Raw genomic sequence first — 264187 nt, 5'->3', positions numbered from 1 at the left:
ACATATAACAACGAACGCATTATTTTAGATATAATAAGTTAGTTTACATTATTTTGCTGCAGTATTTCACAACTGCCCTTATTAATTTGGATAAGAGCCAAAGGCTTGTACCAAAAAGATATTGGGCGGTAATCGCTTTGTAAATTAATGTATATCGAACAAAAATATCTGAATAACAAAAACGTTGCGCGTCTGTCGGAAAATATTCTATGTAATAATACTAATGGCACGTCATTATACGAGTATACGAATAAGATACTGAAGATATAAATCATTAATAGGAAGGAATATGATATAGGCATAATTTAGTGTGCAATTATTCCGTTATATTTCAAAGCTGTTATCTTCATGGAACTTTCCCTTAGGAAGGCGTACAACAGGCACGAGATTGTTTTGGTCACACATTAGTGTACGATATAGAGGAATATACTGAGCACAATATTTTTTTACTCGTGACTTGCGTAAGTGGCCTATGTGATCTTCTAGACTGTTCCATATCTATGTCAAATGTCAGCAAGATCCGTTTTGCCATTCGGGAGATACGTAATAACATCCATCCATCCATCTACCTAAACTTTTGCATGTATTTATAGTCTAACTACATTTTATAATCTTTCTAATAAGTATTCTTTAATAAAAACAATGTTAAATTATTTATACATCGTGGGAGCGTTCGAGGAAGCTGAATAACATTTAATTGCCAAGTTAATATTATAAGGAGAAGCGAACTTCCTTGTCGTTTATTTACAAACAAGAGCGCTCTTCCTGCTTATTGAGTTACGTTAAACATTTATAAAGCTTTGTTTTGGTCTCTAGGGAAAGTACATGTATTAATTCTTATTTGTGTTTTTGTTGTTTCGTAAAAATTACACTGGCCTTGGAGCATAATAGTATTTTCATCCGACAAGCAGAGTACTATTTTAAAGAAGAGGTAAATCAGACGACAAATTTTAGAAATGCGCCATGACATTATGTATCTTTAATTTTCTAAGAAAATGCGAAGAAGACAACATATTTATAAAATAATTTTGACAGTAGAAATCCACACTAACAGTGAAAGATTCAACATGGTACTAGGGTACTTAAAAAGGTTAAGACTAATTTGAATCCGTCTACTGAATTGCCACCCTTTTTCTAAAAAGTCTTTAATCCTTTTTACTTTAGCAGTTATTTTTTACGACAGATTAAAAAAGTTAATTTTAAAATTGAAAGAAACTTTCTAGCTACAGGGATATAAAACATTCGTCTCGTCACGTATTTCATTTATTATGTATATATTTCAGACATTCAGGACAATGGTCTGAATATTTTATACCTTTTTTAAGAGAGTTACGTCGAAATGCAAGAAAGTTGCAATTTCCATCTTCAGTTACTAACACATCTGTATCTTTTTCTAAATCATATTTTTAGACATATTGAAATTGTACTATATGTTGTAAATTTTTATGTAAAGACGCCAATGTTTCTGAAAATAAAATTGTACAATGCACAATGACACGATGAAAATAATTAAGCACTGATAAAAATTCATTGACATTCTAACCTATAATAACTGAGGAAATACTGATATCATGCAAACCGCATTAATAATACTTTACAATCAAAGTATTAAATATTATAAATATTATATTATAGTTAGGATAATACCTATTTATTCGTATTAGCCTATTCAATGTCCGACAGTGAATCACGTACTGAGGATTATGTGGGGGCGTATTGATATTGATCAAACAAGGTTGAAAGCATCTGTTTGTGACATAGAAACAGATTTGTGGAATTATGTATGTTTGAGTATTTTGTTAAGACTTACTATCAATTTTCTCCGCTAAGTTACGAGGATTTGCTTAGTTGCTTTCAAGTGCAGTGGTAGGAAAGAACATTTGTGACAATCATCATCGAAAAAAATGTTTGGGCGTAAAGTATACAAAAATATCATATTAGTTTTGACATAATTGACGATCAATGTATGAAGGCAGATGTGCAAATATTCCTACTAGGATACAGATTGCACGGCATGTCAGAGAAATATTCTTTTTCTGTGAGTCCCCTTCTTCGCCGATCAAAGTTAGGCGATGCACCTGTAATTGCGGATGTCAACGGGCAGTGGTCGCTTCGCTATTTCAGCGAATTCAGGTGGACGTTTGCTCGTAGGCCTTCTTTTGAAATAAAAAAAAAATATTACGAGATCATTTATAAGGTTTTCATTTCTTAAAGGGCAGAGTATTGGGTTTGCTTACATAAGAATGAAAGCACGGTCTTATTATTGCTTGACCTTTTTGAAGGTAATTTCTTATTGCTATCTAAACTAGAAATAACATTCTATTTTAAACAAACTATTTTATTAAATAAGTTAGTGATATCGGACTGATACAACGAATACAAACTTTTATAAATTGATATAAACATTTCGATGCAGTTCCTATGTACTTGTATGTTTAAAGATAGTTGGATGGATGTATTAATTAAAAAAAGTTAATTGGTGAAAGTAACAAGCGTTCATTTGTCTTAATTACTGTAACGTCGTATCTGTCGTCGTAGCGTTTATTAGTTTTCAGATATCTTGCCGGCTGTTAACTTCATGTGAACTTCGCGCAGAACAATATCGGGTGTGGCGGAGCGTACCTTGTTGCGGGCGATTGGTACTGCGCAGCGCGGATGACCTAGTGCCACCAAGATATTTGTAATGAGTTATACCTTGTTTGCTAAGCCGTAGGCATTTAGACGTAGACTAAAAACGTATTAACTACATTTAAAAAGTATCTTAGTTGTTATCAGCGATGTCAAATATGGTGATAATTTTTGTTATATTAAAGTAAATGAATGATTGGTTTTTTATAACAGATATATGTACTTTAGAGGTTAAAATGTTTCAGTTTCATATATTTTGTTATTTGATTACGTAATAACAATGGTACGCTCGTATATTGGTACGATAGCATTGCACTGACAATGTCCGTTGCAGGAAATTAAAGATGGTGTTACACCGAGACTATTTTACATAAACATAACGAAAACTACAGATTAATCTGAGCAGGCTAGATGAACATAATTAAAAAAAAATGGGATCCATCTGCAAGCACTTCCTTTCGATTAGAATATTTTTTATTAAAATCGGAGCACCAGGGGCGGAGCATCGCGGTAACACACATAAAAAACAAATACAGTCGAATTGATAACCTCCTTCTTTTTGAAGTGGGCTAATAAAGTGCCTAACCATGGGTTTTTGAAACCAAAGTCCTTGTTTAAAACATATTGTTATCTCTTTTTGTCAAAGATAATGAGTAGGATGACGATATTTTTACACGGATATTTTGGTGTCAGAAACTCACAGTAAACTTTCGATCTTTTACATTTAAATGATATTAAATGTCGCTTTCGAAACGCTTTGAATGTTAATTAATTCGGAACATTAACCAGTGTCAGTTCCTTCCATCTAAAATTTTAGATTAGATATTTCCTGCGTTTATTTGAATGAGATTATTAAATGTTTACCAGCTTGTTTTTCAATGATGCGAAAATTTCCAATTTCATTTACAGAATGTTGTTGTACCACAGTGTAACTCTGCCCTTGTTTTGTAATACGCAGCTCTGTCAGCGACGTTCAATAAAACTATTACATAATTCGCATTGACAATGCAATGTTATCATTATCTACATTTAACAAACTGTTTCTTTTAGTGTTGGTCTGTATTTATCATTATTTACTATATGGAACTAGATGAAAAGTATGTAAACCTACCTTAACATTTTTTTATGTATTACAATGTGGCAAACGAGCAAGCAGACACATGAATTCGCCGAAATGGCGAAGCGACCGCTGCCCATAGACATTCGCAATTGCAGATGCGTTGCCTACCCTCAATCGACGAAAGAGAAGACGCACAAAAAGAGAATATTTAACCTTCCTATGCATCTTCTCCTCCATCAAATCCACATCCCCTTCCCATCCTTTCCTTATAAGAAAAGGGTGGGAAGGGAAAGAGGACTAAAATTAGGCCTCCGGTACCACACTCATCAGATGAAACGCGGAATTAATTACACTTCACGTCTGTCTTCTGTGTGGTCGTGGTATTGCACCGGCGAGCCGTCCAATTCGTGCAACTGATGTTGTTGTTGCTGGCGTCTACCACTGTTCATTTACAAAGAGAAAGGTCTCTCTTCACCAAAGCTGGAACTGAGCGATAACCACCGTCTAAAATTATTTGGTGCACTAAGTAAAGTTGAAAAAAAAGGCTCCATTTCTAGTTATATTTGTAAAAAGATCCTTCTTAATAATAATTATTATTCCATTCTGCTCTAATAGATGAAAACAAACGAGCAAATCACGGCTAATGCCTACTTTTAATTTACACGGCGCGGCTTAAGAGGGCATTACTTCCCAGTTTTATTTCCCAGGAGAGCAAGAGCTGCGAGCTATATGTAATCCTAAATTACGTCCCAAGGAATTTCTGATTAAATTTCTGTAATATGTTTTTTGTAAAACATTCGAAATGAAAGAAAACGATGTAATACTGTACTTGAATTTTAATTATCAATTCAAAGAAGCTTTAATATGTTGTTCAAATTATTAATCAATAATGAAAATACTATATTCCTTGTAAGAATAATGTTTAATATGTATATATGACATACTTCTTTTTATCAAAACAACAATATTTTGTTATTGTAACCTTTTGCTGAATATGGCATCGAGGTTTTCGCGAAATTTTCTACCTCGCACAGCCACGTTGTGGAATACTCTGTCCTCAGCGGTATTTCCAAACAGTTATGACTTAGGGACCTTCAAGAAGAGAGCGTATACCTTCCTTAAAGACCGGCAACGCATCTGCCATTCCTCTGGACATTCTCTGCTCTCTCCAAATAACTTTAGGCGGTCCGTTGCTCCTTTGCCCCCTTTCTCCAATAAAAAGAAAAAACTGAAAATAGATTTTATAATTTCTCTTATTGTGTTAACGTGGCAGAAACATAAAACTATAATATCTAAATATATATGTTACGTTTCGAGCCTTTTTGTAATACATTTGTTATTTTATTACGGAGTTCCCATTTTCATTTCAATCTAGTAAAAGTTATGTGAGAGAATAAAGTTAAAACGTACTTTTGTCAATATTATTCATAAACTTTGAAATAACTATTGAATTGGAATTTTCATCTTTTATTCCTTACTAGCTTTTACCCGCGACTTCGTCCGCGCGGAATACAAAAATAGAAAACGGGGTAAAAATTATCCTATGTCCTTTTCCTGGTTCTAAGCTACCTGCCCACCAATTTTCAGTCAAATCGATTCAGCCGTTCCTGAGTTATAAATAGTATAACTAACACGACTTTCTTTTATATATATAGATTATTATGTAAAAAAAAAAAAACAGAGAATCAGATGTACAGTTTTGACCTCGGAAATGCACGAAAATATTTTTTTTATCTTGAAAATTTAATATTACGCTGCATTGTTTATTACTCACGTTTGTGTTTAAGAAGGTTTCTGTAACACACTACATGTAAAATATTTAACTATAAAGTTGTTAGCGTAAACACAACGACAGTTTACAAGAATTAATTTAGTTAAACAATTCATACATACGTAAACTCGATTAGTAATTCTATTAAAAGTTTTCTTGTACATATTTCAAGAAATAAAATAAAATTCAACTGACTTTTGTTTTAAATATCAAATTCCATATTGAAAAGATACTTAGATAATGATTAAACTTCGTACTTCCGACAGTAATTATTTTAAATATTCGCTTCATTTTCGATCATATAATTCTCTTGTGTACAGTGAACAGATTAATTTCAAATATTTGCATAATGAAAATTAATAATTCATTATTAATTTGGCGGAAGAGATTCTGTTGACAGTCCAAGTATATGCTCTGTCACGATTTCGTTTAATATTCTTGACATCGCATGTTTATTGTAATTATTTATTTTATTTTCTTCTTCTTTAATAAGGATTTAATTCAAAAAACTGATACGCGTTTGTATTTCGGTACTGGAAATTCAAAGTTATAATATACTGAATTTACATGAAATAAAAAGGTCCTTGTTCAAAAGACATTTCGTATAAGATTCAATAAGCATTTGACGTAAATAATGTGGACTAACTTCGTGGAAAATCAATCTGACGTCTTCTTTATGTTGAGTCGAACGGTATAATCAATTTTTATATAGGAAAAGGTTAGGTCAATTTTTACGAATCATAACCGAAACATATTCATTGATTACGACCGAGAAAAATTGAGGTTCATACACGGACCACGTACACGTCAGTCGGTATTGAATACTTCAAGCGGTTCGCGCATTACTGACTAAATTTTTTAGCGACTGCAAACTACAATCCGTGTATGGCGAACATACTACTGATTGCCCAACGTCAACCGCTTGCAATTGTCGATGCTGCTTGTAGTAGTCCGTTTATGACGCTCCCACGTATATAAATAGGCAAGGGGATATCATGGACTTATGAGCAAAGTAAAAGAATGGGTGACGTTCGTGGTGTCAAACGCGCATACATGGGACGCGGAATGGTCGGCGCCCAGTTGGTCGTCCCATGGATGAGGTGGCTAAAGATCCTCGGGAGCTACAGGTCGGGGATTGGGTCTGGACAGCGCGGGATCGGAGAAAGTGGAGACTTTTTTTCCAAGGCCCATTTCGGGACACTGCGTCACCCTAGTTAGTTAGTTATGGGCATAGTCCTGAAATATCTTTCTCGCTTCTTCCAGGTTCTCGTTTAACCAATTAATAGATATTACAGTTACAAATTTTTCAACATAAAACAATCTCATAACAGTATTTTATTGACTATTCCAGAAAAAACATTCTACAGCAAAATGCTTTACACTCTCTTTCAGTTAGGTTTCTATAAGGTCGTTAACCTTAAACACCTTTTGTCGAGGAGCCAATGAAGAATATATGAAAAACGTGACTCGAATCTTTATGCACCTGATACTCGTATTTTAAAGAATAGAGGGTTAAATAAACTTTTAAACTTCTTGAGATCCCTTAGTTGTGAAGTAAAATCTTAAATTTTGACCACTTTAATCGAGACAAACAACACTTAAATAATCGTATAACTAAACTTAGTTCTAGGTAATGGACGTTTTGGGTTTTGAAATTAAAGAATAAACTTGAGTCTCAGTATTCAAATTTCATTTTAAACTAGTCTAATAATAAAATGTCAGCATTTAAAATCAAACAATTTTTTAATGACCGTTTCTTCAGTGCATGTCTGAGAGTACAAGGGACTTTGTGGATTAGCTTGAAAAAAAACAACAAGAAGTGAATTTCATTACCTGAATTTACACGTATCTGTGACAACTTTTAATTAGCCTTAAGTTTATATTTATATCAAAATTAAATTATAAGTTAGCTGTAAGTTGTCCGAATATTAAATAAAATGAAACGATTGTTTTTCCTCAATTCAACGTCTGAATTAAAAATAATTAAGAATGGAGTGACAAATAAAATGATGCGGAAAATGGACAGTGTAGTAATTAAAAGAACAAATGCTACATCTTTTAATAATTATTTTTACCATAGACATTGTAATTGGCCGGTCTATTGTTTACTGAATGCGATACGTCTCTGTCTTTCCTTAAATATCAATGTTTCCTTTCTTAATTAAAACAAGATGTAATCCACTTAATAAAACAGAAAACAACATTTTGTTGGCAATTTACGTAATTGGAAATGTTTGGGTTAATGATCGTTATTCATTTACCTTTTTTTAATTTAATCCTATCAGTTTTTTGTTGTTTGTTTTTATTAATATCACTAGAGGTCGCCCGCGACTTTAACAGCGCGAAATTAATAAGAAAGTATTCTATAATATTCCTGCGCGCATCTGCTACATTCCCACCGGAGTCCCATCAAAATAGGTTCAGCTGTTCCGGAGATTACACAAACGCGGACTTGTGGAAAGACAGATAAGAAATTTAAAAAAAAATATTTTGTTATCAACAACGCAAATAAATCAAGTGTTCATAATAATTTTTTTTTTCGATATTACACACTCTTTAATGTTACTAATATTATAAATGCGAATGTTTAGATGTATGGATAGACAGATGGATGTTTGTTTCAAGTTATATCCGGAAAGGCTCAACGGATCTTGATGAAATTTGTCACAGATATAGAACATAGTGTAGAAGAACACATAAGCTACTTATTAAGTTTTTATTAATACCGCGCAGACCGAGTCGCGGACAATAGCTAGTTTTATTATATTTCTAAATCAACAAAAAATCTGCTAATGTAGTAAGGAAATACAAAAAAAAATCCAATTACATTTAAATATCCAAAAATTCTGTTCAACAGTTAAGGTACATTCGCAATGAAACAGACAAACAAACATCCAACTTTGTCTATTATTTTCACTGCTGAAAATCAAATACAAAAAAGAATTGTTATCCTCATCATTCTCCGGCATGCGTTGGCAGTGGAAATTCATACTTGTCAGTCTTGCAAAAAGTAGAAAACTCGCTTCCTCCAATTCTTAAATCTCTATTCTTTTACAGAGCAGTAATTTTAGAATTTTCCGTAAGCACTTAAAGTTGTTTGTTACGGAAAAAAAAAACAAGAAGAGATAAAAATAAATTAGAGAGACTAAAGTTGAGTCGACTCAACATTTCCTTAATAAAATCTTACTAATATTATAAATGCGAATGTTTAGATGGATGTATGTTTGTTAGAAGGTATCGCCAAAACAGATCTCGATGAAATTTGGCATTGGTGTAGAACATAGTCTTGTAGAACACATAGACTACTAGTTAAGAATTTTTGTTTATTCCGCGCAGACGAAGTCGCGGGTAAAAGCTAGTTATAAATAATGCAAAACTTTCCTCCATTTAATGGTCTGTACTATGCAGTGGCGAGTTTGTTCACTGTTTGTTCTTAATATCTACTCTATAAAACTGGGACGAGGAGATTTAAGAATAGAAATTGAATAATGGGTTTTGTTTGAAAAACAAAACAATTGATGCGGAATCGTATTTCAAACTATTTTTATCGATTTGTTTTATTGTTTTATTGTTAAAGAAGTTTGTGCATCTTGTATATGATAGAAAATAGGTAAATCAATAACAATTTGCGCTAAAAAGATCCTAGTAATAATACAGTAAGTTAGCTAAGGGTAATGTACCGAAAATATACTCCTATTCCATTAATCTTCCAGACTTCCAAATTACTTCCTATCAAAGGGGAAAGTTGGGAATAGGTATAATCTAAGTTGTCTCGGGATACTTGATATATAAGGATGGAATTAGCTTCTGCATTACTAAATGATGGGTAAAATCACTCTGAATTGTCTATATTAGCGATAAGGAATAAAAACTTATATTCTTAATGCAGCAGTGTGACTGTATGTAGTAACTAAGGCAGTTCCTTTGTGTACATTTTGTACAGAAATTTACAACTAACATAAATTAAAAATCTACTAGTCTTCTAGTTATTTAAAAAAAAATAGGATCCGTCTGCAAGCACTTCCTTTCGATTAAAATATTTTTTACCAAAATTGCAGCACCAGGGGCGGAGTTTCGCGGTAACACACAAAAAAATACAGTCGAATTTATAACCTCCTTCTTTTTGAAGTCGGTTAAAAGACTAAGTAACGCAGTTATTTATTGTATTTAAACTAATGAAAGCAATTTAATTCAGTTGAAAAAAATAATCTACTACTTTTTATGTCTGCAAAATGATATTAATATTATACACATCGATGTTAAACAGAGTTTACCGTTGGGCTGTTCGGCCCACCGATCGAATTGCCCAATGAGAATTTTTTGGCTATTACTCTGATCGATTCCATAAAATCAATCGGCCTAAAGGGAATATATGTCCCGTTGAACCAATTGCTTGGCCGGTCGGCCCAACGGGAACACCCTTGTTAAATTAAAAGTTTAAGACAAAAAAAACTTCGTTTGTTTTTAACTTCGAATTTTGTAAGAACAGTTTAATATTTACATAAATGAATTCTTGGAAAATATTTTAGCAGAAGAGCCTTTGTATTTGATCTCAAGTAAGACTTTCTTTTATAAAAGTTATAATTGAATTTAAGGTTTTTTTATACATGTGCTCAAGGACGTAAGAGCTCAAGTAGAGTAAAAGGAAATTTTAATCAAATTGTCTTAAATGTTTTTAAACGTAATTTATCTTCTATACAAAAGGATGTTCATTATATTATTAGTAAACATCGTAAAGTTAAAGAAGATAAAAATGAGTTTGAAGTTTACAGTTCTTTATGGAGGTTTTTCTGTCAAAGTTTATGGAAAGTGTGAATTTCTTTTTTTTATATTACAAGGTGGCAAACGAGCAAGCGGCCACATGAATTCGCCGAAATGGTGAAGCGACTGCTGCCCATGGACATTCACAATTGCAGATTCGTTGCCTACCCCCAATCGACGACGGCGGAGACGCACAAAAAGAGATTATTTAACCTTCCTATGCATCTCCTCCTCCAACGAATTCACCTCCCCTTCCGAGCAATAGATGTTGTTGCTGGCGTCTACCATTGTTAAATCATCATAATATCAAATGAGTGTCAGCGTTAACAAAATTCTATAGACTATATTAAATAAATACACTAGTTATCGGAATGCCGCGCGGAATTAAAAAAAAAACTTAATAAGTAGCCTATGTGTTCTTCCAGATTATAATAAATCTGCGTCAAATTTCGTATAGATCCGTTGAGCCGTTCCGGAGATACCTTCATAATAATCATCCATCCATCTATACTTTTGCATTTATAATATTAGTAAGATTAAGATATGTACGATAATCAGTAATTCTAATGGTCATATATTAATTTAAAATATAGTATTTTTTCCTTATTTATTTAATGTTTTGTCAGCATACTTGATTTTAAAATTAAATGTAACAAAACGATTAAATTCCCTTTTCAGTGACCGTGAGCAAAAAGTTAACTGTGTAGTAAATTTGTTAATCTCCCCTAGCTGCCAAGAAATTTAGCAACTGGCATAGAATTCAAACAAGTTTCTAACTTGTGCACATCAACGCTTAATTACACTAAATTAAACTCGATTCTTACCTACATCTGTTTTATAGGGAAAGTTTTGCTATTATCTCTCGCGTTTGTAAATGTAATATGTTATTTGGTTTAGGTTTTTTTTGTAGAACATCACATCCATGGACATAATTAATTAAGAACTTAATAATTGTAATGTGAAAATGTAAACTCATTATTCCAGTCATAGAATTAAATTCGCTTCCCACTTAATATCGAAAATGGTTTAGGATCTATTTAGAAAGTCTGTATTTTTATATGAAAGGATATGGGTAGGAAATAAACGTCTTTGCATTTAGATAAACAATTTAACATCACTGTACCTTTTAATTTATTTATCGTGGGTTTCTAAGATCAAAATCCACGTTTAAAATATATTGTTATCTCTATTATGTCAAAAATAATGAAAGGGATGTCGATATGAATTACACAGAGATTTCGGTCTCAGAACGTTGAAAACTTATATAGAAACTGCTAAAACACTTACGTATATTTGTCCGGTGTCGGCATCGACTAGTTTCGAGCCCATCGTGGGCGCGTTCGCGAAATAATACCAGTCCCACTCACCCTGATGAAGTGCCCCGGGCTCGAAACTAGTCGGTGCCGACACCGGACAAGTGTACGTGAGTATTTTAGACGTTTTCTATATTAGTTAATGATAATGTCTCACGAAATATTGAATAATTCAACGGTGAATAATTAACTAATTTTATTGAAACCTTATCAGTGCATTGACTTTCAAATTTCCACAATAGATTTATCTTTAATATGCACCATCACGTTTTAAACAACAAATGTTACGTGTTCCCACATTGATGTCAGTTCTTTGTTTCATATCGAAGTGTTGCTAAAGGTTCGCAAACTTTACCCAAATAATAATTTGCATATCATATTTAAGTAGGAGTTAACACAATAACGTATACTTTCTTATTTTTCTCTGCTGGAAATCTCTTGTAAAATTTACATAATCATTTCTTTTTTAATGTGTCAAGTAAAGTTTTTATTATCTTGGCAATTGTTTTTAGGTTATTTTTTTCTATTGAATTTTATTGGTATGGAAGATAATTTTTTCACATTTCTGACAATTTGTGCACTCAAATTTACGATGATTGTTTGAGCGTATCTAATTATATAAGTCGACTATTAGAGTCCCTCAGTAAAGGTCGGCCATGATTGAAATCCTAGTAATAGTTTCATCCGGAAAGCGAACGGTGTAGAGTGAGAATAATAAAAGTTATGACCGCATTATTTCCTTAAAAGCCGCACCATATGTGTGTCTTACACCATTCATCTTTATTATCTCACACAATAAACAACGACTTGAATAATTAAGCTTTACGTACTTCGAAGAAACACAGTCGAGGACATTTATTTCCTACCCATTTCCGCACAATGGGAATTTTTATTCCCATTGGGGCGATTTAATCCATAGAATTGATAATCGAACCTATATGTTTGGTTAGTTTTATGGACACAATCGGACCAATTTATTTCCTCTCCTTCCTCTCCATCCTCTTTTAATCTTTGATTCTTCAAAGTGCAAACATATTGGTAATATTAGTTCGATATAAGTCAGGTCACGTTTGTAATATTCGCTTCATTGCATCGTATTTGAAGTTTGAGTTGCCAATTATGTGATGTTTGATGCAGCACGTTACGGATTTACGTATATCAAAGCTTTATTTCAAAACCGCAATGTTTGGTTGTTTATTTTTATGTACAAAATATTATCCTACCTTTTAATTAAATTACGCAAATTTTCATCACCTAGTTGATAAAAGTCGTATCCAAATTTTATATTATTTCATTACGTAATGAATATTCTAAAATAATAATTATTATTTATCAAATAAGTCGTTTAATTAATTAATCCTTTTTTAAAGCATTTAAGATTAAAAAAGGTAAAGGGAAATTCTTAGAGAAGCAGGAATTGAATTAAATGGGGTTTATCGCGTTTAATTTAACTTTTTAATTACAGAAAGTCCGACTGGTTTATGAAGCCATTATATCTCAGCTTAGAAATGAGTTAGAGGATGTTCAAATACGTAAAGTTTAATAACAACAAAAATGATAATTAAAATAGGACTCATAAAATCTATAGATTCATACCACCATAGATATTATGCATTGAATTAAATAGGCAAAAAATATTTAAAAAGTAAATTAAATAATATTACGAAAACAAGCAGCATAACTTAAATATTTTCAATGAAAATTTGCCTTTTGCATTTAAGTATTTACGAGATTCTATTGCTAACATCATCACCACTAGGTCACTTTACATCCCTACTGAGGGACTTGGAGCCTACCTTAAGTTAGGAGTGACTAAGTTGCGGGGTCACGGAAGCAAGCTCACGCGTTCCCGTTTCCCCGCCATAATGCGTCAGCGGGCAGTCAGATTTTAGTGGGTATTCCGGTCGCCTTCTGTGGCCGGCGAGTCCCACACTCCCTACGGCATTGCACAGCCCGGCGTAGGGGTGCGTAAATGCATTTCCTGACTTAAAAAAAGGAGTTACTAAGTTAGCTGACTTCACACATATCCTTGAACTACTTCACAGATAAGTTGCAAGTTGTATCACGATGTTTCCTTCACCTTAAGAACGTCGGATAAATGTACATATGTAAATCGAAATCCGAAATGCATATTGGTACAAGGCGGGATTAGAACTTAGGATCTGCAGATTACAAGTGCTTAACACCAGCTGACATATCGACTGCTTAATTTTGTTTTTGAAGTGATAACATAGTTTTAAATCATTAATTACAACCTTTTTTATTTATTAATTTTACAATAAGAACTGTAATCTGATTAAATATTATTTTAAAAGAAATATTAAATACAAAATATTTCAAAGCAACAAAAGTCTTCTCTTGTGGAACAGTTCAATCAAAATTTCAAATACAAATTCAAACAAAGGAAAGCAATTTTAAAGCTCTCGGTGTTTTATAAAAGTTGATTGATGATTTTCACTCGCGCTCTGATGACTGTCCGATATAACTTTATTCTGAAATATTGTTTTATGCATTGCATTTCAGATGTCAAATATTATAAGCAAATAATTTTACATAAAAGTTATCTTAGCATAAGTTTCCACCGTCTAAAAATCCTCTTATTTTCATTCCTTTGAAATAAACAGTGATAACTTTATGTTTTATAAGTTACTAGCTTTTACCCGCGACTCCGTCCGCGCGGAATAAAAAAATGCGCACAAGATAAAAAAGTTCCTATGTCCGTCTCCTAATTCTAAGCTACCTCCCCATCAATTTTCAGCTAAATCAGTTCGACCGATCTTCAGTTATAAATAGTGTAACTAACACGACTTACTTTTATAGATTGATTAGAAATCTATGGATTATTGGACTAATAAAAGAAATCGAACATTGATTCAAAGCAGGATATCCAAGGTATTTGATTTCGTGATACCAAAAACAATTAAATACATATTTAATTGTTTTTGGTATTTACAAAAACAATTACATAATACATTTAAAGAACACAACCCATGATACATTTTACGGAGTGCTATAAAATGTTCTTATAGCTTTACTATCGGAGAATGAAAGCGGAACAGAACTTAGTTAATAACGTCGATAATATCTTTATATAGGTAGATTAATCGTGGTAATGCAGTAAAGAGATTGCTTTTACAAGCATAAGGCATATTACGATAAGGGCTATTGTACCGTGAATTCGTAGAATTCGTATCCTTGATCCTTTACCATTAAAAATGTAATATTTCGGATGGTCGTCTAACAATTGACCAGATCCGTTGATAACAAGAAAGTTTTGTAGGATTTATTTCATATTTTCATTTATAGTACTAAAGTAAATTAATATACTGTTCGTAAGAAGCCGAATGAAGTTATATATCTAAAGTAAATTAGTTTACTACATATTTTTTTATATTAGTCACCTTAAAATATAGCATTTATTATGTGCAAGTTATGTTTTGTACTTTTAAAGCAATTTTCATATGAGACTGTATAAAACATTGTGAATATCGCGCCGTAAGCCTTCAAAGTAAATTCATTCAACAATAAATGTTGAAAAGTTTGATATGATGAGTTTGAGTTTGAACCGCGATATTGAGAAAGTTTTGCCCTTGAACTATCATTTCTTTTGTAAGTAAAGATGCTGGTTGTGTGATAACAAATAAAAAAAATTATAAAACATTAATTGTAAAATTTTATTTTTTTTATGAAACTTTACATCGAAATAATGATAGGTAATGGCGTAATTTCATCAAATTAATATAAATTAATCGAATACATTTTAACTCAAAACCTACTGAACAGATTAAAAAAATCTTCTTTCATTAAAAATTTCTTTGCTTGTATGTAACGTAAACTCTATTTTAAAGGCTTTCATTTAGTTTTAACTTAAAAATTTAATTCAATTATCTTGCTTAATTTAATTTATTTAAATTGCGTGACAATGCAACATTATGATGGCATGGTGATGATCTGATGATGGAGGTGGAAGGTGGATATAGAACCCTCGCAATGAAACGACACAATGTCATCTAGTTTGAGCTCGATTTTAAATTTTTTAGTTATTTCAATTAACAAGAATTTAATAAAAGCTTGATAAAATTTTCTTCCTGAAGCTTATGAATTTTTTTCTAGCAAATAGTGATACGACTTAGATACTAATATGATATGACAGAAGTACGAGTAATGGAAAAAATCTATTTATACTCGTACGAGCAAGCCGTGCTCACTGTCAAACTATATTCCCCAGTGCAGAACACAGATGCGTCGTGTTATTGGAAAATATTACTGGCAACATATTGCACACGTACATTTATCTCTTATGACATTTATTACACAACATATAAAATGTAAATTGATATTGTTTTACTATTTTAAAATAAATGAAATGTACATTACATTTCAAAATAACATTTACAATTGTTAAATTGGTGTGGTATTGTTTTAATTAAATGCGAGTAATATGAGTAGGCACTACTGATGTTCATTAAAATAAAATTCAAAACATTCGCAAGTAGTACTAACAAACTTTCTTTATCGCAAAGAAAGAAGCACATTGTTTTTTTTTAACCGACACCAAAATAAAAGAAGGACACAGGGGAGAACCCAATTTAATTTTTTTTATACAGTTCATGGTCCTCGATTGTCATATTTTAACGATTATCGTCTTATGGCATGGCTCTATTAATAACGCTTTAACTTTTAGGCATATTTGATCCAATTAATGTAATGCTACCATAACCTAAAAAGTCTTATAGTCGCATAACTTCCCACAGAGTTCATATTTCGATGTCAGCGGTACTTAAAAGTTATTGTTCATCATGGATAGTATTATCGTTCCGGCTTAATCAAGTTAAAAGGAAATTTTGCGTTTTACAAGTACTATACGTTACGCAGTGGGCGGCTTGGATGTTTTTAATAATCGAATGAGGTAAACGTTCCCTTTATTATTCACTGACTGTCGCTCGATAATCCGTCCCCGCAGAATTAAAATAAATTCATAATATGTCTTCTTCCAGACTGAAACGCCTGACAGGAAAGCCTTTCATTACAACTTGTTCCGACTGTCCACCCTCACCTCCGGTTGCGCCTCGGCTCGGGCAGACATTTTTCGGAACTCTTTGCAATGACAGGCTTTCCGGACTCGTAATGAAATATACTATTTCGAACCATCTTTTGATTTTGTCCTGTTGGTCACGTCTTTTCCGAATGCTCTGATGCATTACACTTGCACGCGAACTTCACATTTATAATATTGGTAAATAGTAAGATTAAGACAAATGAATAGTGGATAATTAATCATAGAATTAGGAAGTTCCTTGTAACAAAAGCTCGAATATCAGTATTAGTTAGCTGGTGGAATGGTTATTGTCGAACAGCGCTATTTTTTATAGTTTATATTTGGTAGGAATTGGTGAAATTATTGTGTCCCTTAAATAATAAAAAATTAAAAGTTACCTTACTTTTTAATATACACTTAAATGGTTATGTGATGCTTAAATGCACTATCAATATATAACTTGGAAACGAAGTTAAAACTTCTAATAATATATACTTAGTTATCAGCAAATTGATCTTTTCAACTTATCATTTAACTAAGTAAAGGATACTTCGTAACTTAACTGTTCTGTAGTTACCCTTCAACAGTTATTTAAGATTTATTTTTCTTCAATAAAGCTTTTATTGGTTAGCCAAAATAATTTTTCACTGGAAGAAGAAAAGAATTTTAAATCAAATCATCGTAGTTTGGTTGGTTTAATACATCACTGAAAAAAGATTAAAGTAATTTAATAGATTGAAACAATGAAAAAAGCAATTATTTGATAAAATTACACAAATACCTCTATCCAATCAAGACCAATGGTCGAACGTGAGATAGATTTGCTAGCATTGATCCGATTTAAATGAATTTGGCTTAAGCTGCCGATTTGTTTTTTATCTTACATCAATTTTATTAGTAGGTCTGTTTTTCTCTTTATTATTTAATGCACCTACTATTGTTTATTTTTCAACACGAAAGAGTTACTAAAAGAGTTTAAATATTTTTAGAATATGAAGATTTTCATATGTTAAAATATTGTCCTGAATAATAAAAGTTTTTACTAAAATGAAAATCCATGTTTTCCTTAAAAACAACTTTATTAACTTAAGTTAGAAGAATACAGACTTAAATTATTAATCTACAAATTGAACAAAGGTTTTTTTTTTGGAAACTGGTTTATGATCTTTGTGATATTCTTGAGTATTTACGAGATATATAAAGTAAATACAGTACATAACTATTTATATAACTATGACTTAATTATGAACTTAAGTACATCTATTGGAATGTCATTATTCTATAAGTTACTAAGTATATATGTGTTACTAAATATGTTAGTTACTATAGCTGTATTACAGGTTTTGAAATAAAATTAAAACTGACCTTTATTTAATTTACAATATTCTTTTTTATTTTTAATTTTTAAACACTTATTTTAGCCTATAACTAAGAACGATGTTATTTGAAGTTTTTAGCATATTGATTAAAAATAAAGCTTACAAAATATGTTGTGAAGAAAATGTACAAAGTTCTAAAACCATAATGCCCATTAGGACAATGATTTAGTTAAATATACTTTAAAAACAATGTATTTTTCTTAAAAATTTACCTTTGTGTTTTTAAATATTGTTATTTTTGCATCTTTACTCAAACTTATTTGTCTATTAAATTATTTAAACTTTCGTGAGATATTATCATTAACTTAAATAGAAAACGGCTAAAACACTCACGTACATTTGTCCGGTGTCGGCACCGACTAGTTTCGAGCTCATCGGTCGCCTTTCACCAGGGTGAGTGGGTCGCTCACTCGAGCGACGGGCCGAGTCCGCGAAATAATACCAGTCGCCTAAGGCCACCGATGGGTTCAAAACTAGTCGGTGCCGACACCGGACAATTGTACGTGAGTGTTTTACCTGTTTTCTATATTAGTTAACTTATTAGTCAATATAATTCAAAGTGAATATTGAAACATTTTCTTTAAATTTTACACAACTGATATATAAATATTTTCAAGCGCCACAGGTACTGAAAAACAACAAAATAAGTATGTAAAATTTGGCTTTTGTTATAATAAAGTTAAATAAAGACGGATGTTTTTTTTTAACATATGTAAAGTTTTAATTTAGTTTCTTGCACGTTGACGACCGGGCTGACCGTCTGGGTAATCAGGTCGTTTATTTTGTTGTCCCTGTAAAAGGAATAGATAAATTAAGTACTAAGACGTAATAAGAAATGAAAATAACTTAAGGAATACGAGAGATTATCTATTTGAGAGTTTTTAACACGTTCAATTGCACTACGATTTTCAAATATTATTATACTCGTATGTCGTATTCTTGCTAATTATTATATTGTTATTGTATGAATGACTGTCTTTTGAAGGTTTATTACAAGAATAGTGAATTTATTTAAACCATAAACAGTTGCCTTACTGTCAATTTATACTATCTATAACAGATGAAAATGGATAAGCAAAAAACCTAATATATAAGCGATGACCTTTATTTTATTTTTTTATATTGAAAAAACTAGCGCTTGACCACGATCCCACCCGATAAAGTGACGATCTGGTCTAAAGATGGTACGCGCTAGCTTTGTAAATACTTATTCATTCTACTCTTGAAGGCGAGGAATTCGGTTTATAGATAAAACTTTATAAGCAAGAAAAAAATCGCGATCCCTTAATCTCTCGCTTTACCAGATTCGACTGTAGTATAAATTCGAATTATATTGTAATTGTGTGCCAATCTTTTTGAAAAAAAAATTAACAACAATATACTTTATTACAAGAATTACGTCCATTTTCACGGTTAATGTTTTTATGTTGAAAATTGCCTGTCACTACTATCTATTTACTTATCGAATGGAACATAAAAGGTACTTTTGCTTACCGGTCTCGAGTTCTCTTCTTCTTCCTGTGGTGATAAGGTAGTTGTGGGGATCTCGCACTCGTCAGTCGGTGGTACGACACATCTCAGTGACCGCCTATCGAACACCAACATAGCGGGGCAACGCTGCAAGCGCGGGTATCCGCCTTGGCACTGCCAGTAGCGGTTGCAGGATTTACCCAAAGGTACGTTACCGTTGGGATCTTCATTGCATAGGGCTGTAAAACAACGAAATGAACTAATATATTTTTTATTCATTTAAATTTTTGGAGTTGAAAACAGTTATTTTTGAATGGAAAGATCCTTAACCATTCTAGTTTGATTCCTCGGCTATTTACCATGTGCTTAGACTGGCATCTTTGAATGTTGCGTGCCGTAGGCCAATTTTAGTCCACGTTCTCTTCTCACCCTTATAACGAAATGTTGGGAAGGGGAAATGGATTTGGTGAAGGATGCGTAGGAAGGAGAAATTTTTTCTTTCTTTGCGTCCCTTCCTCGGTCGATTAAAGATAAGCATTGCATCTGTACTAAAGAATGTCTATGGTGAGCGGTCGCTTCGCTATTTCGGCGAATTCAGGCTGCTTGCTCGTTTGCCGTTTTGTAACATAAAAAATAGTATGAGATTCTAAATAAAACACAAGGAAAACATAAATTTATACGTAACTAAATCCAGTAGGTAAAAAAAACAAGATATTACGTGACTCGAATTTATCTCTTTTTCTTATCCAAATCGATCAATGAATCCGAATAAAGTCTTGACAATGACCCAACAATCGGATTGCGATGCATTGGATCCGAAATCGATATCCCGCTGTACGTGAGTCGTGATTCGATTAATGTTGTGAAGCGTGAACAGTTCGTTTTTATCTAAAGGTTAAACATTTGTACAAGGCAATGGGGCGATAGAATTATTTGTTTAGTATAAATTATAGTTAGCGATAGAAGGTTAAGGAACATTTACAATTAACTAGGCTCCTGTTTATGTAAATTAATAGTTTTAAAGGCTTTTCAAAGATCATTACAATATAGTTGCGGTTGCTTTAAAGATATTCAAAGTGATTTATTTAAGTGATTAATTAAAAATTTGATGTTGATTTAAATGAAATATTGCTGCAGATGTAGGCGTTACTATATAAAGATTTGATTTGGGATTGTTCTCTTCTTTAAGAATGGATAATAAGGCAGCTGATAAATTAACCAATTAGTTTTGTATTATTAATTATGGTCAATTAGGTAACAAAACAAAAATGGAGTCGTGACATTTGCGTGTAGCGCGGTCATTATAGTTGATGTTGTTTTCGAACAATAAAAAACAATTGACAATCGACCGAACTTAATCGTTTACGTAACTACATTAATTCTTTATAATTCATTAGCCGTGATATACTATTATACGCTTTATTTCTCTAAATAATTACAGTGAAAGTCGCATGATTGATGAGTGAAACGCTAACGCTTGCGTTAACGTTTCATGGATTACGAAAATTACTGAAAGAGCAAAATAAAGATGGCTGACTTTACATTATTTACTGTAATGGTCGTTCATTTATTTACGCATCCATTCATTATAAATTAAAAACCGTTTATCGATCTTTCTAGATATGAATTCATTTTATTAAAAAGCCTAATTGTTAACAGTTTAGAAGCTTAGTTTCAATATAACATTAGATGCTGTGTACAACACAATTTTGAAGATACATACGGAATAGCAACAAATTGCCGCCATAAAGTTCGAATAATACGTACGATGTTTCTGGCAGCCGTCGACGTTTTCCGGCCAGTCACAAGAGTGCGCGTTCTCGTTGTACAACAGGCCGCCGATGCACAGTTGTTCTGTGGCGGTCCCATTCCAGCAAGTCCAGTAGCGCGTGCACGACGTCTCGTGCCCGAAGATGCCGTACAACCAGTCGCAGTGCTCCGTACCGATGGGGGGATCTATAACCAATCACATGACGATGTGAACCTTTAGAAGGCTTTAGCCTCCAATGAGTTACCCCATTTATCAAGATATGTAGACTTATAAGTAGTAAGTAAGTAGACTCGTGAAAAAGAAGAAAGTATGTACCTAATTTGGCTTTGTACAAATTATTCTACATATATTACTGATTTTTCTAGTGAAAAGAAATAACGTAGATAGCTAATTAAGTGTTATACTTACTTATTTGCACCTTCGGATATTCACAATAGTTCGATCTCCACGGATAGTCGCAGCCCTCGGTAACGCCTCTATGCTTCCCAGCGAAGACTAAACCATTAGGACAATCATACTGTACTGCCTGACCATTCTCACACTCCCAGTATTTGTCACAGTACTTGTCATCCGCTACCACCCGGGATTTGGTCTTGCATGGGTCATCTGTTTGTGCGCACGATACCACTGCCAGACTTGCCAGAAAAGCTGTGAAGAAAAATTTATACTTTAAGGTGTATGGAAATTCAAACAAAAACAATACAATAAAATGATTACTCTTTTATATATTGTAGACTAGCTGTAGTCCGCGACTTCATCCGCACGGAATTAAAAAAAACTTAATAAGTAGCCTATGTGTTCTTCCTGATTATGTTCTACAACTGTGCCAAATTTCATCAAGATCCTTTGAGCCGTTCCAGATATACCTTCAAACAAACATACATCCATCCATCTAAACATTCACATTTATAATATTAGTAAGACGTCGATGGATTGCGTTTATGCTTAGTGTATAATTTTATTTGAATGAGTAACGTACGAGCTTTTTTTCTTATTTTGCAAAATAAAAATCATGATTTATTTAAGTAACAAAGTCCCTGCGTGGCTGTATAATCGAAATAAGTATTATAAATAGGTACTATATATCGTAATCTATATATATTAAACATAATTCATTCTCCAAGGCGTGTTCGAGTTGTAAATTATACGCTATCAAATTACGCACGGCGTGAGAGGTCAGCGCAAGAGATGATACGCAATACATATCATCAGATAATCTAATAAAATTGTAATTATAACGTAACGCAATTATAATGTAACCTCAAAATAATGCCAGTCGGTTCTCACATTCATTATGTCTGCTATCTTAGAGAGTATGGAAAACATAAACTGTTAGAAAATGAAATTATACGAAACATACTATTATATTATATACTAAAACATAATATAAGCTATCAGTAAATACAAGGCCTAATTATAGTCCTCTTTCCCTTCCTACCCTTTTGTTATAAGGAAAGGATGAGAAGGGGCAGTGGATTTGACGGAGGACGGAACGTATGGGTAAGGTAAATATTCACTTTCTGTGCGTCCCTCCCTCTTCCGTCGATAAAAGGTAGGCAACACATCTGTCGCTTCGATATTCAAGAACCAGGCAGCTTGCTCGATTGTCACCTTATAAAAGTTTCAGAAACAAATTATTCAACAATCTTATTTTCTTTCTATACTTTGTAAATACATGTGGTAAATGGGTTTTAGTTATCGTTAAAAATTTGTTTTTAAATATGTACTCAAATTCATAATAATTACATATATAATATTTGTTCTTAGTTATTAGTTTATTATGTAACAAAATTTATGAAGAAACTATATATGAATATAACTTCGTAGTTTTGCGAAAGTTCACTTTAATGAGAGGTCGTCAAACATGGTTGTACATATTGAGTCGTAACTGGTCATAACCGTTTGAATTTCCCGTGCGACTCGCTTCCGTTCCTAGAATAGTTATATGTAACTTTGAGACTTATAGTTGGTTTCTGAAACTAAAATCCTTGTATAAAACATATTGTCATCAATCTCTTTATTATTGACAGAGACAATAAGTTTATGTATGGATTTTGCTCAGAAACCAACGAATGATGTTGTATTTAATCTTAGTTAACTATCAACTATTAATATGGAAAATTCCTTTTTGCATTTTAAGGACAAAAATATGTGCTAACCTATAAAATGCACTAAATAAAATTTCTAAATATCGACATTTTTATCATATTACTAACTGTCGCCCGCGACTCCGTCCGCGAAGAATTAAAAAAACAACTTTATTAGTAGTCTATGTTTTCTTCCAGACTATGCTCTACATCTGTGCCAAATTTCATCAAGATCTGTTTACCCGTTCCGGAGATACCTTCAAACAAACATCCATCCATCTAAACAGTCACATTTATATAATAAGTAAGATTTATTTAATATTAATAAAATTCGACGATTGTTATCATGATCGTAATTATAATAACAAAGTTACTAAAAGAAAAACCAAGTTCATCTGAAATTTTTCAATATTGTTAAAGGGCTTTTAAATCTAATATATAAAATTCTCGTGTCACAGTTTTCGTCACCGTACTCCTCCGAAACGGCTTGACCGATTCTCATGAAATTTTGTGAGCATATTCAGTAGGTCTGAGAATCGGCCATCATCTATTTTTCATTTTTTTTAACTGCGCGCGGACGGAGTCGCGGGCGACAGCTAGTAATAGATATTTAGTCATATCGTCTTTTAATTTACATTTGGAGATATTCATCTATCAAACTGATAGACGGAGTGTTTAGAATTTCTTTTATGTATTAAATTTCCATTTCTACAATAGGGCTTTTTACAAATCGCAGTGTTTAAATTTGCAAGTACTTACTCAGGGCACGTCAATTCTTTTAAACAATTGATGTTATCGGTTTTCGTGTCAAAATAAAATATCCCTTCAGAATAGATTAGGTTTAAATTTGTCTTTGATATTATCATTCCGTTTTGCACAGATTACAGAAAACTAGACTTTTTTTTGTTGATTAAATGTTATGAATTTATTTAATACTAGCTGTCACCCGCGACTCTGTCCGGGCGAATCTAAAAAATCTTAATAAGTACCCTATGTGTTCTTCTTGACTATGATCTATATCTATTCCAAATTGCATTGAAATCCTTTGAGCCGTTCCGGAGATATCTTCAAACAAACATCCATACATCTAATCATTCGCATTAAAATGATATCTCTTCTTATTTTAACTTAATATTGTTTTATCAGAGAGATTTACATAAAGATTTCAATTATAACCTTATTTGCTTACATAAGTGCGAACTATTATTATATTTTAGAAAAAAAACTTTAAATTAACGAATTATGCCTCGAATTAATTTCTTAGTAGGTTTGGAAATTTTAAGGCTTGTTTATGTTCTAGGTCGTAAAGCAAATACTTACATATTTCAACAAAAAACAAAGAAACTTTGTAGACAACTAATTGGTAGTCCTTAGTTACCTAACTGTTGTTAAAAGTGTACAAATTTGACGGAATATTTGTGAAAAGATGATCGCGTCTTACTACGTGTAAAGGAGGCAAACATATTGTTATGTCACAAGTGTACGGACAGTGAAAGCGCTTCCGAGTTGCATAATAAGCTGTTCGACTTCTGACATTGAGTGTCCTGTATTTTACTTGACGTAAGATTTTAAGATGGCATTAAATCTTGGTGAGGTATCACAGAAATTTATAATTTATAACTAATTATCTGTCGCCAGCGACTCTGTCCGCGCCAAATGTTTCAGCGAGATTTATGCAGTCGTTCTGGACCTACCATCTAACAAACATCCATCCATACATCCAAAATTCGCATTTATAATATAAGTAAGCTTTGTATTCTTTTTGTGCTAGGAGTATTATGTTTAAAGCCAAGTATTTGTAATTTTTTGCCCTTATAGGGCAGACATACTTGTACTTACTCACAACCTATGCTTTATTCCAGACATGAAACTATCTGCGCTATATCCAGTTCCGTTTTGGAGTTACATGCTAAGAAGCATTCATGAATCTATCCGTCCACCTATACTTATCCATTTATAAGTAAGAAATACGATTTGTAAATGGTTGAATCAATAAGGCATGTCACACACAACAATATTGTAGTTTTTAAAGCTATAAGTTTAAATTATTATTTCTATATAAACATTTATTATAATAGTCTTGTAAGATCTCATCTTTTATTCAGAAACTTTGTAGACTTATTAATATGATAAATATTCTTTTAATAGAACTTCGCATCTTTGCCAAATCTTATTGCATACTAGCGGTCACCCGCGAATTCGTCAGTGCGGAATTAAAAAAATATCCCAAGTTACAGCTACCTTCCAATTTAAGTCCCGTCAAAATCGGTCCATTTCTTAGATTACTCGGAAAAAAAACTAACTTGCGGACAGAAAAACAGACATAAAATAAAAAAAAAATGGATTTTGGTTTTAAGTAACTGAAAAACACATGTTCGCGAAATTTTTTTTATTTTTCTATATTACATACAGACATTCCAATTTTATTAATTGTATAGTAATCAATAGAATACAATTTTTATTACATGTAGACTATATACATGAATTATTTATAAGTTTTACAATACATTACGAAACAGCTACATTTATGAGACTTAGAATATAATAGATTTTAGAAAATTCTTTTGGAAGTTACCCAAAAAGAAAATGAAATCGTTGTTAATTTTATATACAAAAATAAAATTTTAAATACACGTGAGGCATAATATTGTTGTATTGTGTGTAAGTTAGTAAATTTATAACAATTTTATATTAAAAAATTTCAACCGAGCTAAAATAGTTTACCTAAAACAACGAAGATACCTCTGCCCATAGACATATACAAAAAAGAACAGGTATTTGAAAAGAGAAAGGACTGCATCCTTAAGGACATTTTTTTCCCAAGTCGACTATTCTATTCAAATATTCTATTGTTATTTATTTTTAACTCAAAGTTGAATTAACAGTTACTCCTGTTTCCGCCGAGTAACATTCTTGTATGTAAATATACGTAAAGTGAAAGGTGGTAATGCTAGCATTTAGCCGTAAAAAGCAGGGAAAAATGAAAGCAAATTTCCGCTGTTTTTCCGGCAACTTTCTTTAAGTGTCAACATTTATAACATATTTACTGATACAAGATCGATTGAATACTAAGAAATATGTTTTTAAGTACAAAAAAACACAATTTTAATTTTCCGTCTTAAAATTACTAATTTCAAAAACGAAATTTGACAAATTTCATCCAGATCCATAGAACTGTTCCGGAGGTACCTTCAATCATCCATCCATCTTATCATTCGTATTTATAATATTAGTATGGTAAAATAAAGTAACATGAACAAAACAGAAATTAACTTTTCTTCAAGTACAAATAAAAGTTTTTTGGTAAACCTCACTTAACGGCCTGTAGAAATTGAATAAAAATAGCCCTAGATGTACCCGTCGAAAAACTTAAAATGGCGGATAAATTGATAGGGTTGGAATGCACTGACATTTCGTGAAAGGTCAGCATCAAAGTGGATAGGGCTAATCGGAACACTTAGGTAAATAAATTGCAAACCATGAGTAATTTGATGGATTATTAAGTGGTCATCACGATGATTATCGGTTATTTTGGTTATTTTGACTACCAGAATTGATTGAATAATTTTTTGTCCATGTTAACAAAAACACCAATTTGTATACAAAGAGATTCTAATGTAATGCTTGTAAATAGAGAAGATTTTTTTATTATTTTAAGCATAATCGCGTCAAAATTCCAAACTCTACCAGTAGTAGAGTTTTTGAGTCAAACTAAACTACCGAAACTTTTTCCTAGTAGAGTCTTTAAGTGTCTATTTATTTATTTCTATTTTAAATTTCCGTTTACATATGTGGTTTTGTTTTACAAAAAAACTGTATTGAATGAAGGTTTTGCAAGTTTTTTCTGGTATGTGTCTTTAGTCCCAGTGATGTGTTTGTGATTCGAATCATATTTTTTCCGGGTACAAAGTAAGTCGCATTTATGGTTCTAGAAATCAACTTCTCAAGTTTTTTGTTTTGTTACAACCGGAATCTTTATGAATGTTTACGTTAAGATATGACAAATCTTTTTATAAGGTTGAAAATTACGCAATTGAGGCAAAGGGATCAGGGACGGGTTTGCTCAGCCGAAACACAAACATGTAAACAATCGTATTATGACTTCACTTATGTTTTTTTTGAAAAAAAAAACATACATAATGTTATTTTTCCCTTTTGTTGATATTTGCTATCATATATGTAATATATCAAAAAGTCTTCTTTCAGAATTTTCATCACAGTGTATCGATTTCTATAACAATTTAAATAGCTTTTATGGTTAACGAGAGTCCAAAATTACGTTATAAAATAAATATTTATATATAAAAATATGCCACATTCAACATTCATACTGCATTTCCTTATTGAATAATTCATAGCGAGTTCATGACTTAAAATTCTATAAGGAAAGAATCCAGTAATATTTTATGTACTCTACCATATTCGGTTACGCGGGTGCGGCGGCGTCCATTAAATATTACTCAGTTAACCTACTACTAATGTAACCTTGACGAGAAAAAATGTTTTAATGATTTTTTTTAATTTAAATGACATATATCATCATCAGCTCACTGTACGTCTCCATTGGGAGGCTCGGAGACTAACCCAAGTTAAGGGACTAGGCCATAATCTACCACGCAAATATGTGCAAGTTGTGTCACGATGTTTTCCTTCATCGTAAGAACGTCTGATAAATGTATATATGTAAATAGATAATCGGAAAACAAATTACGATTAAAATGTTGAATACTTTTTAGTTAATCTCTCCAAATAACCGTTGGTTTCTGAGACCAAAATATCTGTATAAAACATAATATAATTATCCCTGCAATTCTTATTCATCATCATCTCTGTCATATTTAAGAAAACAAAGATAAAAGATGTTTTGAACGGAAATTTTGGTCTTAGTAATCTACAGCTTATGACGTTTTTTCTTTTTATAAAAGACCTACACACGCGTAACAACAAACAAAAAATATAGTTTTTTTTTTATTTAATACAAGTAGCAAAATAAAGTTGATTTCAAAATAAAATTTACGTTTTAATTAAATCTAACTTCAGTCAGAAAATACGATGAACGTAATATTAATGTTCATTGGGTTGAAAATCTCCAAATTGATTTCACGCTCTAATGACGGTACAATGGTCTTCAGCGCTAACAGTCAATCTTACTAATATCATAAATGCGAATGCTTAGATGGATGGATGTTTGTTTGAAAGTATCTTCGGAACGGCTCAACGGATCTAGATGAAATTTGGCACAGATGTAGAACATATTCTGGAAAAATACATAGGCTACTTATAAAGTTTTTTTTTTAATTCTATGGATGGATGGATGGAAACTAGGTTACAAATATCAGAATCGACACTGTCTTTCTACAATAATGATAACTAAATCATATTACTGCCGCACTCAGAGACGTTTGTTGGTCGCTAAGGGAGCCTTTTAGTCAACTATTTAGGTAATTAATAAAACATTATGCGATAATAAATAGATTTTATATAATTAAATGAATGATTCACTTTTGCATAAAACTTTTCTAAAGTTAAGGTCATTTCCAAGTCATATATCAATAACCGTTTTAATATTTAGGACGTCTTTTAGGAGACATAAAACTAATTGATTCAAAGATTAATATGTAATTAAATGTCTATTAAACGTTAGTACGGTCAGACTGACTTACTGGCTTTTATCTTGATTGCTCTCTAACCCTCTGAATAGGGTTTGTGTAATTCAATATACATACTATCCTGGAATGACTTTTAATATATAAGATAAGTAGAAATGACTAATACATTGAAGATTACATAAAGAAGAAAGCTTTGTATTTTTGTATGTTTGTACGAAATAAATTAAAAAACTACTGGACCTATTTAATTTCACTATTGAAATATTGCATTAACCCTGATTAACCTTAATTTAATCTTGAATATATTTAAAAAATAAATGTTTATCCCTGCGCAGTTGGGATAAGGTTTTAAAATTGAAAATTAACTTTAAAAAAAGATTTTACAATTTACGAAAATTCATTATTTTCTGCATAAAAATTGTACAAACTTAACACCACAGAGTATAAAAATGGTCTTCATAGTAAAGATACTAAGCATACCTATAGATCAAATATAAATAGACAGTCCTTATTTAAGATGTAGACGATGTAAAGAAGCAAACGTTTAGGGGAGGAAAAGCTTTAGTAATTTTTATATCTAACAAATTGATGTCCATAGTTACAGAAGGAAATATACTTTCAAGATGTCTCCCCTACGCTTACAATTTATCGTATTACTATTGAAAACGTTCTCATTTATTTCATAGTCATTAAATTTTATGACTGAATTTTCTTTTTATCAGATATATTGCAGTGCTTTAACAACTATAAATACTAAACTCTTAACAATTTAGTACGACATATACCGTCTATGATTTTACAAAAGAGGAAACAAAAATATGGATGGAAATTGCTTTAATGGAAAAGTCAATTTCTTTCTATAGTCTAGTTCGTATATAATTTATTCCACCTGAAGATATAAACTCTAAAAAGTATTAAAATCATTTAAGTAACGTAATCAGTTTGTGTTGTTAAAAACAACAGTTAGCCTGCAGCATTTCACTTACAAGCTTTGCTATTGCGTAAAAGACATATGTACTAATAGAGGTGCAAACATGTACCAAATGGTAAGTCTATAGTCTGTGAAGTGACAGAGAGTGTACGTGATTTAAATCGACATAGTTCTCGTAGAGTAGGAGTGGAACTAAACAATATGCGAATTTAATTAAATGGGAGGTAACGCGCACATGTTAAGATAATCAGACATTCACCAGCCTCGCTACAAGGTCGCAGTCCTCCTACTTCTCTATTGTTTAATGTGTGAAGCTTCAAGATTTTAGAATTTTGTAATTAAAAATATTTTTGTGGCTACAAATATGCAAGTACGTGAGACTATACAGATTTCTGCAACCGAAACAAGCTTTTTTAAATTTCTGACTGTGAGTTTCTGACACGGGACATAAGCATAGATAAAAAAACTATCTGTTATTTATTTACTGCACTCTAAAATATATATTTATGGAATAAATATCATGACAAAGCCTAAACCATGTCGTACACATCATTTTTTTTTTATAGTGAACCAACTTCCGCTTCACCACGTTCCAATCTTATGTTAAGTGATAAACAAAAGATGGTATGCGCTGGCTATGTATGTTTAAAATTAAATGAAGTGAAGTATATACGCACCGATAGCATACGACCACGATCGCCCGTCTGCCATTTTGTGACTTCGATCTGGAAAAATAAAAACATAATAAATAAGCTTAAAGGAATGTTTAAATTATTCCATTGTAAAAATGCTCGTGAATCATAATTATTTGTCATATTTATTTATCGCAAACGACTCTAAAATACGTCAAATACAATAACTACTCATATTTGTTTCATGTAAGATGAATTTAATATAAGAGAGCGTCGGTGGCTCAGGGGTTGAGCAGTTGACTTGCAATCTACAGGTCCTGGGATTGAATCCCGCCATGTACCAATGTGTTTTTCGATTCTCGATTTACATAATATATACATTTATCCGACGTTCTTACGGTGAAGGAAAACATTTTGATGCAACCTACACATATCTGAGAAGAAATTCTAGTCACCCCTAACTTGGGGTAGGCTCCGAGCCCCTCAATGGGGACGTATAGTGAGCTGATGATGATGTAGATGAAGTGTCGGCTACAACTTAATCGTTCTTTTGTATTTAATGATGAAAATGATCAAAATCATCCGCATTCAATCCGATAACGAGTAGAATAAATCTCAAATAAAGCTCATTTTTCGTCGGAACTCTTTTTAACAACACAATAGGTCGCAGTTTCAGTTCGAACGTGGGTCATTAATCATTGAATCCATTCACAAAAGACCTGTCAGGTGAATCTACGTTGAATTACGATTCATGTCATACAAAAAACTTTTTCTTCTTTGTATAAAGTGATAACATTTGACAGCGTTTATATTTTAAAATGGTTTATTAACAAAAAAAAATCTAACCTAACCTAACCTATCAAGATTTGATTTTAATTTAAAACACATTTCAGGATGATTAATTATTAACCGTAATAACGGTTAGTTAATTAAATGTTAATTAATAACAATTAATTAACCCTATTAATACCTAAGTTAACATTAACGTTGAAATTAACTAATAGGGTTATCAATATTGACACTTGCGGAATATAAAAAGAGAGCCGTAATTAAAAACAAATAAGATTAGATATATAATAATGATTTTATAGTTATTTATTTTTAATATATTGAGTGTTTATTTGTCTTTTACCTTGATATTTAAGTATCAGTAAAAAAATAATAAATTTTTATTTCGAACATCAATCTTTCTTTGATCAACTGTATTATTGACATAATATGTCTCAACAAACGCGTCAATAGTACGGTTATTCAAGTGAAATTGCTTTGAGTTATTCATATTTATGTCACCCTCCCGGATATTAACTGGTATATAAACGTAAAAATATATTTATGTCATATACAGTATGGGAGAAAAATATTGAAACTTAATGGAACTCACCAAATAACTTTTATATCTATTAAAGTTATATATTATAATAGTTTTATAAAAAAAGATTAAGTAAAAAAAGATATTTAAGAATCTTTAAATAAGAACTTGCCTTGCTTAAAAAAATTGCCAAAAAAGACCCAAATGAGATATATTTTACTAGAATTTACAAATGAATAATGAATAACTTTAAGGTACAAAGGTAGAAGTTTAAGGTAAAGTGAAAAGGGCACATATATGTTTTATCTAGGAGGCTTACACCATGTCGTAAAGATTTTATATTTCACATATCCCTTATGCTTCGTTCACTTATTCATTCATTCAATGTGGGGTCATTGATACTTGCGCTTCACGCATCCAAAGTATACGTTATGAAATAACTTCGCAACAAAACACGCTATTACATGTTCCCACTTCTATCGTTTTATTTATGACTATTCGCGATGTTAATGTCGGCTTTCTAACGACCGCCGCTCGAACTCACGTCTCGTAATCCTACCATCACCAATACGATAATAAATCATACTGACTATAAATGCGATATGCATGTCACTGGCCATTGCTTTTTAGTCTTTGATAAATTTTTTCCCTTTTGTGTTTTTTTTTGGAACGAAGTTCCTTATCGCGCGTTGTGAAAGGGGGCTAGACGGAAAAAATTCTTACGAAAAGTTGTCACGACACTTTTTGCTATAGTAAGTATGTTAACGACGAATGAGCGCTACTTCACCATGGCAACGACGTGACAATATATAACGAAAATTCATAGAAATAAAATGTACTTCTTGTGAAGACTTAAGTTTTTTATTCATAGAATAAACATTGGTTCCTTCACTATTTAATTGAAAGGAAATTCGTTCCATCCGGGTGTCCCTTGACACCTCTCAAGTTTTATTTTGTTTTTAAAACTACTCGTATCGATACTTATGTTAAGTAGTTTTCATGTAATTGACTTAATAAAAAAGACAATTTTCTTTGAACATTATGTTTCAATTGAAGTATCGATATGAATGGAAATAAGTTGGTTTGTCACAAACAATGTAGTGCATGCGACAGTGTAGCTAGTGGCGAGCGAGATTGCATTTTATTGTCATTGTCAGAACCAGTCAGTGTAGTGGCCAGGAATGCGGACTGGATATTCATACGTATGGTAATCATTACGTGCCGTGTTGGTATTTGAGCTGAACGATTAAACACATAAAATTGCTGCGAATAACCGCCGAATCGATTACAAACAATTTTTATTTTAGCGATATTAAAATAATTTTTATTCAATATCAATATAACACTTTAAGCCTATTTTATTACATGTTTAAACTTTAATAAATTTCTTGTACGAGAAATATGTTTCCATGCATTAATTTGTGCACTAAAAACGTGAGAAAATCTAGACCTTTAAAGGGAAGTTGCTGAAGCGATGCAAAAAGAAGTCTCATCTGATCGCATTTAATAAGATCAAAACAATTAAATGTGCAGCCTTATTTGTACGTTTCCCACGCTTGAACGTATTGCGTCACTTCAGATGTTCAGTGTCCTCGGAAAAAATGATCGTCTGTCGCAAGAGACGACGGCGGGAGGTAGCGAGGGGCGGCGGGATTCGCAGCAGTGAAAGCGCTACGCAATTAGCGACCGTGACGCAACGCATCTCGATGCGGTCTGCCCCCGAATGGCAACTTGTTGTCAGATACCAGGCCTATAACAACATCTACCCTTACACCTAGTTTACATTATTCCAAAGTTCGAAAGGTACAACTAGAAACATTAAAAGCCATACTGGAACCTACATATTGCGTGTTTGGCCCTGTGCCTGTGTACATTTGGCAAATCATCCCTCCAGTTATACTCCAGCGGTGGATTCGGTCACTGGACTGGAATATTACTAGAACTAGAGCAAATTCTTAAGTTTTGAAGAAGATAAATGCGTTTCACGAGTATAATGCACGTCTCCGCAGATAACAATCAGACGACAGAAATATTATCAATCACTTTTCGAGTAATAGGACCTCATATTCATTACTTACATTGAATAGTGTGATTTTAATCGAACCATTCAAGCAAGATACTTTTTGCTGGTCGTTTACTTGCTGATAGTTATTTTACCCTAGTAACATGGTATCTAATTTAAAAGATTTTTTAAAATTAAAAAGATTCTTTTCTTAAAATCAATTAGGTTAAAATAAATAAATAAATTAGGTTCAAATAGAATTCAACTACACTTTAGTGTAATCTATTAGTTTAGTGTATAGTCTAATCAATTGTTTTTGTTTATAATTAAACAAATTACAGTTCTTTTACTGGAACAATATTGTCATTAAATCAGCACCATTATCGTTTACGTGATGATGTAATACCAATTTCGTAAACTAATTTACATATTCCAATCGTCTTTGAATTTGCATTTGATAAATTGTGTAGAGCTGAGTACGTTGTAATTATATTATTAACCCCTTTCGTTTTGCAGATGTTGTTTAGACCAGTGGTTTTTTACCGGGACGTCATGTAGATTTTGTAGGGGACAAGGGTGTTTCGAAATGATAAAGAAATTCGACGACTATCTTTTACTTGTCACTGGCTGTGGCCTGCAATTCCGTACGCGTGAAATTAAAAAAAACCTAATTAGTAGCCTATATGTGTTTTTCAGGGTATTTTCTATATCCATGTCAAATTTAATGGAGATCCGTCGATCCCTTCTGATGACACTTTCTAACAAACATCCAAACATTCGCATTTACTCGTACAATTTTATTAAGAACTAGCCTTTACCCGCGACTCTGTCCGCGTGGAATAAAAGATAGAAAACGGGGTAAAAATTATCCTATGTCCGTTTCCTGGTTCTAAGCTACCTGCCCACCAATTTTCAGTCAAATCGATTCAGCCGTTCTTGAGTTATAAATAGTGTAACTAACACGACTTTCTTTTATATTTATAGATAGATTTTCCGGTTGGTGATTTATCCAAAATTTAATCCAATATTAAAGATTTTGGCCTCAAATAATGATGTAAGAAAGCAATATTTTTTTTTTATAAATAGAATTTTTAATTCATCAAAAATTATAAGCATAGTGATAAATAAATCGCACGATTTACGAAAAAAAAAATAGTTCATTTAAAATGGCAAACATCGTTACCGTTTCAAACGGGTATTCTGATGAATTATTAATAATGAAACGGACACGGAGTTGAACACTCTATATAGCCGTAACAAAAATTATTCAGTTTGATTTGTTAAAGTAATAAACTATTTCTAATAGTCCTTCAATCGCGAACGTAACAGTTACCGAAAGTTATATCATCGAATGATAACTTCGAATGAATTCTAATTCGTCTTTGATGATCTTGACACACTTTTAATGTCAACCTTTGTGCAATTTAATTGTCTTGATTTTGCTTCACGTGTGGAATCATAAATAATTAATAGATATATTCATATGAGTAGCTTATAGTGACCGATGTTGTCTGCATGAATTTAAATATTACGACTTTCGTATTATATTATTACATAATCAGAAATAAAAATACTAATGTATCTTTCTAATGTCAAAAGAATAAAATACAGAATAATATTCAGTTCTGTATAAATAGCATATCTATATTATTATAAAGAAAAAGTATTTGATTGTTTGTTTGTATTGAATAGGCTCCGAAAGTACTGAATCGATTTGAATAATTCTTTCACTGTTGGGAAACTGTACTATTCACGGGTGACTTAGGCTATATTTATTACTAGATTTTTTTATTCCGTCCAGATAAAATCGCGGCTAACCGCTAGTTATTTAATAAAGCTCCAATTAAAGCATACCCCTCTAATAAAAAATCCTCCAACTCCTTTAAATAAAGACTCTAACCAAGAATAACATTTAATGTTTTTAAGTTGTATAACACCATGCGAATGGAATAAAATATTGACTGCGTGTTGTCCGAATTATTAGTATATTACTGACACTATTCCGTTTGCACACCATTGGTGTTTATTTAGGTGAGGTCGAGAACGCGATAGGAATTAATGCAGCAATGTATTCGACTGTTGAACAGTTACCGTTCTTTTACGTAATGTTAGAATAACGCTTTGTATTTGGTAATGTTTGTTGACAGATTACGCTTTGAAATTACTTTTAGATCGTGAAGCTTTGATATGTGTACAGTTTTTTGTTTCGCAAATGGAATTATTAAATGTTAATTAAAGAATCATTAGTTATTACTAAACTATGATTAATTTAAAACTTATACGTGAGTACCTAAACATCTAGTAGATGTTCGTTGATTTACTACTGCAATGATACTTGTATTTGTCTCTTTTTTGTCAGACAGGATGAAAGGGATGGTAATATTTGTTGACCAATAAACAAATTGTTTAATAGTTAAGCCACCTACCGTGGATTTATGAGAACAAAATCTTCGTTTAAAACATTGTTATAGCTCTTAAGTCGAAGATAATGACATGGATGACTATATGTTTTATACAGAGATTTTATTTATTTTATTTTAGTCTCAGAAACCAACGGTTACTGTATTTGTTTTAGTGCGAGATACAAAATCAATGTCAATATTTATCTGTATTCAAAGGTAAAAGTTATTTTGTACCAGATGTCAACAACCTTTTTGGATTAAATAGAGTCTTCCAAAGAGCACCGTAGGTTGTCAACCTCTGACCTATAAGTATCTACGGCTAAGGAAATAATCGTCTGAAATAGGAGTATCATCGTGATAATTTGTAATATATATCGTCTGGACGTTCATAAATATAAATAGGCGTTTTACTTTTGTCATAAAACATTGATGAAGGATAAAGGAAGAAAATCGGGACACGTTAACGCGTCCCTTGTCGCCTTTGTTGGGATTTATTGCGAGATAAAAACATATGATTGACTTCTTTCAACGACTAGGATAGGATTTTCGATTATTTTATTTAAGTTGTTTTATTGTTTGTTTTAATATAATTAATTAACTGAATATTAGTACCAAAAATCATAACATACAAATACTATAAGAAGTCACGTTATGTTGACAATTTCGCAACAGCAGACCGGATTTCGATCAGGTCGAATGTTGCTCACATTAAATAAACATCTAACATAAATAACCACAAGATTCGTAATTTAGTTCTAGAATCTTAAAGGTATAGAATGGTCACTTTCAAGTAACAGAATTAGAGGGTCAATTTACACAATATACTAGCCGTCGTCTGCGACTCCGTCCACGCGGAATAAAAAAAAACTTTATTTAATATCCTATGTGTTTTTCCAGACTATGTTCTACATCTATGCCAAATTTCAGCCAGATCCGTTAAGCCGTTCCGAAGATACCTTCAAATAAACATCCATTCATCCATCCATCCATCTAAAAATTCACATTTATAATATTAATAATTTATACATTATATTATGAACAAATAATGACTGACTGCCTGATTAACTGACTGGTAAATCAACGCCCAGTCCTAACTAACTGCTACTGGTCCTAGAGCCTGGTAGATGGCAAAAAGCGTTGTTGCAACAACTTTTATTATCAAGACTAGATTATAGATAAATCGATCTTATATTTGTTTTGGATAATTTAATTATATCCTACATGCAGATAGGTAATTTTAGAGATTTTTTTCACTTAATCAAAGTGTTGTAATTTACATTTTAATCTTTTAAATTAAACATCGACGGGTGAAATGGTGAATCTCTACAAAATTTAGGTTGTTAAATTAAATTGAAATTAATTTAATCATTAATTTTCGTTAATTTAATTTCATTATCGTAACACGAAGTGAACGTAAAGCTGATAATTAGTTGATATAGTTACGCTAGCGATAGTAAAATTGAAAAAACGTTAACGTGCTCAAAGGTTAACGTCGTCTAGACATACATATGCAGAAAGATTTTGGGCATAGTATAGTTACATACGTATACGTTAGGTATAGTTTAGATGGATGTATGTTTTTATAACGTAACTCCAGAATGGTTGAACGGATTATAATGGCATCTAAAATTTGACAACTTGATTCAAATCCACGTGACCGTTTGTCAGTAAGCAGGTTAGCTAGTAAAGTAGTAAGATTAAATGTAAAAGATTATAGAAAATATATGGAAATGATGTAAAGAGGACAGTGAATTCCCTTGACTGCCAGAGATTTGATGGAAAACTAAATAGCCTATGTATTCTTCAAGATTATGTTCTACATCTGTGCCAAATTTCATCAAGATTCGTTAAGCCGTTCCGGAGATACCTTCTAACAAACTTCCATCCATCTAAACTTTCGCATTTATAATATTAGTAAGATAGTACTGCACTGATCAGTGACCGACAATAGTGATATTTATCCGTCAACAGGTTTTCAATATACATACCTAAATATTATATTACCGAACCAATTAACGAATCATGTTTTTTATTATATATTGTACATACATCTATTTCTATTATATATAAACTTAAAACATATGTTTTTTTAATAACTAAAGGTTACTTCTGAATGATTTCTGAGAAAGAGGATGTTGTAGTATTAGATCACGTATGTGTTTAATTTATGTAATATTAATAATAATTCATCAACATTATTATTTTTTAATTTAAAGTCAATTTACTGATTACTTTTCAAGGAAATCAGTTTCAAAAAGATGACGTGATTTATGTACAGATTGTATGTTTTTTTTTTTTAATTTATCAACCAAATTCAGTCATCCATTTTTTACAAATTAATTAATACAACTAATTATCGCCTTGATCTAGTTTAAATGTAACCTCATATTAATGCGAAGGTCTAAATAATATATCAAATACAAATATAACTTCTATTAGTACATTGATCCATTTCAAATGGCACTTGCCGTTATGGACGACAAAAACAGTTTCTAACTGGACTTTGACAGCTTTCCTTAGTAGGCTTTGAAGCTAATACGACTTTCACTATCTATACGTATGTGACATAATGTATTACGAACATCTTATAAATAGTATACTTACATATATACTAAATATATTATATATTTTGTAGAGCGTTTTCTTTACATTAGCTGTTTATGTAAATAAGTTGATGTTTAATTATTATGTATAGTAAATTAAAATTCAAAAATTGTTTCATATAAATTATTAATAAGAACATATATTTATTTATGATACATAAAATTTAACGAAGTTATCAATATATAAGAAATGACGAACTTACATATTAATTTTCTAGTAGATACTGGCAACACGCACTAACGTAGTAAATAAAAAACTTGTATTATAGTAGTGGCTGCCGCGGTATACGAAGTAAGACTGAAGAATCGTCGCAGGCGCAGGTGAATGTTGGCGTTTACCACTCTGTTCTTACCGCTAGCATAGCGACATTCTTAAATTAGCATCATAGTACACTCCAAGAAACTTATTTGACCCGGTGCGCATAAGTAAAACTGACAGTTTTTTGTCAGCTTTTTGTTACGTTGAGAGAACATCTTATCGGAGTCAATTCTGTTAGAAAATATGTAAAACCTATTAAGTCATTGGGAATGACTTATAAGAGCTGACCAGAAAATTACGACAAGAGTCTTATGGCACTTCTTTGAGATTGATAGCTGCTAATGAAAATTAAATGATCGAATGAAAATGAATGAATCACGTTGACATAATATGTGAAATTTTCTGCGATAAAAGCGACTCTCTCGCCAGGCCAGATAAATAAGTCGCACTATACACTTCTTAGTGACTCTTAAAATTGTGAGGTGTGTACGCCGGTGTGCATTGAACTCTGCGGTGTATTTGAATGGAATATTATAATTCCCCTCAAGTCCGCGACTCGTCTTACATTATTTATTCGATGCATAAAACTTTGATATAGAGGAGACGAAATGCGCCATTGCCGGTGTCTAGGTCGAATAGCAGGAAATGTTATTTTTATGTACCTTTGTCCTGTTAAAATTGTAGAATTGATTTGTTTTTTTTTTAACCTTAACATTTTTGGCGTAAATCTTATTGCGTTTTTCCCGATTAATTGTTGAATTGAAGTCGTCTCAAAAATTGTTAGTCTTTGAAAATAATCAATGTTCATTAAAAAAAAACTTACAGACGAATTGATAACCTTTTTTTGAAAGTCAAGTAAGTATTTTAGTACTTGCAAAATTACACAACTTTTTCGCTTGGTATAGGACAGGGATGGGTTCGCTGAGCTGACGGCCAACCCACAGTACTAGAGATTCATTAGAAGAACTTATTCTAATAATACCTTGTATTTTAGAAAAACGTTCTACAAATTTCATTGGGAATGTTAATAATTAAAAAAAGGCTATCAAAATGGAAGTAGATTGGTAATGATCTTATACTTTTAGAATCTCTGGTCCCTGTTTTTAAATACAGATTAAAGATAGAGCCAATAAATATGAACTATGTATTCAACTGCGTTTATTTTATATTTACCGATTTAAAAATAGGTATCATTTGACTGTTAATTATGTGTCGAGGTGTATAATTTTTACAATGGAATTTCCTTGATTTTATTAAAATTTCCTTCATGTTTAACTAGTGGGTAACAACTACGTATCTTGAGGAATCTGCCGGCCCAAGGCCAGCCGGTGACGACTCGGTCAACGAGTTTTATCACTATTCCGGTCACAATGTAAATTGAACAAAGGTATATTTAAAGATAAAAAAAAGCTTCGTAAGCTCGCGTCGTCTCTTGTGGCCGTTTAGCGACTGCTAGTATATAAATAAAAGCGACTATGACAGACAAAAAATAATGTTATAAATATTATAAAAGTGAATGTTTGGATGCATGGAAGTTTGTTATTTGGTATCTACAAAACTGCAAAACGGCGAAAGAACACATAGGCTCTAAATTTAGTTCTTTTTTAATGCCGCGCGGACAGAGACGCGGGCGATAGCTAGTAGTCAATAATGCAACATGACTGTTGCTAATGTCAACTACCAGGTGTCTTGATTAGTCTAAAGAATGTATTACGGATATGAATCATCCTTTGACCCTTAAGTCTTGCATCATCTGCTATTTTAATGATCTTAGAAAAAAGCTCTTTATACACTTAATATGGTTTTAATGTCTTAAAAGTTATGTATACAAATATATTGTATATTGTATATGTTTACGTAGATATACTACGTAGATATTTTTAACACTAAATGATTGTTTTTTTGTATGCATATCACAAAGAAATAATTAATATGAGATGTTCTTTGGTTTTGTGATGACTTCTTTTGATAGAAACAAAATTGATTTTTATTATAAAAAGCTCTTTGTAAAGAAAGAGCGAGTAACAAAAGCTATATGTCTCTACTAGCAAAGTTGAATTAGAAGTGAAAATGTTGCCATAAAGATTAATAGATTTTCAGTTCACGAATATACGAAAGCGAAAAGAAAAATTTTATAATATGGCAATTAAATTTTTAGTCCCATCATTTTCCCAGGTTTATGCATTTACAGAGAGCTCTAAAATTGATTTACACATTAGTTAAGAAGTTGCACAAGTGCACACTATCTCGTTATGTAAACTCAGCATAGTCCGACAAACTTATTTGACCCGATGTTTACAAGTAACAATTATAGTCATGGGTAACTAAACTAAAATTGATAAACTGCAGAGCCGGTTCCCCTGTATGAAGCAGATTGTGTTTCGAGCTGCGAGGTGCGAGTCACGGGACAATAGATGTCTTTTTTAACGATTCTCGACTTGCGAGCATAGAACTCTGCGACTTGTCAGCTGGCTCGTTGACTCGTATAGTTATAGTAGATCGCTTTAAAAAGTAATCCGCAAATAGTTATTGAGCCGCAGCTCTACGGTTCAAATCTACGTTATTTGAACTTATGATCCGATTAAGAGCTGATAAACACACGTCTACTAAATTACAATACCACATTAGTGCCCCTTTTCAATGTCAAAACAATGTCACAAGATCCTTCTCGAACTAAAGCTGTCTTTTAATTTCCTGTTTAGTGTTTAATTTTCTATGCTTCAATCAGATTTTACATATTCCCTGATAGAACTCACCGCGATTTCAGTGCCTGTCACCGTACCAGATTTGTTAGTCGCACTATACCGACGTGTAACAATTTGACGTTACGAGAAAGTGCAATAACATGTTACTTCTTGCAATTGTTTAGAAACTTGTGAATGTGTTTTATTTCATTGTTAATATTAAATTGTTTACAGCAATCTAATATATATATTATGCAATGAATAACTATTTTTTCCAGCACTTTTATTTAAATAAAAAAAAACGTTAATTTTTTTGCAAAAAACAATCCATTATGAAAACAACATTGTTCCATCTCAACTTGTAAATAGGAATTCACAAATAATTTTAAAAATTACTTTATTCACAGTAGTCATTAGTTTGAATGGATATTTGGTACTACGTAACTATACAATGTACTCTGGAGTAGCGAATAAGCTACCAAATTATTTTTATTAATTCTTCGCGGACAAAGTCGATGGCTGCAGCTAGTTTATTTTAAAGACTAATATAAATTAAGACCTTTAAATTTGCTATATCACTAATGTATTTCCTCAAACCTTTTCTGATATACAAAGCGTTTAGTGGCACTGATGCGAAAATAAAAGAACCAATGATAATAATCTAAGGTCACGAATTAAGATTTGAATCTTAATTAAAATGGACATACCAATAAAAAACGGAATTAACCTTTTAACTTTGTACACTAAGAAAATGGGCATTTTGTTGACAGTGACACTCAGATGAAGAATTATATAGATATGGCATGCGCGTTCACCCGTAAGGGACAGATAGAGAGTACTATAGACTATACCTATATATAAGTAAAAGGATTGGGGTTACCAGTTATTTGTTTTGTCCCGAAAATGAATAATTACGATATAATTTAATATAGACCAATTTATATATTCCCAATTAAATTGTAATTAATAAACGTAATAAATATAAAAAACAATGCGTAATTTTTGTTTATGTGACTAAGATTACATAAACAGATTTTTTTAGTAATACTTAGTCAGGTCATAAATTCTGTTACATGTTTAATATAAAATAATTGAAACAAGTTTATTCATTATGTGACCATTTATATACCAAAATGAACTTAACAAAACATAGATTCTTATGACACTAAAGTTTATTCAAAATGACATCCGTGATTTTGAATACAGGTCTTCAATCTGCTCGCCAGTCGTCTATCGCAGCACGAACGAGGTCCATGTCAATATCGGCGGCTGCCTTAATCAAGGATGTCTTGAGTGACTCCAAAAAAAGAATTTCCCGATATTTTTTTCCCGCGTACTGCTTCAACAAAGCGCGGCATCTCTTCAGTCTTAGGTCCATTAGACGAGCATTCAAACGATGTCCTATTTTTCTTCGATATGCACGAAGCCCTAAGTCTTCATAAAAAGCTACAAAAAACATACCAATATTATAGTCATATAATTTTAAATTACTCTGTATATCATTACAGTGAACACTACATGTAAAACTACTAAATATTAAACTATTTTGATTGTAATTTCTAAGAAACAAAATTTACATGGGACAAATTAAAAAGCATACTCTTTAAAATCAACGGGATAAGAAAGTATCAAATATTTAAAAACACAGCATATACCAGAATTAAAAACTCCTTTTGAAATCTGTTGAAAATAGTATAAAAAATGTTAATTGTTTCATTTATATACATTATACATACTATAATTTATTTCCCCTAAATTCAGGGTAATTTTTACAACAAGATGGTGGTATTATTTTTACGGGTAATAACCAACCAATTTGAAAAGAAGTTTAATATGGCCGCTTGTTTCCCAGATCTACAGTATATTATTTGACACAAATGACATCTGCGTTTGGGCGCATAATGTTCGAAAAATACTATTTTATTTTAGCTGATTTTACCCGTATTTTAACATATTAGTTATTACAAAGACTGTAAAGAACAACTAGTTTGTATTTTATTCCTTATTTTGTATGAATACATGTGAATAAGTGCGTAGTTTCAGTACTTACGATTGAAAGGTTATGTTTTTCTCTTTTCGCTGACTACGGCTTTTACAACCAACATTACAGCAGTATACCATGTTTTATACACTTGATCTCACTAAAACTGTAATATCAAAATATTTTTGCACAATTACAGCCACTAAGTACTCACAATTTTCGAAAAATAGCACGAATGTCAAACTTTGCTAGGGACAACCTAGGTTGCTTGTAGGGGACAACCTTTGTTCCAAACAAAGCCCAAACCCTGGTACGCAGAAAGGGACAGAAGATAGTTATCCCTGTCTTTGTCACGTCGCAGGAATTGGGTATAACTGTATCTCTCTCACTCACGGTATTATTATTACCGTGTCATAGACTTGCAGTGACAAGAGTTTAAAGTTTTATAATATTTACGATCAACGATTTGACAAGTGTAGATTATAGAGTATACTATAAACAACCAGTTTTCATTAAAAAAACTACACAACCAAAACTAATATTAAGTTAGTTTTTTTATAATGAATAAATACGTTTTCAACAGTCGAAACCTTTAAGATAAAATAAATAAAAAAATATAAAAAAATAGAAATGTATTTACTTCAATCATTTTAAGATAACAAGCTATTATGTATTTTTAGCCGACTTCACAAAAAGAAGGAGGTTATAAATTCGATTGTATTTTTTTTTCTATGTGTGTTACCGCTAAACTCCGTTCCTGGTGGTCCGATTTTGATAAAAATTATTTTAATCGAAAAGAAGTGCTTGCAGATGGGTTCCATTTTTTTTTATAAGCAATTTCATAATAATATTAAATGAACACTTCTCGATGAGATGATAATTCTTAATCAGATAATGATTCTTTGTTAACATGTAATACCAATCATCTAAAAATTAATCAGCGAAAAAAAGATCCTTCAATTTATGTATATTTCATCACAAAAGATATAATTTGGTCATTATAAAACTCATTATCTATAATAAAGGCTATTTTATCCTTTAAAGCGTTTTCTTCTTTGTCATTTTCGTTGTGCAATTTCCTTTTGCCAAAATTAAAGTACAGACAAAATTATACAGATAAGATTCCCCAAAATATTTGGATAAATTAATATCAGCTTTGAAATAAGTTGTAAAAATGATTTTCAACTATTTTAATTACTAATAATTATCTAAAACATTAAGAAAAATATCATATAAGCCATTGACTCCTGGCAACTTTAAATTTTATTACACATATCAAGTATTTAGATATAAAAATAACGATAAAACATTATTTCATTTCTGTCTTCATCTAAGTTTACTTCATTTTTACTAACAAAATTATGAGCATAACATTTTGTAGCTTGAAATAAAATTATTATTATTATTATTATTATTATTAAGTAAAAAGAATTGCAAAGTAAATTCTGAAACGACGTAAACTTGAATATAAATTCAACCACGAAAGGAAATATTTCATCTTAATATAAATTTTGTGGAAAGTTCTATACAGAAATATTAGATAAATTCAATCTTATTCAAACGTAATAAGAGCTATGAGAATTCCAAAGGTTTTACCTAAGTTTAGGGAGTCTTTAAAACACTGGGTGTTTTATTGTAATGCCACCTGTCTGGCAGAGAGATGAGACATGAAGTATTATATCGTTGAATATATTTATTTTACGGTACATCAAATTTTAATTATTAAGAGCTACGGTGGAATAAGGGCTTTTTACTGAAGTTTTAAAATATGAAAACATTATAAAACCAATCGAAAGTAAAGGTCACACATCTTTAAATTACTTCGAAGATGTGCAGGTTGCATCAACCGAAATTTTAAGCAATGTAGAATTACGAAAAAGTTGTATTTAAACAAAACAATATTTGAAAGAAACTTTCCAAATTAAAGCACATGCGTATAGCGAAATTTTTAACACCTCTATGACTTGTTATCTTACTAATATTATAAATACGGATGTTAAGATGTATGGATGTATTGAACATCCGTATATTTGTTAAAAGGTATTACCAGAATGGCTGAATTTTTTTTTAAAGTTTGGAAGAAAAAATAGGCTAATAAGTTTTTTTTAATACGACGTACACGGAGTCGCGGGCGACAGCTAGTTATCACTAAATTAATAAAAAATATGTTTTATTTACTTTTGCCATTTTCAGAAGCCTCAAATGATGACAGATTACGCTCCTCTGCGGCAGTTAAACGCAAAATATTACTCGTACCCGGTATTCAAACGAAGGTACTTATCGCTATGGGATAGCAATTCTCTCAGTTTCAGGTCAAGGTGGCGCCACAATCGTCAATTGCTAAAACTGTGAGAGTTTCCCAGGCCTTTTGTGTTGGTGCGTAAGTTTGCTATGATTTAAAAGACAAGCTATAAAATTACTCTTTTATATTCTGTGCGCTAATTAGTTATTGACGAAGGACTTTATGACACATTTTCTGCCAATCATGAGTATGATTTTTTCATGGATTTCCACATATCACCGATAGATAGAAATAATTAATAATGATAGTGACGTAGAAATGTTATAGACTTCCTTGAAATGCATTCTATCATAAAATTTATTTGCCAAAAGGAGCGATTCAAAGCGTTCGATATTTAAATTACGATTAAATTACAGCACAATACTTTCTTGTATTCTGGTTAAAAATCCTAACAATGTAACGGTATCAATAGACCTAAGAAAAAACTGTTTACACTTTAATACCAATAGCGTGTAAATTTCGAACTATATTAATGAGAGTAATGGACAGGAAAATTCACATATAATTAAGTTTAACGATTTTCGATTTTTATTTAATGTCACGTCACAAATGTTTGCATAATTAATATCAGCGAATAAACTAGACTATCTGTGCATCGATTGCGTTGAACGTGGAAGAGTATTTATTCTTTAGTCAGATCAAATAACGTAAAACTAAATCGATATGACCTCTGCATATCGCATTAAAGATCTGAGATGACCTCGCGATGCGCCATAACATTTAGAAAGGAGGGAACGGCGACGGACCTTGCGTGGACTAGTCCGTTTTCCAAAACTAGGGCAATTTGAAAGTACAACGATATTATTAACAAAAAACAATGTTTTGTTTGACCACTACATATTCCTAAACCATTGATGGAATAGTTATGAAGCTCTCTGGTTATGAAGAATGCTCTGAGGATGACCACGATGGTTTCTACACCAAATAATCTATAATGTACTAACAATTTATTTTTACGTTTATGGATTGTATGTTTTGTAGGTTTGTTTGTCGTATTCGAAATATAAATGTTACTGCTACTATATTTGACTACGGAATGCTATGTGCACCATCTAAGTGTAATAGTTTGTTCCAAACGTCTGTTATTTGCCGATTAATGTTTTAACATTTTGCGATTTTATCCATTTTTAAACACACTGATGCACGCAAGCAATTTTGTTTTAAAGGTTGGTTTTAAGATGTTTGCTAAATACTCACCCACGGTTTCTCCATTCCCTGGTTTATCTTATATATAAAATTCTTGTGTCACGAAGTTTGTTACCATACTCCTCCAAAATGGCTTGACCGATTTTTATGAAATTTTATATGTATTATTCATTAAGGCTGAGAATCGACTACTATATATTTTTCATATTCCTATCAAGTTTTTTTTAACTGTGCGCGAACGGAGTCGCGTGTAACAGCTAGTTATATGTAAAATATATAAATATAGGTACATTATTTAGCTACGTAAACATTCGACTAATATTTCATAAGAAAATGTACTTCGAATCTTTCACCTTTACAGGTTCAAGGGGAAGATAAATGAGTTACAAAGAGTCTGAAACATCAAGATTATCAGCTATGATATATATCTTGACATAATAAATATGTCTTGACTGTCCTACCCTCGTCATTCGTATATTTTCTGCTACAATACAGCATAGAATAATTTATATGTTACGATAAAAATGCGAAACAACTATTATTCTATGTATATCTTTCAAATATTTACTATATAGTTTTTAAAATCAGCACTTTTATGTAGTTAGCGCCTGATATTACTATTTAACTTTTGTTGAGGAAAATTGCATTAAACAAACGAGTAGGCGCATGAACAAAAATCAGTTTTACAAATAACTCTACTTAAAAGGACTATCTTTAGTGTGTGATTAATCTGATTGTTTGTTAGCATACGATTCCCCTTACTAATGTCACTTTTCAGCATAAATTAAAAATTCACTCATAGATATCTGAAGAAAAAATCCAAATGATTAAAAGAAAATGTACTTACTTAACAATTCTTTGTTATATCGTACAATTCGCTTGTAGATGGGATCTTAACGGGCCAAGGTTTATCCGGCGTGAGGTCGTTAGATTTTACGAGGATATATTTACCTTAAGTCACGTTAGGCACAATAAAATCTTTTCAATGACACCACAACGCTCTCACCTGAAAAGATTTACCCGAATAAACTGGAGTCTATTGCACATAAATAGACAGGAGTTTTTTGTAACACAATTTGCTGTAAGACGGTATTTCTTTTATCCTTTTACCAGCAATACTTTTTTAACATGTTTATTTATTTAAAATGTTTAATGAAATAAAATTATTTTTTGCTTTAGTTACATCTAGTAATAATAAACAAAGTAAGTGTACATATTAAGTAAGGCTTTTCAGAGTGAATCCGATCACAGTAAATTAAAGTATTAAGTTTCCGTTCATATTAATTAACCAACAAAGATTAATTTTCATTCAATTAATTGGCACTGTCAATTAAAAAGGCAATTCGATATCCATAAATTTACTAGTTGCAAAACATCAGGAAATAAAATTTGCGGATTTATATGTAAAGGGGTCCATCAATATTGCTATTTGTTGGGCAGATTTTCCCTTTATTGAAAAAATTCTTTTTTCATTACTTTGATTAGTATGTGTTATTACTCTATGAAATTCAAATTATTTTATTTGTCAAATCAAATAACTTTCTTATGCAAAACTGTTCATTGGAGAATACTATAAATAGAAACGTACACATCTACCAAGTAATAACTCTACACGTGCCCACTGCCCCCGCTTTATTCGATATTTCCTATTCAAGCCTGACAAGAGACATGCTTCATTCAACATGAATTCGCTCAATCGTAATATCTAACTACTGCATAATGGAATTACAGCTAAATTGACTTTCAACGAAATAGTTTTAGTTATTTGTTTTGCTAAGAATAATTTAAAAAAATCTTTCGAATATTCAACAAACGGATTTCTTTTTAAAAATAATGTTACAAGATATGTGCCTTCATTTGCCTATCAATGGGTACTTAGTGGATCTAATTTCAATTATGTACATCACCAGCAACATTAAGGGACTGCTGGGGTTCTTTGGCGAGCTGGGCTGGCTGGAGTAACCTACAGCCTGCCTTCACGCAAAATACGCGCTTGTCGTGGAGTTGCGGATAACTGAGCCCCTACTACTAACTAACTATGTACTAGAATTGACCAAACTAACTAGAGCTATTTGAATAAAACCTTTCAGTAAATACTGACAATAAAATCATCAGAAATCGACGTGCATGTATACGTAGATGTATGAATGTAAAAGAACCGAGAGAGGTGTGTCAGCACTGCGCCAAATGGAGATCCGTTGTATTTGCCTACCCCTTTGTGTTACGGGCGTAAGTTAGTTGTTGTTGTTATTGTTAATACAGAAAGTGAGATGTTCAAATTAGAATGTACATGAACTCACGTCGTATTGTGACGTCATACTTCACAAATCGAATAAAAGATATTGTGAGATTTGGTCTTAAGAAAATTAGTAAATTCAACTCATCCAAGAATACTTGTATAGATTACTTATTACGTTATACTGAAATTGGTATATTTTTTGATATGGGCTTAAAGTCATAAATTTAAAAAAGTGAAAAATGAAATCCAACTTCAAAAGAGTACTACTTCAAAGCGGGGTCAAGTTTCCCAGTCGTATAGCAAATATTTTATAGGTAATTTTCTTTGAAGTTTGGTGCGGTGTTAATATTTAGCTAAGGTTAAATTATTTAAATACAAAATTAATGTGTCATTCGTTATTTAAACGATCACAAAGATGCTTGCTTAAGATGTTTTACCGTTGATTTCTGAGACCAAAATCCCCGTATAAAATATATTGTTGTCTCTGGTTTGTCAAAAATAATGACAGGGATGACGTAATGTTTTATACAGATTATTTTTATTAATTTTTTATTAATAATTATTTAGTGTTAAAATCTGGTATAACCAGGTTTTTCGATGATATTTCTTCTGCAATCGACAATATTAAATTTGTTTTTTCCGAAAGTAATTTCTTGTTCCACGTTTCATTCCAAAAACGATTAAACAGTGATAGACGGCAGCGCAACAACATCTGTTTCATGAATTGGTCGGCTTGCTCGGTGCAATACCACTACCACACAGAAGACAGGCGTGAATTGGAAACAATTCCGTATTTTGTCTGATGAGTGTGGTGACGGAAGTATAATTTTAATCTTTTTTCTTTTCCCACCCATTTCTTATAAGGAAAGAATGGAAAGGATAAGTGGATTTGTCGGAGGAGGGGACGCAAACGAAGGGGTAACATACTTTTTCTGTACGTTTTCTCCTATGTCGATTAATGGTAGGTAAAGCGTCTGCAATGCGGATGTCTATAGGCAATGGTCGCTTCGATATTTTGGCGAATCCAGGTGATCGCTCGCTCATTTGCCACCTAATAATATTAAAAAAATAAATAAAACATGTCTATGTTATTTCGAACGTTTTATATCTACATATTGTATTAAGGTTATATTCTATATTAAGGTAGTAACAGTGTTCTTTTCTTTTTAAATTCGATCTACGATCAATGTAACTCGTGTCAAAAATAATTTTCCTTTTAGCCACAGTTAAATTTCATTATCTTAAAAGCCTTATCCTCTTTACATCACCTTGAAAAAGTCAAATCTTGTTAGCGAGGTCCTCAAAAAGGCGTTACCTTAGAAAGTAATGTTAAATAAAGCATTACGTATCAGATAACTTAGTAGTAAGTTACTCTGACATACGAGTACTTCGATTAAGTTAAATGTTTTTAGTATTAAATGTAACAGTTATTTATATATTTATTTATTTATAATACAGTGTTAACCTTGAAAATACAACTACATCCCAAAAAATATTTATAAATATATAAATAATAATATAAATAATTTGACTTTTTTTTTAGTTGTTTTTATTACTTAGAAAAAAAATATACAGCGACTAACGGTTAAACAATAAAATAACCCATATATACTACGCAATAGTTTTATAGATTGCTTAACCAAAGAGGTTGCATGTTCTATATTAACCTATTTGGTTAAATACTTCTCCCTTTGATAGCTAAACTAACAACGCCTCCTGGTGGTTACAAATGTTAACATTTAACCTTTAACAATTATCCTTGGACCCGCTTTAGAAGATGCTTATTCACGTAAACCCGTATCCTGATCGAAATGATTTCACGCGGTGTAAAGTGGGTCAAGTCTTTATACGTTTAGACGATAACAGATTCGACTCGTTTACAAAACGCTTTTGATGTGTTTTACGAGTCAGTATAAATAATATGATATTTAACAAAACAAATAATATATGTAAAAGTAACCTGCTCGTTAATATTAAGAGTATCTGTCGCGTCATATCCGGTGGTTGATGTCAAATGACCGTTTGAAACAAATAATGTGATCACATTTATGATTGTTACATTTTAAAACTAACGAATTAAATGCTCGAAACAAATATGAGTGACATTTCTTAGCACCCAAATGTGTGGCAACTGTTTTCAGTAATTTTCAATATTAATTTGTTTTTTATTAAATTGTTTAGTTAAATATTCTTATGATTACATAAAAAAATATCATGAAGTCTGTAAACAAAACAATGCTTTCTAAATAATGCAGCTTGTTTCTATTCAAATAACGTAAAGGATCTTCTTCCAAAGTCAACTTTTGGTAATAAAATGTTTTCGGTTGATTGCGACATTCGCTTTACGACTTTGCTCCATATTAAAGCTTATGTGAAATAGTGGAACTATTTTATTTTGTATTCCACATAAGTAACCTTGTTTATTATTGTCAAAGTTCAATTCCCATCATTGGCTAATAAGGGATGGGTAAAAGTGGACTTGATAATAGTGAGGATGTATAGGGAGGGGCAATATCCTTTTTCAGCACATGCATTACCCTCCTATCAAAGGTAGGTTATATTTACAAACTTCTAATTTATTGCTGAACTGAAGAGCAGAGGATATGTTGCTTGCTTATTATCACCTATTTACAGTAAAAATAATTTAGAATCCTTATAATAAATATTTTTATTTAATCAAAACAATAAACCTAACCATGGAATAGGATAAAATTCGAATCCACTTTACTTTAGGTTAAAGAAAATCGAAAGAAAAGTAATTTATGAAAAAAAAAACAAGATGGATGGATATATATAGAAAGTATCTCCGTAACGGCTCAATGGATCTTGATGAAATTTGGCATAGTCTGGAAACACATAGGCTACTTATTAAGTTTTACTTATCGGTGAAGTCGCGGGCGACAGCTATATTTTTAAATACAGTATTATGTAACAAATATAATATCTGTAACTACTCATATATACGTACACATCTTATTTTATCTTACTTCGTAACTTAACAGAGTCTACGAACATTGTACGAGAAAAACAAGTTAAAGTAAAAATAAACAAGAGAAAAGTATATTACTTACCTGAAAACTACTTAAGTATCTGGATGTGCTCAGAAGTTAACAGTTTTCTTCTACTTTATGTAATGTGTATCCATTAAGTCTTATTGATTTTAGGACTTGATTCTTATTATGCTGCGAAACTTAAGGTGGGTTTCTGACAACAAAAACACCATTTAAAACCAATTGCTATTTCTGTCGTGTCAAAGATTATTATGAGAGTTATTTTGGAAAGTCATTATTTGTCAAAAATTTAACATTTTAATAATAATAATAATAATCTTTATTTCAAGCCACAGATACAAGCTCATTATTTAGTTAGTAGAATACTTACGAACTATGTTAGTAACAATAATAACAATACAATAAGCTAACTATAAACCAAGCGCCACATGCAGCTTTAGGCTGTGATTAATATATTTACAATCTAGCCTACTTGCTATTAAAGAACTCTAAGCGAATAATAACTTTACGTCACAAATAAATACTTTTTTCTAATTTTTCAAAGTTATAAGTATGAAATCGAAAATTGTCTTAGCTTCATAAAAAGTCTAACCTAGTGTTTCTAAAATCTCAGTATAAAACAAAACGCCATCTAAATCATTATCTTTTGTCAAAAACAAAGAGAATAATATTTTATAAACGGAGATTTTGGTCTCAAAAACCCACAGTATCTCGTATTAACTATTTTTCTCTAAACCAAGGTAGCAAATGATCAAGCGGCCAATTACTATGGCAGAAAACTGCAATTAGTAAAATAATGTCAAAAAATCTATTTATTTCTAACCAACTATAACTGCTCTTAACAAATTGACAATCTGACGCTGTCATATTCTGCGTAAGTTTTATTAAATTCGATATTGTCGAGCGAAATAATAAAGCGTGAAGCAAAAAAGTATTTCCATCACGTGCCAACAAAGTCGCAGCTAAAGCAATTGAAACTTAAAGCTATACGGAAGTCGAGGAAACTTTGTATTGCGGCGAACGTTCGGTGCATTTTCTATGCGGAGTTAATGCGTCGAAGTCATGCACTCCGGTTTAAAGTTTCGATTAGATTTTAACAATTAAATTGTTGGTTTCATTTTTAGAACATCATAAGAGAGATTTAGTTAGTAACGAATATGTAGACATTCCTTACTCTACCTTCATAGCAGCGTTTCTCAAACATTTTTCTCTTCATCAACTTCTTCTTATGAACCCTCAAACTTATTTCCCATCATCGTGCACTTCCACTCGGTTCTCCGTGAAACACAGGGTCTACCTTGACCGCTGGGAGTCACTACTTGAGAAAGTAATCCACTCTGGGCTCATACTGTTGACTTAAGCCTAAAGACATCGAGGTTATTAACCCACACATGTTATTTCATTTAAAACGAACATTTGACGAGGATAAAAAAGAAGTAGGTTTTATTAATTAGTAACTATTTCCTCTTTCTCATGTTTATTATTGTATTTTATATATTATACATTTAATTTTGGATTGGTAATAATTCATAACGAATTACTTCGACTAAATTAAAACAGCTTTGGTACAAAAAGCCTATGTATCAATATTTGGGGACACATAAGTACTTGTTGCTCGTATAAACTTTCAGCATTCGAGGCTTCACTGAATCGCCGTCAGTCGAGCTTTAGTCGCGGTGACGAGTGGACGTGTGCCCGTTGCTTCGTGATTGAACGCGACTTATTAATAATATATTAAATTATAAACGATGTGTTAATTTTTTTTAATTTACATATTTAAAATCCAATCATGATTAATTTCTTAAGTGTTACATTTATTTAGTAACTATTGATTTTTTTCGCAATTAAATAAAACTATTAAAAGTGAAGTTTTAGTTTTTGTGAAGTGAAATTTTATTGTAAACTATAGAAGATTTTAATTTTTTTTCCAGGTGAGTTCTGTCGTTGATGAATGTTATAGATTATAATAGTCTGTGATTTATTACAACGTTGACAGTTTCAGAGGCGGAAATACACCGCGGTATGCTAAATGGACTTCCGTAATTTATGAATGTTTCCGCTGTTCAATATTGCTTTTTACTTACACATATATTTAAATATAAAATGTACCTTATATCGAAGCAATATTTCTATTGCTCTTGGAATTCAATCATAAATGAATATATTGAGTCGTCAAAAGTCTGCGAATAATCCTGCTTAAAAATTATTCACTTTTATTAACAATTCACAACTCTGTAGCCATAGCCTGGCTTACATTTTATTAAAATACGGATGTCTTACGTATGAAGACAGACAAAATTTTATGAAATTATACCCAACATATATGTTTCTTCTTACAGGTAAAATGGTAATGTCAATCATATTCAAATTGTAAAAATACTTTCAATTAAAATATGTTGTGAAATTAGTAGTTTTAAGCCAGTCGGAAAGCGCGAGGACTCTTTGTCTATCAAGTGCCAGCGACCCGCCCTAACTTTACACTGATACTGCTAAAAGATTTTCCTCTGGTTTAACATCGGTGCAGACTACGTTCTATAAAAATTATGTTCATTTTTAATCCAATTTCAAAGGCAATGAATTATAAAACATTAACTCTCGCCCGCGACTCCGTCCGTGCGGAATTATAAAAAAAAAACGTAATAAGTAGGCTATGTGTTCTACCATACTATGTTCTACATTTGGCCAAATTTCATTCAGATCCGTTGAGCCATTCCGGAGAAATCTTCAAATTCCCATCTAAATATTCGCATTTATAATATTAGTAAGAGTTTTATTTATCTTAAATGACCCAGCATAGAAACCGTATGATATCTGTTTAGTAATTAGTACATCAAGAAGGACTTTCTTTTAAAATACATATTTCATTAAAATATCTACGCCGTTAAAATGCCTAAAAGGTTTGTTAAGGCGTGAGATTTGAAAAAAAAAACATTCAAAATGAAATGTCAATTTCATATCTGGCTAGTTGCCAGTATATTGCAATTAATGATTTGACACGAAACGGAAACTTTATGCGCACATTATACGTTTTTAATGACGCTGTATGAAGTTTTATAACCTCAAATACATAGTTCACAATAATATATTCTTGATTTTACATACATATCTTACTGTTTGAAAATTTTTACATATCAAAGGATAAAATTTCTTTGCGGCATTAGCAATTAAAACTTTGCAACTACAAATTGGAATAATTTCTGAGTATTATTTTAATTACAGTAATATCTTATCAGAAAAACGCTACAGCTACCTTTTCAACAAAAAAATAACAACATAACTCACGCCCGTAACCCAGACGGGTAGGTAGACACCACAGACATCCATTTGGCGCGGTCCTAACACACCTTTTTTCGATTCTTCTCCACTCATACATTATTCATTTACTAAAAAATCTTACTAAGTTAGCTAATGAGGCAATAAGAATATGATTTTTTTGTGAATTACTAAACTGAAAACGTTACCTTTAAAATATCTTGGTATTCATGCTCAAAAATAATACAAACTTAATCCATGTTTAATATTATATAATATTTTCTAAAATATTCCACGATGATTAGTTTTAGAGGTTATCTGTTGTGAAGAAACAAAACATTTCTCTGATTAATAATAAGTGAAAATCAGGTGTTTCATTTTTCTTCAGTTACGTATGTAAACATTTCTGCTTTTAATTTTTACCACAAGTACGACCAACACATTATTTTATTTTCATTTTAATAGACAATGAGTTTTCTCCGGTGTTGGAAAATCCACGCGAAGAATACTAGAAAAGTATTTCGCAATAAATATATTTTCCATTCATATTTCTGCGGTTGCATGAGTTTAATGTAGCGACTATACAACGCTCGGTTTATTTACGTTGAGACCGAAAACGTGCGAGTAATAATAAAACGTAGAAATCTTTTTCTTTGTATAAAATAAATTACCACCAAAATTATACAGATTTGGAATTTCACGTGACTCACCAAAGTAGTTCTCGTGAAGAAATAGTAAACTTGTTTTTAACTATTTTTTTTTTACTTACAGTATTTTACTCATTTTTATATCTTTAAGATTTTACAGAGGAAATAACTGTCATATTTTAACTAACAAAATTTCTCTTTGTAAAATAACAACTATGAGATTCCACTGTCAAAGCAGTTGTACAAAAACATATAGCTATCTCTGTTTTTAAAAGGGGAAGAAAGAAACAACAATCTAATATATAAAATTCTCGTGTCACAGTTTTCGTTCCCATACTCCTCCGAAACGGCTTGACCGATTCTCATGAAATTTTGTGAGCATATTCAGTAGGTCTGAGAATCGGCCAACATCTATTTTTCATACCGCTATTAAGTGTTTTTTTTTATCTGCGCGCGGATGGAGTCGCGGGCGACAGCTAGTAATATATAAATGTTGTATTATTATTGTACAACGTAAACCGACAGAAAGAGCCGCTGTACATGCAGTTAAATAAAAGAAAGGACTCACATTAATGTCATAATGGTCAAAGTACTACAATTAATAGTACAAAGTCACATAGTTTGGTTTGTTAACGAGAAATTCAAGCTTGCATGAAACATTGTTCTCGTAATTACTAGCTGTCGACTGGACCGTGTTTTAACCACAAATAACGGTCACCAGCGCATTTGTATTGGTTAACATTCGAATTTGTTGTGGCATATCAAATAAACGTATCACTTTAGGCTTTTAAAATAAAAGGGAAATACTGCAATTCTTAAATCGTAAAAACTTTTCTCAGCGTTTTCTTTTTTTTTTTTATCGTGCAAGTGAGTTTTTTATTGATTTTTGTGTTAGGTTCTATTCTTACGCTGGGTACCATAGTTGCAGTAGTTCGTGCTTTTTAATTTTTTTTAAGTAACAATAGTTTTCTATGTATGAAAAACCTCGAGAAAAACTGTTCCCTTACATACTAGTAACAGACACGGGTAAAAATATATATGGACATAGTATTTATGATTTTGTAAAAAATAGGTTGTGGTTAAATTGACGTTCATTACTTTGCAGTATACACGTACCGAAAGAACTCGGTAACTTTTAATTTTCATAAAAGTACTCCTAACAATGTAAACGACCCTTTTGAATAATTTGGAAATTTGTTATTCCTAACAAAATACTTCGCTGTAGTCATTGGACGGAATTTATCTGACACATTTTATCCATTGCTAAAATATAATATTGAAAAATATATCGTAATTTATAAATTCGTTGTTGAATTTTATTTCAATTGAATATTTATCTTATATATAAAATTTCCATGTCACAATGTTAGTTACCATACTCCTCCGAAACGGCTTGACCGATTGTTATGAAACTTTATATTCATATTCAGTAGGTTTGAGAAACGGCTACTATCTATTTTTCATACCGCTCATATTTTTAATTGCGCGCGGACGGAGTCGCGCGCGACAGCTAGTATTGATATAAGTATTTGATTTGATTAAATTGACTGTTTAAATTAATAATCCTTTTGGCAACAATAAAAATAAACTAAACCTTTATTCTTTTGTACAAAATCTTGCAATGTTATAGCTTGATTTGTTAACAAAGCCAAACACAATAATCGTGTTTATTACAAATATAGTTTTCTTAATTATTTGCGTATTATATTTTCTTAAGTTATAACAACATCCGGAGACGTAGCTCGAATGTTACAAAATATTTATAGTTCTAAGTGATTACATACTTATGAACATAGTACATATTATTTATTACATAAATATTGTGATAGGAACATATATAATTATACTTGGCTGTTACCATCTCTACCAGGGCCGGCATTAGGATAAGGCTCGGTTGGGTGACTGCCTCGGAATCTAGAGGCGCTGAACAGAAGCGCCACAGATCTGAATTACACAGGGCTGCGTAGAAATTACGCCCAGAACGTGAGTAATTTTTTGTTAATAAATAATAAAAAACAAAAAGAAAATATGTCATATTATTTCAGAAATAAAGTCAATAGTTAGTTAAATAATAAAATTAAAATTACTTTTGTAATCTTTACTAATTAGATTACACCATAAATTTCGGACATTAAAGTCTCTACTGATTACACTTCTACAGATGTTTACATAGCGACTGACGAGACACTAATTATCGTGTCATAATAAATTGTCATGGCAATCAGAGACACTCGTGACAGAGACAGATCCAATGAATACACTTAGTGTACCGTGAAGACTGTCGTAGTATAATCGCACCTTTACCTCTACTTTCATGAGTATCCAACCCTCATAAACCTTTGTTCTGAAAGCACTTTTAATGGGGTAGTAATAGGGTGTGTAATAATGATCCAGTTTATGGCTAATGGCCATCCGACACATGTTTGCGATTTGCTCATGTTTAGTTACACGTCGTAAAATATGTGGTGTACCAAAAACAATGATGTTATCATCGTCTAATAAAATAAGATTGCAACACAAACCAGCACAAGATTTTTGTCAGTTCTTTTTAACCGAACTTAAAAAGGAGGAGATTCTCAATTCGTCGGTTTTTTTTTTGGTAATTCATAATTCCGCCCCTGGTCGTTCGATTTTTTAAAATTTTATTTATTTATTACATAATATTACATTACAAACTTAAGTACAAAGATCTTAAAAAAAGTTAAATAATTTGTTTTTTATTTAAATAAAAAAAATATTTCATATGAATACAAAGTAAAAAGTAACTGTTTTACTAGTTCAGAATATTGTAAGTGTATAAATTTTAAGCTAACTGTAAATCCGGTCCGTTTACATAATAAACCAAGGTTTTAGGCGCAATGCAAATATATCAGTGGAAATTATTGCGTGCAGTTTTGCATTTGTAAAGTTAAATTATGCATGCACCGGAAATCACTGCCCGTTTATTTAATGGCTAACATTCATGTGAATTATGATACGAATTGATAATATACTAAAAGGCAACAAATTTTATCACAATACAGTGGCTTTGTTTTAATTCTATGGAATTTGAAGAACTAAATAAGAAGTGAAGTTTCATTGTGTACCTGTCAAAATCTGTAATTTATTGAATCACTTATTGATTTTAGAGCATCGGTGGCTCAGGGGTAAAGCACTTGACTTGCAATCTGCAGGTCCTGGGTTCGAATCCTGCCATGTACTAATGTGTTTTTCGAGTTTCGATCTACATATGTACATTTACCCGATGTTCTTACGATGAAGGAAAAAAACGTGATACAACCTGCACATATCTGAGAAGAAATTCAAAGATATGTGTGTGAAGTTAACCAACCCGCACTTGGCCAGCGTGGTTGACTATGGCCTAGTCACCCCTAACTTGGGGTAAGCTTCGAGCCCAGTGGGGACATATAGTGAGCTGATGATGATATTAACATTATTTTCTTAAGGAGTTTAATATTTTTATATTCGATAGTTAAATGAGAGCTAATGTTTTATTATATACTAGCTTTTACCCGCGACTCCGTCCGCGCGGAAAAAAAATAAGAAACGGGGTAAAAATTATCCTATGTCCGTTTCCTGGTTCTAAGCTGCCCACCAATTTTCAATCAAATCTATTCAGCCGTTCTTGAGTTATAAATAGTGTAACTAACACGACTTTCTTTTATATATATAGATTATTAAAGTTAATAAAAATATTTCATATCCATTGATCCAATATCACAAGTTGGCAAATTTTTATCTTAGACGTGAGCCAAATTTTCAGGTTGGGATTTTTATTGTTACCAATATACCCTTAATGTTGATCTTACATTGGATTTTATAAATCTGGGTCAGGTTTCAGAGAAATTGACTTTATTAGAAAATAGACTTTATTGCGAATTTATTTATATAATGCGGGGTTTGTTTTGTGAAAACTCTATTTATTTATTAAAATTATAAAATTTTCCGATCCTTTATCTTTTGGATATAAAAATCTCGTGTCACGATATTTGTTCCAGATAAACATCGAAACTATTTTTTTATTTACTATGTTCTTTACCTTAGAAGTATGAAGTTGGGTCAAATCGCTGTTTACTTATATATTTTCTAACGATATATTTATACAATATAGTGTATAGTATGATATTGGGTAAATTCAGATATGACGGCTGACAGAGATGTATGGAGGAGTAGTACATACTGTGCCGACCCTCCATAGGGATAAGGGCAGGTTGATGATGATTGGGTATGAAATAATTTTACTAATATTATAAATGCAAAAGTTTAGATGGATGGATGTTTGTTAAAAAGTATCTACGTAACGGCTGAAAGGATCTTGATGAAATTGGCACAGATGTAGAATATAGTCTGTAAGAACACATACATTACTTATTGAGTTTTTTTAATTCCGTGCGGATGGAGTCGTAGGCAATAGCTAGTAAGCTTATAACTAACAAAATTAGTACGGAACGGTGTTCATGAGTAAGTTCTATTATTATAATAAATAACAAGGTTGTTTATTTACGCAGCTGCTCTAGTTAACTGCGACATTAATTTTTATTATGTTTTCTTCTGAATTAAAGTCTCATACATAACTTTTATATTTAGAATTTAAAAATTTCACACACTAATCCCTCTTTAAGAGAACCATATTAAAAAAGTGTTTTGCAATTTTGAAGGAAATCTTCCGAAAGAGAATCTTTTAAACAAACTTTCATCCTTCATTTTATACCTTTACGGGTTCATTATTATCATCAGCTCAATATATGTACGACCCCTCTGAAGGGCTCGGAGCCTACCTTAAGTTAGGGGTGACTATGCCATAGTCAACCACGCTGGCCAAGTACGTATTGGTTGACTTTACACATATCATTGAATTTCTTCTCAGATATGTGCAGGTTGTTATCAAGATGTTTTCCTTCATCGTAAGAATGTCGGATAAATGTACATATGTAAATCGAAAAACACATTGATACATGGCGGGATTCGAACCCAGGACCTGTAGATTGCAAGTCATGTGCTTATCCCCTGAGCCACCGACGCTCCTTTACGGGTTGAATTTTGTTAAATCCTTTCTTATAGTGATCGTATACGTAGTAGCAGAACCTTGTGCAAAACAGGTCCTTAAGTTCAGTATTTTATGTTGTTATCAGCCAGTCTATTCTTTCTACAGTGTATTATTTGTGGGCATAAACAATAATTATTTATTTTCTTTTTATTTCATTAAATTGCCTTCATAAACATACAATAAGCTTTTCCAAGCATGAAGTTCTAATGAAAATGAAAGAGCTTCTTGCGTTAGACACGGTAATTAAGTTGCGTGAGGCCTTGCTCTTACAACCCAAGTATTAGTTATTAATAACAGCAAAGGTTATGTTATGTTGTAAAGGTAGATAATACAATGTGCCGACAAAATGAAGGTAATTTTGTAGTATGTTTCTAATAAATAGTATCGCAAAATAAATGCATCTTTTTAGAAATTAGAATTCGCAGCGTTTGTTTAATAATACAAAATTGTCATAGGCATATATCGCCAATATTGAATCGAGCCTCCTCATGGACGACATCAATGTATTAATTAGCCAAGCCACTAGTTACAGATCAGATGATTAGATCAGGTAATATGATGTAGGTTTTTAATTTTACTATATCCGTTAAAAATTTTATTGTCACAATATTTTAGATATAATTCTATTTTTTTCCTCGGAAAGAGCCAAAGGAATATTTTTTATAAAATCATTTTAGTTAATTGAAACACATTCATAAATAAATGGACATTTTATTTTTTACTCATCATCAAAACACTCGATTAAAACAATTGTTCAGAATAAATAGTAAACGCATCAAAATGTAAACAACAGTTTTGCTATTTCTATCCACTTTATCAAGGTGAGAGCTTCTTTATTTTACGAGCGTAAAGAATCAAATAGTACGAATATATAACAACGAAACTAAAAAACTAAACTAAACTAAAGAACTTAAAAATAAACATTTCTGTCTCTCGTCCGCGTAAATATGTGAATTGGAGTTTGTAATGAAATCGTATAAATTTGGTATAACATTCGGTACATACAAAATGAAAAGATTTAGGGTGTCACATAATTTTGTCGGTTAATTTGAGCTCCGTTCCTCGCTGACAGGAATTATGTAAATAATTTCCGCTCCGGTGAATAATCGCTTTCATATTGAAACAAGCGAACCAATTTCGTATGTGTCATGAATGCTTCATGTGTTCACATATTTACTCTTTATAAAACTCTTATATTGAGTTCTTATTTGTTTTTAACGAATAATTATAGAATTATTTTTTTCACTAAGGTCAATCAACATTTTATTTTAGATGACTTTTCTTTTCTTATTATTTGTGTCCACGTATTCCGGCCCATCTTACTAATATTAGCGAATGTAAAGATGTATGGATGGATAGATGGATGTTTGTTAGAAGGTATATCCAGAACGGTTGCTCGCTGAAATTTGGCATAGATGTGGAACATAGTCTGGAAGTACTTATTATAGACAACTAATTAAGTTTTTGGAACGAAGTTCCTTATCGCGCGTTGTGAAAGGGAGCTAGACGGAAAAAATTCTTACGAAAAGTTGTCACGACACTTTTTGCTATAGTAACCATGGCAACGACGTGACCATATATAACGAAAATTCATAGAAATAAAATGTACTTCTTGTGAAGACTTAATTTTTTTTATTCATAGAATAAACATGGTTCCTTCACTAATTAATCGAAAGGAACTTCGTTCCATCCGGGTGTCCCTTGACACCTCTCAAGTTTTTTTTTAAATTCCGCGCGGACGGAGTCGCGTACGCCAGCTAGTTTCTTTATAAATGTACCACCATGGACGTATTCAAGGATTCGAAAACGTAATTCGAAAAAATACATACATAAACTACTTTGACATATTAAGGTGTCTACAATCCCTATGGATATAAATAGATAACACAAAAACAACTGGTCAGTTTTTTTATTTTAAAAAAATTAAACCACACGTTGGTAAGCATACTCTTTGAAATAAAAAACAAACTTAGTTAACTAGCCTTCTCTAGATTACTACATTTTTTGTTGAAATACTGCTATAAATAATTAATCCATTTAATTTATTATATATCAGCATATTTTTCAATGTAAACAATTAAGAATTTTAAGTATTTTGTTATTATAGGGTAGCGGTTATTTATCGTTTGAGTTTTGTGTTTGTTATTAACTAAATACATCAAGATCGGTATTAATGTTTATATTTATAAATTAAGTTTCCGCATTAATACAAAACAGTCAGTTAATTGTTTATTATATTTAAATTACAATAATTTTATACAATGAATGAAATGGCTTTAATTCAAACAATAACATAAAATATTACCCGTTGCCAGTGACTTCGTTTGCATGATTTTTTTTATAAGAGAAGGGGTCAAACGAGTAGCGGGAACACCAAGGTGTTCATCGACGACCATAGACATCTACAATACCAGAGGGATCGCAAATGCGTTGCCGGCCTTGAATAATCAAAATTGATTTTTAATTTCTTTGTGAAATTACTGAGTCATTATAATATGAAAAAACAAAAACGAACATCCTACCAGAGCCTTACGTTTTGGGATAAAATGTAGCTTAATGGTGATTTACATGAAACGATATTTGAGAGTTCTTTTTTTTTGTTTTCGTTTTCGTGCTGTTTAGTGTTATTTCGAAAATTATTTAAAAAAACAGCTGTTGCCCGCAACTCCGACTGCACCGAGTTGAAAAAAAACTTAATTGCCTATGTGCCTTCTAGGCTGTGTCCTGTGTTCATGCAACTGTTCTGGAGATACTTTGTAACATACATCTATCCATCCATCCTTCCAACCATCTAAACATTCGTATTTATAATATTAATAAGAAATAAGATTTGCTACATCAAATTTTCCTCGTCTTTTTCCTTCTTTATATATACGTAGAAAGTGAGAAAGCTTCACTACGTTCGTGGAAATTCATAAAAATACGGACAAAGTATAAAAATCGGTAAATCATTAAATCTTCGGTTGATATGTGGCATTATTTATTGCACGCTCGGACAATGAACTGTCTCGGCGCAATATTCAGCGTACTAAAATTTTATTATTTAGATCGGCCTCATTCAGTTAATGTTAATTGCCTACGTGTCAGCATCACAGTAAAATTGGGGCGATTGTGGTGGAATCACGTTCCCGTAACATACGGCTTGCGGTGTCGTGTAACTTATGTATACTGAGGATGTAACATATCAAGTTACATTATGTATAATTTTTTAAGATATTTTTTTACATATAGTAAAAGGTGGTTAGCAAACGACCACTTGACTTTCGCAAAAATTTAGTAAAAAGATGCGTTGTTAAAAGTACGGAAAAAGGATATTTCTGAAGTGTACATCCCGTACTCCCACCAAATTCATTTCCCTTTCTCAAACACTCCTTATTGGTGGAAAGGGTACCTATTACAAAATTAATTACATGTGGTTTTTAAATTTATAGAGGTAAAGGTTGCATAACCTACAAAATTAACTAAATTTGGCAAAGGGGTCAATAAATTGCTTAAAGTAGCAATTATTGGAAGCGAATGAATCCCGAATTGCCGAACATGTACGGGAACATGATTGACCTTAATTGTCTAAATACATTCTTAATATTTGTTTCTACTGCCAATAGATTTATGAATTATTGCTATCCTACTTAATTCTTTAAAAAAATCCATAAAAAAACAAACGGAAGAAATAATCAATACGTTTTTGTATAGGTTTGTTGTGGTTACTCATATTTATAAAGTGGCAATTAATTTAAATTAATTATAATCAAATTGATTTTCCAAAGCAAAGATTAATATTTAAACGTTTGCATTATGCTTTTCAAAGCTAATATTTCATAATAAACATTTATCATGTATCATTTTGATGATTTAGATAGACCATTAATTAACCAGCTCTTGCCAACTCTGACATCTGTTTGTGTCAGTTATTTATAGCCAGACGGTGTTATGAGCATATGAGATGAATTCTAACTACATTGATCATAGTTTTAACGGTTCTAAAATAGCTTAATGTGTCGTTAATATTAGTGTAATTTAGGTCAAACATATTATCAATTACCTTTATAACAGATAACATATATTTTTGTGCAAAAATTAACAATAAAAAATCAGACTATGTGAATAGTGTGAACAGTAAAATGAAGTGTACAGTGCAAGAAAGAAATTAAAGAAAAAGTTTGTTTATTTTTTTTTATTATATCGAATGTTGATTATAAAAATGTAAACTATGCTATTTAGATATACAAATTTTAGTAGATTAATTACTCAACTTTATTAAAATAACAATAATTCAAATTACACATAAAAATTTATTTTAAAATTTATTTAATCCAACTAAAAATAAATATTTGGTATAACTTTGAAATAGTAATATAAAGTATTAAATCAATTTGATTTGTAATCATCCCAGCTATCTCATATTTCTTGAACAATAGAATAGAGAACCTTTGTACCCGACTTGAATATAAACCACCTTTTCTAATATACATAAGGATTGATAATAATTATAATTCGGACATAAGGTAATGTATTATGTACTGACGGTATTGAAATTATCTATTGTATATAATAGAAACAAAATTGTATACCAAGTAAAGTAATGATGTTAATTCTAGACTTAATAAAGACGAAGTTAAATACAATAATGTCTTGTGATTTTAATTGTAATATTTTAGCTATTATGTTCTAGTATTGTTATGTTATTCAAAGCTAGATAAAGCCAGATAAATAACAATGCGATTTCTAAAGTAAAAATATATGTTGTCTTTACAGTTTTTTTTTTTGCATGTGAAGACAGTTGTAAACATTTAATACAATGTGATGGCAAATTTCATTACAACCAAAACTTACATTGAATATGTCAGTCGCTCAAGATGTTAAATTTAACTGACACAATAGCAAATTAGTGGATTAATTAACAATTTGTTAAAATTAGATTCCGTCGCTCATCGAAATTTGGAAGATGCCCAAGAGATTTATAAATATATCTTAATGACATCCTGTTATCGCATTTTATAAACTAGGTGTTCATGTTTTAAAAAACGATGACTTTCAAATGATTTTACGATTTTATGTTATATGGTGAAAATTGTAAAATTATAATAAACTAGCTATCGCCCGCGAATCTATCCGCGCGGCATTAAAAAAAATCTTAATAAGTAGCCTATGTGTTCTTCCAGACTATGTTCTACATTTGTGCTAAATTTCATCAAGATCCGTAGATACCTTTAAACAAACATCCATCCATACATCTAAACATTCGTGTTTATAATATTAGTATTCAGTAAAATACCATTTGTCGTTGATATTTTAAATTATTATTTTGTCATTAAAGAGTAAAGAGCCTTTCCATTGTTTCAGGTAAACGGAATATTAAATCAAAAATATGACGACTGACAACGCACTTAATTCTCAACGGTAAACAATCATAAATCATTTTTATTTACATTTTATTGAACTGATTTTATCATCTTTCATTATTCGTATTCACAGAGTGTTTAAAAAATCATCACCAAATAATAAATTGACACTTTATTTGGCTTCCCGCGATTTGGTTGTGGAGAATGGTTACATTGATAAGATCCAAGGAGTTCTGCACGTGGAGCCTGAGTGTTTGGAAAACAAGAAATTGTTCGGTCAAGTCACATTAACATTTCGGTGAGTTTTTTTTTTAATTCGAACCTTGATCTGTCAAAAATTGGTCGGAAAGTTCTTTAAAAAAACATTTATTAATTTCAAAGATTTAAATATTTAAATGTTATGATCATCCAAAAGTAGTCGACATTTAATATTTGAAGTTGTTAATACTTTTTATAAAGGTATGGCAGAGAAGATGAAGAAGTGATGGGACTAAAGTTCTGCAACGAAGCTATTATGAGCCTGGTTCAAATCTGGCCAGCACATTGCAACCACGATAGAGAACCGAATTCGCCACTACAGGATGCGTTGATAAAACGTCTGGGAACGAATGCGTTCCCATTCCATTTGGAATTGACGCCACTGGCGCCACCTAGCGTGCAGTTGGTGCCTGCTAAGCAGTACCACGGCGCGCCGATAGGCACCTCATACGATGTACGAGCATATTTAGGTAAGAATTTGTTTTTATTTTTATATATAGAACAGTTATAGATTATTCGTTTAAGTACATTTTGGTTAGCTCGATTCTAAACTAGATAAATTTTACTTTGACTTCCGGTTATCTTAACAAATAACTTTATCGCACAAATGATGGATAATACCAATTTTGAATATCATGTAATTCTTCCCAAGTAGGGTTGGCGACAAGCAGGCGGTCGGCCGTAAAAAATAAACCAAAACTTTAAGGTTTATAAAACCTTGTGCGCCGACCGTAGAGATAAGGCCAGGGAGATCATCATGTGATTATTAAAAACGTTTTTAATTTATGGTAGAATTTCCAAGAAAATAAACAATCCTTTGAATACTTTGTTCTTCAAGTGCCATCTTCTTTTAAAGTACGGCGATCATTAGTGCAGCTTGCACTCCTGAAACCGCGGCTTAAAAAGCTTTATTATAAACATAATCGAAAAGTTTTATGTATATATTTTGTTGTAGCCGAGCGAGCAGATGAGAAGATATCTAGGCGCAGCACAGTGCGCATGGGCATCCGCGTGCTGCAGGGGCCTGGGCGCGTGCCCCCCGCCGTCCTGCCTCACTCCCCGCATCACAACACGCTCAGCGCATTGGCACATCACAATGTGCTTAGGTAACATAAGAAGAAATCGATGTGATGTATTTTATAATTGCTGTACACATTTAAGTGGTTATTAACGTCCAACAAAGTTAAATATGATAGTAAGAAATTGTGACCTCCAGTAGACTTGAAGTAATTTCGGTGCGTAGTTTACTTTATTTGTAAAAATAAAAAAATACGATTTGTTCCGAAGTTGACACATTTGATATTTGAGTTGGATAAACAATTTCGCAATACAGTTCTGCTATCTTAAGTTTTAAGTGTTTATAATGGAATTAAAATAAAAACCCTTTCATAGAAAGTTGAAGTTTAAATGGCAGCGTAATTTTATTGAATGAATTCTTTATAATTTAAGTTGAAGCTAAGTTACAGCTCAAGTACTACTTAATTAGGAATTTATTCAACACGAAAAGAACTACGTGAATGCTCCTGAATGTAATATTTATTTTTTGTTTACAGACTTAAAAATAAAACAAAAATGGAATCAGATGAAAATTGTCGAGGAAGAAAAAAAGAAAACGGTAACGGTAATTCAATATTTACTACAGAATAATTAAATATCGTATGACGATGGATATTAGGATGTGTTTTCACTGACACATTTGGAGAAAAAATTGTTCTTATCTCTTACATTCTCTTTGAAAAAGAAGAGACATCGATATTATTAATACATGAGTGTCACGACACTCACGATTAACAAAAAACATAACATACAAACATAACGTGTGTGTATCAGCTTATTTATGTCCTCAATGAGGGACTCAGAACCTACCCAAGGAGTGACTAGACCATAGTCAACCACGCTGGTCCATTGCGTATAACAATACAAAATTTCACACTCTATTTTATGAAACATACGAAATGAATACTATTATTGTGAAACTTTAAAAATAAAATTCATCCTACGATTTGCTAAATATACTTTTACGTTCGCTCTTTCGAATTTAATTTGTCTGTGGCATTAAAAAATGTGTTTTGTTTCATAGAGAGCTTGGAACAAGCGCCGCCGCGGGCGACTGTTGAAAAGCCGTTTTTATTATCTGATGGAAGGTGAGGTTTTCAAATTTAAAATTGCATTATTTAAATCCATAATTCTTGGTATATTAGTTTTTTTAAACGTATGACAATTTTAGTTAAAAATAACTTAATTTTATCATTACCATGATAAATTAAAAGGTATTTCAAAGTAAAATTGTAATCACTAATCCAAAAAGGTCAGCCAAAAGGTATTCTCTGGGCAGAGAAAGTTAACTAGAAAGGAAGTAAAATTAACAGAGAGCATTATAACTTATAATTAACGTACTTAGTTGTGATAACTTTTCTAGAGTGGAGCTTGAAGGATGGTTAGATAAAGCAACTTATTCCCACGGTGAATCTATAAACGTCAATATCATTGTATCCAATCATTCATCGAAAACTGTGAGACGGATCAAGGTAAATAATGACACAGTATCATTAACAATGATTTAATGATTCAAAGGAAAACAATGATTTAAAATAATTTAATATTTTAGGTTCTTGTTATTCAACACGTAGACGTGTGCATGTTTTCGAATGGCAAATTCAAAAATGTCGTAGCCTTAGTCAAAGGGCCGGACACACCTGTCGCGCCTGGTGAAACATTCACAGACAGTTATAATTTAACACCACATAGAGGTAAGGATATTATGTATTATTTTCCTCTCTAGAAATAAACGAAAGAGTCGCTTGCTATCACATTAAAGATTAATAGACTTGACTAAAACAAAGTGGAATCTATTATCATCTTGACAAATTTAAATATCATTTGTTTCAGGTGCTACTAAAAACTGGATCGCCCTCGAAGACTCTTATTCGAAGTCAGGAGCAAGCCTAGCTTCAACTGTTTTATGCAATTCAAATTCACCTGACGATCGCAATGTGTTTGCTATTTATGTCTCGTACTATGTAAAAGTTAAATTGACTCTAAGCGCCATGGGAGGAGATCTATCTCTTAAACTTCCTTTCACATTGACTCATTCCTGTATAAACGAAGCACCAACAGACAGTGTCATCGAAGAAGCTACTCATAAAATGATTTTAGAAGGAAAAGAAAATAGTGACGAAGAAGAGAGCAAAGCTGAAACAGAAAATGATAAACAAAATAACAATGGACATGATGATGTTCAACAAGAAACAGCATTCGGTGACGATGGAGAAATTAAATCACCGGAAGATCATAAATGCATAGCTGATGTTCTAGTCAATATCGAAAATAAAATAACTGATAGACCAAAGAAATTTGAAGGACAAAATGTTGTTCGGAATGTCAAACCGAATGAAGAGGAATTGGATTTGATCGTAAAGTATCCTTGTTCGGACACGTGATCCGACGATGATGTCGATATTATAAAACAAGTTAACAAGACTGATCAGTCGAACGAAGTGAAAGCACCAGATATCATAAGAGAATTTAAAAACGAGGACCAAGTGCATAAATCTGGGTTTGCTGAGAATTTGAAAAGAGCCGTTTGTTGCATCGACCGTCGACGACAGTCATAATGTTAATTAGTATTTTACTTTTAGCTTTGTAGATCTGAATACTTATAAACGACGTAGATTGATACTAAAACTAATTAATGTGCATGTTCTAACTATGAAAAGCATTTAAAACGTGAAACGTTAGTTTACGAATAATTCTAGGTATCTATTAAACTTTTATTGATGAATACTGCAGGATTTCATAAAGTAATGATTTCAAAAATATTTTCGAAGTACATTTTTTGATGAAATAGTTTAAGGTATTTTCTTAAAGCCTTGATATTTTTCTACTTTAAATCAACAGCGTCAAAGATTTATTGGTGTTTACGAGTTTCATATCTAGTCAATATATTTATATAGCTGTTAAGAAGTAATTTTAAGTATTTTATCGTATCAAGACTTGCTGGTCGTCGTATTCACGGTGACGTAATATAAAGCCTGAATGGTTACGCTTACTAAATTATAAAGTTGTTAGACTTATCTTTTAATCTCATTGACTTTGGTATTAATATTATATTAAAATGCAAATAAATTAAATATTAAACTATAATTATATATAAATTTATGTATTCTAAAGGCAATTTGTTGACATGTCTAGTCAACTCTAGTTTTAATTAAAACTAATTTTTAATATTATGTGCATTATTATGCTTTAATGTTAACTAAAAATCACATTTATATTATATATGTGCACTGAAATACTTTAAAAATAGTAAATTTTTGTGCACAATATTAATTATAAGTTTAATTTTATCTGTGCCTAAAACAAATTATTAAAGTTGTTGAGTAAAATTTAATTAAATAAATAACATCGTGCGTCTTTATTTATAAGATAAATATATTTAAAAACAAATACAAACAGATATTTAAGTTTTTTGTTCAACTTTATTGTTTGGGCATTAGATCAAGTATCAAATTGATTCAATTCCAAGTGTCAAGTTTGGACATAGCTTAGCTTTTAAACGTTCAGAAAGTAATAAGTAGCAATTAATGTTGTCAATTATCCGCATAGACACTTTAAAAGTTTTACTACAAAACGGGACTATTTCATTTAAACTGTTGATATGATTTGGAAAATATAAAAATAATTACATAATGAAAATTTTATGGATTCAAAACATATAAGCATATAAATTAGGACCACTATAAAAAAAAAATATTTGCTCTAATTAACACTACTGTCCAAATGTGTAGTATAAATTAAGTGAATTATTATTTAACTGTTTTTTTACATAATGCTTTCGGTGTGTCTATTTTCACTTAGAAGATAGCTGCGTTATTAAAACAGCCAGCATCGTTTGCAATCGCACCAGTGGAAATATGAGTATGACACGGGATTCTATACAAAATCGAGCAGAGCAGTGAAGATTGAATCTAATTGTTATTAGGTATTGAGTTGAATTTCCGTCTACCGTAATCATATTTATAATAACCTATTTAATGTGCGTTAAATATCTAATGTATATAAATGTAAATAAATTTTAAAAATTAATCTTTGTTGTTTACTTTTCTAATACTCTAGGACTTAAAGACGAGAAAGAGTTTGTCATATGCATTGAAACACATAGGGGACACATCTTACCTACTAATATTATAAATGCGAATGTTTGGATGTAAGGATGGATTGATAGATGTTTGTTAGAAGGTAAGTCAAGAACGGCTGCATGGATCTGGATGATATTTGGCATAGCTATAGAACATAGCTAGGAAGAGCAAATAGGCTAATAATCAAGTTTTTTTTATTTCTGCGCGGACGGAGTCGCGGGCTAGTAATGGTCGTATTATACACATATTTATTGTTATCTATTCAACAAAAAATTGCATCTATTTGTCTGTTATTTTCACTCACTGTAGCAAAAGTTTCTTTATCAAACCTATAAATACTTCAATCGCGTGGAAAATTAATATCTGCGAAATTTATTATCCAAATTTTCTCTCACAATATTTTATTTATTAACCACATAAATCACCAATAGGACCGAGATAATATTGATAAATGTATTTTACGATAATGTTATCAATTATTTCTGATATAATGAAACTTTATGACCTATATCTAACATATCAAATTAGACTTTCTTGCTTTCATTCGTTCTACCATTTACCCGTTCTCGGAGATAGTTATTAGGTGCATTAAAATTTTATAAGACACTAGCTGACACTCGCAACTCCCAAGGAGTTAAAAAAACTTAATAAATAGCCTATGTGTTCTACGAGACTTTATTCTACGTATGTGTCAAATTTATACCCCTTATAAGGGGTATAAAGTTATAACTTAGGAGTATGAAAAATAGTCAGTAGTCGATCCTCAGACCTACTGAATATGCATATAAAATTACATAAAAATAGGTCAAGCTGTTTCAAAGGAGTACGGTAACTAACATTGTAACACGAGTATTTTAGATATATAATATATAATATATACTGATATATATTTCAATTTAAAAAAGCTACGGAAAATAAATAACTTTGATCCCCTTCACTATTAAAAAGCAATGTGCATTGCTCAACTTTTACAACGAAATTACGAGTATATATGTACATGAATATATACATAACTATTTAATATTTTTTACATATTTAAAACTTATTAACGTTTTTATATAGTTCTTTCGTGGAATTAATATGTCTAAAAATTTAAATCTTATTGATATATATTTCATAACAGACTTCTTACCATTTACTGATTTTCTATTCGCAAGTTCACTCTATATCCGTAAAGTAAGTTTCAATAGAAAACTATAAATATAAAATTTCCCAGAAACGTGAAGTTTCCAATAAAGCGAGGTCAACAATCTATTGACTGCTCTTAACATTGTTTGCAATTGAATATTGTCGCGTTGTTTTCATTTATGCTGTTTTTAAAATGATTTTATATTACTAAAAGCTCCATTATTTTTTTGTCGTGAAACTTCATTCCTAATAACCCAAAGACATGTTACCACTTACTGGCGCAGCGACGCAAAGTGGTTGACCTCCAACACAAGAGATCCCCACTTGTCCGATGCTATATCCTGCTAGTTGTTAACATTATAAAAAAACTACAAGTTTTATGTAAATTATTCGATGGTTCCGACTTGCAACTGGCCAGTATCAATAATTTCGATAAATACCATACGTAGGCCAACGAGAGTGTTCAAACTTATCAAAGTTCTTGCAAGAGCACACAATAATTGGTTAAGTTTTCTATGACCAAATTATAAGAAGAAAATGTAATTTAAAATTTTACCTTAAATTAGGAACACAATTTTATTACTAAAAGAGCGTTCGTGAAAGGCGTAAACTGAATGAATATTAATTTTAATTCATCATTCATCGGTCATTGAACAGGCATACATAATCCCAGCGGATCCCCAAATAGACAGATTAATTGAAGCGTCTGATAGATTACAAATTAAAATAAGCGGAAATTTTAGCTAACAAAATTACATTTGGTTTAAATGAAATCAACTTCACGTTTACAGCAAAACTCCCTCAACTACCTATTCCCTTCTATCCTCTCCTGATTATAAAAGGGTGAACAGAGAAAGATGACTAAAATTAGGCCTCCAGTTCCTCACTCATCAGATACGCCTGTCTTCTGTGTGGTTGTGGTGGTGGTTGTGGTGTAGTATTGCACCGGGCGAGCCGGCCCACTGAGCACCAGATGTTTTTGTTGCTGACGTCTAACACTGTCAAATAAAAGTCGATGTAGAGTTATATACATGTATATTATATAATACTAGCTTTTCCCCGCGACTCCGTCCGCGCGGAATAAAAAATAGAAAACGTGGTAAAAATTATCCTATGTCCGTTTCCTGGTTCTAAGCTACCTGCCCACCAATTTTCAGTCAAATCGATTCAGCCGTTCTTGAGTTATAAATAGTGTAACTAAAACGACTTTCTTTTATATATATAGACTAGCTTTTACCCGCGACTCCGTCCGCGCGGAATAAAAAAATAGAAAACGGGGTAAAAATTATCCTATGTCCGTTTCTTGGTTCTAAGCTACCTGCCCACCAATTTTCAGTCAAATCGATTCAGCCGTTCTTGAGTTATAAATAGTGTAACTAACACGACTTTCTTTTATATATATATAGATATGTATAAGTTGCAAGTATGAAGCACTAAACACAATATTATGAAGCTTAATACTCACATCCTGTCATGACCAAGCTACCGTGACAAAAGTGCAATATTGCTTTGTAATATTCTCGTTAACTCGCTTTCTCTTATCAATATTGTGGAGTGACAGCACGTTATCTAACTAAAAGGATCTCTAATCCATGTTGTGGGAGAGATCATTCGCCCGAAAACAAGCGACAGTGGCTTTAGGTAATGATTATTTTTCTTTAGTATGAACTAATAAAATCCAGTGCAGTTTTCGTGCAATTTCTTGTCCTATACAAGTGGATTCCAATTCATACGGATCAATTAATGTTAGACGATCAGCTGCCTGCGTTATGCAGTAAACTGAAAGAAACCTAAAAAACCTTGAAGAAACTAGCAGCGAATCTGCAGTACCTCTGTTATTACGGATGACTATGGGCTTCGGTGATTCCTTCACTTTAACGCCCTCACAATTCCCCCCCCCCCGTACTACTATACATTGACAGACACTACTTATGCAGCTGAAAAAAAGAATTATAATGATTTTAGATTTTAGACTAGTACTACAAATAGTTCCTACGATGAACTTCATATCTTAAATCATTTTCCGGACGCCTCACTGAACTGTACATAACTAAGATACCTTATAAACATAACATTTATTACCAATGCTATAGATATAATAAAGGTGCACAAGAAGGCTTTGAAAGCGGTCGGATCACTCCGGAAGCTGTGCCGGATGCAAGCCTGTAAGTAGGTTACACAGAAGGACGTCGCGGTCAAGGCAACAGTCGAGTTATCAAAGGACATTTAAGGAAATTATATAAACAAAAATATAGATATTAACTAAAAATAACGTAACCTTATAACGGCGGGTATAAAATATTTTTCTTTTTTTAAGTTACAATAACACAATTGCTTATCTTTTTTAAATTTCGATAACATATTTTTTATAATCATGTCAATCGAACGTCGTTAAAATGTTACGTCAATGAACTCTTTATATTTTACACACTCAGAATTTCACAAAAAAAATCAAACAAAAATGATGGATAATTCATAAAAAAACTGAATTCTAGTCATATATGTTTGATGTCTAAATCTTTTCATTCAATTCAATCGTTGTTTTCAAGAAACTCACCTCACAATGTAGATAAAATTGATAGATGTCAAATGTGGCCTATTAAATTGGACAATGTAATGCATTTTGGCCTTTTAAAAGTTTCGCCAATATTCCTTGTTCTACTCACACAATATAGATTTTCATTTGTCTTTTACCAAGAAAAAAAATGAGAGTATTTTAATCTAGCTTTAATAATAAATACATATTTATTAGTAGTGGCAGGTTTATATGAATACAAAATAATGTATTATTTATTCAGAACACAGCAGCTGGGCTTTTCAATTCATAGACGCGAACACTATCAAAGCTCTTATCTTTCACTTGGCTGACGATTCCTAGTCCGTTCTCTATTGTTCACGTAACAATAGTTTACGTAACTGATATAAAGTTACCTATTTGTTATTAATATGAGATATAGTGATTGTTAAATACTGTTATTTGATATTTCAGTACGATGTAAAGGTTTACGTTATGAAATTACTATTTCAAATAATGGATGGGAAACATGAACCATAGATATAGCGATAATTTAAGTTTGATTGTATTTGAAGATTATGTGAGATGTACATTCTCAAGCTAAAATAATTATGAAGTTGAAAAAGAGTTCGTGGGCCTGTCGTCATCAAAATCCGATGTTGTGAAAAATCAAGATGCTGAGACACTATTTACATACATATAAGTTAAAAACGGAAAAAATTAAAAAAAAAAGTTTTTCTTAATACATCTTATTAGTATGTAATCCGTTTTTGCTTTCGCGATCTCAATTATGTACACCTCTACGAGCTACGAATTACAGTTGTATTTATTTAACTAATGTTTTCTTTATCGTTAAGTAAATAACGATATTCTATGTAGTAAAATCAAAATGAACTTTATTTCGTATATAACAAAATTTACATCACAAATATCCAAACTGACAATGGGTAACTCTAATCTACTTTACATTCTCTTTGTTTCATGTCAGATATAAGATACTATCTATTGTTTTGTTACATGTTCATTAGAGGAAAAACTCTTTTCAAAACTTATATAAAACATTGTACTTACTATACAATGGTTTTCGGATTACATATTAAATTTAAAATTATAAACTATACAAAAACATTGTCTCTAATATATTTATACAGAATAATGGGTTTCTACTGTCGAAACAAATATTTTAAAAACGCAGTTAACAATGAAATGCTACTACTTAACTATACGTATTAAGTTAAGCATTAAATGTAATACCATTACTCTAATCTTTAAATATGATACAAAATAAACCATAAAACTTCTAAATTTTTTCAGTTCGCTGCCGGACCTTTGTGGATTTTATTTGAGAAATTATTTGACATGTTGTTAGTTGAGCAGTGTCGAGTGACAGAAGCTCTTAAGAATTCAAAATAAACTAAAATATCTTAGATAATTAACAAGTTTACTTGCCATACTTTTTAGGTTTTCCTCGTAACAAACTTTGAGTTTAAGTACTAATTTTTTAATTCCAATTAAGACGTAATTAACTTAACCACTATCGTTTTCAATCAATTTAATGGAATAGGTTTTGTCAAAAAGCTTTTACAAACCACTACAACCTTTATAGGATTTATTTTCCTTTTAAAAGCTAACGGAAGTCAAGTAATGCAATTCGACACCGTAATGTGAAAAAAATCGCATTATTTTCTTTCGTTTAGCGTACCGTTCCACTGCCGAAACACTCGTACTACTTCAATTTAAAAATTTTTAATATCAAAAGGTATCTAACGAGCAAACAGCCACCTGAATTCGCCGAAATAGCGGAGCGACCTATGCCCATAGACATCCGCAATATCAGATGCGTTACCTACCTTTAATCAACGGAGAATGGGACTCATAGAAAGTGAATATTTCCTCTTCCTAAGCGTCTTCTCTTTCAGCCAGATCTACTTGCCCTATCCATCCTTTCCCAATTGGAAAAGGATGAGAAGGGAAGAGGACTAAAATTAGGACTCAATATTTGTAATTAGTGCTACCTGAGTGAGGTCTGGGTGCTTTGCTAGTATAATTCTAAAAATTTATTGCATTGTCCTTGTTAAAGATTGTATCATACATAAAGATTATCTATTTTTGTTTGTGAAGATAATAAAAAGGTTGATTGTACACTTCATAAATATAGATGATATGTTTTTCGTTTATGAGTTTTATCTTCCACCAGTCCCAAGCGACAACCTTTATACATAAGTTTATAAAAGAAAATGGATTTATGATTCAACATTGCAGAGTTGTTTTGGGATTACAGAATAATTAATATACACTAAAAGCGGCTGCTCACGGTTGGCAAAAAACGGAGAATGGCGAATACCAAACAACAAACATGAACGTGTGGATTTTGTCGGTTTTTATTTGGTGTTCGCTGTTTGTGCCAGTGATGGATATCAGGAAATTTTAATAATCATCTTACCAATCCAGAATAATATAGCAAATTCGCCAGGCGCGGGGATACCTGTTTGTTTTGGGTGTTTGTGATTACTGTTTGGCTTTACGTGTTTGGTAATTGTGGGTGTATGTCGCAAACACCAAGTGTGAAGAGCCGGCTTTATAAATTACCATAACGCGACGTCAATCTTTCATTATATTAAGCCAGCTCCTCACACTTGGTGTTTGCCAAAAACAGCCACAATTACCAAACACGTGCCAAACGCCGATCACAAACACCCAATACAAACAGGCCCAGCCTTGGCGAACGTGCTAGTTAATCCCGGATTGACAAGATCATTATTCAATATCCTTTGATTTCTGTAGAAAAATCGACACCAACGAAGATCGCACAAACAGCGAATTCCAAAAAAAAACGGGCAAACACCTACTTCATGTTTGTTGTTTGGATTCGCTGTTCTCTGTTGTTTGCCAAGCGTGAAGCAGGCTTTAGATAAAATTACATCAGTCATAATGTTCGTATTATTATAATATATGTTTGATTCTTTATTCACCTGTAGCATGAATGATTGATTGATTTGAATGAGTGAGGTGTCATTTGATTACTATTCTTTTCTGAAGTTTCTATCGGTAGACTATACCATTCAAAGAATGAGTTTTAGGGAGTCGTTTTACTTAATATTTTCTGCGTTTTGTATATCCACAGTTTCACATTTAAAAAAGCATCGTTAAAATAATTCTGAAAGTGAATAAAATTCAATTTGAATTTCGAGTAAAAGAACAGGGTATTACAGTTGTTAACTGAAAAAGAAATAATACGATACATTCGACGGCTTTTAAACCATGTTTTTGACAACTTTCAACACTTTCAAATTGAAATAAAAATTTATACGATCCCGAGATTAAATTACACTTTTTATATCTTATCGTATATTGAAATTCATGTATTGAATCGAAAAAGAAAGCTTAGAAATAAACTCTAATACTGTATTAATTAAACAGACAGAGTAACAGAGTTAAACAGACTGAGCAGTCAATGTTTGCCTTGAAGAGGCATTTACAGCTTCACCGGGCTTGAGGTGCCCGGCAAAGATGGCGCTTTGCCTAAACCTCGTTTAAGAGTTACTGGGCTCGAGGGCTCCCTCAGGAGCCTCGGCTCGGGCTATTACTTCACTTCGATGGACGCAGCATGGAGTGACTGGGCTTAAATTAAAGAAACAGGCTTACTACAGCTTAAGTATTATTAACTCATTATTCTGAAGAACACAAATTGATTGATACCTCATCGTCGTTAAAGATACAAATTACAATTAAATGAAACCTATATACATACTATACCAGTCAGTTGGCATAAAATGCAAATTTAAACGAGAAACAGCAATGATCAGCTGGTTATTATATAAACTAAGTTAAGTACAGTAAACTTATAAAGTGTTCATTAAGGTGAAAATGTTAAACTAAACCTACTCACACAACCTGAGAGAACAGTGTTAACTTAATGGATTTTAAAGCATCCAGTCTTTAACGTCAGTGCTTTATGAGTTAGCAAAGCTCTTTATGCAAGCTTTAAACTGTCTAATGCAGAACTTTCGAGATTAGCTTTACCTACAGATTTTTTATTTAATACTCGTATTTGATATTTTAATTTAAACTATAAAATGAAGTGTTATGTTCTATTTATATAATAACGTAACAAAATAGTGATAAATGAAATTTGTACGCAACATATCCGCTATGACAGCGCTCCACAATACAATTTAATTTACGTGAAACAAGGCAATGTATTGAATTACTACCATAAGTTACTATCTAAATTATTTTTATCCAATCTATTTAATGACATGGTATTCTATCTATATATATAAAAGAAAGTTGAGTTAGTTACACTATTTATAACTCAAGAACGGCTGAATCGATTTGACTGAAAATTGGTGGGCAGGTAGCTTAGAACCAGGAAAAGGACATAGGATAATTTTTACCCCGTTTTCTATTTTTTTATTCCGCGCGGACGGAGTCGCGGGTAAAAGCTAGTATAGAATATAAGTTAATTTAACGCTTTGTGACAAAAACTAAAGTATATGAAATAACTGATAATATCTTTGTCTTTCTCTCTCTAACAAAAGATGAATTTTATGCCACGTAAAACGATTCAATCAACAAAATTAAAATAAACGAGTTCAATGAAAAGGTCATTTATATCATTTCTTGTGTTGCTGAAGTAATAAAAAAAACCCTGATTAAAATAAATACTCGCTATAATCCTAATAAATAGTTACTCGTAAACTGTCGGATAAGATACTTTTATCTCGTCTACCAACGCAAAAGTATATAAGGAAAAAAAAAGAAAAAATGTAAGGAATTTCAATAAAAGTGTATTATTTTTTTTGATAAAGCTTTATCGAGCATGTAATATGTAGCTTATATTATGTTATATATGAAAGAAAGAAAGAAGAAAGAAAGTTTATTTATTAACACAAAAAAGATTAAACCAAAAAACAATAACCTTATACTAACATCAAATTACACATAAATAATCTGGATATTAAGTTACCATTTATGGTTATTTAGGGTAATCTTGTGATGCCCACACTAGGCATAGCTTGTATCGTGGACACCGATATTCAATAAAGAAATACAATATTCAGAACACAAAATAACAAAAACCCTCATTCACGGCATTTTAGCATTTAACAATTATAAGTTACACCAGAATACATTTAAAAAATAAATAAATAAATAAAGTTAAGTAAATGGAAAAATAATAAAATAAATTAATATAGATATTATAAATATGTATGGTACGGATTTATAAATAGATAAGATATAAATATATAAAAGGTAAGATGTAATGTTTTACCCCAAAGATATGAGAGAAAGAAATGTATGCGCATACTTTATACAATATTGGATATTTAATTCAAACATGACCAGCGCAGGTGCGACATGTGCAGACTTATACCTATATAATTTCTATATAAAATTTAACTTTTATATTATGTAATATAAATAATGTAGCGTGCAAAAACATGTGTAGAATATAAGGATTTTTTGCATCAATACCTATGTAGAACTTTTTTCATATTTATGTTGAAATGATATTTATTTAAGAAGAAAACCAACAGCGTATTTAATACTAAAATTACATCCAGTACATAAAAAACAAAGTAAGGCCAATAATTGGTTTTCCAGTAAATTAATCTTGGGAATAACAAATATATATGTTACTTATATACACTAATATCTTGTACTTGTATGCACGAAAACATTAATTAGTCTCTAGGAGAGTCGCTCAAGATACATTTAGTAAGAGAAATACACTAATGAATTGCTAAAGTTAAGTATTTACTGTTTTTCCTTCCGTAATAAATAAGTAGTGTAAAGTAACGAAGCTTTACAATCATAGTAAAAGCTGTTCAATTAGTCTTATCTGTCAGCTTCATCGTTTTAGTAATAAAACTTCCTTTTTCCTTATCTTTCAATTAGGAGACGCGGTGAATCATAAAAAGGGGGATTTTATTCGTTCATCGCGGATACATCTATGAAATGTATAAGTTTAAAATGTATTTTTTAATTTCCTAAATGTAAAAAATGTAAAGCTAGTATATGGCCTAGGTGTACGACAAAATAAGTTTGGAAATCTCTGGTTTTATTTGTCAGCCATTTGCGTCATTCGTCCGTTAGTTAAAGGTTAAAGTAAACGTTTTTAAAGGTACACACCACATGATATAGTAATGTTCTATGAAAACTTGTAGTAGACGTTATGAACGTTACAGTAACATTACAAGGTCACAAAACATACACAAACTGTAAACTGAACTATTATTAATTTACAGATTTATAACTATGTTTAAGTTATATCCCATTTACAGTCGTAAACAATGTTAATCCTTAATACAGTATTAGATTTAATTAATTACAAATAGAATAAAGAATTAATTAGTACTTCTACATAAAAAATAAACAATATTTATTTTTAATATTAATTTTCTTTTCTTCACATTTTGTTATAGAAATGTCTTGGAGAAATTATATCTTACTTACGATACTTATCTAACTGACTCTTATGTTAGTAAGTAAAGTGATTTTAAAAATAAATTATAAAATTACATAGCTACAACAATCATCCACAAACGGCGAATCTGTTTTACTTAAATATCTTCGCTTCAATAAACAACGTAGTATAAATTATATTAAAGCAGAAAATTTTAACTTAAAACACATATTTATTGCTTAATAAAATGCTTATCTTAAAGATTAAGCTCTGCTTATGTACTGTTGGTAAGAAACCGGATTCTTTCCACGATTAAGTTGTCAACCCGTGATCAAGGCCCATGCAACTGTGCCGAAATATCGTGAGCTCAAACCGCAGTATATTAATAAAAACCACGAATGTTTGAGGTTATGAACTCAACTTATTTAAAACATAAAAATAAACCACCATCATCATCAGCTCACTATACATCTCCACCTAGGAGCTTAGTCTATCCTAAGAAGGAATGACTAGGCCATTGTCAATCAAAATAAATAATTCTAAAGTTTTAATAACTCTACTATATAATTATTTTATTAAAAAATATTCTACTAAAACAATATTTTTTAAAGCAAAAACAAGTAATTCAAGTATATTCAAATTGAAAAGTTATTTAGACTTTTGTAACTTTGCATCGAGCTCACAAAAAGGAATAACAAAAGACTTTATTCATTTATGCAAATTTGATTAGATATACTAACGTTTTACAATTCTTCAAAGAGGCGTTAGTAAGAGATTTCAATAACCCTCCAGAGTTTGTGGCGACAGCGAAACTGTTACAGGGTCAAGTGACCTGGTCCTTGACAATACAAGTATCGAAAAGCAATGGTCAAGGCCAAAAAACATAATAATTTAATGTTTTATAAACAGATCAGGTAACGCTTTTCAACAAGTAATTACTTGTTTTCTCCAAACAACACATTGGGCATTAATTCAAAGCCAACGCAATATCATCCGTAAACTCTGCAATCACAATAAAAGTTTTTTTCATTAACTCCGTCAGTAATTTGTCGGCTTTCCAATTGTAAAGTCGTAGCTTGTTTTATCGTTTTTGTTTTTTCACTTGATTTAACGACCTCTCTCATTACATGAAGTGTCAAATCAAAGAGTATGGCAATCCATTGTTTATTTGCTTTTTTTAAGGAAATTTATTTCAATTTATATTTAAACTAGCTGTCATTGTAATTGTCATGCGGAATGTAAAAAAAATAGCCGATGTGTTCTTCCAGACTATGTTCTACATTTATGCCAAATTTCTGCGAGATACCTTCTAACAAACATCTATCCATCCATCTAAACATTTATAATATTTATAAGATAGCAATTAATTTGCACTTATTCTGCTTCTAATTAGTTAACTGCACTACTAAATAGCTGTAAATAATTGAACCTTAGAATTCGGATGGAAATAATGGAACTTCATGTGGAAGATATAACAAGTTTCATATTATTCCATAAAGACCCTATTGATGAGATACTAAGAAAGGCAGTATTAAGAAACATATCATCACGTATCTATATAAGTGAGAAGCCAAGACCGTGCCAAATGGAAATCTGTCATATCTGTAAGTTATGTTCTTATAACAAAAGCGTTGATAGCGGGATGTATAAAAATAATTACCGCCTTTTCTACTCTATCGAGGAACATGAGCTTTTGTTCTCACCCTTGAAAGCTCGCATCGACCGTGACAGCGAGGTTTTCACGGTGACCCAGTTTCAGCTGTTTGCGGCCGGTCTACCTAATGTTAGAGAATTGAAAATTAAATTTCGAATATAATATATTGCCCTCACGAAACGTTATGTAACAATGTTGTAGATAACAAAGGAGTAAATAAAGGTCTTTCGTAAAGGTTGTTTGTATTTGGAACGGAAGAGGAGATAGACTTCGAATTTGATAGATAATATACACATATATAATAATTATCTCTTCGATCCTACAGTTACATTATTTATATTGTTTTGTTGAACCTACCCTAAGTTAGGGGTGACTAGGCCATAGTCAACCACGCTAGCCCAGTGCGAGTTGGTTGCTAATAATGTATACGATAAATAAATAACTACTACTATTATTAAAAAGTATAATAAAATTTATAGTACAGTACCGTCCTAGTTTTGTTGCCATTTACGGTTGCCTTTCTGGTTGGAGCAATGTATTTAATATAATGGCGACCTCACCGGACGCTCAACGTAATCGATTTTTCATCTTTTCCGTAAACGACAACGAAATATAAAATGTTATCTGCCTTATAATTTTTCTTTAATCACATTGACTATTTTTATAAGTATGTGTGCGTGTTTAATTATAAAAATACAGTTTCCAAACGGACCTCTTTGTATATACATTTTTACTTTTAATTTTAATATTATTTTCAAATTAAGAATATTTTATGTTTTTCTTCTTTTTTAGTATTCTAAAATGTATTAGTTGTAAATGTAATATGTTTCTACTTATGGTGTATGGTAATTTTTTCTTTTCGCCTTTTAATTTAATTATTGTAATTTTCATTTTTTCAAATTATCCCAAATTATCGCTCGTGCTTTTCGTTCCTCTACAAATACTACGTATTATACATATACAAAACATTAATATATTTTAGAGTCAAAGTTAATATTAAATAATTGAAAAGTTAAATCAAGGTGGAGACATGTTCAAAATTATATTTGTAATGTTCATAATGCATTATTTATGTGTAAAAGGGTAGTATGTGGTGAACAGATTATGCGGGTCTCGTGACGTTCACAGGATAAGTTTATTTATTTAAAGTTTTCCGACAGCAAATGGTTTCATTATAGCTTCCCGTATTCTGTTTATACTTTGATGTGGTTTGCCTCCTAAAAATGTCACAAAACGAGCAATTAATTAATTATTCATTTATTTTGTACTGAAAAATACACTTGATTTTAATCATAAGGTTCAAAAATTTGCTAAAAACATTACGTGATTAATGGAAGACCTCTAACAAAGATAATATATATTAAATATTACAATGTAGAGAGGAAGTGAATTCAAATCAGGTAGCTAGAGTAACAGGATATTTGCGGTGTTGTAATGGCGAATGTTGGCTCTCAACGGATATGAATCAGTGTGTAGGTCAAAGTTGAAATGAATAATAATTTATAAGTAGTTTAATAACAATACTCTTAATAAATCCTCTATTTTATGAAGTATTTTCATTGAATATAACTCTCAGTAACTTTTGAAAGTAAATGATACATTGTTTTTATTAATTTAAATAACTATATTATGATTTAACTTCAACTGGTTGTAATTTATCGTTGATTTCTAAGACCAAAATTACTTTATAAAACATATTGTTATCTCTGTTTTTTTCAAAGATAATGACAGGGATGACGATATGTTTTATACAGAGATTTTGGTCTCAGAAACTAACTATTATATCTATTTAATATTTCGATTGTCAATTGTTTTGTTAACACTTTCTTTTATTTATCTGACCTCACTTATTACCCAAGAAGGTTTCATATTTAATTTAATTTTTTTATAAATCTATATATATAAAAGAAAATGGTCGAACTGATTTACCTGAAAATTGATGGGGAGGTAGCTTAGAACTAGGAGACGAACATAGGAACTTTTTTTTATCTTGTGTGCATTTTTTTTATTCCGCGCGGACGGAGTCGCGGGTAAAAGCTAGTATTACTATAGATAGATAAATAAGTTTTACACTGTAACATTTAATACTCAGAAGAGATACAATTAAGTGTAATTTATGAGATAACTGTCCCCGAAGACGACAATTTAATGAAATTATAAACACTTTAAATGCAGAACGAGTACAACGCAGCTCGAAAGAAATTATCCCGACCATTACAAAGTCTTAGATACTAACTATACCTACATTTAAAATTTTAACTTTAAATAGCCTTAAATCTTGACCTTATTCAAAGTTCAGTTTGCATAGTTGTCTGTTAGTTTCAATAAAAGACAAAACGAAAAATCTTAGACTATACAGAAACAAACAAGGTAAAGCTGCGGTTGTATTAATTGAATGAGTTCGACCACTTTTAGTAAGGTGTAAGGCAAAGATGAGACTCTTGTGCATATCACGCTAGCAGTTACGTCTTTATGAACGTATACTGTCTCAAAACACGCACGAAACGTTTGCACAAGTGCACCCATTGTTCAAACAGACAGAGGAGAACGCACGCGACAAGTCCTGTCATTAAAAGTCAAAGGAGAAAATCGTTTGAAAATAACAACAGTAACATAAAGAGTGAATTTAAAATTCACATGAGAATTCAAATACGAGACATTATCAAGTAAAATGATGCCTCCAGCTGGGACGAAGTATGCGCATATTTAGTTTGCCTTACCTTGGGTTTTAATGCCGATATACTAGTACAGAAACATTGGAACAACAGAAGGCATGACCCTTTTCGTTTTACATGAAAAGGACAGAGTTAAAAATCTAAAGTCAACGTTAGATTTTCTTGTGAACATAACTCCTAGTAATCGAAATAACTACTATTTAGGTTTTAATAAATTCTGAACATAAACCTTTTAAGTTTAACTTTACTGACATCCTTTTTATCTAGCGTTTTCATTAAGGCTTAATCATTACTCTCAAAAGGATAAAGTCGTAAAGGTTCGCAGTCATTGCTAAAAAGAATGTCGCGGACCATAGATAGAATCAAATCATTCTTTTGTATAATTATTTTTTCAAATAATTCTTTCTTTTAAGTAGTCTCTGTATTCTTTCAGACTATATTCTTTATTCGTGCCAAATTTCATAAAGACCCGTTGAGCCGTTACGGAGATACCTTCAAACAAAAATCCATCCATTCATCTTATATCCGGAGGCCTTATTTTAGTCCTTTTTCCCTCCCCACCCTTTTCCTATTAGGAAAGGATGGGAAGGCGAAGTGGATTTGGCGGAAGAGGGGACGCAGAGGAAGGGGAAATATTCTCTTTCTTAATTCCGTCGATTAAAGGTAGGCAACGCATCTGCATTTGCAGATGTCTATGGGCAACGGTCGCTTCGCTATTTCGGCAAATTCAGGTGGCCGTTTGCTCGTTTGCCCCTTATTGATTTAAAAAAAATCCATCTAAACATTCGCATTATAATATAAGTAAGATAGTATTTTCAATTTAAACTTTGTATAAAATAATATAAAATAAATAACAATTCATAAATCTCTTGTATGTTTGCACAAAGATAACGAAGTCTTTTCTAGACCGCAGAGCAGAAATGAATTGAGGTAAAATGTAAATGAGTTAGTAATCCAATTTCGGAGATGAATGCTGTTTGATAAAACAGCCAAGCGGTAAAATTTATACGTTTCGAAATCACTAGAAATATAAATAATTTAATTTCAAATTTAACGAAAATAAATTTTAATTTGTTTCTATTGTTTAGCAACTGGATACCGTGACTAATTACTGTGAGCTATCATCGACGAAACTTCGGTACAGTTTTGCTATCCTTCTCTTTATCTTTGATAACAGAAATGTCAACATGTTTTTGGGCGGTATTGCAGTATTGGAAATTTTCGGTAAGACATTTGATATGACGTTACATGATGTTCGGGATAATAGTGGAATTAAGAATACAAAGCCAGGAACATGTTAATATCTTGTTGTATTAAAAACTAACAATTGAAATATCACAAACAAAGTTTTTTTGTAAGCGTTTGCATTGCCAACATTGTAACATTGAATTTTCAAATTAAAAGTTTCCATTAACTTGGGAACCGGACGTGACTTAGCGAATACCGCAATTATAGTTCCAACAAACTCTGAATATTATGTTCTAATGTTTCATTGTTTCGAAATAGTTTAACGAGTAATCAATATTTATTTCTCAAGTTAAATTAAAAATGAATTTTTCATCATTTTTATTAATTAGTTGGTATATTTTGAAGAGTTTTTTTTAGTGCCGATAAACTTTTAAAGCCCCAATATTTTTTAATAATATAATAGTTTTCAACCGCGGCTCCGTCCGCGAGAAATTAAAAAAAAATATATAGTTGGCCTAAGTCTACTTCCAGACTATATTCTACATGTGCCAAATTTCAGTGGGATCCGTTGAGTCGTTTTAGAGATACCTAGTAACAAATATCTATCCATTCATCCATCCATCCATCCATCCATCCATCTATCCAAACATTTACACTTAAAATGTTAATAAAATAGTAAGAAGTAAGATATAATGTATTAAAACGCTTGACCACAAACCCATCCGATTTCAACTCAATTCATGTTTAAAACAGTTAATAACAGACTTTTTGTAATTTGTATTTGTAATTGACCTGGGGGGGGGGTAGTTTTTAATCTCAGTAGTCCATATAATGCATTTTTAAAATACCAGATGGCGCTCTATTCTCTGCAGGTCAGTATAGCCATTTACTGAATTCTTTATTCAAACTACAGGTTCATTTCTTTTTGTTGTTGTTTTTCATGATAGTAAACAAGTAAAAAGCATATACGAGATTTTTTTTTGAAAATCAAAAACAATTTCTAAGCTAAAAAATAAAATTTTCATAAATTAACTCCTCTAATTATTGTATGATATAAACACATACATAAAGATATAAAATATGTTCTCTAAACCTTTTACAAAATTAGCTTACACTAAGCTTTTGCTCCAAGAAACGGGTGACTTAATATAAAATATGTTTCCCAAGAGAAAACTTACTTAGTGGGGGATTTTTCATTCAAAATGCAAGTTCTAAGAAGGTAGGTAAGATATTAAGAAGGAAAATTAATTCCACATTTCTCGGAAAATTTTACTGCGAAATAAAACAAAATTAGTACGCTACGAAAAGTGTGAAAATATAAAGAAAAAGAAATGTTTTGGAACAATTGCCAAGATGTATCATCTACGTCAGTAAGTCTATTCAAAACTGACATATAACTTGGAAAAGTTTCAAGAAAATGATTACTTAACCAACTAATACGAACTATTACGTAATGCTTCTTTACGGTGCACTTTTTTATAATAAAGTCATACTACAATAAAATAAGTAAATGGTAAATAAACAAAAGAATATGTTTGTACGTAAATAAAATCAATGGGTTACGCCGTAGCTAGTGCTACGACGTAGAATACTTTAAAATTGATACCGGTATTCGATTTTATATTACACTAGCTTTTACCCGCGACTCCGTCCACGCGGAATAAAAAATAGAAAACGGGGTAAAAATTATCCTATGTCCGTTTCCTGGTTCTAAGCTACCTGCCCACCAATTTTCAGTCAAATCGATTCAGCCGTTCTTGAGTTATAAATAGTGTAACTAACACGACTTTCTTTTATATATATATAGATTATCAATTTTTGTTATATTAATTTTATAAAAACAAAATTTTCCTATAGATCTAAAATCATAGCTTCTTCGCATCCAATGAATGTTTGCATCGAAACGTATTTACGAAGCGTTTCAATAAAAAATTGTTCTATTTTTATTAAAAAAAAATCATACCACGTAGCCCGTAGCGCAAGTAATTAACAAAGTAAGTTTATTCCTACGTCACGTTTACCTCACGCTGATATTTTACTCTAGTAACATGATTCTGCACTTACTTATATTTGCCGCGACACATGAAATGTATCTGGCCATTGAAAACTTTTGTATAACATTTCATATAATTTTTGTGACTATTTTAAGTGACATAGAAGCAGTATTTTAGTATTTTCTAAGTGTTTTTACATCTAGATATAGTAAAGCATTTTGTAAACAACAAAGAAGAAATGTAGATCAATTGAGTAATGTTACCTTAAAATGATTAATTGTCCAATTTAATTATATTCGCACGGTAAGTTTAAACTATGATGATAAATTATGCTACAAAATACTTATAACGAAATGCTATAACAAAACAAGGGTAGATTAGACCCTTTTATACGTTACCTGAAGGGATGATTAATATTTCGTGCTACTGTGACAATGTTTAAATAGTTTTTAATACAAATAAATAAGTAAATTAAAAAACAAATGTTTATTTCCGCAACAAAAGAGCTATAAATCAAACAGTTATGTAACAAATCTTTCCCAACCCAACATGATAATAAAATTCAACGTACATGGAACAAAGCCAAACATAAAGTGAATTACGGATACCTTTTGTTTGATGAAAATAATATTTATGTTGCATTTTTTAACACGGAAAAAGTGTGGCATGCGATTGATGATGTTAATCTAAAATTTTATTTATAAATGGTAACATATATGTATATAAAAATATTTAATATTATATTTTATTAGTATATACATAAATAAATAATTCTTATTCTAACACGAGATTTATTCCATTTTTATTTTAGATTCCAATAAATGTAAACTTAATATTTCAAATATTATAGAATTTTATATATAAAAAAACTTTATATGTTTGTAAACACTTATGCCTAAGTAAATTATTAAACATAACATACACACAAGTATATAATATAAACTCCTTACATAAACTTAGTGCTAGTTTTCGATACGGTAGCAGGTGCGATTAAGCATAACTTACTAAGTTATGGTTGCTTAGCAACGTAGCTTAGATAATAGATCGCAGTCCAATTTATATGCACGACGGCTAGGTAGAGCTCCGCAGGAATTACCTCCATTTATGTAAGTGTATAATAATCGCTATGCACTTCATACTGTCACTTTATTATAAATGCGAATGTCTGGATGAATGGATGGATGAATGTTTGTTTGAAGGTATCTCCGGAACGGCAAAACGGATCTTGACGAAATTTGGCATAGATGTAGAGTCTGGAAGAACACATAGGCTACTAATAAAGATTTTTATTCCGCGCAGATGAAGTTGCAGGCGACAGCTAGTGAGTTTAAAGACTAAGATAGAGTGAAACATTATTAATAACGCATAATGAAACAATAAAACATCCAAATTGCTGAACAGATAATCTAAAAAATATTTTCATGTTTCGATCTATTTTTGTCCAATTAAGAGGATAATGGTTCCATAACGAGTATGAGAGTGTGTTTTTGTATATCTGTTCATTCTATTGTTACACATCACCCAAATCTTCAGGAATATAATAATGAACATCTTCACGAAACCTCCTGAAACCTCCACAAACCTAATGTACTTTATCTGTTTTGAAACGCGACGTACATTTATTGGTAAAATTAATGACGGCAAGACCACGTTTGTTCCTGGTAATTTTCAAAGCGGCTGCATCGATTTTGACGGGACTTGGACGGAAAGGTAGCTGATGCACGTGAATACGTTATAGGCTACTTTTTTAATTCTGCGCTTACCAATTCTACCGACAGCTAGTTACTAATATAAGTTTATAATTTTGTTTCAATTTACAATAACTTACTTGCAAACATCTTCCTTGAGAACGTAATGTAAAACCGTGACTAAGTTAACATTATTAAGTCTACAACCGAATAGTATCCAAGCAACGCTAATTGCGAAGCGTAACCTGACATAGTGCACAGTTTGCTGCTTAATTTGTGCTCTTACATCAAAGCAGGGATTCCCTTTGAACTTGTGTAGACTGTACAGACGACTTACTGATCATAGACTATGTTTATGTTACTCTATCTTCTATCTGTTAATGTTGCTACAAAATAAATATTATATATTTAGATGTTCATTTAATTATTTAATACTTCCATCCTAAATATTTTCATTTTGACAACATTCGCAATAAACAGCTATACTTAGCTTTTTAGGGATCAGTTGGCGATATGATGTCCGAACCTAATTAGTAAAGTAACTTAATTCTTTGACTCTATATTTATATGTTGGTTTAACTGTCAAAACAACCTTAATTCTAAATGTCCTACGCTGAAATGTTAGACTTCATCTCATGCCACAAAATGTTAGATCATTAAAACGAATACCTCATCTCAAGACGTTATTGTTAAAGTACTTAAGTTAATCGATTGAGCACCACTTTATATGCAGGTAGAGAACATCTAAAGGGAATTCTAGACGGTACCGTATATACGGAAAACATTATTCAACTTAGAATATTTATGTACTTTATGTATGTACGATATAAACTATATACAAAAGTTTTCACAGATTTTCCTTAAGAAATTTCAAGAGAATAGATATTTATTTTACACATGGTATATCATTTTTTATTCCTTAATGAAACAGTTATCATGTTTTATAAACTTTCATCTATAAAAGGCAAATTTTGTCGGTATTACTTAAATATGATTCAGATATAAAATAAACGACCAATAAATGTATGGAGAGTCTAGAAATATCGTCAGCATTAATCAGTAATTTAAGCAATCGAAGTTTTAAAATGTTTAATGGTTGGCATATTATTTTCATGTTTTCATAACATGTTTACTCTCATATTTAGCAAATACAATATATAGCTGTTTCCCTGTCGTATATAATCAGCTGTGACAATCCCGCTGTTTGACCTATTTATCCAGTCTATTCGTCCAAGTTTGGAGAGAATTATTTCCACTCGAATAACAAGTAAAAGGTGTTTGTATAATAATATCAAACAATATTATGATAATATAATTATTTTAATTCTCTTAGGGTTTTTGTGACGTGTTAAATAACATTAAGTAATTCTTAATTATTATTAAAGATTTTAATTTTACTTTATATTTCTGAAATATGAAATTGAAAAAGAAACATGAATTCGAGCACTTTAATGATTAGTATGTTCCGTTATAACGTTATTAACGTAATATTTGAGCTTATAGTGATATACGGATAAGGTGTATCGTAAAGGTTTATTTTTAACATTCTTCAGATGTTCTTTTTTCAAATTTTCAAATTTTAAAATTCACGGCTTCCATTTTTTGTTTGGCTAATGTATTTTAAATGTAAAAATCAATTAAATAGATTTCCGTATTCGTTCCGTATTTTTACATTTGAATTAATTCATTACATTTTAATAACATCGAATTACGTAAGGTTTTTTAAGGGTAATTTTTAATACAATCATAACTGCAACAATATTATAAAATAGATATCGAAAGAAAAAATAACTATGAATTTTATTTTCTCTTAATAATTTTAGAAATCTAATTTTGTACCAAATCAATATGAATAAGTCTCCTCTGCTTACAAAATGGAACAAGTGTCCTTGTTAGGGATTTTGCGTATCAGCAACTTTTGTATGACACTCCTCGCCGCTTATTGCTCCCTGGTACTTCAAGGTCAATGCTATTTAAATCTCAGTCAATATTTTAGGTTTAAAGAACTTTATTTCTCATTAAAAACACAATGTTTCGCTTAAAATTAGAAAAAAAAAGTAAATATAACATACAGGCTTGCGGATTAATATGTAATACTAGCTGTCGCCCGCGACTCCGTCCGCGCGCAGTTAAAAAAATCTAAATGGGGGGGTGGGGGGGTTATGAAAAATAGATGTTGGCCGATTCTCAGACCTACTAAATATGCTCACAAAATTTCATGAGAATCGGTCAAGCCGTTTCGGAGGAGTACGGGAACGAACACTGTGACACGAGAATTTTATATATTAGATATAGGTAGTACGCAGAATAAAGGATTAATATAAAACAAAATAAACCTTAACACAACTATAACAGAGAATTTAAATTGACAGAAATGACAAATATATTGTAGATAATATTACAGATTATTACAGTTCAGCGATGATATATGATTTAAGTTTATTTTTGAAAACATTAATAATGTTACAATTCTTTATCTTTTTAGGGCTTAAATTCCTGTATTATGTGACATAGGCAATATTTCTTTAAAGGACATAAGTTGGTGTAACTGCGGTAACATTCATAAAAATAAATTGTTATCCCTCTCTTACTCTATTATAAAAACAGAGACAACGACATGTCTCAAACAAGTGTGTCAGCACTGCAATTTCACAGTATTGCCTGAAAGGATCATGTGGTAGAATAATGGCATGACAAACGTCTGAGATAAGCTCTGTCATCATCTAAGTAAGGCTTTTATCTGCTTTGTGAATTTACTGTTATGTTCAAAGTTGACAGTATGAAAACCTCACTCACTTAATAGGTTGCTTAATACGTATAGATATCGTACTTGGGAATTTTGTTGTTGAATTTTTAATGTACCAACATGACATTAAAATTTTTAAATGGTAAAATAAGCTGTAAAACGTGTCGCAAATGGAGCGTTCGTTTGCGTGCGTGCGTTTTCATCAACATTACGGTGGCTTGCCTAAAGTGTTTGCTAATACACTTGACCTGGAAATAATAGCAGTCGCTTGTTTAACTCGGGTCATCGCACAAATGCACTCGTTAAATGCCAAAAAAATACATTTTAGAATATGTAAATCAACGCATAGAAGACCAAAGTTAAAATATTTAGAAACATTTCAAATAATACATTTTTTAAACTAATTAAAAACGGATACACTCAAGTAGACTACTATACGTAAGTGTAGCAATTTTTAATTAGTTTATAAACATAAAGTTTAAGTCTCATGAAAGTTTACACAAATTTTAAAACAGTAGGACAAAAAAAATAACATGTGTAGGTTTATTAATTACTTAAATATAAAATGTAACTTGAATTCTGTGTGTAATGAGACAGAGCTTATGGTAGGCGTAAAGATGAGAAGTGTAATGTCAGTTTTAATACAAACATTATTCATACAGAACACGTAACTCACTTACGGTACCATTACGTACAAATTGAGACAAATTGCTGTACAAACCTTGCCCCATATTGTATCGATTACTACAGTATCAAGAAGTTATATCTTTCTAAATTAATCTATGGATGTTGGATCACGTAATATAAGAACCGCAGCTCATTTGCTTTTTGATCCTAAAAAAAATCACATACAAAAACTAGAAAGGAAAATAGGCATTAGGTGTACATTTTTTTCATTGGATTAAAAAAAACGAAATACATATCTCTAAGTGGCGCAGCAAACTTAGAAACCCAGATGTTCATAGAGTAAATGACAAAAATAAAAATTTATCCAATTAAACTTTATAGCAGGAGTCGACAGATTGAAGTTGTGACAAGCTAGGGTCCTCGCTCGTAGTCTCGTAACTTTGACTATTAAGAGACAGGACCTGTCAAGCAAATAAATTCAAATCCCACTACAGACGTTCCGTCTTAAATAACAGTTTGCACTGAACAATCAAATTGTATAAAATTATAACTGTGCAGCTCGACTGACAGTTATAATTTTGCCCACACAAGCATAGTCAAACTGTTGAATTAAAACTGTACTTTATAGCTACCTTTAAATTTCATTGCAAGTAAGCTCGTTTTGTGCAAGTCAGTAAATGTAAGTAACAGCATGATATACACATGAAACGTGGCTTGACTTAGTACAACGGCTCTTTACTAGTCCTTTTCTATATAGTCAAAGACTCATAAGCTCAGACTTTGATTAAATTTTTCAAATAAAAACACTAATACGATTCTGTATCTCATCGCTGAAAAACATTTATTAAATTTACACGACGAAAAAAACTACTATGTTTTTACTCTGATATTTCACACAATATATGTATTAAATAAACATACAATTCTTTATATGGATTTTATTACGTAAACATATTATTATTAAGCATATTATAAATATAGTATGTATTACATATATTTTCTACAAAATTATCAAGATAATTCGTTTTCTTTATTAGTTTTAGACAATATTAGTTAAAATTATTTGGAGCGAATGGCGCACTATTGTTATCCAAAACCAAGTGTCAGATAGCTGTAGTGAGGGGACGTAAGCGTTGTTATTTTTGTAGGTCTAGTGTTGCGCCGATACACCGGCACAGTGTTGATTTTCTCTATTACATTGTATATTATTACATTGTCTGTTATATTATTTTATCGCAACGTATTTTCTTTATCTCATTATCATTTTAGGGTTTAGTAAAAAGATAACACTCTCCTTTCTTTTTTGATCATCGCAAGCGTTGTTTTTTTTACATTGCTCAGAGAGACAAGAATATTTTACCGTACTCGTGGTTTTATTTTTATGCTAAAACCGATGTAAATTACATTTTCAAACTATACTTTTCATGTTACTTATACTAATACATAAATATTTAAAAAAAACTAATTATATAATAAAAGTAAAATTAATAAAACACGAACATTTTTAAATATAGAATACAAAAGAATTATCTTACTAATATTATAAATGCATAAGTTTAGATGGATGGATGGATGTTTGAAGGATGAAAGTGAATCTATAGAACGGCGGATCTAAAAGAACTTTGGCACCGATGTAGAACATAGTCTGGAAGAACTAGGCTACTTATTAATTTTTTTTAATCCTGCGCGGACAAAGTCGGGGGCAACAACTAGTAATTAAATACAAATAAAAATGTAGAGAAGGGAAGAGAGTTAAACTGGCAGCATTTGTCATACTAGAAATTAATGTTGTTATTTGTATTAATCTAGAGAGCCTCAGATCGAGCCCACAGAGACTATGATAAGGTTCATGCACCGCTAACCCACGCCTAAACTACTATTGCGTCCATTACGTTCTCGACTACATTTGCAGGCTGATTAACTTTTACGATATTACTTTCTTTATATTCATAATATATATTTGTACAACGAAAACTTAGAACATAAGTTTAAAATTACTCTGAAATATTTTGATTTCAAAACTTTAGTGTACAAGAAAGCAACGAACTTAATGCATATGATCATTACCAGTCACAATGTCGAAAATGTTGAGACATACAAACATACATACAATTAAGAATTAGAGGATAGAAGAAAGATATTTCATTTCCAATTATCAATCACCAGAAAAACAATTATTGTTATATTTATCTTACCACTCTTTAACATTCTCGTTCCAAGTTATCTGTGGTCTCCTTCTCTTATAAATGTGTCATTAGGCCACAAAAACCATAAATGTAGAGGTCGTAAATCTTTTAAATAACACAGTAAAGAGTGAGTCACGTATCTTTTAAGTCTGGTGAAGTTAAACGTGTTTTAAAAGCATCAAGTCGTTACCTTGAGTTCTTTAAGACTTGACCGAGCTGTACGTCTAATGCTTTTAAACTTAAAGTAAGGTAAAACTTGTCGTTAAACTTTATAACAAATTGTTAACTTACTTGCAGCACTTTATCAAGGTCGTAACGTGATGTAAATTGGACACATAGACAGCCTTCCATAATTACGCTGTCAAATGCAAAAGATAAGGCTTAAAGGGAATTTAGATCCGACATAGGAAAGTACGAGTACATCAATGATTTCTTAAATGGTCCCGAGTGGATTCTGAGGTCCACAGTAGACCAGGTAGGTGTGTACAAAATTGAAGAAATATACCAGCAAGAGATTAACCAAAGCCACTAAAATTTTGAAAATAAAAAGTTTCGGAATATCGTAAGTACATACTGGCATAGTTGGCATAATAATGAAAAAGACATTTCACAACCTGCTTTATTATAACATTTAATACATTAAAGGAGAAATACCTATCAAAAATATTATATCAGAAATCTCACAACATATAAAGTAAACATTGGAATATCCCCATCGAAAAGAAAAATACTTCTCATATCAGTATAATAGATCTAAATAAACACTCCACCGTATTTACTGTATATGAGACCACACAAATGGCAATGCTCTTATTGATTGTGAGTGCTTAGGATAGAGGGAAGCACTTACGCTCCCTTTTTGTAGTTTATTAATGGCTGTAATAAAACTGAAATTCAGTTATTGCAAATCACATAGCGAGGATAAATTTCCGGAAATTATAAATGGATGTTATTTGAATATGTACGGGGTAAGCTCAAGGGATGTTGTAATTGTTTTTTCTTTTTTAAAACTAGTTTAGGAAGAGAAATATATTATTCAAAAATATTTATTATAGACAGAGGCTGATTATGATGTTAGTATAATATTCCACTGGTCAAAGCTAATTAGAACAAGAGAAGAATATTACTGAACTTCCTAATTATCAATTTATTGTTAGTGTTTACACTGACGAATAATCTGCTAGTAAAGGAAAGGAAAAGGGGAAGTAGATTTGACGGTGAAAGTGAGACGCATAGGAAAGGGAAAATATTTTCTTTCTGTGCTGGCTCTCCTCCGTCGATTAAAGGTAACGCATTTGATATTACTGATGCGGTGTGTATGGGCAGCAGTCGCTTTGCTATTTTGGGGTATCTAGCTGGCCGCTTGAAACATTATAATATAAAAAAATAGAAGACCGTCAATAAAGTAATAATGTTATTTTAAAGAACTTCACAATATATCATAAGAACAAAGTGCATCTATTATTCCGATCCACGATGTTACATGATTTATATTTTTATTCACTCTTCCATTAGACTTTGTCCTTTGCGATGAACACTCGGGGAAACGTAACAACATTTCAATAGCCCTTGGGGCTTCTGTTGAGTTGACAACAACGTCGTTACAAGGCCGAAGAAAATTCGTCCTTGCAAAATAACGCCTTTATATTCAATATATTCTGCAATGTAACAAATCTCTGACGTAATTAAAGATATGTATTTCGAGAGTAATTTTATCTGTGTGTTTTGACTGTTCTAGCATTTGTATATAATAGTGGAATTAAAAAAAAAAAGTAGCCAATAATAAAACCGCACGCATTGACTATCTTTCCGTCAAAGTCCCGACAAAATCGGCACTGCTGTTTCAAAGATTACTCGGAACAAACACGGACTTGCGGGCAGACAGACAGACAATAGACGACGACACAGATGTCAATAAACTGTTATGGCTCTAGAAATTCAATTCAGAGCAAATCGATGACAGTTGATTCTTCAAGTTAATAAGCGAAAGAATGGTTGTGTATTTGTAATATAATTCTGAAATTAAAGAAATTGATTTATGACATCGATGCCGATCTATGAAGTTAGTAATTATAAATAGTGAACAAATAAAATGTCATCACCAATAACAAGAAAAGATTTTTGATCATTGTCCTTGAACGCTCGTGTTATATCTCACAGTTACATTGACCCAATTTTATTTGTTGTGACTATTTCAGTAAATTTATTTGTTATTCTTTAAAATTATATCATGTAAGGATTTTTTTAAATGCAACAAAACAATGAACTAAATATATGTGTGGCCAATTTATTATTCACAATGTTTTTTAGCAGCGATTGTCGCTTAAAACCATGTCAATCAGGTCATAAAAATAAATATAATAAAAATTAAAAATGACAAAATTAAAAAAATATATATATTATATTATTCAGCCCACTATAAAAATAATTGTCCAAATAGTTATAACTTGCCAATAACCTTTATACAAAGTTCTTAATTATCAACAATAAGAAGCTGTTCCTGGTCTATTGAGCTTTGGTCAGATGAGTGTTCGGATATCTTCGCTGCGATCCAATTCTTAAAGGAGTAGACTCGTGTGTAGACGTCAGGGTACCCCCTGGCGCACGGCATACCCCAGGATACGATGCCAACCACCTCACCATCAGACACCAGAGGACCGCCGGAATCACCCTGATAACAAACATAGTAATTCACTTCCCGTAACGTCCATAAATCTAGTGATCTGAGTTAAAAGCCCACGTTCACAATGCTCAAACATAAAAACATTTGTTCTTCCAGACTTAAAGACACACGTGACTTTATATTAAACACTTACGTGGCAAGCTCCTTCTCCTTTCTTTGTTAGAGAGCAAATCTGAGTGTCGTAAACTGGATTTATGTTATTGTATATTCTCTGACACTCCTCCACGCTAAGTGATACCAGATTGATCACTTGGAGCTGGACTGGTAACACACCTGGATACTGAAATCACAAAGAAAGTATGTATAACCAACATCCAAAATAATTAAAACATCTAATGCAAGAATAAGCAGGTAAAGACCAAGAAAATGCTTCGATTTACATTAAAGAACAAGAGGGTTTTATACCTCTTACCTCTAATATATCTATCGTCTAATTTCGCTTATTTTCACCTGTCATCATCAAGAACTAGACCAATTTTGAAGAGCTAGTATTCTTTCCAGGTGTATCATAAGAGTTTCGGATGTACTAACAATTAGTATATCTCACTTTATACTTACGGACAATCTTCCCCATCCACTTAGCAGCAAGTCAGAGCCAGCACTCGTATCTTTATAAGCAAGGTGTATTGGTTGCACGCGGTCTCCAAACTCAATGTCACTTGATACTTTAACAACACTAACGTCGTTATAGATCAGATTACTGTTGTACTGCTCGTGAATAATGATAGTTTCAACTGTATAACGGTCTCCTCCAGCGAGTAGACTGTTAGTACCAACTACTACTATCATCGTACGATTGGTTTTTCTGTAATGAATAATTTTATGAGAAAAGTGGCAAAGAAACGATTTATGACTAACATTTTCCAGAGCCAAAAATGCGTAAAACTTAAAGGCAAAAGGTAAGTGTGAAACTGGAAAGAAGCAAATAGAATGAACATTAATAGTTAAAAAGCCAAATTTCGATATTAGTTGTAAGAATCAAAAAGAATCCAGTGGCTTTAGAACTTTATATAAATCGAACTTTCTGATTTTCTTAAACCTAAGAAACGAGGTCCGTCAAAATATCAAACAGCTGCTATTAATAGAAGTAAAAAAAGAAAAAGTTGCAGCTGATTGCCACTCTGATGATAGTCTTGGTCGATTAGTGACTTACCCGACAGTACAATGAGCAGCTGTAAGTATCCATCGTTGGCTTATAATTGAGCCACCGCAGAAGTGAGAATTGTAGTTACTCCTTAAGGATGCCTGGTAAGGTATACCACTTTCTGGAGCATCCTCACCGCCCACGATTCGCGGATCACTTTTGAAAAGATCAAATTCGCCGACGGGAAGTATGTAACCTAGTAATGTAAAATTTAATTTTACAGAAGAGTTTTTCGAACGACAAAGTTTAGGAAGATAATAAGTAAGGGATTTTAAAACGCTTTTTATTAATATAGCAGTTGCTCACAACTTCGTTGGCGCGGAATTAAACAAAAACAGTAAGAAATATAGTGAAAGAATTTTTCAGAGAAAAATCGGTTCAGTAATTTCGGAGCCTGTTCTATGAAAACAATCGAATCTTTGTAATATAAATACAGAAAAATTATGACTCAACATGGAATAAGAGTTCAAATCGGTTCAGTAGTTTCGGACCCCATTTGATGTTAAGAAACAAACAATCCAATCTTTATCATTCACGTTTGCGCTGAACAAAAATTGCTAAAATACTCTACTTAAAATCAGCTATCAGTGATTCTAGGAATAGTTTCATCCCAGGTTATAAATTAATAGGGAACTTACCTTGAATACCACACGTAAAACATATTAGAAAAAATAAAGTCAATCTAAGCATTATGATAATAAATTATTATTAAATGGTTAATTTAGAAAGGAATTACTCCTTACGCAATACCGTCTCGAATCGAATGGTTACCCATTTATATAGTCTAAAATTTTAAGTGGCCACTTTAATGTTATTTATCTGTGAGACACACTTTAAAGTTTGAACACGTTTCAAAACTCACTTCAAGATACAATTAATATTATATCAGAGAAGTTTGCACATTGGTGACAAAATATTTACTTAATAAATACAATTTTACCGGATCATGTAGATCTGTTTGTCAAATGCTATTCGCCATTTGTATAGTAGTAGGTTTATCAGTATAATAAATATAAATTCAAACATATTGTTGGAACGAAGTTCCTTATCGCGCGTTGTGAAAGGGGGCTAGACGGAAAAAATTCTTACGAAAAGTTGTCACGACACTTTTTGCTATAGACGAATGAGCGCTACTTCACCATGGCAACGACGTGACAATATATAACGAAAATTCATAGAAATGAAATGTACTTCTTGTGAAGACTTAAGTTTTTTATTCATAGAATAAACATTGGTTCCTTCACTAATTAATCGAAAGGAACTTCGTTCCATCCGGGTGTCCCTTGACACCTCTCAAGTTTTTTTTTTTATTTATAAAATTCAAACTTTGAACCTTGTCATATAACTCTGTCAAAGGTAAACTTTATCCACAAAAAAAAATTATGTATAGTAGTACATACTATGTGTTATTTAAGACTATGTTCTATATCTGTGCCAAATTACAATAAGATATGTGAAAACCTTTGCAAATATAATTATGAAAAAATGTTAATGAAACGTGTTAAACGGGAACCATAAATATTTCCGGGATCTTAAGTACCCTATTTGTTCTTTCAGACTGTGTTCTACATCTTTACAAAATTTCATCGAGGTACGTTGAGCCATTCTAGAAATAACTAGTAATAAACGTCCTTTTTTATATTGAATCTAGCTTGACCACGATCCCACCTGATGAAGTGATGATGTGGTCTAAAGGTTTATAAATGCCTATTCACTCTACTCTTGAAGGCCCCCACGTCGTACGTCCATCGACGAATTTTAAAATCATTTAAACAATTATTTTTTTTTGTGAAAACAATAACATGTTGCGTTCACTGAAATGAGTTAAATTCTTGAAATGACATTGTTGTCATTATCCTTTTTTTGTATTTCATCGGATTCATCTCTTTACATACATAAATTAAATTATATATTAAACATTGTAAATATATATAGTCGGGGACGTTTATTTCCTACCCATCGATAGACTTCGATAGACATGTGTAACACAACACATACATGTTAAATTATAGTTCGACATTCAATTATGAGTGGGAAGCTAATTTAATTCTTTAACTGTGCATAATTCAAATAAAAGATTATTTAATCGCACGCGCAGCTATTGTGATCAGTAAACACACAACATTGACATACAAAGCTTAATTAAAAATTATAATCCGACATCTTATCGCCGCTACTGATATTGAAACAAGACTACTATCAATTGTCACTTATCTAATGTTCAAGTGGCTATTACTAGCATTGCGTATTTACTTTATAGTGAGTGTCATCGTAAATCCCCCGAATAATAAGTTATTGGCCGTTAATTGAAACATTTATTGGTATATACAATTCTAGGTAATCAAATAGATTTGATCTTGGAGTAAAATCTCCACTTAGTTCTCCGGATCAAACTAGCATTTATCTTTTCATTCGTCACTCTTTTCTAAATCACGTCAGCTTTCACGCGACCCATTCGTCTCATACTATGACTACTCCCACCAATGTACCCCACCACATTCCTTAAAGTTCTCCTTGCTGTTGCAATTTGTAGCTTTTCACATTCGATTCTCACCTCATCCTAACATGCTCATACCAAGCCTTTTGCTTTTTAATTTTTTCTACAATCATAAGAATCAAAATATTACACAGACTATGAGGAAACATTATGGAAAAAAATAAATGGTACAATCTGAAAGAAATCTCTATTAAATTAGGAGATATTTATTTTATTTGAGTTGAATAAAATCAAATCTTACGCATAAAAATACGATGTAAATGAGTATGTTTTTATAACAAGAACTTTTTACCGCAACGAGGTACTAACATTTAGAAAAAAACTGTCTGGCTAGAAGAATTTACTCAGGGCTGCTACCTGTCAGGTTTACATGCTGTACATTCGGACTACGGTTTTGTCATCGATGTCCTTAGGTCAAAATGGGTGGTTAGAAACAAATCACTGCATGTTCTTTTTTTGTCGTCTTCGTTAATGTTCGCAGTATTCGGTTTTGATTTTACGTTTAAGGTTGGCAACCCTTAATATATTTAAACCAGACTTTGTATTTTCAAATACTTGAATATAAAATGTAACGAAAATATCATCGTAAAGTCCAATCGTCCAGAAAATGTGTGGGAACGAATTGGAAATAGCAACGCTTTAAAGTCAACGACCGGTCATTTATAGTGCAATATGTAGCTTCTTCATCTAATACGCTCTATCTACCCGACTTCGTTTGGATTCCTTTATTTTTATTTTAATAAGAGATTACATAATTTTTAGCACAGATATTATGGTCAGATATGTTTATTTCCCTTTACAATAGTCATACTACACGGCAATTAAAAATTAATTAATGCTTACCCTAGATTTTTTAAGTACTCTGGTAAATTTGAGAATAAAATGTAGGTTTAATTTAAAGTTCCCACTGCCGAAAGACATAAGATAAACATACCGTTCTTTGAAGTTTTTTTTTTCAAAATTAATGAGAGGACTGTAACCAACGGTCACTGTATTTTATCTTATTATAAACGCTGAAACATTAAGATTAATTCTGAGTATAATACAATTTAGTCTAAGTCTAGACTAAACGTATTAAAGCCAGCACTAACACGCTATAACCTGACACATATTTAACCACTGAAACACAATTGTCTCGACATTTTAACTTTATAGAATTTGTTCAAATGTAATGGCGCAGAATATTACAATGATGCCCAGAATTTATTGTAATATTTAAGTACTAGAAAATACACTTAACTTACAGAAACCTAACCTCAAACCTTACAAACGAGATTCCTACATTCGAGTTACGTACTATAATGTTATATATTACGTTGGACATTAAATATTTATTGAGGAATATGATTTTAATCAATATTAAATCATATTCTACTGTTGACTGATATAGACATCATCTTACTAATATTATATATGCGAATGTTCAAATAGATGGATGGATGTTTCTTAGAAGGTATTTCCAAAACTGCTCATCGATGAAATTTGACACAGATGTAGAACATAGTCTGGAAGAAAACATAGGCTATTAATTTATAAGTATTTTTTTAATTCCGCGCGGACGAAGCCACGGGCGACAGCTAGCATTTTATAAGTTTGTATAATTTAAGGTTTGATGTTCCAAGTTAAAAGTTACAGTTTTTTCACTATATCTACTCCTCGGCTTTATTCATAATCAGCTAGGGGTTTTTAATCAGACTTTTATATTGTAAAAGGCAACTTTAATCAATATTAAATAATCCTGATAACAACACATTTGATTGGATAATGGTAAATTTTAAAACCATAAATATAGCGCTGTAACGCGCGATTTATAATTGCTTCTTCTAAAGTAAAATTGATTATTATGAGAAATCCGTAAAAGACAGATCGTAGATACACCCGTCAGTCAGCAATAGCATATCTCTATATGCTGTCGCCAACTTTTTTAAAGCCTGATGCGACGACCTTACGTAAATGATATGTACCGATATGTAAGTAAATAAATTGTAACACAATGTTCAGAAAAATAACATTTTAAAACTAATTCGGTTTTAGTAAAATTTTGACATGATTCTAGCATAATAATCAATTAAAATCTGGTCACTCTGATCCTAGGCAAAAAACAGTCAATCAGTGTAAACACTGAAACCTAAAAATCTTATGGCTAAAGGACACCGATATCCAATGCCTTAATAAATTAAAAAAAAAAGTCTTATCTGATAAGAAGAAGAAATGACATAACATGTCATTTGAATGTTATTGCTCAAAAATACTTTATATTGAATTAAATAAAACATTAAAATCTAAAAAAAAATCTTATAATGGTATCTGGAATTGTATCTGGCAGGTTAGCCCTAGTTACAGGTAAAAACAACATATTGTTAATTTGTAGACTTTAGGTTTAAAGTAACTTTAAACTTTGATATTAAGTAATAAAACAATAAATTTAGACCAAATGCTTTAGTTTTAGTCAGTAAAAATCATATAATGTTAAAAAAACTTTGACCATAATTTTATTTGCTAATGCTTTTATTTTTTTTAAAATAAATAGGTGCAGGGTCCGGTATAGGCAGAGCCGCCTGTCAAGTTCTTTCTCGTGAAGGAGCCACTGTTATAGCAGCGGATAAGAATTATGAAGCCGCATTGGAAACTATAAAGAAACATAGTGCCTTAGCTTCAGGATCAAATGGTACCTACTCTTTTCTTTTTAATCTACAACATTAGTAATTTTATTTTATGTTTTGGCTTTAAGAAATATTGATAGATAAAAGAGTATTGTTCTGTGAAATAGTACTTAAAATAATATTGAGTACTAATAACTTCTATCCTTTTCCTATCTCTTCTCTTTAATATATAGAAACTGTTAATATCTTTTATATTAATAGCCATTCAATTTATTACTCTTTTAAAAAATGTTAAGTTGACCAATTAAAATTCAAAAATGTTAGTTCAACTTCATTTGAACCAACATTCTCTAAATGCTAAATAAAATAAAAATGAATTACATATTTAAAAATTAAATGACTTTACAGCTGTGGGTGATCATTGTGCCGTAGAATTGGATGTCTCAAGTACAAAATCTATATCTGAACTTCTTAGCAAATTGCAACGACAATATAAAGCTCCTCCAACTATTATAATTAACTCAGCAGGCATTACAAGAGATAATTGGATGCTGAAATTATCTGAAGATGACTTTGATAGTGTACAAGATGTTAATTTAAAGGTAATGTACACTCAGGGCCATTAACAGTGTTTCACTTACAGAAAAATTACCTTGTTCCTTGCAGTAAAACAAACTCTAAATTTTTGTGTCTTGAATTTTAATGTATTATTTCAGGGCACATTCCTCATTATGCAAACATTTGCTAAAGCACTGACGGAGGCTTCTCTACCTGGATCTATTGTAAATATTTCTAGTATTGTTGCTAAATATGGAAATGTTGGTAAGTTGAACTTCTTGAATCATTCACATAATTATGAAACAGTTAAAAAATTGTTGATTTATATTTGTTAACTCATCTATATTTTTCTAGCAAATAGATTGTATTCAATACACATGGGTTTTTTTCTATATTACTTAATTTTCTTTTACAGGACAAACAAACTATACAGCTAGCAAAGCGGGTGTCATTGGAATGACTAAATCTGCCGCAAAAGAGTTAGGAAAATTTAATATAAGGTAAATAAAATAGCGTCGGTGGCTCAGGGGTTAAGCACTTGATTTGCAATCTGCAGGTCCTGGGTTCGAATCCCGCCATGTACCAATGTGTTTTTTCGATTTTCGATTTATATATATACATTTATCCGACGTTCTTACGGTGAAGGAAAACATCGTGATGCAACCTGCACATATCTGAGAAGAAATTCAATGATATGTGTGAAGTCAACCAACCCGCACTGGACCAGCGTGGTTGACTATGACCTAGTCACCCCTAACTTGGGGTAGGCTCTGAGCCCCTCAGTGGGGAAGTATAGTGAGCTGATGATGAAATAAAATATCAAAATTACTGTCAACAACTTTGTCGTCAGCTCAGAACCTACCCAATTCAGGGGTGACTAGACAGCCATGATGGCCCAGTGCTGGTTGGTTGACTTCATACATATTTTTAAATTTCTCCACAGATATATGGAGATTGCATCATCAAGACATCGTTTTCATTCAGAGTAATACCGTCAGATAAATTTAGTGTTGAAAATCGAAAAGTACATTGGCCATGGTCTTGCCCGGTCAAACGCTAAACAGCGTCACCACACTCTTAACAACTTTGTAATACACAAAAATTATATTTATTATTCAATTAATTTATTTTCAGAGTAAATGCCATTTTGCCCGGTTTTATAGACACACCAATGGTTGGTACAATTCCAGACAAAGTTAAGGAGAATTTTCTTAAAATGATACCATTAGGAAGATTAGGAGATCCTATTGGTAGGTATTCGTAGCTATTATACAATATTGTTTAGTAATTAGCAAAGGTGGGCATTAATTCGTTAATCATTAATTAAAAAAGTTAACATTTCGCTTAACTTTTAAATTAACTTCAAAAAGTGTTAACGCTTTTGTTAACTTCTGTTAAACTCAACTTCCGTTAATCATTACATTAGAAACTTGGAGACGTAATGTCATTTTATTTCAATAACGCGCCACGCCACGCTCGTAAGTTTAGCTATGTTGGGCGGCTGTCAGCGAGTCGAATGGTGAACGAACGAGTTGATAATGGATATATGTAAAGTTCGCGTGTAAGTGTGATGAATCAGAGCGTCCGGGAAAGACCGGAATAACAGAACAAAATCAAAAGAAGGTTCGAAAACACTTAACACTTTGTTGACCGGTCCTGTTTTACCTATTTCTCTCAGCCCCAAAAGCAGTATAATTTTAGTATGGTTAACTTTTAAAGATTGACTTTAACTTGCGTTAAATTTTCAAGAATTTAACGCTTTAACGATTAACGATGTTAACTTTTTAATTAACGAATCAACGATTAACGAAGTTAACTTCGATTAACTGTGCCCACCTGTGGTAATTAGCCATGTTAACTTAGAAATTGGAAGGTCTGGTATGTCATTTATCTACCTGTCCTTTTGCCAGCCGTCGTAATATGAATTCACTCCCTTCTTACTATTATTTATACATGCTTATTACTATTTTTCCATATATTAACAGTTGTAGACATCAGCAACATCTGTTGCATGAATGGAACGACTCGCCCGGTGCAATACCACAACCTCACAGGATACGGGCTAAAAGAGGAAAAAATTTCGGTCTTGTAGCCAAATTCAATTTCTTTTGTCTTTATTTTTTAATTTAATAATATTTTTAATTCAATTTACAGAAATAGCAGAAGTAATAACGTTCCTTTCCTCCGATAAGAGTTCGTTTGTCACAGGCGCAACTGTCGACGTTACCGGAGGATTTTAGCCTTCATTTTTAATTATAAATATTTTTTAATATTCTTCCTAAGTAAAGAAATAAATAAATTGTATGGTTAGGTTTAAATTTTTATATGTTTGTATACATTGGGTTAACTTGGTGCTTAATTATAATGAACTAGTCCTAAGAGTACAGTGGAACATTTACAATGAAACCTGTGATATATAAAAAACTGCTAACATAGAAATATGTTCACTTTAGATCTATGTTAATACAAGATAGTACAATTGTGAGAATCAAATTTCAAAACCTATTGTTTTCATGGATGTAGAAATTTTTATATACATATAATTATAGAATATTTTTACACGTCAATATACAAATGTCAAAAAAGTTATATTTTTTTATATTAAATAATATAAATTAGGATATTATATGTTTCTTTTTTTATTTATACAACCCTAAGATATAATTTTTTTTATAAAATAGTCATCACTTATCATCAGTGTTTTGAGTGTAATCGTGATATTTTTTAAACTAATGTCCATATTTTATACTGTAAAAGGCAACATTAAATTATCCTGATAAAAACTCATTAGATTAGATAACGATAAATGTTAAAATCATAAAAATAGCGCCGTAACGCGCGATTTATAATTGCTTTTTCCAAAGCAAAATTGACTATAATGAGAAATCCGCAAAAGATAGAATGTAGATAAACTGTAGAGATATGCTATCGCTGACTTTTTTTTATAGCCTGGTGCGGCGACACTACGTGTGTGGGCTGTGGGATAAGGACAGATGATATATAATTAAATAAATTGTAATGTAATGTTTTAAAAAATTACATTTTTAAACTAAAGAGGTTTTAGTACAATATAGACGAGATTATAGCAGAATAATCAATTAAAATGTGGTCACTCTGATTCTAGGCAAAAAAAAGTCAAACAGTGTGAAGCCCCGTTTACATTAGGCCAGCTCTGTAGGCCAGTCGCGCAAGCCTCTCATGGAAGGTTTTAGTCGTTGGTGTCCACATTACGCCAGTCGAGTCTGAGGCATGACTTTTTAAAAATTACAGGGACATTGTTGTTAAGAAAAAAATTTAATACACTACATAAGCGCAAGCCTTCAATTCAAATACTACAGGAAATTGTGAAAGAAATTAATAATCAGTTAAATAAAAAAAACTTTGGGTCAGAAAATGGATTAGTGAAGGAGATGAGAAGAGGGAGGTCGGCTCTACTATTACAGCAACTCAAGGCAAAAGATCCGGGGAGAATAAATTAGCGACAAAAATACATTTTATAACTTCAAAAAGCAATTTTAGTTACTATTCTATCAATACGCACAGCTTTTTCCATCCGTAGTTGCATTACGGCTTTATTACATTAATATTTAATTCCGTCACAGTCTTAACATAGTACATTTTTATTGAAAATGACAAAAAATTAGGGTATGTTCCGATATACACTGCGAGCACTGCACAGTGCTATCACTGTAGAAAAATTCGTTCCGTTATGGACTGCCAGTATACTGCCGCAGTACCCTAGGGAAATATATGACGTCATAAATCGCCGCCATATTCTACTGTGAGCACTGGCGTTTTCGAGGTAAGGTACTCGCAGTACTTTGATCACGTGATCAGTCAAAACCACCCGAGTGCCTGACATCTTATAAACAAAGCTACAGTTTAATCAGAAAATGTTAAAGTTCTGTAATTAGTTTGGATTAATAAATAAAACAATGGAAGAATTGCAAAAATTAACCTTATTAGACTGTGTTGATAATGAAAAACATATACTTTTTTATGAAAAAGTACTTATTTTTATTACATTGTAATTCAATTTATAATTAATATTAATTAAAATATTTTTAATTTGACAGTTCTCCAAAACAGTTTTTTTTTAATGTACTAGAAAACTTGAATACACTCATTTGAATGTCGCGTCAAAAAATGCGGCTGACAGTATACGATATTGCGTTCCGTTTTAAATCGTAACCAGTATAACTGGCTATAAAAGAACGGCTTCACAGTATACTGAATTGACGTCACACTCTACAGTGGTCGCAGTGCATATCGGAACACACCCTTAATAACATTGACAGATTAAACAGTCTAGTTATACTAACAACTTGTGGTACCTATACAAATGTTCTATCAGAACTAGACTGGCCTGTCTCACATCGTCTACACTATGCCAGTTGCGGCGGAATTGCCGAACTGGCCTGAAAATTAGTACGCCATTCCAGCTATCGATCAGACTGGCTTATTGGCTTCCATGGGTGTCCACATTAGGCCAGTTGTATGTCAGCGCCGATTTTGAGCGTCACTGGCATAGTGTGGACGGGGCATAAACAGTAAAACCTGAAAATCGTATCTGATAAGAAATTACATAAAATGTCATTTGAATGTTGCTGCTCAAAAATGCTTTATATTGAATTGAAAAAATCATTAAAAACTAAAAAAATCTAACTGAATTGTTAATAATGGTATCTGGAATTGTATCTGGCAGGTTAGCCCTAGTTACAGGTATAAACAACATATTGTTCATTTGTAGAGATTAAGTTTAAAGTAACTTTGGACTTTGATATCAAGCAATAAAACAATAAATTTAGACCAAATGCTGTTGAGTTTCAGTCAGTAACAATCATATAATGATTTTGAAATTCATAAAAAAACTTTGACCATAATTTTATTTGCTAATGCTTTTATTTTTTTTTTTTAAATAAATAGGTGCAGGGTCCGGTATAGGCAGAGCCGCCTGTCAAGTTCTTTCTCGTGAAGGAGCTACTGTTATAGCTGCGGATAAGAACTATGAAGCCGCATTGGAAACTATAAAGAAACATAGTGCCTTAGCTTCAGGATCAAATGGTACCTACTATTTCCTTTTTAATCTACAACATTAGTAATTTTATTTGGTGTTTTGGCCTTTAGAAAAATTGATAAAGATAACAGAGTATTATTTTGTTGAAAATTACTTATTTAAAAATTAAATGACTTTACAGCAGTGGGTGATCATAGTGCCGTAGAATTGGATGTCTCAAGTTCAAAATCAATATCTGAACTTCTTAGCAAACTGCAACGACAATATAAAGCTCCTCCAACTATTATAATTAACTCAGCAGGCATATCAAGAGATAATTGGATGCTGAAATTATCTGAAGATGACTTTGATAGAGTACTAGATGTTAATTTAAAGGTAATGAATACTCAGGGCCGTTTACAGACAAAATTACCTTGTTCCTTGCAATGAGAGGAACTCCACCCCTTACAAGAGCAGTGAGTTGCACAAACAATTGCATAACAATAAAAAGCAATTGTTGTATACCATTGACTGACCATTTTTTGTGCAGACATTTAAATGCTACATTGTATTATATAATTTTACCGCACTGTAGTCTGAATGCTTGCCAAACATTCAAACAACTGTTACTTTTAAGGTGGCATTACCAAAATAATTTTGAAAATTCTTAGATTGTTTAGTGTCAATTACATTTTATATGTACGAATTGTTATCTTGGATTAATATTTTCCGAAATAATTATGCAAAATGGTGTTTAATACAGCATTAGTTGGAGACTAGCACATATTTTGTGATCATTTTCTTTTTATATTTGTTGTCATAGTACCATAAACTGGGTTAAAGGTAGTGTTCATTTGAAACATTGATTTTTTTTTTTTGAATTCTAATGTATTATTTCAGGGCACATTCCTCATTATGCAAACATTTGCTAAAGCACTGACGGAGGCTTCTCTACCTGGATCTATTGTAAATATTTCTAGTATTGTTGCTAAATATGGAAATATAGGTAAATTCAACTTCTTAAATTGATATCATTATGAAAGTTTAAAGATTAAATACATATATTTTATAATTTTCTTTTACAGGAACAAGTAACTATACAGCTAGCAAAGCAGGTGTTATTGGAATGACTAAATCTGCTGCTAAAGAGTTAGGAAAATTTAATATAAGGTAAATAAAATATCAAAATTACTATCAACAATTTGTAACTTTCTTGTTTATGTAGGTTGTCCGTTGGGAGCGGACAATGACTCTCGCTTATCCAGGTTCTACTGTATTATATTTATTGTTCAATTAATTTATTTTCAGAGTAAATGCAATTTTACCTGGTTATATAGACACACCAATGGCTGCTACAATTCCAGACAAAGTTATGAAGAATTTTCTCAAAAGGACACCATTAGGAAGATTAGGAGACCCTATTGGTAGGTATTTGTAGCTATTAGCCATGCTTAGCATGTTAACTTAGAAATTAGTAGGTCTGGTAAGCGTGCCCGTAGCCCCGTCACCATGCGCAGGAGGAACAGAGGTGGTTTAGTGGGTATGCTCCCATTAGGGGAGAAAATCTCACATAACTCCATGTCCCCCCGGGTCACGGCGTATGCTTAAAGCATCCCCTCTTTAAAAAAAAAGGTCTGGTATGTCATTTATCTACCTGTCCTTTTGCCAGCCGTCGTAATATGAATTCACTCCCTTCTTACTATTATCTATACATGCTTACTACTATTTTTACATATATTAACAGTTGTAGCAACAACATCTGTTGCATAAAAGGAACGGCTCGCCCGGTGCAATACCACAACCTCACAGGAGACGGGCATCAAGTGAAAGCTATTTGCCGTTTCGTCTTAGTATTGTGGAAAAATCTTCAGTCTTTGTTGTAGTCAAGTTTGATTGCATTTATTTTCAATTTAATAATATTTTAATTCGATTTACAGAAATAGCAGAAGTAATAACGTTCCTTTCCTCCGATAAGAGTTCGTTTGTCACAGGCGCAACTGTCGACGTTACCGGAGGATTTTAGCCTTCATTTTTAATTATAAATATTTTTTAATATTCTTCCTAAGTAAAGAAATAAATAAATTGTATGGTTAGGTTTAAATTTTTATATGTTTGTATACATTGGGTTAACTTGGTGCTTAATTATAATGAACTAGTCCTAAGAGTACAGTGGAACATTTACAATGAAACCTGTGATATATAAAAAACTGCTAACATAGAAATATGTTCACTTTAGATCTATGTTAATACAAGATAGTACAATTGTGAGAATCAAATTTCAAAACCTATTGTTTTCATGGATGTAGAAATTTTTATATACATATAATTATAGAATATTTTTACACGTCAATATACAAATGTCAAAAAAGTTATATTTTTTTATATTAAATAATATAAATTAGGATATTATATGTTTCTTTTTTATTTATACAACCCTAAGATATAAATTGTATTATTTTTTTTATAAAATCGTCATCACTTATCATCGTTATTTTTAATTCCTAAGTTTTGGATTATCTTTCATAAATATATGACAAAAAACAAATGTTAATTTCAAAATCTTTATTTCAGGTACGAGATTTCTTGTCTTTTAGTTTATTCTTTTTTAATTCAGATTTATTCTTTTGGCGCTTATCTCTCATAAATGTTCTATATTCAGATTTTCTCTTATCTTCTATTATCTCCTTGTATTTCTTCTTATTGTACTTCTGGAACTCTGCGTCTGCTAATAATTCTTCTACCATAGTTCTCTTTCTTTGTTTTCTTGTCATACGCTCATTGACATGGTCTAAAGCAGAATCTTCAATTCTACCAACCTGAAATATATCATACAAGTTTGATGTTTACAAAATTATATAAAAAAAAATATAATTTTTTTTTTCTTTTATCTTATAATTTATTATCAATTTTACACAATTTAACTTTCTTATTACACACTCAAATTTTTAAAAATCTCGAAAGTTACAATAAAATATTCTCGCATTATATATCATCAGCTCACTATAAATCCCCACTGAGGGGCTTCGAGCCTAAGTTAGGGGGGTCTAGGCCATAGTCAAACATTTTTTAATTTCTTCTCAGATATGCGCAATTTGCATGACAATATCCTTCTCTGTAAGAATGTTGGATATTCTTGCATACTACTTATTAAATAAAATAAAATTATGACTTACCTGGAAATATTTTGGAAGCACTTCCATATCATTTTTCTTGTAAAAGTGTTTTGGATCCATGACAGATCTCATTTTGAGAACTTGCAAGTCATTCTTCAAGTCTTCATTCATTTCAGGTGCTTTCATGTTGAACCATCTTGGTCCCTTGGTCTTTTCTCGTTGTTTCTGGAAATAGGTTAACATGAAAAATTATTATACTCCTAGGAATACTCAACATATTTCATTACATTATAATTTTTTTTTAGAAAGAACAAGTCAGGAATTTAGTAATCCTTGAACAACTAATGTAGTTATAGGTGCATTTATATTTTTTTAGCCTTGTCATATTTATTTAAGAGTTTTTAAGCACTTACCTTTCTCTGTGCTCTTAATTTTTTATCGCTGATATCATATCTTGGCAAACGATGTGCCTTCTCTATTCCTGGCTGCAATACAGATTTCTGCATTTCTTTGTCAACATCAACGGATCCTAGATTAGATTTTAGTTTGCCAGTTTCAATGTCCAATTGTTCAAAATGAAATTTTTTATTTCTTTTCTCTTTTTGCATAATTATTGATCTGTTCCATCCCATTTCATTGAAGAATTCTTCAAAAATATTGTCTATTTTAAGGCCTGTCAACTTATTTTGTACTTCTTCTTCCTCTGTTTCTAGCTTATCTAATTCTTCACGTTTCTTTTCAAACAAACTTAGAATATCTTCAGTTCTATTCTCTGTGTCTGTAAATACAAATCGTTTTAATAAAGATATAAAAGTTTAATTAAACTCTATCTTTAATGTATTACGAAAACCATGAAAATATTAGCATTTCAAAATAAAATAGAAAAGCGAATGTTAAGATTAATTAGGTTAACAAAAGCGACTGTCCTGCTCATAAAGGGAGGGATTACGCATGATAAGGTTTAGAAGAAAAAATCCTGGTGTGAAAACACACGTAAATTGGTATAAGAGCAAGAAGACTACGAGATAATCTAAATAGAAAGTAATGATTTACTAACCTACAAAAAGTTTATCTTCTTGGTTCAATAATTCTGTTTTTACTTGGAGACCATCATCCCCGACCGTGTCAATAATGAAGTCCATGTTAATATGTAATTTAACACAACTCCGGTGTGAGCAATTCTAAACTAAAACATTATTATCAAGTACCATGTGGACCATAATCGTTGTATTGTGATAAGAAAAATCAATTTGATTGTTTGACAGTTAGTTGACAGATGATAATGGTGACGTCAAAGTAATTTTTTTTTATTAATATTTTCTGACCTTGATACTAATCCTTTTGGCCGGTCAACGTAAATCATATTCTTTATTGCCAGCTTTTGCAATTTTTTCAATAATTATGAAAAAAAGTAAGAAATTATAGAAATTGTAGTTAAGTAATTGAAAATTTATATTCAAAGTAAAAAAAGGCGCGTCATCGCATCGTAACATCAATCTAATGTATGTACATGGATGGTTTCACTTCTCGAATTCTTCGAACTTGTCGTCGTGTTAATTGTTAAAAGAAGAAAAATGGTTGTGAGTGATAATGATGAAGGCGAACATGAGTCTACTCCGATCTTGTCTCATGATCAGAACTTATCAGCGGTTAATGATTTAAGATGCTATGTATCTTCTTTAAATAAAAGCAAAGATCCAAAAGTTAAATTATATTGAAAACCTTGTATTTAATAAAGCATCTAAATCTTTGTCAAACCAAAACAAAAATCATTACTTTAAATAACATAATTTATACATTTGAAAATTAATAAATCAATACCAATTTAGAACATAATTGTGCATACGTAATAAAAGTATGTTTTATTTACCGTATTCCATATAGTACAATTTTAACTTAAGACACATTTTAGTAAGTCCCTTTGAAATTGTAAGTTGTTTTACTGTAATTATAATATGTTGTAATATCAGCTTGATTATAGACATTACGCACCAAGCATGTTTGCCAATCTTTATTAAAACATTCACATTTAACTCCTGAAAATTATGTAGTGGTAGTAGAAATAAAATAATGCTAAATGTATAAAAATATTTATTCTTAAAATTATGCCTTACAAGTAACAAACATTGTCAGACTCATTTAAATCAAAGATTGCAATCATTCTTTTTTATTAAATTAATACAAAATGTGTCCCATAAATAGTTCTAAAAGTGCTCCGTGAAGTAATAATTTCCAACATTAACAATCCAACAAAGTTTTACAGATCTTGTTAATAGTTACTAAACATACAGTTATCTATGAACTGGTTATGTAAAATCAATTGGTTTGAATAAAATCCACAACTTTTCAAATGCAACTTGGTATTGCTGTACTAAATCTTTCTGTGAAGTCACTGTCACATCTTCCCAGTTACCAGACAAAGCTTGATTTGTCCAATTTAAGGACCCTGCCATTACATAAGGTGTGACAAGTTCGTCATCAGCTAATGTATCAATAAGACAGAACTTGTGATGCATTAAATTAGTAGACTTCAACCACCGCACTGGAACACCATGCTTTTCCAATTTTCTAGCACAAGATCCTGTACAGTATGCCATGTCTGCATCTATTATCAAACGAATTTTAATACCTCGATAATGCAATTTCATCAATATATTACTCACATCTGAATTTGTAATTATATACATGCAAATGTCTATATTATGTCGTGGTCCATTTAAATAATACAAGAAACGCTCCATGCTCGGAGTAACGACGCAGCGTGAATATTTACTCTTTTTAAGATCATGTGCTCCGTAAGAGAATATTATAACTTCGTTTATTTCTTTTCTATGTGAGTTCGCTTGCTTTTTTCTTCTTTGATAAAAGTTGTAAATAAGATGTGAAGCGAATGTCACTGAGGCTATACCTAAAAGAGTTCCAAAGATGACTTTGTAAGCCATGGTCTATATAGTGTTATCACTGTGTTAGATTAGACTAGTACATCTAGAACTTAAAATGAGTGTAAAAATATCAGAAATTAACAAAACAAATTACACCGGTTAAAATTTTCAAAATGTGAAGTATTTGCGGGCTGTCAATAATGAATGACATTGACATTTTTATCACCACATAGAGTAACGGCCAAAAAAGCATAAGGTCATGTTAAGAATCTCAGTTAATGTCAATCACATTTTAAAATTAACCGAGTCTAATATTTTATCACGAACAACTTTTATTACACCATCTGGCGGACATTTCCGTAATAATTAAATTTATTCACAAACAAAAGATAGGATTAACTTTACACCAAAAGATGCAACGGTCCACGGATGCAATGGCCTAATTACACACATTAGCTGAATCCTCATCTATTATCTACACCAGAAAACTTACTTAACTTTTCGATTGATTATCCACCTTTAATATAAATTGAAGGAAGATTTTTTACATTCAGTTGCTTCTTGGTCATCGATAAAGTTAGACGGAATATTCATCGTTAAAGATAATGTATAAACGTGTATCATAAATAATTATGCAACTATTCTTACAACGTAATATTATTAATTGTAAAATCGTGCGGTCGTAATCTTAAATTTAAATTGTACGAACTATGATGAGACGGTTGCAATGGATTGCTGTAACTTCCTATCAAAGCGCAAGATCCATAACTATTTTCTGTTGATCCACCATAATTTGAAACGTTTTGAGACATTAATGTATTAGAATTTGGTATATACTGTCGATTTCCCACGTTTTGCATCATTAACGAATAATCGTTTTGGTATAAACCGGTGTTCGTTAGAGGAATACCAAGATTAAAGTTTAGGTTATTGGTTTGAAAATGGTGAAGCCATGGTTCTTTGGCGTTTCGTGTATAATCTTGCCTTAGATCGGCTTGATGCGAAATACCAATCGGCACAGGTATCGGTTCAGGTGAGTTTTGGCTGGTAGAACTTCGATTAGTTGATAGGGCGGACCGTTCGTTACGGCGGAACTTTGCTCGTCTATTTTGGAACCAAACCTGTAAAGAACAATAAACTAGTTAAATTTTAATAGTTTCGAAACAGCTTGCTACGCTTTCTTTTGAAAAAAAAAACGAAAAATCATTACCTGAACTCTCGCTTCAGTTAAATTAACTCGCGCCGCCAAATCTTCTCTAACAAATGCATCAGGGTAATGTGTCTTCTCAAAAACCTTCTCCAAAGCGGCCAACTGTTGACTTGTAAAGGTGGTTCGATTTCTTCTTGGCTTCTTTCTTTCGTCCGTTTTCCCGTCCCTTTCTTCTTCAGACTCTTTCTGTGCATCCTTTTCTTTCACACCTTTGCTCTCATCATATTTTCTTCGTACATCTTCATAAGAAATGTAATCTACAGGTTTTATATATTGTCGTTGAAGGTCTTTAGAGTACCATGATAGATCGTTCTGATAGTTATTATCGTATGTGCCGTTTTGTCGCCCAGCGGTCAAGTGATGTAGTCTTAGTAGACTATCTTCGTGGCACTTAATCATTTGGAAGAGATTGTGGTTATTATCTGGATAGTTTCCACCGTTTATATTATAGTTCACCTGGGAGTGTGTTCTGGCATCGTAAATTTTCGTCGGAACTGTTTGTCTCGCTGCATTGCTATTTTCTGTAAACAAAAATTGTTAGTTGAGCTTATTTTTTAATTAGGCCTTGTTGTTACATGTTAAACTATTTTTTTTTTTTTTTTATAATTCATGCAGAGAAAAGTGTAGAATTAGTTTAAAAAAGAAAAGTGTAGTTAAAAATAATTCAGTACGATAACAATGATTCGTTTGCAACACATGTGAAATCGCTTCAGTTGGCACACTGTGTGGTTCTTTGTACCTCTGTGGAGTGTGAAGTATGGACCACAGAGTGTGCCGACAGCGCAGCCCTATCGATTACAAGACACATGCAAATGTTTGCTTACGCGCTTTTGATTTCTGAATGTGCCGAACGTATCTTCACCTAAACGCATAGGCGCGCGAGTAACATTAAACTTTATTAATTTTTTTTTTTGGTATTCAATAATGACTTCGAATACATTTTTAATCCCTAACGAATGTAAAATATGCGAAAATTGTAGTGTAATACTACCATATATTAAATCACAATTCTTTGCGCTCAGAAGTTGCGGAGAAATCGCGAAAAAATCGGGCCTGGCATTCAGTAGCCTGTGGTAATGTTCTTAAAATACCGTGGTATATAACAGTAACTACATGCCCTAACATCCTATTATCTACAACATTCCTCCTAATTTTGCCATAAACAAGCCTTCTGCTTTCGACACATAAAAGTTACTCAATACGAGATTACTCGCTTGTTTGTTTGCTACTAAAAAATAAGCATAAAGAAATAAAAACGCGCAGAAAATTTTTTTTCATACATATCGGTGGATTTGAAGACCATGCATGTTGCCTTAGATGGATCTGTTTGCCGTTTGTTGTTTTGCGATCCTGGTACTTACACAGTACACATTTTACAAGCTTATTAAGCTTCAAGCTACCTATTCTGTTTTCAGCTTTCGACAAGTAAAAAAAAAAAATTCTTAAATTATTTACCCACCTTTACATTGTTCCATGTTAGTAATTAGAATTTATGTAGCACTGTCACTTTTAATAAATTATATAATTATCTGAATTCTGTATAATTCAGGAAATTCTTCAGTTACGCAAAAATGCCACATACAATTTAAATAAAATGTAAAGTCCGAACCGGCTTCAATCTCGATGCCAAATAATTGATATTAATTCACAACCTTATTGAATTACCTAATTAAATAATTCGACTAACTCAGTCTAATGTGCGAACTAATGGACTCAATACACTGATCTGGCTCTGAATATTCGAAGCTGGGCGCATCACGTGCGTTGTGGCCACGAAAAAGTACCCAGTAAACATAAAATGAACACTCCCATTGGGAAAATCTTAATAGAAATATGGGCTTTGCAACCGTCTAAATAAACTTGAAATTAGCTAAAAATCATCATATAACATATTGTTATTACAATTTCAACCTTAACTTACTCTACTATTAGATTTCTTTTTAAAAATAATTGATTCAATGGGTGTTTCGTTCGATTCTCATTCGACATTATTTCGGTAGCCACAAGGCGTGGCTTACCTTTGCCCGGAATGAAATTAAAAAAAAAAAACAGTTTTACCGGGAAACGATTTGGAGAGACAATAATTGACACATCAACGTTTATTATTTATAGTTTAAATGAACATTGATGTTTTTTGTAATTGGTTAAGAAATGTAAATGTTCAGGAAATGTTTCGTGAGGACATCTAAAAAGTTTTTAATGCGTCTCTTCATACGTGTTTTATTTGCTCAAGTAAAAAGGTATCATTTTAATACTAATTTTTCTTGTTTTGTTGTAATTTAATTGTGCTGCATTTTGAGCGTTTTTATTTTAAAATCTTCCTGGATAGCAAAAAAATAAACTTTACCGTTAAAATATAAATTAATAAATATTTACATTAAACATTAATAGAATATAATATCGATGATAAATAGTTAAAGATAATATTCTAAATTAATTGGGAGCATAGTTGACGATCTGTTCAATTTGCCAAAATGTCAGATATGATTTAATTAAACAAGCTTCTATTCTTACTGATAGATATTAATATTGTAATAACATGTCGTCTACGTTGATTGCAATCACAATTTATTATTTTATACCATAGACCATAGAGCGTCATGATATCCTTTACTATGACTTTATTTACTCACCAGATTATTAGAATTTTAAAAAAGTTACTGATCTTTTGAATCCGGTTAACCGTATAGATAACAGTTAGAGTATATAGGGACTTATTAGATCGTACTTGGAAGTAAAAAAAATATTTAAAAATTATTATTTATTTTTCGAGTTTAAATTAAATATCAAAATTAACTAACCGAATTAGTTATATGTAAAATTAGATGTTAGAATTAATCTTACAATTCAAGGTAAATAATTTTAAATATTCAAAATATTCAACTTTTGAAATGGTTACGGGCTGTGCCAAGCCGGGAATAGGACCGGGACGTGTCGCTTCGAATTAGCGTAGAATCATGAAAAACGCCAGCGCCGCGTCGCCGTGGCTTGCCTCAGCATTCTGTTTAAAAGAAACTCAAATAAAATTTTATTACAAATAAAATTAAAACACTTCAAAGATATATTAACAAGTCTAAGTTATAATAGTCTTACAATTTGAATAACGTATTAAAAATTATTGTAGGTAGTTAGTAATATTTTGAATTTCATTTACCTATACTTACTTTTTACTATTTAAATGTAGATGGGTACACCAAATTGTAGTGTTCTTGTTGGTAGATACTTTGAAAACCCTGATTGGTTCAGACCGACGCGGGGCTTGTGAGTGCAGAATGGACCTAGGATTAATATTTGTGACAATTGCCTTCGTATCGTCATCGTCAATTATATCAGCTCAATAAGGCTGCTGCACAAATTTTAATACTTAATCGATGAAGAAACGATGGCGATTGTCACAAATATTTGGCAATGACCTGGCGTTCGTGATATCGTTAGGATAGTTTTAGATATTTGTGTACTGGGTGGCTTCAAATCATCTGTTCGCGTTTAGGCATTAATACAATTGATTCAATACGGACTGCATCCGTGCACCATCGCTCGCGCCTATTGACTCGACACCAAATAACAATTTTATAATGACGGCATCTGCAAGGGGTGAAATCGGCATTACATTCGATGTACGATGCACGTAGTTTAGGAACTTGTGCCGCGCTAATCTCGAATCCATTTTGTACAATACTTACAAAATATATTATTTTTAAATTAAAACTAATACAAGCGGAATTTCTATACATGCAGTTCCGTAATATAAAAAGAACACAAAAAAATCCTTTCCATTGAACAGTGTATTTTCAAATACAAATGCACGAAAGTATCATGGCGGCCATAATTGCATGTGACAGTTGTCGGCGGAGTTGGCGGCGTCGGGCGACATCTCGTTTGCGGCTGCGCGTAACGAGAATGTACCACTTTTGTCTCGATCTTATAACATGTTTACAGGAATAATATCCTTAAAATTCATTACAATTGATGTGCTGAGGAAATCTAAGAGTGGAACTTTTGCAGCTTAGTTTAAATTGTCTTCCTACGAACTTTAAAACACGAAGATCAAGTGCATCTTTGTTGTTGAGCAATTGTTTCCCAGAGACGTCTTATTTAAATTTGTTACCTTTTGTTGTTATTGCGATACTAGACTTTTTTTAAGACTGAGTGGCTGATAAATAAACAGGAAAAAAACGTCGGAGTCCGCTTTCTTCCGACACTATTCCTCCAAAATCCATGACGATTTCATGTGTCTTGTTACAACTTTTCCTGTCAAACGTACTTAATGATGCCCAAAAAGAAGTTTAAAACAATCAAAGTTAGCTTTAAAAATTGAAGAATTAAAGTATTTATTAACAAGTATTCCACTATAAATCATGTAAGCAGACATAATTTTGTCAGAGGAATAAAGTTGCGACATATTTTCGCCACGGTGTGGTCTCCGTCGTCCACGGGTTCATCTCGGGGATGTAGGCCCAATAACGCGTGAACATGATCATTTGTCAAAATATCCGGTATGGTGACCATGATTTTAAAATAAATAACTTTGAATTGAGAAACTTAGTTTGCAATAAATATCACTTGCTTTAAAAAAGTATATGTGGATATTATTATTTAGAAGCTTATAAACAAGCTTACAAACTTAATCTTGTTGGTCTAGAGTTCGATACCGCCTTTAGATTATTGTTGTGATCGTGCGGGTACAAAGCAGAGCGAGGATATCCAGAGATAGGCAGAGGGCCGTAGGGAATTGTGTAAAAGGATCTTATCTCCTTTAAAACTTACTTCATATAAAAGTTTTTAGCTTCCAGCCTCTAATACAATAGTACTATTAGTCTTCAAAATATTAAAATGATGGTAAACGCTACGCGGGCGCATTACAATTACCTCAACTCAATACTGCCATCAGTCACGTCGCATCCACGCAACGTTGCGCACCAATTACTAATTAAGAGGTTATATTTAACTGAGATTCTTCTAAATGCTAAAAAAATAAGTTAAAAATCACCACAGACAATGTATCTTATTTGTACATGATTCTCGATTGATATTTTAGATTTTATATACTTATTGATTTCAATGATGCCGCGCAGTCTTCACGAAAAAGATATGTACAATTCATCATTTTATAGCGAAAGACAGGCGGTTATTTGATACTAGAAAATTTGCGTACACTTAAGAAATAAGTACGTAGTAGAATAATAAATAAGTACCAAATAAGAAACTTCTTAATTCGAATCAATGAATAAGTTTGTATTAAATTTTAAGTTGCAAATGTTAACAGAATTAATGCGTACTAATTAAACCGAACTATATATCCCAATGTAAAAGGCAATAACTCAAAATCGCAATTTATCATTTCGCAGGTTACAGCTCATCGCCGACCACTTCGGTGTTGACGTTTGTCCTAAATTGGCGCACTCCGAGAAACGAGCCGTACTAAAGCAATAGAGACCGGAAACTGCCACCCGGGAGCAGGCGCCATTAGATGGTAAAAAAAAAAACTTTTTAAAAATGTTTTAATAAAAATTTTAGAATTGAAAATCTGTTCTCGTGAAAAGATGAAAGTAACAACAGTTTTCAAAAAATTTCTGCATATACAAATATCACAGTATCGCTTTCTATTTGTTCTTGCCGCCAGCTACCGTCAATAAAATTGCCACTTTGTCAAAACTACTAACCCGTAACTATTAATAAGCCTTATCTTTTCACAATCAGGATCGTAAACTTACAAATTACAAAAATATTTTAATCAGGTATTTCCTCAGGAAATCTATAATTTGTGTCGTAATCTTAATTAGAAACACGCCGTTGAAAATACACAGCTAGAGATTGTTTTTTTTTTACAACAACATAGTTAAAAGTTGACACTTTTTTACGATGTCGTTTTATCGTTTTGTTGACATTCCTTTAAGTGCATAGATGGCGGCGTCTGTAAAAGATTTTAAAAAGATATGACAGTTCTACTTAGCACCGTTGACGTGACTCTGGGGATGATCTTTCGATATCATAAGGGTCGATAGTTATGTTCTATTGTAATGAATATATAAATAATCGATAAAAATGTCAATGTCAACGCAAACCACAATGTAAGGTCGAAGGCCACCAAAACACAAAGATTTATTTATTTAAACGAATTAATTCCTGAATTAAGGGCTCACTGAGTACTTAATTCTTATATGTAACTAATAATGTGTGAAAATATTGTTGTCATTGAAAAATTTGTAAGAAGTATCGATATTAAATATCGATCATCGATATCCAGGGCGCATCCTTAGCTTGTCAATTGGAGTTCATCAGTTGTGACGTTATACTTTTTTTAAACTTTTCAAAGTAGCTAGCAGATTTGGCCACTAACTGTTTGTGCCCTTTTTATATTTCCCACTATATTTACCACAATCACATAGTTAATGCGTTCTTGTCATTTACATAACAAATCCAGATGGATAGCTTAAATAATCTTTAACTCTTACCACTCTAATATAGTTGTACAGTCGTCAGTATGTATTTCCTAATATCCTGACATGACCTAAATGTATGAAAGTTCGGTCACGGTCGGTGGACAAGCCTGCTGACAGTTGTATGTTGTAACCGACACCGCGCCCGCGCCGACGCACGGTGGTCGGATCCAACTGACAGTTCGACGAAATCTTCTAAGCGGTATTATGCGACAAGAGTTTTATATTTCCATACGTCAAATATAAAGACAATGATGTCCCCTTTTCATGCCTTATTCTGTATTCATTTTAATTTGGTAATATTATTGACTTTAACTATAATATGATTTAAACTTTGTATTAGATCTTTTGTATATTAAATACGGCTTTTTAGCCGACTTCAAAAAGAAGGAGGTTATCAATTCGACTGTATTTTTTTTTTTTATGTGCGTTACCGCGAAACTCCGCCCCTGGTGGTCCGATTTTGATGAAAAATATTTTAATCGAAAGGAAGTGCTTGCAGGTGGGTCCCATTTTTTTGTTTTTTTTTTAAAATAACTAGAAGACTAGTAAATTTTGAATATAGCTTCAAAATTTGTTGCGAAAATTAGGGACATTTTTGCTTTCAGCGCTTACGTAGGCTAAACTATAGGACCTACATAAAAATTATGTATGGCGAATTGTAGCTCTTTAAATGTGCTAAATAAAAGTCAGCGATAGCATATATCTATCTTTTATAGTTTTCTCACAATAACCATTTTTTTCTTCAGAAACATCAATTAAATTCATGCCCTATTTCCGACACTATTATTCGAGTTCAGTATTAACCCTTATGTAAATAAACATGTTCATTATCAAGAGAATTTAATGTAGATTATATTTGCAATTGAAACTATATCATTCTGTCTAATAGTTTAGGAGATATCGTAAGAATAAAATTACGCGGAAACGAAAAATGCTACACGAAAAGCATAATTTTGCTCTCTGGGCTTTCGTAGGTCAAACTATATGACTTACATAAAAATGATGTATGGAGTAATTATAGATCCTTAAATTTGCTAAATAAAAGTCTTCGGTGGCATATATCTATCATCTATGGATGTCTCACAAAAACCATGTTATTGTGAACAAACTTCGATTAAAATGGACACGAAAAACAGCGCCGTAAGCTTACGGCACTATTATATTATATTCGATATGAATCCTTATCCAAATAAATATGTTTTATGGCAAGAGTATTAAATGCAGATTACATTAGCCTTTAAACTATGTAATTCTGATCAATAGTTTGGGAGATATTAAATAATTAAAAACTACGCGCATTCGAAAAATGCTAGTGCGGCGCGCGGCTGGACAAAATTAAAGGCACGCTACGATGTATTAGTTCGGTAATTTTCAATTTGTATACCGATTTTGATAATTATTTCATTGTTTAAAGGATAAGTGGTTATCTGCTGCATTCTAAATTAGTTTTTGAATTGAAGTACACACATATCAAATAGGAAAGTCCTTTTCTTTATTTGTCTTATTTATGTCTTTATATGTATTAATCTATCTATTCTATCTATCTACCTATCTTTGAGTGCATTTTGTTTGAAATTGGTTTTTTTAGGTTACTTTTGAGTGCATTTTGTTTGAGATTGTTTTTTTTTTTTGAAGTCGGCTATTTTTTTTATTCATATTTTTAAAATCTTTAATGGTTGAGGTAACGAATTATTTTTCATAAGCGAATGAAACTGAAAATATCGTACAACTACTTAATCTTAAAATATACCTTTAGTTACCCGTGTTCAAAATGTCTAATAACACAAACATTCCGCAAAAACAAACAAAAGAAAAATCTGTCATCGTATATCATGATCAACATCGATTTCTTAGGCCATGTACACACCAAGTTGATTGCGGCGCGAGCCATTAATTCATTCTTGCAGTTTAAACGTAATAAATCGAATTAAATCGGCTCGCGCCCTCATGATTTCAAAGAGTCGAAATTTGTCCTGACAATATTTATAGCGACAGGCGAGTGCGGCGCATGATTCGTTGAGATCAAAGCGTCTTATGTCTAGTGCGTGCAGTGTACTCGCTTCCTAATGTCTGTGGACATACGTGAAGCTGTGAACATAACGATGGAACTTATCTAAGTAATATAATAAATACGAATATTTTGATGAATTGATGGATGTTTGTTAGAAGGTACCTCCAGAACGGCTGCATGGATTTCTTTGAAATTTGGCATAGATGTAGAACACAGTTTGGAAGGACACCTAGGTTACTAAAGAAGTTTTTGTTATAATTCTTCGCGGACGAAGTCACATACGACAGCTAGTATGTGTATAGATTGAGATGTAAGCTTAAATGCTGCATTGTAAGAAGTTAGATGGTTACGCAGTACACTTTCTGTAGACATTAACTTAATTCCTAAAAAGTAATTAATTTAATTAGTTTAGATTAAAGTGAATTTACAGTGTTAATAAAAATAACCACGATATTTATTAAAATAAAAGGTCTATTAAAAAAGACCACTTTTTCTGTTACATTTTTTGTCCACCACTTAAGACTTGCGCATGGTATCCCCAAATCAAAAGTCCCGGCGTCACATGTTCGCGAGAGAACATGGAGGTCGCATTGCTCCTCGGGGAGTCCTTAAAAAAACCCGACTTGTATGTTTTGTAAATAATATTTTATTAGTATCCCACTATAGCTTCTGAACGAAAGCCGACCGCAAAACAGAAGCAGTTGTAGATATTTTTTGTTGCGAATTTAAACATTTTTTATTATTAAAAGATACAAATTGAACTTTATTAGAACTATTTTGAGAATGTGGAGCTTTAAAATTATGTTCAATTATTATATTTCATAAATTTACGCCACAAAATTATAATATAAATAATAAATAAGGGCGCTTTCTGGTTTGAAGAAAATTATACTTTTTAATGTCTTACTAATGTAAATAATATAACTAACTAAATAAATGAGAATGTATAGTTGGATGGATTCATGTTTGTTACAAGGTATCTCTAAAACGGCGAAACGGATCTCGATGAAATTTGGTATAGATGTAGAACAATGTCTGGAAAAACACATAAGCAACTTTCTTTTAATTCCACGCTGAACGAGTCGCGGGCAAAAGAGCAGTCACAAATTTTATTCTTAAAAATCAAAAAGGCATGGTACCTCAAGTTTAGAAAGGGACCTTTAAAAATAAATATACTCCGATTTAAATAAAATTATAATATTTAATATACTCGTATTGCATAAAGTCTTATTCTTTAGTTCCAAGCTCCTTGGCAGTTATAATGTCTGTTAATGCGCAACCAATCCTTGTCCGTGATATATACACGCTGGCCCATCACACCCTCGTGTTCCTGAAGCACAATACAATATGTTAATAAAATTGTTCCATGTCATGACATTTTATTCCTATAAAGCTCCTACTTAAGAGTAGCAGGATTTATTTGAAAGGTAAAATGAAATGACGAATGACATGTCGATTTTCAAGTTGTGCTCACCCCAGACAGAGTGGGTTAAAGGTAACGAAATAAAAGGAGATAAAGGAGACGAAGATGCCCCTAGGTGGCCAACCTCAAGTGCGAATGGAAGGTTCGAGTGATCTCCAATATAACGCACCGGGACCAGTGCTAACTTTTGTCTTAGATTGCAAGTTAATTTTCTGTTATAGGTATGGTGCCGCATTCTTCTTTTTTTTTTCTCATATTCTTGTTTAAAATATCAACACATAAAAGTTATCCTATAAGTATTTACAACTGTTCAAAAACAAATAAGAATTAAATTATTGTAATTTAACATACCCTTAATGGAATAATAGTGTCTTCGCCATTGGCGCTGAATGCACGCGGGCCGTAGTGCAGACAGCTCACGTAGTCGTACTCGATGTCCAGGTTGTTCACCAGCTCTGATGTGTAGATATCGAAGTTGTGTTCCATGCCTAGTTTTAAAATATGTAAATCAATACACACTTATCGGATCATTGCGTCCTTGGTTCCCATTTTCGAAACATCGCACATTTCCTTTTTATTCTTAAAAAATCAAAGATAATATGTTTTGTATAGGACTTCCAGAAGAGCACAAATGCGTTAAATCAGACTTAACCCTTTCATGGTCAGAAATGTCCTAATATTACACAAATGCTCAGTAGCAAAGGTTAATAGAAACGCCTAGAAACTGATCCATTTACTTGTTGAATAAATTAATTGCTAAAGTCTCACCAGAAATAATATTCTCCGTAGCGATATGTACATAGTCATCTCTGTCATGCGTGGACTGCATGTGGAAGAAGCCGATGATGTGCATGAACTCGTGCACTATGGTGCCATGCCTGAAGCAGCCGACGCCGGGCGTGTTAAGTGCTAAGTTCATGGTGTGCACTCCACGTTCCTCCCAGTAGCCGACATGTGCGTAACAACCGTTGGGAAGACCCTAGGTATACAGAGATACTTTGCCATGTATTCTCGTTTTTACATGATTTTAGCACAATACTCGGGCTTGTTTCGATAGAAAATATTGCCGGTGAAGGAAATGCATTAGTACAATAATTATTAAATCGGTTCCTTCTGCCTCTTAAGACTTTGAGCATCGCAATGAATATAAATTATTTTCATTCAGCGGCTAACCGTAGCCTGTTACTAGTGTAAAAGAAACTGACTGTCGTAATTTTTATGGCAACTTAAATATGTACTAACGGTTAGGGAGACATAGTTGGTATCCTCCGGCTGGCGGTAGCGGAACTTGATGCAGGTACTGTTCTCAATGTGTTTGATGCCATCCTCAATCGCTGCTTTATGGATGTCATCTGTTTATAATAATGCAAAATTACTATCACGGTAATTATGTAAGAGTACATAGTTACAATTTAATTACAGGTGTTGTAAACAAACGGGTGTTTTGTGTATTTATTGCCAAAAAACTAATGAATTGCCTAATATTAATTATTTCTATACTGGCAAGATATTAAAAACTAATTTTTTTTAAATAAATAGGAAATAAAAAGTATATAAATTGATTTAATATTTATAAAAAAGGCCACAGATAATTTTTCTCGACACTCATTATCTAGAATACCAAATATCAATGGAAATACCAAACGATAAAAACTAGATTATCCTTGACAGATTAATTCATCTATCATTTTAATTAATTTTATCTATATATTTATCTGTGATTTAAAAACGATTATCCTAATTAATACGATAAACGAAATTAATAACCGCTTTTTAAAACTTTGTACCTAAATTGATTACTACGTAATCAAATCAGATTTTTATAAAGATACAACCAATTTGTTTGATAAAGCACTTTTGTTCGTGATGGTACATTTATATATTACTCAGTATAAAAAGTACGTACAGTGCAGTACAGTGAATAACAGTTGATACGTTTAGTATTTTTTAAGCTTTAAGCTACTTTCTGCATCTTAAATATGAATAAGTACAATATGTTTTGTGGTAAAAATTATAAAACTCCAAACAACTTTTGAAAAAAAAAAAATCCTCAAGATTAGTGAAAGAATCTCCAGGAAAGTATAGTTAGTTTTGAAGTTATTATCACTTTGATTCATCGCCGGTAACAATTACTCTATCATAACTTACCGAACTGATCTTCTGCGTACTCCCAAACGACGGTGTTCTCTGGCCACTTGGTACCAGGGTAGACATAGGCGTTCCTACCCATTGCATATTCCTTCACCATAGATTCGATGGTGACATCATCTAGGACAATGTCCCCCTGGTACTTGCCGCTGTTCTCTTCTGCATTGTCAGACGGCGAGGCCCGACTTCTCGCCATGAACTGGCTTGCATCATCTTAGGGAAATAGAAGTGGATATATTAAAATTAATTTAAAAAATTAACATAGTAAAGAGTAATCCTATCCTAAAAATATCACAATCAACCAAGTCGCTGGTTTAGAATTTTTAACCGACTTCAATAAGAAGGAGGTTATGTTATATTGCCTTTTATATGTACTACTGAATCTTACTAATATTTTAAATGAAAAAGTTTAGATGGATGGATGGATCGTGAATACAATATTATATAGGTATGTAATACTTTAAATGTTTGTTAGAAGGTATCTCCGGAACGGCTCAACGGATCAAATTTCTTTTTTAAATATAAAAGATAGGCAACGCATCTGTAAAAATCGAATTTCTTCTACATGTCTGAGCAACGGTCATATCGTAATTTTGGCAAAATCCAGCGGACGCTTGCTCGTTTGCTACCTTCTACTATGAAAATCTTACTAATATTATAAACTAGCTTTTACCCGCGACTCCGTCCGCGCGGAATAAAAAAAAATAAAATAGAAAACGGGGTAAAAATTATCCTATGTCCGTTTCCTGGTTCTAAGCTACCTGCCCACCAATTTTCAGTCAAACCGATTCAGCCGTTCTTGAGTTATAAATGGTGTAACTAACACAACTTTCTTTTATATATATAGAAGATGCGAATGTTTAGATGGATAGATGGATGTTTGTTTGAAGGTATCTCCGGAACAGCTCAACGGATATTGATGAAATTTGGCACAAATGTAGAACACAGTCTGGAAAAAACACATAGGCTTACACATGCTTATTACGTTATTTTTTAATTCTTACTGATCGGCTCGACACTCTGGCGTTGCGGAGGGCCGTTAGTTCCCTCTGCATTTTCTACCGTATTTACCACGGGGAGTGCTCAGAAGAGTTGTTTGGAACAATTCCTGCCGCCGAGTTCCGTCATCGGACGACCCGACAGACCGCCAAGTTCTATCCACACCACCTCGATGGCTGGCAATCCACAACCGTGCGGTTTTCGCGTAGCTTTCTACCGCGTACCGCCGCGTTGTGGAATAGTCTGTCCTCGGCGGTATTTCCAAACCGCTACGACTTAGGGTCCTTCAAGAAGCGAGCGTATCATCTTCTCAAAGGCCGGCAACGCATTTGCGATTCCTCTGGTATTGCAGATGTCCATGGGCGTCGATGAACACCTTGGTGTTCCCGCTGCTCGTTTGCCCCCTTCTCTTGTAAAAAAAAAAAAAAAATTCCGCGCGGACGGAATCGCGGGCGACAGCTAGTAAGTTATAAATACATATATTCTTACCAGACTTGGTGCTCTCGAGAAAGTCTCTGAAGGCCTGTACTTCTTCATCAGTCCTCACCAACACTGGGGAAGCGGCCGCCAATCCGACAACGCACAACACAACAACGGCCCTCAACATTTTGACTATTTTGTGGTTCGTATCAAAACGACCATATTTATATAAATGTTGAAGGATTTATCAACATTGATAAATGATTGTAAGTGTTTATAAATTACAATTATGGTATAGTTTGTTGTTCTGTATGTTAGTCTATTTATAATACGTAGATATTTGTTAAATTAGTACACTGGTCTTGGTAACAAATTGTGATGACCCTTTTCGAAATTACGAATTTTAACATTTTAGTGTAAGCGTTCATTTTTATTACAAATTGAAATACTCGTTTTAAAATTTATATCAAATCACAATACTTAATATTTTCTAGATTAAAGTTATAATAATACTTAATTATTTCCCAATCAAAATAACGATGTTTTTTTTAATAAATTCATAGTTATCGAATTTAATAATGAACGTCAAAGTTGGTTTTCCTGCAAGTTTCAGTAGTCACCTACACATAATAACTTTGTTTTGCCCGTTACTAAACCCCAAATTAAAGCTGAACATACACTTTAAAGTTCAATAAATAAACCACTACACCTTTGATAAGTACTTAACATAAGTTTTTGTTTTCCATAACGAAATTCAACCATTGATTTGTTTTAAGGTCTCAACTCAACTCAACATTGGCTTTCACTGCCGAATTGTAGGTATGTTGATATCTTTCTTCACTAAAGGAAGATTTTTTAGCTATAAAATACACTGTAAATTTGAGAGTTTACAATGTTTTAGATTGTGTCAAAGATTTACTTAATCTTACTAATATTTTAAACGCGAATGTTTAGATGGATGGATGGATCGATGTTTGTTTGAAGGTACCTCCGGAACGTCTCAACGAATCTTGATGAAATTTGGTACGGATGTAGAACATAGTCTGGAAGAACACAAAGGATACTTATTTCGTCTTTTTTTTAATTCCGCGCGGACGGAGTCGCGGGCGACAGCTAGTCTATAAATAATTTAAGAAAAGAAAACGAGTTTAACAAAAATGATTTATTTCCATTGTGTTCTTAGTCATATATTTTGGAATAATTTATTCATCGTATGGAACTTCTTGACCTTCGACGAAGTTAACTTTCTGTTCGTCTGCGTCAGAATTTATTTCTTTGGACCATCCTCCGGGGCAGTTGTAATGTCTTCTCGTTCGATGCCAATCGTATTCAGTTATGTATTCCTGCTGACCCATTACACCTTCGAAACTCTAAAATCATTCAAAATTATACGAATTGTACAAGATAAATAATAATCCTTCCTATTTCTTTGTTACGTGAGATCTTATGAAATGTGTGGGATAGAAAGAGATGGATGGATAGTAACATGATTAAAACGGGACGACTAAAATGACAGAAGAAAGATCATTCTGGAAGAACATTATGCACTGATTTTTCATGAGTGGGATAAGGACAAGGAGATGACGAAAGTGAACACCTTGAATACTTACACGTATTGGTACGATAGTCGGCTCCCCGTTTGTGCTAAATCCGTAAGGGCCGTAATGCATACAGCTAGTGTATTCGTAAGGCAAGGCCATGTTGTTTACGATGTTGGTATCGTAATGTTCGAAGTTGTGCTCCATACCTGGAAAAATAAATTAATAAATTATGTAGCTGTAAAACACTAACTGGTATTCGTTTAAAATATATAATAGTTTAGTCATAACATTTACATCGTTTACAAGATAATTTTTTATGTTCTAATTAATTTTTGACGACTGTAATGGTTTATAGTATATAGAGTATAAAGTATCGGGATATACATAGTCGGTTCTATGTAAATTATATAAGGCCTGGGGAAGTAATACATAAGTACTAAGTTATTGTTTTAAAATGACCTGGCCAAACGTTATCCCACATAATACGGACGTAGTCGTCGCGGTTGTAAGTCGACTGCATGTGGAAGAAGCCGATGATGTGCAGCCACTCGTGGACAATAGTGGTGTGTGTCAAGCAACCCTGGCCAGGTCTGCTGCGGGCCAGGTTCATGATGTGCAGACCACGGTCGTACCAGTAGCCTACGTTAGCGTAGCAGCCGTCGGGTCGACCCTAGGATACGATACTTTTTTTTAAATTTAAAAAGATTAAGTTTTTTTATAAGCGCGTTGGTGGCTCGGGGGTTAAGCACTTGACTTGCAATCTGCATATCCTGGGTTCGATTCCCGCCATGTACCAATGTATTTTTCGATTTACATATGTATATTTATCCGACGTTCTTACGGTGAAGGAAAACATCGTGATGTGATATGTGCAAAGGTGGGCATTAACTCGTTAATCCGTTAATCGTTAATTAACGAAGTTAACATTTTCCTTAACGGATTAACTTTTAAGTTAAATTCAAAAAGTGTTAACGCTCTTGTTAACTTCCGTTAAATTCTACTTCCGTTAATTTAGTCCGTTAATTGTTACAATAGACACTTATTGACGTGTTGTCGTTTTTATTTAAATTATGCATCAGGCTACATTCGTAAGTTCGGCTATGTTCGGCAACCGTCGGCGAGTCGAATGGTGAACGAGAACGAGAGAGAACGAGAACGAGCGAGTGTGATGCATGTTATACAATACACCGAGCGGCCGGGATAGACGTGATCAAAAGAGTACCACAGAATCCTTGTTAGAAAATAGTGACGATTTAAACAAACTTACCTCTATCAAATATTGCGAAGTTTAGGCGCTAGACACCTTCAAAGTTTAATAATTATTTCACATTTACACAAATATCTCGAAAAGTGTTTATTACATTTTATTCACATTAAAACTGGTTTTGATTTATTTAACATCACTTTTTTTAGAAAAAGACTTTGTTATAAAATCAACATAAGGTTCGAAAACACGTTACTCTTAATACAATAATTGTTATACGTGAGACGCAGTCTATTACAAGAGATAAACTCTGCGTTGAATTGCAATCAAAATAATCGAGATTACTCTTCAACGTCGTACCTAAAATACTACTAAACTTTGTTGCAGACAAAAATTTTTATTTTAATGTTGGAGTTTAAAGACAACAAAAAATATAAAAAAAATACTTTATGGTTCATTTGAAAAAGCGTACAAATAGAATTTTTTTGCCATTGCGTAGATAAGAAACAAACAATGAAAAATAAATTTAAAAAGTCGAAAGACGAAATGTGCACGCAATAAACATTCCTCAAAAACAAAAGGGATTTAGGTGTTTATTACCGTCGTTTGTTTTTTTGGGGCTTCTTCATAGTCAACGAAAAATAATTTTAAAAACAACAAAAATATGAACAAAGGATCAAATGGACAGCCCGCACAGAGAATGCGATAACGAACTCGATGGATTTATGGCCCCAACCCTTCTAATTGTCGGGGATGCACGTGCGCTGCGCAAAGACAATAGCGAAGATAATTTGTTTGTTTACAAAAAAAAGTATACGACAAAACGAGAAAGAATGAGGAAAAAGATAAAATAATTATGTTAGTGAAATAATGTTAAACTGTGTTATACTAAATTTAATATATGAAATGTTGGCACAAGTGACCTTTACAAAAAGACATCGATTTTTTTACGTATATCGAAAGTTTATTTTAAAATTAATCGAATGTCGTTGAAAATAATTCAAAACCATATTCTTACTAATTAACTATAACGATTTTATAGGTGATAAGAAAGAGAGAAGACATCACCCGCGATCGGTTGTTTTCGTTATGTCGTGTAACTTATGCTCTATACATGAGAGTAATTTAACTTGATTTAACATATAACAATAGATCGGACGATAGATCATTAGATGATAGAAGTTATCGAAGGCATCTCAGTTGTATAGTTTGATGTGTTGAGATGTATCACTGGATTGGTTATATAGTTTATTTATCAATGTTATAATAAGTTTCCTCCGATGTTAGAAGTTTTATTAATAAATAAAAAGTACGTAAAAAATGATAAGTCTGTTCGTGGGTCCTTAGCTAAAATAAAATAAAAAAATATTACCAAATTATACATAAAATTAAATGTTCAGTTGTTGGAGTATGAGCAAATGAATATCCGGGTGCAAATAGTAACAGATAAATGTAAATACTGTACGAAAGTTTTGATTGTTTTCTTTTGAATATTATCACATGTCTTACTGTTTAATAGAAAATTTGTGTTGTCTAAATTTAGTTAGCTCTCTAATCTGTGACGTCGGATTGTCGATAAAAAAATTGACTGAAAATGTCAATTGTCCATCATTGTCAGTGTAGTATATAAGTGTGTGTAACTAGTGCATGCTATGTCATTATTATGGTACAGGCATTAGTACATCGCTCCAATAGTCTAAATTATATTTTAGTATATTATATAACTAAACTATAGATAGGATTAGCGATCGCCCGAGATTTCGTAAGCGCAGTAAAAAATTAGCCTAAGTTCTATTGAAAGTCTCGACAAAATCGGCCCATACGATTCGGAGATTATTCGTATGGCCATTTCCCGCTTGCGCCTTATACTCGTAATACATATAAACAAAAATTAACTTTAACTGTTAACTTTAACTTGCGTTAAATTTTCATAAATTAAACGCTTTAACGATTAACGAAGTTAAATTTTTATTTAACGAATTAACGATTAACGAAGTTAACTTTTTGATTAACTGTGCCCACCTATGGATATGTGTGAAGTCAACCATCCCTCATTGGGCCAGCGTATCGGTTGACTATGATCTAATCACCCCTAATTTGGGGATGCTCCGAGCCCCTCAGTGAAGACGTATAGTGAGCTGATGATGAAGTTTTTTTATATCTAAACAATCAAAACACTTCAGTGTTTATAATATACAATGGATAGGTTTTTCGTGTTTTGGAATTTTGTACAACGAAACTACTAGATCTGAGACTGTAAGGCAATTTTAAGAAATTGACTAGAAAACTAGTTGTCATAATATCCTCTTCGTTTCAACCCTCAGTTCTATCTCACTTTCTCTCTGTGTATACATTTATGAGTGTGCTTGTATTCCTAAAGTTTTCAGTTAGTAGGTACCTATAAATATTTTTTGTATTTTGATTATTTACATTATCAGTGTCAACATTAATCATTGTTATCAATAATTTGACCTTGTAATTATTACAAATTTAAATATGATTAGATAAATTAGAAAACTTAGATTAAATCACAACTTGTTATCAAGTAATTTAAATTTACAATAACAATAATAACGATAAAATTGCGATAATAAAAAAATGTTTTTACAAAATAAATAGGTGCAGTAGTGAGTCAATAATACTGCACAGTATTATACACGAATAATTCCATCTTTATCGTATGAACACAAGAGCTGGATTTGAGAGCAGTGGGCTGAGCACGCAAATTTTTTGGATGAGATTTTTGGTATACTTTACGCTAAGGCCGCTGCACAAATTGCGGTTGTCACAAATGTTCATGCTCGGTCCACAGAAGAATTTTCGTAAGAAGAAGAGTTCCCTTAGGTTTCAAGGCGTGATTTTGAATAATTGAAAAAAGAGTTGTTATAGTGTTCGACAGTATCTTACCGTAAGTTTGACGTAGTTGAATTCTCCGCGACGTCTCTCCCGGAATTTCAGACACGTATTTTGTTCAATGTCCCTGATAGAGACCATAATTGCTTCTTTTTGTTCATCATCTAAAAAGTAGAAAGATGTTTATGAAATTGTTAAAATTCAACAGTGAATAAACAATGTATGATTATTGGCAGATGTAAACATGATTTTATCATTGAATTATTACGAAATTGGACTGCATTTAGACAGTAATTTACTATTTCCGTATAAGCATGTTACCATATTACTATGTAAATAAACTGACCAAATTCCCCCTCCCCAAACTCATAAACAATGGTGTTTTCCGGCCACTTGGTGCCAGGCCAGATGTAGGCATTCCTTGCACCGGAGTACTGCTGTACCAGCGCCTCCACCTGCCAGTCATCGAGGATAATGTCTCCCTCGAACTTGCCACTATTCTCCCACGCGCTTGCCTTAGGATTGGCCAACATGCGCTCTGACAGACGCACGCCATGTTCTGAAAATTATTTTGTAAAGTAATTAGTTTGTAAAGTAAGTAATTAGTAATTAGTTTATAGTCATTTGTGTATTTTGTGACACAATTAAGGTTTCAGTCCCAGTTGTTGAGCTGAGTGACTACAACTTATAAGAATACTAACGCCATCTATGATTCCTATTGTTAACTAAATATATGATTCAAATGGATTGAAAATACACATTCAATGTGAAAGAATATAGAATGTTAGGCATCATAGTTGTAAATTATATTTTTCTTTCTTCTCAGAATTGATTCAAATATCAGAAGAGCTTAAATATTTTTAGAACAGTTACTTAAATATTTTAATTTATTTTTATCTAGGTACCTGTACGACTCTTCTCCAAGAAATTCCTGAAGGATTCTATTTGCTCCCTCGTCTTTGTGACTGGTGGGCTGCAAGCAGCTAACCCCACCAGAAACAGAACAATACTTAGTTTCAACATTTTTTATGTTTTACAATATACGTGTTCCCATTTTGTATTTATATGCGCACGAAGTTTGATAATATAATTTGATTAATTGGCTTCAGATAATTGAATTAATAAGATAGTGAGATTAAAATTATAATTTAAATCCATACTGTTAAGAATTTTTACTCTATCCATCTATCCATTCAGTCAATAGTTGACATTAGCTGTAAAAAATATAATCAACTAAAGTAGTATGTCTCCTTTGCCTCCGAGTCTTTGACTGGGAACTTGTAATGTCTTCTCACTCTAAGACAATAGTTATCAGTCACCATAGGTGGGAATTTACTCGTTAATCCGTTAATCGTTAATTAACGAAGTTATCATTTTACTTAACGGATTAACTTTTAAGTTAACGCCTTTGTTAACTTCCGCTAATTTAGTCCGTTAATTATTACATTAGGCCCTTGGAGACGTGCTGTAATTTTGTTTAAATAACGCGCCACGCCTCGCTCTTAAGTTCAGCTTTACTGCATTTATAATTTTACAATTTGTCTAATACTTGAGATTGAAATGCCACTAACAGCCTCCAGGTTCTATTGCAATCAAAATAATCAAGCGTGAAAAGATCTTATTATTATTACCATTTAATTATAAAATATAAATAAAAATATCACGTATATTATAGTGAAATTAATATTTGAAACAAGTGTCGCCACAAAAAGTGTGAAATTGTAGATTCATTTTACAAAAGTGTGTGCAATTCGTGCATATTGTGTCATCAAAAAGTCGAAATAAATAAAGGTGTGATTAACTCATTATTTCTATTTGTTTTGCTTATTTTTCTCAGCTCCAAAAGCTGTATAATTTTGGTATGGTTAACTTTTAAAGATTAACTTTGTCTTGCGTTAAATTTTCGAGAATTTAACGATTAACGAAGTTAACATTTGCATTAACTGTGCCCACCTGTGTCAGTCATTCTTGCTGGCCCATCTCACCTTCGAAACTTTGTAAATATGAGGGTTTAATTTTTATAAAAAACAACAACAAACCAATAACGTTCTCGAAATTCTCGAAGCCTACAAGACCCGAAGTAGAATCATTTTCTGTGTGTTGTGCGAAGAATAAACAATGGCCTAGTTCTCCTTGGATATCCTAATGACAATACCAATTTTAAAAGCTCATATTATTTTAGTTCATTGGCGTTGCCAATGTGGGGGGCAGAAGGCAGGGTAGCTTCTACCCAGACAGGTAACTTAAAAATTGCTTGTCGGTTTTTATTAAATAATTGCACCACATATTGATAAGCATTCACTTTGTTATAAAAAAAATGGTAAAAAACAAGCCCTTGTTCATAACTACTGAGTACTTTTAAATCTGGGAAGGTAATCAAAAATTCACTTTTATATTTTTTCCCTTATTTTCTTATTTCTCAGCCGGTTTAAAGAAGCGTGTTGGTCCATGCGTGGATTTCTTTATAATTCTTGGTAACATTTTGTGGTTAGGGTTTAAAATTGAAATAAAAGCGTTCTCTTCAGTTTAATTGAAAATTGTATTTATTTTTCGTTCTCTATATATAAAAAAATATTTCCATACACATTAATAGAATATCAGTATAATACTTATAGAATAATAACAAAAAGTTGTTTTAAGATACATATTATTGGACGTGCAACCATTCTCTCGTTCCTTGTAATTTTTAATATAAAAATTATTCGGACGCTCACAAACACTACCGCTGTTCAGTTGCTGCAAACACACCAACCATCTCTTAACAACTACCCAACTATCTTTTGTATGGACATTTTGATGAATCAAAATCTACCAAAGGCATGTTTAGTTTAAATCGAGTCCAGACAAAATGCTTAATTTTAATTTGGGTTTCGTCTATCGGAGGACATATAAAAAGACTATAGTCATCTCTCATTGTCTTTGAAAAAAGATAGACAGCAAAATGTCGTAATAAAAGTGTTACGAAAGTGTAATTTCGCTGAACCAAAAAATTTATAATTTCTAACTGCTTTGTTGATACTATTGTACGCGATAGATATTAGCAAAGTACTTTTTATATTAATTATAATAAAAATGATTTATTAATCGTTCAATCACAAATAGACGTGTGTAGTTGTCAGAAATGCCTTTCCAAGAATACAAAAATATAATCTAACTTACTTATAATATCAGTTCAATAAAGTTATAGTATAAAGTTGCCACTATCAACATTTAGATACAAAACTTATCTATCGGCAATTATTTCGCTAAAAATACACCTCATCCAAACCTCATATACCATTAGTGGCACTTCTGTATAATTATATGCCTAACTCTACATGAGCTCCGATATTACGAACTAAAATTTAAATTGAAGTACTTGTGCCCTTAATATTATAAAAAAATACAATTTTTATCGTATTCTATATTTTTAATACGAATAAACAAAAAAAAAAGTTGGCTTTTTTTATCTGTATATCTTAAATGAATTGTTTTATCTGAGCGTTTATATATTTACATTATTCTATTGATAATTGATTGTCTGGTACCTGCCAGTTTGTCGCTTAATTAAATTTTAATAAATCCTTAATATCTGTAACAGATTACTAGTTTTAATCCTATTGTACATATTATAATAAAAATACAATTTTTTTTTTATTTATATGGCGTCAAGAAAATTTTCATGTCATATATTCGTTTTGATACTTATCTACAGATTTCAATTTAAACATAACTATACTTATTAATGTCTTATTTACTTATATTAAAATAAAAGTATTGCAACAAATATTGGGATTTGCTCATAGCAATAGACTTAAAAACAATTAAAAAAAAGGCAGTGAGCACTGGTTTTGACAGCTGTCATTACACAGCTTAAAAAAATAAAAATTAACGTGCAAAATAAAGCTTAAAGATCGCATTATTTAAACGTCTTTTCGCTTAATATTGCACTGAAGAAAAAATAAATAACATAATATACTTAAACATTGTCATTTTGATTACGTTTCAAATATTTATAGGTTATGTTACTACATACCGCTATAATATGGAAAGAAAACAGTTTATAAAGCGTTAATCTGGACGAAATAGAATTATAACCATTTAGTAATATGAAAAAATAGCACATGAAAGAGAAAAAGTAATAATATTACAGTATTTGTGTGATATAATCTATGTAATTCTAAACCATAGACTCGCATAGACACACATTGTTAAATAGAACTTTATTATCCAGAATTTCTTAACTGCATACAATTTCTAAATGTTCCAATTAAAAATCTATTTTTTTTTAATTTCAAACTTTAATTAGATTTATTTTAAACTGGCCGAAATAAGAAATAAATACAAGCAAATACAATTGCAATATTAATAAGCTGCAATTTTATAAAGTTTTTTATAAAAACCTACATATATTTAATTCTGAAAGTTTCACCTTCAGAAATTAACCTACTATGGACATATATAATTATAATAACCTAATATAATGGCAATGAATATAAAACGGGCTGGAGTAAATAATAAAAGCCCTTCAAATATAATACAGTAAATAAAAAATAAAAAAATGACGCAATTTTTACATTGTCACGGAGATGTACAAAAATACAACTAAAACCGTTATTGATTAAGTATTTACTTCATTAGTCCATACATTAATGAAATGTCTTCGATATATATTCGCTATAGAACACGTCTATAGAAAAAGATATATAAGTAAGTTTGAATTGTATTTATTTATGCACCAATTATTTTACTCTTAAGTGAACGTGCCACGATTTTTTATTTACTGGTACATTGTAAAGTATTCTATTATTCTTTGTAAGAAGTTTTTCGTGAAAATAAATGTCAGTTAATGACTTTAATATAAAAAAAATGCAATTGGCAAGATTGAATTACTTTAAAACCAGTTTTAGGACCACACATCACAACTTTCTTACCTATTGAAACCTGCATTTGCTTTCTTTATGTAAACATTATATAAAACTAGCTGTCGCCCGTAACTCCGTCCGCGCGCAGTTAAAAAAAACTTAATAGCTGTATGAAAAATAGATGTTGGCCGATTCTCAGACCGTTAAAGAGGTTAATGTTTAAAAAATTAAGTAAAAATATAGTAATGTTTATTCAGTTCAATGCAGATTTAAGAATTGTTCCCTTATAAAAAATCCCTAGTAACAAATGAAAACCTAATTATTGTAAACAATGGACACTTAAGCTAATAAATTCCAAAACATTTTTAGTAAAACATTTTTTCTAGGAATCCCATAATTTAGTTATCATTGTTATACAATATCAATTCTCTTTATCTCATAATTCCAACAAAATTCATTATTTCCGATGGAATTTATGCAATAGTGTAATGGCCGCCATCTTGGAAATTTGACGTTTGAATGTTTACAAGATTTTTCGCTAGTTTTTGAGCCCAAAAATCCATGTATACGATAAAACATATTTTTATATCTCGTTAAACATAATGAGAGGGATGACGATATGTTTTATACATAGTTTTTGATTTCAGAAACCAATAATCACGCCTTTAATGATAATATTAATAAATATTTCGATATTAAAAATAATTCTAGCTTTATATCGTTTGTCTGTCAAATAATTTTGTAATTAAAAGAGAGAACAATTCTTTTTAAGAGTAATATCAAAAATTAAGTCGTACTTAGTAAATATAAAATCTGAAATACTAATATCTTTCGGTATTTAAGCAATGTTTATAAAAAAATAAATGCATAGAAACGGCAGTAGTTTTCAGTTGGCACCTTATAAGAATACTCTGTATGTATGTATGTATGTATGTATGAAGCATGTAAATGATGAATATGAAGCAGTCTTTATTTTTAAGGCCAATACAAGTTATATTTGGAGCTTGTCATTATAAAAAAAATTCTTGAATGTTTTATAGTTCATTTTAAATTAAAAACGAATTGCTCTTTACTACTACGTAATGAAAGCTTTAATAATTATATTTTTTTAATTAGCTGAAATAGCAAAGCAACCGCTATTATATATCTGCAATTGTAGATTGTAGAGATAGGTACAAACAGAAAGAACACATTTCTCCTTTCTATGCGTCCCCTCCTCTGCCATATCCATGTCCCCTTCCCATAGTTTCCTTATAAGAAAAGGGTAAGGGAAGGGAACGTGGACACACACTCATCAGATGAAACTCGAAATTGCTTCCATTCACACTTGTTTTCTGTGAGTTTTCACTGTCGAAATTTTTGTATAAAAACATATCACACTCATAGTATATTTAAAAAGAAACAAAGACTATGTTTCAATACATGTGTTAAGGCAAGGAATATTGCTTTTTTATACATATTTATTGTAAAAAATAATTATTATTGTGGTAAAAAGCAACTCGTTTGTAACTTGTTAAATTATCGACTTTATGCCTATAGTAATAAAGGCTAAAGAGTTTCTTTATAGTTTGAGCAATGTATTGGATAAATATATTAAGTTAATTCAGTGATCTCCTCTGAGCAGTTCCATTAGCAGATTGAAGCTGGGACCATCGCCATCTTTGCTCTTGTTTGCGGGGTTCAGCATTTCTTTGCCCACTTGCATGAAGAACTGTAAAACAATAACTAGTTGAAAGACATAAACTTTACAAATTGTCAAAATAGCCACGATTTACAATTCCTTCATTGAAAAGGTAGACGAGTAACCGGCTAACGGATATCCCTAAAATAAATTAACCATTGCAAAGATAATTGCAATTAGGCAAAAGGTATGACTTATCTACCTACAGTAAACAAAAAGATGCACTAAAGAAATCTTATAAATCCCCTCCCCTTCCAAATTCTCTTACCAGTCCTATCCATTCCTTGTTAGAAAAGGGTGGGAAAGGGAATGGATATTAAACCTCTAGATTTCCACTTGACTGTGTTGTAGTTAACCGGTACTGCTGCGGGCTTAAACAGTGTTACTACAATGTTACTCTTAACTGCGCGCAAGTTGCTGCGTAGAAGATAATTGTGGGGGGGAACTGATGTAAATTATCTCAGTTATACCGCGTAGATATTTGAAAAGAAGTATACCTGGCAGGTACGCTGGAGTTCAGGGATACGCAGCAGCAGTTCTCCGAACTTAGCAGGTGCGTCAGGTGAGTGCGCGGCGGTGTACGCCTGCAGCGCCGCCAGCGCCTTCTCCTGCGACGCTCGCACCTTCTCCGCCTCGCGCAACTCCGGCGCGTCTTCACACACAATCATACATAATGTAGCAGTCAAGGAAACAAACACAACTTTTTTTTTATATATTACAAGGTAGCAAACGAGCAAGCGGCTACATGAAATCGCCGAAATGGCGAGCGAATGCGTTGCCTACCCTCAATCGACGAAGGAGGAAACGTACAAAAAGAGAGTATTTTAACCTTCCAATGCATCTCCTCCTTCATCGAATCCAACTCCCCTTCCCATCCTTCTCTTATAAAAAAAGGGTGGGAAGGGAAAGAGGAATAAAATTAGGCAAATGCTAAATGCTACAAAACACTCGATAATTGGATTAAGATAACTCTTTAATTCCTCATTCCAATGGATTTCCGAGATTTTTATGTAGAACTAACTTCTAATAGTTACTTCGACCGTGTGCAATTTAAAAAAACTTAGTAAATAGCAAATTTTCCAGACTGTGTTCTACATTTGTGCCAATTTTCATCGTGATCCTTTAAGACATTTTGGAGATACTTAATAATATCCATCCATCTAAACTTTCGCATTTAACATTAGTAAAAAGTAAGATGTAGAAAATATAATGAAGAGATTTCAATTTTTTTTTTATCCGTTATACATTCAGGTTTAGTTCTAAATAATATTTGTAACAGTTTTTTTAATTGGAATTTGAAAATAGAATAAAGGCAACATTTTAATAGTCCTTCGAGCAGGATAATTTTTAAATATGAACCTGAAGTGAGCAGTACGATGACTTTGAGTGCGACGTACTCGTAGCGGTCAACTCTCAGCCGCCGCAAGTGGTCGGTGAAACTCAACATGCGCTCTATACACGGAGTTAGACCGAATCTGACAAAAAAAAACAACAATGTACAGATACAAACTGTATAATTTATTTAAAAAAAAGTCAATCAAATAAAAACACTGTCAATAGAGAAATCTTGTTATAAAGAGACATTATGAGTTTTATAACTTTTATATATTTGTTCTTTTTGTATATTTGTTTAGTCCAGGGATCCGATTAATTATCTTGCCAAATTACCTACTTTAAAGATTTATTATTCTTTTTTTTTTAAATCTGACTTAGGTCAATAGAAGAAGACCGTGTGAGCATTAGCAATGCTTTAAGTTCAATATCAACCGCTAGGGGTCAATATCGACCACTTTGGGAATCCCTGGTTTAGTCTATAGTCAAACAAGTATATCCGAACTGGTGAGAGGCGCTGCTATCGCGGGTTGTTCTATCAGAATATATATTAAACCTATTTAGACATAGGAAATAGCATAAAAGAAGAAGCTACAATACAAACAGGATCTTGTGATATTTTTGTCGTTAACAGGAGGGCGCTAGTGTAGCTGGAATAATTTAATTTGACTTATGCCCACTAAGCCAGATAATCTTGTCAGTCTTTATTTTGTAAAATCATGTTTGTTTGATCATTGATATTGTTTAACTGCGAAGATATTCGAGGAGTATAAAGGTAACTAACTTGGCGCTTTGATGCAGCGTAAGTCCGCGGCCGCCGCCAACGCGCACTTCACCGGGAGTTCCCACACCGCGGTAACAACACGACAGCACCAGCAGCTCGCACCAGCTGTTGATCAGCAGACAGATCTGGTCGTCGATCTACAGAATTAACACATTATTTAAATAAATGTTTTTAGAGAAGGAGAAACCAAAGAAAAATATGCATGTCGATGGCTCTTACGTAGACTATCGTGAGCTATGGATGTCGCCAGTCGATGATCTAAGTTAGGTCTTGGAGGGGGGATGGTAGCTACCAATAATATGGTGTTATTCAAAGAGGTTTTTGTAAAAACTTGTTCAATTCTCTGAGGCGATGGGGTAACTGTTAGTCCCCCCCCCTGACGAAGATATCTCGAGACACAATTTTACAATTCACCCCCTTTTTTATGTTTTTTTAATTAGAAGAATAAGAACTGTGAATTGTTAGTCTTTTTTATGTTCATATTTTATGCGTCGTAATTACATTAATATTCAAAATTATGTTTGCAAAATTTGAGTTTCAAGCATACGAGAACGTAAGCATTCTTAGTCAAAAATACTGTAACTCGCGAAGTATACAAAAATACATATGCATGTATACATACGTACTGTTATGAGCCTCGGGTATGAAGTCTTTTTAAAAAAAACTATATTTAATTTTTGGACAACCGTCCGGATAGATAGGATGCTGGGATGAGACTGACTGGGCCGGGTAGCGATGAGAAGTATATAAAGGTTATAGGAATGCTGGATGGGCAGGAAGATAGCTAGGGTGTGCATTATAGAGTGCAATCAAGGGATGTAACATCTCCCCCCAGTAGACTAAACTTCGGGGTTTAAGTTACGAAGTTTAGATGAGGGTTATGAATTGACACGGATTTTTGGTAAAGGGATCTCTTCGGGAGAGGAGCGATGTTTGCTTGATTTAACAGGCGGAGCAGGATCAGGGTTTGGATTTGGTTTTGGAGTTGGGCTAAGTTTTGGGAGGAACCAAGGAGGGCGGTTGTTACTTTTAATATAAAGATACAATTTGGTTATACAAAAGATTACAATAAAAATTAAAATTACTATTGTTATGATTGAGTAATGAGTTCCAAATTTTAAAATGTGATTTCCATTTATTAATGTTTCAGCGTCAATGGATAATGATTTTAGTTTAGATATTGTCTCATGAGTGAAACTATCAAGGTCAATGTTTTGTAGTGTTATTGGTGACTCGTTACTCAATTGTCTTTTATACTTATCAAAATAACAACAACTGTCATTAATTATATTGAAGTCTGTCTTGATGGTTGGAAATTTTATTCTAATGTTGTTATAATTAGGTGTCAATTTGGTGTTTTTGCAGTACGCGATACAGCCATTAGGTACTTTCAAGATGCCGGTTCCGATGATGTTCATTTCTGTAATTACGTTGTCGGGACACTCTAAATAGAGTTTATTGCTTTGTGTTTGTACGAAAATCCATTTATTATTTGTTATCGGTTTCCATAAATCCAATTGTCCGTACACGAATTTTGCATTGCACTGCACAGGTAGGTTCTTCACAGTTTTAGTCATCAGCTCACTCTCGCATGAAGGGTTAGTATTTGTAGAAAATATTGTTCTGATGTTGCAGATATAAGTATATGTGTTTAACTTCATGCAGTCTTCGAGTGATTCGAGGGCGCAGTAGTATTGCTTATCATTGGTCATTGCGATAAATTTGTTATTTGGTTTAATGAAACTAAATGAATAAGGTTTCTCGCTGACATGTGGGGTTGGTAAGGCTATTAAATGATATAAATTATATCCTTTAGAGGATATTAGGGGTACACGCAAAATGAATACAATGTTATGATTATAACTATAGCAACTTACTCTAGAAATATTCATTAGTATATGAATATTGTTTAACTCTAACTTAATAGGTAGTTTACTATCTATAGGTAAATGTATATAGTTATTAACAAGCTCTCGGTATAATTCCGTGGGCGGTAAAATCGATGGATGTATAATATTCTGGCTACTGAATATAATAGAGTTGGTAATGTCTTCTATTTGAAATGATAAAGTTATTATGGCTGCTTCCAAACTATTTAAAATAGAGTTAATTTTTGATTTTATAACAAGTTTATTTTGGATCGAAGTGGAATTCTGGATTATACTGGAGAGTTTGTCGATAGCTCGGTTAAGACTGGCTTCATTGGTTTTTATTTTATGTAAGGTAATATTGAATTTAGACAACATAGAAGTTGTTATTAAAATATTTTCTTTTAATAATGAACTCAGTTTTAACTCGTTATTTTGAATAGAATTTATTGCATTATCGTATTTAATAGCATCATCTTCGTCTAGAGTACCAAAGACGACTTTAGATAAGGCGCCGACACCGCCTATCCATGCACTTCGCTTGGCTCGATGAGTCATTAAATGTGATATGGAAGAGAATGCCGTCACTAAATCGTTGTATCTAACGGTCAGTGGTTCTAAAACATATTGACATTCTAAGTTAATTGAAATTTTTATTTCGACTTGATTACATATAAATTGAACCGTTTTAATTATAGTATCTAAATTTTCAATGTGAGGTGGAATATGAGATACATCTAATGGAATTACTACGTCTAGGTATCCAACGTTAACTTGGAGTTCACCAATTGGGTCAAAGTACATGCCGGAGCTGGCGTTGATTGTTTCGACATACTGTTGGTTACCCAGTGCCAGTACGCTGTAAGGAAAAGGAGACGACGGTGTTATTTAATATAATAGACTATCTTATTACCTACTATAGGATTAACATTGATAAAAAGGGAAAATAGAAATAAAACTACTAAATGAAAAATAAAAGGAAAATAAAAACAATATTCTAATTAACCTAAGTTTGTAGATTCTACAAGTTTAACTTCGTCATAATGATGTTTCACATGACGCCTGTTTATGAGTAATGATAGTGTATGATTACCATGTATTTTGACGACCTTGTATGGTCCTTTCCATGCAGGTGATAGAGCCTTTCGTAGCCTTAGATGGTTTTTCAGTAGGACATAATCACCTACTTTATACTCTACGGAACGAGTACGTGTATCATAATAATTTTTTGAATTTATTTTAGATCTCTGAATGTATTCTAAAGCTTTGTCCCGGGTGTATTTCATACGATGTTGTAATAATCGAATATATTCGGGGTAAGTAGCTCCAGGGATATCATCGTAGATAGAACTGGGAATATGTGGTTTGTGTCCGAATAGGAGTTCATATGGTGAGAAGTGAGTTGTGGAGTGAATTGCAGTGTTATAGGCTAGCATTGCAGTGTAAACATATCGTGGCCAATTATCTTGATTCGTATTTACATAAGGTCTTAAGTATTCTTTTAGGGTGGAATGTGACCTTTCTAGGGCTCCTTGGGTCTGTGGATGGTATGGACTGGACCATAAATTTTTGATTTTCAAAAATTCGCACGTCCTTTTGAATAATTCGGCTGTGAAATTAGTGCCTTGATCAGTGAGAATGTACTTTGGAATTCCAAATAATGAGATGAAGTGTAATAGACACTCGCACGACTCTTCTGCTGTATTGCTTCGGATGGGATATGCTAGGGAGAACTTGGTAAGATCATCCTGCATAGTAAGGATAAATTTGAGTTTACCCGGTCCCGATTCGGGCAGGGGACCTACTATGTCAATGGATAATCTCTCAAATGGGGAAGTTGATGTGGAGGTGATTACCATCGGCGCCCTATTCATTTGCCGATAGGCCTTGTTGGTTTGGCACGATGAGCAGTTTTTTACATAGGTTTCGATATCGCTACGCATATTCTTCCAAAAGAAACGCTGCTTGATACGACTGATCATTCTTGCGGAGCCTAAGTGGCCCGCAATCGGGATATCATGATTTTCTTTTAGGATCTTAGGGATCTCGCTCAAGGAGGGATAAATAATATTATTATGGTAGACGTGAATTGTCAAATTTGTTCCGTCGAACAAATAATTTAGCATGTTGTGGATTTTTGTAAAACAATGTTTATCAAATGGATTTTTGAAATCGGATATGCTAATTTCGTTTGTTGTAGGGTAATTCATCATTATTTGATCTCGTGCGGACTTTAAAGATTTAAATATATCAGGATATGAGTAGTTATCGAAATGATGTACCTTTATAAATAAGAATAAATATGTTTTATTGTCATATGTGAGAGGAAGATGGGAATATAGTGATCTTTCTAACTTATTGAATTCATCTCGTTCCGGTTTAGGACAGTTATGGAATATTTCTTGAATGTAAGGCATGGACTCATCCATGTCTATCGAGGTTGGTATAATTATTAAGTTATTTGTGCTTTTGAGTAAGTCTTCATTGTGTTCGACAATACATGTGTTATATGACTTCTGTGTTGATTTCAAGAATTTAGTATAGGTATCGTCGGACGACTGTGTTGTTTCAGGACTTTGGAGAACTATCTCTGGATCAGGATCGGCAGGTGCAGGTGAGTTTTCGGGTATGGTTTCTTGTATTTCAGGTTGAATCGTTGTGTCAGTAGGTGGGGTTTCGGGATTCTGCCAATTTGTAGGAGGTTCTTCTGGGCTTAGTATCATAGGTTCTATGTTATCCAGATTTAGCTCGTCAGAACGGAATGATGGGGGTGATATAAGAAGGTCCATTAAATCTTCGTCTAGCGAATGAAGATTTGGGTCAGTAGCAGGGTTGGCGTTCAGAGAATCGCGATTTTCCGGATATATGGGGTTAACAGGGTATCTGGAAAGCGCATCTGCGGCGGAGTTTAATTTTCCTTTGCGATATATAATATCGTATTCATATTCTTCAAGTTTGAGACGCCATCTCTGAAGTTTACTACTGGGGTCCTTATGGTTAAACAGCCACTTTAAAGGCCTATGGTCCGTGACAATTTGAAATTTGTGACCATAAAGATAAGGTCGGAATGTTTTACAACCGTAAAGGATGGCAAGAAGCTCTTTCTCGGTAGTACTATAGTTGACTTCGCTTTTGTTCAGGGTTCTTGAAGCAAAAGCTACGGGTTGGTCTTTTCCTATTGGTCCCTGGGACAATACGGCACCAACTGCGTGATTCGAAGCATCACAAGTAAGTACAAACGGTTTTGTGAAGTCTGGGTAGATAAGAAGTGGGGCGGATGTCAGTTTGTGTTTTAATGTATCAAAAGCGAGTTGTTGCTGATTTTCCCACTTAAATGGGGTATCCTTTTTCAAAAGGTTGGTAAGAGCTTTTGCGATTTTCGAAAAGTCTGGAATGAATCGACGATAGTATGAGACCAGACCGAGGAAAGATTTTATATCTTTGGCTGATTTCGGAATAGGGAATTCGCTAACCGCTCGAATTTTCTCCGGGTTTGGTTTGACACCATGTTCTGTAATGACATGACCAAGGTAACAAACTTCGCGACGTAGGAACTCGCACTTATCAGGTTGTAACTTTAAATTATGGTCTCGGATTTTCTGGAAGATTGTGGTCAGATTGACAATATGTGAATGGATGTCATACGAGTAACATACTATGTCATCCAAGTATACAAAACATCGGATGCCTTGTAGGCCTGATAGGACGGAGTTCATCAATCTCTGGAAAGTGGAGGGTGCGTTTTTGAGGCCAAAGGGCATTCGCAGGAATTGAAAGTGACCTTCAGGAACATTAAAAGCCGTTTTAGCTTTGTCAGCTTCATTTAACTTGATTTGGTGAAATCCCGATGCTAAGTCTAAAGTTGAAAAATATTTACTATTGCCAAGTTGGTCTAGAATCTCGTTAATTTGTGGGATGGGGTAAGTGTCGCCGATCGTGACGTCATTGAGTTTCCTATAATCAATTACAACTCGCCATTTACGTGTATTAGAAGCATCAAGTTTCTTTGGGACTACCCATATGGGTGAGGACCATGGAGAGTCGGAGGGTTCTATAATATTTTGCTTGAGCATTTTATCTATTTGTTGCTTTACTTCTGTTTTGTGTATTTCTGGAAATCGATATGTTTTGGTGTGGATTGGAACGTCTGTAGTTGTCTTGATTTCGTGTTGTAGAGTGTTCGTGTAAGTCAGGTTTTCATGGGGTAGATGAAAAATGTCGGAGAATTCGGAACATACTTGAAAGAGTGCTTCTCTTTCTTCATTATTAAGGTGTGATACTCGTAATTGTTTAAGCACCTCTCTAGTTCGTTCTAGGGTATCGGCTGAAACGTTTACGTGATTGACTGGACTATTTGGCTTTTCCTCAAACTCTGTAGGATCGACCGGGGTAAGTTTAAGATTAAGGTTTGATTTGACGGTTATGGCTTCGTCAGACGTGTTTACGACTGAAATATTTACCCTATTATTTCCTTTAACACGGACTAGGCAGTTTGCAATCAACAGCCCTTTCGAATGTTTCTGGTCCAAGATCAACCCTTCTTTTAGTTTGGGGTTTGCAACAGAACATTCTATAATAGCTTCGCTTCTAGGTGGAATCAAATATGCGGGATCATGGAATAATAATTTGAGAGATGTCTTGTTCACATGGAGAGAATTTTCGTTATAATCGATGTTGCAGCTATGTGCGTTTAATAGATCAGAACCGATGATGCCATCATAAGGCAAGTGTATTTTATCAATTACGTGGAATTTATGAGATATGCTACCTTTGGGTAATTTCAGTTTTAATTGAAAATGGCCTCTGGTTCTAATAGCTTCTTCGGAAGAATCAATCCCCTTTAGTTGGATTATTTCTTTATTAAGTTTTGGAAGTTGTTCTAAACAAGAATATTTTAATAAGCTTACCGAAGAACCGGAGTCTACTAACAAGGATAATGGGATTTCTGAAATAGAGGTTTCAACAAGGACGTGTGGTAGTAGCATTTTTGCAGGATTGTTTGTTATTTCGAAAACGTCTATTTTAGATGAATCCGATGGATTTTTGATTTCCCTTTTTAGCGTGGATTTCGAAGAGTGTGGCAGTTCAACATCACTATGCTGCTGCGTGGGTATAGAGTCCTTTGAAAGGCAATCATGTAACGATTCCTGTAAAGGCTGGACCGTAGGTTTGGGGCTGGCTACCCTGTTTGTCGGTCGTGGGTATTTAGGAATAGGTTTGACACGCGAAAGGGTTGGTTTTGGTTTAACTACTTGATTGGTGTCGCTTTTTATGGAGGAAGGTCCCGTACGACACCGGGACGAGACGATATCTAGTTTTTTTGGATACTGTCTACTGTATCATAGCCTTCTTGTTCATCCATGTGTTCGTCGTTTATGTCATTTACAAAATGTACGCGTTGTTGTTGTCTTTGTTGCGGTTGATCTACCTTGAATCGGTTGTTGTTGTACTCTCTCTTCCTACATTGTTCCAGGGTGTGTCCTGGAGTTTTACAGTATCTACAGAATAAGTTGGAAAAATTGCTCGGCCTTGAATTATATTGTGTTGTGGGGAAGGATCTCGGTTGCTGATTCGAATAACGAGGTGTTAGTGTTGTTGTTGGTCTTGATGAATTTGGTCTATCGTTACGTGTGTTAGGGTGGTGGTGTTGGTAAAACATTTGTATCTTTTCCTCTGAAATCGCTGCATTTATTGCCTCGTTTAGTGTTTTAGGCGATTTACATCTAACTAGGTTCGAAATGCGAGGCGTTAAGCCTAACTGGAAATGATGGAGGGCTAGTTCCTCCATTGCAGCGGTGCGTCCTATCATCTCTCGAGCTTTGTGCCCATGAGAGATGGAAATTTCGGTTAACAGTTGCGAGAGGCACGCCTCTATCCTAAGAGCGTACTGGCTCACGGGTTCATTAATTCGTTGCTTGCATTCTTGCAGCTCCATCAGCAAGTGCGCATAATGTTTGCGTTCTGTGAATTGCGTTTTCAGAAACTCTTTAAGTTGGGCCCAATTTGCGAATTCTTTAACGGAGCACGCTACTTGTGCTTTCCCTTGGAGTTGGCATAGTATATATTTAAATAATATATCCTTTTGGTTTTCTGAAGCTAGTTCATAGGCGTTGTTGCAATTGACAAGGAAAGAGTTTAAGGTTTCGCGGCTGCCATCGTAAGGTTTTATAAATTTGAGTAAGGTTGATAAATCTAATTCTATTTTGCTACTGTTTATTTTCCTTTTCTGTTGGGACCTAGTTACAGGCCCCGATATAGGGGGACAGGACATTTGTCCATCGTCTTCTGCATCGGTCACATTAATTTCGGGTTTAGGGCTTGGTACTCTAGCTTCAGACATCATATTAAATTAAATGTGAATGGGTACAGTATAGAACAATGAAATGTAGTATTACACAATAAAGCGCAGTTAATACAGTAAAAGGCAATTAGATACAAAATAACACGGTAATGTGTATAACAAAATAAATCGAGTATATTATTAACAATTAAGATACGGTTTGATTATTAAAAGTTTGAGAATCGCAATGACCAATATGATATAACAAGTACTTACTGCAGTGTGCAGAATGTGATAACGATGGATCTCGTTACAGCAATCATTTCGTCGCTCGGCTAGTTGGGTGATTAGACACGTTTGGCACTAGGGGTGTTCACTATGAATTCACTGCACTTGTCTGGATGCCACTTATTTAAGTCAATTAACAGGATATTCACTGGATATTCACTGGATACTCGTTGAAAATTGTTTGGATGACCGTTTTGAATTAGGAGACGGACCTGGGAATCTTTATAGAATCCCTTTGCGCTGCCACCAAAATGTTATGAGCCTCGGGTATGAAGTCTTTTTAAAAAAAACTATATTTAATTTTTGGACAACCGTCCGGATAGATAGGATGCTGGGATGAGACTGACTGGGCCGGGTAGCGATGAGAAGTATATAAAGGTTATAGGAATGCTGGATGGGCAGGAAGATAGCTAGGGTGTGCATTATAGAGTGCAATCAAGGGATGTAACAGTACGTACATGCACGTAGAGTACGTATACATATGTGTAAATATTCGTACGTACCGATATATTCTTAAACAGCGGCAGACTCTTGCACCATTTTACGATCTTGTAGAGGCGGTGATCAGCGATGTGACAGAGGTCGGCCAGCAGGTCCGCGCTGGAGGTGTGCGGTGTGATGCCGCTGGCTGCCAGCAGAGGGTTGGCCCCCGCCCCCGCCCCACTGCCTGCCCCAGCCCCACTGCCCGACTTCCCCAGCCGGCTCAGCTCAGACTCGTTGTACTGCCACAGGTGTTCTACGTCCATTATTTCCTGCAATACATCTTACTGATTCAGTCTTGATCAATAAACAAGTAATGTTCATATCTCACATCTTATTAGATGTAATATTTTACAGTAAATAACGTAAGTACTCCTTAACAGAAACGTCTAGATAGTTCCTACCTGCAATAATGTAGGAATTTCTGGCGTCAATCGGCTGTTACTTGCTTCCCCTCGACTGCTGTAAGACCCTGGACCATTTACCTGAAATAAGTTTAACATGTGAGGATTAATTAAAAGTAGCAAGCGTTTGGTCCTTCGAGCAAGATATCTACAGTAAGACTTGAAGCAATCCTATGTATTTCGATTCTAGTTTGTAAATCAAGTTGTAAAGTCTTTTGACACAGACAGTGGAGGTCTAATATGTTATTGTAATTTAGTTTTACTTAAGACCACGGGGTGAGATAAGTCGGTATTAACTTAACAGCACCTAAAACCGACCAGCATGTATGCGGAGATGTATGTATGTGTAAGAATCGAGAGTGGACAACACCAAATAGAAGACTACGCTCTGAGGTGAATGTTGCGTGTTATGTACTTACGATGTTGAGACTGCTGGCGTGGCGCATTGTGGGCGGCGCGTGCGCAGAGAGCAGCGAGCCTGTGGAGGCGGCGCCCGACAGCGAGTACGAGCACTGGTACGTGGAGCGCCCGCCGCGGGTGCGGTCCTCGCGAATTGCTACACAGATTGTATTCCTTATTATTTCATCATCATCAGCTCACTATACGTCCCCACCGAGGGGCTCGGAGCCTACCCTAAGTTAGGGGTGACTAGGCCATAGTCAACCACGCTGGCCAAGTGCGGGTTGGTTGACTTCACACATATCATTGAATTTCTTCTCAGATATGTGCAGCATCACGATGTTTTCCTTCATTGTAAGAACGTCGGATAAATGTACATATGTAAATCGAAAATCGAAAAACACATTGGTACATGGCGGGATTCGAACCCAGGACCTGCAGATTGCAAGTCAAGTGCTTAACCCATGAGTCACCGACGCTCCTATTTATATAACAACAAATCATAACATCAGCTCACTACATTCCAACTGAGGGAGCTTACTCTAAGTCAGGGCTGACTAGACCATAGTAAACCAACAATTTCTTTTCAAGACTGGATTTCTAATGATACTCTAACATAGTAATGTTAAAGATACGGTCCGCGGGCCGCTTCCGGTCCTTGGGTCGTATCAATAACGACGATCGCAATGTGTCACAGAAAAAACATGTTTTTAGAGCTTTTAGACTTTTAAATCTGCAAAATCGAGTTTGACACCTCTGCCCTAACGCTTTGCTAGAACATAAATGTTATTGTAAAGTATACCTTCTAGTTTCATGCCACAGCCGAGACACTTGTCGAAGCGGCAGGCGGGGCACTTCTTCCGTGTGGCGACGGTGACGGGGCAGTTACCTCCGCGCAGACACATGTAGTTCTTACGGTTCTGTACTGTGCGCTTGAAGAAACCTTTGCACGACTCGCACGAGAAGATGCCGTAGTGGAACCCGCTGATCTTGTCGCCACAGATCGGACACGGACTGAACGTACAAATTACGATACTTGTTAATTTTATTATAACAATTGGACCAATTTAAACGAGTAATCTCAACCTTGGTAACATATTTTGTTGGATACAAACGCATACTTTACGAGGTTCCTTGAATCACCGTTCTAAGTCTACTTTGATCTTAAATCTTAGAAACTTGGCAAACATCTGTGCCTTGTCATCACTCTCTTACTCTCTCTGGCTATATATAACAGTCTCTATCTATAGGGTAAATTAGGGTACAAGTAACCTGTTGATGAGTTGCTGTCTGCTGATGCCCTGGTGGTGATGCAGGCGGTCGTCTGCAGTGTCCTCATCCTCATGCTCGCGGTACACCACGTGAGGCTGTCGACTCTGCTAAAAAGATAATATAACATCACACCACATTCATCTCCGTAACTCTTCCACTTAGGAAAACGGATGATCAGGGACACTGAGTGAACTAAATGAAGAAAGTTTCCTAGTTCCGTTGTTTTTGTGGTCAAAACTGTGAGTAAACCTTAACATTCTGCTAGAGGTATATAGACTATGTATAGATACCTGTACAGGCGAATGTGTGGGTGAGAACTCAGAGCTATAGGAGTAGCAAGAGGAGTGCGAGGCGTCGCTGTTGTTACGCGACAGCGAGGGCGTGTAGTGTCGCGCAGGACGCGGGCTCGCCGACGGGCTGCTGTACACACTGAGAAACAATACCGTGATAATTAAATCATCTACATCTACGTCTCTCATCATCATCACCGTTTTATCAACGCAATTTATCAATGGTAAACGCCAGCAACATCTGTTTGCACGGATGAATCTGCTCCCCCGGTGTAATACCACGACCACACAGAAGACAGGCGTCAAGTGAAAGCAATTTCGCGTATATTTTGATGAGTGTGGTGTCAGAGGCATAATTTTAATCCATGTTCCCTTCCCATCCTCTTCTGAGGGGACGTATAGGAAGGAGAAATATTGTCTTTCTGTGCGTCTCCTCCTCCATCGATTAAAGGTAAGCAACGCATCTATAATTGCGGATATGTAAAGGTTTAAGAGTTTAAGCGGTTGATTCGCCATTTCGGCGAATTTAGATGTCCGTTTACTCGTTTACCACCTTGTAATCAAAAATAAAAACTGCTGGACTAGGCCTGTTTTGTTGAATTAGGCAAATTTATTAGCAGCGATGAGGTAAGAATGGTAAATTTCGCTTTCAAACATTCGTAGAAGAAAATATAAAAGTACGTAATATATTTAATAGCCATCACCATCAGATAATCCGTCAGAAACAATCCTGACCTTATCCCACACCATGTAGGGTGAGTGCAACAGGTTTTGGCCCCCTAAATAGATATATTCGTAATCATAGTCGCCATTTACTTTTGTAACATAATAATTGACACAAAGTGACAAATGTTCTAACCTATGCGTGTACATTGAGTGCACAGCGGAGTCAGTGCTGGCGCTGGACTGGACGCGTGGCAGCCTGCCCAGCAATGGCGACCCGTGAAGACCCACCAACTTCTCCATGCCACAACCACCCTCGCATTTCAACTCTTTAACAAACATTACACATATAAAACATTTTACACATCATTACATATTTCACACGATGTAAAGACATATTTCATTTAAGATTTACCCTTTAATTAAAAAATTTAATATCAAAATTCCAAAGACCTGCAAGACTTAAGAAAATAATAGAGTAGTGTAACAATATTGATATATTATCCCACTCTAAGCAAAGAAAATACCTGATAGCTGCGTCTCCTTCTTTATAGTGAGGTTCTGTGCTTCCACAGAGGGTGTGATGAGCGGCAGCGCAGTCTGCTCTGTGAGGAGCAGGGACTTGGCGCTGTGTGTGGGGGAGGATGGCCGACGTGGCAGGCACAGTGATGCGCTCTCAGTTAGTACTGATATCTGACAAATAAATCTTATTATTAATATTTAAAAAAATAAAAGAGGTATAGAAAAGAGTTATGAATTCTACATTTTATAAGTTAGTTGAGACACGTAAAAAATAAATAAATCAATTCACTTAATTATAATATTTTTTATGATCGAAATAGTTATTAAATTAACTAATTTTAACTAATTAACTGCTGTGGCGCCAATAGTTCTTGAAGACATATCCGAATCCAAAAACAGTCTTTGAGATCGAAGAAATATTACACTCAATTTTACTAAAAAAAATACAGTAAAGACAAATAAATTAATTTTAGTAAAAAACGGTTGCAATCTATTACTGTTCCACTTACCCTATTCATACTAAGACTGCGCTGATGAGGCTGTAATGGCGCTGAGTATTTCAAGTCCAGTACACGCTGGTCGTCGAAGCTCTGGAAGGCTTCAGTCTTTAGGGGCTCAGCTTTGATGGTCACGTTACGAAGGGTGTCTATTGAGTCACGTGATGACTGCATGTCTATTGAACTGCTGTTCTCATCTGTAACAGACGATGAGACGATATAATACCTATTAAAATTAAGACTACTGTAAAGACCAAAACATTTTTGAATACTTATAGTAATGAAGACCTTGAGTGAGAGTGAACTCAGTAACCTGATTGAGCTGAGCCATGAATTCTAAAGGTATCCACTATGTTCGCGAACCTCTTGCGCTCCGCGCTCTTGCAAAAGCTCCGCATAGTGGATACATTTGCGAACTTGGAGCTCGCACGGTGCGCGCTCCGCGCTCAGCGCTCCAACGGGTAGCGGTAAATTGGGCGAACACAAAGGGTCAATGTTCACAAGAGGACTGTGGAACATGCATGTTCCTATGGAGATACGCGTACCCGTCTCCATCAGAGTGGTTACGGGAGCTCGGAGCGTAAGAGGTTCGCGAATACCCACCTTTAGAATTCATGGCTCAGCTCAATCAGGTTACTGAGTTCATTCTCACTCAAAGTCTTCATTACTCTATAAGTATTCAAAAATGTTTTGGTGATTGCACAAGTGTCATACCGTTGTGGACGGTGTCTATGACCATCTCGGAGTCAGACAGCTCTCCCTCCCACGACATGGGTCGCTCGCGCTCGCTGCCCCCATCGCACGGCGCGCCGGCGCCGCTGGACGACCGCTTTTTCTTATTCCGCATGTTGACCTGCAACACACAATTACATACATATACATACATTCCCTTCTTTTGTATTCCACATAAGTTCAAGTACAAATTGATGAAATAATCAAAAACGGCGATACGAAAAGCACTCGATACTGACGTGTATGAGTGAGGAAGAAGCGAGAGAAGTGTGTCATGGCCACGCCAAACGGAAGTCCGTACCATCTGCCTACTCTTCTATTACTGTTGTTACTACTGTTTGTAACTACGAGTGTGAGTTGTGTTTGTTGTATTCCTGATTGTGATTTTTTACTTATCGATAGTCACTTGTTTAATATCTCAGATGATAAAGCTTCTAATAAAAAGAATATCATTGTGGTTCACCTCATATTGATGCTGCGTAAATTCGATCTTGGAGATCTCCGCATCAGTCGAGTCTTCGTCGTGAGGATCCGAAGACACGCTGATGCGCACTCCGCTTGAACTGTACGAGAACTGACCTGGAAAATTGAAAATTAAAACATAATTCAGTAAACATATCTCTGCTGTACAAAAAAAAAGTAACTTAATTCTTAGTAAAGTAAAGTAAAAGTTTGAAAAAAAAAAGAGTTCACCAAATTATATATTGCCACGATTGTGTAATTAACATAAAAAAATTATCACCTGTCTACGTATATTAAATCTTTAAAAAAACGACGTTGACGCAAAAAATATTACACCCTGTACTTTCATAGTAAACAATAATTATCGCAAATACAGCTTATCTTAACACTTATTTAAGGAAGTTCGTTTCGATAAATCTATTTTTATTTAAATAATACGACCTTTGAACTTATTTACATTTATTTTATTATAAACTGAATTATAAATGAGTATAAAATAAACAACACTATTTGTTAAACAAAAAAAAAAACTCCGGTCTAGAATATCGAATGACTCGAAATCAGTTCATTGGTTAGGCTTTCAGGAGTTTTTCAATGGAATTGACATACATACAAACCTACATATATTAAAGCAAAAACATTTACCCTCCTGAGTCTGTCCCACCTTTTTTGAAGTCTACAAACCTACATATATTAAAGCAAAAACATTTACCCTCCTGAATCTGTCCCACCTTTTTTGAAGTCGGTTATATACCATCAGCAAACTCTAATCGGAATATTCCCCTGTCAAAATCTCTAGTTATCACAAATGTATATGCGGTAGGCTTATATTAATGTAAAATTTTCCCAAAAGTAATTGTAAGATAAAATATCTTTGACATGTCATCGATAAGATTACAAAAAACGTTAGTTCCGCAATTTTTTCCATCTCATTTATATCTCTATCTATGATATCTTTGATTCGTAAGATACAGTGTAGACATAATTATATATTTCTTAACTTTATTTATGAGATGTAATAACAATTATACTATTGTACTATACGTTTTTATTACTTTTAAGGACGTTCCAAGCGTGGATACAAAAATATTTTCCTTAGCCATGACATGACTTCTTTTATGCAAAATTTTATTTCTAGTCTCATATCTATAATCTCATACTAAGATTCATAATTTCAAATAAGTTCGCCTGTAGATATTAAACACATTTAAAAACTACGCCAATTGTAAATTTGCAATCACAATCATCTCTATTTACATGAAGCAATAACTGAGAAAAACATAAATTGTAATATATTGGACTATCTATTAATTGTGTAGGCTTCTTTTCATTAGGTCAGAGTGCATCTTCCATTTAAAATTTCATTAAGCGTAAGTCTTGAAGAGGTAAACCCTACACATTTCGTATACCACTAGCTTTTACCCGTGATTTTGTCTTGTAGAATAAAAAAAGAACTGGGAATTGTATCTCATGTGTCACTCAAAACTATGTTTTATATCTGTGTAAAATTTCATTACAATTTGTTGAACTATTGCGGAGTTTTCGAGTAAATATGTGAATTAAACGTATCCCACGAGAACCGTACACATTTCTAGAACCAAAGGTAGCCTATTGATTGTATTCTATACGTATATAAAATTTCATATAGATCCGTTTCGCCGTTCTGAACCTAATAACAAACATTCATCGAACCATCTAAACTTTTGCATTTATAATATTTATATTATGTAGTAAAAAGAAGGATAAGCCACAAATTCATACCTAACAGACATTAGAAAATACTCTATTTATCATTTATTTTGACTTTATCTTGTATAAATAATTTCTCTGCTGACTACTGATAACCCCAATTAAAGCAAAAAGCGTGAGAGTTTACCTTTAACTTGTTACCAACATAGTGCGAAGGTGCAATCTATAAAATACAAGATTATCTATGAACTAAGAGAAATCCGATCGGCGAGTTCGCGCGCCCTTAACTATAATTTATGGATTTCAACTTTCTAGACAAACTGCAACTGCCGCGCTAGCTCACCGCCAATTAAAGGCAAAACATTGCGTAGCTAGACTACATATAGCGCGATTGAAGAATGTTAATACTTTAACATAAATATTTTAACACGCAATTAAAGTATCATGCATTCGTTAAGAACTAGTTGCAATTTGCTATGTAAATCTATCTATATATATAAAAGAAAGTCGTGTTAGTTACACTATTTATAACTCAAGAACGGCTGAACCGATTTGGCTGAAAATTCATGGATATGTAGTTGAGAACCAGGATACGGACATAGGATACTTTTTATCCCGTTTCCTTTTTTTAAATTCCGCGGGAACGGAGTCGCGGGCAAAAGCTAGTATACTATAAATTTAAATGAAATGCCAAAAACACATATTCAATCGCTGTATTTTGAATTTTTAACATGATTATTATCATCAAAACGAACTTTTTGCAGAAGAAATTAAGAGATGATTAGGAGTAATTCATCTGTTATTAGTATTACCCGTTTATTTAGGTTTTTTATCATTCTTATTTTAACAAATATCAAATGATATCAAAACTATTTGTAAATTAACTTTCTATTTAGCGACATAATCGCAATTGTGATAATCAGTTTACGATAAGTATCCGATAGCAGATTGTTTACTTTATAACAGCATGCATTATATAAATGAAAAGTTAATTAATTTGTATAGAAATTATAGTTTAGCTTACCATCGCTGGTCTCGGGGCCCGACATGCTGATAGTGGTGACGGAAACATGGCCCCCCTCCACCTTCACCGAGTCACCGTCACTTGACATCGTCGTGTTCTTCCCTTGTACTCACAACACTAACATAACCACTATTATCGACAATTCGAAATAATTGTTTCACCTCCCTAACTATTAAGCACCGTACACATACGACGATTTAAAAAATATTATCAAAATACTGTTTCAAAATTCTTCAAAAACTATTTCTATTTAGAATAATGTTCTCGTAGAAAAATATCTATTTCCCCTTCGATCATCTTGCATCACTGATAATTAAGGCATCCCTGGGATTCAGTCTTGTGATATCCCGTCGTTGGAAGACAGCGCTGTATTCACATGTTTTTTCATATTCCGATGTATCGTAGGTTTCGTTGAGTTTCAAAGGTAAACAGGATCGAATACAACAAACCGATGAAACCAGCATCTTGTTTATCTGAAAACAAAAATTATTATAATTAAAACTAACCAATGGAATACATATAAACTACTAATAAATGTAAAAAGTTGAAATAAACCTACTGGCTGATTATAAATTGGAACGCATTTCAAGCGAAATTAAAAAAAAAAACAAAATGCACAGGCTCAACTCAACTCAAGAGCGATTCATATTTGGAATAAAGCCGTCATTCGGGGACGGTGTTTGTGTTGTGTAGACGTGCGCGCTACGACACATGTACCCGCGGCCTTGCCGGCCAGTGCTGCGCCGCGCTATCGATACGACGACCTCCGTGTCATTGGCACTTTGTTTACAGTACCGAGACTCGACGCCGATAACGTTCATAAACGTCATCATATCGAGTCTGAATGAGTCAGCGTTTTGCTGAATGAATTTTATGAACTTTATTAATAAAGAAACTTTTATTGATCAATATTTTTTTACTTCTTGGTTGTCATTTTAAAATGAAAATTAAACTTGGTATATTATGCTCTATATTTTAAGTGCTAACGAAGCTCTTAAATACATTTTTAGTTCATTTTTGCCAAAAATTTTAAATAAAAAATGTGAACTAAAATATTCCTAACTTTAAAATTAGTTATTTATCGATAACAGTCAATCCCTAGCTACGATATAGTGGGGGGCGTTGTGCGGCCTTCACAGAGCCGGTTGTAGCGGCAACCGGCCCCGGTCGCGCCATCGTCGCGACCATTTCGCCTTTCGCGCGCCCGACCTACCCGTCGCGCTCCCAATACGAGATTACTGCCTACTATATTATTATAGTATTTATATCGAATAGTAGATCGTAACACGAATAAAACATTAAACAAAATATATTAAAAAATTTAATAATGAATTAACAAGAGGGAAAGTATGACCAGTGAAAATTATCACTGAAAAAAAAAGCAAATTGAAGTCGAGAATGAGTGTCTGGCAAGCCAATTAGTGTTCAATGCCTTTCTTCGGTGTCTAGACCAGGCTTTAATTGCGTATTTGCGAAATAACAATGCAAAGAATGATTGCATCAAAGAAAACTTGTCCAGAATAGCTTAAAATTAGAAAACCACAATATGTTACTTATTTTATTCTAAACAAGAATCCTTATTAAACAATTAGGTTTAATATTTATTTAGTTAAAGTTATTAATATAAAACACAGATAAGCCAATAAAAAACATGCGATATGCAGAGTCGCCGACATTAAATGTGTTTTTTCTCATTTAATCCATGGCGTTATCAATATGCTAGAACGGGATGCAAATAAATTTAGTGTCCCAATAAAAGGAGTACGTCCGCACGCAAGATGGCGTCACCGTGGCCTAGACAAGGCCGAGCGGTCATTTATACGATGATACGTCAGACGAACGCCTTTGTCTGCAACGTGTTTGTGGATTACAAAATGGAAAATTTTTATGCGATTAATTTTTATCAAAAATATGTACGACCTTGTGATATCATATTTGTTAGTTGCATTATATTGCGAAGCGCATGAATATTATTCATATTGTACTTTTAAGAAAGGATTAAATCGTTGTTTAATTGGGCGATTTACTGCCATTTATTAGTCGTTTCCTTAAGTTGTGGCTTAATTTCTCTAAATCTCTATCAAAGGGATCTTTTACTATTTTAAACGACTCCAAAGGACGAGATTTTTTTTTAGTAAAAATAAGTTAACTTTTATCGAAGCTTTTCATCATACGAATTATTTTGCACTTTTTTAAGCAAATTCACCCACAAGATTAAAATAAATAACCTCATTATGCTTATAAAAAATTCAACCCTTGAAACATTAATGAAATTAAACAACGAAATGTCGAATGAAAACTTTTGTGAATTTAACTGAAATTATTATTGTCAAAATGTAATAAGACATAGTATACATATACGGCTTATGGGCTCGGCAAGAGATGTCCTTGCGCCGTTCCTTGCTATCGACAGACCAGAGGCGAGGCGTCGACCGATAATTATCTTAAGGTCACAGCACTATCACGATGACGTAAACATCGTGCCATGTCGTGATAATGCCTCTATTGTACAGGTGTCTACATATCTCCTACAACCCAATGGAAAAATATGCTTTCTTTTTTATGAGCAGAACAGAAAATGTAGATATGAGGTTTTAGATTTGGATTTTTAATCTATTTAACGTTAACATTGCACGTAACTGAATGGATACACTTATCTTTGTTTTTTTTTCGTATTACTACAAAAAGCTGAAAAACTGTCAATCACTCATAACCTCGTCATACTCACAACCGAGAGAACTTAAGATTTTAAATATAAACCATACTTCTCACAAATCTAATCACAACAATATGCACAAGTAAATATATGTTTATTTAATTAATATTTTGAGAGATTAAAGTAAACAAACGCGTTAAAACAGTTTATTCCTTTGACAATTCCTTGTCTGCGCAATGTCCTTGACCCCATGGCGTTAGAGGTCGTCCGTCCCCTTACAGACTAGAGTGCACGCACCCCGTCACCTACGCTCGTTTAAAATAGACGAGGTTAACAATCTACCTAACAAAGAGCTATAGTAATGTTCCGTGAAAAGTGTAAATGTAATTTCAGACTGTCATAAAATTATTACACCGTGAGTGTAATATCATTTACGTATATTTATGTTAATTACCGTTGCTAGGAAACTAGTCATTTGCTTTTGTTTTTGATATTATAAATATTTTATTAATGGATTTTACTATAAATGCATCAGTAGGCCTAGCACGAATCTTTGTGACAATCGTCATCGTATCGTCATTGACGCGCGTAAAGTATACCAAAAAATCATACTAATTTTGACATAATTGACGATTACGATAGGACGGCGATTGTCACAAATATTCGTACTAGGCCCAGTGTGCGTTCATTTTTTTTTTTAATACATAAACTAGTAAAAGGATACTAAAAATTACGGCTAGATACTTTAATATTTTACTAAGTATTGTTACCTAGAAAGTAATATACGATATAGACGATAAGTTAAGTGAAACGTTTGTGTAACTGTTAAATATAATATAGTATAAGCGCACACACAGATAAAACTAGAGATCGAATGAATTATGAGTCAGACCCAACCTGGGAACTGTACAATTTACTTTCTCTTCATTACGCCCAGTGCGCGAGAACAATTCGTTCGCGGCCTTCTGGACACTTTTTACAAATTTATATTTTTATTGTATCTATAATTCAAGGTTCCGAACGTTTAAAATAAACATTTGAAGGTTATAAATTAATTCAAACTCACAAATCAACAGCTAAATCTTTTATTTAATCTATAACTCTCTTGTCTCTGCTTCGAAAACATAAAAAAAAACAAATGAGTATAACTGTCAGTCATATGTCATTGAATGAAAAATAAAAATCTGTTATTAATTTAATATTTCTAGAATTAAACTGTTTATTTCAATAGATAATTAAAATTAAATTTCAAAAATCGAATAACGAAATATCGTAACTCTATCAAACTTATTTCAATAATTAAAATTGTATTATTTAGTTTGTTGCACACAAAATTTCGATTATATCCAACAAAACAATAAATTCTTTCTAAAAATAAATTTTAATAGGTGGATTCTTAATTTATTGGTCACTGATTGGTATTTATATGTAAACTAGTGTTAAGGCAACACAACTTGTGCTATCATAATTGCAATTTATGACAGATTTTATCGACACTCTCGTTTGATGGAATTAATTTAACGGTTGCCGTCGCGACCTCGAAGCGAACTAAAACAAATATAAATTGTCAAAAGAAACACATTTATATTGTCTATATCACAAGTCTGTTTGTACGTAAGTTTAGACAGCTGTCGTCTGTCTTGGCTGGATAAAAACATCGAGGCGAATAAATAAAGATGAATTTCAGCTCATTATAACTAAGAATTAATTATCGTTTTAGTGTGTGTTTATATTCCGGATAAAGCAACCACAATTATTGTTACATTTTTTATGTTTAATGTTGACAGGTTATACATAATTTTCTCTTTTATTACTGCGCAGGCGGGGATTGTCTTCAGCCAAATATTTTATATTTTAATTAACCGGTCCTTAAAAAAATGCAGAGTGTAACAAGAATAAACAAGCTATATAAGACTAATTTATTACCGTTTTAATTCAATGAAACAGTTATAACACTTTTCCACGACCGTTTCAAGAAATGCTTTAAAAAGATCTTAATATTTCTACTTTATGCGATGGACCTTATTCTGAGATTCAACAACTTAAATATTTACATCTCGAGTACAGTATAGTACAGTCGTGGAAATCCGCGGTGTTTCACTTATAGAAAAAATAGCTGTCGCCCTCGAATCCGTTCGCGCGGATTTAAAACGTAATTAGTTGTCTATCTGTTCTTCTAAACTATGTTCTACATCTATGCCTAATTTCAACTAGATCCATGCAGCTGTTTTGGAGATACCTTCAAACAAACATTCATCTCTCCGTCCATCTGTCCGAACATTCGCATTTATAATATAAGTAAGAAGTAAGATTGCCTTGTTTCTTGTAACAAGACAAACTTCGCCTCTTTTATATAACCAATTAGGTAGTAGTAAGTTGCGCAAATTACGGTATAATAATAAGAAGCAATTAGCCGTAAAATACTAGTCGGCCCTTTTTCGTACAGACACATACAAATTAAAAAGCAGCGTCGAATAGGTTATTGTTCCGCGTCCTCGTCTCAATACGTACAAAACGTTCAAATGACTGTTGCACTTAAAGTGGAACACCGCCAGATTCTCCGAGTGCACATCTTTGAATATTAATAATTTAATTAATATGTATAAGTAATAAAAAACTTGTATTGTAGTATTTAATTTATAAAACCTTAAGCTATGCAACTATGCATATTGTACACTTTACGACACATCAATCAGTCTTAAGAATGTTTATTAAAATGCAAAAGTGTGCCTAAACTGATATTACAGAATCAAAATGTTAAACAAGAAATATTAGAGACCCTTTACATTAAGTTAAATTTGTATCGACAAATCTGGAGCACATAATATACATACACAAAGACAAGATATAGATCATGGCTCGTTAGTAATCGCTGTTAAAAGTAGATCGGTATGTAAAAGGTTCCTTATTACAAGTTACCCTTGTAAGGTGCGGCTTCATAGCTGTTTTGATTATAAAATTTAAATATGTGTTTAAAATTAAACTCTTGGGTAAATTAACAAACTTCGGACATAGATTAAAATGTAAAAGTGGACATTTTTGGCAGTACTATTAGGACTTATTTAGCAGGTATGTTATATTACTCTTACTAATATAAATGTGAATGTTTGGATGGATGGATGTTGTTTGTTATCTCTGGAACGGCTCGACGGATTTTGATGAAATTACTACGCTAAGCTACTTATGAAGTTATTTTTATGCCGCACGGATAGAGTAGCGGACGATAGCTAGTAGGTAATAAACATGGATTTTTGTAACAAACTGTTTTGTTATTAACACTAAATACGTTTAAATAAACAGTTAATATGATATAAAAATATCGAACGTATAATTTTCAAGGTACGTGCCACGTCCTCGGCGCTAACTTTCACTTTATTTACAAATTAATGTACAGTTAGTGTGTACAATAATATACTTTCATAGTTTCAACATGATAACGTAACTGCGGGTAATCTGCCTTACACCAGGAAATTACAGTAACTGTTCCTATGTATTTAACGACACATTGTACGCAATCTTCATTATATACTATAACTTAAACTCACTGACTTATAAATGTATCAATTTGTATTAAACCTAAGGAAAGACAAAGACGAATCGAAATTCAAATTACTACAGGGATATAATTTTCACAAATTAAACATTTTTTATTTAACTAGCTGTCGCCCGCGACTCCGTCCGCGCGCATTTAAAAAAAAAACTAAATGGGAGGGGGTTATAAAAAAAAATAGATGTTGGCCGATTCTCAGACCTACTGAATATGCTCACAAAATTTCATGAGAATCGGTCAAGCCGTTTCGGAGGAGTTCAAGTTCGAACCCACGAGAGTTTTTTATATATAAGATTTATATTAATATTTTTAGTTATTTCAGCAAAGCTGATGCAACAGCAGATAGCCTTAATAGAGTTAGAAGCGGTAACAGGTATTTTAGAAGTTGCACGAAATGTCATGCCGTCAGTTTCAATACCTTGGGATTTTCCTCAAAAATCATTACAACCTGACACAAATACACGAATAGCTCATATAATTTAATCGAATACCTGTGATAATTGCGGTTTATTTAGAAGTAACGGTTAGCGACATAGGCCTGCAGCTCGGTTGGTCAATACATATTAACAGTCGCCTAATGCGTCCGTAATGTCGGTAAATGTTGAACACCTTGGGCCCGGCGGCGGCAGCGGCAAGAAATGTAATTGCGTTTCCACGCGGGCATGCGTCTGCGTAATACGTCGTCGTTCGCCGCCATTATTGCATATTTTTAATTATTTTTTTATAAGATTCAAGAGTCTGTGGTAAGATACATATTCTATAAAGAGGGAGAAAATACTAAAGAAAGATGTGATGCGGTCGAATACTAAGAACGAACTAATAAGTAGACTAAGTAAAAAATTTTGGATTTACTTGTAGCAGGATGTCTGCATACTTATTTCGCATATAATATTGAATATCAACCAATATTATTATTACCAACACTTACTTTTGAAAAATAGATTTGTCACAATTGTTTTATTCATGTATGCAAAAATTTATTAGGTTGAATAAATATAAAATAATGTGCTCTATTTATATTAAAATCACTTAGTAACTAACTAAAACACTTTCAAGGTCTGAACAGTACTGTAGTTGCGTTCGAAGCGAGTTCCGTAATCGGTTTCTCAAGATCCTGTTAAAATATTACATAAAATTTAATAAGGTGTGTCGAATAATGTCGGCGTTGTACGACGGCATGACCTTCAGTATGCTGCGGTAGATTTGACGGCATTCTTCGGTGGCCACATTTCGGTTCGCATGAGCGTTTTATTAATAGCAACTGACAGGTGTCACCATTGACAGTTCGTTTGTGAATTAATTATTGACCACGGCAGTGGTAAAAAATAAACAAACAAGTGGTTAAGCTGTAGGTGCCACTGCTATTAGCGAATTCAGGACTCACAGTTGGGAGTGGATTTGAAATATTTTCTTGGCTCCTGAGGGATTTAATTTAAAAGTACAAACTGAAAGGTGATATAAACAAAGTAGGTTTACTTGCTAACTACTGCTACTATTTATTCAGAACATTGAAGGTTCATTAGTTGTGTAGTAATTTTATTAATTAGAGGTTTATAAAATTATTCATCCATGAGCGTTGGCATTTTAAAATAAATTTATACTAAGATTAAACTCATCCATTTTTCCCTTAAAATCTGGATAATTAATTACGAAAATCATCATAAAACACGTTAATTCTAAATATAATTTGTTACTTCTGTCGAGTCACGAAATACGAGTCGTGTGTATATTTACAACAGCATTTGTTTTAATTAATTTATGAGATGTAAAGTTTTTGCACAGTACCGGTTACATATCCTGTATAAATATAACGACTCGATTGTAAACTTTTAATTACCATAAGACAAGGTGTAATCTATAATTGTTTTTAAGGCAAGTTGACAAAAATGATTAATTTAAGTAAATTAATTTAATTAACTAATTTAATTAAATTTTTGATTAATTGTAATTTTGAATGATTTAGCTATAATTATTTAGTTTATATTATATTCGATTTTAAGATACTCTTCCCGAGTATAGCAACTGGCACGCGACCAGCCGTAAAAAATTAAGACAAATCTTTAAGGTTTATAAAACCTTGTGCGCCGACCCCACGTGAGTGGGATAAGGCTAAGGACATGATGATGAATTGACCCCTCTCAATATCTTCAAAAAAGACAGAGATAACATGCATTTATACAATTTGATAGACGTAAACTAAACAGTTGCCAACCACATCAACTGTGTTCCTTCTGAAAACCTATTGTTATATTATTTTTTTCAAAAAGAATTAAAAAAACGAATACAAATGTTTCTATGGTGCAAATAGTCTACCAATCACAATGTACTATGATAAAGTTTAGTAAAACATGTCATTATCGTAAAACATTGTAATAAATTCGCGTGTGGTCGTCGAGTACTTTAAAAATACCCGATGCGATTGTTGGTTTCCTGCTAAAAGGCTTCCTTTCGAAATCGTCCGCTGAATTTAAATAAAACTCACAAGGAACGTGACTAACAAGATTGGCACATACAGTATGACATTTTATAACAACTTAATTGATTTAGTTATGTGTGTTTTTAGTCTGCATAGATCGTTGTAGATGTCTATGGGCGGCGGCCACTTGATCAATTTGGACATTAAAAAGTTACAGATTGCCTGACACTTTCTAACATAAAGAAGAAACAAAAATAAACAAAGGTACGTTGTTATAACTCGAAAATTTTTGTGATTGTTTGGTTTTTGAAGTGAATATCTTTATATGAATTTTTCGTCACGAAAAAGCGTAACCGTTGAAGTTTCATTTCTACTATGTGTCGAAGCATACATTTTAATTTTTTTATAATCTTAATATTAACGATGACATCGATGCATCTCACTGACCCAATCTTTCCATTTTACTATTGCGTTATAAGAATACTAGCCGTACCCGACTTCGTCCGCGCAGAAAAAAATTTAATTAGTAGCATAAGTTCTTCCAGACTATGTTCTACATCCATCCATACATCTAAACTTTTTAATTTATAATACTTGTAAGATTTATGTGTTGTCAAAAATCAGAATGCCGTCTCAATTACCGATATCCATTCAGTTCATGGAATTCGAAGATTTTACATTAAGATAAGGTTCGGGTATGTCAAAATGCTTAGAACTGTTACGTCATCTTTGCAATCGAGCTAAATGACTGCTATTAATTAATTATGAAATATTCGCTTGTTTATAAATAAAATGTTGTAATTCGATTTGTTATGTGTTGGGGAAATTATTTAAATATAATGTTACCAGATTTATAAAAATGTATTTCGATGAATCGAGGAAAGCTCTTAGGAAAAATTTATAAATACATCAGTGTATCATCGTTTTAGAGAAGATTGCCTCGAATGTGTGTAATACACGTATGTAGAAGTGTCAATAGTCAAATATGGCAATCAAGAAGATGATTTTAATTCCGAACAGAGACACCGTACCGTGAATCTTCGTTAGCTAGTTTAAGTAGGTAATATACTAACAATTATGTCTGTCTCTAAATTAATTATTACCAAAGAACTCAAAATAAATATCGACACAATAAGCTTTTTTCCATAGTTTTTTTTATCAAGTTATAATTCTTATACTTCGCCAAGGATGGAAATTCGAAAGCATTTTATTATTCCCGAATGTACACCCATCTACAAACTATTTTATATTTACATTTAAGTTAAACTTTTCGACTGTGCGCGACTGTACCTATTATACAATGATGAGCGATTTTAGATCATATTACCATGCAATAAGGCGCACAAGTTCATACTGCCAGCATGTCGCGACGGATCGATCGCCTGTTTATTTGTTATCCGTCTCTCCGAACTTCATCACAACACTAATTTAGTAATGGACATATTCACATATCGATTGTATCTATAGTCCATCAGACAAGGGGAAAACATTCAATACAGATAATGCGAAAATTTTGCTAACTACCCACTCAGTCTGTGGGTACTAAGGGCGTTCCTTAACGTAAGTTACAATTAATATTGAGAAATTAGAGTACTAATATCTATATCTAGTATTTTGTTGCACAAATAATTACTATTCAAAATTAATTTCGCTATATTTTGACTGACTTTTCCTTTTTTTAATGTCCGCGTTTGTAATTATTGTACTTTTTTACATTTCCATACTGTTTAAAATTGTAATTGGACAAGACCTAAATTCTCAGAAAAAAATCTTAATAAAAAATCAAAGAACATTGATAATTACTTCTTAAGAAACAATTAAAATTAAATGTAATAACAAAAACAGGTATTTAAAGACTCATTAATTTAGGCATATTAATCATTATTTTGTCTTTAACAGGCATCTAAGCGGGCACAGCATGAATCATGTCATTTCGTTACAAGACAACCTTGTACTGTAGTGGTAGAAAAAAATGGCGAAAGGAAATTCCTTGCATACGCTGCAACAAGTGACAACTGTTTCGGTGTGTAGGTAAGAGACTAAAAATATCTCGTAGGTACAATGACGGAAATCCGCGGTATTCCATCTTTGGAAAAATTGTCTTGTTCCTTAAAATGAAACAATCATCGGACCTTTTTCCAAATAACCGATTTGGGAGAAGGGATAATAATAAAAAGCAATTAGTTATGTAGGTACTATTGACCAATCATTTTTCGTGCAAACACATTTACTGCGTCTTTGGTTACTGTTCCCGCGACATCGTCTAAATGGGTACAAACCGCCAATTTGACCGTTTGTACTTGCCATTAAAGTACACAAAGATTTAACACTGTTAATTTTTATCGTAATTAATAAGCTAAGCATATTCCATTAAAGCAGATGTTATTTTGTGACTACATTTAAATGTAGAACACCGTAAATTGGTATATTTTATATTTATCCTTATCTGTCGTCCATTAATCACGCGAAGTTTTATATTACCCACCCCCTAAAATCACGACATTTTTTTTGTATAAAGTTTTTGAAATTTTCAAAATATGATTAATTTTATGAATTAAAATTTTCCTCATCAGTTCAAAAAATATGTACATATGTGATATTTTTTTAACTCCCCACCCTCCTTGTGATGTTTTGTGATATTTTTCGGATCCCTCCCCACTTGTAAGAAATCATTCACTCTTGTTGGGGTTTCTATGGTTTGAGAATTCTTAAATATAAACATGACGCGAAGTGAGTGGTACTTCGGACGCTTTGTAAGTTTAACATTAACAAGAAAACGTTCAAAACCATGTGTATTCGTTATCGATACCAAGTTAACGATCTTAGTCACGAATGAATCAAGTTTCGAATAAAACAAAAACCATAATTAAATCTACCGCAAATCATTGAAATGTCGGAACTAACTACACATTTGATAACCCGCAAGCTCGTGTATCAATAAATATTACTTTCAACGGGTTAACGAGCATATTGAACTGTCAAAACACTTAAGTCAAACTGAAGTATAAATCAAGATGGCCGCCTTGGGAGTGACAGCACGGGTGCGTTCAGTGCTGCTTTTAATTGTAGCGTCTTGCGTGTTGAGTTTTGTTGTAAAATTGCAAGGCGGAATCGGTAACGCATCGAGGGCACGCAGGACCGGTACCACCCACCGCTGGGCGCAAGGGGAGCGCGGAGGTGCAGGGAGAGAGGGCAACGGGCCGCGGGAGAGGGGGGCATGGTAAATGGGTCGCCGCAGCCGCATTCCGCGACGGCTGTCACAGCTCAGCTTGAGGTTGATTGCTTGTAAGAATCCAATGGGATCTCATTGTACACTTTTACTTATTTTATCATGCGTCTCAAAGATTGTTCTCTAGTGTGTTTCGGTATAATATATATATATATTTTTATATTGCTAATTAATATTGTTCGTGGCAACAATAATCAAGAGAACGGATACGTGCTTATCAAGAAATCTTACGAATAAAAAAGGCTTTTCGATTTTGTACTTGTCTATGTAATAAAAACAATGACAAATGTCTATGCGCTATTGTGATTCATCCTGGAGGAATGTATAACTGACCCTATATAACGATTAGCACGGATGAGTGCGTTGACCTCGGAATTAAAGATTAGTTCTGGTTTCAGAGCTCAGTGCTGACGATATTGTTTTTCAGTTCTTTGATATGTTGTTTTGGTTTCTTAAGATATAAAGGCATATCTAATTGCAAACTTATGTTCAATATTATCTATATTTTATCTAATACAAACATTGTACGATGTGTAACTGATCTAAAATCTATATTGTGTCATATGTCCTTTGCAATTCGAACCTTGGGTGTGCATGTTCAATACAGAATAAGTCAATTGGAGGACGAATAGGTAAGGTGACATTGTGCTGGTCTAAACACATTATGTAATCTTAAACTCTTTTTTTTTTCAAAGTGAATACGCATGACAGGCATGGTGGAGAGTCATTTTTAATAAATGAAACCGATATTATAAATGTGATACAAAATTAAAAATAACTCACTCATGAATGAGACCAATTCGAAGCTTAATGACTAAGTATTGCTTTAAAAAAAAGCAGACCGTAGTATATAGAAATATAAAAATACTGTCCGGAAATTGTCAAAGAATTACTCACATACCATATTCGAGAGTACAAGTTGCTAAAATCCGAACAAAATTAAGAAAAAAATATAATACTACTTTTGTTTTGATAACGTCCATCTATTCAATCTTAGAGCTCCTCAGACAAAATTTGAGCGTAAAAGTGAACATTGCACAATCTTTTGGAACCTCCGATACAAAGTCGAAGGGATCATTTTTTGTTGCACAAAAAAGCAAACCTTCATGCACAAAGTTCTACGATCCTAGATAAGAAAATGCTGACTAATCCCGAATCCAAGCAACTATGACTCAAATCATTTGTTTGGCTATAGCTTGATTTTCGAGACTTGAGATGGCGCCACCGGCACAACCAGTTCCCGACGTAACCCGTCACTGTGTGACTCACTCTTAATGGTTTCTTGGAATCGAATTTCGAACGCTACGGACCGTTGCGAAACCCACGGAAAGATCGAACTTCGGACCCGCTCTTCGGGTTTCAGGGTCGCAACACGTGAGAAAAACATGTCGGCTGACTTTCTTAAGATGTAACATGAACAAGCAAACTCTTTAATATACAAACTACGACTTAGCCTATAAATTCATGATTTTCTGGTTACAACACTATTCAAGGAAATAAGTTTTTTCAACAAGACATTCTAATTGCATTCCTTATTGGTAACAAACTTCACAATCCTGAAAAACAAATGCTCGCTTTTAAAGTTAGTAGGCTCTAAAATTTCACATCAGAAGTCATTAAAGCTTTATAAATTTTCAATTAAAATATTTGAACAGATGAAAAAGATAATATTAAAACAAGGTAACAGGTAAGTTAAATAAGAAATGCTCTTTTGTCCCTAAGTGCATGCTTTTACGCAATAGGTAGACAATTCGGATAGATATTGCACAACCGAAAACATCGTCACAAAAACTCGTTTACTATAATTATACAAGTTTACATTAACATGTTTCATCTTCATGTGGCCAGTTGACTCATAACGGTCCATATATGGCATATTACTTGATGTGTATTCTAACCAGGGGTATTAAAAACATTTTATTTAAGGGCCCCATACATGGTTCTCAATTTGAACAGACAAGTAAATGACGTTAAACGTAAACAATAGACTATCGGAATATTTTTTGTTTTTATTATAATTGTTCTCTTGATGAAGACTTCTTACTAATATAATAAATGCGGATGTTTAGATGGATGCATATTTGTTATTAGGTATCTCCAAAACCGCTAAATGGATTTCACTGAAATTCGACATAGATGTAGAATATAGTGTGGATGAACACATAGGCTCTTTATTATTATTACTTTTTCCGCGCGGACAGAGTAGTGGACGACAGTTAGTTTAAAAAAAAATTGTACTATGATTATCTATATATGTCTAATATTTACAATATAACTCGAGAAGGAAGAGGATTCCTTAGTTATTAACAACTAGCTGTCGCCCGCGACTCCGTCTGCGCGGGATTAAAAAAAATCTTAATAAGTAGCCTATGTGTTCTTCCAGACTATGTTCTACATCTGAGTCAAATTTCATCAAGATTCGTTGAGCCGTCTCTATTAATTAATCTATGTTAAAAATATTACATAGTAAAAATAATTGGTTAAAAGTATTGTTTACGGGCCGTAGTTTAAAAACCCCTGTTTTAATCAAATGTTAGGAATGCAGGAAAGCTGTTTATGTGATCTTATTTTATTAATACTATTAAAAATGCTGCGACTGAGTCATCTTCGTACATACATCGCAAACTGGAAATTATCTTGAAATGTTGAATACAAATAACTTTGATTAAACGATCATAAGCATTTGTTTCTAAATCCATAATGAATTGAAAAGTCCTAAAACTAATCAACAAATGTGTTGGAAATGTTGTAATAACCAATTCTACGATATTTTAATTAAAAAGTTTTGATCCACCAAAATAACTAACGAATATTCTAGAAAAAAACCAAAACAAATACATCGAGATCATAGGAAATGATGATTCATGGTCCATGACCTGATTAAGCTAAAAAAGTACTTAATTACTCACATATAAAGAACAAAGTTGCATAAATTTAATTTGACCTCAAACAGGACCCAATTTGGAATACTTTTTGATACCATGTACCACTTATTAATGTTAATTTCCTGATATGTCTAATTTTGTAATAAAATTGATAAGATTTAGATTGGATATATTTAGTTATTAATATCGTCTATCTGTATAACGGACACATCGTTTCCTGTTGACAACTTTAATTTTATTATACTAAATAAAAAATTAGTGCTTATTTAAAACAACTCTCATCTGTTACTTTGATATGAAAATAGCTGTCACCCGCGACCCCGTCCACGCAGAATTAAAAAAAACTTAATTAGTAACTTATGTGTTCTTTCAGGCTTTATTTTAACCACATTTATAATATTAGTAAGATAATGTCGTATTACGTTTAAGGAAATATGCCAATGAACACATTCATCTAAAAGATAAATAACATTTAAGCTTATTTCTTTACATTTGGCATGATATTTTTTAAGAACATTGTTCTTTTCAGACGCTGCGACGGACAATTTAGGACAACCGAACATCTTCGGAAGAAAAAACTGATTACGGGAGTTGACTTTAGAATCCTTATACGTCTTTTTTTGCAATATTTAGAGCAATAGTACATTTTTTAATATACATGTATTTATCTATACGTATATTTAACATAAGGTATTAATCTTGCCTGAGAAAACCTCAACGGTTTTACAAATAAACCATGAATCTTGGTGGCCTTTTACTTTTGGCACGAGATGTCGCAAGCGCGGGGTCAGAATGCGATCCGAGCGCTAACGGATGAGGTTTGAAATGTTAGCCGCTCACCGCTCACAGCCGGGTATCGAACCCGCTTTCGTAATTGTTTACTTGCTTACCGCCGCTCTGTGGCAGGTGCGATGCGTTGACGCCGTCTATAATACGAACGTAAACATTTTTGAGGTTATAATTTTTTATAAGCTTTGGAAAAGGATACGTTGTAAAAACGCCTCGTTAATGAATTACTACGTCATTTTTTATTTGGAAAAAATTGTGTAATCTTACTTCTTACTAATATTATAATTGCGAATGTTTAGATGGATAGAAGGATGGATGTTTTTTAAAGGTATCTCCGAAAAGGGTCAACGGATCTTGATGAAACTTGGCACAGATGTAGAACATAGTATGGAAGAGCACATAGGCTACTTATTTCGTTTGTTTTTAAATCCGCGCAGACGGAGTCGCGGGCGACAGCTATTTGTAAACAAGACCAAGATTACAAAATTCATTTGAAAAATATTTATTTCGATTACGAATAATTTCTCTTGCAATAATAGTATGTGCCTGAACTAACGGTAACAAGCTTCAGTAAGAACTATACCTAAGACTATAGAATGTAGACAAGACAGGTGATATGTAGACGACTTGCAAATTGTCGGTCGTGACGGCCGCGGGCATTCGACCTTAACGCGGATAACCTTACGCTCGTTCCGAAGAAATAGAAGGTCCTGATATACTGCTCACTAACAACAAATATAATATACGATTTGCTTTAAACTAACGGATAGGATTTTTGGTAGCTAAACTACTAAAGGGTCGTTTTAAGTCACAGTTTACCATCCTACCTAAAGTTGATATATTAAAAAAAAACTTAAGTTTCCATTTTATTAATATCACTCACACACAGCTCACAATATTTACAGGCTTAATTGTTAGTTAATCTATTAGAACGTAACATAATCTACGATTCAAACAATAACTAACGCGATAACGCCACACTGCACTCCGGCTTTATCTGCTAAGTGTGTAACTATATCTTGAAACTAGTTGTTAAACAAGTTGAGTTAGATCAGGGTTGAGAATGGAACAGACCTTCGATACCGTCATATAAATTACTAAATAAGTTCACATAATTTATTTTATATAAGTGGGATACAGATACATTCATTAAACAACTCTTGCTAAAAAGAGCAGACAAGCAACCTTAATAGACAAGCAAAAGCCGAGAAAAATAAAACATAAATAATCTCGTTTAGGCCGGAGGTTAAAATAGAACAGACTTACTTACTTACTTAAAAAAAAAACAGTGTGTAAACTATATTGACTTAAGATAAATATAAAAATTGCTTTTAAAACCTACTTTCACAAAAACAGAAACGTACTTTGGTAAAGGAAAGGACTATATTCGTACAGATCGTGGAACGAATCCGTTATAATCATATAATATGCCTGTATCTTATAACGGTTGCAGGGAGTTAAGTAGGGGGGGGATGGCAGCGATCACATCGCTACTATTATCTGTGTCGCGTGCGGGAATCGTGTCACAACACTACCGCTAGGGTCGTAGTGATGTGCCACGTTACGATATTAACAAAAGAATAGCACAGATATAGACAAAAGAGGTTGTTTTACACACTTTTTTTGTTGACAAATGCAACAAAGAATCAACGAGCTAGGATAATTTAACTTAAATTTTCCGTTTCTGATATAATATGTCCGATGGAACCTCCGTTAGCATGCGGGCACAATTAATAAACTATAATCTATAGGTATATATATAAAAGAAAGTCACACAGTTACACACACACAGTTACACTATTTATAACTCAAGAACGGCTGAATCGATTTGACTGAAAATTGGTGGGCAGGTAGCTTAGAACCAGGAAACGGACATAAGATAATTTTTACCCCGTTTTTTATTTTTCATTCCGCGCGGACGGAGTCGCGGGTAAAAGCTAGTCTTCAATAATTTTACATCAAAATATTGTCTGAAATTGTAAAAAGAAAAAGTTGTGCCTTACGTATTTGGTTGCCATACTTGGTTACCATGTTTTGTATTGTTTTGCGTCAGAAGCAAACAGAAGCAGTGTTTAGGAATACATATACAAATGATTTCCCATGTACTTACTTGAGATTAAATTCAGATCTTGAACAGGACGATAGGCTGTACGTTTTATTTTCTAGCGCACGTACTTTATAATGCATCGTGTGTTGTTGATTTGATAACAACTAGAATCTATAGCGTAATCGTTTGTATAACTTTAACAATCTTGTAAACCTGTAACCGTAAAGTTTACGCTACCGAAATAACCGCAAAAAGATATTCTTACTAATTTTTAAGAAGGAATGGGAAGGCATATTTTTAGTACATGTATTTCGGCAATTTGAAAATACTAGCCTTTACCTGCGACTCTGTCCGCACGGAGTTAAAAAAAACCTAATAAGTAGCCTATGTGTTCTTCCAGACTATGTTCTACATCTGTGCCAAATTTCATCAAGATCCACTGAGCCTTTCCGGAGACACCTTCAAATAAACATCCATCCATCCATCTAAACTTTCGAATTTATAATATTAATAAAAATTTTCGAAATTCAAGGAAACAAAATGCTTTGTTATTTACAAAAAATTAATCATAAAAAATTACACATTTGATTTATTTCTCGTACGAAAGCATTTCTCTAGCTGTGTATACTTGAATGCGTGCGGACAGCAAAGCCGTTGAGGCGAGAAATGTTAATTTGCATAGTATTCAATGGCAGCCGTTCCCCTGCGCATAACGAACGCTAAACACACGCACACATTACATAGCACAGATAAAACAAAAACTAAAACATTATAATATATTACAAGATTACTTAAAAAAAATATTAGGTTGATATAAAGTTACGTAACAGTAGATTTCTACTACCGTAATAGTTGGATAATAACATGTTTAGGTAATGAAAATCCACGTTAAGAAAATTTTTCGAAAGACAACTTGATTGTTCTGAAGGTAATAAAGACAAGTGTTATGTTATTAAATTATAAGATGAATAGTTGTTAAAATAATGTTAAGTTATGTCGTTAAGCATTACAATCCTAATTTAAAGCACAACGTTTTTGAAAACCATAAGAATTTCTTTTAGAGAAATACTTAAGAATTATATATGAATTTAGGACTTTCACAATGAACACAAAACTCATCTTTAAGGAATCTATATTATACTAGCTTTTTCCCGCGACTCTGTCCGCGCGAAATAAAAAAAAAATAGTAGAAAACGGGGTAAAAATTATCCTATGTCCTATTCCTGGTTCTAAGCTATCTGCCCACCAATTTTCAGTCAAATCGATTCAGCCGTTCTTGGGTTATAAATGGTGTAACACAACACAACTTTCTTTTATATATATAGATATAAAATTTCATTCTGAGTTTTAATTAATTTGGTATATAAAAATTGTTGAACATATTCTAAAGGTTCTACGAACAAACACACTATTAGAATATTAATCATTGCTTCTACATAAGACGTCACATTTTACCGATCAAGGTTAAACGTTTAAAAACGTTTCATGCACAAAGAAAACGTACAATCAAATAAAGCGCGTATAATTAAAAAAAAAAAAACATGACCTCGATGACGTCAGCGGAACGGGATGGAAAGAGAAATTCGAATGTCGGGACAAAGGCTTTATAAAAATGTAGTAAAACATAAAACCTTTTTAAATAAATACTGGCTGAATATACAATATTTTTTTAAATAAAAAATTTAGATTTTGTTTCAGAATATTAATTAACTTTAATTAAGAAGTCGCCTTAATTAAGTCTTAATTAAAACACTAACCTTCATAATAACGTAAAGTAAAATATAGCATATAACAATATGTGTTGTACTTTTCATGATAATGGAATAAAATAATGAAAATACGGCTTAACAATATGAAGGTCAGATTTATATTTCACAACAAAAGTATTGTGAAATACCAAGCATTGATTTCGTCATATTTGGATTTACGAATTGTTACACATTCAAGAGGAAAGAGACTAGAAAATAAAACGAAAAGTTAACACTAATATGCATCTTTCGGCCACATAACATCAGATGGCCTTATATTCAAAGCTATTGTTCTTTATTTTCACTACAAAAAATGTCAACTAGTCTATGGTAATAATTAATCTGTATAATAAAGCTAGTGGGTATAGACAACGCGAAGGTCCCTGCTCTCTCTCGGCAGACGCGCGCTGACTCACTCGGCCGCACGCTTCCGCCTGATAGCAAGGTCACCGGCCGCCGCGCACACAGACAACACACGCACACAGGCACACGTGAAAGTAGTGAGAGTACACTCGCGCACGATATTCATTTTATAAATTTTGCATTACTTTTTATCTCATTTTTCTGGATTATGAGTTTGAGTGTGTAAAATTTACGACTATAAGTGTACTTTTGTTGTAACCTGACTTTCTACCTCTTTCGTAGAAAAATACAAATATACGTCGCTTAGTTATGTGTTTTGAGTTAATTATGAAGGACACTAAATCACTTTTAACAACATTTTACACCTATTAATTATAATTTTCCTGTGCATCAGAACATCTACTAGTTTTATTTATTGAAATACGTACAGATAGGCTTTTCTTACCACTTGTCTTGTCTTCTATGTATGTATGTATGCATCAATACAAATATATAAATAAACTAGTGTGCGTAACGCACGAAAAACATGACATAGATTTGGTACTTCCGACTTATCTATGACTTTACATCTCAATTCATAAAGAACCAACTTCTATATGTCCCAATGTTAAGCATATAAGTTTTTTAAAGTTTATCTTAAAAAGTGTAAGAGAGTAGATTTGTCTAATGTAATTTAAAGGTCATAATATTTTTAATATTTGCTCTAGAATGAAGTAACATGCTAAATAAAATACCTTTTGGTTACCATAGTAAGGGTTTATTAATTTATTAAATGTCGGGAAAATAAAAGTTTGTGAGACTTAGCATTTCAAACTACGCGTTTTGTTGAGATATTATTAATACGAGTGGAAGTCTATATTAAACTATCAACACATCTTTTTATCTTTAATTTACAATTCAATAAAACGGCACATCTAAATTTTTATTTTTACGATATACTCGTAGACTAGATATCAAGGCAAACGCAGCGACCGAATGCCAAGAGAGCGTCAAAACAAGTATATTTTTACTAATAAACATTTGGGGTCGAGTACACAAAGTGCAATTGTTTAAGCTAAATTAAAACCTGTTGTAGATTTTCGTGCAATGAAGACGGAAAAATTACGGATCACTCGGAATCAGTTCGGGTTATTGCTGTGGAAATTCACGTATGTGACGGTTCTTCTACACGACAAATTTCAACTTTTGACAATCATATGATATACAAATAATTCTGCTATTTAAGTGTTAATTTAAAGCTTAATTAAGACCAAGGCGATTAATCAATTCCATCCGGCTGGTAGGACCTAAACAATAAGACCGGTACTGTTTCGACATTTTGTAATCCAACTAACATTGGTAGGTGCGGCTTGGTTAATGCAGATGTTGTTAAGATAATGAAATTTATTGCGATTATATTAAACTAGCTGTCGCCCGCAACTCTGTCCGCGCGGAATTTAAAAACAAAAACGAAATAAGTAACCTATGTGTTCTTTCAGAGTATGTTCTACATCTGTGCCAAATTTCATCAAGATCCGCTGAACCATTCTGTAGATACCTTCAAACTAACATCCATCCATCTAAACATTCGCATTTACAATATTAGTAAGATTTAACAATTGATTATGATGTAATTTAGTAATTATCTTGTAATAGATAATTAATAATTGCAACTAACAAGTTCTTCAAATACTGTACAGGTTTTCGAAGAAGTTTGGTGAAGTTTGTAGCCGAAAAAAATAAAATGTATGTAACTGTCTTCCTGATTTAAATAATCTTGCTAAAAACCTAATTTGGTTATTTAAAATTCAATAAACCATGCATACAACGTACATAATTCATTATTAAAATCATGTTCAGAAGTCACGCTACCTTCGTGTGTATTTAAATTGCCCCAGATCTACCGTACAATTACCGCCCACGTAAACAAAGGTAAGTTGTGAGTGACTGACGAAATTGTTAGCATGCTCGAGGGCGTGTCTGCTCTAGCCATAGACGATGTGTTATGACTCAATTCCCGCCATAATTAGGGCTGCGAACTTCTCAAAAATAGACCCTAATGCTGCGGCCAAAATAAAGTTACAATTAGTGTTGTCAACCCTGTACTCCTTGTTGGATGACGAAAACGAAGAGTGACTTGTTTTACTATATCTACTTTTACCCGATGACAATGAAAAATCGTAGCCTATGAACTATGCAAATCCGAAGTGGCAGCCCTAGTCATAACTGTTATTGTAGTACAGATAAAAAACGTCAGATATAAAGTACAGAGTGATGGTGTTATTTATAATGAAATAATTATCGTTTTTATCTGCTCTCTTCTTTATTTATTCAACGTTATTTACGGTAAAACATAAGTTTAACAATATAAAAAGGCAAATGTAGTTAAATCTAATGCATAAAAGGTCCAGTTGAGTAAATTCAGGCTTTTTTTTTGAAAATTTATGGGTCACTACAATAGTCAAATGACGGGATTTGGACCCAGGACAGCAGATCTGTAAGCCGCGGTACCGTACTCCGTACTGTTACCCATTAAGCTATTGACGATTTAAAACTTTAGAGGTCAACAAGTATGTTATTTTTTAACAGATAGATAGGTTACCACAAAAAGGGAAAGACAAACAAAGCCATAATAATAGTATTTTTGTTCTGTTTACTCGAAGTTTTAATAATAATTTAAATTAAAAAACATGATAGCAAAGCTATTGTGACGTAAATGCCAACAGTATTTGATAATGCATTAATTCGATTGTGTAATCGAGCACTCCTTATAAATTACAGATATGAAATGCAAAATCAGTACTAAATTTCATAAGAAATCAATTTATTACTAACGCACTTATTCTTATAAAAATTTTGATTTTGTCAAATGCAATGGAAAATCCATAGTAAAATATTAATTTATGAGTCCCAAAAATATATGTACTTATTACACGTTTGTTGTGTATTTTTAGTATCGGTTTTAAAACTTGGATCCACCAATAAGTCCGAGATCGTTTTAATTAATTTATCGACCATAGACGTTTTCTTTTATTTAAAAACGGTATTGAAGTTTCTTATCCTTGAAGAAAATATTTAAACATAGGAAACAGAAACAATTCAACGATAAAATGCAAATATAAGACAATACACGTGTGTTTACAATAGTTGTGTCTAAATGAAGCCGGCGTTATGATATTGGCATATCAATTGTGTAGTTATTTCTGGTATTAATGTTATACCGTTACCTCTATGTGAACGCTATCTATAACGAAATGTACGAAATTTTAAGGTTTTATAACAAAAAAATTAAATAACGACTGATATTTTTTCCGTCGACCATACGTTATTGTAACATACTTAGGTACTAATTCACTTCAAGTCTTCTGTCGTTAATCCATTTATCAATAAATAAACAAGAACAAAATAACGCAATAATTCAATATCATTAATATTAAGTTACTTTCAATTATTTTTAAATGTAAAAACTTGACGACTCGACTGTAAACCCAAACAACGTAGGGCTCGGAGTGAGACGTAAGCGGCGCCGCGAGGGGGTGAGCACCCTTCGTCACGTGACCAGCGACCTTCAGCCGGCGCACCGACCTTGAGCGCCGCCCGCCCCGCGCGGGTCAGAGGTGAATGCACGCCGTCGAGCGAGCGACCGCCCCGCGCCCCTCGCCCCACGACCGCGCTCGCGACGCCTCCTAATGCCTGTGCCCATGCCCAGTGCCACTCACCTCGCCACAGTCCGCACCACCATGCCAGCACCCGCCTAGGCGCCGCCGACCTTCGCCATCGCTCCGGCCTCAACGATCCTCCCGTCGCCGACAGGTACGGGGGCGACGCGGCACACCTTTCCCATAAAATATCACCGACAAGTTTATTGACATCGAGTCTCCCGTACGATTGTGCAAAAGTAGCCGTTTTCTAACGCAACAAACACATGCACTAAAAATTAAACAAAGAAACACTTATTTTTTTCTCAATACAACCGACTGTTCACTCAAAAAATACTTATTTACTAATGAAAAACATTGATCACGATTTGTGAATGCGATAGTAACTACACCATGTCCTCTCACCTCCGCAAAACAAAGCGGAATAAAATAAACTCGCTCGACGAGCTGACATCTCGCGAGTCACAACGGCCAACAAATTACTTTGATTGACATCTAGCGGCTTTAAACCGCACTAATTAGTGAAGCTGCATCGCGTACAGTTATGAAATTATGATTATTATTATTATTTATGATATACAGTTATGATTATTTATAAAAAAAACTTAATTAAATAAGTTAATTCCTGGATTTCTTAAAATTGACGATTTTTGTAAGTGAAAAATTTGGTATAATCTGTCGTGCGCTGTCAAATTAAATGATGTCAAAGTCAAACAGACTTCAGCTGTCTGCTACTGTGTGACAAATATGTACTGCGCGTACTGTTTGTTTTATTTTATTTTGTAATAAAATTCCCTGGTGACGTATTTATTTGTAAAGTATCCTGTAGTAATATAAAAAGTGCGTTAATGTAATAATCTTTCGATAGATTTGTGAAGTCTTTGTAGACTCATCTTTTCGTAGTTGACTCATTAATTAAAGGAATATTATTCGTTTTCAAGGCCGTATCAATAATCGTATTATTAGAGAAGTATTATGAGAAACACTGAACATAATGGTAGAGGATAATGAGCGTGAATATGGACGAAGCGTGAAAAAGAATGTTCTACTGAAAATTGTGATTTTGGGAGATGGTGGAGTAGGAAAATCATGTTTAATGAGCAGATTCATCTCAAATCACTTTGACGATCATAATTTTCATACAATCGGTGTAGAGTTTATGAATAAGACAACAGAAGTCAATGGCACACAATACACATTACAGGTATGTCAAAGTTCTAGTATTCTATTCTTGAGACAGATTCTATGTAAACAACATACATAAAAAAGATTCTATTTGTGTCTCTAAATTTCTCTTTCTAGTAGATATCTTTATAGTAAAGAGACAAACTTTATTATAAACGTGCCATAAGACAGGAGCTTTATAAATGATGTAATATAAGTTGCCTTCAAAACAATTAACAGCTCGCACAGATTGATACAAAGCTCAAATAAATATAAGAGCAAGGTATTTAGTTTCAAGGTTGATTTACCTTTGTATGCATAAGTGATTGTTCATAACAGATAACATACATTTTTCTTATCTTATCCTATATTTTGGGAGAGGTCTTTGCTTGGAAATTTATGATATGATGCTACATCTTAAAAATATCTTTCTTTGTATAGATTTTTTAAAGAGGCAAGGTGTGCCAGAACTGTGCCATATACTAAATTCTCCGCCTACGACTGTGGGTTTTGAGAGTTGTAATTTTTTTATATAATTTTTTATGACCAAAATAACATATTATTAGACATAACCTTGGCTCTTCCATAAATACCTAATGACCTAGTCTGAAATTGAGCTATCTCACCTTAGTATTTCAATATAGCTATCCAAGGTTTCAACTATCAATTAACATTGTTAAAAAAACTGTTACAGCGCCATTCAATGTTAATTCATATCTAATTCTTATTGTTCAAATTAAATATAGTTAGAGTAGCAATAGTGAAACATTCAAAGCCTTTGAAAACCGGTGGCTCCTTGAGCTAGATGCCAGATGCGAGCTGAAAGCCTGACCACCTGTGGCTAGCAGCTATAATTATGTGAACAGTGTGCTCTCATGTCTGCAATGTGGGAGGTTTTTTACAAACAAAATTGGCTACATAAGCCACATGCGAGAACATCAACGTCAAAACCGGAGTTGAACAGTCGCCGTGGCCGATATCGGCCGGAATTACATTTAGCAAAACATATCTGTTTTATTAACCAAAATGCTTAAAAACATGTAAAGAATGATATTATTTATTTTAATTGAATTTTTAAGAAGTTTAGCATTTCAAAACCTTTATTGTTATTGTATCAATGTATTCAATATAACAGGCTCGATCTGCAAATTCACTTTAATGCATAAAATCATAATGAGAATGATTTTGTTAAGCCTATTTGAGTTTAAAAAAAATGCATGAAAGGACTAACATAACAAAACAATAAATGGATCACCTCAAGTATAAGTCAACGCTCATGCATATTAACATCAGATCAAACATTATTGGTACTTAAAAAGCTATCACTCCATAGACTATATGACCTTGTCTTACTACAGCCACAGGGTGGTGTGGTCAAACTGCCATACTGTGATGAAACGAGACAGTTTTTGCCAACTTTCTCTGTAAGTAAAGCAATGTTAAAAGAATACTAAGATCGTAGTATATTTCAGATTTGGGACACGGCAGGTCAGGAAAGGTTCAAATCGCTTCGTACGCCGTTCTACCGCGGCACCGACATCTGCATCTTGGCGTACGCGGTGGACGACCGCAGTTCCTTTCACAACATCAAGATGTGGCTCAATGAGTTCTTACATTATGCTGGCGTTAAGAATGGAATCGAGAAGTTTCCATTCATTGTTGTGGGGAACAAGGTATTCTTTGTTGTGTACAAATCTTTACAGCTGTTTTGGTTGAGGACTTTTCCGAGTGGCAGCGGGATACAGTTGTTGGGATTCCATTTAATTAATTCGGTTTTCCTCTTTCTAGTCAGATGTATCATCAAAAGACAGAGAAGTGACATACGATCAGTTGCGGCAGTGGTGCGAAGATAATAAAATAGGCACATACATAGAAACCTCTGCTAAAACTGCCAGCAATGTGGTGGAAGCGTTCTCCATGGCCGTGCAAAGGTAAGCATTATATTATTTATTTTTAACACAACCAATGCCACTTGGGTATAAAAATGACCCTCACCATTCAAGTCTTTGGTATTGAACAGGTTAAAAATATTTATTTTATAGCTTGTTACTGCATTCTATTATACTATGCTATGGAGTAATAACTTAAATTACGTGACTTCGGCTTTCATATATTTTATATCGTTTAAGAAATATTCGTTCTCTTTGCGTGTCGAAATGAATTTAAAAAATCCTTATAATGATAAAAGCTTTTATTAATTAGCACATACCATTGAATGATTGATTTAAAAAGAATTGTCGGATTAAGAATAACGCCATCTAGTGAGGGAAAAACATTTGAAGTTTAGCATATTTTTTTCATAGCTATAATATTTGTATTTATTGATATAATCTTTATGATTATTTCTTAAAGTACCTTTTTAATATACATAAATATGACTATTACCAGATGGGCAGATTTAGAGCAGAAAGCGGAGAAGGAACTGAGAATGCTCCATCATCCTGACACGGTGACATTACAGGGTGGTACCACAATGTCAGGTCTGCGTGCCACATGCTGCTCTCGCTTTAGCAATGTATGAGACATGTATGACAAACTGACATGGAATTAAATATTGACATACATATAAATACCAGTATTGGTTCAAATTCAGATTTTTAAAAATAGTAGATAGTTTTTCACTGGTAAGGGATATCAATTAAGTGAACATCCTACTGTTTACATAGCAAAATGCAGCAGATCTGTTTATTATAACTTCCGTCCTAACAATGGCTTAAATCATCAGTTGATCAATAGAAATAATTATTAAAATAAGCTTATATAGCATCTATAAACATTAAGTATGCCTTAAAACTTTAAAAATTTAGACAAATTGAAACAAGACCGTCACACAGACTCTTATCAGCCAAGTAACGCCAACTGCTGGGCATAGGCCTGTGCAATCCACATCCAGGATCCCGAAACCTTGACCAAATCATCGGTCCATCTTGCGGGAGGCTTGTCCATGCTGCGTTAACTACTTTGCCCCATCGACCGTCTGTTATATGGGCAATATGGCCGGTCCATCGCCACTTAAGGTTTATAATACTTCGGGCAATGTACCTTGGTTCTGCTGCGGATCATATCATTTCAGACTAGCAAACTAGATTTTGCTAGATGGATAGAAAAGTACATAATCATATTTATTTCTATTGTTGTTTATTTCTATCTAAGATCTTTCTATTGACAATAGAATTTAAAAATCAGTTGTATTTTAAACTGTACAAAAATGCAAAAAATCGCTTATTTTCTTTACATGGTTAGTATTATTTATGATCTAATTATTCATACGAAATGTTACCAATAAATTGGAAACATTTAAGTTAAAAATAAATTACGTACTTTTTTTTTAATTTTTTTTCAAATTTTTTATTGGTTGTGAACTTATTTTTTTATGATGAATTTCTAATGATTGATGTATCTTACTGTATTATATGTTTTAATTATTATGTAAATTAGTGGTATATTTTATTTATCTACCTCTCGCAGAAGTTAAACATTCCAAATAGTTCTTGTATTGTTGAGATTTGTTTTTCTCGTCTAAATAATTTTTTTTTAAAGTGAGCGTCCAAGCAAGAAATGTTAAAACAGATCACGTTTTATATTATTGAAAAAATTGTTTTAAATATTTTGACTCTGTATATATTATTATTGTATGGATACAAATTAGGTACTCAATGTTACCAACTTTAAATATATAATTACCAACATTACCAAAGAGGTATTTATTTATGTGATATAATTTATGACGTACTAAAAAAACCAAGCATTTTTTCTTAGGTATGTACACGTCATAAGTATGAATTTTTCATTGTTTATTTAATTATATAAAAAAATTAGATGTTTGTATAATATAAATTTATTTTATTTTACGATGTTTGTTTTATATTTCAACTGCTTATAAAATTTAAAATTAGACTGTTTTAATTTTTTTAATATCAAAGATTCAGATGTCGATTTTACCTTTGGTATTACAATAAGGGGCTCTAATTTTATTCATTTGCTTACTGTCTATTATGAGTATTAAAAATAATTTTAAAAGCTATTGATGTAATAATGGTTGATGTTTTAAATAATAATGTGTTTACCTTTGACTGGATCTCATAAAAACCACTAGAAAAGTCTACAGATTTTATATAAAAAAACTTGAAGGTTGAGATTTTAGATTGCCGCAGGCTGCACATTCTTATTTGAAACATGCTAACTTCTAAGTGCCTATTTAGACTAGAAATTAATCTTAAATTACGACTTTAGGTCTTGTAGTTTAAAGTTAAATATAGTTAATAATACAATTTACAGTTACTTTTATAACTGTCTCCATTTTTATTCACTTCGCACTCATAAATTTTATCACTTGTAGTTTGCACTTTTTAACCATAAAATACCATTTGTCTTCACATCTTGTTGTCTTTTATTTTCAAAAAGAGTGAAAGAGGTCAATATGTTTTTCTCCATGTAATTCGGTAGGGAATATATTAACGCAGTGACCTATACAGGTGGACCAGAGTAATATTTTTGTGGTACCTCAATAGGCGATAAAATGTTACATAAAACATTGTAAATAAATGCTTTATATATTTTTTTTATTAAAATAAATTGAAATTTATAAATATATTTTATTTTGAAGTGTTCAATAAAACAAATGGTTTCAGCCCAAATATTTATTTATTAAATTACAACTATTTTATTCGACGTTACTAAGAATGCTTTCTTAGCAACTTTTACAACCCCAGAAGTGTCTTAAATTAAAAACCAATTACTGAAAAACTTGAATTATATTGCTTATCTTTTCCCCATAAAGTACTTAAAAATGTAATCAAATTAAATTATATTTTTTTAATATTCTATTAAATATATATTTTTTTGGTTTAATTATAATTTTGTTATATTAAAAATATCTTTGGATGCCAATTAATTTAAACTGACATTTCTAAAATGGCACAGATAAATAAAAATTTATGACAAAACTTTTTACATCTTCAACATAATTTTTTTTTTCAATATCACCGATTTTAATCGAATATAAAGTAAATTTTGTCCTCTGAAAATAATTTTAAAGATAAAACCATACTTTTTTTAAATAAATGACTTACTTTATATAAAAAATTATTGCTCCATGAATTATTCGAGAAAAACTATATTAGATGTCTTATATGTATATAGGAGTTATTATAATATAACTTAATTATTTTATGTCTTTACCATTGTTACTTTAAAATATATAACTAATAACAAACCAAACTATTGATTCACAAAATAACTTACAATATTAACTCCCCGGTATGTTTGTATGTGTGTGTATTTGATTCATTTTAACCACTGGTTAAAATAGAGCGCAACCATTTTAAAATGTAAAATGTCACTGATTTCGTATAAAGTAAGTTGCTTATACAAATTGTGTCTCATAGTTTTGTAAATTTCCTACATAACTGGGTTTCCACTGTCATAATACTTGTATAAAAACATGCTTTGAAAAAAACAGACATCACAAGAATGATTTAATACAATTATCACTGCAGTACATTTTCACAGTAAAACTTACTCCACATTCCTTATTACAATGGTTTTCTGGCTTTTACGAGCTCCTCACTAATATTCCACAGTTTGATTTCTTCTTCCTTCTTGAATGTGTACTTGGAATCATACTCAACGCAGTCACGATAGAACTTTCCACTCTGACCTTCTATACCATAGTCGGTTGCACAGTATACTATCGTCTCTGAACCCTGGAATATCATAGTTAATTTATTCATAACTAATAAGTTAATTTATAAGTAAGTCATTTTTTTTATATTGCCATATGCTTTGAAATTTACTATTATAATATTATAATTACTAGATTTTCTTTATGTCAAAAGGTGACAAACGAGCAAACGGCCACCTGGATTCGCCGAAATAGCGGGACGACCGTTGCCCATAGACATCCGCAAATGGAGATGCGTTTAGGGATTGCAATCCGGCGTCATTTTCAGTCCGGCCGGATACGACCGGATTCCCATCAATCCGGCCGGATCCGACCGGATCCGACCGGATTGATTAAATCAAGATGATTTTCGCTTTTAGCACAAAATAAGTAAGTTAATCAAGTGTCACTGCAATTATATGTAGGTAGTTTATTAAAAATAAATCACAAATATATAAAATCGACTTTATTTCTTAACCAATGTTAAGACAAATAGACAACAAGAAAACAATTAAAATTTAGTAGTGTAGGTAACTAGTAATAATTTTACGACGTAACGAGTAGCTTAGTCTTTCTAGATTTCACTTTCACAGATAGATCAATTTATAAGTAACAATATTAATTATCAAGTAACTATAATATCTAATAGATACAATTAACCTTACGTATTTAACTGAAATGAGATCAAAATCATTATTAAAGTATTTGAGAATGCTAACAAACAAGTCTTATAGGTATTTATGATTTTAACAGATACCATCATGATTTGATGAATCTGTCGAACGAATGAATGACAAAAATTATCACAATAATGAGTTTAGAACTCTTTAGTTTAATCAACTTACGATAAATAATTATTTTAAGTAATAATTGTAAAAAAATATAAGTATTAAAAGAAAATCAATATTGATTTTGAAAATAAGATCGTAGAAAACAAATATTGTTAATTGTGTCATCAGCTAAACGACTTCTAATATAGCTGCAAATATATACGCACAACGCATTTAAAGTACCTACTCATGCAACAGCTATATTATTTTCCCACAAACTGCTAGCACCGGATCCGGTTTTCGGATCCGGTATATTGGTACCGGATCCGGTAACCATTAAATGATGCCGGATCCGCCGGATTACCGGATCCGTTTTTCCGGATTGCAATCCCTAGATGCGTTGCCTATTTATTTATTTATATCAACATCCATCCATCCATTTAAACATTCGCATTTATATTAGTAAGATTAAATCTTACTTCTGGGATGGATTGATGTTTGTTTGAAGGTATCTCCGGAATGGCTCAACGGATCTTAATGAAATTTGGCATAGATGTAGACCATAGTCTGGAAGAACGCATAGGATATTTATTACGTGTTCTTTTGACTCCGCACGGACAGAGTCGCGGGCGACATCTAGTATATACTAAGAATAAAAACTTACACAAAAATCGACCATGTAAATTCAGCTATTAAGCTGTTTTTTTAATGTCATGGATTTTTTTCAATTTAAAACTACTTTACATATAATAAGCTAAGATTGTCGTAACACAATGAAAACATATTGTATTACATTGTATTCTAAAGATATAATTATATATGATAATAATATATTTCTTCAGTCTAAAGTTCAGAAACAATCATGTGATGTAAGATATCATATCAAATAAACATATAAAATACAGTTGAACTTGTTTAAACAATCAAGGTTTTTTTCTCGCTTATTTTTTTAACCTGAGTTTTTCACTTATACAGGTTGTATGTTAGAACCTGACAATGACGCTTGCTTTTAATGGTTTCTCACTTAACCAGGTTTGACTGTATATGTAAATTTATAACATTCTTTTTTAATATAATTTTACAGTTCTGAAATAACTACAGAAGCTTACATTAGGGTGTTAAGAAATGACAATCATCATCCTCAATCCTTTTCAAACTAAAAGTATTTACGCGTAAATTGTAAATGTGTTGTATCAAATGTAATCCTGAACTTTGGTAAAGTGACATAAATAATCTTACTAATATTATAAATGCGAATGTTTGGATGGATGTACTTTTTGAAGGTATCTCCGGAACGGATCAACCGATTTTGATGAAATTTAGCACAGATGTGGATCACAGTTTAGAACAGGGATCCCCAAACTTTTTGAACAAGTGACCCTCTTTTCCATATTACCTACTTTTAAGATCAATTATTATTATTATTAATTCTGACTTAGGTCAATATAAGAAGAATGAGTGAGAATTAGCAATGCTTTAAGTTCAATGTCCTTTGAGAATCCTTGGTCTAGAAGAACACATAGGCTACTAATTACGTTTTTTTAATTAACAAATACTATTTACAATTATTTACCTGTTTCGCAGACTTCATGTACATTAAAGCTACCGGTAACATTATTAAATAATGATACCATTTCACTGAAAACCTGAAATTAAAGTATGATATAAAAAAAACAATTATAGTTAGAAAAATATTATGCTGTATACATTTTAATTTTGAACACGTAAATTGATATTTAAAGACAATATAACAAGTTAACAATGGACATTGTTTCATGTTGACATATAATATGAACACTTGAATATTTTAGACTGGTTCATTATATTGTTTTTTTATGCTAGTGATGCCACATATAGGGAGCTTTGTTATCTTTTATGGGTAGAAGATGACAAAATAAGCAATGTTCATGGCCTGTGTTACTATAGATCCTCCTTCAAATCCACTCCCCTTTCCCATTTGGCCTCCAACTTACTAAAATGAAAGTACTATACTTAATAATTACCTAAACAGATTGGTGTAGCAGAAACCAGGACAGCAAGTATACACATCAACCCCTGTGTCCCGCAGTTTGTCAGCGAGAGCTCTTGCAAAGTAGACATTCATCAGTTTAGAGTTGGAATACCCTAAGTTGTGACGTGCTTTCACTTGACCCTTCTTGGCTTTCTCAATTTCACCTCTCAAGTTCAAATCATTGAAATCAATCTTTGCCCTTTCATGAAGTGTAGATGATACTACAACAATTCTGAAAAAATAACTCTTGCTACAATTCCAGCTTGCTACAGTCAGTCTTAAACAGAAAAATTTTTACAAAAAAAAAACTCAGAACAATGGTTAAGTATTCAAATTATTCAAAATGTTCACAACATATTTAACTGTGATATATAAAATTGAAGAAGTGTTGTAATATATTTGTATTCAATAATGTTTATGTACCTGCTGGGTGCGGCTCTCTTTAATTGGTCTAATAATAAATTAGTGAGATAGAAATGGCCTAAGTGATTAACACCCAAGTGTATCTCAAAGCCTTCTTTTGTCTTCTCATCATTCTTCAGTGGCACCACCACTCCTGCATTGTTTATGAGCACATCAATCTTATGGAAACCAGTTTTGATCACATCCACGAAGCTCTCAATAGACTCAAAGGATGAAAGATCTAATTGCATTGGGATCTGTAAGATGAGTTTTTTTTTAAATTAAAGAAATAATAATTTTAAAATTTGCAAAAACTAACATTAATGTTATCTCCGTAGGTTCTTACCATTTCACCACCAGTAGGTTGTTCTTTTCTTATTTCGCTTATTGCCTGTTTCGCCTTGGCGATGTCCCGGCAAGCAAATATAACTCTAGCCTTACGCCTCACAAGAGCCTTGGCGGTTTCCAACCCTATACCACTATTAGCTCCGGTAATGAGATAAGTTTTACCCCTCAAGCAGGTATCAGTTAAGCATTTTCCCCATTTTCGTGACCTCCACTTGCGTATAAAACCGATAGCAATTAAAACGGATATTGGAACTGCAGCGTATATTGCCTGTGCTGGTACCATTTTTAAAACTGAACTTAGTATACTTAATTATTAACCGCTTACAAGTAAATTACGAAACTCCTATTATACTACGTAATATCAACAGACACAAATAAAAAAAATTAAAATTGTACTTCGACCAGCCACAGCCAATGAAAAACTTAAAATGACATTGACATTTTAAAACATCAGATGACGGATGACTTAAGACGACATAGATCAGTGTTATCAATTTAAAAAATACACACTTCCGCCATAGACAATTTGTTAAAAATGGTTTGAAATTTCTGAACGAAACGACAAATTATTATATTTCTACACCTTGCTACATTTCAATGATTTTTTTTTTTCATTTCGAGAGTTAGAATTATGTAGGACTTTTTGACAAAGGGCATATTCTCCTTCGTAATCACAGTGTAGAATTGCAGGCACAATGAGTTTGGGTTAAATAATAGACGAAATTAAATAGCTTGGTTGTTTATTTAAAATTTGTTATAGGGTGAACTAGATAAAAAAATCTGTATTCCAGACTACGAAAACGATATGGTAACATCTTACACAAATACAATAACAAATGTTATCTTAGGTATATTTCACATAACTCTTTATTTAGAATTTGCAGTTCACAGTACATTTAGGTAAATAATATAGTACAGCAATAAAATTGTTCTAAATTGTCTTTTGAGCAGATACTACTGGTTACGCGTCATTTTAAATATGTCTTTGTATGTCTTTACACCAAAATGTCCTAGTCTAAGCATGATATTAAGGTGGTATTGTAGATCTAATAAAAACATTGTTTTATTTAAGCTATTTAAATCTTAAATATATCCAACAGTATCTGTTAATAATTGATAGTCATAAATTTAAAATGAACAGAATCACAGTAACATTATTTTTCTAGATTCGTTATTGAAGCATTTACATTTTTAAACATCAATATTTTAATCTTCAAATAATTGTGTTACAAATGGAATAAATATCTATTTACTAATATAATAACAGTGTTTAAATACATTCAAAATTAGTAAACTTTATCCAATTTATTGATGTAAAGGAAATTACGATTACTAGGAAATTTTTAAATTATAAATACTTTTTATTATTTCTTAGTTATCAGGAATATTTAAAAATTTGTCAACCAGTCTATTATAAAGAAGGTATAAATGCAGAGTTTTTTATTAGGATATAGAATGTTACACACCTACTAAGCATTGTCTATTTTTTTTAAATATTTCACTGTTCGTCGTCTTTTGTAACAAAAGCGTTAAGAAATGTATTCAATTTGAATGTATATGAACTAATAATTTAAATTATCCTATTTAAATTTATAAAAATTCAATTGGCACCATTAGTCGAACTATAAAAATACAGAATTTTGTGCCACATTGCCCGAATCTAATGGATGTTGGGTTGCCAGATATGCTTTTAATCTTTCGATTCATGAAAAAATGTTACAAAACTCTCTTTTCATGCACTTACTTTTCATTCAATAATTTTCTGCCTGGCAGCAATCTGACAAATCTGGCAACCCTATAATTGCATTGGCAATTTGCATTTGCTTTTATTAATCAACATTATTTACACTCTTTACGATATCGCGTATTTTAAATAAAATTCTCAGCTCCCAGACAAATTTAAATGGAAAGATGTTGTTATCGATTCTTAGTTGCAAGTTGATTTTATATAAACTGAAATTTTAATTAAATGCTAAAATTAATGTCAAAACTTAAAAGTCATTTAATTTTTATTACTACGAAATGAAATAAAAAAAAGAATTTATAAAGAATAAAATGATATAAAGATATTTAATTTAAGTTATTATTTAAAATTGCGACGATTGCATTTTTTATAGAATGTACAGAATCACAACTTTTTATAAATAATAACTAAATTACGCTTACAAAACAATTTTAAACTATGTTTCTGAACATAACTTACTAGCCATTTCGGCGAATTCATGTGGCCGCTTGCTCGTTTGCCAACTTGTAATATAAAAAAAACTACATATTCATTACAAAATATTTAAGCGTTAGCAGAAAATTTAAAAATTCACAGTTATTTAAATTAAGAATTGCACAAAATACTCTTGTACATAACATTTAGTTTTAGAATCTGTTTAGTTACTTTACATCATTCCATCATCATTTTAACTTAAGTATATGAAAACTATGTACTTAATATACATGTTTATAAACTATATAAAATTAAACTTTAAACTGGAATGAAAAATTATCAACATTATATTTCACATCACCATATCCACATTTATTATTAAAAGAGATTCATTATCAAAGATTTAGGAAGTATAAATATTTAAATTTAAGCCATATATTGACAATAGATCTATGGAATGTTAAGAATTATGAAATGACGAACCATCACCGAATAACAAGACGTTACGTACGATTTAAAAGCTCCCATAAAAGTACTTAAGCTTTTTCCTAAGAAATAATTGCTACATAGTTCCGCAGATTTGTTTAGCAATTATTCAATATCTCTAAGATTTACAAAGCTTCACATGGGAGTCGATATCTGATGCCGAGAGCGGTCCAAGCCGACATCCACCGTCAAGACCTTGCCGTCCACAGGCGTGCCGCTGTCCGCCTCACTGTCCGGCATTATGACGCACACGAAGGACTTGCCGCTCGTCACGTCCCGAGGGTATATCGTCATCGGAATGAACCGGTCGCTCGTGCCGTCCACGTACGCCGCCAGCCGCGAGTACACCTCGGGGAAATGCTTCTTCAGAACCACCCCTCTACTCTCCAACTCGTACACAATATTCTTAAAGCATATCTCTCTAAACTTATGCGCCGTGGCCGCGTTCTTCTCGCCAGCATTGGTCAGTTTCGACGTCAGAATAAGCGTCTCGCGGTCTTCCGGCGTTCCCTTGCTGTCTCTCCTGTGCCGCCTTCGATTCTGTTCCTGTATGGCCGCGGTGACGGTCTTGCTGAGACGCAACTTGGCGCACCGCGACACCATCTGCCGCTCCCACTTCACCGCGCCCTTCGTGGGCACCTCGCTGATTATACACACGGCTACAAACAGAATCACTCTAGTCTCAGGATTGTACGATTTACACAGCTTGACCACTTCCGTATACAGCTCTACTCCCATTTCGTTCGGTTGCAGCGAGATCCACTTAACGTACTCGGGTTCGCTGAGGTACTGGTAGCCATGTGTTGTGAATTTTTCCGCAGCCTCCGGGCTCGTGAAGAACACTTTGACCACACCCCTGCCATGCGCCAGATACCCTTTATGGGCGATGGTGCTGATCTGATGCAGGGAGCTCGCGTCCTCCTTCGCGGCAGATATAATTTGCCTGCAGAGGGCGCTGGCGCGGGAATGCAGACACACCTTCCTGTGCTTCTCCCAGTGCGCGCGCCGACACTCCTTCGAGCAGTACATCGTCGTGCAGTTGTGACATGACTTGTAATGCCGTTTGGCGTCCGCGAGGGGGGCGCGCGAGGGGCACTTGGGGTATTTGCACTTGACGAAGGCTTCTTCGGCGCTGTTCTCCGTCTGCAGAGAGAGGAGGGAGGCGCGCGAGTCGTGCTGAGGTCCGCGGGGCTCTGTCGCGCGCAGTGTTGCGGCGTCCAGGCTGGTGCGCCGGTCTAGCGAGGCGCCGGCGCCAGTGCAGGGCTCGCTCTTCCTTCGAGACCGATCGCCCTGCGCGGACCGCGACCGTCTCGAATCTTGCATTGCGGCTGAATTATCAACTGCTTCCTTGCCTGTAAGAAATTAATAGTCATCGTTTTAAAATTATACCTTTTCAGATGAAATATGCCTAGGTTAATTAATTAAGAAGATACATCGAAAGACTCAGGACCATTGAGCGAGACATAAAACAAACGATCATTTGCCACAAGACAATCATGCTAACGTGGCCCATAGAAAATATTGTCTTACCTTGTACCGTGTGCACGTGAAAAAGAACAACAATTTTTAAAACGATTTTATAAAATAAAAATTGCCAATAAAACGGGACCAATGGAGTTATTGTGAGACAGATGGAATTAAAAGCGTGAAGGATTAGAGAAATATAAAAATTGGAACGCTCAGACTTACATATCATTCCTACCTTGTCGGTCGGGGCTGGGGTCTGTGAGAGAGCTGGGTTCGCTGGGCGTACTGACGAGGCGGGAGGCGGCCGAGGCGCTGCTGTGCCCGCTACTAGTTAGCTGTTCGTATCGGGGACTCTGAGGAAAACAAGCAATAATACATCGAGCCTTGCCTTGCCTACTGGGAGCTCGAACTACTTCTATAATGATAATAGCGTTTTTCATACTAAATACCATCTTACTTCACAATAGTGAGCAGATATGAAAGGATTAAGGAAAGGGATACAATTTTTATTTAAGTGCCAGTTTTACCTTCCCTCCCATAAAATAATAGGGGCTCTTCCTAGGACTAGGCTGCGGAGTGGGTATCCTGGCGGGCTGCGAGGGTAGGCCTAGTAGGGAATCCAGAACGTCCTCTAGAGTGGTGGAGCTGGGTGAGGGCCTGCTCAGGCCGAAGTTCAAAGGTTGTTGGCACTCTTGCCAATCTGCAAATACGCATTTTAGTTTTTATTTGATTAATTTTTATGGTATAAGAATATGGATTTAATGGTAGCTGGATTTATCGATTGGAAATTTTAATTCAAACACAAATAAGATTTAAACAGAAGCAATGTCAGAAGTTTCGTAAAAATTTGCATCTTTATCATGTTACGACAGTTTGAGTCGAAATCCATAAAAAAAGTAAAGTGCATATAACAGCGGATTACATAGGCGGAACTCACGTCAGTTCAAAGCCGGACTTCAATATAAATATTACTAGCTTTTACCCGCGACTCCGTCCGCGCGGAATAAAAAATAGAAAACGGGGTAAATATTATCCTATGTCCTTTTCCTGGTCCTAAACTACCTGCCTACCAATTTTCAGTCAAATCGATTCAGCCGTTCTCGAGTTATAAATGGTGTAACTAACACAACTTTCTTTTATATATATAGATATATACATATATTAATGCAAACATAGCATCTGCAAGTATATAACTGCTTATGTTTCGATTTGCTTTAGGTTATTTACGTGTTAGTGAGCAATGAATAATGATAATGAAGACAGAGTGATTACTAATTGTAAAGTTTTTACTATTTTTATAACTGAAAACTATTTCTGATAAATATACAAGACATAATTTTTTTACTTACCATAACAGATGATCTTCGTTTTAACTGAGATAAATCAAAAGGGATGTGCAAAAATAATTTTATGATACTTCCTGTATGAATTAAAAACGGATGACTTTAAATCATCCTTTATACATAAAAAAACAAACATAATAGACGTCACAGAAATAAAAAAATAAAACAAAAATATAAAATAATCTGAATATATTCATAAATTGTTATAATTAAAATGTAACTAAATTACATTGACGTAAAGAATGATTGATGTTATTATTAAAAAAAAATCATGATTTCTAATTACATATGAAGGTACCGAGATTCTCTAAATATAATGCTATTTCTACGTATAAAAATTACATTTTAGGTACTATTCAGACAACAGACAAATATGTGTGCTTGTAAATATGAAACATAGAGAGCTACGGAGCTACGGAACAATCTATTGCAAATATCTGTGATTTGTTTATAAAAATGCCTTTCCTCTTCGGTTAACTCGATAAAGTTGTCTAGATTTTTTTTTTATCCAAACAACGATATATAACTATCATTATACGTTAGGGAAAGGCTTCGTTAAACAAATTCGACGCTTTAATTTCGGTTTTCATTTTCGGCGGTGCGAATTTTGAGCACAAATCAAATGATTCTAACCTAATCAGAACCTGTATAATTTACTTAAGGACCATTTATGGACCCCAAACATAAATTACGAGGTGATTCAAGTAGAAGGAACTTAAATTTTTTTTTAGACTTCAGTCAGAATGTATGTCACTTCTCACCACCACATTTTGTTTATGGTTCTGATAAATGTTGCCATTAATTTAAACTTTAATACTTTCAGGCAAGTAACAAATTGTTTGTGACAATTTTTACAGTACACTATTATAAGTGATATATATTTTGAAACATCATTTCTAAATCATATAAGTAGGTAACAGATTTATTAGCACCTAAAATAAAATATAGCAACATGATAAATTATTTACAAATCTATGTATTATTCACTAGCATACAAACTAAATGCTACAAATTTGCATTTAAATTAAATACAAACAAAATAATTTACGCTGTACATTGAATATATCGGTTTATTAAACATTTTACTGGTTGATGTTCCGATTTTTATTGCAAATATGGCAATACAATCATCATAGATAATAAAATGTGTCATAATTTTTTTTTAGTCTATCTATTTTGATTAAATTAAATTATGATATGTTTATAGATAGTTAATAACATTATTACATTCAATATTATTTCATTAAAATAGAAATGCATCACAACATTGCATTTACCTATTCTTAATTATATTTAAATAAAAATAGAAAAAAAAAACATTTTGGCGGGTTTCACAATGTCACGCTAATTGTACTAGCAACATTACACGATGATCGTAGAAAACAAATATGATAATATGCTCTAATGTAATGAATCGTGGGAAGAATTTTAAGCCACAACAAAAACTTAAGCCAACTACAAGCCAGTGCTGTGTTGTCATGACAAGACGACAATAGTAAAAAAAAAAACAATTAAAATCTCGCTTGTCAAAAAGTGCATAAATGTCACAAAGTTAACACTGTACATGACAATGGTCCTGAGTCTTTGTAATATATAAAGCTCAATTACAAATAATGACATATTGATGTTCATTAATTTGTTCAAGTTATGTCGCAAAATAACTAAAAGAAAACTGCAAACAGCACGAAAATTATCTCACAAGATTACCATTACATAAAAATTACACTGCAGGCTTTATAACTTTAAATGCAACATTTTTATTACAAAAATATTCTAACTCTTCTCGAATAGATGAATTCTCTAACGTGCCAAACCTAAATGTATGTCGGAAACGAACGTTACAATGTGTTCATGAACCATTGCTCGGTTACGCCGGAATGTATTGTGCGAGATGTATGTAAGCCTGCAGTGTATGGGGTGGTGGTCACGCTCGCTCACCGGGCGCGGCGCGGTGCTCGAGGCGCAGGGAGGAGGGCGGGCGCGGGTGTGGGGGGGGCAGCGCCTCAGTCACCACCAGCGGCGTCTGCGGGGACTCTAACGGTTTCGTACCTGGAAAAGAACATAAAACTTTAAATAAACATAGCTTATACGATACGAGTATTGTTAGTAGGAATCTATGTGTAATTTTGTAAAGGTGAAGAAGATGAGAGAAGAATAGAAGCCAGCATACCAACAAAGGAGCTCTCTAGCCAGTAGAGCTTTTGACTGGATCGCGGCGAGGGCTGGCGGTCGAGGTCGCCGTTGGCGGGCTCCAGGCCCGACACATAATGCACGATGGCTGACGTCACCTCCTTGATCGACGACTGGATCTCCTCCGACGCCTTCGCTGATGCGCTCGACTGCTGCAGCAGAGATGAGGCTAGCCTGTAAACCACGATAAATATATATTAAATCACAAAAATAAGAAGTAACATTAAGATAATAATGAACCTGCGCGATATTTCTAACTGATTTATAACTTCGAGGTTGAAGTGAACCAGAGTCGATCTACGAGGAAACCAACCTAAGTTAGGTTGTTCTGCACGAGGCTGAGATATATGTAAATGTTCACATATGCCAATTGTCGTGCATAGCATGGTGATCTTTACCGGTTTACTCATGGGTGGATTGCCTTAACTTGTATGTGGCTAGTACAAAGTTAGGTAAGTTACCTCTCGTGCGGCGTCCTCGGCGTCGTGTTGAGGCGCTCTTGGCTGCGCCAGCCGAGGTAGGGCTGGCGCGCGCTGAAGGAGGAGCGCGCGGACGGCGAGCACAGCGGGCTGCCGCCGCGCACGCTGCTGCGAGTCGACGAGCATGGAGATGTCTGCAATATGACACAATATGACACTGTTTAAAAACATAATTAAGAGTAGAATAAAATTAAGGTCATTACAGAAAATCTGAAGAACAAGAAGTTTGAGTTCTTACCTAAGTAAGAAAAATATTTTTTGCAATGAATAGTTCGTTGGCAAGAAATCACTTAAGCAATGGTTGACGAGAAGGATGAAAATCCTATCATTAGGTTGAGCGACTTACTTGATTGGAGTTAAGCCTGCTGGTAGACCACCTGCCGAAGCTGGTAGTGTGCGGGGAGAGCTGCGGCGGCGGGGGCTGCGCGCCGGCGCCCAAGCTGCCCAGCGATGTAGTCTTGGAATTGAGGCCACCCCAGCGCGCCGCAGACGAAGCGTCCGATAACCGCTTCCGGAGCAGGAAACCCTCGCGGGCGGCTGGTGCGTTCTTGTACCTATAATACATAACTTATTATTAATTCTTAAAACATACTAATTTTGAGATTATAAAGTATTATTTTTTTAATTTAATTGTTTGGTATATATTTGCTTATATGTATTTACATGTTCCTGTATATTCTTTGTTTCAAATTAAAATTTTCTGCTTAAGTAATTTAACGGATATTCAATGTACCAATATTCATAATAATTTTACTGTTATAACCAAGCTGATACAAAACGAATGTTTATCGAAGCTAAAATTAGAAACAAATTGAGTGCGACGTTTATCGTAATCAAAAAAAATGTGATAGCGTCAGCGTAAAGTAGATCTAATCTAGACTAATTGTGTTATCTTCCCGCTACGGCAACACCCTTCAATAATAATGTAGTCTATACATACAAATAACAATGTACTTTCATGTAATTTTGTCTAATATCAGTTTTATAGCTTCCTGGAACAATTTTCGTAAGGAAGTTTTCATACAGCGAATTATTTAAGTTTTTTCTATTATGGCGTTTTTCATGTTCAAATTAATTCCCACCTTTATTTTTATTAAACGCAAGCATCTAAAATGACCATAGTTAACCCGCACTTGGCCAGCACGGTTAGCTATAGCCTGGTTGCCCTTAACTTAGAGTAGGCTAGGTGAGCTGATGATGATGTTTTAAAGAACAAACAAATTAAAATTAAAGATTTTTAATCAATATTTCCATGCAAAATAAATCTAAACGAATAAAATAATCAAATATAATTAAATAGATAATAAATATAACATGTTTTATAACATCTTCGTATCTCTGCGTATAGGGTGTCGACAATCGACATGGTCTAATGAGCGCAAGTCCTAGCTCGAGGTCTAATTAGCTCATAGTTAACACTAATAAAGTCAGTCGGGTAACGCGTGTGTAAGAAACTACTTTGGATATTGTATAAGATATTGGAATTAGGTTCTACATAACTAAAATATTTTATTATAAATCCTTCACGACCGAATGGATTTGATACTTGTGTTTAGCGAGCAGTAAAACGAAAGAAATTGATAAATATTGTTTAGAGGCGTTGATCATAGGTATGAAAAATAACCGCTAGCCTGTACGGCCTAAATACGCAATATATACTAGTACTTATTGTAAAAAATATGGAATTAAAACATTATTAAAAAAATTGTAATTAAATAATCGCATGTCGCATTTAGGTATTAGACCAACTTTAATGACCTAAATAACAGAAAATAATAACCTTATCACACGAAATTGTTTTTGATAGCGTCGATAAATGGTTCAGGTTAAAATTTTTACTAACATAAATACTTTTAAACCGTTTCCGTTGATAACCTTAATCCTAATAAATTTAAACATATTTTTACTTAAATAAAATATATTCGATTATATTTCGAACTAACGGTCACCCTCGACTTCATCAGCGGAGAATTTAAAAAAAAAAGTATAATGTGACAGAGGGATAAAATTTTTAAAAATTGTTTCTTTTTTTAACGACAACGCAAATAAACCATCTGTTGATAATAATTATTCGATCAAAATATTAAGAAGATTTAATTGACTCACCATTCGGGCACATTGAGCTTCTGTAGTGATCTCTGCACTCGCAGTTCGTGCTCGGAGAGGACACGATCCGAATTCTTCTGCAACTCGTTCTCAGGGGGCTGCAGCAAAACAAATACTTATTTAATAAACAGTAGTAAACGAAACAAATTAAGCAGAAAAAAAGTGTACCTAGGAAGAAACAGAATGTTGTCTGTAGCAGATAGGAAATAAAAAACAAATTTAATCTAAAATTATATATTTATTTACTTATTAATACATAACTTAAAAAAGTATCTAATTTGAAGTTATATTTACAGAATCATCTATATCTTTAGGGGTCAATCGATATAAAACACCATAAAACGTCGGGTCAAGTTTTGTGATGTGGCTTTTTAATTGTTCAACGTTATTCAAATCGTTCATCGATGAGGAATCTATTATACCTCTTTGTATTTTTAATGTTTGACAAATTTTATGCACAGCGAATTTAGCGTATTCAGTTTCATCGTCTTCCGAAGATATGTCAAATACTTTATCATTCGCACAATGGGATTGACTGACAATATCGTCTTTGTGCAACGATTCGGTGCTATTCAAAATAGAATCGCCTACTCCGCAAGATTTAACTAGGTCAGACCATGATAAAGAACCATTCGATTTAGGAGATTCTGTATCAACTTCTTTAGGTTTTATATCTCGCACTAGACTGCTTCTAGACGTCCTTAGAAGTGATTCCTTCGAACCTATTATATCTGAGACTCCGTAAATACTTTCATACCAGGAACTACTCTTGGATGAATCCGTGTTAAAGGTCACTTTGCGTTGTTTCCTTTTTAATGTAGAAGTATGAGGGACCAAGCTCTTTTCATGGTGCAAATTGAGTATTTTATCTTTCTCAAATTCCGCATAATCAGGTACATCAATATTGTTAAAATCTTTGTCTTGTTCCGGAGTTTCCAGTATGGAACATCTTTTAGATTCGGTTAAGTCTTCAACTGGAGGCGGAGGAACACTTTGAAGAAGGCGTTGGAAAAATGCGCGAACTTTGCTGTCATTATTATTAGAAACTGACTGCTCTATAGGTTTCTGCACAAGCGAGGTTACTCTAGTAGTAGTGTTATTACATAAAAGTGATGGATTGCTATTCGATGATTTGACGCTGTAGTTAGATTGACTCGAATATCGTTTACGCGACTCGAGTTTCCTGATGCGTATCTTCGATTTCCACTCCTCGTGTTTTGATCGAAAGCCGGTCACAGTTATTGGATTCTCATCTTCGGATTCACTTCTTGGTATATCTGGATATTTCGTGTAGTAAACGTCTCTCGAAAGCGGTTTTGAAAACAAATGCTCCGGCTTCACTTCCTCAAAGGGTTCCATTTCAACTGTAATCCAAGTGGTGTCCAAACAATACCAATATCCGTTTCGTTGCAACACTTCTTCCGTTGTCAGTAACATTAAAGAAACCATCTTGAGATGTTATTAAAACAACCACCGAAGCGAAAGTGTTTTGACTGAATAAGTCTCACAACAGCCCCCAACGTATATCAATATTTAATTTAAAATTTGTTTTGAATTGGACCAGATCATTACTTTATTACATTTAAGATAAAAGCCGCCTTAATTACCATGTTTACGAATACTGTTTTGAAAAAACTTGTGCACAATATTGACTTAATTAGTGCAAAATAAATTACAACAATATGTAGGAATATCAATGGGATTAGTCATGCAATTTTTTTTTAATTCTTGATATCTATACAAATAATTTGAAAGTATTTAGAAATAGAAAAATAAAAATACGATATTTATTGCATGTAGCAGAAGACTCACCCTGACATCGGTGGAAGCAAGAAGTGCGCAAGGGCCTAGCAGTCCTACAGTCTCCCAGCAAGTCATGTTTTGTGCTGTGCTCGGCTCGCGTCTACCATCCGCGGCTGCCTACGCTCGCCTGAGCTCCACGTTACTATCGCATCGTGATGCACCGGTGGCTCCGTAATGTTACGTTACGTAAGGCCTCGTATCTACGCGATATCATTCTATCAGACATACAAAGCGTTTACACACAAAGCTGGGCCCCACCAAGAAATCGGTCAAGCAAGCTGCGATATCGAAGCGGAAAGCGCTTGATCAGTTAGCACTACGTCGCTTATTGAATGTCAAAATCCAATTACGAGGCTGAATCGCAAGGAGCGCGGGGCTTCGGTGGCGAGCGTGGCCCTGCGTGTGGGTGCCGGCGCCGGGGCTGCGCCGTGCTGGCCGAGGCTGGAATGCGCCCCGTGGGACATAGACCCGGGCTGCGCTGGACTGGGGGCTGCGGGCAGTCACGGCGCTGCCTCTCGCTACACTGAGGCGCGGTGCGTGTCCTTGAGCGGCGCGCATGCTCACACAAAAACCCTTACTACTGTTTCTAGTGCCAACAAGAGCATAAGAATGTAAAGGAATGGTACACGTCTTTTTAGCAATGTTGATGACACATTTTTATGTTGTTCTATGCGATTTTCTCATTTCAAGTTATTAACTGAAAACGGATTAAAATCGAGGATTGATTTTGTACGAGCAAGGTTAGGTAAGTGGGTTCAGCGTAGGGAACGCTTGAGAGACGTAATCAAATATTCAGGTATCGATGTTCATATAACTGGCAAGAGGCACCTGTTTGTGGAGGGCGGTGCCGGTGCGTGACATATTGACCTCGAGTCGAACTCAAGGGAACAATATTTTTTTTAATTATTCCTCTTTACGAGAATATTGTTGACGTTAATTGGAGTCTTTATCAAAGATATCTTATCTTTAACTTCTATCTTGATACCTAATTCATCCTTGAAATGTTTACCTGATAGGAAATAAGTATAAAATATAACAAAAACTTGTAATATTAGTTCATTACTATGAGCAATTATTACGACCAAGTGTTGCGATTGAAATGGAATGCAATTTCTCTTTCCCAGTAAATTATTCATCGATTTTCTACAGCATAACACTGGTCTGCTTGATTTGTTATTTAACGCAAGTTATGACATCAGTCATATATTCGAGTAATACTTACTTACAAGTCTACTCGAATATTAGAACCTTCTGATTATAGGTAAAAGTTTTTAGGAATAACGCTCAATATTACTCGAAATTATTTTTTTATACCTATTCCAACGGTAATCAAGTTACCTTTAGATTTAAGATCGAACTTTTATCTATTGAAAATTACGATAAATGTCATCGTCAGAACCTGGGGGTGAAACAAGATGTTTAATTATAGTACAAAACATAAATGCCATGTCGTGAGGGCGAGTGAAATGTAGTTCATGACCCAATTGAAACGCAATATTCTATTCCAGCTGACATTTAGCGTAAGTTTTCACTGTTAAAAGACCTGTGCAGTGATAATAATAAAATGTTTTTATGCATTTTCGTCAGTGAAAATCCACACTTTGATGCGAATGTAGTCGTTAACATTATCTTAATTCCGTATTTATTCTGCGGCGCCAATCCGTCTACCAGTGTCGACAATATTTACTATTAATTTAGCGTTTGTTTGTTAAACATAAGTTATGTAGACACAGTGTTTAATGACTAAGACTAAATAATTACCTAGTACCAGTTTGAAAACCTTTTTAAATATTAAAACCGTATTCTTATCTTATGGACTAGATCTGTCGAGTACATCATACAAAGTTTAGGAAAAAATTAGGTATCCTAACTAGATAAAATTAACTTCTGATAAATTGATATGTCTTTAAAATAAATAACAAAAAACTTTCAGTTAACATAAGTCAACTCTTGTCTAGTATCTTTTTATTTTTGTTGTCGTACTTTTAAAAGTCCCAAGTCTTCCGTTTCAGCACGTAGAGTAAGATGCATCCTTTTAATAGCACAGTGTAGCACTGTGCGGTTTGTTGTTTGTGAAAAGGACACGCTCGTTGGCTGAAAGGAGCGCTTTAAAACTGAGAAAAAAAGAAAACGACCCGTTGTAGTTTTTTTTGTTCGTATAAATCTTACGGTTTTATTTTTAAAGGATACTCTGTTCTTTCGGTGAGTGTATGTTTCGCTGTAGCTTCCCAACAGTGAAAGATTTTCTTCAAATCGGTTCAGTAATTTCGGAGCATATTCAGTGCAAGTAAACAAACAAATCTTACTAATATTATAAATGCGAATGTTTAGTTGGATGGATGGATCATCATCTCAACGGATCTTGATTATATTTGGGACGGTTGTAGAACATAGTCTGGAAGAACACATGCTACTTGTAGTTTTTTTAATGCCACGCGGACAGCGTCACGGGTGACAGCTAGTAATATAAGGCTATTTCTCAATTATGCTATTTCTTCAATATTACAGATATGAGTTTTACTAAATCTCTTAGAAATCCAGGCTAAATGCAATTCAATATAAACAAGTTGCGCAAAATACCAGTCCTCATTCCTATTTACATATATATTAAATCGTTGGTAAGGAAATACTGAATGTGTCTTCTATGAGCGTTCTTATTCAATTAACATAAGTGTATGTACTTATAGTTAAATATATTTAACACGTGTCGTAGTTGTTAGATTAAGAATGGCGTGTAAAACATAAGTATTGTATTTATTAACATCGTTGTACGTCTTCAACAAGAAAAGATTATATATATATAAGCGGAAGATATTATATATTTAATTTAATTTCAAACAACGTAATAGTGGTAAGAATCCCGTTTCTTACGAACAGTTTATTAGTAAAAAAATGGTTATTGTGAGAAAACTATAAAAGATAAATATATGCTATCGCGGATTTTTATTTAGCACATTTAAAGAACTACGATTCGTCCATACATCATTTTTATGTAGGTCCTATAGTTTAGCCTTCGTAAGCGCTGAAAGCCAAAATGTCCCTAATTTTCGCAACAAATTTTAAAACTAAATTCAAAATCTAGTTTTCTAGTTATTCAAAAAAAATGGGACCCGTCTGCAATCACTTCCTTTCGATTAAAATATTTTTTATCTAAATCGGACTACCAGGGGCGGAGCTACACACTACACATAAAAAAATGCAGTCGAATTGATAACCTCCTTCTTTTTGAAGTCGGCTAAAAACCACGAAAATTTGTAATTATTGTAATTTAGTTAATCATAACCCAGATAGTAAAATTTATCAAATCTCATCAAAACTTTCTTAATACAATGAAGACAATTAAATGTCAGTTAAAAGACACTTCAACAAATACAAATTCCGTAGAACTAGTGTTACAAATGAGACGTAAACTCGGGATGTACCTAGGTCTTCCAGGATTTGGCCAATCAACGGAGACTAACGAAGGTCTGTCCTGACAGTCCCAGAGCGACATCTTCCGCCTTCTACAAGGTGTGATGACGGGATATCTGGATTATGGAGTTCCGTAGATATAAAGTAAGAAATGATCACTTATATTTTAAGTTACTATATACATAAAAACTTTTATAACCTCTAAGTCAGCGTTTCACAGAATGTTAGACGTTGTTACAAAACAAACATGAGTTTTTTCCCAAAAATGATAGATCTTATGGATGAAACCTGAAGTTTACTTTATTTAAAACTGTCAAATATTAAACACAATTAATGTACTTACTGAAGCTCTTTCTATGTCGGTTTCCTCTTAAGTAAGATCAGATTTTGATATTAAGGGGATCGACTCGACTAATAACTTAAAATACACCAACCTAGTATGAAACTGATTTGGTCAAAATTTCAATGTGGCCGTGAGAATTGACCGAACTTCAGTAATTACAAGCTACACAGTCAACGCCTCGTCTACTAATTAGTGGCAACATGACACCGGTTAGCGACAGGCAAATTGACATCGTTGACACCACTCGTACGAATTGGTGTAAACATTTTAAGAATTATGCAAGTAACTTTTTAAAAACGTGTGAATATGAGTTTACGCACATTCGTTTTTTTTTTAATTCATTGTAATTGCATGTAATTACGGAAAATATACGGCAAAAATGACGGATCAGTACATCGTACCAAAAGCTATTTTTTTTGTCTAGGCGATTTTTTTTCCGGATAAACAGTACATTACATCCTTGACAATGTGCATGTGAAAAACTTGAAGACAAATAAGCAAATAACCAAACCAAGAGGCTGATTAACAGGAAGTTATTTGACGAAAAGTAATATAACGATACATACATTATTATCCAGGATATTGAAATATAAAACCTGAATCACCTTGAAATGGGAACTCTCGATAATATTACTACGATGTCCTCAAGTAGTAAATAATGTATTACATTACTTGTACTTTTTCAATATTAATATATTTTTGGTATCCTTTTTTATCATATTGAAAACTAGATAAATCTAACAATGCCGTAGATATTTTATTACTTATATATCAGATAAAATCCATTTGGTTATAATATACGAGGTATTTTGTCAAAGCGCCTGTAAGAATATTAGTTCTAAAGTTACAAAACATAGTCATTGCATTCATAAATGGTAATGTGTTCCTATGCTACATTGCAATCCAATTAAAAGTAAGTCGGACATAGTTCAAAGAATTACAAGATCGTCCCCTTTACTTGTCCTATTATTGTAAAGTACTTGAGTAATGAAGTAATTTCTTAATATGTATTACATTCAAATATTAGGTCCTTACATATGAAATTGGCGTTTTTCGTACTGGCCACTTTAATCACGAATTTCTCCTCTTTGGTAAGGAATTCCAAATTCAAATTTGTACAGCTATAGACTCATGTATTTGAGGTTCGATGACCGTCATTCATTTGTTTTTTTTCTTCTGTTTTTTTCTGTTTGCGTCACTCATTTTACAAAATGGAAAACTTAAAATATCGCATTATTTACGAGTACGAGTTCCGCCGTGGCACTAGTGCTGCGGAAACGACTCGAAGGGTGAATGATGTGTTTGGTGGTCGTGTTGCAAAAGAAAACACAGTTCGTTTTTGGTTCCAACGTTTTCGTTCTGGAAATTTCGATCTGCAGAACAAGCCCCGTGGACGGCCTGAGACTCAAGTTGATAATGAAGAGTTGAAGGCTATTGTGGAAGCGGATCCATCGCAAACCACGTCCGAGTTAGCTGCAGGCTGCGATGTTAGTGATAAAACTGTTTTAATTCACTTGAAGCAAATTGGGAAGATTAAAAAGCTTGAAAGGTGGGTACCTCACGAATTGACTGAAGCAAACCGGCAAACGCGCGTCGACTGTTGCGTTACATTACTAAACCGGCACAATAATGAAGGTATTTTAAACCGAGTCATTACCTGTGATGAAAAATGGGTTCTTTACGATAATCGGAAGCGCTCAGCGCAATGGTTGGATCCTGGCCAGCCAGCCAAATCCTGACCCAAGCGAAAATTAACCCCAAAAAAGTTACTTGTAAGCGTTTGGTGGACTAGTGCCGGTATTGTTCATTACAGTTTTCTCAAATCTGGCCAGACTATTACGGCTGATGTCTATTGTCAGCAATTGCAAACTATGATGGAAAAGCTAGCGGCTAAACAACATAGGCTGGTCAATCGCTCCACGCCACTGCTGCTTCACGACAACGCTAGACCACACACTGCGCAACAGACGGCTACTAAATTAGAAGAGCTTCAATTGGAAAGTCTAAGACATCCTCCGTACTCCCCGGACCTTGCTCCAACAGATTACCATTTTTTTCGAAATTTGGATAACTTCTTGCAAGGGAAAAAATTCAACTCCGATGGGGCAGTCCAAATCGCCTTCAAAGATTTTATTGATTCCCGTCCGACTGGTTTTTTTAGTAAAGGGATCAATGAACTACCTATGAGATGGCAAAAGTGCATAGAAAATAATGGTTCATACTTTGATTAATTAAATATATTATATTAAAAAATATTCGACTTTTTGTTCCTCCCATACAAAACGCCAATTTCATATGTAAGGACCTAATATACGATATTTATGCAAATATTGTAAAGAGGAAAAATTTGCGTTTTTGTTGTAATGGCTTAATAACGTGCAACCCTTTTATATTTGCGGTCGCTTGCAGAGACTGTAGACACCTAACGTAGACTTTGAGATTCTCTTTGTCGACATACATGTTTCGTTTTCCTGATTGCAAAAGTTTGTACTGGTTTTTTAAAACTGTCAAAACTGACAAAATGCTCGCAGTGTTAGGATTCTTTCTATCTTATCCATAGTTTACATAACTAACTGCGACACTTAAAGTAGGTAAAGGGTTACTTAGTGTGGATATCTCATAGTTAAATGTTACCATAGTTATACTCTGAGTGTTATAGTGAGGTAAAATAGATTTTATTGAAATAAACATAGCTTTTCTGTTTTATTTCATTGTTTAGTACAAAGAGTCAATTCGATATATATATATTGTTATCCCGTGCATTTCTGGAATCGATCTATTTCTGAAAATTGAATATCCACAGTTGAATGCGCTGGCGCTGACCCAAATCCCTCTCTGATGCACTTTTAGACTCATTCATTTACGCAATACCTCTCTTGAAAGCCGGTTTGTAGTAATTTGGGAATTTTACTGCACAGTTCGTGGATAGCAGCCAAAAGTTGAATATAAAATGGGTGAAGGGATGTTCCACTTCTTACAATACATCGCGCAAACATTTTTTTTGTTATTTATGACAACTGAACTATTGAATCTCGTTATTTCATTCACGTTAACTAACAAAGCAGTTTAAAATATTAAGATATTCGTCGGGTGAATGAAAAAAAAACTCTAAATAACAAAATCTTGCTAGTTATAAAAACCATCTTTAAAGCACAGATAATGTTAAATTATGTTAATAATACCGGTAGGTTTTGTGAGTAATAAACCCAAACAAAGTGCAGTAAAATCGTATTATCGCAGACCACGCGGTCGTGCGATTTGCGAGGGTCGTTCCTGCCGTAGCTTTACCTTATCACATGCGATTCGCGAATAAATTAAGACAATACATTTCTTAGAATTTACCATAATCTTGAGAAAAAGAAATATTCAACTGTAAATGCAAGAACAAAATTGTGTAGACATAATCCCACCTTACATTTTTTTAAGTTGATTTTTCTAGAATAATCTAGACCTCCAATTTAAGATTTTCTTATATTAGTATTAGTTAATTAAACAGTACAGTACAGTTTTAAGGTTATTCTTAGTATTTAACGAACGAACGAACAATATATTTTTGTGTTATTTATGTGGCAACATGAAGTCAAAATTCTCACGAGGAATCTAATGCAGTAGTCGTAATAATCTTATACTTATTTTCCCAGCCCAGCGTCTCTACAATACTGGACACATGATATGAAGTTTTGATGATTTTTATGAGGATAACGCCAATACAGCTCTGGAAGCCTATACGGTTTCCAGAGTGAGTTTACATAACTCGACGTCAAAATTTCTGAGTTGAATTTTTTAATATTCTCGGGAGAAGAACGTTCAACTAATACATCTACCAGAACCGTAACAGCGTCTATACAATACCCGACACCTAATCCATACGTATCCTGCCGTCCACCAATCTACATAAAGTGGGTGCCGTCCGGGCGCGACGCTAAATTGGATTAAATTGAACGCTTGCGACGATAGATTCTGTCTGTAAGATAAATCCCCCGTGTTAACTATGATTGATGTCCACTACACGAGGACCCGCTACGAATGTCAATGTTGTACAAGATAATTTTTATTCAGGGGAATAAATTGAAAATTTTTCGGTACATCATATCGTCGTATTCATCCATTTGGATGAATTTTTATAGCTGCAAGGTATTGAGCTATATTTAACTTAACCTCTGTACTAGATTCCTTAACCTTGTCACAGTAAGGGCGCGAAAACAGCATCAGTTTTTTTCTTTTAGCTTTTTTGTTTTTCTTACTTTTTTGTTTAATAAATTGTATTTTATTCGACATTTATTTTTTTGGTGATCTTTGTAAAGTTTTAAACTGTGTATCAATATCTTCCAAATAGCTTTCTTACCATGGGTCGATGAGGCCAAAATTCCCGTTAAAAACATACTGTTACCTCTGTTTTGTTAAAGATAATAATGTGAGGGACGACGTTAATTTTTTTAAAAGATTTTGGTCTCAGAAAGCAACAGTTAGTGTGAACAAAGTACGTACATAGTAATAAACGTGTGAAAAATTATGGCGCAAATGCAAGAGGCACTACAGTAAGTTAGTAGGGGATGACACGGTGTATCAAGCGGATCGGCGACCTAATAACAAAAGGGGCCATGTTAAGAGTGCCCCCGTAACCGACGGGCACGCTTGCGGATGAATACGGAAGCAAAGGGGAGCTAACAACTCGTCTATACTCTTGTTTTTGTCATATTTTCCATGTTGTATATACTATTGTATACGTATCGATAGACCCACTGCAAGATTTTTTAGAAGTAGAATAAGAATAAAAAACTTTTTTAATATTATCAACTTTAAGTTCCAAATAAGAGTTCGCAAAGTTTAGTGTCTTATGGAGGTATAAAAATATATTTAACACTGTAAGATAACAGAAACTATTAACACTGAACTATTTCTTAACATTTAATTAACTCGAGTTAACTTTGTCATTGGCTTTACGAAAGTATCATTTAAAATGTTATTTAGTTGGCTACGTAGACGTAAACTAACGTGAGATTAATCCGCCGCATCCGGCTCGAGCGAGATTGGAGGCGAGTCCTTTCAGAGGCTTCTTTGGCTGAAAGCTTTGCGAAATGAACCATTGAATTCTTATGTTCGCCTGGTATGAATGGAGCCGGTGGGACTAGGATTAGCAGACGCGTTCGAGCTCGGTGACATCTTTTTAGATTATATTATCTCATCCTGTACGTTTATAATATCCTGGTACCTCTTTAAAGTACCATATTTCGCATACATTCTTTATTTAAAAAATATGAACTTACGAGACTAGTGCGACAAAGTTATCTGAGCTGGCAAGAGAGGCGCTGCTATCGTGGTAAGTTCTGTCAGAAATTGTGTAAAACCTACAGAGGTATAGAAAATGATATAAACTAAAAAAAAAATAACAAGACAGCAACAGTAGAAGAAGGATCTTGTGGCAGTCTTTTGACACTTACAGGGGGCGCTTGTAAGCTGTCATCACTTAGTTTGACTAATGCCCAACTGGTCAGATAACTTTTTCCGTATATATTTTTCTGTTGTTGGCTTACTTTGCGAGTAGCTAAAACTATATGTCACCAAATTATGTTTCAAAAACTATACACATGTTTCAGTTTCGTCCACATTGTGAAAAACACATTTTCATATCGCACATCACAATTAACCTTAACCAAAATTAAAATGTGTAATAACTCACGTTCGAAGTAACGCTATTAATATAGATGCAATAAAACCGGGTAATATAAAAGCGTCCATTAAAATAACCCACAGGCAGATAGAGCTGTTATAAAATGTAGCTGCAAATCTAATTAAAGAGCACTCAGGTCTCGCGTAATTGGATTTGCTTGGACAGACCGCGACGTAATGGTCGGTTCAATTTTAAAATACCTGTCCCGATTTCAAACCACTATTGTCGTCGCCATTCGTATGCTTACCTGAAACAAGATAACATTAAAATTAATACAGAAAAAAGGCTTTATTTATATCAGAAAAAGACGTAACCAAAGAGAGTAGGTTTCTTGATATTTAATAATTGAAAAACGTAAAGAAAACAATTAGAAAATCAGAAATGGATTAAGTTAGATTTTTCGTTCAACAAACATTCGCTCCAAATGCGAAAAATTTACTATAGCTGTGATTTTAAGATTTTAAAAGAACACTTCTGAACTAATTTTCTTTGTACAGCAATTTATCAAGACCGCGCTGCTGGCTGTTGTGATAAATGGCGCAATCATACGAGGCTCGTAATGAGATCTAATAGCTTGCTTCCTACTTCGTATGATGTGAGAGAAACAAACATTTGTAAAGTTAATGTAATGCCTACAATTATAGTATAATTTTATTTGGTTCCCTTGATAACTCCTCATAGTTATTTTACGATTCTAAATTCGAATTATATCTTACTAATCTTACTAATATTATAAATGCGAATGTTTAGATGGATAGATGTTTGTTTGAAGGTATCTCCAAAACGGCTACATGGATCTTAATGAAATTTGGCACAGATGTAGAACATAGTCTGGAAGAACACATAGGCTACTTATTAAGTTTTTTTTTTTTTTATTCTACGCGGACCGAGTCGCGGGCAACAGCTAGTTTATATATAATTGGTAATTTTAATAACAGCAATTTCTGTGTGAAATCTAATTATAAGAGATGAAACAACTACAGCAGCCTTTATTACCGTTCCGAATGATTAGAGAGCTACTTTCTCTTGATATAACATAAAAGTAATTGCAGGTTGACTTTATTGTAAGTTAGTTTTCACTTTGAAATTTGTATTACATTCCATAATACTATCTCTTTATTCTACTTATGACCGAATAAAAAAAAATTTGCTAAGTTCTTCCATTTGGTACTTGTTAGTAGATTTTAACTACTAGCAAGGACACATTAAAAAAATTGAAGGTACAAACCTTTTTAAAAACAAGCTTTTATTATGTTCTTGTTAATTAAAAGAATTAAAAACAAATCAAGATTTAAACGAGCCTAAACTCGATGAGGTAGTGTCGTTTTACTGCGAAGTTCCTATGGCCACCTTACAGTTCCATCATCAGATCAACACCACGTCATTATAATATTGCATTGTCACGCAATGTACACATGCAAAATTTCATCTGAATCAGTAACCGAGATGTGAATTAAATTTAATTTTCAAGATTTGATCAAAAACAGTACAGGTGAAACTAAATTAAAGTTTGTAAAAATTAGAACAAGATCTTGGACACAGAAATATACCGACGTAATTTCATATGTTTATAATATAAATGAACCCATGTTTAAACAAGAAAATAGATCTATAGCTTCTCTTTCAGTGATACTTCGCATCATTTCATTGCGTAGTCAGATGATACAATGACAGAAACCAGCTTGGAAATCTCTTAGTAGATTTGTTTACTTCAATAGTCGTTCGCCGGAATAAAACAACCTTAACCTAAATATATTAAAAACCAAAGCTGTGAATTGTGCAGAGATGAAAAACATTTTGCAAACAGATGTTTAACGTATGTTTCCTGTGTCCTTCGACACATTAATTGAAAAAAAAAAATCTTTTCTAAATTTATCTATGAGAAATGCCTAACTAATACAGACATTTCAAAATTCTGTAGTCTGAAAGCTAGAAGTACTGTAATTAATTAAATACATAATAAAATGTACGTTCTAACTTGTTTAAATTAACTTTAAATGATTAAGCTTCAGTCGCACCATATGGTTTGTGATTTGCGAAATAGGCAATAAGTTCACAGGCCGCCTCCGGAGTAATTGTAGATAGGGTGACCATGTTGGTATAACGAGGTAAACGATATTTTTTATATTCAAAAGCCATTAATTAAGGAATTTAGTGCAGTTTATTTCTTCAAAATACAGTATTAGAAATTATCTTATTTTTTAAAGTAAATTACTAAAAAAATTATATTAAAAATGTAACGTACATATAAATTATATTTACTACAAAATGTTGAGTTGAAAAACAATCTCTTAATAATAATTGTCGTAAGTGTCGTTGAAATTAAAGTCATAACAAACGAAAATAACATTGTCCATAAAGAATTAAAGGCATGGATCACCTAGTCGTGGGTGGTAAGTCGATTGACAGGTATTTATTATTGCACGGATCGTAGGCGCCTATGTTAACGTTTGCAAGTGCTTGTAATTGTTTACCTAAGATATTTCAGTTTTAGACAGATACTAGGTAAGAATTTTAGACTTCACTTTGTGTATATAACGTTGGTTTATTTCAATAACTTATAATGGAAATATTGAATAGATAATTTTAAAATTCCTTACAGTCTATAACAAAATAAATACGTCGCAAAAGCGTTGAGATATCTGTCTGTACCTCGCTATTAACTCCCCGGGGATAAGCTGTGCGGATGACAGATGACGTCAAAACAAGCCCTATGACGTCATTACCCCTTCCCCGCTTTGTGGCGCGAAGCTTAACAGTTTAAGAATAGCCTGGTAGAGCTCTCGAGCAAATTATTCCAAGAGTTCTTATGTAGATAATAGTTCAAAGTTTTAAATTAAGTAGTAGTGCCGTTGAAAGCTGTAGATAAGTTTTCTCAAATTTATTTTACACTAGCTTTTGCTCGTGATTTCATCTATATGGAATTAAAAAAAAAACACAATTAGTAGCCTATGTGTTCTTTCAAACTATGTTCTACGTCTATGTCAAATTTTATCGTTGAGTCGTTCTGGAGTTACCTTCTAACTAATATCCATCCATCCTTATAAAGTTTCGCATATATAATATTACTTGGTGTCGCCCGCGACTCCGTTCGCTCGGAACTAAAAAAAACTTGGTACCCTATGTGTTCTTCCAGACTATGATCTACATCTGTGCCAAATTTCATCAAGATCCGTTGAGACTTTCCGGAGATACTTTCAAACAAACATCCATCCATCTAAACATTCGCATTTATAATATTAGTAAGTTAGTAAGAGTAAAATTATAACGACGGGGAAAAGACTAAGGTTTTATGATTTTTTCACTACAAGGCAAAAACTAAGAAAGTTTTTGTTATTATGTAAAGATCCCGTTCCGTTGCCGTTTGTGTTTTAGACTTGTAATTTGATAAATCTCTTTACATAAGTAAACGTTTTTCGTATCTTTCTCCGAGTAAACATTCAATTGATATGTGAGTAAGCATCCAATTTATAATGCAGTCGTGTAATTGCGATAATTTCACGGCCACGTGTCCTACCCGTTGTGTCGTAATTTCATTACTAATACAAAAGTACTAAGAATTGCAGTTATTGTATCATGTATTATTAATGTAGAATAAAACAATGTTTTGATCAATACGACTAGATCTAGATAAAATTAAGGTCATGTATTTTTATCTATGCTTCTAAATGCTCGTTGCTTAGAAAGGGATGTCTGGAAATCACTATGTTGCTATGCGAAATATACAAATTCAAAAATGGATTCAACAAAAAAAAGACACAAGGACAAAAAAAAGTAATTAAACAATGCAAAAATGCCATCCTTAAAATTTAAATCTTCCTTACTAACTACGTTCTTAGTGACTAAAGCCACTAACTTGCATTTAATTTTATCTAGATGGCGCTAGTTGTTCAATGTACACATTAAACCTATCAATTAATAGTAAAATTTAGCTATTTAACAGTGAATAGGAAGATGTCAACCTCAGAGCCGGAAGCTGCAGCTCACTCACAGATAATATTATAAATACACCCGATGCCCCAGGCTCGAGGGCCACGTGTGAGCTTCACGAAAAAGTGACAGCTAACATCAAGAGACTTTCAACTCTTTACTGAATTGTCTATTATTTTCCAGTGCCGAAATTTCTCGCACATTCTCTTGGAAAAGAGTTAACAACATGGTTTTGTACAAGAGTTTCATATCAATTTCGTAGACACGACAGCTGTTACAAATCATCTGGCAAAGATTCCGACTGCTATTTAAGAGATTGTAAGAAATGGCTGCAAATTACATCGTTTTTATGATACTTTGAAATATAGTTATACTTCTATACAAGAACAAAATTAAATTATTGTAGCCAAGAGTCTTATTGCAACATTTTTATAGTTCATTCGCGTGGTATGTGTTTAATATAAAGTACAAAATTGGCTACCGCGAGAGCATTGTCTTTGTGAATGCATCGCGTCGCGCGCATCATAATTTCAAAGCTAAACGAAACTAAAGTAATTTTATTTCTGTCCTAACATTCTAAGAATAGAGCAGTTTTGTATCTAAATATAGTGTGATTGATGAGAGCGAGACATAACTGCTGTTCAATTTATATATTTTTATAAGAAACGCTTTGTGTAAACTATTATTAAAGGACTTATGAGAGAAGAATCATTTCATTACAGGTCTGGGTATACTTATTTTTAGAGTTTTGTCTTAAAAGTAATAGAATCAAAAAATAAATAATAAAATAACCAAACGGTTCCTGGCTATATTAATTGGTGTCATTCTATATTAATTTCTAGAAGTTATTCAATCCTTAAAAATCCTAGGAATATTATCAAAACCGTAGCTAAATCTTATAAATGCGAATGTTTAGACGGAATTAATCGATTTTAATGGATCGATGTTTATTTGAAGGTATCTGCGGAACTGCTCGATGAATCTTGATACAATTTGTAACAGGTGTAGAATAACACATAATCTAGAAAAACACATAGACTACTTATTAAGTATTTTTATAAAAATAAAAACTTCTATAGTGTCGTAAAAAAAGGAACGGAAATACAATATCCCAATATATAAGGCATACGTAGATTTTTGTCGACTGAAACTTTAACTAGAGGTCAAATACCTTACATCACTCGTATTACATCACGAATTTGGCATTTACACAGTGAAGTATAGACTACCTTGACGCCTCATTGCCTTGCAAATACTGATCACCGTGTTATTCTCGCAATTTTTTGAAATTGGTCACATGATTTGGAAACGTTTACCAACAATAAAACTTTGTGTACAAAAATTTAAATTAAATGTCTCCCTTTCTTCTCTTTATCTCTTTCCTTCTCTTACCCTTTACTTAATTTTTCTAAATTATCTCAAATATTTTATACTAAATATTCTAGTACAGCGACCAACCTTTCGTCAATTGACATAGGATCTCTACAGCCAAATAAACAAATTTTGTCGTTCAGTTTAATACCAGTTTACATCTATATATATAAAAGAAAGTTGTGTTAGTTACACTATTTATAACTCAAGAACGGCTGAATCGATTTGACTGAAAATTGGTGGGCAGATAGCTTAGAACCAGGAAACGGACATAGGATAATTTTTACCCCGTTTTTCATTTTTTATTCCGCGCGGACGGAGTCGCGGGTAAAAGCTAGTTCTTAATGAAATTAGTAAGCTTCTGTAGTTTTGTTAAACGAGATGCAATAGATTTAAATTATTTTCATTACGAAATATACACATCAAAAAAGTCTAAGCAACACATATAAATTTCAATTTTACAATGTGTTTTCGCATTAAATCCTTAGTATTTTCGTACTTTTATTATTTATTAATGCTTTTTTAATATTAAACAACAATTATTTTTTTTATTTACTTTTTAATAATCTTAATAACCAATAATCACGAGTAAGGAATGTTTGTACGTAGTACAAAGTAAGGTGCTATATAAACTAAACTTAAAGTAAAATTAAATGGTTGTACAAAAATTGCATAAATTAAGACAAAGTGTGGTCTTCTCTGTTATGGAGAACTTGCTGGCACCGATTATTCATAGAATCGATGAGACTGTTAATATGATCCTACGGTAATTGCTCCCAATGAAATTTTAGTAAGTCCATCAGTTGTTGGGTTGTTGTCACTCCATCCAAGTCATTTAAAACACGTCTCTGGAGCATGTCCCGCGCATACTCGATGGGGTTGAGGTCTGGCGATTGTGCAGGCCAAGGCAATACCAGGAAGTTTTCCCTTGCCAAGTACTCCCGTGTGTGCAAAGCTGTATGCGAACGCGCATTGTCATGCATCAAGGTGAAATCGAAGCCAAGCGCTTGTGCGAATGGATGGACATAAGGTCTTAGAACATCCTCAACGTAATTTACAGCGTTCATGTTACCATTTACAAAAACGAGCTCTGTTCGTATGTTCTTCATAATACCCGCCTATACAATAACTGTTAAGTCGTAGTATGGATGCACTTCCTGAAGCCACCTCAGTCTTTCAGTATTTCCAGGACAACGGTACACTCTTACCCTTCTAGTATCAGGCTAGAACCCAAATCGAGACTCATCGCAAAATAAAATTTTATCCCATTATTTCCGGGTCCATATAATGTGTTGCCTAAACCATTCATTTCGACGAGCGCGATTCCCGTGACGTATCGGTGGGCACCTAATTGGCCGTCGTGCTCGTAGGCCATACTCATGCAATCGATTTCACACAATTTGGCAGCTAACAACAACACTACTTGAATTTTGTAGCCTCAAACCTATCTTTCGGGCGGTTAACATCGGCTGGAGTCTTACAGTCAGTTGTATGTATCGATCTTTCCGTGTTGTTGTACACCTTCCTCGACCTGGGTGCTGCTCAGCAGGATCTCCCGTGTTAGTTTAACGCTGATGAAGACGGCAAATAACGCTTCTGTTGATACCGAAATACCGAGATACCTGAGATTGAGTTCTTCCCGCTTGAAACATCCCTACAGCTCTCTGCACTTCATCTGTGTTCAAATGACGTCGCTCCATAACGTAAAAAATGTCTCAAAATTCAAATTTGTTCAAAACTTTTTTTTAATTATTGTTTGAATCTTAAAATTGATACCGAATACTAAATTTTAATAAGCAAAGAAAACGCTGTAAAATTCGAACAAATGCATTCGCTTTTGAATTTGTGAAAAAAAAAACAAATGATACTCGATTTTTTTTTCACAACCAGCCAGTATGTCCTATAGATCAAAAAAGTTTACATAAGTATTACCTACTTGGTAAAAAATGATAAAATAATTGATTAATAACTTGAAATAGTATCTGTTGCTTAGACTTTTTTGATGTGTGTATTTAACGAAATCAGATAAATATGTCTATGATTTAATGAAAAACGACGATTAATATTATTTCCAGTTGTAATTAAAGCGTTTAAATAACCTAAGAAGATTTCCTTGGTACAGTTTGTTATATTATGTACGGAACAGGCGCAAGCACGTTGGTCAAGGTGAACGGGACTTGATTGAATTGTAACTGATGGTCTATCTTGATGTCATAATCTTTAGATTAATAACGATTTAATTATAACTTTTTTGTTTAATTTAATTTCTTTTATAAAAGGCAAGAACACTTGCGGATCGTCCCGGTTTCGCTGTTGCCAGAGACACTGCGCGGAATAAAAAAAAAATAATATGTATTCTTCCAGACTATGTTTTACTGTGCTAAATTTCATCAAGATCCATCGAGCCGTCCCAGAGATACCTTCTAACAAATATCTATCCATCCATCCCTCTAAACTTCTGCATTAGTATAATAGTAAAATGACATGCCTATTTTACTCAGGAATAATGTAGCATTCTAAAGGTGAAATAATGTTTGAAATAGACTTATTAGTTTTTAAATTAATTAATCACAAGTATAATAAAACCTTGTTAATTTTTCTCTTTTTAATATTAGTGATGTTCTTCGTCTATGAAAAATTTCATACAAATTTGCACCGCGTCAATTCAAAAAGATGAAAAAGTTTTTTTTAACGTGGAACGAGAGTTGGAATCCAGTTATAAGTGGTTATGTCCGCACTCCAGTTTAAATTAAAAGTGCGGAAAGTCAGGTAAAGCGGGATGAGAATCATAAACACTTCAACAAGTTGAACCGCGGAGTTTATTCGGCGTGGGAAGAAATTTTAATAAACTTTTTAACGTTATTACAACAGACGGACAACGTTTTACTAACATTGTTAAGTGTATTTTTACTGAATAGATATTGTTTTCATGATTTACATTACATTTAATAAAAAATTTACTGATACTAGCTGTCGCCCGCGACTCCGTCCGCGCGCTGTTAAAAAATGGGGGGGGGGGTTATGAAAAATAGATGTTGGCCGATTCTCAGACCTACTGAATATGCTCACAAAATTTCATGAGAATCGGTCAAGCCGTTTCGGAGGAGTACGGGAACGAAAACTGTGACACGAGAATTTTATATATTAGAAGATGATATCAAAAAAATATATTTTGCTTCAACTGCAAACTAAACATAAGACCAGAGACATTTTTCTGTTCTCTAAAGGTAAACCTTTATAGATGGAGTCACCATCAACCTATTTTTAATCTTACTAATATTTTAAATGTGAATGTTTGGATGGAAAGATGTTTGTTAGAAGATATCTACAGATCTGCATGGAACTGGATGAAATTTGTTATAGATTAAAAACACTGCCTGGAAGGAGACATAGGCTACTCGACATATTTTTTATTATTTCCGCGCGGGAGAAGTCGCGGGCAAGAGGCAGTCTTTGTATACCAGTATGAGACAGACCAGGCGATATTAAGAATGAATGTGATTTACAATGTTAATCCGACGGGCCTTTTTAACTCGACTTAATGAACGCCGCGCCCGCATTCCCGGCACTTTTCTCTGACTCATAGATTTACGTGGTAAACAATAAAGGGGAGTTAGGGAGGGACGGGAGAATTGGATACATGCAATTTAAATCAGCGGCCATTGTTCACTTTAAGTCGTATTGAAATGAAGTTTCTAGCGCTGCGCTGTTACCGTACTGCCTCAATTTTTACAGAATTCTCATGTTCTTTTATTTTTTATATTAAAAATCAAGTAAAAACTCGTTTAGAAATATAGTGTTAGCTAAAATTATTAAGTAGAATTTAATATTCACAATAGGATTTACCTAAACCTTATAAGGGACTCCATTCGCTGTCTATTGTTTTAACCTTAAATTTCTCATGTTTTTTTATAGCTTAATTTAAAAGAAAAACGGTCTTTGCCAAGGATAGTAAACTCTACTACTCTATATAAAGTGGAATGGATCGCAGCCAATATTTCATCAAATTATTGGCCGAGATCCAAAGTAGAGCGCGCGGACCTCTTTCTTGTTGATAAAACATTTCTATATTTAATTATTTTATAATTGCATCGTTACTTTATAATAAAGATGGCGCCTTCTATCGTCAACTGTAAACTGTGACAGTGATTTCGTAAAAAAATATTTTACGTAAAAAAATTGATCCATTGAAAACAATGACAGGACGTAGTTAATTGCCAATTCGCATATGGATTTAATGAACATTCAATCAACCTAAGAACTATGTTTAGATACCATTAATTAGGTTAAAGTACTTATTTAAGTATTTAACTGGACTGCTAAAAGAGCTAAATTCTTTATTTAGAGTCACTAAAAGGCTGCGCGATTTTTGAATTATACAAAACATTGGTAGTCCAGCTACCAATTTCAAATGAAGATTAAGAATATTGTTTGACTAAATATCGGTTAATAGAATATTTTGCCAGTACTTCTATTGCACTAGTATATTCGTATGTACAAAACGACGTACAAGTTTGACATGTTGAAAGCTCTCTTGTGGCACAGTGAGCGACTTGTGTCTGTAAGAAGCGATGCGGCAAACACAAAGGCAACCGCCGCGGGTGATCAAAGCCCCACCTCGTCTGTCCGCCTCTGATGTCTAGATATAGACAATGGTTAAATTGTACAGGCTTATACTTTGATCCAAGAATGACACAAAATCTTAATAATGTAATATTATAAATGCGAAAGCCTAGAAGTATGGATGGATGGATGGATATTTGTTGGGAGGTCTCTCCAAAACGGCTTAACGGATCTCGATGAACTTTAGCATGGATGTAGTACATAGTTTGGAACAACACACAGGCTACTAAGTTTGTTTTTTAATTCCGCGCGGACGGAGTCGCGATCGACATCTTTTTGACTATATAATCCTGGCATAAAATTATTACAATGTTCTATATGTCAGTGCCTACCATCCTAACCTAACAATTTGAAAATTAAAATATGAATACAAAAAACATATCGAAGGATGAAAGGCTATTTGTTTTAATTCTGAATATATATATAAGTCAATATCGCAAAAAATGTCGCTTAAAACAAATAGCCTTTCACCCCTCGATATACGTTTTTTAGAAGGGATAGTTTATTTTCTATCTAACAGTCTGTCTGGTCATAGTCTGGGCTTATTTTCCATTTTAATCATCATGAAACGTTTCGAGCATTATCTGCTATATAATATGTCATTTTATACGTGGTCCATACATCCGCGTACCCGGTGACATCAAAGTGACCGACGCACGCATGTGTAGACAATTTCACAGGCGAAGCTCACTCGGTTACACACTGCCGCAACTTCACTCATTACTCACACGATGTGAATATTTTTGAATGCTTTGAAATTATTTACTAAAACACACCCCTTCTCAACTGAGTCGTTATAAATAGGATTTGAGTTTTGTTAACTCGTAAATTGAACACGTTTAAATTATTGATTATAAGTAAATCTACTTTTTTCTTCTCGATTTTAGGAACAATAGTTTGCCGCTGACTCTGCAAGTACAATTAAACATTTTTTTTTTGCTACGTTAACCCGTCAGAACCATAGCTGGGCTAATTTTTGAGTGCCATAACATTCTTTATGTAATTTTTTCCAAATTTTACAACGTGTTTGTATTTGGCAACTATATGTTTGGTACTTAGTGCAATTTACGCACATACTCTGACGTCATCGCATAAACGTTCTATCACGATGAAATACGGAACATATTTCCATGTTTCATATGGTTAGTGTTAACGGTTAATGTTTGTTAATTTGTTCCATCGACAATAGGAAACATTGTATGAACAATCCGATGGTACGATACGGACCTCGTTCCGTGTCGGGTTCAAACACGAATTATTCCACAATAACGCCCATTCATTCGATTTCATTCGTATCATCGGTACGTAGGTATACTCGGAACATTTGCGGTCAGCTCCAATTACAATGCATTCAATGGAAATTCAATTTTAATTATTTGTTTAGTTATAAACAGCTTAATGTTCTAATGAACTTTGATTTTGAATATAAACGCATTAGAAAATATGTTAAAACCGTTATGTTGGTATTTCTTTAGGGCTTGATTTTAAATCAACTTTTCAAATTAAAAGAAAATTACATTAAATTCACGTTGTAGCTGAAGTAATTTAATTTTTTCCTTACCAAAAATAAGAAAATATTTCTAGTTACTAAAATAATTGGTTTAATAAGTAAAAAATATCGTACATACTTATCGCGAAATAATTCATTTGTCACTTGACACCAAGGATAAATGATTATCCAAACAACCAAGTTTAAACATCTTGTTTCTACTTGTTACCAAATTCCTTTGGTATCAAACAATATTAACTTCTCGAAGCAAAAATTAAATAACAAATATCATAAAAAATTTCATTTACAATTATATTTTTGACAGATGTCAAAAACAAAGCATGAGTCAGTTTTCCCGCCATAATAGCAACACGTTCGGAAATGCCGGTAGCATGTTACAGCAAACAGTTGCGGGGCGAATGCTGGAATGCGGCGCTCAACTGGAACTATTTCTGGACGAACACGGAAATGCATGCCGCCGGCTCCGATGTTACACATGTCGATTTTCAAACGCAATTTTTGTTCCCTTTACAAAATTCAACGCATACGTGACATTTAGAATACGTAACTAATTTGAATTTGTTGTGTTATTTAAAATTATAGGTTGGAAATTTAATGATTTATTTTTCTGTTTTTATAAGATACGTAGTAGTAGTAAATGAGTAGGTAACCAAAAAGGTAAATACATCTCTTTGGAGAATGGTTAATAGCAATCAGAAACAAAAAATAAGTCAGATAGCCAGCATTCGTTATTTCCAGTGTCTACACTTTATCACAAATATAAGTGCTTTTTGTTATTTATTATATAAAAGCAAAGACCTTATTAATATAATGGCAACATAAACCGATGGAGCAATATTAATCAATAAAAGTTTATAACCTTTAGATTTGTAACTCTGCCAATAATATTTTAAATCTATATGATAAACATTCCATGAGTCAAAAAAATCATATGGAAAGATAAAACAGATTTAATAGGAATATAAAATATATTTGCTTACAAATTCACATTACGACTAACATGTGAAAAACGTTACAATCTTGGATGTCCACTGCCTAAACGTTATTAAAAAAAACAGTGCGTTCGACTTCAATACTATGAAATATTTTTGTTTTTCTTCTTGATCTATTTATTCTCATTATCAAGAAACGATATTCAATTGTTAATTTGCAATTCTTTTTTTGTCTAGAGATTACATCTGATGTAACTTACACGAATAATACGCGATATTACCTATATAACTATATTATAATACTGTACTCGTGTTAGTAAAATGTCAAAATTTATTACATTTGTGTATCACCATGAACCGCTTTCAAGGTCCAACGAAACAGTCTTCTTTTTAAATTGACGTGTCATTTCGAGAAAAATACACGATAAATCTAGAATATCGGTAATAAATATTTCGCATTACACGTTACATGGAAATGTTTCCAATACCTTTTTTAATCTCGTAAAGTTACGCTTCACATGAAGTTAAGCTCGCTTCAGACGTATTGTGAATATAGGTGACCTAAATATCTTCAGTGCCTGATATATGATACTATCATCAATGCGAACTCAGACCTGAATTAAAAACTTTTTTGTACCATTGTTCAATTTAAATATAACTTAGTGGAATAAAAACTCCGAAGACAGGGACAGTTAGACGTAGTAAACATGATAAGGTAGAAAGAGGGTACAAATGTATAAGTGTTGTGTGACAATAACACAAAAAAAATCTATAGTATGGAAAAGAACACTCCCTTGACCATCATTTATCATCCCTTGACACTGTAGTTTTTACATCCCTTAGTACGAATGCTAGTGTTTCTAGTTGGGACGATGGATAGGGCCAATCGACCCAATGGGAAACACCCAAAAATTTCATAAATATCAAGCAACTAATAAGAAATAGTTTGATTCTAAACGTTATGTTAAACAAAGTTAGGTCGAAATTTATTTGACGTGAGATCAAATATGCAATCCGTAAACAAAGTTATCTCTTTACGTCAGACACGATCGAAATTTAAATGCAATAAGTCTGTCTAGATTTGGGTTGCCATAGGTAAATATTTAACCTTTTAAAAAATATTTGTAGAATAAATAGATTTTTGTCGTATTTTTAATATATTTTCACAATACATTCCAAAGCATTTTTTGCTTAATCTTAGTCTATAACTGCACATCGTCCGCTGTTAAATATGTAATAAGTCTACGTGTACTTTTTTTTATTTTCATACATTTAGTTAAATGGCCAGCCAATAGGAACCCTAAAAATTTAAATAGTTACTAATGCAAAAATACGTTGGTAACATTTTTCGTTCTATCAAACATTTTAACGTTACGTAATATAATATCAACGTTACATAAAATATATTAATTGTCTAATGGCAACCCTAACATTAGCATTCGATGATCATCACTGCATTCGAAGTTATTCCAAATTTAAAGCGTGCTTCCGTCGTACGATGCCCAACATGGTATGTGATATCCCGTTACAAGCCATACTGAATGAGTTAAAATTTTCTGTTGACCAACTGTGGTTGTAGAAGTAGTTATGTAAATATAGTTTCATTTTAATAAACAAATTATTGAAAAGGTACATTGGAAGAAAGCGGTATTAGATAAACATGAATAAGCTCGAATATTTTGACAAAAGCCAAATGTGACCAAGAAGAGCCAATAACTATACCGTTTACCTTAAAGACATTTTTAAATCATATAATTTGAATAACATATTACTTATCTTTTTGTTTAAGTATTTACAAACCAAGTACAGTTTTACAACGTTTACCAAAATTAGTAAATAATAACTTCAAACAAAATCCCAAAAAAGTGAAACTGAATAAAAACATGAAAAAATACGACAAAAAAAGTTAAACATTCTCAGATAAATATTCGCCATTTGTTTTCAGCCAGTTACCTGAGAAAAATTTTCCCATTTTGTGACGTCACTGACCTAATAGGTACAAAGGATTAGAGTGGACAAGGTTCTCTAGGTTCACAAACAAATCGCAACATGGCTCGACCTCTGTTCTAATTTGACCTCAGACAATACAAATAGAAAGCTTCGCAAATGTCTTGCAAAAAAATCGGGCATTTATTATAGTGAAGGCCTGTTGATGCACGATTCGCTTGAACGATTAGTAAATTTAAAAACTAATTTCACAGTCTATTGAGAAGATCTTATAAAAAAATTGTTCAACTTCAAATTTTTCTTTGCCAATGGTACCTAGATTAGAACAGATATGCTGGCCATATTCGAGTAAAAAACACACAGAAAAGAATTTAAACGATAAACTTAATACGCCCCATTTAAACTTTAATCGGAATAGATAATTTAAGAAAAAAAAAGTTTACGAATAAAATTGCGAAGAACAGACGTTGCTTGAGGCTGTTGGATAAAATTCTCGATAACTCAGCGAGACGGATAAGCCTGGGCTATTTCTGGAAATGGGTCCGCAGTCCGCACCCACAGCGATACACGCGAACTCGTTACCCTAGGAGAGAGATAGCGATATTCAATCAGACTTTTTCTATTATAAATGAGTAAGTTTGTATGGATGAATTTTTGTTATGACATAACTCCAAAACTGGTGAAATCTGGATGAAACTAGAAACAAAGACAGAGATCTTAGCTAATGGAACGTTGCTGTGGTGGTCCCAATAAATCTTACTAATATTATAAATGCAAATGTTTGGATTAGGGATTGCAATCCGGAAAAACGGATCCGGTAATCCGGCGGATCCGGCATCATTTAATGGTTACCGGATCCGGTGCCAATATACCGGATCCGAAAACCGGATCCGGTGCTAGCAATTTGTGGGAAAATAATATAGCTGTTGCATGAGTAGGTACTTTAAATGCGTTGTGCGTATATATTTGCAGCTCTATTAGAAGTCGTTTAGCTGATGACACAATTAACAATATTTGTTTTCTACGAGCTTATTTTCAAAATCAATATTGATTTTCTTTTAATACTTATATTTTTTTACAATTATTACTTAAAATAATTATTTATCGTAAGTTGATTAAACTAAAGAGCTCTAAACTCATTATTGTGATAATTTTTGCCATTCATTCGTTCGACAGATTCATCAAATCATGATGGTATCTGTTATAATCATAAATACCTATAAGACTTGTTTGTTAGCATTCTCAAATACTTTAATAATGATTTTGATCTCATTTCAGTTAATTACGTAAGGTTAATTGTATCTATTAGATATTATAGTTACTTGATAATTAATATTGTTACTTATAAATTGATCTTTTTGTGAAAGTGAAATCTAGAAAGACTAAGCTACTCGTTACGTCGTAAAATTATTACTAGTTACCTACACTACTAAATTTTAATTGTTTTCTTGTTGTCTATTTGTCTTAACATTGGTTAAGAAATAAAGACGATTTTATATATTTGTGATTTATTTTTAATAAACTACCTACATATAAGTGCAGTGACACTTGATTAACTTACTTATTTTGTACTAAAATGCGAAAATCATCTTGATTTAATCAATCCGGTCGGATCCGGCCGGATTGATGGGAATCCGGTCGTATCCGGCCGGACTGAAAATGACGCCGGATTGCAATCCCTAGTTTGGATAGATGTTTGTTAGAAAGTATCTCTAGAACGGATCATCAGATTTCGCTGAAATTTGGCATAGGTGTAGACATAGCTTGGGAAAATACATAGGCCACTAATATTTTTTTTAAGTAGTGGGCGACAGCTAGTAATTAATAAATTTTCATACCATTATTAGGAAACTAAACGTAATAATTGTATCTTCTAAAACTGAATATAGTATACAATTACAGACCTGAATAAATGAATCAAGTTACATGTGGGATCTACTGCAAACTTTATTTGTATTATTTATTAAATCTTGCGGTTTGGTTTAATGAGTAATATGGCCCAGACTTGAGTATAGTCGATCATATCAGTGTTAATGTAATTACGAATCTTGTTTGTATGTTACATAAGCTGTTTGAATAAAAATCTGGCAGATTATAAGATGAATAAAAGACCATATACATCAAAAAGTGTGAACAGAGATTTATTCAAAACAGACATGCGCGTAATTAAACACTGTAAGAAATGAATTGCGCAGTGACTCATGGTTTTATGGGAAACATATTGTGTGGCGTAAATATTTATTACCTAAAGTTAATATTTGTGGAATATAGTACTTCGTACAAGGTGATTGTACAGTCGGGGACGTTTATTCCCTATCCATTTCGGTTGAATTTCATTTGACGCTCACAATGAAGTTTGAAAACTTTCCACAGGAAAGTATACACATGATTAATTCTTCTTATAATCTTACGGTTATAATTTGCTGTAAGATATTCAATCCTAAGTGGGAAGGGATCCTTAATTTTTTTATAAGAAAATGGGAGTGAAAAATAGCGTGAACACCGAAGTGGTCAACTACATCCATGGACATCCTCAACACCAGAAGAACTATAGATGCGTTTCCAGCCTTTTGGACAGAGATACAATCTGTTCTTGAAGAATAATAAATATTTAAGTGTACCAATATTACAGGAATAAATAATTATTGACTTAATTAAGTCGTGTGTTACCATAATCGACACATAATGGACAAGGACAGGTAAATACAAGATAATAACAATATGAAGTACTAAAGAGAGTATATATAAGATTATGAGACGTTACAAGTCACTATATTATACTGCATGTAGAGTACAAATCGACTATTTAATTCTGACCCACAAGTGTATATACAACTTCGTGAATACATAATGTGTTATAACAATGCTGATAAATATAATACTTACTCATTGTCTTTAAATGGAATGATGTTCAATTTTATTAGCGATATTTATTTATTAAATGACAAGCTGTCCCCCGCGACTTCGCCCGTGTGAAATTAAAAAAAAATATTAAATTAATTTATTGGTAGTGGCCTATGTGTTCTTCCAGACTATGCTCTACATCTATGCCAAATTTTATCAAAATCTGTCGAGTCGTTACGGACATACCTTCAAACAAACATCCATCTAAACTTTCGCATTAAAAAAATAAAAGATAATGTATCTGATGTTGAATTACTTTATTTAAGAAATCGAAAAGTTTAGTCAGCAACATCATGTACCTATGTGATAATCGTAAAAATCTGAGGCAAACATGAATTATTAATTACTATTTAAGACGATAATTATATTATAGTTTAATTTGTTATGAAAATTAGCTTGAAGAATCATAAACATGTTTATAAATTTATTATTGGATAGGTTTATCTTTTGATCATCCTAGATGTTATAAGATTAAAAAAGTAAATGTTTTTTTTTTAGATAATTTTAGTTCAGAAAGCCGGATGTGCAAAATATTGTTATGATCGACATCAAACAAGCTACTTCAAAGAGCGGATATCCTTTATAGGTGTAGAATCGTCTGTTTGTACGGAAACAGATTAACGAAAAAAATGTCAATATTATATGGTACGTTGTAAAGTATAAATTCCGCCATACAACAAAATAACTATGTTATGATTATTGGCCAATTATTCACCTTTATCATAAGTTAAGTGATCTATATATGTATACTAGCTGTCGCCCGCGAATCCGTCCGCGCGCAGTTAAAAAAGACTTAATAGGGGTATGAGAAATAGATGTTGGCCGATTCTCAGACCTACTGAATATGCTCACAAAATTTCATGAGAATCGGTCAAGCCCTTTCGGAGGGGTACGGGAACGAAAACTGTGAAAAGAGAATTTTATATATTAGATTTTTTAACAATGTTTCTGTTTAACTTTTACGAATAAATAACCATCATAGTCTGAAAAAGGACATAGGCGACTAATTAATTTTGTTTAATTATGCGCGGGCGTACTAGCGGACGAGAGCTAGTTTGTCTATAAAAATGTGACAGTGAAGCACGAAAGTGTTATAAAATAAATCATAAAAAACTACATTTTAAACAAAGATAAGAAAAAGATGAATATTTTGAAGTGTTCATTACAAGGTAAAATTGCTTTTGAAGTCACACAAGGTCGGTTGTAATGAGATTGTGTAACCGGTTCTTATTTACGTAGCAAACATCTTAGTACTTCTATTGTTGATTCAACTGCGATAATATGCATTATAGAAGATTCACAACACAAATGCAGTTTGTCACGTACCTCTACTAGTCTTAGGATAAATAATGATATATTCACATACAAACACATGGAAAAAGTATAGTCAAATTCAATAGAATAGAGTAATTATATTAACACGTGTCACTGGCTGACAACATCTTTATCTATGGATTTATTCTGCAAAGATTCAGTGCTTATATTTATGATACAAACATGTCTGTTTTACAGTCTGTGATTACAGCCTTATAAAGGTAAAATTGTTTAGACAGGTTTGTTGTTGTAATCTCTCATCTGTATACATTGAATTCGACTACACTTTTTGAAATAAAAATATTGCAATATTGTTAATTTAACAATATTTTGATAAATTATTATTAGAACTTTAGCGTTACGTTATATAATCTGTGGAATTCTCTATTAAAAATCAACCAAACAGTATGTTTCCGAAACACACGACATACAATATGCAAATTGTATAGATACAGGTTAAAGTAGATTCCAGGATGATTTTAATCATATTATCACCCCATATAATCCATTTTATAAGCTTATTTTAAAGGATAATACAAAAGTATTCAAATAAACATCACTAATAACAAAAAATTCTTCGTATTGCACCAATAATATCAATTATAGTTCGTTAAACCCTCTAATCGCCAACTCGGTATATCAGTTTTATTGTATTTAATAGCCCTTTATTTGGAGCAAAGGGCGTCTGATACGGAAGTACCTACATTCCCCTAGCTATCCGTTTTCAACGCGTAAACATCGTTTTATGACGTTAAATCAAAACAAAACTGGACTAATCATTTGTATTATTTTGTTCTGTTTAACTAAACTAACAGAAAACACCGTTTGGAAATTATAAAAATTTTTAATTCATTACACAGACACGTTTAGTTTGCCGATTCATTCGAAAAGTTAGTTAGGAAAGTTAGCAAGCAAAAGTTTAAACCCGCGGAAAATGTACTTTGTTCTCCATTCATTACTTCCGTAATTATTATTTTTCTAGTCTCAAATTCGAATAGGAATTATGTTCCTGTGTCGTATTAAACAGTATTAATACGACATAGGGACATAATTCCGTTTGCACGAAGCCCCAACGTGCAAGCATGTAGACCGACCTCATAAATATTACTAAGCCGATCTGTTTACTCGGTTATGTGCCGCATTCGAAGTGTAAACATGTCGACCGAGGTGTGAATAACAAACTATTGCAATCTACTGTTCGAATAATTGCAATATCTTGTTATTTAAACATGGAATTACAATGAATTGTTATTTAAATTGTTAAATTTAAACAGTCAGCTGTTCATATATCCTGGTTATCACTAGTTTCAAATTCGTATAATTAAATTATTTGGTTTATAACTCCGTGCGACAATCAACGTGGGATTTGTCTTGTGAACCTTGTATGTTCTGTACAATTAATTGAAAACAATGACATGTTTATTTTTAACTTGAAACTTTGATATGTTTGAATTTCAGTTTATTGTTTGAAGATGTAATTGTATGTATTATTTGCTTATTGTTTCCAGAAACAATTCTTAATTAAATAAATATTTTTATTGCACAAAAATAAAATGAGATGTAATTTTTTCTAAGGAGTTTTCCAGTATGTCATAACCATAAATACCTAATTTCCTACAGGCATTTAGGTTTATCGTGGAAATACCTACAGCATTGAAGCATCGTAGCATAAGGCACGTGCTTTATCTAAACTCTCACAGGTTATTCAGGATGTTATCTACAAGGAGGCGTCTTCAATATGCTTAAGCGATCCTTTTCTCTATCTAATCTCTAAACTATTAATTCTCGGAGCTTATAAGTCACTGTCGGGCTTACGTAATTGGTTTTGGATCGACTTTAGCGTAGTATAACCGGTGATAATTTCTAAGGATTAAGGTCGAAAATCACTTATAAAATGAGACAGGACAAGGTTATGGAATGTGTCTTGTTAGTGTTTGTGTTTGATAAACAATACCGTGCATGGTGTCGCGGTGGGCGCGTGTAGGCGCAGCGCGAGTGCAGCTGTTCGCACTTTCACCTCGCGCTCGCAAATATGGTAATGTGGTAACTCCGAAACGTCCTCACAGGAATACAGTATCGCGCATTACCAATTGATAGTTCCGTTTTAATAATAAACATTGTCTATTGTAGAAACTTTCAACGATTGATTGTTTGAACATTAAGGTATTTTTAGTAAACAAAAGGTTTAGATACGTTCTTAAGTTGATTAACATATATGTTAAATAGTTCTACCGTAAAAATAAACTTATAAATATAAAATAATAAGTAAAATGACAGCCGGGCCGGGCACGTGACATCGCCCGCACTGCGGGGTCGTCGGCCATCGATCGCGCTGTTGGTAAACATTGCAGATCGTTGGTAGGTCGCAGGTCACCCAGGATTGCCATTCGGCGGGACACAGAGAACGGACTCACCTGAACGGTCTGCGCGCTGTCCTTGTCGAGCAGGAACTCCATGGACTTGTGCGGGCGCGGCGTGCGGCGGTCGACCGGCGCCAGCGCGAGCAGCGACCGCGCGTGCAGCACCGTGCGCTGCGTGTCCACGTCCGTCTCCAGCACGCCAGGCGCCGGCGCCGGCGGCCGCGGCGGCCTGCGCGCCACGACGCCCGCGGGGGCCGCGCCCTCCTCCTTCAGCGGGATGCGCACGAACTGCGGCCCGGCCGCCGCGCGCGAGCCCTGCCCCGCGTCTGCCGCCGTCACCGCGGTCCCGCCGCTCCGGGGGTTCGCGCCTGCGCGAAGTTTCTTATCTTTGCGCCCCGAAAAACGGAAGTTCGCGAACCGCGACAAAAAGCCCGCGATGCGGCTGCGCGGCGCGCGCGCGCCCGTTTCCGTCATGTCTGCGTCTGCGTGTGCGGACGGCGCGCGCGGCGCCTCGCCCCGCCCCTGCCCCACCACCGTCACCTCTGCGTCCGCCGCGTCGTCGCTCCCGCTCGAGCTCGAGCTCACCGTGCTCGCGCTCGCGCTCGACTCGCGCCAGCTAACTTCTGCTACCACAGGCGAGAACGTTACACCCTTGGAGCCGGCAGAGATGGAGCGCGCGGGTGGCGCGGCCTCGGGCGGTGCGACCAGTTGCAGGGACGCGCGCAATTCCTCCGGCGTTTCGCGATGCGGGGTTGCGCCCGCTCGTAATTCAGGTGTGGACCGAACGCGCGCGTCACACGATGACCGAAGAGGGGTGGACGCGAAAACCGGCTCCCTGATGGGATCCGGGGAGGGCGTTCGTGGGGGGGAGGGCGTCGCAGACGAAGGTTCTATCCGCCTGCGCAGTTCGTCGAGCACGTCATCCCAGGCGCCCCATGAGTCGCGCAGCCGTTTCGCCGTCAGCACAGACAGGCCGCGGTCGAAGTCCCCGGTCTCGGCGAGCGCTCTCATCGCGTTCTCGTCTAGACGTCGAACAGTGGTCTCCATTTCGTGTGCGAAGGCCTTCTCTGATTCTGTGGTAGAGTCGCTGTCGGCACTCGGCTCGCGGGGTGGCGCAGGTGGAGGTAGTCTGGTGTCAGGCGGAGGCGGGGGTGGGGCATGGCGCGGGGCGCGGGGCGGCGGCGGCGGCGGGTGGCGCGGACGGCGCAGCCCGCCGCGGTAGTCCAGCGCTGTGAGGTCCGCCACGCTGACGGTGAGGCTTTCGGACACCTCAAAGGTCTGTCGGAAGCGCGCGCGGTGCGCGGCGGTGCGGCGTGGCTCCGCGCACACGTCGAGCTCTGCTGGTAGCGAAAGCGCGCGCGCGGTTCGTGGTGGTCTGCGCACGGCGGTTGGCGAGGCGAGGCAGGGCGCGGATCCAGCCGCGGTGCCCGCCGTTATTTCTGTCGGTCGCTTGATGGGCGCGAGGGGGCGGCGGGCCCGTTCGCTATACCCGCTATCTTCGCTGAGGTTCTCTGCGGAGAGATGTGTGCGGGGCGCGGGGGCACGCGCTGGCGGGGGCGAGTTTGGCGGGGACTCGAGGGAATCGGGCGACAAGCTGGGCGAGGCGGGCGCTGCGCAGGAGCGTTCGAGGGACTCGAACTGCGCGAGGCTGGAGGAGCGTGAGAGCGAGCCCGTGCTGCCGGGCGAGGCGGCGCGCTCCCTACGGCGCCGCTTGGCCGGACAAGCCCATTCCCTTTCTGATTCACTGTCGCACTCCGACCCTACGGACAAGAAATAACGCACTCAAAAACACATTGAATATTCACAGATCCACCGCTTCGCTCACGTCGCGTCTTCACACTGACACCGGCAATGACAATGACACCAATTTTTGGTATGTTTATAACGTATGACTTGGATTTCTTCCAAGAGTATTCCCGAATCATGACAATTACATTCTACCATCTACAAAAATTAAAAACATATGCGCAATATGTAAATCTAACGAACCGAGAAGAAAATTAAAATAAAAATTTTTTATTTAATTACTTAAAAATAACTTTTATTTAGTTTGGAGTTTAACATTTTAAAAGAATTGTAAGAGCGCCACCTACCGTCCAGTAAATATAACACAATAACTTGGAGAGACACCTCCTATGTAGTTTACGACAGATGGCGTTGAATTCTAAATTGGACGATTTTTAACTTGTAATTATTACTTACCCACAGCTCCCCGCACATGAATAACGGAATCTGCATCTGAATCCGAAAGCCATGTTGCAGCCGAAGATCGTTCCGAACGCAAATCATCGCTTGTTTCCTCGACTATCGTTTCGAGGTACAACGCGTGAGTGCTGCCACTGTCACCTGTGGACAAAAGAAAAAATGTTAGATACTAATAATCTACTACACAATAGATGGCGCTAGTAACATTTTAGTCAAAGTTTTATCATTTGCAATCTGAATAAGAAAGCACATTGGCCTGGAAGAAATGTTGTTTTGAATAATTTAATGTTAAACCATGATGATGAAGCTATTTTCTCGCCTCTGATTTCTTCATTGCAAAATTTCGCCATTGCAAGAAAAATAAGTCAGCAATTCAAAAGACGACACGGCGATTTCAGACAACTGGTTTTGTTACATATTCGTTTGCGCACAAAATTATATGTCAATCGTACTTAAGTAAATCGGTGATGACATCGCTGGGACAATGAAACTTTCTCCGGTTTGTTTCACGCCTGACGTAAGTTCATACATTATGCTAGGAAAATTAATTCACTTATATGCATATGTAAACTATTGTATAAATCCTAACACGATAGTAATAAGGTCGAGATTACATTATCGATTTTTTTCTATTGTAGTTCAATGACATCAATTATAAAGAGCCTTATTCACTTTCCAACTTTAAAATATTTATTTATAACATGTACTAGTGTAGTAGACAACTTGTAGGTACCGGATTTACGATATAAAACTGAGCACAGCACAAGCAATGATTCTTGGGGAATTGCAGTATTATTATAACCTTTATTTACTTAATTCTATTCTATTTAAAACAAAAACAATTAATAGAGATAATTCCCTAAACGGAGTTTACAAAAACCTTTTCACAGAAATAAAGATAAAAAAAGATAAAAAAGTAAACATGATTTTTTGACGCAGGTAATTTATATCGTTTTATTATACTATGAACATTCATATTTGGCAAAGTACTGTATTCAGATACACTTCAAAAGGCACCGCCTGTTACCGCTCTAGTTATTTTCGTTCTGGCAAACTAAAGATGGTTATTTTCTTTTGTCAGTGACCATGAAATTCTCCTATCATTTAACTGTAATTTGCTATCCTACTTTTTATACCTCAAAAAAACTCAAATTGTTGGAATTTTCACCAAAGAAGTACAGTTTTTATACATTATGTTGTAATGTAGTAAACTATTTATATTATCTGAAGAAGTTACATATAGAAATAAATAAAGTTTTTGTGTTTTTCTTTAATTAATCTATAGTTACTACATGTTTAAAAATTCAAATAATAAGCTTCAAATATGAAAACAAAACGTGTTTACGAATAGTTTAAGGCTATTCACACTATATAACTATCAGTAATAGTTCAATCTATTGAGGCTACGCGTGGGAACTCAATTGTATTGCCCACGCGCATTGAATTATTTAATCAGTGTTAACTAAGTTTTTTATATTAAAAAGAACACACATAGTTTACACAATAACAATAACGTATCAGGGTATTCTATCGTTATCATATTTAAGTTAAAAATATTTTCGACACCTAAATTTATTGAGTTTTAAAAAGTTTGAAAAAAAAACAAAACAAACTTTGGAAACATAATCATCAATCTCCGTATGCAGAAACATAAAAAAAAGCAAAGAGTATATAAACTTTTTAGTACCAAAGACTCATTTAAATTCACACTGGTGTGGGAAAGCACGTCATGAGGTCAGTTGTGAGATCCACAGCTGTCTGTGTAACGGTCTGCGCGATGTATTCAGGATTCGAACCCGGGTCATACGCAGCATGCATCAGAACACGTGTCCAACATAACACTGGGTAACACCTGTCGTCTTTAACAGGTGTGAGTAGAATTATGTTACATACATACATTATTTGTTCAAAGCATTTGTATCTAAATTTATATGTATTTTCCCCATACAACATTCATGATGTTCATGATGAAATAAATACTTTATCTAGGAAATACTAGGTAACTATTTTTGGGGCATTAAAACCCGAGTATTAGGCATAAAATTATATTAGTAATTTTCATAGTTCAAGGCCATCTTGACAAAATTATCAAACGTGGTATGGAGGAAAAAATTTCTTACTAATACATATTGTAATTACTAGTCCTTCGTTTTGATTTCCCTAAGTATTCTAAAGATCTCCCATAGTGACCATATAAGGAGTCTCAATACATTTAGAACAATTATATAAATGTAATATATTACATAAACACGTTACAACAATCGATATGTAACAAATCAAATGAGAGTTCATTGACCGTGTTGCAGTAGCGTTGGCACCATGGAACTGGTTAGGTTCCGCTCCACCGAAACGCCCTGCACAGATTAGATTACGTTAAACGAATACCCTCTTAATGTACATAGTAAAGACTCTTCAATTACAAACTTGTAATTAATAATAAGAAACTAAGCATACTTTATGACAAAAAGCGTTAAAAAGTTTTTAAAACAAAGTTTAAGACATCTTAAAATAGCTCTATAACTTCGAAATCGTACCCTGAACTAAAAAATGAAATGTCAATAAAATTTTATTTAAAAATAGCTGTCGACCGGGACTCAGTCCGCGTGGAATTAAAAAAAAAAGGAAACTATGTGTTCTTCCAGACTATGTTCTATATCTATCCCAAATTTCATCGAGATTCGTTAAGCCGTTTTTGAGATACCTTCAAATATTCATCCATCCATTTAAACTTTCGCATTTATAATATTAGTAAGAAGTAATATAAATCCAATAAAATGTAACGCAGTTAACAAAATAATTAACACATCGTCGATTGCGTGTTCCTCATTCTTTTGTTTTATGACCGATTTGTTACCGACAAATCGTGAATGTCGCCAGTTTGTAATTTGCTTGGGCAAATTGCATAGACTCGGCAAAGTTGCACTTTTTCAAATTCTCGAATTATACACACATATACAATTGACTTTTTGAATTAATCAGTTTGATATGCATTTTTCCAAGTCCTTACAATTTGCCTAGGCGAATTACAAACGACCAGCGTTTACAATTTGTCGGTGTCACAGCATTGTATGGACACTTCTCGGTATACAGAGTAATCCATCCATATACTCCGGTCCATATATTTTTTTGCAACTTATAATAAAACAATTCGATGATTTCCAAGAAAGTGCACACCTGCCGATTGCATTTTTTACTTTTTATAAACATCGATTATGTAACACAACATAAAGTTAATTGTTTATTTATAGCTTTACTTTTTATAAGATACTAGCTGTCGCCCGCGACTCCGTCCGCGCGCAGTTAAAAAAAAACTAAATGGGGGGGGGGTTATGAAAAATAGATGTTGGCCGATTCTCAGACCTACTGAATATGCTCACAAAATTTCATGAGAATCGGTCAAGCCGTTTCGGAGGAGTTCAAGTTCGAACCCCGTGACACGAGAATTTTATATATAAGATTTCAAAAGATGATTTATTTCTTTATAAATACTGAAAACGACTTAAAGATGTTAATAGTGAGTGGTTTGGTGATGACACCGTTCATCAGGTTAAACACGGTGAACGTCATATTGAATATCAAGAACAGAGTTGCATAATAATATTACTTGATTACACGCAATTGTATTGTGTGCCGAATATGGCTAATTGCTTAGAATGTTGCCTTTATATAATTCAGAAAAACACTTGTCTAATTAACGTCGAAAACAACTTGTCTGAAAACCAATCCTTTATCTTCAAATAAAGAATATTCTTTACTAAATATATTCTTAATTAGTCAATATGATTTATAAGTTTTTATTTTCTTTACGCCAACAAGGAATTGCACTGTTAAATAGAGACAAGAACAGATTCTCGATTACGAAATATCCGTTCATCCAAAGTATTTTTAGGTAATGGGTCAGTCTTTATAGCGCGAACAAACTTCCTCTATCATTATACCCTTTCTGGAATGTATCAAATTGGGTTGCGTTCCACACACTTTATTTGTAGCAGTTTGTCTTAGTTAAATTGAACATGTTAATTTAAAAAGAAAAAAATAGATGTTAATTTAGGTTAGTTCTTTCGTACACTTAGTCGTAATATTTCAAAAATCTTTGTCCACAAGTAAACCGTTCATATATGATTTTATGAAGAAATGTTTATTTAAAATTTCTACATTACTTAAAAAAATATATAACTGTGGTGATCGCGAAAACGCTTCGAAAAGAAAAAGTTCGAATTCGTTCTTAAGAGTACAGTTAGTTTGAGACTCGAAACAATTTTAGAAGATCATCTCACGCTTCGTAACAGCAAAATCGAAAGTAAACACATAACAGTTCTGTAAATTATACCACATTTAAGTGGGCAGTATCGAGTAAAATTACTTCAGGTTCTGTTTGTATTTTTTATTATTCTACTGTATAATTATATTCAGATACTATAGTATATTTAAAATGTATTAATATTTAATATCTCCGTTAATTTAAATGGTTAACAATATTGTCTTTTTTTTTTTATATGAGAAGGGGGCAAACGAGCGGCGCGAACACCGAAGTGATCATCGACGCCCATGGACATCCGCAACACTAGGAGAATTGCAGATGCGTTGCCGGCCTTTAAGAAATATGCTCGCTTCTTGAAGGACCCTAAGTCGTAGTGGTTTGGAAATACCGCCGAGGACAGACCATTCCACAACACGGTCGTGCGCGGCAAGAAATTTCGCGAGAACCGCACTGTTGTGGAATGCCAGCCATCCAGATGGTATGGATGGTACCTGGCGGTCTGTCGGGTCGTCCGATGACGAAACTCGGCGGCAGGAATCGTTCCAAACAGTTCTTCGGAACATTGTGTTGTAATCATTTATTTTTTTCAGAGGAAATGAAAAGCATCGTAATTAAAAAAATGGTTTTTATTGTGTTACAACAGTGGAGACTTAACGTTACCAGATAGACTAACCTTAAAGCATTGAAACTCCTAACGATTACAATATATTGTAAAAAAACAAGGGTAATTAATGCTACAATAACATAATTTATCAACTACAGGGTCCAGTAAGAGGTTATCAGCAAAGTGCAGCGAACAGCATGCGACACTTTATCACAAAGATATTGAGAACATTGCAAGGTTGTGCATTCATAAATAACTATAAAACCATTCTTGGTTTATTTATACTTTTTAAATACAAATACGATAGTGGAATTCACAAGAACTTAGAATTGGAAATTAGGTTCACGTACTAGATACTTTACTCTACTTAACCCAACAAAGGGTTGTTGAAAAAAGAAAATCATTACGTTAGTATGAACTAAGTTTGAACATAGATGTCAGAAGAGTCTCAAAATTTTCCTAAATTGAAAAAAAATATGAAAAAGAGAGAGGAAAGTAAGTAGAGAAAGACAAGTTTGGTTTGCCGACTCCTTAGTCGTCAGACTAAAATTGAACACGAGTTTAAAAAAATATTTAAATTTTCTTTACTCTTTTACAACTTGGATACATGTTGTAAACAACAAACATATGTAAAATTTATTGAACTCTACGATTAAAGCCTTGCAATATCCAAACAACAATAGTTAGAAGACTAATTAATTGATCGACTTCTGTATGACCTCATTATGATCCTCGTTACGAGTCATAAGTCAAGTGTTTACGGTTGAATAATTACTGACATAATGAGCAAGATATGTAGTTTAAAATTAGTAAAGGCAGCTATACAAGGACAGTTCCATGCAGTCGACATCGTCAGCTTAAAGCGTCGGTCTTCTACCGGCAACATTGAATTTAAAACAGTCCGTGTATGATGTCCAAAAAATTATCCTCAATATTAATGCTACTATAATGTTTGACCTGTAGTCGTAATATTAGGTAACATTGCTCTTTGAACCGGAACCGTAACGCAATTGTGCGCCTGCGCAGGATTTTCTATTACACAATTTTGAGTGTCACCGTACTAGGGGGACTAACTAGGCCTATGGTATTGCCCTATTCATGACTTATATTGTGCACTATGGGAGTTTCTCAATGTAGGTTTCATACTCATACATATACCTATACCGAGGAAGACCACTTAACAACTGTGAGTGCGACAATATTTCTAATATAACTGTTAGTTTCCACTGCCTCCTACCTATAAACATCTATCGATATGAGATGTGTTGGCTTGGCCTTAACACAGGTGGTAGTTACCCGACGGAGCGCGGTCCCCGCTACCCGGTCACGCTCCGATGCCGCTTGCGGTCTGCGGTAATACGCCTCGTATAGCCAGTACAAGTTGAACTTTTTTAACATATTTTGCATACCGTAAAATATTTGTAACACGAAATCGTTTGATATTTTAATAAGTTTGCTGATTTTTAGTCATTCGCAAACATGATTTTGATTCCTGCAACATCAATTTGTTAATAAAAAACGATAAAAACTGGAATTAAGAATTACACCAAGAGGCAATTTAGAAAATTTCGTCGATTTATTAATTCTTGAGAATAACATAGTATTTTACGCGGCTGTTTTTTTGGCTATTGTCCTGTTGAAAGCGCGTGCTATAGTTTCATATTCATATAATGCTATTATTTTGATTGCGTAACTTTTAGGGACCTTGATTTGTCTGAAGTTTCGTATTCTGTGTACCGGTGCGCACTTCTGACTCAATCATGCAAAGGGATTCCGACCATTGCCCACTTCGTTGCCCTTTACCCGTTGCCTGTTGAAATGTACGCAATTAAAACCTTGCTTTCGCAACATAACACGCTCCATTAGACACGACATGCAATCACTATTTCCAAATACAAACATATCAATGAATGTTTGAAACAAAAGATATGCTATACAAACTTTAGAAACGACTAGACACGGCAACAGAAAAATTACAACAAAATGTCTATCGAAAATGACATTAAAACTTAGATTTGCTCCATTGTCACAGTCAATTATTTTTTGTAACTCATTAAAAATTACGATTATTCAAACAAATATAATGTTATATTCGTGTAAAAAATGCATGACGACAAGATTAATATTGATTTTATTTCTCACATGTAAATGATTATTAAAAAGATTGAAAGCAATGAAAAGTGACTTAAAGTTCATGATCATAATTTGACGGAACAATTGTATCAATTTGTCGTATCGTGACCGTCACGTGGCCATCACGTGAGCGACTTTGTCTGCGTTCACCTTGGTACAATGAAATGAACGATCACGCTAGAATGCTTCCAAATGCCTTGCTACTGAATTTTGATTCGTATTCAACTAATATTTCTATCCCGTAAATTGCACAATTCCTGGCTTATTCGCTTAAACATAGCTCAAAGTATTTGAATTAAATTTATCTACTGTCTCCCTACAAAAACGGAAATTTACGATTAAAAACATAGGTTTTATATTCGAAATATTTTACGAAAGGTTCCATTAACATTTAAAAGCTTAATTCCGTTATAAGTTCGTTTTGCAATAACCGCGAAGCTGGTCTGAAACTATCAAGTTTAAAACACACGGAAGTAAATCGTTCTCATGTTACGCTTATGTTACACCTGTCATTTTCATCTAATTAATGACATGTTATTTAGTTCTAGATTGTTCTAAGAATCAAAATTATATCAAACCATGCAAACTAGTTTATTAAAGAATTAAGCTTTATTATTTCCTGTAGGTAATATGATTCCATCTAAGCACTAGGCTCTAGGCTCTGCTAGGTTATTCACGATATCATTCAAATTACTTTCTAATTATAATACGCTTTTTACTGAAGAACGTATTCTTTGCAACATTTTCCCTTATCACTAGCCTTATTTTTTTATCTATTTTGTCCTTATTACTCTTGGAAGCTGTACTATTCTTTATCAAGCATTTCCTAATATTTCAAGCCGCATTTTTCAGTTATCTCGCAATTCTTTACTTAACCCTTAAATCACTGCATATATGAACACGTAATCGTTACACTTACATTACACATGTGCAACCGTCAGTTTCCACACCTTTACAGAAACATTATAATTATCTTTTTTTTTTTAAATTTCACGAAAGGGTTGACAATATATTTTTACATAGTTAACCTCTATTCAATAGTTCCAAAGGGAACTTTCTAATAGGAAACGTTATAAAAAAAGGTATCGTAATTTAAAAATCGAACGCGATCAATGAAGGATGACGGTTGCAGCTGCGTTCAGGAATTCGTCGAGAAATCGCGCGCTTTTGAATAATTTATTACGGCGCGCGTCAACGTTTGCGTTTTGCCAGTTCAACGCACACAACCGGCGTAGAGGAGATAGAAAATTATAGATTAGTGTCAGAGGTAAAACGTTAAGAAATATGATCTGTATTTAGAGATATCATATATAAATATACATTCTTAAAATATGTCATAACAATCTTAAACAGATTGAAAATATCTTTGCTGTATTTACCGACATCAAACTGACATTGAATAATTAATACACAAGTAAATAATAAATAAGCCCCTTGCCAAAATCAAGGTAAGTTATGACTAATATATTCAAAAATAATAAAAAGACGCAATGGTAACAATTCGCTGCAAATTCCGGTTCCAACGTAAACGAATTACTCACGCAAAGGTAATAATAATACTATGAAAATCTATAATTAAAATAAATATTAAACGCGTAAAAACATGAATAAATCATAAACCAGCTAGCTTATGCAGATTAACATAGTTTTTTTAATTTATAGACAAATGTCGACAGCTCTGTTGACTCGGACCAGACCGGTCGTATGCATAATAATAAAAAAGTTCACGAGAAGTACGCAAGGAATGCAGTCGCACGGGGTGGCCTCTTCGGAGATCAAACTGATAGGCAGACAATGCTACTGCATTCCTAGATAAATAGAGAATACATTCTTAACATTTAAGGGAAATATTCAATGTAAGAAAGCTTTAAATTGACAGTTATATTACGAAAACTTTTATAGGTTATGTTTTTAAACTTTCTGATTGAATAGGTACACTTCATTCAACAATTATGAATGCTGACTTACCTGTATTGTTTGAATTTATTAACAAAACGAGTAATGCATTATGTTAATGTAAAACTTTTTACAAATACAGTGAGTTTTTCACTATCTCTACATGTTTAAGTTATTTATTTTTCTTTAACGTAAAAACAAAATTTCTTTTATGGAAATCATTATTTTATAGTAAGTAAAGAGTTTTGTTTTGCTACATGTGCTAAGAATATTAATAGAAGAATGTTACCAACCGAAGCGGAATCGGCGGGAAGGCATCGAAACACTATGAACATTTACCACTTCACTTATCACAACATTTCCGCACAGCCTACGCCATTTCGAATTTATAAAAAAATTAACTATTCGGCGTTCGATTTTTAAAAATAAACATTTGAATAAAGAACAAGATGCGGGCGTTCAAAGTCATATCATACGAGTCACTAAGTAACTGGTATAGAACTAAAGTGATGTGAATCATTTTCAATCTATTATTATGCGTGGCAAGTGACCGCGTGTCAAGAGCGAGGATATATCTATGTGCGCGTCTACAACGTACTATTATTATTTCTATTAGAATAACTTTGATCGCTACAGCTTGTGTTTTGTACATCGATCATAAACACACACTTTGTAACACGCGGCTGTTTTTTATAAACGCTTAGTTCTACGTCCGTTCTCTAAAGGCATGCGGTATAAATGTACATACGGTTTATAAGGATTTTAACTATACTGTAATATTCCATACAGATAACTTACTTCAGATTTAGTGTCGATACTTTAATGGTTTATATCGCTTCCGATATAAACGGCACCAATAGAAACCATAACAGATTGTCTATATTTTTAATCGATAGCTGATGTTTAGATATTATTTATTTACAACTTACAGGGTTGTGAACGAGGTCTTTCACTTCTCATCCTAAAGTGCGTAAATGAACATTGCGTTTGTGTTATAACATTTTATCTGGAACTTAAGAAAAGTATTCAAGAAGTTACAAAAATATACAATAAATTATACAGTATAATAATAATATTATACAAATTATATATAAACACACATAAAAAGCAATGTAGATAATATACAAAACACACCACGATCAGTAGCCGGTTCATTCAAACTTACGTAACATCTCGTGTATGTCTTAGTGTGCACACTACCCGCTCACTAGACGTATAGTGCCATCCAAACTTTATGGCGCCTCGGAATATCGCACAGAACACAATTATAGGTAACCTAAATAGATAGCTTTTGCACACTTGCTAAACCATCAGTAGGCAGACATGCGCTTGTAGTTAATCACGAGCGACCATAAAGTTTGAATTTTATAATACTTAGAAATACGTATAGACAACATTACGTACTCTACTAGCTGGAGTAAGATACATTCTTGCTCTTAGACGTCATCCTTATAGGAATGCGATTGTAGATAAGTTGCTAACTTGATTTCACTACTATTCACCAAATTCTATGTAAATGAGGACCTTATTACCAGCGATTAAGATCTTAATTTGCTTGGGCGGAGGTAAAGCTTAACGGCGGTATCTTATCTCTTTGATGTTTTGTTCGAAGCTTAACATAAGCTGTAGTGTTTCTACGAATAGTTTCTAATAGCATATCCTTTTAAGCAGTTAACATTGTTCTATGGTTTTAAAATATGTGTTTATAAATTAAATAAATAAATTAAAGATAAGATTGTTTTTGCTATTTTCGCTTGACTGATATTTTTAGACAGATATTTGTGCAGGTATTTGTCACCGCCAAAACCATATGATTCACGGCTCTTAAAAGATATTTAGTAGTAAGTTAAATAAGTAATAATTGTACTCATATCGCTTCCGTCGATCATTTTACTTCTTATCTTAGTAACGACGTAAAATAACATATTAAGTTGAAGCATTGGCAGGTTGTCAATGAAGATATCTTCATGTCTCTCTGCAACTCTGTCGTTATGTAAAGCGCATCTTTAACGCGCGTAAAAACAAGAACATCTCAGTTCCGCGTACCTTCACCAGCTTGCGAGAATATTAAGAAATAAAAAACTATGATATTGTAAAATAAATATCGATATATTCTAGCCGTAATTTTATGGAATTAAGTCGTCGCAATATATGTAGAAATTTTTATTCATTCATTTTTTAAAGTTTGCTTGTTGTATTTGAAATTAATTGTTGCGTTCAAATTACAAACGACAAATATTCTACGTTCACAAATAACCTAAATATTTATTGAATACAAGTTACGAGTTATTTTGATAAATAACAGTGCTTTGATTGATTTACAATATAAATGCAAGCCAACTAATCACATCTACGTGTTTGTACCTGTGGTTTTAGGTTAAGCCAGACTTCATCCATTTACTATGATCACAGCTCGCACTAGATTTTGCCCGAATGACAGGAGGGTTGCATGGGTGTATGACTGTCTCACCATCCTATTATTAAGTGGGTGGTGTCAATCAAGTCACATTCTTCAATTGTCGTTTCTTAAACTCGGTCTAATTCCTGATGTTTTGTTTTATAATCTAATTTTGGCTAAATGGAATTCCACGCTTTATTTATTCGTCTAACGGACGAATAAATAGGTAAAGACTAGATAATTCGTCTTAAAAGACTATTTGTCCATACCTGCTTTTTTCTAACACTTGTATCTTAAAATATGTTGGTAATTTAAAATTTATTTCGTTCTTCGAAAGTAAAAGATAGTTTTATCTAACGTTTCACTTGGATGCAGGTAAAACTGTTATCACAGTGGATGTCGCTTTGGAATGCAAAACGTAGAAAAGATCACGAGCGTTTACCGCTACTAACGAACTTTTTTTTATGTCTTTAGTTTTTAACAAAATAATTTTATCGTGTGAAACTTTCGTGATGAGAATAGAAAATTGTTGGTAGACAAGTGTGTATTATAATATCGTGTTTAATATTACATTTATCAAATATCTTGGTGGCCTAAGGCCATTAGCGCGCTGCGGTGCTCTCCCCCGCATCCCGCTACACCAAAAATTGTGTTTTTCACATCAAAACGCACGAAGTTAAGAGACGCCAAGGAATCTGAAAACAATAGTAACAGGCTTCCACACTATATATTAATGACGTAACCATTCACGGTATAGTTGCGTTAATTTTAGCACATTACATAAATAGTGAGTGTATAAAAATGAAACAGTAACTATTTCCGCATTGCATTTACTTTACAAAACGCTATCTACAATCTTGTGACTACCACAATGTTTTTTTTTGTTTCGATGACGCAATTATTAAAGTAATGAAGGTGCTTTTACGTTGTAAAGATACCGGAAGATTTGAAATCTTACTTTAACAACAGTAATGGACTTTTACTATCTAATAGTTGTCAGATTTTCATCCTAGTCATACTTTCTTTCGTACATTTGAGCTATGTTTAACTATTAACTAGTCAGCATTTAGACTTTAAGTTATTAGTTACCGACGTATCATAGGTAAGTATGTACAAGATAAACGGCAGTGTTATATTTAAATGGTTTCGCGAAGTTACAACCAAGAAATTAGTTTAATGGAGAAAGTCTTTGTCTGTTTGACAACCATTATTTATTATGCAAGCTTTAAATTTAGGTGCCTTACTGAACTTTTAAGTTGTAGACTTTACATTTTCTATATAAAATGTTGTAAATTTTAAAAATACATTCCGAATGACATCATCGCATCAAACCAAAGCTTACCCACCCTCCCACACACAATCGTAAAAGGTATCAACTAAATATAACAACAAACTTCACTTCCATATGAATGAACCCGAATTTCTACATATACCATTTTAAGATATCAAAAATGATCCGCTTGTTAATATTCTTAAATGTTATTCGATCTAACCATACTATTTAGTATTAGTAGTCACGAATTGTGCCCGAAGAGCGTCAAAATCAAGCGACTTGTAATCTGCAGGTCCTGGGTTCGAATACCGCCATGTACCAATGTTCTTACGGTGAAGGTAAACATAGTGAATGCAATACGCGCATATCAACAAAAAGAAATTTTTAAAGATATGTGTGAATTCCCAGGAGAAAAAGGCGGCGACGCGGCTCACCACCCATCACGTTCCGTCTCCCGATTTGGCGAAAAGTTGATTGCGGTGGTTCGTTTGGCCACGCCAAATGGAGGTCCATGATCTCTGCCTACCCCTCTGGATTACAGGCGTGAGTTGAGGTGTGTGTAAATGATTGTTATATCTAAGATTTCTCCTATTAAAAGAAATGACGCCCACATTTTAGTAAGCAGGGCAACAGTGGGAGCTATACACCGCATTCAAACAGTTTAACCTCATCTATAAAGTAGCAGTTTGAGAAGCGCCAGTGAAACTGGTTATACGAGTTCGGTCGACACGCAGACGTAATTTTGTTATTAAAGAAAGTCGAAAACATCACGTTAAAAGAGAAATGCCACTTCTAAAGAATATACTGAAAGCCTACGATGTGTTTACTTTTATGGTAACAAACTTAATACTAGTAGTAGTAAGTGATATCATAATGTCTGGCCTTAAATCTCAGCAGAGATGTAAAATTTAAAAAAAACTGGAATATAATAAGCTCAAAGATGGACATTGTTGTCTCTTAGAGACATTTAAAACCGTATTTACTGACTGTGCGTATGTACTGGCTGATTTGATTTTTTTTTTGCTCTTGAGTGTAGGTACTTAATCGATCCTTCCCTTACTTGTCTATATGATACAATGATGTTATCAAAGATATAAAAATATTATCTTTGTTAATACCAAATAATTAGTTTATTTATATTCATATTAATTGTACAATCGCATAGATAAACAAATGCCATTCACAAACGGTACACAACAGCTGCTGGTATAATAGACGTATAGAAAGGACAACTTGACTGCATTCTGATATCATTAGCATACACAACAAATAAATGACGTCATTAAAAAGGTTGTGGATATTAGGGTTGTGCATAATTTCAAATACAAACAAAAAACAAAAGAATATAAAAATAGGGTTATGCGTACAGTTTAATGAGTGCGATTATATTTGCAAATTTTATGCCAACTTTGGCATTCTGTCTTTCAAATTAAAACCGCACAACTTAATACGAGTCTAATAAATAGCTTTCATATGTCACACGTTTTATTGTCATTGATAATCCTATAACCTACTAGCTGTCGCATGCGACTCCGTCCGCGCGCAGTTAAAAAAATTGGGGGGGGGGGTATGAAAAATAGATGTTGGCCGATTCTCAGACCTACTCAATATGCTCACAAAATTTCATGAGAATCGGTCAAGCCGTTTCGGAGGAGTACGGGAACGAAAACTGTGACACGACAATTTTATATATTAGATATTGTAGCGCCAAGGTTCGATTTATTAACAACAAATAATTACTAGTTCTTAACATAACCGCTAGTCGTTTCGTATTATCCGCTTGGTTCAGTGACTCATTGATGTAATACTGTACAGTATTGTATTATCTGTGGTAATACTAATTGCTTTTTACCGCAAATACCAACCACAAATAGCTATGTCACAAACTGTTTGTAGATAAATATAATCTATAAAAACGATGCTTCTGAAACAGAATTTGGAACTATTTTAAATTGGAAAGTTTATTGCGACATCTTACTAATATTATAAATGCGAAAGTTTAGAACTACTACCATAAATGCGAAAGTTTAAATTGATAAAGGATGGATGTTTGTTACAAGGTATCTCCAAAACGGCAAACGGCTTAGATGTAGAATATAGTCTTGAAGGACACATAGGCTACTAATAAAGTTTTTTTTTATTCCACGCTGACGGATCCCGGGCTATAGCTTGTTCTCTTATAAAAATAAAACGATATTTATTGCAGGGATTTTAAGATAGTAGTAATGAAGAATAATAATAATGCTATACGGCAGTACCGAGACGAATTTGTAATATGTTTTATCTAGGCAGCACTGCCAAGTAGACGTGACCTCTAACACTCTAACAAATTGACCACCCATGATTGTTTTATAATTACCAGCCAACGGTATACAATGTACAAATATCGAAGTATAATTCTATACAAATATCTTTCCGGCTGTTAACTTGGCGAGAATCGGTGCGCAGAACACAATTTTATTTGTATCGGGATGAGGAAAGAGGGTAGCGGTAGGTAATACGCAGTCAACCGCCAAGATATTTGATATTACAAACTTATATTTTATTATCCACGAAGAAGTAAACGATTGTTACTTATTTAAAGGGCCTATAACTAGTCCGATTTATACATATTATGTGAATATCTGCGCAAATTAATTGCGTAGCTAATGTTATATAATTAAAATAAAGGGGAATGTAGAAAGAGAAGAAGCTAAAGGAGATAAGGCCTTTAACTTTTTTCAGTCTAAAAACATTAGTTTAAATTATTTTTGCTATTATAGTCTAACATCACCATGGTGTTACAGAAGCATTTAGTAAAATATAAAAAAAAATAACCACAGCACCTTTGGTAATTTTTAGCACGCAAGCAGTTATCCGATCAGAGGTATTTACTCTCGATTACCTTCACGTATCTTAACGAGGTTCTATTTAGTTGTAATCGACAAATGATTGGACATAAAAAGTTAGCCTTGTATCTAGTGAAATCGTATACTGAAACACGATTTGTAAACAATTAAAATACAGAAGAATAGTAACTAAATAAGTAACGAAACATATGCGGGATAAAGTTTTGGTTTGATTATTTTTTCACTTTTTTACCGTTATAAAAATGCGTATTTTTTTAATCTATGATATTGGTATCCGTAAATTCGTTTACCAAACACAAGATAGAAAAAAAAAAAAAAATAAAGAAAGTATAAAGAAATAAAAAATAAACACACATCCTAATAAGTTTCCGAAAAGCAAAAGTTGATATATTTTTAAAATGTATCCTTATCAAGTAAAATATTATGTTCATTTCTTTAGGACAATAAAAACATTTTTTTTAATTTAAAAAATAATAATTTATGACGAGAACTTTGCATGTAAAGTAACGCTTGACCCGAAAAGCAGGGCTAGAGCAAACGAAAGCCGGTCCCACCTATACAAGGGCCGTTGACAGCCCGTGAGACCTTCACCACTTCAACTGGTTTGTTTTTATCTTTTTAATTTATTCAGTGTTGCCATCATGACTCATTATGATTTAACACACGAAATATAAAGTACAGTCATGCGGACACATAAATTAATGTTTCTGAGAACTTAAGTAGAGAAAATGTCAAATATGGCCGAGTCTAAACAGCTTTTATGATAAAAACTCTCTATAAGTAGATCATTCGATGGACGTAAGTCAAAGCAATGAAGTCGTATACATTCATAAATTAGAATCTACTGCAGTGTACTTAGTGACTATTTAAGGTAGGCAAGTCATCTGCAAACTTTTAAATAATTGCAGATGGGTAGCGGTCACTTCGCAATTCGAGCAACATTAAGTGGCTGTTTGTTCATTTGACACTTATTATTAAAAAAAATATATTGCTATTTTTTACTAGCATTACTATAATGCTTCGTTTCACGTATAGTGGAATAGATAATGACTTACGTGACGTGTATTAGCGGAAACTTTTGAAGTCAACGGACGGACATTTCCATAGTCATTGCTTGAATTAACTTTCTTATACTTTTTGTTTACATATTTCATGTAGAAAGTTAGATATTTTAACAGTTGAATTAAATAAACATCATATAAGAAATATAATTTTACGTGTGAAAGTTAATTTACATGTTTTAAATGTAATATCACATAAAATGGGTTATTGGAGTCCATCATTGCAACAACTAATAATTGAACATATCCAAGAATGAAAAAAAAACATATCCATTATTTACAAGTCAGTTGCACATAGAATTGGAACATCTTTTTTTCAATGAGAAATATGATGACAACGAAAATGTTTTAAACAAGTGTTTTAACAGTGAAAACCCGTCGATATACCGAGTTCTTGTAAGATGTTTTGAAAGTCAGTCAACGGATGCACAAGCGCATTTTATAGTCAATCAACACATCAAAACTTGCGATATGAAAGTTTCTGTCTTGTACGTGAGATTGGTAGTCGGTGAGAACACGGCGATTGCCTCGTGTTAGCTATAAAATTATTGCAGTAAAAGGTTAGTATAGCGATTTTGTTAGCAACCAGTAATTTCTTATCAATTCAAAGTAATACACATTGCATAGGCGAATTTGTATGCACGTTATTAAACATAGTTTTCATTCATAATATAGATTTAAATGCTAAAAATATATGAAGAATCCCTCCTCTTGTCAGGTTTTCTAAATAAAACCAATTATAAAACCAACCAAACTATTCGTTTGCACTAGGTTTTAAAAAAATATTAAGACGAAAAAATTAAAACGAATACTTAATTGGTTTCCGAGACAAAAATCTCTATACAAAACATATCGTCATACATCTCATTTTCTTTGACACAACAATATATTTTAAAAAGGGATTATGACCTCAGTAACCAATGATAACACGTGTAGTTTTCGTGATTTAAAAACACAATTGTAATTATTATGTATTATTTATAGTTAATGTACTATCTATATGTTATCAAAGTATATTTAAAAGAGAAGTCAAGGTTAATATAAAATTATGCATCGAACTTATAGCTCAGAATTCTGCGCACCGATATACTTATCAACACACGATAATTATAATTTTTTATTGTGTAATTGATGTTTTTTTTAAACTAACATTAAACATTACATTACTCTATCATGGCTTATATTGATAAGTTTAGGTCGTTCCTGGTTCCTTATGAATTCCGATAAAGATAAACTTCATATGGCAAACTCTAGTTACGTGACTTAAGGTGGGTTTTTTGCCGAGTTCCACTATTCGTTGTGATTTTGCATAGCAGTCGCGGTCGCGTCAGTGAAAATAGTCTCTTTAACTTAACTCCCCATCAGAACGGTCATATTATTTTTATGTTTGGTTCCACTAAAGATAGTGTCGAAGTTACTGCAATAACTCGTAGCGTGCGACACGGTGCCGGCTTTAATTAATATCGTTACCATGAAATTACAGAAACATTTTAATATACACTGCGATTTGTAATGTCTTAACGGCCGCCCCAGATACTTGGCTTTTTGGTTCTTGTTATGGCCTCGTTTATAGAATTCTCAAAGTAATGTTAGATTGAGACCTAGATTACAAACGTATTTAAATTATTTTGTTATTTAAATATTTTTATATTGCAAACAAAAAATAGCCAAACATTTATCGTATCAACAGACTTCAACAAAAGTCTAATCTTTCAGCTGACAGCATTCTATGTTATCTGCACGAAATCTTTATCAAAATGTCAATCGTAACATATCAAGGTTGTGTCACTATCGGTGAAACAAAACGATCTCGTTTTATTCTCAATGACTCGATTCTGTCATCCATGTCTCACGTAAAACGAAAACATCGGTCCTTAAAAACGATCGAAAACCTCTAAACAATGGTTCAAGTATTTGGATGGCTATTGCGAATCTGAACAATAAAGAGAATGGCAACGATTAAGTTGCTAGATGGTCTCATGTCGTTGATATATTTCTCATGTACTTTTTGTGACACATAATAAAGATACAAGTCACTTAGATAATATGGATTTACGTGGATTTTTCATATTTTTTGTTATCTCGTTAACATTTCAAGAATGTTTACTCCCTTGAAAAATTCCAAAAAAAAAATCGGAATCATATAAAGAATAATAGGTTCATATCACACCTTATAATGTACCTGAACAATATCATAGATTTATACATTCAATGCTTTTTATGTATATTTGTAAAAATGTAAACTGTCTTTGGCTTCCCCCACACATTTGAAAGCCATGTGCAGACAAATAGCAGCTGCAAAGACTGTTAATTTTACATATTACGTGCAAAGCTCAGGGACAGCCTTGAACGCATCTTTTGACGGAGTCCTTTCTAAAGCACATGTCGGCGCGGCGCGCGACCGCCGGATAAGAAGTGACCTTTAGGGCCGGGGACGGGGGAAGGGGGACTAGTTTGACTGCATGCCTCCCCTCACATAAACGTGCAACGGAATTTATAAGGCCCGCGCGACTGCCTTCATATATCTCAGAGTTTCATTCAATTTTGTCTTTGACTTTTTGTTTTAGTCGCACTCATTCTTTGTGTTTTTATACATGTGAGATCAGTGTAATGAGCAAAAATAACCATTTAATTATGTTATATAATTTATTTGTAATTTTTTTTTTACTCGGGCGTCAACCTGACTTGGTAATCTTTATCATATTTCACTAGTCAAGTTATTCTTACTGGAATAAAAGATATAAAACAATTGAAAATCGCGGCAACTACACGTGAAATCTAAATGAAATTATAATAAAAAAAACAACAAACTGCGATAAATTTAAATTTAGAACAGTGTTTTAATTTTGGTATCGAAGTTTGCAATGTTGCAAACATTTCTAGCGTTATTCAAATTGACGCCACTAGACACAAATATTTGTGTAACGTAAAGGTGATAATGCTCCGTCAGCTGCTCGAACTTAGGGTTGCCAGGTGCAATAATGTTAGTAGAAATGTGGTGTACGCGTATTATAAATCTAGCAATTCCATTCTTAGTTTATTCCATACAAATATATATTGTACATTTTTGTACACGTACTATTATTGCCCGTATGGGAGTTTAGTAACGGCAAAATTGAACCTAATTAGGAATTTTATTAAGCTAATTTGATAAAAAAGTAATTGGTACATTTATTAGAATAAACCTTAGTGCTGTTCTGCTGTGACATTGCCCTTTTATTGAATTTCCTTCATTTGGCGTCAGAAATAACCGCCCAAAGAGTACACACTTGTAAGACCTCCTTGTTATTAAAGTATTACTGGCCAGACATGCATCGTTGCATCGAGTTAAGGTTTCAAAGAATAACATTATTAAATTTGAATTGAAAACTTCGTGCATGTGAGTCACAACATGCGCAATCTGAATAATATTGTTTAATTAATGAGACATTAAGAAATATAGTTTTCTCATAAATATTTAAAGTAACAGCTACATAAATAAGCAAGATATTTCATTGTGTATTAAATCGGGCGTTGTAACCTGGCGTATAATACCTACAACTTATACATACGTTGTGAAAAGTTCGAATCTCAGAGCGTTTACACTAATTATTTTTAATTTCAATTCGATGAATTTAACGTATGATCAACCAAATATTGAATTGAGGTGAATTTGAGATAACTACTAAGATTGTAAGCTCGGTAAAAGTGTGCTTGTCTCAATTAAACAGATTTTTCGCAAATAAATTGTAAAATCATAGTGAGTTGTAAATATGCGAATGCTACCAGAAAACAATAAACTACGAAATCATTTTACTAATAAATAATCTAAAACCACGACCAACTAATACCACTTATAATTGAATACTTTCACGGAGCAATTTTCTCTGCGAAATAAGAAATATGCAATAAAAAATGTTGTATTAGAATGAATAATTGTAGTCATTTCCGTTTCACAATCGCACTCTCTATTTCAATTCAAGTTATGTACACTTAGAATATTATTAAAGAACATATTATTTAAATTTTACATGAAATTCGCATGAGTCATTCGTTATAAAAAATTTAAAAAATCAATAGACAGCTGTCGGCAAATGAAATATTACTTTTATACAGTTATGATTTATGTTATTTTACTTCAACTTTATCACTACGACTTTTCCTAGCAAAATTTTTATGTACTTAACATATTTATGTACATGATGTAAAGTATAACTCGAATGTTGTGTTTAATCAAACTATGTTCTAATTGGCAGCTTTATCGAAAAAATAATAAAGTGCAGCTATTGTTCATTTTTTAAATTAGTTTCCAGGCTAACGAAACGATTCTTATCGTACCTTTTTGTTTGTACGATCTACAATAAAAAAAATTACAACATCATGAGCCAAACCCACCTACCGTAACAATAGGGTTTTAATTTCATTTGTGTTAAGTGAGTAAAAAGAAAAAAGTCGTGCCAGAAACAAACATTTTAACACTTAATACAACGAACAAAGCAAACTTGAAAATGTAAATGTTGCACAGGTCTAAAACATAACATAAACGCATTTTCATAGAAACATGCTTTTTGTTACTTCGACTCAATTGTCATAGTTCTTATTCAGAGTTTATCGAACCCTAACTTGCGAAAACTCACCATTTGAACCAAAAAAGTCATCTTTATCCAATAAGTCATGCTGGAAACCATAAGCGGGCAGCCATGCATGCGAACCCGGTGGTTCGGGCCAATCCGATATTCGAACCTCCTCCATATCAACATGAACACAACACTGCACTCCACAAAGAGTTCACATAAACGACACAGGCATGCATAGACTACCTTTCCGTTCGTCCATTAGGCTGTCATTTAGGACGATAACGGTCGTTGTGTTTGCGTCGCGGCAGACGGCAGGTGTACCTGACACTGTCGAGACACGCGCACACGGCGGGGAGCGGCGGCTGACTGGCGTGGCGGACGATGGCGCGCGCGCCGCGATCTCTCCAACTCACTCAATCGTTTTAATCTAAATTCAAAATGTTTGAAAACCCGAAAATTGTAAGAAAATGTACTAGAGTACTTAAACGTTCATCTACGTACAATATAAGTAAGGGCTTTTCCCTTCAGCGATCAGGTACGGTACGGTATTTATGTGAATTTATAGGAGTACCCTCAATGGTATAACCATTCACTATTTTATGCGATGGATATTAGCGTCTAACCTGTTTATTAATTTTAATACATAAAGGTTTCTTTCAATATTTAATTTTTGGTCACTAAATCTTTCGTCAACTGAACAACTCAAACTGAAAACTCATAATCCTCTTTTGTGCATTTTAAAACTTAATACTTTTAAGAATTAATTGGATAATCTTATCTGTGGCTAAAACATGTTAACAAAATGTGTCTGGCTCTAAGCTCGGGATTAAAGTAGGTACGTAGGCGTCATGACAAAGTAATTTATTCTAAGGTAAGTCATGAACGTAATCAGCGCTGTGGAACGGACAGAAAAAAATGGCGGACACCGTCGCGGGTTTACTTTTGCCTTCTGCGCGTCTGACGGAACTCGAGCCGGCGATTAAGAAACTAGATTTGCGGCCGCGAACCTGTTGCGCTCGTGTCTTGACTCCGACGCATTTGGTAACAACAATCATGAGTATGTTGGTCCATTTAAAAAAAAATAAATGAGCAATAAAAACTTTTTAGACGCGATGTTCTCTTAACCAACTGTTTAATCAACCTCCTGAACTTTTTTATGTAAAAATCAATCGTGAGAGGAGAGATTTTTGTTCCTAATCACTTAGATTAGGAATAACCGTAAATAAGATTAATTGAATAAAAGACGAAGCATAAAATATTTTTTCTTTTTCAGGAAGAAAACGAGAAGAGAGGTAGTACAATTAATTCTAGTGTACTTAAGTTAACTGACACTGCTAGTGTCTCACGCTATCATCGCCAGGGAGATTGTTCAAAGATTTCTTCTCACGGAAAGGATTAGCTCAATTTATTGGGGTTGAGACATTTATTCAACTAAAGTTGCATATTACTCACGACTAACGAATTAAAGAACATCAAGTGAGAAAGTTACACAATCAAACAACGGATGATAGTTTTACTTGCAATGATGAATAGAATGCACACTATAATTAGAAAAAAACACGCAAAGCTCTAATAAAGTCTCAACTTTCATTAAATGTAGCATTATTTTCAGCAATTTCTTTTTTCATAAACATATTTCTTTTTATCTTTTCTTATGCTATTATTTCTTTCTTGGATTTTTCCATTTTTTTTATCTAATATGTAAACTGTCGTAAATGATAACCTGTAATATTAATTATCTACAGAATAATGACATTTATAAGCCTACATTATTATATTACACTAACATTTGTTTCTAATTCGA

At 33.2% G+C, this 264187-nt stretch overlaps 14 protein-coding genes across 16 annotated transcripts; 4 read left to right on the top strand and 10 right to left on the bottom strand.

Annotated features, from left to right (window-relative positions):
* Window positions 1–18658: 18658 nt before the first annotated feature.
* LOC106711408 (protein obstructor-E) lies at window positions 18659–39078 on the bottom strand. The gene is made up of 6 exons (XM_045686354.1): window positions 38970–39078; window positions 30496–30543; window positions 21600–21839; window positions 21188–21376; window positions 19445–19659; window positions 18659–18741 (listed from the first exon to the last, which is right to left on the bottom strand). The coding sequence occupies exons 2-6, from the start codon at window positions 30527–30529 to the stop codon at window positions 18676–18678; spliced, it is 744 nt and encodes a 247-aa protein (XP_045542310.1). The 5' UTR covers window positions 30530–30543; window positions 38970–39078; the 3' UTR covers window positions 18659–18675.
* A 15201-nt stretch (window positions 39079–54279) lies between these two features.
* LOC106719546 (arrestin homolog) lies at window positions 54280–70645 on the top strand. The gene is made up of 10 exons (XM_045686434.1): window positions 54280–54319; window positions 66678–66734; window positions 66810–66974; window positions 67136–67404; window positions 67890–68040; window positions 68488–68549; window positions 69015–69078; window positions 69354–69462; window positions 69543–69684; window positions 69824–70645. Exons 2-10 carry the CDS (start codon window positions 66703–66705, stop codon window positions 70372–70374), a joined length of 1545 nt encoding a protein of 514 aa, XP_045542390.1. The 5' UTR covers window positions 54280–54319; window positions 66678–66702; the 3' UTR covers window positions 70375–70645.
* Window positions 70646–99296: 28651 nt separating this feature from the next.
* LOC106719648 (chymotrypsin-2) lies at window positions 99297–101465 on the bottom strand. Its single transcript, XM_014514032.2, has 5 exons — window positions 101348–101465; window positions 100719–100905; window positions 100124–100370; window positions 99699–99845; window positions 99297–99553 (listed from the first exon to the last, which is right to left on the bottom strand). Exons 1-5 carry the CDS (start codon window positions 101397–101399, stop codon window positions 99356–99358), a joined length of 831 nt encoding a protein of 276 aa, XP_014369518.2. The 5' UTR covers window positions 101400–101465; the 3' UTR covers window positions 99297–99355.
* Window positions 101466–105418: 3953 nt separating this feature from the next.
* Window positions 105419–108881, top strand: LOC106719636 (estradiol 17-beta-dehydrogenase 8). Its single transcript, XM_014514012.2, has 7 exons — window positions 105419–105549; window positions 105737–105874; window positions 106218–106411; window positions 106526–106631; window positions 106783–106867; window positions 107502–107617; window positions 108522–108881. Exons 1-7 carry the CDS (start codon window positions 105507–105509, stop codon window positions 108605–108607), a joined length of 768 nt encoding a protein of 255 aa, XP_014369498.2. The 5' UTR covers window positions 105419–105506; the 3' UTR covers window positions 108608–108881.
* A 2044-nt stretch (window positions 108882–110925) lies between these two features.
* On the top strand, window positions 110926–113658 carry LOC106719635 (estradiol 17-beta-dehydrogenase 8). Its single transcript, XM_014514011.2, has 7 exons — window positions 110926–111089; window positions 111294–111431; window positions 111566–111759; window positions 112264–112369; window positions 112449–112533; window positions 112672–112787; window positions 113301–113658. The coding sequence occupies exons 1-7, from the start codon at window positions 111047–111049 to the stop codon at window positions 113384–113386; spliced, it is 768 nt and encodes a 255-aa protein (XP_014369497.2). The 5' UTR covers window positions 110926–111046; the 3' UTR covers window positions 113387–113658.
* A 272-nt stretch (window positions 113659–113930) lies between these two features.
* LOC106719671 (deoxynucleotidyltransferase terminal-interacting protein 2) lies at window positions 113931–115731 on the bottom strand. Its single transcript, XM_014514064.2, has 4 exons — window positions 115534–115731; window positions 114890–115254; window positions 114537–114701; window positions 113931–114179 (listed from the first exon to the last, which is right to left on the bottom strand). Exons 1-4 carry the CDS (start codon window positions 115616–115618, stop codon window positions 113931–113933), a joined length of 864 nt encoding a protein of 287 aa, XP_014369550.2. The 5' UTR covers window positions 115619–115731.
* Window positions 115732–116669: 938 nt separating this feature from the next.
* LOC106719660 (mitochondrial cardiolipin hydrolase) lies at window positions 116670–117732 on the bottom strand. The gene has a single exon (XM_014514053.2). The coding sequence runs from the start codon at window positions 117416–117418 to the stop codon at window positions 116783–116785; it is 636 nt and encodes a 211-aa protein (XP_014369539.2). The 5' UTR covers window positions 117419–117732; the 3' UTR covers window positions 116670–116782.
* A 270-nt stretch (window positions 117733–118002) lies between these two features.
* LOC106719659 (homeobox protein OTX2) lies at window positions 118003–120043 on the bottom strand. Its single transcript, XM_014514052.2, has 3 exons — window positions 120028–120043; window positions 118569–119089; window positions 118003–118479 (listed from the first exon to the last, which is right to left on the bottom strand). The coding sequence occupies exons 1-3, from the start codon at window positions 120041–120043 to the stop codon at window positions 118003–118005; spliced, it is 1014 nt and encodes a 337-aa protein (XP_014369538.2).
* Window positions 120044–128203: 8160 nt separating this feature from the next.
* LOC106719667 (seminal metalloprotease 1) lies at window positions 128204–132224 on the bottom strand. The gene is made up of 6 exons (XM_014514059.2): window positions 132082–132224; window positions 130594–130806; window positions 129688–129797; window positions 129214–129424; window positions 128797–128933; window positions 128204–128352 (listed from the first exon to the last, which is right to left on the bottom strand). Exons 1-6 carry the CDS (start codon window positions 132197–132199, stop codon window positions 128257–128259), a joined length of 885 nt encoding a protein of 294 aa, XP_014369545.2. The 5' UTR covers window positions 132200–132224; the 3' UTR covers window positions 128204–128256.
* A 964-nt stretch (window positions 132225–133188) lies between these two features.
* On the bottom strand, window positions 133189–138663 carry LOC106719672 (seminal metalloprotease 1). The gene is made up of 6 exons (XM_014514065.2): window positions 138516–138663; window positions 137957–138169; window positions 137665–137774; window positions 134013–134223; window positions 133623–133759; window positions 133189–133382 (listed from the first exon to the last, which is right to left on the bottom strand). The coding sequence occupies exons 1-6, from the start codon at window positions 138631–138633 to the stop codon at window positions 133215–133217; spliced, it is 957 nt and encodes a 318-aa protein (XP_014369551.2). The 5' UTR covers window positions 138634–138663; the 3' UTR covers window positions 133189–133214.
* Window positions 138664–143250: 4587 nt separating this feature from the next.
* LOC106719547 (nuclear hormone receptor FTZ-F1 beta) lies at window positions 143251–186851 on the bottom strand. 3 transcript variants are annotated; one of them, XM_045686662.1, is made up of 17 exons: window positions 186503–186851; window positions 163122–163594; window positions 160410–160525; window positions 159929–160067; window positions 159227–159411; window positions 158723–158888; window positions 158392–158524; window positions 157533–157671; window positions 157243–157349; window positions 156773–156984; window positions 155991–156127; window positions 155572–155652; window positions 155191–155439; window positions 146252–146388; window positions 145495–145610; window positions 144633–144787; window positions 143251–144165 (listed from the first exon to the last, which is right to left on the bottom strand). In XM_045686662.1, exons 2-17 carry the CDS (start codon window positions 163207–163209, stop codon window positions 144058–144060), a joined length of 2268 nt encoding a protein of 755 aa, XP_045542618.1. In that variant the 5' UTR covers window positions 163210–163594; window positions 186503–186851; the 3' UTR covers window positions 143251–144057. The 3 variants fall into 3 exon arrangements, with proteins under 3 accessions (XP_045542618.1, XP_045542620.1, XP_045542619.1); XM_045686664.1 differs by having other exon boundaries at window positions 157243–157346; XM_045686663.1 differs by lacking the exon at window positions 186503–186851 and adding an exon at window positions 163681–163737.
* Window positions 186852–187167: 316 nt separating this feature from the next.
* Window positions 187168–190418, top strand: LOC106719728 (ras-related protein Rab-9B). Its single transcript, XM_014514167.2, has 4 exons — window positions 187168–187646; window positions 189079–189279; window positions 189395–189537; window positions 189995–190418. Exons 1-4 carry the CDS (start codon window positions 187437–187439, stop codon window positions 190125–190127), a joined length of 687 nt encoding a protein of 228 aa, XP_014369653.2. The 5' UTR covers window positions 187168–187436; the 3' UTR covers window positions 190128–190418.
* A 2401-nt stretch (window positions 190419–192819) lies between these two features.
* On the bottom strand, window positions 192820–197216 carry LOC106719654 (retinol dehydrogenase 12). The gene is made up of 5 exons (XM_014514044.2): window positions 196798–197216; window positions 196473–196708; window positions 196042–196281; window positions 195612–195684; window positions 192820–193311 (listed from the first exon to the last, which is right to left on the bottom strand). The coding sequence occupies exons 1-5, from the start codon at window positions 197080–197082 to the stop codon at window positions 193141–193143; spliced, it is 1005 nt and encodes a 334-aa protein (XP_014369530.2). The 5' UTR covers window positions 197083–197216; the 3' UTR covers window positions 192820–193140.
* A 2113-nt stretch (window positions 197217–199329) lies between these two features.
* On the bottom strand, window positions 199330–262737 carry LOC106719700 (uncharacterized protein C6orf132 homolog). The gene is made up of 11 exons (XM_045686666.1): window positions 262444–262737; window positions 241350–241493; window positions 239202–240907; window positions 207029–207126; window positions 205269–205476; window positions 204905–205056; window positions 204424–204617; window positions 204192–204302; window positions 201438–201610; window positions 201146–201263; window positions 199330–200795 (listed from the first exon to the last, which is right to left on the bottom strand). Exons 1-11 carry the CDS (start codon window positions 262556–262558, stop codon window positions 199579–199581), a joined length of 4236 nt encoding a protein of 1411 aa, XP_045542622.1. The 5' UTR covers window positions 262559–262737; the 3' UTR covers window positions 199330–199578.
* Window positions 262738–264187: the final 1450 nt, after the last annotated feature.

Source organism: Papilio machaon, chromosome 3, assembly GCF_912999745.1.
Source record: "Papilio machaon chromosome 3, ilPapMach1.1, whole genome shotgun sequence".
Classification (NCBI taxonomy): domain Eukaryota; kingdom Metazoa; phylum Arthropoda; class Insecta; order Lepidoptera; family Papilionidae; genus Papilio; species Papilio machaon.
This window is presented reverse-complemented; position numbering and strand designations above follow the sequence as displayed.

Coding starts and splice junctions, on each gene's coding strand:
- LOC106719636 (XM_014514012.2), top strand. CDS start 105,507: ATGGTATCTGGAATTGTATCTGGCAGGTTAGCCCTAGTTACAG. Junction 105,875..106,217: donor CTTAGCTTCAGGATCAAATG/GTACCTACTCTT, acceptor ATGACTTTACAG/CTGTGGGTGATCATTGTGCC. Junction 106,632..106,782: donor TGCTAAATATGGAAATGTTG/GTAAGTTGAACT, acceptor TTTCTTTTACAG/GACAAACAAACTATACAGCT.
- LOC106719648 (XM_014514032.2), bottom strand. CDS start 101,399: ATGCTTAGATTGACTTTATTTTTTCTAATATGTTTTACGTGTGGTATT. Junction 100,371..100,718: donor GCTGCTCATTGTACTGTCGG/GTAAGTCACTAA, acceptor TATTCATTACAG/AAAAACCAATCGTACGATGA. Junction 99,846..100,123: donor GTGGATGGGGAAGATTGTCC/GTAAGTATAAAG, acceptor TTGTGATTTCAG/TATCCAGGTGTGTTACCAGT.
- LOC106719667 (XM_014514059.2), bottom strand. CDS start 132,199: ATGTTGAGGGCCGTTGTTGTGTTGTGCGTTGTCGGATTGGCGGCCGCT. Junction 129,798..130,593: donor GTACGCAGAAGATCAGTTCG/GTAAGTTATGAT, acceptor TATTATAAACAG/ATGACATCCATAAAGCAGCG. Junction 128,934..129,213: donor TACGGAGAATATTATTTCTG/GTGAGACTTTAG, acceptor TTTTAAAACTAG/GCATGGAACACAACTTCGAT.
- LOC106711408 (XM_045686354.1), bottom strand. CDS start 30,529: ATGGCAGACGGGCGATCGTGGTCGTATGCTATCG. Junction 19,660..21,187: donor CGACGGCTGCCAGAAACATC/GTACGTATTATT, acceptor GTTGTTTTACAG/CCCTATGCAATGAAGATCCC. Junction 18,742..19,444: donor AAGAAGAGAACTCGAGACCG/GTAAGCAAAAGT, acceptor TTCCTTTTACAG/GGACAACAAAATAAACGACC.
- LOC106719671 (XM_014514064.2), bottom strand. CDS start 115,618: ATGGACTTCATTATTGACACGGTCGGGGATGATGGTCTCCAAGTAAAA. Junction 115,255..115,533: donor AGAAGATAAACTTTTTGTAG/GTTAGTAAATCA, acceptor TTGTATTTACAG/ACACAGAGAATAGAACTGAA. Junction 114,180..114,536: donor TGCTTCCAAAATATTTCCAG/GTAAGTCATAAT, acceptor GATATATTTCAG/GTTGGTAGAATTGAAGATTC.
- LOC106719547 (XM_045686662.1), bottom strand. CDS start 163,209: ATGTCAAGTGACGGTGACTCGGTGAAGGTGGAGGGGGGCCATGTTTCC. Junction 157,672..158,391: donor CACTCAATGTACACGCATAG/GTTAGAACATTT, acceptor ATTGTTTCTCAG/TGTGTACAGCAGCCCGTCGG. Junction 146,389..155,190: donor CGCTGTTTAAGAATATATCG/GTACGTACGAAT, acceptor TTAATTCTGTAG/ATCGACGACCAGATCTGTCT.
- LOC106719672 (XM_014514065.2), bottom strand. CDS start 138,633: ATGTTGAAACTAAGTATTGTTCTGTTTCTGGTGGGGTTAGCTGCTTGC. Junction 138,170..138,515: donor CTTGGAGAAGAGTCGTACAG/GTACCTAGATAA, acceptor AATAATTTTCAG/AACATGGCGTGCGTCTGTCA. Junction 133,760..134,012: donor GTGGGATAACGTTTGGCCAG/GTCATTTTAAAA, acceptor TTATTTTTCCAG/GTATGGAGCACAACTTCGAA.
- LOC106719728 (XM_014514167.2), top strand. CDS start 187,437: ATGGTAGAGGATAATGAGCGTGAATATGGACGAAGCGTGAAAAAGAAT. Junction 189,280..189,394: donor TCATTGTTGTGGGGAACAAG/GTATTCTTTGTT, acceptor TCCTCTTTCTAG/TCAGATGTATCATCAAAAGA. Junction 189,538..189,994: donor TTCTCCATGGCCGTGCAAAG/GTAAGCATTATA, acceptor GACTATTACCAG/ATGGGCAGATTTAGAGCAGA.
- LOC106719546 (XM_045686434.1), top strand. CDS start 66,703: ATGACGACTGACAACGCACTTAATTCTCAACG. Junction 69,079..69,353: donor TTTTTATTATCTGATGGAAG/GTGAGGTTTTCA, acceptor TAACTTTTCTAG/AGTGGAGCTTGAAGGATGGT. Junction 69,685..69,823: donor TAATTTAACACCACATAGAG/GTAAGGATATTA, acceptor CATTTGTTTCAG/GTGCTACTAAAAACTGGATC.
- LOC106719659 (XM_014514052.2), bottom strand. Junction 118,480..118,568: donor TAACTGAAGCGAGAGTTCAG/GTAATGATTTTT, acceptor TGTTCTTTACAG/GTTTGGTTCCAAAATAGACG.
- LOC106719654 (XM_014514044.2), bottom strand. CDS start 197,082: ATGGTACCAGCACAGGCAATATACGCTGCAGTTCCAATATCCGTTTTA. Junction 196,709..196,797: donor AACCTACTGGTGGTGAAATG/GTAAGAACCTAC, acceptor CTCATCTTACAG/ATCCCAATGCAATTAGATCT. Junction 193,312..195,611: donor ACATGAAGTCTGCGAAACAG/GTAAATAATTGT, acceptor ATGATATTCCAG/GGTTCAGAGACGATAGTATA.
- LOC106719700 (XM_045686666.1), bottom strand. CDS start 262,558: ATGGAGGAGGTTCGAATATCGGATTGGCCCGAACCACCGGGTTCGCAT. Junction 205,477..207,028: donor AAGCTCAATGTGCCCGAATG/GTGAGTCAATTA, acceptor TATGTATTATAG/GTACAAGAACGCACCAGCCG. Junction 201,264..201,437: donor ATTATTTTATGGGAGGGAAG/GTAAAACTGGCA, acceptor TGTTTTCCTCAG/AGTCCCCGATACGAACAGCT.
- LOC106719660 (XM_014514053.2), bottom strand. CDS start 117,418: ATGGCTTACAAAGTCATCTTTGGAACTCTTTTAGGTATAGCCTCAGTG.
- LOC106719635 (XM_014514011.2), top strand. CDS start 111,047: ATGGTATCTGGAATTGTATCTGGCAGGTTAGCCCTAGTTACAG. Junction 112,370..112,448: donor TGCTAAATATGGAAATATAG/GTAAATTCAACT, acceptor TTTCTTTTACAG/GAACAAGTAACTATACAGCT. Junction 112,534..112,671: donor TTAGGAAAATTTAATATAAG/GTAAATAAAATA, acceptor ATTTATTTTCAG/AGTAAATGCAATTTTACCTG.